Here is a 288,358-nt window from a genome sequence, read left to right as displayed (position 1 = left end):
ATATTTCATTGGCACTTTGGCTTAATGAAGGTGTGTTTCAGTTCCCCTCTGACTGTCCCCTCCTTCCAAAACACCTACACACGTATTCACACACTCCTGAAAGAGGAAATCCTGCCTGAACACTCAAGCTACATTTCATCTCAACAAAGGAACGAGTGGGACTGAGAGCATTATTTCACAAGAGGAAGACAAACCTGACTAACATTTTAAAGAAATTATTATCCTTATATTTGTTGCAAGTTTAAACTGAAAATTGTGAGCACCAGTTGTGACATTAAGGACACTGAGAGTCTAGAGCAGCCTCCCCGTGGAAATAACAGACATCAAAGCAGCAAAGTCTTGGCTGAGTTGTCCACACATAGCTGCTTACTGCAATTTGAGCTACCTGCATGCGGGCACCTAAATTTAGGTGACTTGATCTTGTGCTTATTGCAGACATAAGTACATGCATAGGCCATGATTCAATTGTCTGTGATGACCACACACAGGCATCTAGTGTCATTTGAGATTCCTCAGGATATCTGAGACATCTGCACAGAAGGGACAGATATGACACAAAGCCTGGGGGACACTAGGGACCTTCTGAAAGAGTAGCTGCAAGCATCCCAAATGGCACTGGATGCTTGCATGTGGGCAACCGGACAATCTCCAACCTAGCTGCTTCCCTGAATCTCTCTCTGTTGAAAAAGCTGATCTGATGACTGAAGATCAGTTTTACCTCAGTGTGCAAAGTATTTAATATCTGAGTCAGGTGCTTAATCTGACTTAGCCAGTTCTGTACCTCTCAGAATATTTCAAATTGTACCAGAATTTGAACTGTGAACTCACTAGCCTGTGAACTCAATTGAATGGTGTGGCCAGTCATAAAAATTATTGAGCTCTAGATTCAGATCCAAATGTTTATGGCATTTGCATGTGTCCAGTCCACGGTTTTGCTTTGATCACAAGAGAGAGCAAGCTGAGTCAAACACAAATACCAGATCTTAACTGAAACTTTCAAAACTCTAAGGGTAGGTGAACTTCAGGTTTTGTTTCAGGTTTACTGTCATGTTGATAGCTTTTGTTCTGAAGATCAGTGTAGGTGGGTGGAGGTGTTTGCACAGAGAGGCACAGACCAAAGGAGAATAACACAGCAAGCACAAGGCATGTCCACACTAGGTGATGTACCGGTGACATAGCAGCCACTGGCAAGCTCTGAGCGGTTCGCTGTTGGGTGGAGGCAGCAGCTTGCTCAAAGGCAGCACAGAGGTCTTTACGCAAGACTACACTGTGTGAGGTAGACATGCCTCTTGGGGAAAAATTTTGAACAGGTATAAAGAGCTTTTGTCTACGGCTGATGAAGTCTGTATCCAAGGGGTTTAGTGCTCTAATGTACAAAATTTTAAAACAAAGAAAAAGTAAAACATATATTTCTTCTCTGCTTTTTGCTTTTTTTCTTCATTGAGAGATGCAGACAAAGAGATGTGTATACTCAGAAAAGAAGAGTTCATAAGAAATGCACACATTCATCTAGAAACCTTTCCCTGCAAATCAAACTTACAATTGGAAGTCTGGAGTCATTACCTTGCCATATATCCTGTAATTTCTCTGAATTTTGTGTGCATTGTGTGTTTTGAATTTTGTGTGCATTATTTAAGGAAAACTCTTTGTGGTTTATTAAATGCATGGAAACATTTATCCCTTTGTAAATATATACACATTCTTTAAATGGGAAACTGAATTTTTACACTTGAAAACTGAATATTAGGCATCTAAATAGAAATGGCCTGTTTCAAAAGCACTAACTACCACAAACATATTATTTCTATATTATATAGTAGGTTGAAATTTAATTTCTATTTGACATATTTTGCTTGGAATTTTATTTACTTTTTAACAGCTGCAATTATTACACATGTTTATATTGGAAATACATGGGAATATATTTATTTAAAATTAGTATTTGCCATCAGGATGTATCAGTGTGCTAAAGCCAAGGCAGGCCATATGAATTTTTAGGCCATTGATGAAAATCTTTGCACAACGACTAATGTTGATGGTGGAAATTATTTGTTTATTAGGTGAAAGATTTCCCTAGCCACAGTAGTTTATTATGGTAGCGGTACACATGCAGATCTTAAGACTGAGACACTACCCACTGGAATATGTACATGGAGTTATTTCAGTTGACTTTCTGCTGTTCTATTAATATGAACAGTACTACTTAGGGAAAACAAATAGCATAATTTCATATATCCATTTCCCTTTTCTGTTAAGAAGTAGGATTTTTGCCACATGCATGGTAATATCTGATTTAGGCAAGGAAAGTCAACAAGGCAACTCTTGCTACAAAAAAATTGCTAGTCAATTCTTGTGGAAGAAAGGGAAGAGATATGTTGCCTGGGAAGTAAATCTTAAGAAAAAAATACTGTTCCCCTCAATAAATGAAACAGTGTGGTAAGAAAAAGAATATTCAGGTGAATTCCCTGTACACAAATTACATCATCACTTGATTGGCCTTTATTTTTCTTTCCTTTTCTACTAAAACATGTAGTCTCCTAAACATAGAATGACAATGTTTTAAGATTTCAAAAAGAAAAAAATTAAGAATCCACTTAATAACATTTGCAACCATCAGCACAGAAGCAGTCTGTACCATTAATGAATTTCAAAAGTAGAAAATGAAAGTATTCCAAGTAGTTTAAATAATATTGTTGTTTCTCTATATATGTGCTAAAAGAGTTGAACTTAAATAAGAACTGTAATGAGGTTTTAGTAAATCAGAACAATACAAAATTAGGTATCTGTCATTAAATAAGGAAGAGGTGGTTTCACACTCTTTCTTTTTTTTTTTTTTTCAAGCTTCGGTTTCACCCTCATCTTTTCAAACAGTTCCTAAAAGTAGTGTTCTGACCATCACTTTTAGTATCTGAAACAAAGTACTAAGAACACGTTTGGTCCATAATGTGATAAAATCTCCTTGACTTTAGTTATTAAATGCAAAAAAATTATCTAAACAATGTGTTGAACCTGAGCCATGGCTGTAAGATTTACTGAACCCAGATTTAATCAGGACTTTACATTTTATCCTGTTTTCTTGGTAAGGAAAGTTTATGTTACAGGTTCAGACTGTGGTTCAGCAGGATTCTCTGTCCTGGTTTTGGCTGGGATGGAGTTATTTTTCTTCTCAGTAGCTAGTACTAGTTTTGGCTATGATGTGAGAACAATGTTGATAACACACTGACGTTTTTAGTTGTTGCTGGGTAATGTCTATGTTAAGTCAAGGATTTTTTGGTTTCTTGGGCCTTGCCAGCCAGAGTGCTGAAGGGGCACAAGAGACTGGGAGGGGACACAGCCAGGACAGCTGACCTGAACCAGACAAAGAGGTATTCCATACCATGGGATGTCATGCTTGGTATATAAACTTGGAGGGTTTGCTGGGGAGGGGATTGTTGCTCAGGGACTGGTTGGGCATGAGTCAGCAGGTGGTGAACAGTGGTACTGTGCCTCACTTGTTTTCGTTTCTCCCTTTTTCTTTGGATTTCATCCTTTTCCCCACTTTTTCATTATAACTGTTGTTACTATTATCATTGTTATTGTTGTTGTTTTTACCTTTTTTATTCTGTTTAAATTATTAAATTGTTCTTATCTCAGCCCTGGAGTTTTACATTCCAATTCTCCTCCCCACCCCTCTGGGTGGGAGGGATTAAGCAAGCGGCTGCGTGGTGCTTGGTTACCGGCTGCGGTTAAACCATGACATTCCCTCTTCTATAATTTTGCAGGACACCTCTCAAATTATTATTTATTTTTTTTTTATTTACATGGTATCTTCCAGTGATAGAGTCACATTTTTATCCATCAGAGCAAAAAACAGTAATTTAACTTGAAAGAAAATACGACACTAACTTTTTGATCTGTAACCCTGAAAAAAGTTTTGAAGTTTTGTGCTTCTCAGTCCTAATCCACCTATACAAGGCTATAATTTGTAAGTGGTTTTGTGGTATACACAAAATAATGTTTTATTATCAATTAGGATTTGAAATTATTTTAAGACAAAAGACACCCAGAAGCCAGTCTTAGTTGTCATGATAGTATGTTTCTGAAAATGATGTGACTTTGTTCTTCTTTTGAATGCTATGTAACTATTCATTTAATAACACTAAATCCGTGCTACATTGCTTTACAGAGGCCTGAAGAATTAACCTTTTCTCAATTCAGGTATCCCTGGTGATACCAAAAACCTAATAGTTATTAAAGTATGTAAATTATCTAATATTTTATATTCTGGTTATCAAAATTATTGCAATATCATATCTTTATAACAAAAAATCCAGTGGTGCTAGTATCCTCTATTTACTTCTTTATAACTTCATTTCTCTATTCCATTTTTCCCACTTGTAAAAAAAAGAATAATAAAATTCACTTCCATTTTAACATATTATCTATATGGGCCAGGAATTACTTTATATTAACTTTAATAATTTTTGTAAGTCATAATACCTTCCACAGTTTCCTTACTTATTATTGTGAATTTTTCTTTTCCTTCTTAGTTATAGCAGTATTTTTATAGTAGTCTCCAGGTGCTCTAAATTGCAGCCCTCGTACACTAAAGTAAGCAAGGTAGTTCCAATGAGTACAGGCAGCACAGTGTGGGCCTTTAGTAGCTTAAAAAATCACAGACAGTCACAAGTGAGATGAGCAAAATCCTCATTATTCCCATTTTATAGACCAAAAGCTGAGACCAAAAATATTAAATCAGTTTGGAAAAAAAGCTACAAAATGGGATGTTCACAGCCACTTCTAAATACACAGCCATCTCTGCTGTCCCACTGCAGAAGGTATTTTCCAGAAATAGCCAACACTTTCTTATTTCAGTAATCCTCTTTTAAAATATAGAGGTAAGATTCCTCTTTTTAAAACATAGAGGTAAGATTCCTCTCTTTATAAAACACCAAAACTATTGATGATTAAATCCATATTAGACATCTTATATGAACCAGAGGACATATTTTTATGACAATTATTATTTTCAATAGCACACTGAGGAAAAATAAGAGCATAAAGAAACTGAAGCTACAGCCTGCTGAATAGGCAGTGCATTAATCCTATGTAATCTCTTATTCAGTAGAGGATTTATACTGATTACATAGACAGAGATGTTGAATGGATATCATATTTAGTAGAGGAGGAAAAGATGATACCAGGAAAAGATAGTAGAAACCTGAAGGAGACTTCATATGCCTTGATAATGAGTTTATCACCCCCTCACTGCTTTCATCGTGGCTGAATCTTGTTAGTAAATTAAATTATACCAGGAATCATTCTGTGGCTTTGTAATCATACTAATATCTGGTCCTTTGCCCCATTACTTTTCTTAAGTGAACCCTAGTATGCTTTTTTCCTGGGACAACCAGATCTCTCAAACCGTGTCCAGGCACCTTTCAGGAAAGTTAGCATGAAGTGGGGAAAATTGTCAACAGGCAGTTGGCACGTGGACACTCCTGTCAAGCTTAATAGTGTAAATATGGTCAGGCTGTGTCTCTGGAACTTTGAGCCACAAAACCAGATTTTGGAAATACTTTGTTTAGTAATAAAACTATCACTACTGTGGTTCTCTTATGTGAACTTTATTATGACATTAAATCTATTAAAGCTTCTATTAAAGATTTCTCTTTTTTAACTGAGTTCTTATTTGAGGATTTATCACTTTCTGTGAAAACAGCTTTGGTGGTTCTTCCTTCTTTTTCCCCATGCATCACCATTTTTCTTGCATGGAACAACAATTTCAGGAAATCAGGAGGGGGTTTTGTTTTTTTTGTCTCTCTTGTAATGTTTATATTCCTAACATCTGTGTCTAGCTTTCTTAATATTGCACTGTGCTTTCGACATTGCATTCTTTCATGCCCAATAGTATGTCTCCATCACTCAGCGTACCTCTGACCATTGCAGCTAAAAGGTGGTCCAAATATTTTATTTATGTTTAAAGTACACTATTTCAGGAAAATGTAGTAAGAGTTTTGATTAAGGAATTAAAGTAATCCAGTGGTTGAATGGTAGTGTGAAAATCCCATATTTGACAATTTCTCTCCATTTAAGTAAATATTTCTTATACCATTGGGAGTTTCAAGGATCTACATGCTAATAAGGCATGGTGGAAATTCAGATATTAAATATTTAGTGTTTTAGATGGATTTATTTCATTTATTTTCAGTTAAACTATGCTATAAATGTTTGCCTCGGGTTAAGAATTATATGTTCCAGGTAGAAAAACCAGATAGCTTCTTTTGCTGCGTCTTAGGAATTTTTTTTTTATTATTTTATTGGACTTTCCCCTTCACCGATTATGAATTTGTAGTGTAATAAGACAGTATTTAAGATACTGTTCTTAGGTTTGCCTCATCTTAGCTGAAAGGAAATAGCAGTTTAACCATGAGGTGTTAGAATGGGTGGTGTATGTCAGCTCATGACAAACATTTTCAATGAAATATACCGGTGAACACTGCATAGGACAAGGGGTAATGATTTTAAACTAAAAGAGGGTAGACTTAGATTAGATACTAGGAAGAAATTCTTTACTCTGAGGGTGGTGAGGCATTGGAAGAGATTTCTTAGCAAAGCTGTGGATGCCCCATCCCTGAAAATGTTCAAGGCCAGGCTGGATGGGGCTTTGAGCAACCTGGTCTAGTGGAATGTGTCCCTGCCCATGGCAGGGGAGTTGGAACTAGAAGATCTTCAAGGTCCCTTCCAACCCAAACAATTCTGTGTTTCTATGAATGTGGTGTTTGTTTGTACTTTGTTGAGTATTTTGGAGTACAGCTGAAAGAGAGGGAAGGAAGAAAGGTGTGACCTTCTGAAACCCTTAATAAACCAAGCAACCTCTTTTGGGGCCTAAAAGCAATCAATCAGCATTCTTGACTTTATTCCTATTATCTTTGGACCATATTTTTCAGCTGTTCTCTGGGTTAAACCTAAGACTATTTTCCCGTTAAGTCAGGACTCCTTAGTCTAGTCATTCCCTGGCCTGTACTAATGACAACGAATAAATTGAATGACCATTTCCATAGAATCTCATGATTTCTTCCCTGTGAAAGACTGAAAGATAAAAATATAGCAGTTCTACATAAATGGCCCAAGACATTAGTTTAAAGATTTATTTCCTTTATTGGGACTCAGGGACTCCATTATACTTGCATACAATAACGTAAGTCTGCAACAGTTATCAAATACTATTTGTCCTACTTTTCTGCATGCTCAAGCTTCTGCATTTTTCCTTCTAAAAAAAAAAAAAAATCCACCTTCTTGGTTACCTTTATATTCACAGGCTTCTTAGTTTTTAATCTCATCTGGAAACAGGACCATAATCCAGTTTAGTAGTGACAAGGATTCTGAGGATTTAAGTGAAAGATTATAGAGAAGGGAAAGAAAGAAAACATCTTAATCATAGAAGCATTTCTGAGTAAATACTGAATTCTGACAAGTTCTAGGAGAATTTGTACATTCAAGATCTCTACAGACCATAACCATAAGGGTTATATTCTACACATTCTGAAAGCAATAGCACCAGAAAAATTCCACTTTGATTTAAAATGAAAATATTAGTTAGCCTATAGTAGGGTGACTGAACTAAATCAACTCTAATTGTATGCATTTAGAAAGAGGTTTGAATCTAAATTATCTATGCTATACTGCACCAAAAGGCATTTAAAAAGAAAAAAAAGGCTTTAGTTTTATTCACTAGCATTTTAAATCTGCAATTTGCACATAAACCATTGCTGTGAATACTATCACTCAAATGAATAAGAAAGAGCAGGGTGGAAAAGAATACTTGGTTTCTTGTGATCTCATGTGGATATTTTTAAATTAGACTGAAACATTGCCACAGATGGCCTTCTGAAATAGCTAGTTGGTATTTTCCTACACTCCTTTTATTTGCTGTTGTAGATGTTGTTTTATTGCGTAATAGCTCACAAGTTTTCTAGGCAATTGACTGAATTTATTATCAACAAACAACACAGGGTTTCAACTCTTAAATGTTATCACTAATGAGAGATTTTTTTAAAAAACTTTTGAAGATAGTGGGTCTGCATGCATGAAAATCATTACAATACATTAATACTTGAACAACCAAGGCACTAGATAATTATTAAGAAAGTTTGTTAGAGAAATTATGGTATGAAAGATGCTATTTGTTGTGGCAGATTTCCAGTGTCTTTCAAAAGTCAGAGGTCCTGGAATTAGACAAGAATAGCTATACTTTCTGTCTCCTTCCTACCTAGCATTCCTTTTCTCTCTCTTTTTTTTTTTTTTTCCTTTTTCACACATGTATTTATTTCTATATAACTTCTTCAATGATTAGATATTTTGAGCAGGTATATAGAGTTGAAGCTTTCAAATGTATAAATGCATGTATGTGTGCATACATCTTTACTCATCTGTACTAATACTTGCTTAATAAGCACACAAATCAAAACAAGGAAAGGAACTGAGGTCTTGCTCCTCACTAAGAAAATTAAAGAATGTATTCACCTCCTCAGAATTGACTTAAGGTCTTGCAGTCATCACAAGTCAGAAATGCTTCCTCTAATTTAAAGAAATCAAGAAAAATTACTAAACTCAAAATTAAGACACATTATAGTGAGTCAGATAACAAAACTGAATTAAAATCATGATGAACCTTGTTTCTAAATGTTGCAATGATGTGATGAATTGCATTTATTGCATTGCTAAATTAAATAAAAGTATCCCATTCAGTGCTTTAAATAGTAGTTTATCTTCGTAGGACAAAAAAAGCATCCCATTTACTTCTGAAGTTGAAGGAACTGACAAGATATGTCTATTGTTTTAAAGAAAAGTGTTTCTGCCTAGAGGGGGTAGTAGAATGTAGCCATCAGCTTTTTTAATAGTACCACTTGCATAACATATTTCTTATTTAATTGAGAACATTTGATAGACTATATTAAAACCACACACACACACAAAAAAAAAATAACCAAAAAAAACCAAGAAAAGGTTTTTTAAACATAATTATGGCTTTAACCAACATTTGGAATTTTTAAAATATGAAATCCAAGCTGATGCAGAACACCCACACACCTTTTAATACATATTTTAAGTGTTAAAAAGGGAGTTGTATAGTGCTTTTTTCCAGCGTTAGTTTGTCCTATTTTATTTACAATGTTCTTGTTCTAGTTTCCTTTCCATCCCTATATACAAGGACAAATTCACTTAATAGGTGAAAAATATTTTCATTATGGTCTGGTAATGTTAACAGGCATTTTACATGTCTTATGTGACTCTTCTGTCTAGAGCAGAGAGTCAGGATTTGTTGCTATAGCCCTAGGCAAAACTAAAAGGATTGAGGGAGGCTAGGCCTGTGAGGCCACCAACATGGCTATGTCAGGTGAAGCACCTTGATATGAAAGCCGGTGTGCCTGGGTACAAGGTTGAACAGGTGAAAGGTCAGCTGAGGTGAGAAGTAGTGAGGCTCCCAGACTTCTGCCTGCTCAGTCCACTCCCTACATGACGGAATTTACTCCCTGCTTTTCTTTTCCATCTCTGGTTTACATAATAGCATTGCAGGTAATTAACATAAGTCATTTAAAAATGCATTTACTTAGGGTTATACAAATACTGAGGCAGATCTTTTTATTTTAGTCTAACCCTTATCAGAACTAGTTCTCATTCAGGTGAATTCTGAGGAATGCACGGAACCTACAGAAGTCTTACACTATATCAGCACAAATATCTACCCTTGCTGGAAAAGGTTATGTGTAGGCACCACCTTGTTTCTTAGTGGAAGTGGTTAAAATAAATTATGGGATTCAAAAAATGGTAATCAGTTGTCTGCTTGTAATTATTTTTTCACAGGAGCAATAGATCACAAATGTCTAACTCTGTTTGCGTGAGGCATTCAAATTACATAGTCAGACTGAGGCCATACTGAATACCATGACTACCATGATATTAATAATCATTCGCACAGTAGTTGGGAATGACAGGATTGCCAAGAAAAGTAGTTACGGGAATAGCATTATTTGTTGGCCTGTAAAGTAATCAGAGAGCTTCTCAGGATTTTTAAGTAATCCATTAACGTAAACCATTACTTAATAGTTATTTGACTCCACGTAACCATTGCTTAATTCCAGCACAACACTCAAAAGGGCAGGGAGTGCTGTGCTGCCTCAGTGCCAAATGTCAGTCATTGTGTATTTTAATCAGTGCCTTTTACATGCTAGCATCAGTCATAATAAACAGTCACAGCCACCTATCTGCACAGCTGCCTTTTAGAAATCACAAATCAGAATGGCATCTTCACAGAGCCTTCATATGGTAATAAACCCATATATGCATGTGCCCATACATATGGATGTGTTCATGTCCATGCATTTTTGAAAGCTCTATCTCCGTATCTCTACACTATGGAGAAATGGAGAAGGTATCTAACCTGTATTAAGGAAGCTTCCAAGATGGGGAAGGGAAGAAAGAATGGAAAGGGGAAAAAGAAGTTGAAGTGTATGGTGGAAAGATAAATATGAAGTGGAGAGAATAGGAAAGGATAAAGAGATAAGCCACAGTACATATGACTTACTAGGTTCTCACCAGTCCTGAAGCCAGACTTGCACTTCAATCAGCCTGCATTACTGAAGGAATCACTTCAGATTGATAGCCTTTATTCAGACCAAGCCCCTTCAGAATCTTAGACTTAAGTAAAATATCTGTCTTGCATCCACATTATTGTTCATAAACAGCATTTTGTTGGGAGGTAGCAATGGTTTACAAAAGGCTTTACTTTTTTTCTTAGAATTTTCCTAAGATACTTTGCATTCTTTCTTTCAACAGGCTTCAATATGGAGAGCTAGTAGAGAAGGATTATCATAGTTTAACAAAGTGAAAAACTAATTGAATCATTAACTGGCTATTCAGTTTCAAATGTCTTCCTCTCATTTGCACCCTTGTTTATACTTCTGCTTTACTCCTGCACATCTTTCTTTAGTTCACCTTGTTTGCAAAACTCCTTAGACTGTAGCTCTACCCTAAAGAGGTCATGTGAAAATGCACATCAAACTGTGAATGAAAGTCAAGGCTTTCTATGTTATTAGTCATACATTTCTTTCCACTAAGGCTTTTGCATTTAGCGATTGAAAACACACACAAAAAAAGTGCTTGAGATTTTACAACTCTATTATGCAACTTGTTTCATACAGTTCTCAACTTCCCATGAATAATATACATGGTTGAGCAAAATGTGTGATTAAACACAAGTATCAAACAAATAATGATTATGATTTTGCAAATTAAAAATGTTCCCTTTCAGTGTAAAGTTCTTGCTTATCATCTACCTTGGTTTTAGTGATAGATTGCAGATCAGTTTTCTCATCTCATTCCAAATCATCCCTTAAGAACAGAAATATAAATAAATATAAATTGTGTATACAGTAAAGGGATCTTAATGATAGAGTTCTAACATGTTTCTGCAAGGACTTGCCTGCATTTAAGTCTATGACAATTTTTCTTTCAAGTTTCTCCTTCCTGAATACCCTGTTAAGTCTCACACCATGCATTTTTTAGTACCTGAAACCCAGTCAACTTAGTAATATTAGTCAACACACAGATTAAAGAGTAGGGTTTATGATCCCCAAATTCGAGAATCAAACTTGTGTAGGCTTTTCTCACTCTGGTCAAGTGATGTTTTAGGTTTTAAAGTGAAAATAAGCTTTGCTTCTTTAATGTGAACATGACTGGATGATTTAACAGATGGTGAGATTTCATGACCACTGTTAACTACACTTTTATGAAATATGAAAATGCACTATGAGCCATAGGACATGTACTATTTTAGGGTTAGCAGCCAACGTCAGTGTGAGGCGAATATGTACTTGGACATACACACAAAGGCAGAAACTATGGTGCATTTCCTCTCAGAAATGCTGTGTGATTTTTTTCCAGGAGCAATCAATATTCCAGGACAACCAAATATTGATTGTTTCCTTGTATTTGGCTACCTACAAAATACATTCATGTCTCTTAAATTTTGCTTTCTTGACTTGCTGTTATTCTTACATGAAAGAGACAGAAACTCTAGACGTAAGACGTTTGATGACGGAACAGTGTACCCATTCACACATAGGTGTGCATTTTTTAATCCAGTTGACTCATATTTAATTACTTTTGAAGTCTTTCTAGTGGAACAAAGTCAGGCTTTAAGTGTAAGCATTAATGTGCACCATGTACTCAAATTTCACTTGTAAAAAAGCAAACAAAAATCAGGTGTATTCAAGTAAACTTCCAGTCTTTTCTAGCATAAGAACAACTTTCTGAAAAATGGTCACTAACTTTTAAAAAGTAAGACAAGTTAATTAGGTTAGAGAGCTGAGAAGAGGGAAAAAGCACATCCATAGTATCCACCTGAGGCTACTGCAGCCCCCTGAATATTCACTCCCTCTCTGTCCAAATCACCAGGGTCTCTTCAACTCTCCTTGCAAACCTGTCTAAAACATGCCCAGCTTCACACAGTTTACACCTCTGATGTCTGCCTGCTGCTCCCACTTACCCATAACCTCCTCCACTGCCAGTGACCACCCTTAGTCCTCTAGAGCTGCTACTGTATTGTTATTCTGTGTTACAAACACCAATACAGAAGGAAAAATCTTGAATTTAGCCAAAATGAACTTTCATTAAAGATGAAGGGCAGTTTACTGACTCTTGCATGTGTGATAATCTCCCTTCAACTTAGGACAGGCCAATATTTCACATAACAAGTGCCACTCATGCAGATGAGAACAGCTTGGCTGACCTCTCCCTACACTTGCCCACCACTATGGGGCAGGGACCTCCCTCACTTGTGATCTGCAGATTGCAGGCTTACTGTCAACATTGAAGCTATGCTGGAACAGGTTTATTTGATCAGTAAAATCATGAATTATTCCTGATGGGGCAGCTAAGAACGGCTCTCTTGCTCCCCATTAATTCCTGCCTTCTTCCCTCTCAGCAGCTGCATGACCCTATGTGCAACTTGCGCACTCGTGCACACACACACACGTACACACATATACACATAGCATCTCTTTCATTCCCCATGTAGACTCAAGAGGTTGCCCAACCGCAAGCTGGATTTCTTATTTTTGGTTTACAGTACAGGCTGTGTCAATGTAATACCTATGTGAAAAGGTGATGTCAAAGCCCATTCTCTTGTAATAATTAGGTCTTCATTATAGACAATATATCCATGGAGAATTTTTCATATTATACACATTTTCCAATTACTCGTGGTATCTGTAGTAAGATAATAACATTTAACATAGTTCACCTTTTCAGAGACCAATATATTACAGACTGGTTCAGATCTATGTAACAGTAAAGAAGTCTGGAAATCCATATCTACCCATATATCCATCTACCTATTAGTCTATCCGTCTATATTTATCTATCCATCCATCCATCCATCCGCCTCCGCAAGACAAATTTTAGTTTCTAAAGAACAAAAGGCCAGCTATAATGTCTGTAACTGACTTAAAATGATGGGTTTCGTTACTTTTAATTTCAGATTTTTTAAGCTGAACTCAATCTCTTAAATAAAGCATAATAAGAAATAAAAAGTCAGGTTTTATTTCATAGGCTAATGAATATTATGTGAATGGCAGTTAATAGATTCTTATCAACTAATTTTACAGGATTTTGAAATTCCTTATAAAATTCATCAGGATCAGCAGTAGGCAGCTAACTTGAACATGAGAAAAATGGCATTTTCCAAGTTAACAATTCATCCTAAAATAAAATGAAAAGTTTGTGAAGTCTGTAATACCTTATTCATAATACTGTTCAAAAGTCTTTGTCACTTACTAACCTACAAGGTTCAAATTTGCTATGTGCTCTAACACTTTATTAAGATGCAGTCTTACTTGTATTTGCATACTGTTGGTTTTTAATAGTCACATAGCACATAAAGTGGGAAAATAAAATTTAGAGAGGAAATAACATACATGTTCGTTTGGTACTGACAGCAGTGCAGGTGGGAATTGCGTCTTGGCCAATGCAAGGAATTATGTAGAATTTTTAAGTTACCTGTCCTCTTCATGCTCTAAAGGTGTTTTCAAGGAAACATATAATTCTTTCTGATGATTCTCACTCACTACATGTAACGCTAGATGCATGGTAAGGGCAGACAAACTGGGAAGTGGCAGAGAATAATAGTCCAGTTCATCTGAGTTTTACTTCCTTGCAACAACTTCCACATTTCCAATTGAAAATATAAGAGTTAAAAGTAAATAAATGAAGAAATAAAAATTTCCAAGGAAATCAGATTTTTTTTCACTCCAACATGTTCCTAAGTCAAAACCCACTTTTTCATTACAGAACAGCATAAAGGGTTAAAATAATAGTAATAAAAAAGATCATCCTAGCTGGGTAAATTGGGTTTAACCAACATAATACATGTCTTTTACTTTAACGCAGCTTTCACAACAGAAAAAAAATAATTGAAATCTCTTTGCATCATCTGGCTAGACATCTGTTGCAGACTCTGAAATCAAAGAATTTCAAATGTTTTATTTGCATGCTAAATTTTCCTTTTTCCTAGAAAGTCCATGAACCTGAAATAATTAAATTTATTTTTAAAGAGCCATTAAAAAAAAAAATCCTAAAAACAATTCACTATTAGACGTGTTACTACACCACTACTATAAAATGAGTGTTTATGAATGTTTCCTACAAACTGTTCTAAGAGGAAAAGAAAAGTTATGTAGATCATTCTTATTACCATCATCTAAACCACAATAACACCTTGAATAGCATCAAACCATTCTTCCTAACTGCATGCATACAAATAACAAGGAAATTCTCCCCGCCACAAAGATCTTGCAATCTCATTATAAGACGATAGACAACAGATGGATGCAACCAACAGATGGAGGAAGAATAAGGTAGCAATGAGATGATTATAATCAGCATGATAAGCAGTGATGCATACCAGCAAACCGGCTGCCTAGCTATTATCTATATGTGTGTGTGTGCACGCATGTAAAATTACCATAAATACCATTTGTGTGACTTTAACTGATTTGAAATGTCTGATATTGTCAGTTCAGAACAACAAGGAAGGCAAACTCAGGCAGCGAGACCCTGATGACCCTCAGGCAAAACTGAGAAAAATTATTGGAGATACCTGGTTATGCTGGCTGATAAAATAGTGGAAAGGACTTTCAGTCCGTAACTGGTTTGCTGAACTTTTTCAAAGTGTTCTTTTCCATGTTACTGGGAATTATAACATGAGGAAGGAAGTTGACATCATGAAGACTCATCCTTCTAGGTTTTGTGTTTGTTTTCTTTCTAAATCAAAGTAAAGAAAATGAGTACTAGAGATAAAGAAACTTGTCTTGGATAGGAGAAACACTCCGTGAGGAGGCAGAGTCTGAAAGGCTTTATTGCTAAACATGTGAGGCCATTTTGTTCACTGTTAAAACAGAATTTCAATCAGATTATTCTTCTCATAACAGCAGAGTTATTTGGGAAGACACTGGATTAGCCTTGGGAAGTATTTGATCCATATTCTCTCTCAGAAGTAAAAAAAAATAAAAATCTTCTAGCATTTAAGACATGAACTTCCACAAATAATCAGATGGCAAACACTAGTGGAGAAATATGGTTGTATTGTATTCTCTTTGTTGTTGCAAAGGAAGATATCTAAAGGTGAAATTATAAATGTAAATGGGAATTTATTTTTAAATTTAAATTTATGTGAAGCCGATAATTATACGTACTCTTTTGATTTCTATGTGTTACACAAATAATTGTCAGGAACAGTGAGCTGCAGCCACCTCTGGCCTCATGACAGCTTTTATATCACAGGATGGCTGAGCTTTAAGAAGTGTTATGAAAATGGCAAAGTTCTGCAAACTGCAGACCATATTTTTATAATTAATTCAACAGTGAAAAACTACATCTAAAGAGCACTACAGAAATTATTTGCAAGTTGTCTTTATATTGTCCCAGTGTGGCATTCAAGGAATGATTTAAAGGGTGTTACTTTTACTTTTTAAAAAAAATCCTATATAAATACTAACAATAATCAATAATGTGCATTTAAAACAGATCTTCTGGTGGTGAAAATATTGCATGTGAATTTCCAAGAGGGATGGCAATGAATAGAAGGACTACTTTTAATTTTTCATACTATTTTAATTCTGACTGCTTAAACAAGTATATATTTTTCATGGGTACTTTAAGACTCTATGTGTTAATGTTGTTAAAATTCATTCATTTTCTTAAATTAAGCCAGTTTTGAATTATTTTTTTTTTAAAAAGGTGGGGGGGGGGGGGGGCAGCTTTGAGGGAAAAGATTTGTAATCCACTGCAAACAAATTAAAAGTAAACCTTCCCAATGCATTGTTCTTAATATTCTGTTATTAATGTAATTTGTTACTGGCAATATTGGGTTTTTTTCCTAAGAGTTTTTATTCACAAATTATCATTTTCACTACAGTGTATTTCAGTTTACCTGTAGATATAGGTATAACTGTGATTTTAATAGCCATAGCTCCAAAGAAATAATTACTTTCAAACAAAGATATTCTTTAAAGACATGTCAGTTTAATGAAGTCTTCACAGATTAACATGATGGGGACATGTGAACACCTACTAAAAGCACAAAGGTATTATGAAAGCTTTCTGTAAAAAAAAAAGAAAAGTACATAGTTGCTTCCTTGACACATGCAAATGAATAGTAAATCAGTCATCCTGCCAATTTGACTTCACTGAATTAAACAGATAATTTTGCATAGCCTAGCAGCCAGTGATCTGAAGGAAGGCAAGCTAGAAACTGTAAAAGGTGGCCCAGACCTACCTGAATGCTGTGAAAGTTCTTTGCCTACGGCAGAATTGTATCCATTGGAGTCTGAAAATGTCCATAGCGCTTCTGTAGACATGTAGGTTATTTAAGCAGGTTCTTTAATGAAGCTCTTTCTTGAATGATACATTTGCAATCTTATTATGCTTGATGGCTTTGAGATCCGGATGTCAGTCATTATTCAGGTGAAGTGGAAAGATCATTAAAAGTTAAGAAGATGTTAATGTCAAAATTTTGTAATGTTCATGCAATTCCACTAAAATGAAAATTACCTTATTTTTTTTATGTAGTCATATCCAGAGTAATAGGCTATATTAGAAAACAGCAGCTTGACTTTTATTTGAAAACTTAAAACACTTCTACTACTTCATTGCTTTGAAATTTTGCTCTCTATGTTTTCAATATTTATGTCCTTTTATAACAGTAAATATTAATATGACTTTTGCAAATGTGTCTTGTGCCCTAAACCCAGAGAAAATAATCTAACAACTAAAACAAAAACAACAAAAAAACACCAACAAAAAAAATAAGGCAGGAAGAACTATAAACAGTAAAAGAAAGTAGATAAATTAATTCAGACAGGCCTGAATACACAATTTTATAGAAACATTGTACAAGAGACTATTGTAATATGCAGCTTTTTAATTCCAGCTGTTGCTAGGGCTTGAATATGCATTACTAAAACAGATGATTGCCTTCTCTGTGAAGGAGATACAATGCTATAAAGCATTACGCCATTTCCAGATTATGCTGAAGGAAGAAGAGCATTTTTAGTTGAAGCAATATACCTTTCTACTGTTAAGAATGTCATAAGAAGTAGTGGTTTTTTCACCCTTTCATTACCTATCTTGTTCATGCCACCAAATGAAATAAATCCCAAGCCATTCCTGATCATGGCACTAAAGTGGAAGGAACAGTGTCTTTGCTCACAATGTCTCTGGCATATCTTTATAGATGAAGATCTTACATTCATGTCCTTGTGACTCTGCTGAGAGACAGAGCAGAATCATGAATGCCGTTTAGTATGCAACATATATAATTTCTGAAGTTATTCAGTCATAGATTCTTTACAACTTTGCTTTGCCGATATTTCTTATGCTAAATTTCATAAATTAAAGATTTTTTCCAAATCAATGAAAGTTTCATTATTTCCACTATTCACAAAAATCTAATATCAGTTGCCATTAATACAAACTTGACTTTATGCTTCAGATCATTTGAAGAATTCTTATCTTTTGCATATCTGAAGAAAGAGAAGAGATAGAAGGTCATGAGAAAGTTATCAAGATTTGCTTGTGTTTTCTCTTTCACTTTTTAAAACTTTACACTTTACTGACATTCTAAAAATTCATCAACATTAACCAGCACAAATTAAGTCAATTGGAAATATTTGGTAGCTTACAGTTTTGCTGACTACATTGTTTGTATGTCATGTTTCTGACTGCTTGATATAAATCTGATAAAATCAAGTCACTTAAAGTGTCTATTAATTACTGTGGCTAACATACTGCAAAGAAGAAAAAGTACTAAATTAAAGAGAGCAACTGCAGATATTCAAACATCAATCAAAAATGTCTTCCAATATTCAGCCAGGGCTACAGGGGGTTGTTTTGGTTTTGCCTGCTAAAGACAACACTAAAACTGCTGTAAAATGTTAATCTGATGAACATTTGGTTTAGTGACATAAGCCACAGCTATTGTAGAGTTAGGACATTAAGATGATAAACCATTTTACGGACACTTAGAATGGAAGATAAAACAACAGGTTTGAGTGCTGTACATTCAATTATGTTTTTCATCTCTCTGCTTTCTTTCTGGTTTTTTTGGGTTTGTTTTTGTGTTGGTTTTTTTTTGTTGTTGTTCCTAATAACATACTTACAGTCTGTTGGTATTCCACAGTGGTATCAGAGAAATTATTTTCCATTCCATTTTTTTAATTTGGGAGGATTTTACTTATTCCAGACTAATTTGGAATATAAATCCAATTTGTCCATTCTAAGCAAGTAACATTATATATTTTCTTTTGTTATTGTCTGTCAGCCGTAAGCATATGATTATAATAAAAACTGGAAGAACAGGTACACAAACAGCAAAACATATCCCATCTGCTGTCAGGTCTGAGTACTGACTGCTTAAAAAGGTACTTGAACAGTACTGAGAGTCATGAAACCTAACAGTTAAATGCCTCAAATTCTTAGCACCAAGTTAGGCTTTCAGACTGCCTATATATTGTAGGATTGTTGCTGGGTACCTAATAATGAAACATACAATGCTGATGATACATCAAGCAGAGAAATGACCAGGTAAGACAAGAAGGCCACGTCTATAATTCTGTCTTTGCTGGACTCTTCTGTAGCTGTAGCCTTCAGTAAGACACACATGGGGAACTGAAAATCCCTTCTGAAAATGCAGATTTCTTCTCAGGTTAGTCACTTAAATCATGCCACTGAGCAGAGTTGACCAACACTTACTTTTTATGGAGGAATGGTATGAGAAAAGAAGGGATTGGTTGAGTAACATCTGCTGCCTGATATGTGAGTACAGAGAAAACTTGCTGTGAGAGCAGGAGTTGAAATATTACACACTTTCTGGCCTGAGGGTGTGTGACCAGCTGCAGAAGGATGAGTTAGCGTACAGTACCTAGCTCACCATACCCCGTGCACTGCCTGCTAAAACTCTCTAGCCAAGGAAGAAAGGGTAGTGGGAGGCAGCGAGAAGGACATAGCCCTATATTACCATAAATGGTACTTTCACATCAGAGATGGAAGACCTCTCAGATTTTCAGAAACGCTCCTCCACCAAAGAACCTTGAGGCTAAAAAGGCGTGTGTTACTCTGCATGTTTTATGCTGCAGATACCGCAAGGCAAAGGCACTAATGGGAATGACAGACCCTGCCCAGCCCCTCTCAAAGGCTACCCCCACCCTGCGCATGCCCCAGGACACTGTTTCAGCCACCCTGGGCCCTCAGCCCCTGGCCCAGTGATGCTGACGTAGGGCCCATCTCAGACTCCCCATCGGCTGGGCCCGTCTTCAGGCCTACAGCCCAGCCCAGCCTCGGCCCATTCCCATCCCCATCCCCAAGGAGGTGCCTGGTGCCCGTGGCTGTGACTGCCCCAGGGCCCCCAGCTGCCCTGCTTCTGACTGGGGTGGTAGCACAGGTCCTGGGTGGTATTCCCTGGGGACACCCCAGTCCCTGTGGGGCCAGGATGGGGAGCACATCTGGACTAGATTATACTTTGAGAGAAACAGCTGTCAACCACCAGCTGGGTTTGGAATGTCTATAAAATGTGATATTAGTAACTATTTTTAATGTAATTTTTGCACTGTTTTGAAAGTGAAAGTTGAGAATTTGTAACCCTATGTGCCAAGAAGGGAACTGACCTATTCCTCCTTCCCAGAGGAGCATGCCAGCTGCTAGACAGATACACAAAGCTCCTATACTGACATCGGGCTTCCTTCTCTGGACTACTTTTGGTGAATTTGACCATGGCTGCTGCTTTTCGTACTGCTGAAGTGCATTAGTCCAGGTAGCCCAGGGACTGTGCTGGGCACAAGGCTGAGGAGGCTGTAGATGTCAGGTGGCTTAAGCAGTGTGTAAGCACCTAAATACATCAGATAAGAGACCAATGCTTCAGGGCCTGATTTGTACCAGAATCTTAAGTGCCTAAGCAATTTGTGAGGGGAAAATATGCTCCCTGAACAGAATAAGTGTTGGTTTTACAGACTTAGAGATCTAAATCTTGTTGTGGATCTTGCCCTCAGTTCATACCTTTAAAATACTAAGTGGTCTGTATCCAGGATGGTTGTTCTTCAAGAGGCACATCACTACTGACAACCCTAATCCTCATGTCCAGACAAAAATCTCCAAAGAGAAAATGCCTCTCCTAGAAAGATAACTTTAACAGAGCTGATCATGTTAAATACTGTAATTATTCTTCAAAAGGTGTTTACTAGAACAACTTCCCATGGGGAGAAAAAAATCACATTTTTTCAACCTTCTCTATCTTAGCATAAATATGCATAGTGATAATATACTTAATAAATGAGAAATATGTTTCCACATAGTTTTGTTTTTGAGAGGCAGATAGAGAAACAAAAGTGATTTCTAACTTAATGCACTTCTAGAAGTTTCTCAAATGTTGTACTCAACTACATAACAGCCTAAGTAGGATACCACAGCTCTAATGATCTATCTGCATTGAACATTGATCTGAACCAAGTGTATCTGGTAAATATATTTGTATATAGCCAGGTGTAAGGATGTATAAGATTAACTCCCTGGATGAGACTGGAAAATTGGTGGAGTTAGGATCGCAGAAGACATTGGGTAACCTTTCAGAAAGTTAATTGTTTCAACAACTGCGGAATCTTGTGGATGCCTTTGGAAAGTTGGTAGGCCCTAGGATCATTTCAGGTGTGAATAAGAGGACAGGACTTTGTCAAATCCAAGTGACAGGCAAACAGAAGCCTGTCAAACCAGTGATATAAGGCATAGATACATAGAGGATGTAGTAGATGAAGGAAATAAAGCTCTGCAGGTTTTATTTCTTCAAGTATGATCCAAACTGTTATAGGAAATGAAACTTCAAACTTTTCAGTACTTGTTTATTGCTGTTACTGGTGACAGGATAGAGGCTGAAAGGAGCAGCAGAATCAGTAAAGGAAAACATTACTAGCTAAGATATTTGTTTAATTTAAAGGTTTGAAGTTATATATATATATATATATAAAATTCTTTCATGTAAACTCCAGGTAGTTTATAACTTTGCTAAAGAAGAAAGCTTTTCTTCAAGCAGTCTTTCCTTAGACATATGCATGCCTTCTCTTTCACCCTCTTAGAGGGAGTCTCAGCAACAGAAAATTTTACTTCTGAACCTCCTAACATATTCTGCCCCCTTATTAAAACAAACAAACAAACAAAACAAACCACACACAAAACCCACACAAACAAAAAAACCCACCAGGAGCTGATATTCTTAAACAATGCACAATGATTTTTTTATAGTAATAACCTTGTGTGTAAATGTAGATTAGTGTGCAAAAAGCCCATTAAGAAGCTGAGGGCTAAGAAGATTTGTGATCGACTCCATTTACCCTTGAAGGATAGATGATTCTCCACAGAATACATTGACCCCTTCCAGGCTCCAGAAGCTCATTCAGCAGTCTTAAACATGTCTGTTTGGAAGTTCCTTCCCACCAATATAGCTTAGGAGCTCAGGGCAAAAAGGCAAGGCATCTTTGTCTAAGGCTTCGATGCACTTAGACTTACCACAATTATTTTTCTATTTAGTTTGTTCAGTTGTTGGATAGCTCAGTAGGTAAAGCCACGGATTAAAAAGCGAGAAAGAAAATGAGAGGTGGTCTGAGATAGGCTGAGCTGTAGTCTAAACAAGGAGAGAGTGACTGTGCATTATCTTCATGTGAATGGAGATTCCTGGGATAATGCTTTTGGCTCTTAACTGCAAAAAAAAGACTTTACCAATAGCCACCCATTGTTCTGCTTTTGTTAAGACTGAAATAAGAGAAGACAGGCTTTTCAGGTCCAGTTTGTGAGGATGGCAGGGTGGAATGTAGTTGGATTCCAGCTGAGTGTTTGATGTCTTCATTTTTGAGGCCTCTTCTGAAAAAGAGCTGGCAGGAAAGTGTGGCCTTACATAGAAAAAGGGCAAGTCCTGGAGCAAGTCGCTTCCCTAGTAATGAGTAGACATCCAATTCTATTACAATAATGCGCTTTCATTGCCACAGTGGAGCTAATAGAGTTGTGGTGACTTCACACCTGCTGCAGCCTGGAGAAAAAAAAAAAAAAAAAAGTCACCATGAAATCTCCCAGAAAGCTACTGCTGTCTATGGGCAAGACTGCAAGTGACAGATAAAGTGTCTGACAATGACATATTGCTTTAGGACTGCAGTGAAATTACTAGAGTGCTGTAGTATAACCTCCAACTTCCCTACCTCTGAAAAATAAGAAAAAGGCAAAGAAATTATACATACAATTGAATGTTACCATTTCTTTTCCTGATTATCTGGAGAAGCACTAGTACTCCATCTGGGAAGTTTAACTGACATTTAAACACCTTAAGACTATACGTGCCTATTCAATTCCATACCTGTTTTTATTACTGTTAGAAAGGAATCATTAAGGCCTTACAGTTTACATTCACTTTCAAATGAAAATCTATTTTAAAAAATGTCAAAAACAATGGAAAAGTTTCCAATGGCACAGGACTACATTATTGCTTTTCTCCAGATTCCACTGATAAACACGAGCTTGGTCTTTCTTAAACAACAAGATGCCATCTTTTTGACAGATACAGTATGTAGTTATTTCACAGTATTATGATAAACCTTATAGGGAAGACACAGCAGGGTCAAAGAGTTTCTACATTCCCAGCACAGTTTCCATGAAAGGAATGTTTACATGACCCGCAGCGCAAAGTTTAAATATATGCAGCAGTTTTGCTGTTAACTCCCTGAACTTGCTTGCTGAGCAGCCTGCGACCAGCAAAATTCTACTTGACTTGTTATGGTGTTAGTGTTAACATCTTCCTGTCTTGTCAGCTGTTTTGGACATCTGCTGTGCTCTATAAAATGTCTGCACAGGGGTGGTTGGGGGCTTTTGTTTGGTCTGTTTGAGGGGCTGAGGAACATAAATATTAGTCTGTCCTTTTGTTTATGTTGGTTGAGGGCAGATGATTGAAGAGAAGGAAATTTTGGATACCAAGCCAATGAAAATGAGTAAGATTCTTGCTTAACAAGTGCTGTATTTTCCTTTTGTGACTCCTTTTCAAATCTATAACATGTAAGAACACAAAGCACACAGTACATATGACCTAATGCTTTGTTAACAGGTAGTTTTACAGAACTGATTCGGAATTCATTTTAGTCATACAGGCTTTTCATAGTCACAGTTAATATCTTTTCGCTTTAAATTAGATGGGATTGCTTTAAGCATCACAAGCCTGCTATATACTGGTGAAATTAAACTGGGTAAAATGCCTTGAATGCTTACAGAACACTTTACATTATTCTCAACAAGGCCTAATTAAAGCAAGAGGGTAGAGTAGATAGGCTACTAACCAGTGACTGGCTGAAATTAATGTACAGAACATAGATCAAACCCAGCTGTGTTTGCTCCTCATTTTAAAAAAATCTTATCATCCCCTCAGTAATTCTAAGAATAATGTAGCATAGTTTATATCCATAGCCTTTAAAGAAATTTTACAGGGGATATTATTGTTCTTAGTCTACAAATGGTAAAACTGAGGCACGGAGAAAAGCAATTATTTCTCAGGTCCAAACAGTAGACCTAAGAGAGCAATTCAAGACTAAGTCTGAAACTTTAACCAGAGCAGCATCAAGTCCATGTTCACTAACTAGTTTAAAATTGGTTAAAGCATTGGAAGTCACATCAACACAAAGATGATTGTGGGCTTCAAAACTGTCAATAAATCATGGCTGTAAGCTCACATTAGCTTCTTTATTGCTGTGGTTAAACTATTAGAGCTGCCTGTGCTATCCTGTTTAAAGCTAACTTGATTATGCTTATAACATATTGCCCTTGCTTTTGTGACTGATATTCCAATTACTATCCACAGAAGAATGCTGCTTCCTTAGGAGCTCTAATTAGATTGCAAGTTTTGAAGGACTTTCTGAACAAAACTCAAAACTCTGGGGAACTGCTCATCACAGCCCTAATTTTGTGTCATTGTTCAAAACTTTTAAAAGTTTTTTTAAAAGAAAGACTGATTAAGATTGCAAATAACTAACAGAGCATACTTGAAGATTAAAACATTATGGCTTTGATTTATTAGAAATTTCTCAGTTGAAGCATTTGACCTTGCTTAAAGGATTTTTTTTTTTTTTAAAAAAAAGCAAACTTGTTGGTCTGCAGTGAAATTAAAGCACATTTCATGAATTTGTAAAGACTGATATGATTAGGGTAGCACTCACAGCATGTTGTCGAGTATCTTGGATGTGCCTATTAAAGAAGGGTTATTTCAAAATGTGAACTTTGTTACCACTTTAAAATTATTTTTCTTTCAAATATGAAGTCATTTTTTCCCATTTCTTTTTCCTTTGCATGAGTGTATATAGCAATTATCTCAAACAAGACAGGCTACATGTGTTTTTCCCCTTTTTGCATTGACTGTATTTGAAATGTCTTCAGTAGTTTCAGAGGAACTGCAACTTAGCTATACAAACATACTGTTGATACTTCTCTCCAAACATAAATTTAACTAGGATTGTCTCTTTAGCTATTGGGAACTCTTTCTATGCATAGTTACTTCATTGCAGACGGAAGGTCTTCAACAACTTAAAATAAATTACAAAAATATGCTCTATGACTTACCTTTTTAAACGTTGTGCACTAAACCAGCCATATATGAAGTTATAAAAGTTAAACAAACATTTGTCCATCTGAATGCAAATTCTGAATGAATATCAATGTATACCTTCTTCCCAACAGTAAAAATTGTAATGTAGCAACTCAGTCATGCAATCAAGTTGAGATATTGATAAGATAGGCTGAAAGCTCAACAGTCAGATATGAGGGAAATGACGCAGAGGATAAATCTGTGTCTTTAACCATGCTGCACAAATTAGCTTAGCAACAGAAGGGAGGGACTGGGTATTCTTTATGACAAAAATGTCAAAGATGGTCAAAGGAATGCTGCCAAGGAGCATTCCTACTGACTGCACAGCACAACAGCAGTGACATGGAGACAACTGCCTGGCCAGTTGCTAAAGGTGAACAGAAAGCACAATGGGAAAATTAACATTTTTCACGATCACTTTTGAAAGAAAAGTATAAATGTTATTCTTGCCCTGTAATTTTTCCTGTCATACACCTGTCTCAGACCTGCCAAATTACCTGGATTCACCCTGTGCTGACTTAGATTTGTTCATTTAGATCTCTGGTACTTCAGGGACTGTTAATCCTAGAAACTCACAGGGAATCTCGGGTTTTGATCTCTCCATCCTTTCAGCATGTCCCACAGATGGGTATGACAGCTGTTTGCAACTGACAGATTAAATCTGGTAACTGAACTTGCTGTGTGTGCACTCAGCCAGTCCTTGAACCAGAACCCTGGGGGTGTATAGAAAGCAGGTTTACCAAGTGATTCAAAAGGGAGCCTTCTGCTAATAGCTGTGCTAAGCTTCCCTCAGTTTGAAGTCAGTTATTTGCAAGTCTTACAGCAGTTCTTTGACAAGGGAGATTTTTTTTTCCTGTGATGAAACAAGAAACAGAGCTAATGTTAATAAGAGAGATGCTACACTTTGCCATACAAAAAATACGTGCCTGTTTTATTGCAGCAGGCTCATGGCTGTGAATGATGTCATTAGTGCCTATAGTGCACTATAGAAATGTGACTTGTAACAGGACTTGAGAGGGAGAGAGGAGATTGAGGGGTAGCTTTTTTGCTCTCTGTCTAATTAAATGGACTCAGTCATTCTAGAATTTTTTTAAAAGACAGAGTCTCTGTCTTTGTTACCTGGTAAAATTTGGTCAAGGCTGTAGAAGCACAAACTATTTGCTACAGAAGTGCAGCTATCTACCTTAATTGCAGCAATACCAGGGGTAAGAAGAAACTAATAATTTTAAGAAATAAAGCCTATTGCTAATTCCCAGAAACTATCCTTTCAGACTGGTTTCAGCATCTCTGTCAAAGCTTTAAAGAAAAATGTTTTCTCTGACCTAGGAATAAATGCCGATGTTTTGACCTAACACCTTCAGCGATGAAAGCTGTTGGTTTATCCATCCTATTCTCACATTTTACATACACTGAAAAGTATCTGAAATATAATTATGTTGCTGAAATTATTCCAAGAAAAATACATACCCAACTCCAGTCAAAGCTAAGTTCCTTTTCTTTTTTTATCTTCAGCCTCACCTGCCTGACAAGGAAACTACATATTAGAGAAAAGTAGGAAACTTTACCCAAATGATTTCTCTCTGTGCGTTCTTCCAGTAGCTAATGCAAACTCAGGGCAAGGTATCTGAACAACACAGCTGTGGCAGCCATGTAGTCGTGAGCCTACCTTCTCCTGAAAGGACTTGCTCTGCCTCACAAAATCTGCAGGAATTAATTTATGCTTCTAAACAGATTTCTGGCAAGTAATAATGTGGACTTTTGTGACTGTTTTGATGTTTTCCACCTATCTATTTAGAAATGTTTCTTAAGGATTCAAGTTTTACACTGTGTAATGCCTAAGCACTAAATGGGTGAGTGGACTAATATTTTTTTAGTTCTTTTTTATTTTAATTTTTTTTTACTAATATAAAACAGAAATAAATAGAAAATTCAGCTTTCTAAGGGTTTATAGCCACATACAGCGTTGGCGAAGCTGATATTAAGAAACTGTGCCATTCCAGTACTCACAAATTTGAAAGGAGGTTAAGAGGTGGAGATGAGGTAGCTAAATCCATAGAAATTATTTGCTGTGTAGAGAAAATATTTTACAGTGAGTGATGCAAAGGGTTTCATGTGTTGACTTTTTTTTTTTTAATGGCCTTTTTAACTTACAGATATCATCACAGATGGAAAATACAAGGCACTGAGGATTTTAAAATCTAGTAAAGAAAGCCATAACAAGATTTATGGCTGGAAGAAGCAGCCAGAAAAATTCATATTAGGAATAAAGCTTTTTTAAAAAACAAGTGGCTGTGATTAATGAATGGAACAACCCAGCAGAGAAATGAATTCTCTGTCTCTCAACATCTTCACATCAAGAGAAGCTGCCTTTTTGGAGACTATGCTTTTACTAAATACAAGGCATGTTTTAGTCAAACAAGGACTGTTGGCTTCAGTACAGGGGTAAAGGGTGAAATTTAATGCCCTATAATTAGTAAGGCTAGATGATCTAGATGATCCAATGTTCTCTTAGCCTAATTTTTATTAATCTCTTATTATCACATGCATGTGTTCAAGAAAAAAAAACAAAAAGATTAAGATGTGCATCTAGAAGTTGTTCTATTTTTTATTTCATTACAAGCATCTTCTTGAACTAGATTACTATCTTTTTCTTTTATTTTTTTTTTAATATCTATCACTTTATTTCAGTAGATGTAATAGAACAAAACTGAGTTTTCATTTCCTCAAACCAAAAACAGAAAGCAGAAAATCCTACAACTCTTTGCTGACATATAATGTCTTTCTATCTGCAACCTACAGGCAATTATTGTCTGTAACTATAAAGACAGTCATAATACAAGCAAGGCTAGATGCTTGCTCTCCTCCTTATTGCATTCGTCTTCCAGTGCAGATGTACATTCAACATCAGGTCACAGTGAGCTGCTGATGACTTGCCACATCATTAAGTTTGCTAAACTTCCACTGTGTTTGTAAGCATAGTCAGTGCAGAGGATTCAAAAAGAAGACAAAGCATGATGGCTGGGATTTTCTAAAGTACATTACGGTACTGGCCTAATGGTGGTTCATTTGAAATCAGTTGAGATTTTGTTACTGATACCATAGGCACTATCTCAGGCTGTTGTCAAATACTTTTAATAATCGTAGAAGCAGTTCTGCAGTATCTTTCTTATTTTTGAACATTATAGTATTAAATTAAAAAAATGTATTAGTGAGACTCTGTGACTAACTGTAAATGAGAATATTTATTGTATTAAAAGGAACTAGACAGTGGTGATATGATGGCAAGCATAAATGTAAACCTGTAATTCCACACTGCCTCTCTGAGACAGAAACCACTATTACTGTAAGTACCAGAACAGTGTCTCCTTTCCCCCTGAGTTTTAAGTCAAGGTAAACTGAGAAGATAGCACCGCTAATTCAAAAACACCTTACCTTTTTCTCTCCTCCTATTGTTCTCCTACACAGTCAGCAGGAGAGATAACAACATGGAAGCTTGTCACCATGGCAAAAAATCCAAATAGAAAGACAGTTAATAACTTTTGATACAAGTCAGGAAATAAACATTTCCCTGTTCTTCTCAACTTTGGGTTATAGATAACACTTGCTAGATGCTTACCATTCCACAGAGCTCTGCCTTTCACCTATTTTCTAGGCCAGGCATTTTTTTCCGGTGTTCCTCTATTAATTTTCTGATGTCACAGTAAAATTCTTGGAACACTGGATTCATCATCCTTGCCGATTCTAATAAGAAGTAATTATTGCCAACGAGTAAAAATTGCTCTATGCTTGTGAACATGCTTTTTGCAGCTCTCATCTTGCCGATAGAATGTGTGCCTTTTACATCAGTTCTGGTCTCAGGTCATCCTGATAAAGATTGTGATGTGTAAGTGAGAAAATTAATAATAAAATGTATGCAGAATCCTTATGAACAACAAAAATACAACAAGGAAAAAAAAGAGTAACTCATATCTATTTTTAAAGTGTAACGAAGGGTGACATTTTAATACTTTACAGTTCACTTACACAGGTAAAGATGTTCTGATCAGCTATGGCTCGATAGGGCATAAAGGCATAAAGAAATTACTCTGCAGAGAAATAGATAATGTGCAATCTATTTAGGAAGAACAATCAGTTGGGTAAGGCCTTGATCATTGATTATAATTCAGCTAAAATCGAATTTAAGTACTTCATCTCGGGCAAAATTATTCTTTCAACCTTTTCCTGTGAAATTAATTTTTTGGAAGTGCCCAAATCACCTACAATCCCAAATCTTTTGGTTTATGTTACTAAACAACCCACATGCCTCTGAAAATATTATTCAGGGATATTAAGTAAGTGCCTCTTCTGCATTTGTTATGCATTTGAATTCAGCTTCTTTTTCTTTTATATGTCCATACTGAGAGCCAAGTGCTGAATTCTATAATCCTTTTGTTATTGCCAGGGCAAATATAAGAGAGATTTAATAGTACTTGGAAACCAATTTTTATATATGTGGCAGCATAAAAGAACAGATTTTTTACAGAAAAGGCAGCACTTTTAAAATAAAATACAAATAATAAGAATACATTACAACGAAATGTCTGGAAGGAATGATGCTTCCTTTTGATCAGTGTTTAGATGAGGCTCTCCTATGAATCACAAATAAAAATATCTGAATTTTTATTCAGTGGTCCTCTTTCACTAACCTCATGACATATTTAAATATTCCAACCTCTTTTCAGCACTTGAGCTGAACACTTCTGTTGCATCTGCAAACAGCATGGATGGTAATCATTTGCTTACACGTCCTATCAAGAGAAAAAAATGTCAGACGTTTCCCTTCATCTGTGGTAAGGGACACAGGGGAGTTATGTATACTACTTTCTGATGATGATGTTGGGCTGGGATTAATGATAAATGATTAATGAGCAGATCAGTCAAGCATCCATTAGGAATGGGGTAAATACATTTGGAGCAGAAAGATAGCGTAGGGTGACTCCTCAAGGTTCTTTCCAGATCTATCTTCTGTTGTTCTGTAATAACACTTAAGTCCTTCCTCTCTTGTTGTTTTAAGCTTTTCTCTAAGGGGGCATCTCTATGCAAGGTCACTTCTCTAGAATGGTATGACCCAAGATTAATTGCCCTAAAATAGTACTAAGCTGGCTAAAAGTGAAAGTGTACAGGTAAAAAAATCAGCTACAAAATAAAGTGCTTCTGATCACTTCCCTGGAGTTGCTGCGGTTCATAGCAGCTGAGTATATGGCTCCCTTACTTCAACTTTCACCTCCAAAATGTAGTGAGCTCATTCTCAATATTTCAAGTGCCAGTGTGGATGAATTCCAACACTGGAAGCACATTTGAACTGGCAAACAGTAAATGGCTGCCATCAGGCATAAGCACTTGTTATATCAAAGCTTTGGCACATTATTTATGGAAGACTTATTCTAATGAATTCCGTCCACACCTACCAGATGTGCAATCCAGGATTATGCCAGCTGTTTACCAGAATACTTGATGTCCAATAACATCATGAATATAACATGACATCCAATTTTAATGTTGCTGAATAAGGAAACTTTTTCCTACCATCTTTGCAGAAAATGAAAAAGCAATATTCTCACATATTCTGATTCAAAACATTAGTGGCATGTAAGCTGGTCCAGCCCTTAAGCAAACACATGCGCTTCTGAGCATGTGGCCAACCCCAACTGAATCTGCACAAAGCTCTGGTATTCATAACAAATAAACCTCATATATAAAATCTGTGGAACAATAAAACACCAAACAAATGATAAAGAAATCTGGTTAGCTAAATAGCATTCATGATTAACTTTCTTTAAACGTATTTGCAGGAACAAAACCATGATTTCCAATAACATTTAATTAATTTGATTCACATTGAGAAGACTTCCTCTCCATCAGAGATCCCACAAAAATTAGTGGAATCTCTGAAAAATTCAGGTTTTACCAAACATATGTGAAGACAGCAGAAACTAGTTCTGCTGTTATTTTATTGTGTCATACTTATGGCGATAGGATTTATTTTTTTTTTATGTCTGTGGAAACGTGCTTTACTTGAAATGGTATTCCATCATAGAACATTTAAATGATTTAGTATTAATCTTTCAGCATCTTGGGCACAAATATTTAATTTTCAGGTTCATAACTCATAATGCATTGGCTTCATCATCATTGTATTTACAAATAAAATAATTTACTGATGAGAAGAATGATTCATTCTTTTAAGATCTAGCTAAAGCTGGGAAGGCAACAAAGACTTCCTGAAAGCATTATGCTTTCTGGGATGATAAATATTTGTGATAACCTGTTTGGTCTTCTAACTACATAAGTCACTGACATATCACATTAGGAAGAAGTACAACCTACTGAGAAAAACCCAAATATACACATATGTTAAACTTCACAACAGTTTTTTGCAAAAAAAAATTGGTAATGTGCCTTCATTTAGATAATGAAAAATACAAACAATTTTCACACAATAACTGTTCTCACGGGAAAAAATGAAAGTATGGTGCCAGTTAACTGTACTGTTTTTGTAAATTATTTTATTTTTAATTAGCTACAAGGTAGGCCTTTTCAAAATTCTTTTTCCTTTAAACTGCTTATCAAATTAGGACTTACTAGGTCATGATCTCAGAAAATAGTCACACAATTCATCTCTTTGTGGTTCAAATATTGCTAAATGTGTTCACATTTCTTGTACAGGCCTTTGATTTCTTAAATTATCTACTCCTTTGAACACATATTCTTAATGAGAAAGTAACTATGGTGCTGATATGACTGCACTGAAAATTCTAGTTTCTGACATTCCAGCTTGCTGTTCCTAGGAGTAAAGCATCACACAACGGTGTAACAACAGAGCCATACACTGGGTATATGTGTATTGTAGTTGTTCAAAGATAGGGCATGAAAACAGTTATAAAATATTACTTTGTTTATCTTTTCTTATATAATAGTAGTAATACTTGTAATCTATTTTTCAAGTCTTTATTTCCCCTGTGGGTCTGATTCTATATAGGCTGGTGTATGGAAAACAGCTTCAGATTAACATTTCTGTGTGGTAGTATACCATTCCTAGGCTTTCATCTGTAAAAGAATTGTTAGAATTCCTGCATTTCAATGGTGTTTGATAGATGGACAATACTTGGCAATGCATATCAACGTCTTTTATTCTGCTCCTTGTTGCAAATATATATGTGGAAAAAAGTGAGAGATCCTGGCATGAAAAATATCTTTCATTGTCAAAACAGAATTTCCTCACTCGACTCTGAATGAGCTTTATCCATCAGTCTTTTCCCATTGTTTTTTTGGCAGCTCTCGTCCAAAACTTACTGAAGTCAATAGGTTTTGAAAAGGTCACAAATATCTTTTCTATTTCTGAATCTTATTAGGAAAAGAGTATTGTGTATTTACAGAAAATAAAAAAAAAAAAAAAAAAAATAAAAAAAAAAAGAAATCAACCACCCAAAAAAGAGGGAAAAGGATTGAAGGTAAATGTAAATCCACTCATCTGAAAATTTAGTTAAACCATACATTATACTTCATTGTCCACCATTGCTAACCTAGAACTATTACTTCTACCACATACATACCTGCTTTTCAGTCATGATTGAATAACCACGCAGCTGTTCACTCACTCTCCCCCAGTGGGGTGGGGAAGAGGATCAGAAGAGTAAAAGTTAGAAATCTCATGGGTTGAGATAAAGGTAGTTTAATAGGTACAGCAAAAGTTGCGCATGCAAGCAAAGTAAAACAAGGAATCCATTCACAGCTTGCCATGGGCAGGCAGGTGCTCAGCCATCTCCAGGAAAGCCGGGCTCCATCACGCTTAACAGTTACTTGGGAAGACAAATGCCGTAATGCTGAATGTCCCCACGTTCCTTCTTCTTCCCCCGGGTTATATATTCAGCATGACATCATATGGTATGGAATATCCCTTTGGCTAGTTTGGTCAGCCGTGCTGGCTGGGTCCTCTCCCAGTTTCCCGTGCCCCTCCAGCCCTCCTGCTGGAGGGCCCAAGGAATGGAAGAGTCCTTGACTTGGTATGAACATCACCCAGCAACAAGTGAAACCATCAGTGTGCTGTCGGCATCGTTCTCACACCAAATCCAAACACAGCACTGCACCAGCTACTAAGAAGAACAGTAACATTATCCCAGCTGAAACCAGGACAATCATGTATGTTCAATTTGTGCAAAGCACTTCAAAATATGACATCGATCCTTTCAGGCTTATTGGAGAGTGTTATGACTTCCTTACTTTGTTTAACAAGGAGCACTGTGCATTTCCTAAGGAAACATGCAAAAATATGGATGCATGTATGATGTTAGTAGAATAACATTGTCATTTAACAGTGAATGTACTTTTATTGCTTGGGCTTTGTTTAACATAACTGGTCTTTTAAGAACAAGATGAGTCATAGGATAATAAAGTCTGAATAAAAAAGTGAGAGCAGGTTTAATAACATCTCACTGGTAGATTTTGAGAATAGAAACTGAATGAATTAAGATTGAGGGAAGGAAGAGGAGAGGAAGGTAATATGGTTTGCAAGATATTTCCTATTACTATTATTAGTGCACCTGTGTAATGAGTTCCTGATTGTCTCTATCCATTTCAGCAGGTTGCCTGGAGACAGCTTAACATGTCCTAAAGACTTATATACAATCTGTGTCCAAACGCAAAAGCCTCAAGCTCACTTTGAGCTCCAGGAATACTGGCAGACAGTTCTTATTTGCTAATCATACCATATGCAGGTAAAAAGTTGCCAAGAGTCAGACCAGACCAGAAGTATCTCCTGGTCAATTATGTGCTTGCACAGTGCTCATTTTTAGTAGCCAAATTTTAATAAACAAATTGTTTTGCCATTTGTCCCCATCGACTTTGTTTAGTCTTAACAATGCAAAAACAATCCCTTTCCTAAAACTTCTCTCTTTGGACACATCTCCAAACCTCTGATATGTAATATCAACTCATTATTCATTCTTGTTTCATTGACAAGTACATCTGCTGACAGCGGCCAGGAAAAACTGAGCTTCCTGTCCTCAGAAACTTTCCAAGTGCCTGCTAGAAAGACACCATACTCTCCCATATCTAAATATAACCAATCATATCCAAGAATATAATACAAAAATAATGAGTGTAACAAGAAAGAGGAGGAAATGTTGTACTTTATGTGACCTTAGCTAAAAAGTTGTTCTGTCTTTTTCTTGAAGGGATTACAAAAGGTAATGCAATTTAGCAGGGTTGGGAAATTTTTTGCCACTTCACAGTGGAGCCAAAGTTGACTTAATAGGTTTAGGTATATTAACGTGCATTTTAACTAGACACAAAATTGTTGTGATCAATAGAAAAACATCTATCCTTTCAACAGTAAGATATATAAAGTAGACAGAAATACAGTGCACTTGAAACCTGAAAGCAGGCTCACAGCTTTATGGCATATCTATACAGATACCACCATGCTTCTAGGAATTGTCACCAGGACACTGTTTATATGTGCTTTTATCTACTTTTATCTGTTATTTATAATGCTGTTATCTTTGTATATACATATATGCGTGTGGTATGTGTACAGAAGGAAGAGAGAGAGAAAGGACATGCTCTGAGCTTACAGAGTTACAGTGAAGTCTCATAATCTTTTATTAATACATCATCACTTGCATTTTTCCCAAATGTAGCTGCACACAAAAAGAAAAAGGAAAAAAAAAAAAAAAGAAAAAAGAAAAAAAAGAAAGAAAGCAGCAAGAAAGCAAGCAAGCAGACACACTGTGTCATTTTTTTATGAAAACTTAGAGGAGGCTCTGTCTTCCGTAAAAATTAAACAATTATTTGCTAGAAAATACATACCTGTTGACACTTAACATTTCCAAGGAAGTATTTATTGCATAGTCACTGTGAAACAGAGACAGAACCTTCATTTCTATATTCATTCACTCTGTCATGGGAGTGAGCTGCAGCTCACTATAGAAAAGGAACATTCTCTGGCCATTTACTTAGATTGTATTATGCCTCCTTTTTATGCAACTCAGGCATATAAATATCATAATTCTACAGTTAAGGTATTGCCAATAAGTATGAATTGTGTCACCTCTAACAAAGAGGGTTAATCTTTCTTAGAGGAAGGAATGTATTAAGCCCTCCATAAAGCCAGTGTTAAACACAAAAAGCAAAGTAATACACCTGAAAGTAAGCCCCTAAGCACAGGGCTGGATCAGGGCTAAGCCGATGCTCTTTCTAGAGTTAACCAACACCCACTCATGAGTGGGATATGTGTAGTCATTCACAAATGGACTTAGATTCTTCTTCATTATATTTTCTTTTTTCTGTCACATAGTGGGAAAGAGTTTTACTGATTTGTAGTGATTTACAATTTTACAGACTAAGAGGATGGTGGATTTTTCATCACCATCTAGTCTCTCAGTACTTTTCTCACCTCTTTCACAAAATGTGCAGCTGATTAAAGAAATAGTTAATTGATGTAGGAATGGAACAGAAAGGAATAATTTATTTATTTATTTATTTATTACTTTAGTTGCTGGGTAATCAAAAATACATATTTTTTTTTTTTAGAAAAGCAAGAAAGTGATTAGAAAGGAAAAATATTTCTCTCCTGTGGTGAATTTTAAAACTTAAAAAAAATGTAGTCTATCATGCAGGTTGATATTCAGACTGCTTAATTCCATCTAACCTAATACTCAGAATTTAAAGCATTTATGTCTAAGACTCGTTCATTCCATTTGAGCTCGTGCCATGGAAATCTAGACATCTTTGATTTGGAAGTTAAAGTTCATAATGTGCTTAAATCTAAGCTCTAACATATGTTTGAAAGTAGCACCTGCTTCCCACCTAACCCCCTTTATGATTCACAGATGGGCTGGGAAGCAGCTACTCATTTGGAATTCCCAATATGTAAGATATGATCATAGCTAGACAATACACTCAGACAGTCTAGAGTTTTAATTAAAAGCTACAGCCAGATGAAGAATCTTCCTGCAATTAATTCTGATAACTCAAGTGCTTAGACAGAAAGATATGGACATGGATACTAAAGGTTCAGCATTATGATGGATGTCAGACCTACAGCTCCTGCAACCAGGAGAGGGACTTAAGCACCAAGTAACAGGCCAGGCAGGACCAGCTTAATCAACATCTCCCTCTTGAACCTGAGGTAGTCTGGGAGAAAGACCGCAAGAATTAGTGATTCCGAGTGCAAGGTAAAGAGTGCAGCTGATACTCTAATCCTTAAGGCACTTGCTGTGGGTTAGGGACACCTGGGCTCCAATTCATTTCCAAAGAACATTTATATATTTTAAAGAATGTGTCTGTAAGGTAAAAAAAATAATGATTCCTTAAATAGATGTTAAAATTTAAGTCACTACCTTCCATCCTTATCCACTAAAGTGGTCTCTAATGTTTTCACAGTCATATTCAGGTTTATGCCTTGGCTACTGTGCAGAAGAAACTTACTGTAAAAGGCTTACCTCCTTGGTTTTCTCCTGTCACTGCTGGGTTTTAGAAGAAAAATGGCAGCCACTTTGCATTCTCTGTGGTGCAGGTTTCCTAATACAGGTGTGTAGTGGACTTGAGAAAAAATTCTGCTCTCTAGAATTTAATTAGGTTTAAGATGTAAAGCTGCTCTGGCACATAAAAATAGAACCGGTGCTGGGAATGCAGAGGCACCTGAGGAATGCTCATTTCAAGCGCTAACATGTCTACATGCTTTGGCACTCTGACAGTCAGGTATCAGTTGAGTGTGAGTTTTCAGGATCATAAATTTGGACTTAGATACACCATTCCCAATTTATAGCCTTTCTCACATCTTAACTTAACATGTGAAAATGTTGCTCACAGCTGCAAGGAAAAAATATATATCTTTCCTTGACATTTATTTCAATGGATTATTAGGAATGTTGATTGAAGTGAATCTCTTGTTTGAATTTTAAACCCTTTCTTTAAACTAATTAAACACATTCACCCTTTTTGTTTCAAGTCATATGGTTTCTATCTTAGATAAATAACATGTTGGCTTACATAATTATTTACAAGAAGATACTGCTAACTAAGTCCAGGTTTTTTAATTGAACTTTATAATGAAGTTAAATTTCAAAATAGTTTAATTACTTGAAACAAATAGTGCAGTGTAGTGTTTAATATACTACTGTGCAAATGTTTTTAATGAAAACCGTTTGCTTTCTCTGAAAGAAAAATGCATAATCCCAAATCTGTGATCACTGAAAATTACTACAATTCCATTTAATGTACTTAATTTCAAAGCTGAAAAAATGAGAGAGATTCATTTTGACAGGTTCCATTTGGAGTTACAAGACTTATTCCATTTTAGAAAACATAAGTGTTTCTTCAGAAGGAAAGGCAGAGCTCAGAGAAAAAGCCTGACATATCATGGTATAATGTACCATTGTCTTAATACCATCAAAATAACATCAGAAGCCACTCGAGGATTCTCTGCTGAACTGCAGAGGGTTGTTCACCAATCACTAGACATTCAAATGGAAGAAAGAAATGCCCTATAAGACCAGCTAAAAGGCTGTGAATTATTCTTGCTTTCATCTGACAGACTTGTCTTGGGCATAGAATGCAGAAGTGAATATGAAAAATAACAGAAAGCTATACCGTTACCTTTGAAAGGTACATGTATGCACATATATATATATTATGCGTATATATATGGGAGTTGGGTCAGGTATCACACTGAACTGCCCCTCTGCCTGCCTCATCTTGGCTACTGAGCTAGATTTTGGTGAACTCCAATAGTGCTATGTGCTTTCTTGAAGATCTTGCTTGTGCAAACACAGAGGGACAGAGGGAACAGATTTACTAAATATATGAACTGAAAGCACTAAGCCACTGGGCCACTCATCTCAGACAGCACTTGGTCTTTGTTGTCAACCAAGTGAGATGATGTTGAAGCCAATGTGTCAAGCAAATCAGTCAGTGGACAGTGTATAGGCACTGGTCCGCGGCTTCCTAGTCATGCCTCCATCATCAGCCCACATGCCATCTACCCTTGGCTTTGATAGGTTTTTTACAGGCTGGGGATAAGGGAAGTTCTAGATGTACAGCTTCTGCTTTCCAGCCTGGAAGAAGCCAAATATTGGGAAGTCTGTGGCAAAAAGCACTATGGTTTCTTATTTCACTGAAAGCCATGGTACAGCTATGCACTTTGGAACTTAAATAAGTGCATTGCACACATTTGTAAGCCTGCCTTCACAGCTTGCTTAAGAAGTCAAAAGCTGCTTGACACCTGTGTATGGGATACCCTTTTTTCATTATTTGTACCACTGGCCTTAATCTAGTTACCTGCTGTCAACTTCATTTTCCTTTCTTGGCTGCTGGACAGATATTTTCAGATAATGTCTTCTGATGGCACACTAGCTCTTGCAGTTCATTTTAATGTTGAACTTAGGAATCCTTGACCATACAGGCAGTTAAAAGTGCGATAAGAAGAGAATGGTGACAGAACATGGGAATACTCGCTCTCACAATGCTACCTGTTCATTTTGGTGTTACGAAATTGCTTCTTACATGTTTTTTCCAAATAATTCTGTGGTGAACTTACAATGGAATTTTCTTAAATCCCTTCAGACTTGGAAATAATTGTCAGCTCTGAGTTTTTTTAACAGAATTTAACCAGTCTAAAAGTCTGTGTTCTTCTATTTTATTTTTTTTTTCCCTAGTCACATTTTTAAGAGCAAGACTTAGGAGTGGTAATAGAGAAAGCTTTCATTTTTTATGAGAACAGGAAGAAAATACTAAATTGAATGAATTACTTTTGCAAACACGTCTCTGATTACAGCTGATGCTCTGGGACTATCACTAGTGTTAAGACCAATAAACAATTTGCTAATATTAAGCCAAGTTCTAACTCTCTACTTGCTAATTTTAGGTAGAAACGTTGTCTTCACTCTTAATATGCTTTTCTTTCACTTACTTGCTTTTGATTTCCTTTGCTGAGTGAAAAGGTAAAATTGTGCTCCATTTAAGTCTAAATAGATAATTTTATTGTATTTTTAATCTTTTGTTCAGTATTTATTGCCTAAATTTCACTTTAATTATCTTTTTTCATATTTGAATAAAAGAAGTCAAATAAATTCCAATAGTAAGACTAGAGTTATCTTATGGGATCCTAAAAGAAAAAGCTTATATAGAACTCACTTTTTTTTTTTTTTTTTTTTTTTACCATGTGACCATATGCTTTTTGACTGGAGCTAGGCTTTTTCTTTCTTTCAGTTAGCTAGATTTGTACTATAGGGAGAAAGACTAAAACACATTTACAATAGTCTTCAAATTTAGGTTCTTCAATTTTTCAATGCCTCTCATGAAAGGTAAGTTATTTTTCAGACACACTGACTGAGCTTCTAGTAAATCAGTGACAGGGTAACCTGTGAACACCAACAAAAAAAGAAAAAGAAATAAAAAAGAAATAAAAGCCCTTGACTTGAATTATGTTTTCCCAGTAACACAGAAACTGGTTTTATATTCTTTGTTGTCTGCTTGTCAGTCTTCACCTTTAAAAACAGAAATAATGAAATAAAACATAAAAAAGGGGGAAAAAAAATACTTCAGTAACTAGGTGTTCTTGTACACAGGTTTTAGTCTTTTTAATTGTATCTGCACAGGGGTGTCAGGAAGATTAGTTAGCTGATAGTTGTAAAGCTCTATAGAATTGTTGAGTGTTGTCTAATTATGCCTAATCTTAGAGAACCTGATGAATTTCTGTTGTTTTTTTGTTTTGGTTTTTTGTTTGTTTTTTTTTTTTTTAAATGAAAGAGTCAGCTATCTATCCTAGCAGAGAGACTGGAAGGTAAACTTACAGAAGAATGGTTTCCTGACACATTTTTTAATGGACTGGGGAAGGATAACATACCTCAAAATGGGAATACCTCAAAATGGGAATGCAGAGCCAGGGAAGGCGTCATGGTGGAGACAAAGGGCAAAATCATGGGTTTCTCAGAATAATGATGCAAATTTGCATTGCTCCCCCTGCCCTGCACCCCTGCCATCATTGGTGGGAATGCCACCGTGCACTATAGCAATTGCAAAATGAGCAAATGCAGACAAGAGTCTAGAGTACTTTCATGCAGACAAGCATCCAGGACCATTTGAGAAGCTGTATTTTTGCTCCTACATGACTTCCATCTGCTGATGCAGGAAAATACGTGTCTCCCATAGATCCTGTTTTAGATCTGCAAGTACACATAAATGTCCCAGTTATAAGAGATTAACAGTGTACTGTATGTTCAGTGCATTTTCATGGACTGGTAGATATCACATAAGACCTATAGCTTATCGTCTTCCTGGATGAATAAAAAGTATTCCAGTGCTCCTACAGTGCCTCCAGAAACCTGTGTTTTATCAATATCTAGGAATCTAATAAAAACTTAGCAGAATCATTCAGCTTTACTAAGTTTCCGTTGAATGTAAGACAATCTTGTGGTCTACAAGTGATATAGAAACCCTAAGACAGACAACTTCGTTTAAGTGTCTTAGTCTCAAATTTAATCCCACCCAAAGAGTTTCTTCCTTGACTAAATGATGGCATTGGATATCCAGTACACAGATATTCACACAGATACAGATTGTTTGTCTCATCTTTTGATGTTGAACTATGATAAAAGAATAAGTGTTATTAATAGAGCAACTCTGTACAAGTTTTTCCTGCTGGCTGCAGAGGTGTCCTGTACAGCATTTTCTGTTTAGCTGACCACCTAAGGTTTCTGTGTAATCTCCAAATCTGCTGGCAATATAGTTCTTGGCTGCCCTGTGTGAATCTTTTCTTGGTTGAACGCCAGGATATGCTTGAAGTCAAAGGATCTCACAATAGGTTCCCAATAGGTTCCTGGGCACAAGCCATGCTAGAGCTTATCTATCTGCTCAATGTTTTTTTTTTTGTTTTGTTTTGTTTTTTTTTTTTAATTCTTTGTGGGAAATTGTCAGTTGTAGCAACCTTTAGTAAGAGTCAAGTTGCTTGCAAAATGCAGTCATATTCTTATAGTATTCTTACAGGTATTAAATTTATTTCAAGAGGTTCCATTTTCCCCTCTTTGTCCACTGTTACTTTGTCAGCTCTTCTGAGCTTTGACTTGCCTGTTGAGGCTCTTTCAAAGTACCTATATGCTTCCACTATTCAGACAATATTTTTTAGAAGTCTGGCTTCTAATGATCGTTCTCAAGACATGCCTTAGCATGATGGCAATCTTTAGCTAATTAAAGACTATATATCTAAAACTTTTTGGAAGTATACATCTACCAGAATGGGTAAGCCTTGTATTATTCACGCATGTCATAGATTGCAAAAGACTTTCCTGGCCATCCTCCAACATTAAAAAAAATGTAACCAGGACATAAAAATTTGTAAGTAAAGGAACTACATCAAAAGATAACCACACTAAAGTAGATCTGAAGAGCAAGAGAAGGGAGAGTCTGGAGGTCTATAAAAAGTTGATTAGTTAGAATTAGTTAGAATGACAAACATTCATTCTGAGGTGCCCATGCTCCTACTCCAGTATGTAAACTCTTCATAAAAAAATATTTTAAGAAAAAAAATGTGTTGTAGCATGACACTGACTCCCTAACAAAGACTTAAACATTTTTAAATATAACCCTAATCATCCAATTAGTCTTCACAGATGTAAAGTCTTCGTATCCTTGTTGTTGCGTATGTGCAAACAGGAAGCAAATAATCTCACTTATTTTTGAAAACAGTTCATAAGCAACCATCTTCTGTGTGCAGTAGAAGAGGGAGAATACGTATGGGTGAGGAAGCCGAATCTACCAGAAACAAGAGATACAGGAGGAATGATGTGTAGAGTGAGTAATGTAGGCATGCTGAGAAAGTGGAAGAATGGAGGATTTTTTTTCTTCTTTTTTGCTAACTGGAAAACACCCCAACCTCTAGTTAATTAGAAGAGAGGCACACCACCTAATAGACAAAAGCTCCCAAGTTCCAAACCTGAACTGAAAATTACCTTGCTATAGCAGTAGGCGATTCACTTTACCTCTCTAAGTTTTCCCATAAGTAATTTGGATTCACCTCATAAGAGTTGTATGGGGAAAATTAATAAATGCATGTGTGCAGCTTGATGTTGAAAAGTATTTTGATTTTTAAACAGGAATTGTTTGTTTAGTCTTGTATATCTTGAATGTGTTTACTGCAGTTGGTGTAAACACAGTTGTGGTGTCAGACATTTTGATCCAAAACCCTCCCACAGGAACTTTTAAATAAGAGTTAAATTAACCAAAAGGGATCTAACATTGTCCTCTGAATGTAATAAATGTCCGCCTTGTAGAATTATGGAAAAGCAATTAAAAAGCTGGATATAAGGATCTCACATCATGTTTCCCAGTTCATTCTTGCATGTAACATTTCATGCAAATCAGATTATGTTGTTTGACTTCAAAATTACCGGGCCAGATTCTCAGGTGAACTGAAATTAATGGAGTGGAGCTGATTTACACAAGCTGTGGGTCTGATCCATGACATTTATTTAATTTATTCAGATGTCCTAAAAAAAAAAAAAAAAAAAAGCAAAAAAACCTTTCTTTCAATGTAACTTTTTTTATTTTCCCCTTCAAAGTAAGATTATAGCTGTGGTTCGCAGTAAGCAATATTAAACTGATGAGTTCCATGCAAGACTACAAAGGGCTAGAGTGTGACTTCAGGCACAGCTTTGAGTGTGCCCACTCCCACCACAACCACAGGAGGCATTGTAGGTCACAGACCCAATTCCTTCTCTGTTGCCTTTTACATCCTAGGAATTAATAACTTAGTACTATGCTATAGTACTATACCTATGCTCCTACTGTGAATTGGCTCAGGTGTTTTGGCTAGGGAAAAGAAGTGAACCACTGCGTGATTGTTGTTCTTTCGTTTCACGTAAAGCAACCTGGACTTGTACAAGGCCTATTGGGTCCATCAGGGAGAAGCAATATAGATAATGATGCAATCTATATGCTTTGGAACTGCAACAGCAGTAAATGAATAAGTAAGGCATGGTAATTTCCTCAACTTCGTCATGCTGTCATCATATATCACTAATTGAGAACCAGGCCCTGCCAGGAATGGTGTATAAAAATCAGTTGGAAAAAAAGAATATGATCCTGACTGTTCTTCAGCTTCCCTGGGTTTTCTTGTTGTCTTCAGATTTTATTGAAATTGAACGAGCATTATCATAAAGATTTTGTAGGGAAATACCAAATCAGGGTCAAGTTTTCTATGTGTTCCTAGAATTTTAATTCCATTTTCCAATTTGCTTTCATAGTTAGTGTGACTTCAATTCTCATAATTTGGTGGAAGAAACAGGGAGATCTATATGAGAGGTGAGTTACAGAGATAACGAAAAATCACATTTTTGTTTCATTTCTGTTTCTGGAAAATTAATAAATTTTTCACTGGATACACGTATTTTTACCTCACTTACCTAACCCATCTCCAGCAGGATATCTTCATAATCAAAAATCATTTTTAATAAAAAAGTTTCTTATCTAGACTTTCCAAACTTTTCTTGGTTTTACTTTTCCTTTACATATATATTTTTTTTCTCCTCCTGTGGGGTATCTCTTTCTCTACATTAGTCTATGTTGTTGTAGCTAACAGGTAGAGACAAGTTCAACAGACGGTGTGAGCAAATTTTTTGTGGAACATCATGTAAGTATTGTTCTTGCTTTACTTCTGTATAAAAGTTACATGGCAATAATTTTATTAAATTGCAGTGAGGAGCATGTTCATCGGTTCATCAGATGGCAGTGAAAAGCAGAAGGGACCCAAATCCATTAACTGAAGATCTAAATGTGCAAAATTTACTCAGGAACTACTCACTGGTTTTTGGATCCATTTAAAAGGAACACTTACAGAAGCAGATACTTCTGGCTCAGGAGCAATGTAAGTTTAATATAAGATGCAGAGATAAGAGTTCATAAATTCTAATCCATATTTTCTTAAGACAAGTTGAAGAAATTTAGAAGGTATCTGGCCAGGCCTCATTTGAAAAATGTATTTCTGAAGATTCTGAGGCTTCTTGTGTGTTCCACTTAACTCTGCTGTATTTGAATTAAGACAACTAGAAAATCCGTTGTTCCAAATTAGTCGACATGTCCACATGATCATTCTACAAAATCTTAGCATTTCTTCATTTTATTATTGGGAGAAAACTCTTCTGAAAAGTAATTCTTATTAGTTTTACCCTAAAAATGGGGCTTGCACTAGGCAAGGAGATCAATATATATAGGTATGAATCTTCACATAAATCTGTTGGAATAGAGAACAGTTTGCATGTATATTTTCACATTGAGATCTTTAGAGTTCACACAGCTAAACAAAATACTTCTGGAATGTATTTGTAAATAAAACCAATATGCTTATGGCCTGTCTGTCAAGTAGTACTTTGAATGTTATTAGAATAATTGCTACCTCTGGAGTTTCATTTCACTGAAATATAATTTTTATTCCGTTAGACTATGAACAGAACAGATGCAGCACCCAGAAAGGATGATTTCTGGTCCATGTCTGAACTGGGGGACCCACAAGTTCATCTGAGCTCATGGCGTATTTTCTGGCCATGTCACAGATTCACTTTCTATATCCAGGGTGCTGCAACAAAGAAACGTGGATGTACAAGGCCTTGACATGCTCTAAGCAGGGCCTTACGGATATAGCCAGTCTGATCGATCCATCAGGAAAGTTTCCATGATTGTTCCTGTAATTTGGAGTTGAATTAAAATCTCAAATCAACTAGACAGAGACACAGAATAGTTAGTTCTAATTATTCAGATTTGCTGTGAAACTCCAGTTAAGTAATTGTAACCTCTTTACATCTCCCAGTTCGATCCAGAAATAGGAATAACAGTAATAATGTTCTCTCAGTTTTGTGTTTGCTCTGTATTTAAACTGTTACCTTAAGGCTTTTCTGTCCAGAGGAGTGTGTGTATGTGTATGTGCACACACACATCTGCATGCATAGGACAATAGTGCTGCAGTACACATTTTCAGAAATCTAAACAGAAATATTTATTAGTATGAGAAATAGATATTTTGTGTCCAATTGTAAGAAGTGCTTAGCTACTGACTGTTGTTAGTCTGGCCACATTAGCTAGATCCATGTTAGCAAGCTGAACATGGCACAGACTTGTGCAGTGATGGTCAATCATGTATATAGATTTCTGAAACGCCCTGTAAAGATTCATCCCTGCATGCCTGTGGAACCATATACTCTGTTAATGGCACTGTCTTTGCTTTGGACAAAAATAGTAGGAAAAAGTATTGTATCTTTTGAAGGCTGTTTATTATTTTGTTTGCCTTGGAAAACAATTTTCCCTACAGCCTCACAGGTAAATGTCTTTAAATGACTGTATTCATACCAGCTGCTAGAGGTGTCAAATGTAAGCATTATAGATACTTTTGAACCCCAAGTCAAATTAAGAATTAGATTGCCTAGGCTATTTGCATACCTGGCTAGGTCTATTGTCAGTAAAAAGAAAAACATTCAAAGCCTAAATTAAGCAAACAGCAAACAGCTTACTTTGGAAGTCTAACTTAAATATCACTCTTGTTCTCTCCATTGACTCTAGAGTCAGTAATAAGCCAAGCTGAAAGAGATTTTTCCTGGAAATCTCTTTCATGATTTATCATGATGCTTAACTAAAACACTACTGGAAGACTAAATACTACCTACAACACCTTGTCTTCCTGTATAAGGGGGTTTTCAGTTTTGTTTGAACTTATTTCTTAATAATCTGGTTATGGTGTGACTCATACTAGCTGGCACACTGTCAAATGCCCAGCTCTAGAGATTTAATCTTCCCAGGCAAATCATTGGTATGCATAATAAATAACAGTACCTTTATTGTTTTATTCATAGTAAAGCAAAAATTTTATTCCATAGTGAATGATTTACGTCTAACTAAAAATGTTTAAAAATGTCTTAATACCACTGCCATCTCTATTCTTAATTTTGATGTTAAAATCTTATCCATAAGAGAATCATATAGGTCTTTTGCCCTTATTTTTTAGAGTACACAATATTGTTTGCTACTAAAAAGAAAAGCTGGGTCATTGATCCAGCTGTTAAATCATGTCTACAATGTATCATAAACAGCCAAAAGATATAAAGCAAGAATTTAATTGACCAATACTTGGGTAGTGTGTGACATTATGTAGCTGTTTTAGCTGGCTTTGTAACATCACAGAAATCTATAACTTCATACTTCATGAGTCAGAATCAATAAACCTGCCATTACAGACTCCAAAATCAATCTTGCCTTACATGCACCCCACCCTTTACTTCTTCCTCTTTTCCTTCTACTTCCCAGCAAAACAAAACAAACTGCTGTGAGATTTTTTAATCTTTTGAACTAAGTAAAACAGATGAATTAGGAACATGGATTGTATGGGAAAAATCACTTACCATCCCCTTCAGGGCTGAGTGTTGATACAAACACTTCAGAGCTAGCACCTGCACCCAAACTGGTATTCCACTATAGCTGTAGTCCCTCATTCCTCTTTCATTTCTTTAGGTTATTGTGACTTCAGTTTAACATTATCAGCCTTAGGCAAATGAAACCTTGAAGTAAAATTGAGAAGCCAAGCCCTAATTTATCCTGTAATGTCTGAAATTCCTCTGTTCCTCTTTCCAAGAACTCATTTGACAATCCTGATCTCCAATAGAGTGATTATATCTCTGCCCATCCTCCCGTACTTTATACTTCTCCAGCTCAGGACTCCAACCTTGCAGGCACTAAAATTCATCTACTTACTTCCTTAACAACATATCTAGATGTCTTAAAGCCCTTACCATGCAAATGTCATTGATCTTGCCCAGGAATTTCATAAGCTCAGTCATTGACAAAATAATGTAGGGCACTACTGTCATTCTAAAAATGTTACTAGAGCAGTCGTGTCATCAGAATAATTTGTACAATGTCTCTCTGACTTTGTAGCACATGCTAAATGATTTGAAGTCCTTACCCTTTTAGGAAGGAGAAGTAAGCTCCTTCATATATCCTATAGAGAAAGAGGACATTCATGGGAAGAGCATCCCTGGATCTTTGGAAGTCCAAGAAATCACTTACCTCCATATTCTTAAGGTTAGTCCTAGTTATCAGGAAAAAAAGAAAAAAAAAAAAAAAGAAAAAAATGTGAATATTTCCAATATTTAAAAGACCAAAATGATGGTAACAACTTCCCCTATGTTCCTTCCATAGGGGATTTTGTATTCACTTAAGTGCATATCTATTCTGTGGCCGATGACTTGTCTTTGTGTTTAAAAGTCTGAAGGAGTTGTGTCCAAGAAAGTACAAGAAAGTACATGTGAAAACAGTTTTAAGAGGTATAAGTATAGTAAAAAACCCTACCTGTTTGAATAAGACAGACCAAAATCTCAAAAGTAGACAGGAAAGGTGATATGATCTTTGATGTGGTTTATTTATAAAGTATGTAATTTCAGTATTCTTCACCAAGGCAATTCTGCTAGTAGATCTAACATTTTAACTTGTAAAATGAATATACAAATAGTATGTTTTCTACATCATATAGCTCCTGGCACTAATTGAACCCAAACAATCTGAATACTAATATCTTCTGAGCACAGATTTCCTGTATTTTCCTCATTATTTATTTATATTCCCAAATAGCCCAGGCACTGCTTAGGATGTGGTTTAATAACCCTGGCTCATACTGTTGAGCTATTAGTGCTCTTGTAGAGAGCGTTTTTTGGCATTTATTTTGCTGTGTCAACCCACTGGGGCACTTAAAAAAGATTGGTAAATGAGAAGTTTGAGAAGGGAAGGAGAACAGTTAGCAGGTGTCATGCATTTGCTGAGCTGCACTTGTTACACTGAATACATAATCTGAGAACGATATTGGCTTAAAATGGCAGAGAAGAATGAAAAGATTGTGATGTATGGCACAATTATTTTTTCTTGGCATTTTTTTCACAGGTTCTGGCATCATTTCTGCCCATTTATAGGAAGGGCAGAGCAGTTCCTCTACAGAAGATGCTATGTCATCCTTAATTCGCTTCTCTGATCTTTCTGAAAAGGGGATGTGGATTCTTTCCAGGATTAATAACTGTGCATCTGTTAGTTTAACAGTGAGGCAGATTTGTGATCAATAGACTTACACATGTATCTGAAGAGATCAGTGGCACTAAATGAATCTAATCATGTAATTACAAAATATGGCCCATTCTACAAGTCATCTGTGTCTATTTTAATGGCATTTGATACTGCTATGATATTTTAAATGCTCAAAGTATCATACTCCCATTCCCCTCTCCTCTCCTGTCCTCTCCTCAATGAAGACTTTCCCCCAAAATATTTCTTAACAAGGAAGGAAAGCTACTGAAAGATCAGTCATAAATCATTACTTCCTATAGCTGAACAGACAATTGACAGAAATTTGAAGGGTATTTAATGAATTTTTGAAATCTTTGCTGTTTGATAGAAAGAATGCCTTGAGAATGGCTCCATCTCTTAAAATTTCTCGATTGACTTACTTCACTTCTTCTAATTGTCCACTAATAGTAGTACTTGGGTTGCTACACAGGTTTCTAAAAGTGAAAACAATATTGAAAAATGTTTCTGATGTGTTTTGAGCTTGCTTTATTGTGACAACTTCTGAAAATAAGAGGAAGTATGATTCTGAACAAATTAAATTAAAGATCTCTAATTAATTGCAATGAAATATGGAGGAGAACTTGGCCCAATCAGTCCTCAGTAGACCACAAGAAGGCTCTCCATTAACCACTTTGGAAGCTTTTCAGATTATAGAACATTTTTAGTACAGACTATTTGTTCTATTTTTAGTTGTGCTATCAAATACTGGCAATGCAATCATAGAAAAGGAAGGAACAATGCAAACAACTACATCTTAACAGCAATATATGCAAAAATATTAACTTTAAAAACTGACCAGGAGCCTTGTTCTGTTATGTATGATGCTATGGTCCCTATGTAGATAAAACTGCTGTCAAAGGACAGTGACTGAAAAACAACTGCAGGGAACTTCAGAGTCAACTCACACCTATACTGCTGTTTGGTATATATCACTCCTGTGTTGCACAGGAGAGGAAAGTGCTGTCAATAAGATAAAGTTTTGTCTTAATTCTGTATGGATGAACTATTGGTCTACAGTGGATTAAAAATGTGACCTCAAAGAGAATGAAAGGAGCTTGTAGATCTCAGTTTTTCCCCTTCACACCAAAACACAAACCATCACCAGTTGTTGTCATCAGCCTTCAGTAACTAGATCTTTTTCCACTCTTAGGAATGTTAGAAAAAAACCTCTGAAAACACATCTCCAACCTTAAATGCATGTAGTAAAGGCAATGAACAAGCATGGCCAAGCAACACGTATTTTGTTTCTTTCAGGAGACATATAGGTTTTGTGAAAGAAGTGTTACCATCTCACTTTGCACATAAGGGATTATGCTTTACAGGCAATGAATGCAAGAGAAACTGCATATATGTATGATGTTCCTTGTGAGTTATTTTGGCCATGGAAAAGGGTCAATTCAGACCCAAGTAAACATGATATGCTACTAACAGTGACTTATCCGCTTGCAAGAAAAAATAATTCAAAGCATATGAAGAACAGGTCTGACTGAGCATTGTGAAGATGTTATCACTGATTAAATAAAATATTAAACTAGAGATACTTGTCAAGTTAGAAAAAGGCAAACCCACTGACAGTACCAATAAGAAGAGGGTCAATGAGATAAGTAAAGCTGAATTATAAGGGGGTAGTTTGGGTTTTCCCCCAGTACCACACAGGGAGGCTTCTCAGTAAAGGTTAATCTTCATCATCTTTTCACAACATGAGGAATCTTTTATTTTTATGCCGTCTCTCCCAATACATTGTATCAAGGTTTAATAAAGCCTTAACTACTTTCAAGAACAGCAAGCATTTGGCCTCTGCATTGGTTTTTTGACCCTTTGTGGTGGCCTGCTTTTAACTTATAACCACAGTTCTTCAGAGCAGTGTATCAGTTTTCCTGTGTTTGGGGTAGAATCTTGATGAGAGTAAAGTTTCATTACTTCTCCCTGAGGACCTGGCTTTTTTCAAAATGTAAGTTATAATGCTTCACATGTCCCCAGCAGGATGTTTCCTAAGCAAAATGTCAAAATCTGCAATATGAAAACAGTTTCCCACCTATTGAAACTGCAGTGGTGAAGACATGAAAAATATTTCACTTGTCACAGAAGTCATACAGAAAGATTCTCTTTGCCAGTAGTAGGTTCAGATTTGTAACCATGTGAGTAACTGCTGCTGACTTTCCCTAGTCTCAGGAACTTAAAGGTCAGCATGGGTTTATGTGCTACACAGAGTAGCTGACACCTACCAAGGTAACTATAGTGGCTGATTTTTTACTTAATACCTACAGCTTGCACTCTCCATTTTTTTTTTTTTTCAGAATAGTATCCCTGCAAAACTTTATGAAAAGAGGAATGGTCCTTCTTTTCTGATTCCTATCTGGGAGGAGTTAATATTTTTGTTCTTCCCCCTGCATCATTTTGTCAAATGAGCCATTAAAATGACATGCAAGAATTTAGAAGTGCTCTAAATTATGTATTTCCAGTGGAACTGCTCTGCACAGCTGTCTGGGACATATGAGCTTGACTTCACATCCCAATCTTGTATTCCTGACCATTTAAACAGAAAACCCATGAATAGTAACTAGTCGTTAATAACCCTCTCCAACTTGTCATCTCCCTCAATCCCTGAGATATTGCTTCCCCCATCAGCACAATAGAAATTGTAAGGAAATAACAGTACAGCTGGGCATGATATTATCTTTTCTGTGGTGTTCCTTAACAGCAAGTTATTGCTTGAAGTCTAAGAAAAACCTCTGACCATAAAATGAGCTAATGTGTCCTCCTCCTACCTTGTTAGGACCCCCACTGGGTCTGAAGAGCTATTGGAGAAGAAAACCCTACGTATTTTTCCCCAGGGAAGCAAGTTTTGTGGGCCATTTGTAAGAATGAAAGACCAGGCTTTGCTTTGCCTCATTGATCTGTCCATTCTTAAGTTCAAGTATTAGATATTGGTCCTCAGCACCAATGTCTGTGGTATCCTGAAACTATGCAACTAGGTCATCACGGGAGAAACTCTACTCCAGAATATAAAATAGACCTAGAATAGACCAAACACTTCCAGTCCCTCTGGAACAGTAAGATCAAACCTGCAAATATATCACTGCCTGCCCTGCTTTTCTGGAGACCACCAAATCAAAAGGAAAGTTTGAATTTTTTATTGCTAGTTCACTACCAAAAACCTTGTGACATTGAAGATTATTCTTCATAAATATATCTATGCACATTGGAACATGGCAACATGATTATTACTCTTTTAAAGAAAAAAAAAAACAACCAACCACCTTTGTTGTACACACACATATATATAGTTATATGTATTCGTTTTTATAAAAAAACATTTATTCATGTGTATACAGATCATAGGATGTTGATTTATGTTATCATCAGGCTCATTCTTATTGCATTGCCTGCCCCACAACTGAATTTTCAATAGATTTCTCTGCTGAACATTTTCAGCCATATACCACTGGGATTCCATATGTACACAGCAGTCCACCAATACTCAGTGAATTGCAAATTTGGGAATTTAATAAAAGCATTGTGAAATTACAGGAAATATTTAATGCAAAAGACTCACTTTTTAAGAACCATACCATGCCCACAGTGTTTTAGATTTCTGTAAAAATGCTGATTTGAGTATGAAAGTACATCATAATGTAACATTTTGAATAATTCTGACTATGGTTGAACATATAATCCTAAATTTACCAGTAATATATAGTTTTTTGGCAAAAAAACGGAACAAAGAATAAGTGTACCTTTAAGAGTATCACTTCTGTCTTATTTTTCATTACAAGGTCTCATAAACATCAATTAAATCACATTTGTCTCCTTATCTACTTCAAATGAGTAAACTGAAGTTCAGAGAGATTATAAGGTTTCTCCATGATAAAATAGTAAATCAGTGGAAGAGATGAAAATAGAATTCAAGAGTTTGGATGAGAAGAACATATTATGCAAAATTTTCATAATGAAATAAAAAATGTCTTAAATATCAAGGATATTGTTTTTTATAAATATATAATTGGATCCAATCTAGTGAAAACAACATTTAGATGCTAGTGGGAACAGATTTTATCTTTGTAATGGAAGTATTCAAATCATATTTGGGACTGTTTTCCAGTAATAACATGCCTGTTTGTGGGCGAAAATAGATTCTTGAAAACTGTGTGTACATCAAAGAACAAGTGAAAATTTATGGGTTTATATTTCCATATCTATGTATGTATATACCGTTTTATTTATATTTATATATACATATAGCCAATATAATAATGTTATTAAAGCTACAAATACAGGAAGAACAATGGAACTGAAAATGCAACCAATGACAATTTTAATACAAAAAGACACAAAATCAAAATGGCAAATTTAATCCAGCTGTAATCCTGACCATGAACCCAGAGACCAAAACCACTAAGATGCATCATTTCAACTGCAAACTTACTTCAGTTTTCAGATCTGTGAGCAGTTCTTTTGTAATACCTACGATTTCTTTTTAGAAAGAGCATTAGTTCTGCAAGTAATGCTCAGAATTAAAACGATGAGATATATCTAGGCTATTTATTGTTTTCTATACTGACAACAGCAAGATCCACTGAACCCTCTGGTGAACTTAAAACTAAGGTTTCAGCATTCCACAAGGTTCATGAAGTTTTCGTTCTTGGAGATTCATTTGGCTATATTATATCTGGCACTAGCTGATGAACAAACAACATAGCACAGTGGTGACTGCACAATGCTGGCTTTTTTCTCACTGTGCACTGGGCAAAGATTCCTATTTTATGTATCCTTAACAATTTGTTCCAGTGGTGGAAAAAAATCTACTGGACTTGTCATGCACTGACAAAAGCAAAAATGATAATCATCAAGAAATGTTTCTGTCTTGCTAGTTTTGGAAAGCTATCTGAGAAGTTAGACGTGTAAAGCAGAGTCTTGGTGCTTGTGCGGCTTATCCCTTCGAGGCCTCCCAGCCAGCTCAGCACCCAACTGTCAATGGCCTTAGTTGCAGATACTGGGCAAGGATTTCAGTGCGTGCTGTTGCAATCTCCCTTACACTTTGTCATTTCTATGTTTCACACATTTTGCTTGTTTCATATCTCAGTAAAATTTCAGCTTCCCAAGCAACTGCCAGCTGCTGCTGCAATATGGCTGGTACCTTCACCATGATTCCGCCACAGTCAATAAAAAGTTTCTTACTGATCTCATCAAGATCTGGATCAAGGTTTTAGTGTGGAACAAAGCTCATTCAAAACTGTCTTCTGTAATACTCCCAGTAAATTCCTCTGCCAATCTCTTGGTCAGATAGCAAGCTTAAAATCAAATTCCTGCTTGCCAGACCCAAACAGCTGAACACAAATAATTTCTGATCCACCTGCAAAACTCGGCAAAAAATCAGTAATATTAAATCACTAGGATAGGAGAATAAACAAATGTGTTAGTTTTGCTGGTTTTCTCTGTTGCCGTCTGCGTCTCTTTAATCAACAACTTCTTCCTATAGGTTATTTGATAATATACAGAAGGAAAGGTTGGTATGTTCAAGAGTCTCAGGTGAGCCTTGTTCTTCATGGGGCAGGATATATAATTATATAAACACGCATATATAATACTTCATCTGTAACAGTCCTTCCATTTGAAAAGAACAAGGAATAACTTTCTTTATAAGAAAGTATTTGTAATCCTCATTCTGAAATTTACTGTTTCATTCATTTGGGTGGAATTCGTCTCATCTAACTTTCAGCAATCTACAAGCTTAGCTTTGTCTCCTGGGGTTTATCTACAGCCACGAGAAAGAAAAGCAACTCATCCAATTCTAAAACAAGCAACTCAGGTAAGTGGAATGACTCACCCTCTAATGAACCTTGTCTTCCTGCATTAATTATAGTACCTAAGTAATTAATTTAGGCTAGACACATAGATTCTCTGTTCCACTATTAATTTTTTTCTTCAAAAGAGAAATAAGACTTATTCTAAAGACAAACTTAAATAAATCTGTGAATGCATAAATGTATGTATGTGACTAAATAAACGTAAACAGAAAATACACAATACATAAACACATACATAGATTTGCAAATAAATATAAATGCACATATACATAGATTTATATGCATATATGTACACACACATTACACCCATACCTTCTGTGTATATAAGGGTGTCATTGGGTTTTTTAGATGTCTTTCTATAGCTAGTCATTCTTTTTCCCTAAATATCAGTAACCTGTTCACATCTCCTTGTGGCTTCCTAGGTATTTCATTAAGAAAATTACATCAATGATTAAGAAAGCAACGTGGTCAGTCTGAATTTCTTTCCTTTTTTGTTTGGTCTTCTTTAAAACAACAACAAAACAAAAAAACCAAAAACCAGCAAAACAAAAAATTCACTCACATTTCATGTAGTTGTCTGTTTTCTTGCCACTGTATTGTATAAAAAAATAATTTAAAATATTTGAAATATTTCCCTTCAAATATCTAATATTCAGTACATTTTTTTAAAAAATCCTTCTTTTAGTTGTGATGCTAACAGATAAAGTGTCATTAGATTCATTTTGAGGACACCTGTGTTCTTAAACAGCCATAACAAGGTCTTAAAGCTAATCTTTTGTTGAGAAAATTCTCATGACAATGGAAGAAACAGCTCATTAGTAGGATGATAGAAAGGGACAGTAAATGCACTGTAAGACAGTAGTCATCTTTACTTTCAGATTGACCTTAATTTTGTACCAGAGAAAATGATTCAATTGAAAATTATTTTATCATTTTCAGTTATGCATTTCAGTTTGACAACAAACTAGAGTTTTTGAGACACTGCAGTTAAAATCTCCCATAAATTTATTTAAATTCAATCTTGCACCTTTTTTTTGGCTTGCGTTTTTCCTCCAGATAAATGCTAACTTTTTATGAGATTGTTATCATTACTAGTAAATAACATTGTTAACACTAATCAGTAAAAATGCTGCTATACCCTAGGAAAAAATAGGCATAGCTGAAAATACAGGAGAGGTGCTTGTTAGGAAACTGATCAAACAAGCTTAATTATGACCCCCAGATAAAGGGACTGCTATTAAGCCATTAAATTATCACAGATAAGACAGACTCTTAGTCACTGTCTGATGATAAATCACAGCTAACAACAGCAAGGAAATCAGAGCCTGAACTGCTAATCCTTTTGAGTTTGTGATGAGCACCAGTTCCCCTACTGTTTTGCATCTATTTATATTGCACTCCGAACCCCCAAATGGCCTCTGCTTATCTGCAGCTCTAGATAATTTATGCGTATTGGTGTGTCACCTCACAGCAGAGGCTGTTACCAGGAAAGAGGAGTTTTAGGAAATCTGATCCCTTGAAATGCTAATCCTCTGGAGATTACTGCACATAAACCAGTTTTCTGCTGTGATTTACTTTTGTTTACTGGTAGCAAAGATTAGCACTTTACGATTGCCGTTTCAGACAGCTGCTTAGTTTGAGAATAAAGGATTCGTTTAATGTGCAGGATTTTCACATATGAAGCTGTCCTGAGTCTAGAAGTACAAAAGGCAAGATAGTAATTTTTATTTATATGTAAACTCTTAAAAAAGATATGTAAATATTTTTACTACATGAAAGGCTGGTTTAAAATGGTCTGTTCCTTGTACCTTAATCCAGAAAAGCACCTTCATTTCTGTGTAATTTTAATCATGTGGGTCAGCATAGTAACTTTGATGGGATATTCTTGTATATACTAGGAGTGTTTAGGTGCTTTGCTGGATCAGGCTCCAGCAATGAGATGCTCTCCGGTTTTCAGCTATGACAGGTATTTTCTATGCTGAAATGGTTACTAATGAGAAAGGATATATGATTAGGAATTTTATTAAAAAGCTTTTTCCCTATCTTCATGCTGTTGAACGGCTAAGAAATCTTATCTTTTGACATTTGATGGATATATTTGGCTGGTAGTTGAATGTCCTGCTTCTTAGTGGTGCAGACTATTCCTAAATTAATAACTACCAAAACCATCGAATTCAAACATGCCTGTTAGTGTAGCATAACAAAAGTTTCAGCTGGGCACACAATGCTGCTGAAAATAAACGGACTAAACCAATAGTTACTAAGAGTTTCCAATTTCCTTTTTGTTGTTGTACTAAGGTTCAATATTCAGACTGGATGAGATCACACCAAGTGACATGAGTGATTACTAACTAGCCAAGCATTCTGACGGTAGCTGTTGGTGGCAGCTACTGAGATACAGTACTATGTGTCAAACAGATAAGGACAGGCAAGAAATGAAGTTAACCTTGAGATTTCATTACATTTAATGTCACCTAGTAACACCTGATATTTTTAATCCTGGTTACATTCTTCTTACCAAATCCATTCCCACTGGCAGTCATGATAAAAAAATTAAAAAAAAAAAAAAAAAAAAAAAGTTTCAGAACTTCTCCACTGCTTTCTCTGAATACAGGAAGTATTCCCAGAATTGAGAATACTTCAGTATAAAAATGTATGTGAGGCCAGCCTGGTGTAAAGGAAGTGGGGAAAGTAGTGCCCCCTATTTGCAAGGGTGAGAGAGGGAATATTTCATCACTTTAAACTATACATTATATAACTTTTGGGTTGTTTTCCTGGAGGGAAGTCCCTTGGGGGACTGCAGTTAGTGATTCTGTTAATCTTCTCCAAAAGCATGGGAGTGAAAGGGTGGAAAAATGTTCTTAAAATAAAAGCAAAAAATGGCCACACAGAGAAGCACACGAAAATGTAGATTACGTCTCTGAGTGCTTGTTTTTGTTGGATTTCAGAAAATTACATCTTTATATAAATGAAGGTTTCTGTGCAATACCATTTCAGACATCATGTGAAGGTGAAGTTTTCCTTAAATTGTTTAATTCTGAACATGCCTCTAGTTCCTGAGTAGAGAAACAAAGATAAGACCTTCTGACTGACTGGTCTCTGTACATCTATTTGTGAATGTATGTTTGAATATCTTGTGCACCCATTGGCAGGCAAAGACAATTTCTGGTAAACTTAGAGCAAGACCTTTTAGGCTTTTACCCAAGAATTTGGTCTAGATCTGCCTAAAGATTTATGGGCAGCTTTGGTGATAATAAGAATATGAGGACATAAGCATCTAAATCTATAATTTCCTTTTTTCCATTCAGCCATCAAAACAGAGGTACAGTTGTTGGTCACTGTACCCATAAAATATTATATTGAGTGGACTAGTGTGACAATTCATACATTGTTATTTGGCAGAGAGGGATAATATCAACATGTTCTACTAGCTTTAGACCTGATTTGATTCATCTAAAAAGGTCTATGTAGAGGAATGAAGCTGGGTTAATTAGCATTGATAATATACAGCTGTGGGCGGGCTTCAGGGGTGGGGGGTTAGCTGATGTAGGTAAGGTGTAGGCGTGGCTGGTTAAGTGGTTGGGGAGCCAAGGAAGAAGAAGCAGAGAGAGCATGCCCTGGGTGAGGTGAGGAGAGGAGAAGGCAGCAGAGGGACTGGCATGAAGAGTGTGCTGGTATGAGATGGTAAAAGACCTTCTTGCAGCTTGATAGTTTGGAGAGTGCTGTGACAGGTCTGCTCTTTTCTTTTGCCTTGAGCCTTACCTACTGTTTCCGTAAGTTATACTTAAGCTATGTCTTCAACAGACATTAGACAACACTACAGCAAGTTTTTGGAAAGAATGTGCTCCATCTATTTTTACAGATTAATTTGAAAAAAATTGACAATGTAAACACTTTACAGTAAGAAAGCTGTAGATCTTAAATTTCCCAAAGAAAATTCTGCTGGCTATAGTTATTGAGATAAAACTTTGAAATGGTGTTCTTGTTCTGGAGAAAGTTATTTCAACAGTGGGCTACCACAGGGTTTGAAATATTCTTCTGCAATGTAATATTAATTATGGCTGACAACAGTGCATCTTCTTTTAAGTTTCACTTAGCTGAAATATTTAATGAAGCATATAACCAACTCCTTAGATTTATTAGAAAAACTGTCTCCAAACTGATCATCTCAATTTGTTTTCCTTGATATTTCAGTTTTGATAAGAAGTTCTGTCCACTGGGTAAAAGTTCATTTGTGATAATAAAGTGGAGAGACTTCCCTGGGTACTTATCTACACCAGTGCACGCAGCATGGGAAACAAACAGGGGGAGCTGGAAGCCATTGTGCAGCACAAAGACATGACATGGAAACACGGTGAGATGACTCGCACAACTGAAGTGCTGCAATGGGTGGTTGTAAACTCTTCTGAAGGGATAGGAAAGGAAAGAGAGGTGGTGGGGTAATCCTGTGTGTTACGGAATGTTTTGACTGTCTAGAGCTTAATGACGATTAATGACTGATGGGGATGTAGTCTTCAAGGACAAAGGAGTCCAGGAAGGCTGGCCATTCTTCAAAAAGGAAATCTTAAAAACACAGGAGCAGGCCATCCCCATGGGCCGAAAGGTGCACCGGTAGGGAAGACCAGCCTGTCTAAACAGAGGGCTTTGGCTGAAACTCAGGGAAAAAATGAGAGTTTATGACCTTTGGAAGAAGGAACAGGCAACTCAGGAGGACTACAAGGATGTCATGAGGTTATGCAGGGAGAAAATTAGAAGGGCCAAAGACCAGACAGAACTTAATTGTGCTACTCCTGTAAAAGGCAATTAAAATGTTTCTATAAATCCATTAGCAACAAAAGGAAGGCTAAGGAGAATTTCTATCCTTTATTGGATGCAGGGAGAAACATAGTGACAAAGGATGAGGAAAAGGCCGAGGTGCTGAATGCCTTCTTTGCCTCAGTCTTTAATAGTAAGTTCTGTTGTTGTTGAGCCCAGTTGTTCTGGGTACTCAGCCCCCTGAGCTGGAAGATGGGGATGGAGAGCAGAATGAAGCCCCCATGATCCAAGGGGAAATGGTCAGTGACCTGCTACACCACTTAGATGCACACAAGCCTATGGGGTGGGGTGGGATCCACCCAAGGGTACTGAGGGAGCTGGCAGAAGTGCTCACCAAGCCACTTTGAATCATTTATCAGCAGTCCTGGCTAACCAGGAAGGTCCCAGTTGACTGGAAGTTAGCAAACATGATGTCCATCTACAAGAGGGGCCAGAAGGAGGATCTGGGGAACTACAGCCCTGTCAGCCTCACCTTGGTGCTGGGGAATGTTACGGAGCAGGTCATCCTGAGTGCCATCACGCGGCATGTACAGGAGAACCAGGGGATCAGGCCCAGCCAGCAGGGGGTTATGAAAGACTTGTCTGCTTGACGAGCCTGATGTCCTGCTATGACAAGGTGACCTGCTCAGTGGATGAGGGAAAGGCTGTGCATGTTGTCTACCTAAACTTCAGTCATGCTTTGACACTGTTTCCCACAGCATTCTCCTGGAGAAACTGGCTGCTCATGACATAGACAGGTGTACTGTTCACTGGGTAAAAACCCGGCTGGCTGGCTGAGCCCAAAGAATGGTGGTGAGCAGAGTTACATGCAGTTGGTGGGTGGTCACAAGGGTGTTCCCCAGGGCTCAGTACTGGGGCCCGTTCTGTTTAATGTCTTTATCAGTGATCTGGATGAGGGGATTGAGTGCACCCTCAGTCAGTTTGCAGACAACACCAAGGAGAGGGGAGTGAGTGTTGATCTGCTTGAGGGCAGGAAGGATCTGCAGGGGGGTCTGGACAGGTTGGATTGATGGCCAACTGTATGAGGTTCAACCAGGCTCAGTGCTGGGTCCTGCACCTGGGTCACAGCAACCCCACACAGCGCCACAGGCTTGGGGAAGGGTGGCTGGGAACTGCCTGGGGGAAAGGACCTGGGGGTGCTGGTCAACAGCCGGCTGAACATGATCCAGCAGTGTGCCCGGGTGGCCGAGGGGGCCGACAGCATCCTGGCTTGTGTCAGACACAGTGTGGCCAGCGGGACCAGGGCAGTGACTGTCCCCCTGTACTGGGCACTGGTGAGGCCGCCCCTCGAACCCTGGGTTCAGGTTTGGGCCCCTCACTGCCAGACAGACACTGAGGTGCTGGAGCGTGTCCAGAGCAGGGCAGCGGAGCTGGGGAAGGGGCTGGAGCACAAGTGTTACGAAAAGTGGCTGAGGGAACTGGGGTGGTTTAGTCTTGAGAAATGGAGGCTCAGGGGGGACCTTACTGCTCTCTGCAGCTAAGGAGGTTGTAGGCAGGTGGGGGCTGGTCTCTTTTCCCAAGTAACAAGTGATAGGATGAGAGGGAAAAGCCTCAAATTGCACCAGGAGACATTTAGACTGGATATTAGGAAAAATTTCTTCCCTGATGTGTTGTCAAGCATTGGAACAGGCTGCCCAGGGAGGTGGTTGAGTCACCATCCCTGGAGGTATTTAAAAGACATGTAAAAGTGGCACTTAGGGCCGTGGTTTAGTGGTGGATTTGGCAATGTTAGGTTAATGGTTGGTTCAATGGTCTTAAGGGTCTTTTCCAACCTAAATGATTCTATGATTATACAATTCTATTATGTGAAAGTGCAGACAAGTGTATGCATTTAAAAGAAATAGAGAGCTTGTGCCATAAAATAAATCAAGCCCCTAAATGTCAAAGAAAAAGTCAGTAACTTAGGCTGTTCCTTTTGTTTTAAAGATGTCTTTTTTATATATATATTTCTGCAGTTTGCAATAAACTGAGAACTCTCGTATTTCAGGAGTTTGTAAATCAGTACTTAAAAAAAAAAAAAAAAAAATCAGAATCCTATAAATGGCTTCAAGTTGAGTTCCCAAAATCTTGGAAACCTTAGTGCAAAGTTTTGTTACAGGAAAAGTTTTGCTTTTACAGAGCTAGAGAAGATTATTTTTTCTTTTTTTCTCTAAAAGATTGACCACTTCTCACATCTTAAATTCTGGGGGTTTGGATTAGAACAAAAGATTGAACAAAACAACCTTTCAATAATGTAAGTAGAGTTTACATTCAAAATGCAACTAAAAAGACTTAAAATTTAAATAAACATGAGGCCAACCACCAATAAACTGATGCAAGAACAAGTGCATGTGAAGGTAAAAGAACACCTAGAGACTGCACTGGAAAAGGGTGTGGACATCCAGTCTTTGGTACCTGTCTATATAGCAAAAAAAGAGCTAGAAAGGGCTGGTGAGATGAGCTGTGAACAGGGAGTGAGCATTCCTGAAGGACATGGTGTGAACACACTATGGCAGAATGGCAAAAAAGTTCATCCACTTAAAGTTATTACCTAGAATTTTTTGATCAGGTTTAAAGCCACAGTTTTCAACCAGGTCCTTCTTTTGTGTCGCTGAGCATATTAGATCTCCCAGAAATAAGTTCACTGTTATTTGCCATCAGAGCATAAAAATCCACTTACTTTGCCATTTTTACATTTTATATAAAAAGAGCTGTACCTGCCCAGTACACACTGGGAAAGACTGGCTGATCTGGGATTTGTTATGAATTTTCCTCTAATCTCAGATTTCCATTCACCAGCTTATTTTATTGCTGCCTGCCATTGTTACTCAATTAATATTGTCAATTAAAAAGCAGACCCCATTAAAGTTAATGTCCGCAATACAAAAAAATGCTGAAGCAGTGGAGAGACTGGGCCAACGTATATGTCTAATAAACTGACAAAGTAAGAAATTGCTTATAAATGTGGGAACCAGTCAATATCAATAGAGATACTTAGTTATAGATGATAGAGATAGAGACAGAAGCCATTCAGCGCTTATTTATTGTCAGAACATTACATGGCAATTTGATTTGATAGTTTGTGGAGTCTCTTAATTTTTGGTTTATTAGTTCCCAAAGTTCTACTGATTCAGAGAAAGATTTACAGGCATCTACACTCTACTGGAACAGAAAGAAATTCATAACACTTTCTCTATGAACATCACAGATCTCCTGTGACAACCAGTTCTCTTTTGTCACTGACTAGCTCAATATGGCTATAGATTTTGAAAGAATTACTTTTATAACTACAGAAAAATAAAAACACTACTACATAATTCTGTATTTTTTTTAATATAGGCAAGTGTAGATGAGTCTAAACCCCAAGGAAATAAATAAATACATAATCTTTTCATTCCTTCTTTCAAATATCAAAGATGCAACTCAGATTGAGAAACACTAAATGTCAGTCATCACCCACTTACTTCAATCACTATGAAAGATTTCTGGTATGTTATGAATACTAATAACTCATAGGATCTTCTACTCACCTGTCTACAATTACATACTCTCAGTATTCACATAAGGTAACATGGGTCATGGCATAATCCTTGTGTAGACAGAGAATAGGTTTGGGAGAATTGCTAAAATGCCATTTCAGTGAAGTTAAGATATGGGACAAACAGAAGGGATTCCTTTTTACACAAGCAAGTTTATCAGATTTCCTAAGTCAGGGTTCACATTATTCTCACTGGTTTCACTGGTGTTGTAACGCAGACCCCTGGCATTTAGACCTGCAATGAAGCAGAGGTGGCTAAATGCAGCTTTGGGTGCTCGCTGCCAGGGTAGTTCCCAAAAGTCCACTCTGCTGTTGCCTAACCCTGAAAGTTCAATAATTACTGGGATAGACAGAAAGAGAGGGATTGGCACCTCAGAGCTGTAGTTTGATGCCAGAGCTTACTGCAGGGAACAGTGGGATAAACAAAAGGAACAGCTACTGTGGGACAAAAGCTGAAAGTCTCACCTCATGACACCCTGTAGTCCCATGAGTAAGGCAGTGTTGAAAAATATACTAATACCAGTACAGCATTCATTTGTTTTATCTTCCCCATCTGGATGTTTCTCCGTTCACTCAGACTGTTCCCTGCTCCGCACGCCAGAGTTGGTGGAGGGTGCTGCTAAACATCCAGCTGTCCTTTTCAGTGTAGATGGATGTGCCTAATCTGCATTTATAGCTTCTCTGAGGAGGGAGGCCATCTAAGAGGCTGAAGGCTATTCTTAAATGCACTTTATGGATCTAATCCTTAACAATTTTTCACTCTGAAGGTTGTATAACCACTCGGTGTGAACCAGTAGGCAATAATAAGGTCTAAACTCTATTTTTAAGGTTTCCAATTAATAAATATAAAGGCCAATAGCTTGAAGGTTTCCCTCCCCCCTCCTGAAAAATACAGAAGTGAATTATAGCAACTGGGCACTTAAGTGTGTGCAAAGATTCCTGGACTGAATTAATTAAAACAAGACTTAAGCAAAAGTACTTTTATTAGTAGTAAAGGGAAATGTGGTATCTAAGAACCGTCAGATGAGAAAGTTTGATACAAAATGATTTTTAAAAGTTAAATCAGAAGCTGCCTGTAAAGAACTGTAAAATGATTTCACAATTTTGAATGCCATTTGCAATAAAGTGGTGATGAAATTTGATAAAGCAGAAGGAAATGCACGAGGGAAAAATAAGTCTAACTATACATACACAGGCAGGGACTACAAATTTACTATTGCTTGAGAAGAAAAAAATAACTAAATAATATTAGACAGCTTTCTGAAAACATCAAGTCAAGCACTCAGTATCAAGTAGAAATGTGAAACAGGATATCTGGATGATTAAGAAAGAAACTGTAAACAAAATAGAAAACATATATATATATATCACTGTATAAATACACTGTATCGCTATATCACTGTATAAATACATCATACACTCTTATGTTGAATAGTTCATGCAGCCCTGGTCATTCTATTTCAGAAGAAAGAAGGGCAAGACAGACAGAGACAGAAGGAGGAAGCAAATTCACAGGATCTAGGACAAATTCAGACTATTAAACATAGTGTACCCCCAGATTTAGGAAGCATTTGAGCTGTACATATTGGATACAGAGCCCTGAAGATGTCTGGAAGTCAACAGCTGAAGGTGTCCCTAATCTGACGGGGAAAATGGAGGCCTTATAGCAACAGGACTGTACCCCTACCTGGCAGGACACCCGCCAGGCACACAGGGCTATGTGGACTTGTGGTTTGGGTCAGTGCAGCTGTTCTTACTTTAGGCACAGCCAAGTATCTTCTTGGAAAAGCTGACAGGTAACAATAGGAAAGGATTGGCAGGAAAAGTATAGGCAAGGTTAAAAAAAAAAATTATAGGCAAAATAACCATGCTGTCCTTTACTCTCAGAATACATTATGATACTCTTTTTTTTTTTTTTTTTTTTTTTATCCCAACCTTTTTCCTTTAACTCCATTTGGCTACTTCCAAAATCGTGCATCCAGTTATGCGTCTGAACTCAGAAGGCAGGTCAAACTGCAATTTCCAGAGTTTACGGCACCTTTCCCAATTGTTTTTGTTTGTTGGTGGGGTTTGTTGTTTTTTATTTTAGTAGCAGAGGATGGGAAGATGCCACACAGTGGAATCCTCTCTGAGGGCCAAGAGACAGGTACATATGTCTTCCATATCTGCTATCATGCCAGAAGCAGGGGCAAAATTATGCAAAATTTGGAGCTTGTCTAAATATAATTAGTAGAAATATTAACTAAGTTTTGATATTGCTTTATGGTGAATCCATTATTGCAAAAAGTTGTAGGCAACTGAATTAGTGGGGTTCTTTCAAATACATAAAAATAGATGTAAAAAATTCTCTATTATGGGGAGATACTACGACACTGCTTTGCAAGCTCTTCTTTAAATGATACAAAGACTGTTATAAAACTTTGAGCTACATTTGATTGTAGAAAGAATTTAAACAGGATAGGTTTGGTAAGTTGACATCACAGCTATATGATTTAATTCCAGTATTCATTCAATAATGGTAGAGAGAAATTACTGAGGTGGGCTGATTCTTTAAGCATTGCTGAGCATTGTCTTAAGTCTCTGTACCTGGTGTGTTCTTTAGTAGCTGAAGTTGCTATATTGACAGAATAGGTCCTGTAAACTTCATTACTAAAATGGTACCCTGAGGTGACAAGAGTTTAATTAACTTAAGCAAAGTTCAAATTGAAGACAATTTAAAAAAGTGTACTTGGCCATTGCTGCCATTTGAGAATCCAGTAAACCACCATTTGACAAAATCTTCAAGAAAATGATGGACAAACACAAGCAGTTAAAGATTTTTGGTAATATTTCAGCTATGACTTTCAATTGTCTCCTCCTCACCCAGATGAATTATCTGAATCCTATCCAGAGTCACCAAGATATTCTTAAAGGAGGTCGTTGTCTCCACTAGACAATACTTAAATCATTCCACTGCTAGAAGAGACTAAAAATGGGCATCATATTGATAAGGTGTCACAACCACCAACTTGATATCACTCTGGTGTACATTCAAGATGAATGACTCATGCAAAGCTGTGTTACCCTGAAGGAGAAGAAAAATTTATCCAGTGCTGTCCGCTAAAACTTGTAAGAAAAAATACAATGAGTAAGTACCTATAGTACCCTAAACATCAATACTTTGCGGTTAGAAGTACCGAGCAAAAAGTGTCTGTGTATGCCAAAGTAATAGAATACTCCATTACCAGCAGTAGTCTCTCAGCTGTCATCCCAGTACATGTGCCAAGCTAGAACTGTGTCTCAAAACAGTTTCACTGGAGACAGAAAGATCTGAGCCTTTCCAGTGTGCTTTCTGATAAACTTTCACAGGCAAAATGGAAGAGATTGAGGAGGATATAAATGGAGACATGGTCTGCAGCAAAAAAGTGACTTCCTGTTAGCAGATCTAGTCAATAATTCCTAAAGAAGTTGGCAAAATGCCTTTTCTCAGGGAGACAAAGTAACTGGTTTTGCTCTTTGCAGCCTAACCATTAGACATGTCTGATCACTGAAGCAGAGAAGAAGGAAGTGAGGAAGAGATTAGATTGGCCACTTTGCAGCTTTCTTACTCCTGAAGAATTCTTACCTTGAAAATCAGGGTAGTTTAAAATATCTGACAGACTAAAAATGGCAGTTTTCCAGTTTCCTTGTAAAAACAACACCAATTTTCTAGAAGAAAAACAAAAAAAAGCCAATCCAACATAATGAAAATAATTCCCAAATTTATCAGAAATTTTCATGAAAAGTTATAAAATGTATTTTTTTTTCAGTGAGCAAAATCCCCATTACCGTTTTCTGTAATAATGAGACAGTTCTAAAAGAAACTGCTCAAATATGTTTCTTCCCTGTTTCCGTTTCACTGTGGGCGTTTTTATTTCTGCTTCTTTCTGATCTAGAATGAAAGGACATTTTGAAATGTCCTGGATTGGCTGAAGTATTATAATTTTGCTGAGTATTTCTCAGCAAGGGCTGTTTGTAAGTAGTGGCAAAGCCTCCCATTGATTTGTCTGCATGAGAAAGGCTAACAGGATGCTCTATGCTGCTTTCTACCAGTAGCATCGTCAGTAGGAGTAAATCTGTATCATCCCAGCTTAAATTTCTTCCCCAGCAGGATCTCTGGAAATGTTTGATTTAGCTGCTTCTCCTTCTCCTTTGCTCTTCTATATACATATTTTGTGCATAAGAGGGGGGCTAGAAAGAAGATGGGGAAGCAGGGTTATGTTAGTGTGAGGAACTTCCAGGGCAGGCTTCCAGGGCAGCTTTGCGGGCTCTTCTCTCCCTAGCAGCATCGCCATGTCCTGCTTCGCCATCCTCCTTAAATCACCATGCTCTTCAGATGTGGTCTTTCATTCTTGGCATTAGTCATAATCCTCAGCTTGTCGGGTGTGTGTTCTGGCCTCTCCCATACACCTCTGTTTACTCTTCCTCCTGTTGCCAGTCTGTTCCTCCCTTCTTCTCCATTCCTTTCCATGCTTCTTTTCTACATTTCCATTCTCTAATCCCAACTACAGTCCTTATGCGCATTAAAAAAATGCCTCATAGCGTTCACTGTGCCTCCAAACCAATCTCATGATTTTATGGTTATAACTCTTGTTTTGCTTCCCCTTTCTGCTTCCTTTGTCTCCTGCCATTATGCCATTTCTATTCAGGCTGTCATCTCTTCTGGAAAGGGACTTTTCTTGTTCTCTGTTTTGCAAAGCACCTGGCATGTTTTTGGTTCTGTCAAACAAATAATAACAACAGATATGAAATTGGCAGTGCAGCAGAATCCTGATATCAGGAAGTAATAGAGGCAAATTACACTATCATTCTTGTTGCCATGTATATACCACTACTTGACAAAAAATCTCATTGACTAGCTAGGTAAACATCAAAAACCCCAAAGATTCCCAAGCAAACACCTCTAACATGAAAGAAATGTAGTTTCATGTTGGATCTCAATGACCCACAGGGTTACACTTCACAATTTCAGTGCTGGAAATAAAGGAAATGAATGAGGGGCAGTCTTTCAGATGGGTGTTTGGGTATAAAATTAAGGACTGGGAAAAGATGTAGGTAACTCCTTAAAAGAAGGAAGTAGGAAAAGAGTGGAATGGGTGTGTTCAATTTAAACTCTGCTTAATTAAAAGAGCATACACATGGTAAGTAGATTGTAGCATGTAAACTAATAGACTCTCCTTTAGCCTAAGTGATGTTACCAGAAGATCTCAGCATTTCTGAAGAATCTAACAAAGTATTTTAACTGACTTGTCCCAGTCATTACATTATCATTACATTATATTAGGCGCCCAAAGACAATGTTTACGTTATCTGTGTTGCCAACACCCCACCCCCTACCCCCGGAGTTTAAAAAAGGAAAGGAAACAAAAAGATGTGGCTTTTTCTGTATGTTTAGTGATGGGCTAGCCATATGAAATCTCTGAAACAATATAGCTTTAGGACTAATGGATATAGGCCAGGACTGAATAGAAATTATTTTACGTATGGTTAGCAATCTCTTAACTAAATTATTTGAAAATTCCTGAGAGAAAAGCAATTTATTACAGATGTTGAGACAAGCCAATGTAACACTAACACTAAAGAAAAATAAACCAGCAGAGGAATGTCCCCCTGCCATACCAACCAATATCCTTACAGTTGATTCCACAGTAGTATCTGTCATTCCAGCACATGGATTAGATTATTTAACAGTGTGAATCAAAGGGAAGATAGTCATTCAAGAGAAGAGTATTCTAAATACATTGTAGCATGCCATACATCTCTGTCACCAAACTGGACGAAATGGGAGCAGATGTTTTATGATAAGCTGAGAAGAGGACCCGACAATATTAATAGCCATAATGTCTGAGGCTTAGTAAACAAAAACCAAAGCTAGGGAAAGCAATCTGATGGAGGGACAGAATGTTTTTTTCTGTCTCTAGCGTAGTGTCCTGGAGACTAATTTTACATGAAGGGAAGGTATTACCTAAGCTAAATCTTGCTTCTATTAGGTTTTTTTGCACCTGCCCTTTGCAACCCTAGTAATGCAAGGAATGTGTGAGAAAAGAAAGCAGGAAAAAGGAACTCTGAGGAGAAATCCTTTCCAAAAGGAAGGCTTTTTTTTGACTTAGGAAACTGATAGTTTCTTTTTACTGTTTTGAACGCAAGTAAGTCTTTGAATTAGTAAAAATGATTGATATGTGAATTTATTCAAAGCTAAAGGCAAATTGTAGTCACAAACAGCACATAGATGCATAGGTATTTAAAACCTCAGCTTACATTTTTATTGGCTCTGTCTCTACTGACATTTTTTGGTCAGCACCAGGATGAAGTTCTCCAGATCAAGAGACTCATGAGATAATTTACGTATACCCTGCACTGTGGCACTTCTCATTGCCAAGAACTGGTTTCAGCAGAGCAGAGACCAGGTGCAAGCTAACAAGTATGAAACATCAACAAATGGGAGATGAGGATCCCTACGTGACACATGGCAAATCAATGCGATAATTTCCTTGCATCTGTATGACCTAGCTATTCAGTATCATAATGTTTCATTTCTAGCTGCCCTGCTGTCCGATGTCATTCCAGGCCTGAATTAGATACTCCATCTCTCTGAAAAGAGATGGAAACCTAAAACAGTTTGGAGAAACTGAAGGACCATCAAAGACAGCGGATAAACCAGCTGACAAGCTCTGCTGAGGTGAGAATAGGGCTTCAGTTCTTGGCTGAGGTATCTGTACAGTTGGATTTAGTACTTGTTTTTCCTGACTGATGCATGCCAAGGCCATCCCTGTGTTCAATAACGAGACAAAACTAACACGTGCACAGGTTACCACTGACACTGTAACTGACAGAAAGGAAATCCAACAAGAACTAGTTCTCAGAGGGTGCTGGTATGCCATCATGTATTCCAGCAGTAAAGCTGGATGTGTCCTGAGGAAACTATTTTCAGGGATTCACAGCCCCAAACCTTCTCTCGATGTAGATGCTTAAATTAATCCTTTCAACAGGAAACACATGTAAAAGAAGGATCAAAGAGATCATATGCATCTCATCCAAGAGTTGAGCAATGACAGAAGGATATGGAAAAGTACAGTGCTTGCAGACCAGGCTGTTAGCTCTGCTGGGACATGACAGGACACTCAACCACTTCCAAGAAAAAAAACCCTCCATTTTACGCAAAACAACAGCCTCCTCATTCCTACAGAGGTGTCCTGAACACCAGTTTCAGAGTAAGAAGGAGGGGATTTCTGGATGGGAAAAGTGCTTCAGGAAAGAAAGGTTGTAGAGTGCAGGAAGGAATTTCAGAGGTAGTTTTGTATTAGACTTAGCCTAACCAACCTTTTGCCAGGAGAAGCTGCAGCTCAAAGTGTTTGGCAACATATGAATACCTAGAGAGCCTCCCCCTTCCCACACAGAGGTTGGAAGTATCATGTTGGCCTTCTTGTAATACCTTTCCACAGTCCAAACTGTAGAGTCAGTTTTAGCCTTTCTGTGCTTTTCTCACCCAAGAGAGATGTAAAGTTTCCATATGTTCTCAGAAAAGAAGGCAGCCATTCATCAAATCACAAAAAAATGTGAGCCTTCCTGGGAACAGAGGTAAAAGGATGCCAGACAGATGTTACATTTTCATCAGCTATGTATCTTGAGCTACAGGTAGCCATGACACAGCTGTCAATAGGCATGAGGGCAGTCAGTTTTTTGGCTTGTTCTGGCATTTATGCTAGACGAGGGGAGAGAGGGAGCTTAGTAACAACTGGACATCACCTCTGTGAGATCTCTCCATACATTCAGCAAGTGGCTTCTACCAATTCACACCGCATTCACCTGCTTGCTAACGCTCACTAACCTTAGCTAACAAGGGCTTCCATCACCAAAAGGCCTTAAATACAAACCCAATGGAAACAACACAATAGAACTTAGGGTCTAAGCACTGCCATGTGTAGTATACTGTTTTGTGAAAGTATGCTGTGATGGCTCGATGACAGACATGCAGATGTATAACTGTATGCTAAGATATGTGGTTTCTGTTTCTCTGGTATCTAAAGTGAAGCACTGTTAATTTAGACCTGAAAATTAACCTTAAATATTATGCAACCACTTGTAAAAGCATTGCAAAATATATAATATCCATTCCTCTAGGATTTTAGATTAAAATAACTTGACAGCATCTGATGTTTAAAGAAAAAGACAGATTCAGCTTTACACAATCCTATTTCAAAATACAAGCGTAAAAATAATATTAACTGCTTTAGAGGCTTACTTCATAGGGCTCTTTTTTTTCCTTTTCCATAATTATCAAGATAATTTGTTATACTGAAAGAAGGTAATACTTCTGGGGTATATCTTCATTATTTTTCAGCAAATAATTCAGAAGCAGATAACACAGGTAAAGCATTAGTTTCCATAAGATTTTCATTAATTCAGCTATATTAGTTTCATAAAATCCATAAGAAATAGCTTTATGATAGTATAAAAGAATGAGAAAGGAATTTTCCCCCATTCATTATGGTGAGTATGAAATCCCAGAAGGCAACTCTTTCCTCCCACTGCTCTAAAATAGTGCCCTCACCAGGTGTTTTGATCTCTGCCATTCAGCTCCCTCTTAGATTGTACTGTCATTAGAAAGATTTTTATATTATTTTAAACATACTTCGTTATCTTTTATCATTGCTGTTACTGGGCAGTTCACATGTAACACTGGCTGATTCAGGTCTTCTGAATTCAACACACAGCCCCTCCCCCATACACACACTTTTGTTTCCTTTTGTTTTGACCAACACTAATGACTTCGGCGCTCTTAAGTGCAGATCACCTAGAGTGATCACCCTGACCCGTAGCTTGTTGGTCATAGATAGACATTGCATTTATTGTTGTGCGGGTACCAAATGTTCTTTCCTCACTGTTACCTCCTACTTAAGCCCCAGCGAAGCATGGGTGCTGCTAGGTAAGTATAAATGACTAATGCCCGCTGGGGAGGAATGGAAGTAGAGCATAATGCAAAAACCAGGCTCCTTCCTCTTGGCTGGGGAAATACCCCCCAAAACAGAGGCACCTCTGCACAAAGAAACAAACATGGACACCCGCAGAGGGACTTTGTTGTGATACTCAAGTACTGCAAGAAAGGTACCCTCTGGGAGACACCTCAATGTTAGGCAGTTTTATGGACAGGAGGCAGCTTCTGACTGAGACCTGCAACAGACAGCACAGTCTATCTGGGATGCTGTGGCCAGCAAGTAGGAAGTATCAAAGAGAATTTGTCTCTTGCACAAGTTTAGGTAATGTAAGCATTGAGGCAATTTTTTTTCTTGAAAAGAGCACTACAAAGAAAAGCCTGAAAGCTTTTTTTTTTGCTTTTTTTTACCCCCTCTTTTCCCCACCCCCCCTTCCTGCTCTCGGCAGTGGATGAACGGGAGTGTGTAGAGAAGCTATATCGCAAGGTGCGGCCTTTCTCTTCACAAAAGCAATCAATCGCTTCTCCATAGTACTGAGGCTCAGTAGTATTAAAGGAAAATCCTCATTAGGAATCCGTCCCAGTGCCTTGCTGGCCCAATTTCTTCCTGTAAGCTTATTGACCTGGATTTGAATCTAAACCTGTCTTCTTCTTCAGCAGCCCATGAGGGTACAAACTCTAGCTACTGGAGAAGACGACACTGCTATTTTGTATAGAGTAATGTAAGGGAGGACTTCAAGAGCAACTCAAGTAAGAGCCCTGGGATGAAATGGGCTGAGGGCAAAGGCTCTGTGCCACAGAGATCCTGAAAGAGAAACACAAAGATTGCCCAAAGTCACCCACAGGTTGAGCACCTCATCTCAGTTTCTCCTCTTCCACCCAGAGAGTCCTCTCTCACCCCATCCAATCCCATTCTCCTCTTCTATTGTCTGGACCCATCTTACTCTTCCACTGATCCCGCATGGAAGTGCCAGTGCTGCCAAGACCAAACAATAAATAGTGAAGACTTGGTCTAATTCTGTTACAGATTTTTTTTTTTTTACTAGTTTGTTCTTATGGGCTTCTAGATTTTGCATTTGTGGTCTAGTTTCAGGCACAGTGACAGAGGATATCTACCACCCAGAAAACTCCATACATTGCTAAGTGGAGTGTTTTACTGAAAGCTGCACGCACAGATTTCCCATAGACCCACCTCTTTCACTTTCTGAACAAAATCCTAGCCACCACTTAAAAACTGCCATTTCTGAGTAGCCTTCAGGAAGTATCAGGATGATTTTACTAATTATATTCCAGGCAAATCAGATTTCTCATGCAATTTACTACATGCAACCTCAGTGGGAAAACACATCCAATTTACAACTATGACTGGAAAGAACACTCTGGAGAGAACTAATCTGAGATTCCTAGAACTTCTCACTCTTAAGCTACACATGCATTCTTGGCATAGGCTGGTTGGTCCCTGAGGAAAGGCAACTGAAACATGTTTTGCAGGAAACATCTTAAAAATGGACAGTGCAGCCATTCAGGAAGCCAGTGGAAGCTGGCATAGTAAAACAGGTTGAATGATAGTCAAGAAATTGCCTGAGTAATGTTTCTACAGACATGACATGTGAGGGATCAACATGGACACATTATATCTATCATTCTTCAGTCTAGCCTCCTTCAAGCCAGATTTGGATGTACTAGTAAAACTAACGGATGACTTTTCTTCTTAGTGAGATGGCATCTTTTGGAGCAGGAAGTTTGTTTCTTTTGTAAGAGATAAAGTCATGGTTTTATTGGTAATTCTAAGGAAATAACCTGAAGATAATTTTTATTGCACTTGATAGACCTTACAGGTTGCTCAGCATTTTTTTTTTTTTTTTGCACAAAAGAGGAAGGCTTTAGTTATGGACCTGGGGCTATAATGTCTCTGGTTTATAAATGACTTTAAATACTCAGTCAAGGAACTCTAATACCAGCGGCACACATAAGTCTTTGTGCTTAAGCACTGAGTGTGGTTTCCAGTGTTGGCCATATTATGATCCATCAGATGACCTCTGAGTTGTAGTATTTCATTATTAGTATTAATTATTATTAGCAGCACAGTTCTACAATTGGTTATTTGGTTCAATTAAATACGGAAGCCTTGGTCCATGGATGAATAGGTTTTCTGTTCCTCATTTAGCTCTTCTGGCACTAGACATTATGTCTTGTTTTGTCCAAGATTCATTTGGCTGGCTACACAAGTTTTGCATGGCTGTATCACATCTTTTTTCACAGTCTATCAAGACATCAACTCTTATTTTTTTTTTGACTTGTTGTTCTTTTTTTGGTCATTCTAATTAGACATTAATTTCACCCAATTTGTATTGTATCAGCGCTAAAATCTGCTATCATTACTCTAGACTTAAAGAGAACTACTCTAAAACCTTCTGAGTGTAAATATCATCAGAGTTCATGTTTTATTTTCGGGCTTTTAATGTAAAATTCTCCTTTCAAGTCTCTTTAAAGTCTGCTTGAATGAGCTGTGTATTACCAGTGGCTTTCCCATCTGTCTCAATTTAGTCTCTTTGACAAATTCCAATCTGGCCTGAGGAAAAATCAGAGTACTGAAACCACTCCACATTAGATTATTAGGTATATTTTATTAACAGTGTCTCTTTACTTAAAAAATCTTGACACTCCTTAACTCCCCTGCCAGCAATGTCTTGCGGAGCCCTACGTCTTAGACTCACACATTCTGAATGACTTCTTGCCCCTCTCTCTCCATTCCCTCCCATCTTCTGACTTTTCACTACGTACAAAAGTGAGGGTTTCCTTTTTAACCCTTTCATAATCTCGCTGGAAATAATCTACAGTCTGTACAGCATGCAGGCTCCACATGACTTCTTTCACTATCAAACTGCCTAACCCTTACCCACCATGAAAATGCACTGAGAATTTAACAGATTTTATAGACACACTAGTTTTGGCCCTTGGCCTGTCCCAAGAGATTTTACTTTAAATGCATGTGTTAACTATTGCAACTTAAAAATCTCACAAAACCAAATCCAGAGAGGAAAAACTCTCACAAATGTAGCTTGCATTCTGCCACTACTCTTTTATCAGGATATTGCAGATTTTGTGCCTATGGTTTAACCTCTTATATTTTTCAAATTCCTATACGGAATGTGTTACAAAAATGGTGAGCCCAGCCATACTTTGGGTTTCGCAGGTCATTTGTTGGACTGGGATTTTCTTTCTTGTCCGTGGTTTTTTTTTTCCCCAAACTTTTGTATTACCTCCCCCCTCCCCTATGCCTCCCCAGTCCTTTTTTCAGGAAATTTAATTACAGAACTGCCTATTCCCAAGTAAATAGAAGGCTGCACTAGGCAAACAATAAAGATCTCTGTTTAAAAGTAATTGTTGGCTATGCTTGACAAACCTTGAGGGAATAGGAGAGAAAATACAGGCTGCTGCCCGGAATTTCTTGTTTTACTAGAAATTAGTTTGAAGCTAAGAATTTTGAGTAGTCTTGCCCAAATCTACCATCTACAAATCCATTCCAAGTTAGCGGGGGGGAAAAATCACCTGTTTCTACATATCAGTTAATTCATCAGATGTGCAGTCCTAACAGATCCTGAACATGCACAAACCCTGCAGTGCTAGTTGCTCAGCAAATCACAGCACCAACTGCCTGATACCCCTGCAGCACGTGCTGCCCGATTTACCGTCAGGCAAGAATTTGTATCATACTTTTCTCAAACTGGGCTTGTCATCCTGTCTGGGAACTGTTCTCTTCCACAAGTACCCCAAATGTCAGTCATTTAAAATAAAATAAAACAAACAAACAAACCCCACCAAACCCCAAACACATATCATGAGCATACTGCTTTCTAACTGCACGAAGGGAAGTAATGCATTAAGGAGCGTTAGCTCTAACAAGTCACATATATATTTTTGAAAGGTGAAATGACCCTTTTTGGGCTGAGTTGGCCTTCACGTCTCACAGATGGTCAGTGGATTGTTTCATGCCATTACTGGGCAACAGAATGCCAGCTGAACCCACCCTTGTGGCAGGGTGCCTTGGCATCACTTGGTATTATAGGTGTAGTGACATGATAACCATCTCAGTAGTAACCCGGGAGTCGCAGAATTTAAATCAATCTCAAAATTGCTATATATGAATTATATTAGAAAGTTAAGGACAAATTATCATTTTTTATTTCAACTACTAACCAATAAATGTAAAAAAATACCAACAACAAAACAAAAATAAACCCCTTCATCCCCCACATTAAAGCAATAGGTTTTGTAACATTCAAAACAGTGGAAACTATTTACTGTATATTACTATTAGTGGAGAAAAGCAAATTTAATTTAAAATCATTTTTTCAAACTCCCTCAGTTGATGCCAGATAACTCCAGCTTAAACAAATATAAAAAACTCATTTTAAATGGAGAATAATACAGACAGAGCTCAATTATTGAGATATTAAGGGCAACATTCAATTTGAGATACATTTAAGCATCTTTGCCTCCTGGAGATTTTTACATGACAAGGCTTTAGATAAACATGATTTTGCAAACAGCAACTATCATATCTGATCACATAACCTCTGTAGTGAAGCAGTATGTCAGCAAATATTTCTGATTATTTAAAATATTAAATAACTGTAATTTACTAGGCAGGTCTTCCTCAGAACAATCACAATTTTTTTCAAGAATTAATACCCACATACAAAAAAGCATTTAGATGATCTGTTACAAATCTTGGAATAAAAAAAAAATAATCACCTCTCTCTGTGATAAAGCCCAGTTTAAATACATTCTGGGACAGACTGGCAGTGGAGGATCTGCCTTTCTATGACACTCAGCTTGCAGGGGGGAAACTGCAGCAGCCAAGGACATATAGGGTAGAAATCACCTCACCTAACTATCTAGACATTTGATGCCTAATTTAAGCTGATCATCTGGGGTCCCTCTACAGGTAATGGAGATAAGCATTCCCAGAGGGAGATTCATCCTGCTTGTCTTAGGCACATCTCTTTTAGATGCTTGTAGATGGATAAAGTCAAGAAAGATCAGCCTCACTGACAGCCTGATAATCTGTCTTAAACGATACACAATTTCCAAATTCAATAAAATTAAGCCAGAACTGAGATAATGTCTTTGTTTCATCATTTAGCCTTTAATTCTCCCTCCGACCCAACTTTTTCTTCCGTTCCTCCCACGAACATCAACTTTCTCTGGCACTTTATTTTTCTTACGCTGGACTATGTTTTCCTGGAACCTGGGGAACTGCAACCAACATCAACATGTTGCTGCTCTACCAGCTACAAACCCATTTACATGCATGTGCTCTAAAATCGCAGTAATGTTCTGAACAGATAGATGGGAGTATTGATAGCGATTGTGCTTTCTGGGTCTACTCTACCACTTTCAAACGTGTAAAAATCTGTGGCAACATTAAGGCAGTCAAGGTGTATAGATGAATGCTAAAACATATTTACTATTCAAAGAAGATGGCTTAAATCAAACAAGGAAAAATAAGGAAGAAATACCATTAGGGCCCTCACTTTTGCATGTGGGATCCCAGGTCACCACGCACGCTTTGAGGCCTCTGTGCTTCAGAACATTGACTGAACAAGTCCTAAAGGTGAAGCCTGGCCTCAAGTCTCCTGCAGCTAGGGTTAGTGGGTTCTCAGCAATACCAGCATTGCTGCATCGCACCTTTAAACACCGAGCCCTCAGAAACAATAGCCGAGATTTATGAGGAAGCAGGTGTCTGAATTTAAGCCCCCTAAATTCACAGCTGGGTGCCTAAAGCAGCAGCAAAACTGACAAGCACCCTGTGCAGCTGCCCACAGATGCTCACCCCAGTACCGAGGCACTTAGCATTTGTTTCTACACAAAACGGATGTTTATTAATTAAGGGTGTTCCAACGGCTACTCAAAGTGCCTTGGCCGAGTGCTTGTTTGCACTAATTTCAATATCGGGCATGCAGTCTACTCTGCGTCTTACTTCTACAGTGTTTCTAGAAAATTAATTTTAATAGTTAAAAAACCATCTTGAGCTGCATACATGAAAATAACTCCATTTCTACTGAATGACAATCTAATATGAAATAAGAATATTCACCTTTTTTTCTTACTCTGCCCAAATCCAGGCAATAAATTAGGCTTCTCAGCATGACTGTAAAGTGCTGTGAATTGTATAAACAATCATATATGGACACTGAAAAATAACCCTTATGCACATTGCATTATAGTTCCAAAAATATATTTACAGTCTATTACAAAGATTACAAATGGAAGTGTCTATGTAACGGGATTATGCTAGTTAAAAGCTTTTTACAGATTTTCTTCAACAAAGGCAGGGGGGACAAAAAAATTAGTATAACCAAACTGATTTTTCTAATGAAACAAATAAATAAAATGACAAATATAACACTGTACAGTGATCTAAAAGGGGGGAGAAAAAAGGAGGGGAGAAATGATGCATTTAAGTTTTTGATAACTATCTTTGGTCCTAAATGTGGGAAAACACATTATGTAGCACTGAATATACATGTTTGTTTGTGATGCTCTGCAAGTAAAATAGAAAAATATAGTGCATTTTCAATGTATTCAGAGCTCACTACACATAAACGTGTGTACAAAACAAGACAGTATAAATAAAATTTACAAGTTTTACAAAGGAACATTTACAGGGTTTTTCTTTTGTTTTTATTTTTTTTGTGTGGATGCCCACATTATCAAACAAGACCAATTTATGACTGATCCCTGGGATCTTTCTCTATCAAAATCAATAGAAGCAGCCCAATTCTCTTTGGAAGTACAGCATTTCATTGCTGGGGTAGTTCACAATTTTCAGATTTCTTTTAAAGCTTTTCTCTCTGGTTCATATACATTCCTGCAATATCCGTAAAGACCTCGTTCATTATTGCTTACGGTAGTTAAATGTTTTAATCAAACAAAATTCATATATAGGTGTGTAAAAAGATATTCCATTCAGCAACTATTCTTGCATCTGTGTTCCTGATGAGCGAGTTGTGTCTGTGCGAGCACACATATGCATGTTTCTTCAGAGCAGCAAAAGCTTGTAAAAAACCTGAAAATTTTGAACTGCCCCTTGCCTCATGCTCTACAGTTCTCATATAAAATCTATGTCCTTATTCTGACAGCTGGACTGCATACAGCTTAAACTCATACAAAATATATGCCAGCTATTTCTCTCAGATTTGCTAATGCAGAGTATTGAAAAAAAATGTGGTGTGCTCAGATTAAATGGTTTAGATAACACTGGAGAACTGCATCCATGTTCTGAGACACGCCTACAATCACTTGTCCATTCAATGCAGTGTCCCAGCAAGTTTACAGTTGAAGATCTATGTCTTAGAGTATATCTCACTTTAACTCTAGTCCATTAAAATCATCTTGCAAACAATTTGCTAAAAGTGCCTAGAACTACTTAGGGGTCATTATTGCTTTTCCTTTTTTTTTTTTTTTTTTTTTTTCCTCTTTTATTTTCTTTTAAAAGATAGTATATGTGTAACCTTAAAAAATTCTTTAAAAAATATCAGAGCTCTTGGCAACTTGCATTTTCCTGACTCCCTGCCAATTAGCTAGCCATGTCAATACGGTACTGATTTAACAAAAGTAAATGGCACAAAAGGATACCAAAGTTTGGACAGATATACATTGCTTGGTCATGCTTCTTAAATCTCTAGAAACTCAAATAATCCTTCAGAGGTACCCAGTGTAGTAATGTGTCATAGAATTAGCACTAAAAAGGTCCAAAGATATAAACATCATACTAAAAGAAAGTCTTTATGAAGAATAAACACAAATGATTAAAAAAAGATTCAGAAATCACAGATTTAAGGAAAATATTTTGTTGAATTCAACAATAATATCATGATTTTATCTGACAAATATATTCTTTTTTAAATTTTTATGTACATTTAAAAAGTCTATTAGATAAAAAGGAGGTTAGAGAGCTCAAGGTGTTTGTATGTTTATTCAGGTAGTACTTTGTTTATTGTCACTGCTGTTTTCCTTGCCACCACTGGTGGATCCTAATTCCCTTTTCATAAATTCTGGTGGCACTTAGGAGTTCAAGTCTGTAGGTGCTTCTTGTAGCTCTTCTATTCACTGCAGGAAGGACCCAGGAAATCAAGTGTCTTCTAGCAGCACTTCATATATACTGAAGGCCAGTGCTGTTCTCTCAGTCTGTCACCTCCCTCATAAGGGAGAAATGTCTATCACACTTGGATGCCAGTGCCGTGTAAATGTAGCATTTGTGCTCTCATAGTCTGAATGCTGCTCATGATTTTCTTTTGATGACCAACCAACGTGATCCCTAAACTCATCACATCCCTGGGGAAGATAAATGCGTACATTGTTAATTTTTCAACTTAGACTGCTATTGTATGGTATTCAACTGTGAGTCAAAGCTACGTAGTGGTCTGGGCTACAGGTTTCTAACATTGAAGCTATACTGGAACCTCAGCTCAGTACTATGAAGTTCATATAGGCACTGCTCAACTTCTCAGCAAGGAGTGCAATTATATGGCAAATGTCATGTAATTACACTGCATGTGTCTCCACATCTGAGAATGAGGCCAGTAAGTTTTGCGCTATGATAATCTTTTGTTGGGGTTTTTAAGGACAACCGAAGAAAGAGACACTTCTCTTGTAAAATACCTTGGGTGGCTTTCAGGACAAAGTTAGGTACAAAACCAAGACTTTGGGAATCACATTCTGCTTCCTAAAGAGATGCCAGGAGAAACCCTTTGCATAGTGGCCCGTTCCCATCATGCAAATGAAAAAGGAGCAGCCGGTTCAGTTCCACTGCTACTAGTGCTACTGACCTAGTAGAAGCTTGTGGGCTCTGATGACATTCCCAAGCTATAGGCTGAGACCTCTAGTGATACCAGGCAGATAACAGTAGGGTTGCAAACTTGAGAATATTCTTTTTAGAAACTTGTTTAGAAACCCACTGCCCTCTATAAGAGGAATTACATGTGTTTGGCAGCCATCAGAACAAGAATATTGTTTGCAGGGTGCCAAGAAGACCTGTTTAAGATGGCAGTACCAATACAGGCCATGCTTGCCTTCAGAAAATTGTTTTGCTTCTATAGACTTTTATCTTGATGCAAAGTCATTTCTTGCAGGACACAGGCAACCCCCAGCCAATTCGAAGAAAATTCCACATCTTCCTAGTACGTGTCTGGAAAAAGGTCAGGTAGTGGAGGCAAAAGTGGTTATTTTCCTATAAATACATACTTCAAAATGGGCCACATTCTTCCTCAGATTCTAGCCATTTGGTGTTTTTTTAATTGGCCTCAAAAGCAGGGAAAGAAGTGATGCTACACATAGGTAGCAGGGCATTTGCCCTTTCATGGGATGCTCTAATATAACACCATCAGCTGCTAAACCAGCTGGCTTAATCCCAAGTACCATGTTTGTACTCAGGATAAAGTTTTAGAGTTGAACATTGTGTATTATTTTACCTAGAAATTCCCTAAATGCACGTTAAACATGTCCAGTACTAACTTACTCAATAGTCATCCTGGCAACTGATTCAAGAGAGTTGTAGCCTGCTGCTGTGAAATTATCCTTATATCTTTCCATCTTAATAGCTTGTAACCATTCGCCTACGGAGCAGAAAGTGGTAAAATCGGGAGTGTTCTGGTCCAGAAGAGGGCTAATTGGTCTACGGAGAAGGAAAAAGGAAAGTAAGTTGTTTCCAAAGAGAGTAAAACATCAGGGAGTATTTAGCAAGGTGAGAGTCAAATAAGTTTGGGGTACTAAAAATGTCAAGAGTAGAAAGTAATAGGCCTTTATACACAGCTTAGGTTATTCTGTGAGTAGCTTTTGACTGCTCTGTAGCTCACAACATATACTTCCTAAGCTTATTCACGTAAAAGATGAAAAGTCAGAGTGAGCAAAATCTGCCTAGTGGACTATTGTTACTAACAGAAAATCAACCTTATTACCTAGCGTGACAGCAGCTGCAACTAAAGTTGCTGAGTAAAAAAAAGATGCTATTCTTTTAAGCATCTTGGAAAATATAGTAGTATCTATTCCCATTATTCAATTGGATGGGACAAAACAAAGACAAGGAAAGAGCAGAGACACAAAGTAAGTTGCTTAAGGTCACACAGGAAATCAGGCAGTAGAAGAACTGGGAGTAGAGTACAGGCCAGTTGATTCCCTAGTGTAGTGATCTAGCTAACTGATCAAAAGATTACCACAATCAAATAATTCACCTGAAATTTATGAAGAAGCCATTAAAATCTACACCATGAAATACAATGAGATGCAATCACTGAAAGGAGTTAAAAGCCAGAAAATGAAAGGTAAAAATCTAGAGTGTAGCATGTCAAAGTACATTGGCCAAGAATGAGTACGATTAATTACTATTTCTACTGTAGCAGTTCTTAGGGCAAGGGATACATCATATAAAACTACAGTAACTCATGATCCTTGCCCTCCAGACTTCACAACTTTAAGAAATAAGGAAAACAAAGACTGCTAGTGGTGAAAGTGTGGAAAGCGTGATGAGCAGGCAGTAGTTTACTGAGAAATGTGTTAGTTCCAAGTTATTTACTTTATTTTGGTTATTTTTTTAAGAAAGTCCTTTTTGGCTTTGTTCAGCATGGTAAAAAAAGAAGGGCAAATGAGGGAAGGGAAGAACAGGGAACAGAAGGAAGGAGGAACTGTGAGACACACATGGAGTAAGTGTGAACTGGGAGCAGCCACCAAGCAGAACATCCAGAACCCAGCCACATGCACCATCATAAGAACACACACTAGAGCTTTTCTTACCTGCTACAGGTTCCCAGTGGGGTTTTCAAGCTGTTTGGGTTTCTAATCATTTTGTCCAGAATACCAACTATCTGCTCAAACTTCGGCCTTTCACCACGTTCCTTCTGCCAACAATCTAGCATCAGCTGGTGCAGTCCTGCTGGGCAATCCATGGGTGCTGGCAAACGATAGCCTTCTTCGATTGCTTTTATAACCTAGTAGCCAACATAGTTAATTTTTCATCAAGGGATATTTAAACATATATATTGCTACTCAGTACAATAAATAATAAAAAAAAATAAACCCCCAGAAAATCAATAAACTAAAATTTTCCATCAGTGTTGCAAAAATATGACTGTTGTTTTGACACTAGCCTTCCTGTTTTCAAATAATTTCCCTGACTTTATCTTTGGCCTTCTTACACATATTCTTCTATATGTGCAGAGCGCAGCTGTATTACCTAGTCAGGTGAGCAGTGGGGAACAACAATTAAATTCACCGAGAGAGCAAAAGATAGATTGATAAATGGAGTTATTTCAGACAGCATTATTACTTGCCCCAAGGCTTTTGTGAAAGAGTGTGTGGTAGAACCAACTGTCTCGTAAATGGATAGGGATCTATGCATGCACATATAAAATACAAAAAGCCTGAAGATACTACAAAAGGATCCAAGAAAAATGTTTAGCAGACAGAAATTGTTAGGGGGAAAAATGTTGTATTCTATGTCTAGCCATGTTATATTAATGATAAAGTAGCAGGAATGTGCCACGTGAGAGAGGAAGACCTGGCTGAATGGTATTTTAATATATCACCTAAAGAGAAAATTAGTTTTAATAAGAGATGCTGTTAGATGATGATGTGATTGGAGCAGAACATAAATGTCTGAACCAAGAATTACACCCACCCAATTGACTTCCTTAGCCAAGTCTATTTGGATTTAAGCAAAAAATAAAAATGGGTAAAGTAAAATCACAGGAAACTGCTGTAAACCTTGAGGGCAGGATAAGAAAGCACATCAGGAAGCAAGGCAGATAAGAAAGGCTTGCGAAAAAGGGCCAAAACACCATTCATGGGGGATTTCAAGCACACTGACATTGACTGACATAGCAGTATTAGAATTGCTAAGGAAGGGTGCTTGCTCCTGAAGGGTAGTGCATAGGACTGTCTTCTTCCTCAGTTTGTACAGAAAGCAAGATCATAAGCTGTTCTGGATGTAGCCCTGGGAAGTAGATCTGGTATAATAAATAAAGTTGATGAATATCCGGGTTTAGTGAAAATAAACTCAGATGGAAAATATTCCATAGGTTGTATGAGAAAATGTAAAAACAGTGGACTGCAAAGCAGACAAAACTGCAAAGAATACAAAATGACCTTCAAAAAGCTGGCTGCAGTCCATAATTGTATCAAAACATTTTGCAGAAAGTAAGTGTTGTGAACAGAGAAGACATAGCCCGGTGGTAGGGCACTTACTGCAGGTTTACGTCACAGAATGTCCTTCCAATCTCATGGAAGTTGCTCCATCTCTTTGGGCCTTGGCTTTCTATCTGAACATTTAGAATAGACAATACTGTCCTACAACTCAAAAATGATGGAGAAATATTAAATTCCTGCAGCAACAGCCACACTTTGAAGAATGAGTGTGATGACCGTTTAGAGACAGTGAAGCTATCTGTCAGAGAAGGTGAGGATAGAGGTTTTATGCAGAACAGGGCCATTAGAAAAACAGGACTATATAGGAAAGAATATATTGAAAGTAAAATGTAAGATCTTTTAGAGCAGTATTAAGAGGGAAAACAAAAGAATGGCTCCTTATGCTTGAAGCAGCCGTGGAACAAAAGTGACAAATAAGCTACAGTGTGTATAGGACAACTGGTATGCTATGCAAAGTAACGCAGGAATTTCTGACCTAGAAGGTAAAAGGTATTAAACGCTTTGTGCATACTACATATGATTTACTACAAACAAAGCTTAAGAGGTCAGAAGGAAGAGACCACCAATAAGGAGTGAAAAAGTATCTGAAAGCAACAGCAAAACCACCACCAAAATATCTATGACCGTTAGAACTGGCAAGCCATGTAGGTAAGACTAAATCCAAGAGTGTACACAATAGTGAAAACATGAATGAAAGGATCATGAACAGGACCTTTTCACATTCACTACAATCTTCAGAGAAACCTGAAGAGAGGTTAGGATCAAGATGGTGATATTATTTTTCAAAAGTTTTTGAGGATACTGCAGAATCAGCTTTTTTGATGTGTATTCTGAGCAAGAAGGATGTAACTGGGAAATATAAAATAATGAGCTAGCTAGAGATGGGTGGAACTGCTGAGAATATCTAAAACACTGGAAAAACATTGTGAAATATAGACTAGGAAAGGTTTGGGGGTTTGGGTTTTTGTTTGTTTGTTTGTTTAAGTTTATACAAAACTTGGGCACAGGTGTCTAATCTGCTAAGAAAGGTGGAGGTGGGGTTCCAAAAAATCAGTACTCTGAGATAATGAAACAGATGCAGGATTTATTTTTTTTTTTTTTAAATAAGCAAGGCTACAAGGAGAACACAGCTGGAGTTCTTACTAATAGAACTGATTTATATTATTTACACTTCCCATAATTTGTTTTCCAATTTCTGCTTTTGCTGCAAAAAGAAAAGGTGACACTGCTCTGTTAAGAGTCAAGTATGCTTTTATCATAATCAGGCTATCTGAGGATGTAAAGTAGATGAGAAGAGGGCCAGGTCGGTTCACCATATATACTGGTTGCCAACGAAGAACTATTAAATAAGAGTAATTGGATCAGACAACATAATGTTATCACTCTGCTTCTTGTTATATAATAATATTAAATAATAATAATAATGGTAATAAATCCAGGTGTAGGTAAAAGAAAAAATATGTAAGCCTAAGCTCTTGCCCCTTTCTGAAAAGCTGATGTGCACTAGGGTCAATAACTGAACGAGGGTAAGAACCAGCAAACACTGGAAGTCTAATAGGAGAACAGGGTAAAGCGCAGCAGTTTGAGGGCTACTGTTACCAGCAAGGGTTAAACTGAGGGGAGCCCACTGTTCAGGGAGGTTGAGGGAACGCTGTGTATCTGTGCTCTACCCGCAGTGCCTCTGTGGGGAGCTTCTAGGATGAGTGTTCTTCTGGTGTACCCTAGTTCCAGGCTGCTGCTAAAGGGAGGACTTTTGCTTAAAAAGATACCTCAACACAAATTTGTACCCTCCATCAGTTTAAAACAATGACTTAAAAGAAGAGGGGCAGAATGAAAGAAATGCCATCTAAAGACCTGAAGTCAGGGAGACATATTTTTTAGGAGATCTAATCTGGTCTATGACTATACCCACATCCAATTTTAGGCAAAATGATACACGTCAGATATATAAACTGCCTGAGTATATATGCAAAATTTAAATAAACATATTTAGCATTTTTCATTCCAGCTAAATACTCCCATTGGTAACTGTGAAGGAGAATAACTAACTAATCATAAGATTTTTCTAAATTTTTTGCATCATAAATTGATCTAGGGGATTGGTAGGATGTGCGCATGTTTTGGAAGGACACGTTTGAAGATCACAGCATACAAGAATATTTGACATTATTTTACCAAGCAATTGATTAACCTTTTAACTATGTGCTACTGAAGATTATCACGTAAGATTCTAAAAAGAAATGAAACTGCAAGAAGTGGTAATTTTTTTGTTTTATGAAAAAGGTTCAGTCATGCACTTTACTTCCAGTTTCCAATGGAGGGCATATTTTTCAAAATCCAACAAGAAACATGAAAATACCAAAATTTCTCCCATATTTAAAAGTTTTTCCTTATTGTTCCCTGAAAGATAGGTAAGGTTTGCCTTTGAGGCATCATATATTTCTGTCAGACTTCTTTTATGTTTGAATCTAGTACAGAAGGAAGGTGTCAAAAGAAATGAAACTCTACTGGGTGTCTAGGGAATGTAAATATTTCTCTTTCTCTGCCCCAAGGACTTGTTTGCCCATATTTTGACAGTCCATGAAATCTTTGACACTGAGACCTGTCAAATATTAACAACTTTGCACTGTGCCAAACTGACTCATCATTTACACTTTTATCTTTTTTTTTCCAACTTTGATGTCGATCATTCGATCAAAAAATAAAATAATAAAAAAACCCACACTCAAGCCCCTGACCTGAAGAACTTTAAATGAGACACTTTCTGACATCTTTCTCACCTGCATGGCTTTTTGCTGTGTACCTTCTATACTAATAGATACTCTTGTCAGAAATCAAGATTAACACCCATCTGTTCTATTACTGCTGACCTGTTGCTCTGGGTCATATTTTATGCAAACAAGGATATTGTTAAATCAGCATAATTAACTTGAAAATGCCGAAGTAGGTCATTACCTGCCACTCAGAGTTTTAACAACTTTTTTCAACTGATTAAACATTGCTCTGAGGTTCAGAAACCTCAGATTTATTTTTTATTGGAAAAAAATATAATTCTTTCTATGCTTAAGTGTAATAAAGTGAAGAGCACATAGTATTATTTTTGATTTTCCAATTTTACTTGATAGTCGAGAGAGAGACCTACAACATCCCAATGATGGAAGAACAATCTAGAGATGTAGGTAAAAAGTGAAAGCTTTATAGCTTTTTCATTTTGTGAGAACCCTAAGGTATTCTGATAAATCTTATTTCTAAACCAACATTTTATGTATGTATAGTGAAACACATATGTATGTGTTTACAATATGTCATTTTTGTTTTACTAACACATGCTCAGACACACACACACACAAGCTCACAAACAGACAAAGTATAACCTACATCTTGATTTGACATGTCCCAGTAAGGCCGTTCTCCGTAAGACATTACTTCCCACATAACAATTCCATAACTCCACACATCGCTGGCTGATGTAAACTTGCGGTACTGGATAGCTTCTGGAGCTGTCCATCTCACTGGAATTTTTCCACCCTATGACCAAAAAAAAAAAAAAAGAAAAAAAAAAAAGAAAAGAAGAAGAAAATTTTCATTTTTCTTCACAAAATTTCCATACAATCTTCCATAGAGTACATTGACAATTATTTCCATCAACATCAAAAGCAGCACTTATATCATCTACTATAGCTGATCGATTGCAGAACTTTCAGAGCAGTCTGTGGAAGTTTAGGCTCTTAAAACACTTGGACCATAGAAACTTAGATACCTGTCTAAGCTAAGTTGGCTGCATTTCTCTGTAAGTGCTTCTCTCTCCATTGATTTTAAGGGGCTGCTTAGATGTCTGATTTACAGTAGTCATTTAACTCCTGGCTGGCTGAAGCTAGGTGACGGGAACCTCATCCTGTGCATATAAATCCCGCTGACTTGTCATACAGCTCCTCTGAAATCGTGGTCTGACATTTTTAAACCAGGATCCCACTTAGAGCCCAGTGGCAGGAGTGACAGCCGTGAATGCTGGTGCAGTTTCCTGATCCGTGCGCCTGTTGGAGCAGATTCCAGGGGCCCCTCCTTCCCTCAGCATGAGAAAACAAGCACAGCAGGCCTCACGGGCGGGAAAGTGGAGCTGGCTCAACAAAAGAATAAAGAGCATAGTGTGCCCAATGAATGCTTATTTAAGAAAAGCGTCCCACCCAAAAGCAAGGGAAAACACAGGAGTTGAGCTTTGTCACAGTCTAGCCTCAAGCTAGTCAACATTTTGGTGAGATAAAACCTAGTCTGAAAAATAGTAATAGCTTACAAGTATTTTAATTGACTCATAGTAAATGAGATGATTAAAATTTTTAGGGGTAAAACCTCTGTATTTTTTCAAACAGAAAATCATGAGGAAGGGAATAATGAGATACCATGCAAAATTTTTAGATTTTATTAAGTAAAAATGTATGTTCTTGTGAAAATATCAGTCCCTAATTAGAGCTAGATTCCGGCAGAAACTCTTTTCCTTTTCACTGATTAACATTTCTCAAGCAATGAACGTATTTCTCTTATTTATACTCTCCAGAAGATACACTTCTTAATAACCACATCTCAAAGCTATGAAAACCCATTGATTTCTCTTACAGTAGTAGTGTAGACAGCCTCTGGATCATCTTCTATAACTCTGGAAAGGCCAAAGTCTGACACTTTACAAACAAGGTTGCTGTTGACAAGAATATTGCGTGCTGCAAGATCCCTGTGTACATATCCCATATCGGCCAAATATCTCATTCCAGCAGCAATTCCTCTCAACATTCCCACCAGCTGAATGACTGTAAATTGCCCGTCATGTTTCTGGAGGGAAGAAAGGAGCAGCAATTCTTGTTAGTATAGCTGAGAAGAGAAATAACAGTTAGTTTCACAACTTTAGCTTTCTACTTATTTACTACTTCTGTGGCAATTCATCCTGGGGCGAAGAAACTCACTTCATACACAAGTTTTATTTTCTTCAGAGATAAAAAAGTACATCCCGTTAAGAAACGTGTAAGTAGCTAATGTACTAGAAGGAACAAAACTTGCTAATCATAAATTTCTGGCTAAGTCCTGGCAAGACTTTTGTAAGAGAGATCACTTGATGCACAGCTCTTTATAGTTTGCCTATATGCTCTTAATCTCTCAGCATAATTATGTGTATCAAAATAAGAACTACCTCCTTTTGGAACACTAGCTACTGAAAATGTTATGCATAGCTTGGAATTTATCAATCGATCATAATCTTTCTGTTCTCTACACAGTGTTTATACATCATCTCTGTACACCTGGTAAGGAGTCAGAATGGGCCCGTCCAGAACACACACTCAAAAAATGCTAAATTGCTGTGAACTTGCATTTCTTTTTCCTTTGTTCTTCTCTTAAATACAACCATAATTCAATTAGGGATTCTTGTGTGCTGATTTCCACCATGTTGATACAATAAAATTCTGCTCCCAAAACGCAGAAGACTGGGCTTCAGGTATCAGCGGTTTTTACTTCAGCTGGTGGCAATAATAAAACCCACCATGTCTATGCCACATTAAATGACTCCAATTCCTACAATGTTCCCATGCGATTCTGTCTGATCCTCTCATTTCGGAAATAACGTAGAGAACTGCTAGTATTCATCAAGCTCCATTTTAGCCTGAAAATAATATTAATTATATGAATATCATGCATGCATACATATATGTGCACATATATAAACCCATGTTTTTAAAAGTGACAATACATAATATATACATCACTTAAAATATGTCTATATATGTTTTCATTTTGGTACTCACCCTAAGAAATGCATCTAAGGCCCCATTCTCCATGTATTCTATTACAATCATGACTGGTTTCCCTAGGGAAAAAAATAAAACCAAAAAAAGACCGATTTTGTTTGAAAAAACTGTAACATAAATGGAGTGCCTTTTTTTGATAAAACACACGTTATTCCTTTGAAGGACTGAACCATTGAGACAATGAGTATTTCTGAGGCCTCCAGCACTGTTACTGAGCTCTAATAAGTCCATAAATATCTGCATGGAACATGGTCTTGATTCACAAAATTAAACCATACAAATCAAAATGTCAGTGTGTTCTCCTAACTCATGCTGTGTGAACGGGACTCTGCAATAATGACACTTCAGATAATATGAAAGGACATAAGAAACCTTATCTCTCTGCATGGTCTTTGAGGCTAAATGAAACTAGAAAAATAATATATTTCGAAGTACTTCATCTTTTAATCAGGCGTGCATCTTAATTTTTTCCTCAGGTTGTAGCACAACACAATATTGTTTTAGTTAGTTACGCATCAGGAGAAAATCCATTAGGAGTGTGCAGCCTGTTTATAATTTGAATCTTTGACCATGAATAAGCTAACGTAATTTCTGCCATTATGTTGTTATTTGACTGATAGATCAAGCTGCTGCTTACCTCTGGTAACGACCCCTTCTAAGTGAACAACGTTGGGGTGGTCAAACTGCCCCATGATGCTTGCTTCGCACAGGAAATCTCTCCTTTGCTTTTCAGTGTAGCCAACTTTCAGAGTTTTTATGGCTACCGCAACATCTCTCTTGCCAGGAAGCTTTAGACGCCCACTGCACACTTCACCGAACTCTCCTAAAATGAAGTAAATCGATGCTGAGTTACTCCGACTATAATATCAATATTCTCTTTATGCCTTGATGCAACTAGCTGCCTAAGTGTGTGTTTAAATTTAACATGGGAATGTTCACATTTGAAATGGGTTACTTAGGAATGCAGACAGGCACGTGCTTTAAATTAATTGCTGACTATGTACCTTGCAGAGTAAAACGCTTCACGTTAAGCCATGTTACTTGAATCTTTTAGAAGACTTGTTAGTAATTTGTTACATTTTTTCAAAAATAGAAAATAAAAATGAAGCGGCTTCCATAAGAAAATACTATTATAGACTTAGTAATACCATTTCTAAGTGAAAACGTCTTTCTGTTCTACATGGTTTCCTTGCTATCTTTAGATCTGATGGTTTTTTTTCTTTCAAAAGGCAGCTCTTTCATAGCTGCCTTTAATTTAACATCGTTACAGTGTTAAATGAAGCACTACCTTCAAGCAGCTTAATTTACTTTCCAGATTATGAAATGATAGGTGTGACTTAAAATAATTCTGTTACATTAAACAAACCCAATCAAATGCTGGAAGTTTGTAAAAGGTTCTAAACCAGCAGACAATTGGAACCTGAAGAAGCATGTGAGAAAAAATGGCCAAATAGCCAGCAAGAATACTTTAAAAAAAAGCCTTAACAACCTTAATTTGGGAGAGAAGTAACTGGACTCCATTGGACAGGAAAGAGGATGGAAGCATGCAAGGCGTGGAGATGAATGGCAGTACAGCTACGTCACTATTATTAGAGATTGTAAAAGATTTAAGGATTGTCCCTTGCCTCACAGCCATGTCACAAGAAAGAGAAAGACAGACCCCCTAATCTGTAACCAGGAAGAAAAATCTTTTGGGATATATAGGAGAAAAGGGTAGTAATATATTGGATACAGAGGAGCATCTCTTCAAAAAGAGAAAGATTCATTTTTTATTTAATTTAACAATCTGGTACTTTGCACCAGAAATATATAAAATATTTAACAATCTGGTACTTTGCAGATCTATCTGGACTATGGAAGTTATAGATCCATCCCTCCTCCAAATCACATCAAATCTGAAATTTATTTCCTGCATGCCTGTGGAGTGCCTTCACATCAAGCTGTTGAGTATACACGAGTATGCAGACACACCTAAATCCAAGACATGTTTTAGGGTGAGTGCTGAAAAAACTGATTGAATTAGGAAAGACTAACACAGAGAGTTTGATTAGAGAATCCCTTTGGGACACACACTGAGGGCCTGATAAACCTGGTGGGATCAGGACTTCAGTGCTCATACACACAGGCAAGGTATCTGGCTAGCAGTGGAGAGAGGTATGCTTGGAAACGGGGCTCAGTGCCTGAAGAGGTAGATGCTGAGGTGTCCTAACAGATGAGTTCTGAGAAATCTTGTTTAGGGTCCCATCTTCGTTCTAACACTACTGCTTTCCTGTCACCCTCAACAGCAGAGCTTAGAGAAAGAAAAAAGCAGTACCTAGGCCTCAGCTTCACAGTTCTCCAACCAGAAGTGTAGAACTTGGACCGAACCTTAATATTTCCAATCGACTTGCTCGGTCAAATCTTCCCTCAGCGTGGCTCATTTTATGAGTCTCATAGGAGATGACTGCATACAGAACTGAATTCCTCTCCCTCCTGTTTTACACTAGATAAATTAAGGTTAGCTCAGATCAGCTCCACATACCTCTCGTAACACCGTGCTGTACCTGAGATAATCAGCCAGATAGAGTACAACCGTTCCTGCCCGTACTGGTGAGGCACTAGCCCAAACCATCCTTGGGCACTGGAGTTGTGGTCTGAATATCCACGTCATAGCTATGAATACCATGAGGCATAGTTGTTAAATACATAGCAACTGGCTACTCATGCCCTTAGCCTGGTGCCTTAACTTCTCTCCTGCACTTCACTAACAATATGGATGACTATTAATGAATTCAGAACTCACCTCACTCACAGTTTCTAGCCACAAGAACTTACTAAAGGACAACAGTTTTCTCTAGTAGTACCTTCCAAAATTGTTTTTGTTCCATGCTGAACACAAGATGCGAGTATAAGAGTGTGTGTGTGTGATACTTCAGAGCCAGGTAATTAGGATACTTGGCACAGGAGACACTAAAGCTAAACTCCTTTCCAGCTCTCTGTGATCTGATTTTGATTTACTTCCAAAAGCAGATCACTCACACTCAGGCAAACCAGAAACCTGAACTTAGATGTTATGCTTTCCAGGCCAGGACACTAGCCAATGAACTACTTTTATTCCCAATAATGTAGTCTATGCAGCTGAAATTATGCCCAAAAACAATCCAGAAAATATGACAACCAAAGTGGGAATACTGCACAGCTGCACAGCCACTAGCTCAGCTCAGAGGCTAAAACAAAGGATGTGTGGCACGAACAAGGGCTCAGTATAGTGGACACTATTTTGTATCTGATAGGTGGTCGCAGAGGGATGGTAACGAAAATATTGGCAAGGAAATCACATATCCCTTGTACAAACTGAGCACAAGCATACTTGCACCCTGTTTGAGAGAGACATGGCACTACTCAATAGTTGATGTGGCCAGCATTGCTGATAATGCGTATTGAGACTGCTAAGTGGCTGTTCTGGTGCCGTCACTAGCAGAAATTCCGCGTTCTTCTTTGATGTACGAGCTTCCGTTGCTTCTTTGGGTCCTTAACATTCTATTGTTCCTGGACTGCATTTCATTTAACTCCTGTTCGCTACCTACATCAACAAGTTAAAGCCATAGCTAAACCCCACACACAACGTGCTTTCACCATAGCACTACTTACTAACTTTCTTCAGAATGACTACTGACACACAGTAATTTTTTTTGCTATCAGTTATACTCATTAAAAGTAAGAATAAATCCATCTGTGGTCAACAAAGCCAACATCCTGGAATTAGTCTGTTACAACAGTGAAGATACATTTTAAAGTGTATACTCTGCAGCTGAAGTGTTTTCAGCATTTAGCTCAGAAGGTATCAGCAAAGTCCAACTGAACATATCTCTGTGCTCTGAACTGCTGCTATGCTGACAGTTTTTTAACTCAAAGCAAAAGATAAAGCTCAGGAATTTTTCTATGCTAATCTTGAATTTAAATCTGGTCTACTGCCTATTTATTAGAAGAGATGCTGCCATTCTACCATCACAAAAATTACTAGTTGCAGGGGCTGGATTCTTATGCTCTTAGTCATCTGAACGAATAATTTGCTCAGCAGTGTTTTTAATTTCAATGGAACTACTACTTGATTAAGACATGTTTCAACATGTGTGAGGTTACTTTAGAGAGGCATTGAGAATTCTAAGTGTAAAGTTTTTTTTTTCTACAGGTAAAACAGTTTATTTTAGAGATATTTCTTTTTCTCTTTTAAAATAATACCACAGTATGTAATTTACAGTGCATGCCAAACTACAGGGTGACTTTAAAAGTGTTCTACTAATACTTCTATAAAACAACAGGAAAGCAAAAGAACATTTCCTCCAGGAATCCAAAGTATTTGATTTTTTTCTTACCCATGGAAACTTAATTTCACTACATGGAGTACTGCAATAAAAATGTCACATATCTTATTAATGCAAACAAATGAAACTGCCTTTTTAGAGCATGAACACCATGGCTTAAGTAGGTGGTAGACAGTTCAAGAGGAAGAAAAGCAATGTAATGCTGGTGCAATTACAATCAGTCATGAGAAGTTAAACAATAACTTTTTTGTATTCATAAAATATCAAAAAGAAAAATGGTAGAAGAGAAAACAGCCTTAGGGAAGATTTTGTTATACAGAAACAAGACCTTCCTAGTCTCTAAGATTTTGTGCTGCAGCCAGTTTTCCTTACTCACATGAAAAAAAGTTCAGAGGTCAAAAAGCCCACTTGCAAAAGGAAAGCGAGCAGAATTTGCACTCATGCCTGACACCTTTACTCTGACAGTAAATAATAGGCGGCAAACTTCCCCCCTCCCCCCAGTTGCATTTTTAACAGCAGATACAGAATTAGAAACCCACAAGCTTTCAATGTCAAGCAAGACTCTTCATTTACTTATTTGGGGTTTGTTGGGTTTTTTCCTCCTGTTTGTTTTTAGATTTTACAAGCGAGTGCAGCTTCATTGCTCTTAACCACTCTGGCAAATGCAAAAAGTTCTTCTATACCTGAGGTATAATTATTTGCCTGTCATTATGATGTATGAGCTTCGATCCCAGCTAAATGGAACAGTTGAATCAGGAAGCCACGGCAGCCTTACCTGCACCAATCACACGCTCAATTTTAATACAAGAGGCATCTAGCTCCTTGGCGAATTGATGGACAGCTCTATTTGGGTCCTCGTAGGTTTCAGGGTCAATGTAGGTTTTGGTGCCTGGAAATTTAACTGTAATGATGTAAGAAAGCGTGACTGTGATGAAGCAAAGGTACTTATTGTGCAGCCAGCCCAGGAATTTCATTATGCAGAGTGCTCCTTGGAAGAGTGAACCTACTTCCACGCTGCCTGAGTCAGAGCCGCTCTGAGAGGCAACCTTAGTTTTAGACATCATCTGCAAGCATGCTGACACAAGTACACAATCCCATCACCACAAATGACTAACATTAGCATCTGCATCTCCACCTTGAAGCAAAATAAGTAACAAATATTAAATAGTGCTCAATGGAATGAATGCAAGGGTTGAGGGGGAGCAAAAATAAAGCAGGGGAAGGGGTATAAGACCAACAGAAGAGGTGAAACTTTCTCTTCTGTGTAAGGACAGCAGCTTATCCTCTTTTCCCAGGTTGCATAAACAGCATTTCTTTATGTTATCTCAGTCTTCTAGTGGGATTTGAGAGGCTCCTCTACCTGCTTCAATTTGCTTAAACTACTGAATAGGTTATTATTTACAGACTGTAGCAATAGCCAAGCTAAAGTATTCACAGCACCTAGATTTTATAACCTTAGGTATATTTCTTATACCTAACATACATTAGGTATGTTTCTTGCATTAGAACACAAACATGAGAAACACTTGTCATCAACTTGTAAAGGCATAAGAAGGGAAAGTGGGGTTTGTGGCACAATTATTCCCTGTCTCAAGCACCGAAGTGAATAATCAGCAGCAACTTTCTCCAGTATAGCACTTGGAGCTACTCAGGCAGTGTAGCACTTTGGCCAGCATGTATTTTTTTCCCTTAGTTTGCTGCTGATTCAGGAAAATTATTTTTTGCTCTTCTGGTGAAAGTAGAGCAACCCTGGCAATGTATTAATCAAGCAATTTTTATGAAATAAATTCAGCTCACAAGGATTACAGTCTTGAGCTGTAATTGAATCACTGAATTAAAACTCAACTTGAAAATGCAAGAGTGTTCCTCTGCTAATTGATATACCGATATACACGTATCGGATCAAAAGTCAATACAAAACATAAATAATTTATGGTTGCTTTATAATCTTTTAATTGAACGTAAAATATCTTAAATTTTAAAACATACTGAAAAATTGCTTAGCAATCATGAGTATTTATGTTTCAGATTGTATTACTGACCAAAAAAACCCTAAACCCTCAAAGGAAAGAAAAATCTAGATAAATTGTTTGAGTAAGCTAATGAATTTACAACCAGAGAAATTATTTGAAATGTTGCCCAGGTGTTATCTGCCACATTATGTATTTAAATAGGTGTTCTTACAATTGTATTGATAACACTGCAAATTCTTACAATTATAAATATTTATTTCTTAAAACCAAGAAAGACTACAGAGAAAATGAGAAGAAAGCAATAGGTTAACTTCCTATAATAGTGCTTTCAGACAGGGACATGGAGAAGGAGCCATCCTCTTCTGTTTGCAATAAGGGGCCAGGATTGGAGGTAACCTTGCAAATCTCAGGTGGGCGTCTGATGGTCATTTATTCAGGCTGTCATAAAACATTTTGACAGGCCAAGGCTATCCTGGCATACCAACGCGAAATAATGCTGGCCTGGATTTGAAGACATTTTTAGAAGAAAATGGTAGGAGGAAACCAAACATAAATCTGAATTGCTTGACTAAACTCCTCAGTTGTACTTGTATCTTCAAGTGTAGCACTTGAGGTCACAAAGAGTTGAGGGGGACTGAAAGGAAATACGTGATACTCTATTAAATACAGTGCTTTAAAGCCTGCGTTAAAAAAGAACGGTTACTTCTAAATAAGTGATTGTTGTAAGTTATGTTTTTGAAAACTCAGTCTGGCACCTCAGGACAGAAGAAGGTTGTCTAGATGCTATGGAGCAAAAGGACACCAAACTAGTGTTCACAGCTCTGTGACCAAGCTGGTGACCACAGACCTGGGTTCCGTCTCATTCTGTACATGGTTATAAAGTAAGTTTAAATACTACGCAGTCAATCAACAGAGAATGAAACACTAGCTTGGCAAAAGTGACTTATATTTGGTGCTGTAATTTTAAAAAGACTGTGTATGATAACTGCTCTGACTGATTTGCTGGATAACCACATTTCTTGAAAGTAAACTGAGCGAAACGGACACTTATAAAGTCTCACCATTTTTGGATCAACTATTAATCACTAAGTAGCAGCTTTCATATTAAGTCACTTACGTTTTCATTGAAGCAAAAAATGTCACCAATAATGGAGACAAGGAAAGAGATTATTTAGCTAGCATATTCTTTTTGTTTATGTACTGACATACAATGATACATAGTTGATCTTTTCCTTCAAGGACATAATGGGGGATGCTAAAAGTGAAAGCAGTAGCTCTTCTAAAGACATGAAAAGCTTAAAATGCATCTGTGAGAGGCAAATTTCAAATCTATCACTCCCAGAATAGCAACATTTAAGTAACATCAGATTTTTGATGGATCCTTTAAAATCAGCTGCACTGCAAAATGTGTGATAAATAATTCCTATGCCATTATTATTTTCCACCTTTTTTTGCACAGATTACGAATTGATTTGCAAAAGCTGCAATGATGTCACTACTTAGTTTAATACTGCATTTAAATGATTTGGGTAGTAACACACCCAAACCCAGGGAGCATGAACAAATTCCAGCTGATCTGATTTTTTTCAGGGCAGAAAGGTAAAACAGAAGCCTGGATCTGTCTTTGAGTAGAGCTTTGGCTAGAACTACTTGTTTAGAGGCATGCATTAGAAAGATGTGATAAATTTGTCACTAGTGGCTACTTCATTCTCCATGTGACATTACGTTCTGATAATAGCGCACGATTTTAACATTATTTAAAATAAGCCATATTGCTTTCATTTTTTAAAAAAATGTAAATCTGATGGATTTAAGCTGCAGCTGCAATTATTGGTAGATAAAAAAGGCTACAAACAGCATAACATGACTAAATGGCAAGTTTTACTGATACGAGAGTTATCACGTATAGGAGAAGACTGGAAACCCAGGCATTGTTCTGTGACAGAACCTATATTCAGTTTAATTTTATTATGTGAATCTGCAATTCTGGATTTTCAAAATAATTTTGCAACTTAGTTTTAGCATGCTTCCTGAGTTAATGACTGATCCTAAAATAAATGAAAACATTTTTAATTTTTCATGTCAAAATGATATTACAACTGAAATGAGAAAGGGCCAAAATAAGAATTTAAAAAAAAATATTTTGATAAAACTGAAACTATTGTTGCATAAACCTTCCTCTCCCTTTAAATTTTCAACTGTCATTAACCCAAGAAAGATGTATTTTATTGAATTTTCCCAGGGTTCTAGCATAAGTTCAGATGTTAGATTTTAACGAGAGGCTTCAGGTACTACTCTTAGCCAGGCAAGCGATTCTAGAACAGAGAACAGTAATGAAGTAGCTGACCTTTCTTTTCATATTAAATATTCAATTTTTAAGGACATTATGTTTTGTACATTTGAAGCTACAATATTCACAGCAGCAGAAAACAGCTTTTTAGCATAACAGCTTCATTGTTAGGGTGGTGCAGTGACCCACACTTTCTTAATCTGAAGTTTGCTTGAGGTAAAGATCATACAGTCACTTAGCCAAAGGTCTCTCAAATACTGCGCCTCAGAGGGATCATTAGGATGGTGTGAAACATGTATTCAAAGCAACCAGGAGGGGGGAAAAAAAAAGCAGAATGAAAACAACAGTATATCACACACACGTATAGAAATCAAACCATCTGTGTGAGCAATGCTGACTTTAATCTGCATCCTTTTTGTGTAGGTCACGTTTCCAGTATTTAACCTTCCACCTGCTACTTACACAGCATTTTTAAATTTCTTAGGGCTTTGTCTTTCATGGAGTGTTGTTTTAGTATTGTCTACACTATTGCAGTTTGAAAAGGGGGAAAGAAAAAAAAAACAAAACACTTACAATGAAAGTAAAGTTCTTCATCCCCTTCCTGATCAGCTTTGCTATAGCCACAATGCCTGAAAAGAAAGACACCAGTTTCACTGGGAATTAAAGACTTCCTCATATCTAAGGTCCTGACAACATCAGTTCTGCAGGCTGGGATTTCCAGGCACTGAGCACCTAACTGCTGTAGGCCCTTTGAAAATTTCAGTTATAATTCTCTTGACAGCAGAGTTTTAAATAAATCATGAACAGTTGCAATCAAAAGGCTTTTGTACCAAATACCAGTTGGGACAGGTCCTAAAGAGAAAATTCTAGTTCTGGTGAAAAGCTTCTGCAGATAAGACAGAGGATTAAAGAACTTGAAAGTAGAACACTGTTTTACATGAGGGTATTCTTAAACTTACTGCTTTGCCTCTTTTTCTTGAATGTAAAGTCATTTAAAGGCTGATCAGATAAAGTGTCAGACTTCTCCACGTGAGAAAACTGAACAGAAAGACAGACTTTGAGGAGTACAGGTAAAGAACCTGCTAGGGGTTCCTCTTACAGCACATTTACATAGGACAGAAAGAACATCTTGATTTAAGTGTGTCTTGCCAAAGTAAAAGGATGAACTGTATAATTGATAACGGGATTTAAATGAAATTTGTCCTTACGAAAAATTACTACCATTTCAATTTTGCAAATTACTATCTCAGATTAGACTATGTGACTATTAGACTATTAGACTTTACAAAAGTGGGGTCATGTGCTTATGCCTGTGCAAGGTGCAATACCTTCTCCCGATGATGAATCCAAACACCATGAAGACCAGAATGATGGTTCCTGCCACAGCAACCACAGCTATAATAATAACAGGATTCTGTTCACTGGAAACAGCCGTGGCTACAAATGGAGCACAAAGCAGAGATTAGTTTAAAATTATTCCCTACAAAGGAACTGCAAAAAAAATAAGTCAACCATCATGAACTGCAGACCATTAGTTTACCTTTGCCTGGAACCATTACATTGATAATCTAAAGAAGGGCCTCCATTGGAAATTCATCCAAATGCTGGATCAGCTAATGATCATCTACAGGGAATAAAAAGGAGCTATTCTGGAACTGACTTGGCCAAAGTGGTGCAGCCATTAGCCAAAAGACAGGAGCAGCACCAGCCACTTCCAACCCCTCCTACGGCTGCGCTGCCTTCTGTTTTGCTCAGTGATTGACTCCTTCCTAAAAGAGAATACCTCTATATCCCTGCAAGGGGCACAGCAGGAGAGTAATCCCTGCGGAGCTCTGCTTCTAGCCTCCCCTCTAAAACTGGTTGAAATTACTTCGATGGCACCCAGGGAAACAGTGTCTTACCTATAAAAAGAATGTTTGAGATGAAACAATAACTATTAACACAGATTTCCTAGTTAGCATATTTCTATCTCTTACTGTTATTAGTAATTGTAATTGCTATTATTATTCATCATTTGTTTCTGTTAGCAATGAAAAGGTGCTTCCACGCACACAAAATGGAATTCTTCACGCTGCAGAGAATTTACATGCTAAAATATCCACCCATTATTGCTGTTGTAATTCAGATATGCCTGTGCTATTAATAAATGCAAATGTATGCATGACACATTAATGTAAACCGAGGATGTAAATACTTAGCCCGAGAAACCTCAAGGCTTGTTAAATACATTGCTTGTCCGACATCTAATGAGGGTGGCCATGTACTCCGGTGCATTAAATGAGCACAGCTTTACTGAACTCTATGCTGGTTTGTAACAGCGAGGCTCTAGCCCTGAAGACTGTAAAATAACGGAGGAGACATCAGGTAGTGGTGCTGAGTAAGGGACTGTGAAAGTGTGAGTCACCTGGAAGCAGCAGAGATATCAAAGAGGGGGGAAAAAAGGAGACCCAACTGACAGCTGATTAACTAAATCATTGATGGTATGTTAATATGGTTAAATGCTGGTAGTGGTAACTGAACAGAAATGTCTACACAAAGATTTGATGAATTCCACAGAATCAGGTTCATGTTGCAGACTTCAGAGGTTCCCCTAGAAACAAAAAACCCGGTCTTTTCTTTGCTTTATCTTGGGAGAAGTGAGCCAGTCCACATGATTTATTTAGTCACTGACACTGACGTGTACTAACTGCTTCCCCCCAGAATAACAAACCCCTTGTTATACTACACAGATATAGAATAATCTGCACGGGGGGCAAATATCTTTCTCTCCCTTCAATTTTATTTCCTAAAGAAACCTTGCAATTTTTCTGTGTTCTACCAAATGCAGATGAGGAAGATCTCGTTATTCATGCAGGTCTTTAACTGAAATGAACAAATACTAATCTTTGAGTAACTACAACTTTCTGAGATACCCAGGTCACTAGAAAGCTACTACAGGCCTGCATGTATCCCACTTGTGGAACTTTCAGGCAATCAGTGGTCATTATCTCATGCAAGAGAGTAGGGGCATAAGCAACACAACTCAGTTCCTGTAACTTCACCAGGCCATCCAAGCAGACAATCCCAAACAATGTCAAATTTATGCAAAATACAGCATGTCCTAAAACTGTTCCCTTCTGCCTTTGAACTTCAGTGCAAACCTCACTTGGAAGACAAGAAGAGGCAGCTACTGCCACAATGGCCAGGCTGCAAAGCTGCATCCATCTAACAGAGTTTGGAAAAATACCCAGCCCAGACTGTCGCCTAACCTAGCAGCCAAGTTGAGTGCATGGAGGTTGACATATGTGAGTGGGTCTCTGCATTACTGCCTCACAGATTTTGGGTACTGGCACATTCTAGAAGCAAGGTGAGGATGTTATTTGGGTTCTGGAAGATACTGGGGACATGGTACACTGGCCAACTGCTAAGGTAGGTGAGATTAAATGTATGATGTATTTTTACATTTTAAAAAAAAAAGGAAAAAGGTCCGATTGTGAGCATGGTCCAGTACAAATTCAGAGATGCCAGTCTAAGACACTACCTCTGTTCAGGTACCCTGTGCTGCTTCTCTCTTCTGCGCGATAAACTCAGTGTGTTAGTGTACGGGTGAATCAGAAACCAGCTTCTGGAATGATCACTGCAGTTTGCCAGAAACAGAGGTGCTGGAGTGTTCTTCAAGGAATGCTTTTGAAGTGTAGATGATCCCTTCAGGGGGTGCCTGGCATGGTTACCTGTCACTGGTGCTGACACAATGGTGATGGCAAGGAACCACCAGCAGGACAGGGAAGTCTGCCCGTTCCTTTGCTTAACCTGTGCTCAGAGGGTGGGACAGGGATCTGGAACTTGGGCAATTATGGTATTTGTGTATCCAAATGAAGGAGGCAATGCTTAATTTAAAGGAATTTAAACAATCGTTTTTTTAAATACAGGGTTGTAGGGATGGGGAATGGATATCCAAACACCCTGTAGGATTTAAAAAAGATCAGCTGTAAAAGCTGTGCTGCTCCTCCAGTGATATTTTCTCATGAAAGCAACCTGAAACGTATGATTTCCAGAAAAGAATTCCTAATGAAGTCCACCATGAAAGCTTCAATGATATATTGGATTCATGTAGGCCAAATATTACTATAGTGGGTTCGTGTGGCAAGGTTTTGGTAGCAGGGGGGCTACAGGGGTGGCTTCTGTGAGAAGATGCCAGAAGCTTCCCCCATGTACAGTAAAGCCAATGCCAGGCAGCTCTAAGATGGACCCACCGCTGGCCAAGGCCAAGCCCATCAGCGATGGTGGTAGCACCTCTGAGATAGCGTATTAGGAAGGAGCAGGGTGGGAATCTGCACCAGCGAGAGAGAGGAGTAAGACTGTGAGACCAACAACTCTGCAGACACGAAGGTCAGTGAAGAAGGAGGGCAGGAGGTGCTCCATGCGCTGAGGCGGAGATTTCCTTGCAACCCGTGGTGAAGGCCATGGTGAGGCAGGCTGTGCCCTGCAGCCCGTGGAGGTTAATGGTGAAGTGGATCTCCACCTGCAGCCTGTGGAGGACCCCACGCCAGAGCAGGGGGATGTGCCTGAAAGAGGCTGTGACTCCATGGGAAGCCCACCCTGGGGCAGGCTCCTGGAAGGACTTGTGACCCCGTGGGGCAGCCTGTTCCTGAAGGGCTGCACCCCGTGGAAGGGACCCATGCTGGAGCAGTTCATGAAGAGCTGTAGCCTGTGGGAAGGACCCATGCTGGAGAAGTTCACAGAGGATTGTGTCCCGTGGGAGGGACCCCACGCTGGATCAGGGGAAGAGTGTGAGGAGGAAGGAGCAGCAGAAACGACACGTGATGAACTGAACGTAACCCCTGTTCCACCGCTCCGCACAGAGGGAGGAGGCAGAGAAATCAGGAATTAAGTCCAGGAAGAAGGGAGGGGAGGGGGAAGGTGGTTTTTTTCTGATTTGAATGGTAATAAATTAAACTAATCTTCCCCAAGACAAGTCTGTTTTGCCCGTGACAGTAATTGCTGAGTGATCTCCCTGTCCTTATCTCGACCCACGAGCCTTTCGTTGTATTTTCTCTCCCCTGTCTGGTTGAGGAGGGGAGTGATACAGCGGTGCTGGTGGGCACCTGGCATGCAGCCAGGGTCAACTCACCACAATTACTTTCTTAAATATTATGCTTTATGCCTTCTATAAAAAATTCTAATAGTGTAATTTCAGACATTAGGAATAAATTGTACATCTGCATATTACTTCAGCCTTGCTTGATTTAAACTGATTCATGGCAAAAGGAAAAAGCAAAGTCTTCTTCACGCTAGGTTGTGCTCAGCTCTTTTACCTTAAGAGTGACAGCTGTAACAAGTGGCAAAATTTCCTTCAGTTACAAAAAGCACAGGATCGCCTTTAGATCCACTGGCTACAAGTAATTTAATGTAACTTTTAAATACTTAGTGATTGACAAGACAAATTTACCACTTAAATGATATTCTACACATTTATATTTTCTTCTTGAAGGACTTCGGTCTCTAATAACAAGCAATGATTCCTACAAAAAAATGCAATGATTAAAGTACTTTGATCTGTGGAAAACAGTATAGAACAGAAATATCCCGCCTTTTTAAAGCATTGTTACTTCATAATTATGAATTTTTTTTACATAAATATGTATGCAATTCCCAACATGTATGATATATGCAAATACAGGCATAAAATATGTATATTTTACGTATCAGATGATAGTAATGGAATGGATGTTGTTCCTCAGATATTGAGAAGTGGCCATGCAGCTTCTATCACAATTCATAAACTGGAGCACAATACAAAAATCTACTTAATCAACAGCACCAACCGAATGGTGCCAACCAGTTGAAGTGCCAGGAGAAATGCAGGTAAGCAACACGACTAGCTGACTGTGATGATCATTATATATATTCTTAAATAAATGTGTATATATGTGTGTGTATATATATATATTTTATCCCTATATATATATTCTCAAAATATTTTTTACATATTCAAAAACTGCATTCCACTGGAACAATGAGAAGCCAGTGCCTCTAAACTGTAGCATAACATTGGTCTACTGCTCACCTGCACAGTACTTCATGTGAGGTATATTTCCTAAAAATGATCCAATAAGGATCTCTTTTTAAAATGTTAACAAAAGACTATTTTGATTACCCTGCAAGTTCTGATAAAACTATAAATAAAATACAAGAATAAAATATTTTTGCACAAAACAATTCTCGAAGAATTTAATGGAATTTACTATCTTTTTATCAACATTTTAATTATTTCTGAAAACCATATATGGAAAATTGTGGCTCCTTATCCTTGATGGGAATTATATTCTATAATGTCCTCTCAAGATATGGAAAAGAAGCCACTTTTAAAATATTCTTTAATGAAAAAACAGGACATTTTACATGGCATGTCAAAACAGAAACCTGGCCTGTGAAAACAGAAAAATCCGTTGTGCATACTGGCCAAGTATGTCACTGGTTTGTGTGTATTTTTTCAACACCTGAGTCAGAAAAAGGGTACACGAGCATGGTCAGTGATGCATTTATTCTAAGGGTTTCCTAATCTTCCATATGTTGACAAAACTCCAGTCAAGACCGTTATCTTTGCTAATCTTAGCAGCTACCAGAATGCTTACATTCAGTATATAAAAAATACCCAGGTAATTAAGGAAATCTTGGGAAACATTTTGGTTTACTGATTTTAAACTGCTATGGACAATAAATTAGCTAATTTGCAGGAACTTATGACAGATTATGACAGACTCTTAATTTGTTTTCCAGGAATCTACTTGAAATAAGAAGTTACTTCTGGCTATACTTCAGGTTCCCATTATGCAAAATGGTGATTTTGCTACTGACTCTTTTGAAGCAGACATCTACGGACGGAAAGTATGCTATCAGACACAGAGAGAACAATATTAGTAATAACAGTTTATTGCGGCTATTACGATAATTACTATTTCAATTATGTTTATTAGATATGTGGTATTATTCATTATTGAGAGCTCTCATATTCTGTGTGGAGCCAAGGTGGAATCAAGACCTAACTACTGTGTTTTAAGAATACCTGCAAACTGTCCAGCCAACACCTGGCTGCAATTAATATGGTGCAACACCACGTGCTGCAGAGTGCAGAGAGCACGGTTGGCACCCATACCCTTTGAACCTGTAGGCTATGTATTCTCAGCTCCAAATCTGGCTGACCTGCCTGACAGCAGGTCAGCCTGAAGCAAATGACACAAAATAGAGCAACCACATTTGGGTTTGCAACAGAGCGGAGAAGCTGCCAGGGACACAGGCAGTTCCCATGAATGGGCTCACAGCTGCCAGGTCTCAGTGATGGAAGAGTTTCCTTCTAAAGATTCAAATTGTGGAAGATTAATCATGTATGCAAATATCTACACTGGTGAGGGAAAAAAGGTATCACTGCGATTTTTCAGACAAATAAGGACACAAGATTGGTTTTAGCATCAAGGAAAGAGCAACGTTTCCCAAAAAGTTATCTCTCTGCTGAGATGTCAGAGCCACATTCTCTGGTGTGCTGTACTGACAGAACTTGCACTTCAGCTTCATACGTTCCATTGTGAGGGTTTTTGAGAGTTGCTTTTTTCTTTAAACAGCTTACAACATATTATACGAGCCTCAAAGAAACCTTTGAGACCCCTGTTTCTTTACTAAACCAAGTTGAAACTAGCTAATTAACTCCAAAGACCCTAAGGATGGCCATATAGCTTAACCAAGAGACCCACATAAACAAAAGTATACAGAATTTTTTCAGGAAATCAAACAGGGGGAAAATACCCTGGAGAAGCCTTTGTGGCCTGAAATCTGCTCTTGCCTCCTCTCCCCAGTTACAGAAGAATCTAGGAGAGTTACTCAGCTCACCACTACACACTTGTCTTGTGGGGGGAAGGAGGTGTATACTTGATGAAAAAAACATTTCCCTTTGTGTTGGAAGGACAACAGAGAAGAACCTGATATGTTATAAATACTCGCCAGCTAATTATAAGAGTGTAATTTGTACTTCTATGGTAAAACAACTAATTGAAGCTCGTCCTTCAACATACAGTGACAAAAATCCACCTTAATGTAGAAATTTATTCTTTCTAGTTTTAATAGTATTGCCTATGATTCTTTTCTTTCTTGTTTTAATTACTACTTCTACTGCAAGTGTTAATTTCCTCTAAACCTAATTGTTTACCTGTTGCTTCTTCCAGCGTGGCAACATCCAGTCTGGGGCTGTAATTTCCATAACCGGCAGCAGTAAAAGCACGAATCTGGAAAACATACACTGTTCCTGGCTTTAGGTTATTAATAGAAGCTGAAGTGGACTTGGTTTTCACTGTTGAATAGGTCCTCTCCCTTTGATCCTGGAAACAATAAGACAAAAGATTAAATGACAGTTACAGGTCAGATTTTATCATGGTTGCACATCAGCGACTGACAGCCAGCCTGGGTAGTTTATTTCAATTTGCTGAATGCTTTTTTTCCCAACATAAAAAATAAAGCATACTCTGTGGAGTATTACAAAACACTGTCAATGCAATGAGGAGCTCTAAGTGTAACATAAAATTCAAATGGGATGCTCATGTTGTTACTCATAAAACATCCAGACACAAAATGATTGCTTCTTTGGCTCTGATTACATTTTGTGAAATTTTGATGAGAAAATAGCTTGACCGCAGCCTTCCATGGGGATCTGTGGGGACTAAATGTGTTGTTCAAGGACAGGGAAATCTGTTCTTTCAGGGTCAGAACACCTTCCCTTGTTATCTTCCAAATACCTTTACAAAAATACAGATTCTGAGATCCTTAACTCAGTTTTCACTTAGTGGGTTTTTTTTGTTTGTTTGTTTGTTTTTTTGTTGTTGTTGTTCCGGCTTTTAGTCTTTTCTTAGGTTTTGACTCTATGGCATCAAGAAGAACCCTGGGAAAGAAGCTCAGCGTGACATCTCCCAAATCTGAAGCTGTAAGATTACAAACCCTATGAGTAATAGCTCACTTTCAAATACTACAAAAGCTGTATTACAGATCATTACGGTATTCAAAAAGCTCTATTTATTCATCACATTTACTGGTCCAGATTATCTTTCAGCATAGATATGTGCAGCCCTGTTGATTTTTGGTGGCAGATGCAACCCTGATTTGAAGGGCAGAAGAGATGAATTAACCAACCATCTGAATGCACTACATGACCAGAGAAGCATGAGCTGTACAAGGCAGTGCTAATGAGACAGATACAGAGGGAAGGAATAAATCTGTAACTCATTTCAATAGTACTTCAACAGCTAAAAATGACGAAGGACCTTCCCTTTCACAGTCAGTAAAGCAGCAAAGGCTTTTGCTGAAATAGTGTTAAACACAACATACATGATTTCTTTTCTGAGATTCAGTAATGGCTTCTCCTGGTTCTTGCCCAGTCTGACATTTGAGCAAGCCCAGCGGCTCAGCTAGCAACAATTTTTTGTATCTTCTCCAAGAGGGTTTAAATCATCTGTAAGTGAGGACCATGGTGGAATGTATGTTGGTATGTGAGAAAGAGCAGGAATGCTTGAGAGAAGAGAAACAAGTGTAAGGAAATTGTAGTCAGGTTTTGACTGTAAGCCACGGTGGAATTTCAGAGTTTGGGTTTTGATGCATAAGTGAGGCTTATTTGAATTGCCAGCAGTTCCTGCATTCAAAATAAGTAAGTAAAAAAATAATAATAAAATAACCTGTGCTAGAAATCTCAGAAGACAGGCTTACTTGGGAGATTTCAGACAGTTTCCATTTCAGCCTTAGCCAGAAGTGAGAGGTGAAAAAAACACTTATCAGAATATTTCAGAACCACAAAAATGCTTTATTTAATTTGGCTCTAAAAGTTCAGAATATTTTTTTTTCACTTAAACTAATGGAATAAAACTTAAACTGCGTCTCTCATTCCGAGCAAGAAGCTTATGAAGTACTTTTCAAGCTGAACTGCATTACTTTGGAAGGAAGACAAGCATTTAAGTATTGGTGTTAAAATTGTCTCACTGAATTAAATGTATATTGTCCAGTTTATCTGTGGTTGTAGGATGAGCTTCTTATTCCCTTTTGTTAGTTTCACTGTAGTAAGTATAATACTGGTAGGACTCCTTCCATTACAAAAGAACTTTAACATCAGTCCTTGTCTTTGCAAATGTAGGAAACTGGCAATGAAATTCTGCTGCTTATTTAAAGTAACATGAATATATCAGGAAAATAATAAAAGCCATGTACTGAAAGTTATTATTATATGAAAAGTATAGCATCTTGATAGTTATTCTGTCATTTTCCACTACCTATTTAAATTATTTATTTCATTTTAACAGATCAGAAACTATTTTGCATATTAAAAAAACCCCAAACCACAAGTTTTTGGTTTGTAGCTTTGTATTTTTAAAGGGGTTTTTTTTGTGTGCAGAGAACAGTTTTGCCTTCGGTAAATACATAAACTGTGGGGGTTTTGGTTTTTTTTTTTAACGTATGGACTTTATTTATGTGTGTGTGTGCGCACACATGCTTGAGGAACAAAAATTACCCGCTAAAATCAATAAAGTTTCTTTAAAAAAATTGTTTAGCTTTTTGTCCACACCTGGTAAATTTTTTTATAAGTGATTAAAGTGAACAACATAAGCTGGGAGTTAGCATCAACAAATAAACATTTTATTCCATTCCCAAACCATATAAAGATCTTTTGATAAGTATATTTGTGTAATTCAGCATTGAAAATTAGATTTGACACTTGATATTAGATTCAATCTGGTCTGAATTTACCTAATTCTATGTTACCTAGTAAGCTGACATACTCTTTTTGATATAGAGGTACTACTACCTTGTTTGCAGAGATGAAATGTCTTCACAAGTGATCACAAAGGAGCTCCTTTGTTCATTTCTTTGCCTTTTAATTCTTTCTTTTTTCTCCCAGATGTTTTATAAAAATTAGGAATAAGTTACATGCTGCAGCAAGTTTCCCAGGGAATCTGGAGGAGCCATACTTAGTGTGGGTCCCATGACAAACATATAGCTGCACAACCTGCCTTCACTCTGCTTTCATCCAACCTACAGTTGTCAGATTTTTTTTATTCTGAAGTACCTCAAAGTTATCATGAATGAAGCCCTAGACATGCTGAAATGCATGGCAAAACTCCGACTGACACCAATAACATTGAAATTTCACTCTACCAGAAACAGACATCACTTAATCTGCTATTGAAAGGCAGCCTCAATTCATTACTGTGTTGAGAGAACAAGTGAAGAAATAAATTTCACAATGCTGGGATTTTTAAAAAAGAGAAATAAGGAATATTTATCAGCTGAAACTGTAGGAAGTGGTTTGGAAGTTTTCAGACATCAAGTCAAAGCTGCCCAGATCATAAGGAAATACCAAATGCAGTCAAGAGCTGTATTTGACACATCATCTCAAGACTGGAATTACAGCGACACAGAAGGAAATGAAAAAAGCTTTAAACACAATGTAGAGGAGACAGAAAAATGACAAATATAATGGTAAAATAAGTCCAACAATAACTAAAAAAAAAAAAAAAGTGAAAAAACCCAGGCAGATTTCAAGTGGATGTTTCATTTTTAAGATACCCTGATGAAATATATGAGACATATGATAGCAGTAATAATTGCAGGGATTCACTAGTTATTAAAAACAAGCAAAGTCACTGTGACTTTGAAGAGACAGGATAGTTGATGACTTTAACATTGTTCTACAACACACCAAGCCAACACGAAGCAAACAGCACATTGTTGTACATTACAGGTAATCTTAGCACTTACTTTCTCATAATACTTGATTTCATATTCAGTAATGACTCCATTGGGATGTTCTGGTTCCTGCCAGGAAAGCTCCACGCTCCTCTGCAGCACTCTCTCTTTCATTACTCCACTAACTTGCGAGGGAGCTGTTTGGACAAGATGTGTCAATAAATAAAAAGCAAATTTGTTGGATGCCTAAAATCAAATGTCATTACTGATCCGTCCCATGCTGAGCCACTTTCATTAAGGTAAAAGAAAGCACCTTTTCATAGCTCGCAATTTAAAACTAATGAATATTCAAGCAGGACCCTATTACTGTTCATAAACTTAGAATGAAAATAAAATCAAAGTGCAAACAGGAAAAAGTGGCATTGTTCAAGTTAGTGCAAAACTGAGATTGATGGTTAGGAGTAACAATTAAGCAAATTAATTCTGATTAATATAGCAAAGTAGATTTTTAGATTGATGTGTAGTAAATTAAGAGTCTAAATGTTTATTGCATATGTTTCTGAAATGTGCATAAAAAGAAAAATAATACTGTAGAAATAAAATCACATTTTCTGCTTAATAAATTGTCTGTCACATTACCTGTTAAGGATGTTACTGGGTGATAAAAATAACTTTGTTAAGAGACTAAACCCCCTCTTTTTCATCAGTTCAAACCTTCCAGGATATCCTCTCTTTAGAGCTGAAGTTTCCATATTTGGTCTTGGCATTTTTTGAAAGTGTGAGACAATTTAAGAAGTAGAGCTCATGAAATAAAGGGGACACTGTCTTCCTCCACCTCATGCCACAGAGACGCACATACATGCACACTTGCGTGTGTGCACACATACACACAGTTTCGTAATAAAGATCACCCACAAACAAGCACCTTTTGAAACTAAAAATAATAACAGTAATAAAAGATACAAGCGTTGTAGAGCCATTGATTCTCATCTAAAAATGTTTGAGATAATGTGAGAAAATGTGAGAGACTGAAAAAGTTACTTGCTTTATCAGCTTATCTGATGTTTAACTGAACCGAAAGACAGCAGATTTTCTACTAATGTGCAGTTCAAAAGGAGGCCTAACATCACACTTTTCCTCAAACATACATACTACCTACACGAGTGTACCACAGAAGCCCTGTAAAGCCATAGCTCTTTAAAAAACAGCTACACCACCGGAACCATGCAGAACTTGAACTTGTTCTCTTTCAATTCAGGACCCTCAGCCCTCTAGAGTTAAAAGCAAAATGACATTTACATGTACAGGAGCTTGGTCACATTTGGACAGCAGATTCAGACACAGGAAAGGAAATTAAAATCAGAGATAAATTTATTGATCTTTTTCAGATATAGAATCTGGTACCGATTCTATATTTGAATGTTCGAACAAAAATTCTGAAAAATTTAAATATTTTCTAAATAAAAAATGAACTTTATTTCAAAACTGTATATAAAGCTTTCACTATGTAAACATGACGTACAGTCTTCAGATAAAACAGAATTCTTATGCCATGCAACAAGCAGGCGAACTTCACTTTATTTAATTTAAAAAACATAGAAATAAAACATGGAGAATGCACACTCCTGTAGCATTAAGGATAAAAATATAATGATAACATAAAAATATCTACAGCACAATCAACACAATAATCCTCTAAAACACTTTAAAATTTGATTGTTAAAGTCTTATTTTAATTGTGAGGTTTCTAGCATGTTTTCCTATAACATGTATATTCCTGTAGGCTTTTAAATGAAATTTATTTACATTTCATTAGAGGCTCCAAGGGTCCAGGAAAATTAAGGACTTAAGTTATGCATGATAATTATCATTATGAACTATTATGTTGTATATAATCAATATAATCAAAGTTGAGGACCCCTTCATGTAGGCTGTCTAACTGATAATATAATAAAATTGTATCATCCAGACACCGTGGGTTGATGCACCATTCCAAGGCCAGGATCACTCTCTTTCACTCTTGCATTCCCTTTCTAAAACCTAAGAGTATGTTCACTCTCTAATTAGTGAAATATATTCTTTCTGTAGCCAAGAGTCTGGAATGCAGCAAACTAATTTACTCTGTCTAGTTTTCTTTGCCATGGTTAACTAGTTGTCGTCTTTGTCTAAATGAGTACCACAGCATCCTGGCTGGATTTCAGAGGTCATTACGTTTCATGTATAATTTCCTATCTCACCCAGATAAATGCTTTCAAATTGCTAACTTTACATTTTTAGATGTCCAGAATTGTTAATGTTCATACTTACAATGAAACAATTTCATATTACCTCGGTCACTGGAGTTTGTTCTTAACATTTTCTGCCTTTTGTTTTAGCTTATCGATTTTTTTCATTCTGTTGGTCATAGCATTTGTTTTTTTTAAAGCAGTGAAGCAAAATGAACTTGCTTCCTCTGGTGTTAGTTAACCCTGTGTATGTAGGGAAGGAACAGCAATGCAGAAAAGGAGCAACAGAGAAGGGAGAAGATTTTAATTGGGGAAATTAAATATACTGTCTGAGAGTCCTATTTAACATCTGAACAAAGCACAAGACAAATTTGCATATTCTATTCTTAAGAAATTTCCATTCAAAACCAAAATCTCAGTGATTTATCAACACTGCAAGACAGCATTCAGAACTCTTAAATAAATGCAACCCTAAATACATTTTCTGTCGATTAATATTCCTTTCATTCAATAAAGGTCAGATTAAAAGCTGGTTTTGAGTTTTTTTGGGGTTGTGTTTTTGCTTTTTTTCCTACCCTAACTAAAAATGTTGTGCTACTTTTCATTGGTAGAAGAACCACATGAGGAAGAAGAGAAAGTCCAACCCTGAGACTTTATATGTTGGTAGCTCTGAAGACAAATATGTTGTATATAATTCCCATAACATACGATACTCCTAAAATGCAGTAAGTTATCTAAGATTATTTCCTATCCCCGTATTTGTGTTTTTCAGGGGAAGAAGGGAATCATCAAATGAGTTGAAGCCAGAGTATCCTTCTCTGGCAAGGTACGCCAGTCTGTTGCTACTGCAAGGAAATCTCTGTGATCTAGAGCAACCATGAAAGTCATTCCATTGACGTGAGAGGATAGACATATATGCTATCTTTACCCTGCCTTTTGGGTTCCATTTCTTGATCTGTGCGTAATGAGAGCGTACAGATCAGAAGCATTTTGTTCTTTATTCTAGTGTGATAATTTCCTCTGTATTTTCTCTGTGCTTTTCTTACAAACTGTTTTGCAGTCATGTTTTATTTGTTCCAGCTTCCTGACACCTCCATTTAAACCTTTAGCCTGCTTGTCATTGCCTATTAAAGTTAATTAACAACCTATTTATGGTTTTAAAACAACTATGTTTGAGCAAGCTTGAAAATGAGTTAATGCATACAATTAATCCCTAAGTACTATATAAAATATGGTATTAAATCACACACAAAAAAAGAGATAACTATAAAAACAGAATTAAGAATACCATTTTTGTTCCCATTGCTAGCTAAACCAATAATAATACTACTACTAATAGTAGTAGTAGTAGTAATAATACGTTAATACTACTGAGAATACTACTAATAATAACAATAACAATAACCTATATCCAGTATTTCTTTATTTCAGTAATCTAGTTCTTGCCACTGCATCTATAACAAAGTTTTTTGGGGTAAAGACACTTCTTACAGCATTTCTAGACAACCAAGTATCCAGTCCTGAATGACTTGAGCATAAATAATCCCTACTGTATCACTTCAGGTTACAAAGAAGCGTCACTTGTCAGAATAATTATTTCCATAATACATTACACTGGGGGATACAGGCTGTTCAAAACACCATTTGCTATCAACTTTCTTTCTGATATACCTCATCTCTTCTTTTTCTCCTTCTTGCTGACACAATATCCAATGCATCAAACACACACAGCCTCTCAGGGCTAACAGGCAGATGTACCTACACATGTTGCATAAGAAAATAGAATGACAGGTCCTCAGCACACTCATTCACCTTTTTTAAATGCTTCAAATATACCATTCAGCAGAAGGAAGAATTGATTTTCACCAGGTTTCTGCATCACAGCCGCAGAAAAATATAACTCTGCTGGGCGTTACTGATAAAGCCTTCAAGTTACATTGATTTCAAGCTGGTCATCATTTTCAGATCAAGTTATAGAAAAAGTTAAAACTGAGATGTCAAAAAGAGGAGGATATTCCAAGGAAATACTCTGTTCCAGAGAGAATACTGCATCTGGTAAACTGACGTGTTACACCCATACTGCTAAGTGAAACACATGGTATGTTATTAATATGTGCAAATATTTAGGTATAGAAAACTGTGGTGATTGTTTTGGGAGGCATTGCTCTTAGTCCAGAGTCCTCTGAAAATGTTATAATAGAATCACTTATGCCTTTAACCTCTATCCTTAGCTATTCCCTGGTTCTCATGCCCAGAATTTCCCTTGATCCACAGTGTACTTTCCAACAGACAGAAAGAGATGCAAAATCAAATCTTTTGCACTTTATGGGGGGGAGGGAGGGAGGCACACCAACAAACACACAAATCAAACAAAAAAAACTCACCAAAAAGTACAAAATACTAAACCAAAACAATAAAACTGGAAAATGAAAACATGTGAAGCTCTGGACTTTCACATGTAAGGGGAATTAGGCATAAGGCACCAATTGGAAGCACAAAACCACCTGCAACATTTTTATTGAAAAAAGGTAACTCAGCAAAAGAAACATACCTAGCCATTTCTCTGAGATTTCTGAAAGCCCTGCACCTTTAATGTGTCTCAATTCCATTACCAGAAGCCGTCACGGAAACTTTTAATCTGATACTTTTTCAAAAGTGTCTCTAGAAGCAGCATCCTGGGTGTTTAGTAGTTCATGTGCATAAAACTATTAAAAATCCTCAGAAATAAGGGTTTCAATCCTGTAGTCCCACTTCATGCAGAAAGCTTCACAAATGAACATGAGTAAAGGCTCTCGGTGCAGGAGCAAATCCTACATTAACAAATGCTACCAAATCTACATTTGCAACTCCAGCTTCATGATTTGTTATACAAAGACTAATGAATGAACGGGCTATCAGCCTGCCTTGATCATTTTCATATTTCTTTATCTTATAATAGCATAATATAGTTAAGTCAATCTGAGCTTTGTCTGGTACTTGCTGAAATCAACACTAACACTCTCACTTTCATAGCACGAGACTCTTACAGCACTTCTTGAAGGACAAAAACTCTTGGCTTTTGGCTTCTTTCCTTTTTATATTGTGAAGATATGCAGCAATCACTCAAAACCACCAGCTTTTCATACAGCAGCAAAGAGATCAATTTTTACATCCCTGTAAAACTGTATGTTAGGGCCCAACGTAAGTTTTACATTATGTGAAGCATTAACGCCATTTTTCTTTAACAGTGTTCTGCAGTGGTTGGGGAGTGTTTTGAGTATTCAGCCTGAAGGGGACATTGATAACAGATGCAAACCATGGAAAAACAGAGATATTTGTATCCCAATGGTTATAACCTACTATATTATTTCTTTTTAAAATGTCTTTGCTGTCTCCTTTCTTGGCAGAAATTTTTAGATAACAGAGTTGCTTTGACTCTACATCTATTTTAAGTGAGACTGGAATCTGGCATTTTACCAACAACAAATGTGAAACGAACCCATGTCTATATATATACAAAATAGTAGCAGAAAATTATACTGTTGTTAGTTCTTAAATGGTTGCTTAGGAAGAGAATACAAAACTCCCTATGCTCTATAAACAGTCCCGCACCAAGATCGCCCGAATGGCACCCTTCTGGGCTGGTCTGTGCGCTAATTTGCCCCCAAGAGAAAGTGTGTAAATGAAGTCATGGCCTGGTCCGCCACCATGCTCTGGTTTGCTCTGAAGGGAAATTTAGGCATCAGAATTGCCGAAATTACTAACTCAGAGTGGTAGGCAAACAGATTATACACCTTGAGGAATTGCAGCTGTCAGGGGCCTGGGGTCAGCATGTGGCATCAGACTGGTTTTTATGCTGGTCTGAAGCAGCATGCCTCGGGACACACGCCCTTGCTTGCTCCTAAGGAGCTGTCTGATGTACATAGATGTCACTTGAAACAAAACCTTGACAAGGGTTTGCAGGTACTAAGAAAATTTTAAGACTTTACTGTGTAGATATTTCCCTTATTTTTTATTCTGTTTCCTATAAAGATGCAAAGGCTTTGTGTGAAAAAAACCCACAAAAAATATATTAAAAAAGTTATATTTATTATAAACAATATATAATTGTTATAATTAAATAATATATAAATAATATTTGCTATTATATTTAAATTATTAACAATTTCAGAGCACCGTAATATGGCAGTGCTACTCAAGCCACGATAGAGAGCTGCCACAGTTTGCCCTTTGAATGCTTGGGAAAAAATGCATAATTTCTCTTCATGTTTACACTAATATGTACAATAATTTTCATGTTATTTTATATGATAGTTCATGCAAAAAGATAACAGAAAAGAACAGGATAGCCCTTAAACTGAACATTATTAAATGGATAGATAGAAATTCATAAGATTTTCTTTCTTCTTACGGTGTATTTCTCTCCCCTCAGTTAAGTCTCCACATGACAAAGCAGCCCATGATAAAAGGTTATTGAGTACCACTGTATTATGCCATTAGTGCCCATTGCTTTGGATCAATGACAGAGAAATTCCCCACTGTGTTTACAAGCTGCAGCACTCAAAAAGAGACCCAAATAAATCAGATATTTTACACTAACGATATCCTACAGAGAAGCCATTTTAACTTCCTTTCTGACACACTTTACTTTCCGGCCCATAAATATAACACAGTATGCTTACAATGCTCTGTACGCCGTGAGCAGAGGCACACAGCTCTCTGGGCCACTTGGGGATGTCCTGAGAACACGGTAACAGGCAGTGTAGTCAAGTCATACCTGCAGTCAAGTATTATTTAACTACATTGCTCCATGACATTTTTTACCATTGCTTTTTGTGGTTGAGAAACTCTTAAATTACCTGCTGATCTACAGAGAGGAACAGAAGCAGCAGTTACTCAAAATACTTTTGCAAATGAATGAATACATGTAAGTCAAAAAATGAGGAAAAAAAAATATTCTGATCTCCCCTAATATTATTAGTGAAGTTCAAAGAAAGCTTAAGCTTAAATAGCACTCTTACCAAGTATGTAGTGATTTACTTATTGTGCATATCTTTTTATATATATCTGATGTATGCAAAATAGTTAATCATTTGGTAATTCCTTCATCAAGTTCAAAACTCACCAGCAGCATCATTTTTAAATGCTGTCTACTCTGGCAAAATTCTGGGGAAGGAAAACTATAAAAAGAAAAAAAAAAAAAAAGAACAAGAAGAAAAAAAAAAAAAGAACTTACCAGAAAAAAATTAAAAGACCAGGGCTGACAGTTTGTCTATCATGTTTTGGACGGTTTTTTGGTCAGAATCTACATCTAGACACATTCTATGAACTCTATGTTTCTATGTTTCTCCTGCCTGCCATTTGGTACAAACATTATTGTCATGTCTGTATCCCATTTCTCCCAAAACTGGCGACTTGGGCATCAATCAGTGCTGAACAGACGCCCAGTCGCGTAACAAGTGACAACATTGACTCCCAGGGTATCCACAACTCTTGCTTTGTGAATAAGTTTTGACATGTCAGGCACAAACCTGATTCTTACAAATGTGTTAGAGTAACAAACGAGCCTTACAAATAACAGAGAGGGGCTTTTGTTCTCCTGAAGCATTTGTTTTCCTTTGCAGAAGAAATATTTCTATGTTAATTAGATTTTTCTTTTGTCCTGCCTTCTTTTGCGATTCATCTTTCATATCTTTTTTTTTTTTTTTTAGCAGAAACATCTGCCACCAGGCTTGCAGCAAATCCTTGGCACACAGGTATTACTCTTCATTAAAGAAAACAAAACACCACAGAACTCCCCAAAGATGAGGACACTCTTTTCCCCGGTGGGCTACTCAGACACATTATGTACTCCTTCTGTCTCCAGCCATCTCTGCTGGCAAGTGTCAGTTACAGACACAGGTTTTAGGGAACAGAAGGATAAAGCACAATTTACAAATACTTTCCTATGGAAGCAGACAGATGTAATGACTGAGACTGTTTGCTGTAATTGAGTTTCATGCTGTCATCTATTCAGTCACAAAAAGATGTCAGCTTCAAGGATGTTACTCGGGGGGGAGGGGGGAACCCAAACCAACACCACCAAGAAAAACCCCTTAATACATTCTTACTGCTGCTGTATAGCTAATATTGCTACCCTAGTTTGACTTCTGTGAAAGTTGCTTCTTCTGGAGGGTATGAGGTGATCAGAACTGTGGCTTTGCAGGCCTGCAGACCAGTATGATTACGCTTATTTAGTGTAGGACGTCCAGGAGACAACTGAATGAATTCCTGCCCCATAACAACACGCTACGTTTCAGATATCGCCAACCAAAACCTGGAAACAAAGTGCCATGCTAAAAAAAATAAAAACAGTTGATCAAATATTAACAGAAAAGCATATAAATATTCTATAAAGATGTCAGCACAAAACAATAATTACCACTGTGCCAGAGGTCTGATCAAACTGATGTTTTCAAAGACATAATTGTTCAGTGGGGGAAAAAAATATTACTCTTCTAACATTCCTAAAATGTGTACAACTTCTGTTACAGCCTTCCAAATTCCTGTGAAATGCATTGTAATAGCACTGCTAACGATGGCCGTATTTCTGAAAGCAGCATGGGTGGTATTCACAGGGAATGCAGGGAGTATTCCTTGCAAACAGAGCCTGCTTCTTTTTTTTTTTTTTTTCCTCATGTTATGAGCCTGTACTTCTCCCAAAGAACACTAAATCTCTAGAATTTAAGGAGATACATAAATACCCATCTGGGAATCTCTGCTACAGTGATAAATATCAGTAGTAACAAGCCTGAAGTTAGTGACTACACACAGGAGTGAAAGTCATGTCCGCGAGAGGAAGGTCAGGTACAGCAGCCAGTCCTTGGTCAGGGCCTGTGGAATAAGCAGTTCTGCTGACCAGAGTTAGGTCACCACTGTGGAGAGCTGCCACTGGCATAAATACAATATTCAGAATTTCTCTTGAAGTATAAAAATTCACGTACATCCTGACAACTGAGACAAAATCCATTTGATACAATGTTGACTGTCCCAAATGAAATAACTTTGGAAGTATGCACGAGCTAGTAAAAAAAATGCTGTCATGCAAAAGCAGAAGGAAAACGCCTTATCTTAGGGGGAACATATTTTGCAAAGTGAAGCTAGTTAATTGATTTGAATATACAACATAAATTAACATCTGCCTATTAAACAGCAATAATTACTTTAGCAACACTGCACATACTTACCTGATAATAAAATATACAAAATTTGTATGAAAATATCTTCAGTTTGTTCATATTTTCTCTTTTGTGCAACCAGTAGTGTTAAAACTTCTAACAGGAATAACACATTTCTAGGACTTAGGCAACTATTGACATTAAATTGGCATGATTTTTAAAAAGTGTATCCCTCCTATGTATTACACTAACAGTAAACTCTAAACATAATTTCCAAAAGGCTTTAAATATTCTTGACTTTGAGTAGATATTGATTCCTAAATCTCCTTACTGCTTAAAATAACCTTTGATTTGGAGGGGGTTTTTTTTGTTATTTGAGAACATGCTATGGTTCAACACTTCTCCAGCTTCTGCTCACCAGAAAACTTTGCACAAAGACTTGTCTTCATACAGAAACTTATTAAACTGGAAATACATCAATCATTTAATGGAAGAATTCAGTACATGGTTTTAAAAGCTGTACAGATTCGTCATCTTTTTACAGACTTTCTAGTGGCTTCACTTCCTTGAATGCTATGAGGCTCTAAGGGAAACCCAAGTTCTATATCCAAAGGTTAACTTCTTGGAGATCCAGATTACGAAAATGTCAATTGCACAAATTATAAACCCATTTACCTTTCTGAGTGGTTCCACTTTAGCATACCATTTCGGGCTAAATTCTGACCTCTCATCAATTATATTTTAGTTTAGCTGCATTGATTTTATCTAAGTTACCCTTGTTTTTTACCAATGGAAATAAGACCAGAATTGGGTCCTAAGGGTAAAGTAATTAAAAATGTAATTACCACAACTGATCGTGAAACTTAGAGCTACATCATTAATTGGTTACCTTTTTTTTTTAACAAAAAGATTAAAATTTCTTTGCCAGTTTCACAGAGATAGTTTTTTACTCTTTTATTTTAGAAACGGTTCTGGATGGGATCCAGACAATCTAACTTTGGCATCTGCGTGCATCGACCCTTTAGGCAACTACAGCCTCCTAAATTAAGTGCTTAAGTTCCCCCCAATAGCTTTGCTCCCTGTGACAGAGAGGGAAGTGCATTGGAAAGATCCAGAAAGAGATTCTTCCTGTTTAAACTGAGACTCATAAATTTGAAAACATCTTCATTTTAAGGCAATTGAAAGACTTTCTCCACTGATTACACAGCGAATTTAGGCACTGATTTCAGGAGACACAGATGACCTGGTACACCAAATAAACCTGACACATAACATTCACGTACTTTTTAGGAGAGGTAGACTCCGTCTTTCTCACACACAGTCTAGAATTTCTTCCAATCTCCTCAATTTTCCTTGTGAATTTAAGAAGGTGTATTCCTTGATCCGTAAAGCACCTTGACATAATTAGTCTACAGTCTGTTCTGACTTACTTAGCTCTCACCCAGATCCTCTAGGATCCAGGTTTCTACATACAATAGCAAAAGTCTAATTCTTGATAAGCTTAGAGGTATTTTAAAGAGCTGCTAGCTAAATACTGTAACTACTTACATAACTCCAACTTCACAATTACAGGGAATCAATTTAATACTAAAAATATACCTAAGTAGAACTGAAGCTTGAACTAACATTTTTATAAGAAAAAAAAAAAAAAACAACCACAAAACAACAAAACCAGAACAGCTTCTGGGTCTGACTCTCTTTCAATTTGTAATGCTGTGAATAAGTAGTGACTGTGCTGACTCCTTTCATCCTGGATGTGGAACTTTAATCAATATGCAGGATGAAGAAGATGAAAATGGAGCTCTTTGCAGTAACAGAAAACCATGCAACATTTAGTCAGAAACCTAAATTTAAAAAAAAAAAAAAAAAAAGAAAGATACAAAGCTGGTTCTGTTTTATTGCAGAATTCGTCAATATATTACAAAAATAAGCAAAATTGCATAATCATCCTTAAATATTTTATTACGGTTCTATTTATTCTAAGTAATAAATTTTAGATTTGATTCTCCATTGCCTCACTCATGGTGAAGGTATTGGGAGAGTGCAGAGCTGCTCTCTCTTTCAGACCGCGTGCAAGACATGCTGTCCTGTTAAACAGAGGTCTGGAGAAATGGTGTCTACACACCTTATGAGGCTTCCCAGGTTGTAAAGGATACAGCAAAAAGACAGTAAAACTGGAATGTCACAAAAGAAATTAAACTTGAGTCATAACCACAGCACTATCCTGCGTTTTAAAGAAAATTACTGTTTTCCTACACAGACTGTGTAGATCATTTTTCAATTACTATTTTTCTATGAGAGTCTCGAAGTCTACAGTAGAAGTTATTGCTACCTATATGTACATATAGCACAACAGTTGTATTCACCACCAGCATCAAAAGACTTAAATTCAGTGACTCCGAGGCACACCACCAGTACAGCAACTCTATTTACATGAGTGAGCACAGCGTGTAATACAGTTCATATTTAGATCAGCCAAACAATGTGACATTATTTTGACTGATAGTACTTCAAATACCAGAATGTGCAAGGTTGCACAGTATGTACACAGGAATAGAAGTATATCCCCTGAACACCAGTCTATTGCCTTATCCATTTCAAAAAGCTCCAGTGTAATTATTTATATACATTTATGTATTATAATACAATATGAAGATAGATATACATCAGATTAACGAACATCTATAGTTTGTTTCCTTAATGAGTATGGTCTCAGCGCTGCTTACTGTATGAAATGAAAAAACCAAATTATTGGTACTGGAATTTCCCATGACAATAAATATACTAAATTTTCATTACTCTCCCTTAAACGTGCACGTAAAAATCCTGCTTTAGAAAACAGCCATGCTAAAACCCCTCTTAGATCTCCTTAGAAACTCCTCTTGTGATCATTCAATGATAAAAATACTCCATCTACTCATTACCTAGATATGAGTTTCTGTAGCTCTTCACGTAAACTCCAATGAAAAAGGTGGGATAGTAGAGAGGTTACTTAAGTAATCAAAGCTGTACGGCACATGTGCTCAGGGATCATAAAAAAAGGGGAGAAAGATCCCCCTTCGTTCCGATTAGCCAACAGTGGTTGAATTAGTCATGAAATAAAGCTGGCAATGATAAGGGCATGTCTTCTTTTAAATCTCTACTTGAAGGGTTTTTCTTTTTCTAACCTTGTAATTTCTCTAATCCAAACTAAATTAAAGGTTTATGAAATAAAAGTCAGATAATATAAAGACATGGCTTTTTCACAGTAACATCTGTATCCCACAGGAACCAATCAGAGCTTCATATATGCAGTATGTGTGCAGATTATATAGGACAGATACCTTCAAATGGACATGACTGCAAACTGATTTTTGGAGTGGAGCACCCAACAGCCTTATCTTTATTAAAAAAACATTTACTATATACTGGCTGCATAGGTTGTAATGTTTAAGGTTGTGTAGAATTTATCAAGAAATACAATTCTCCTTTTGTGAATACAAATTTCACCCTTTCTGCAAGCGTACAATACCTGCTTGAACTGATCCCATCTAATTTTGCAGCCGAGATACTAAAATACATTAAGGACCTTTCAGTTATCGCAGAAAGAGATCCTGCTGGCTATTTAGATCTTATGGTAAGCAAGTCTTAGGTGGGCCCTTAAGTCAGATTTTGTTCCTGCAGGTGCGTCCTGACATGGAATCCACATCATCTGAGTGGCAGGATTGGTTTTTTCATGCTACATGTTTCATAGGGGTTGGCTTGGTTTTTTTGGTTTGGTTTGGTTTTTGTTGTTTTTTTACTGCATTATTATCATGATTCCTTTTTAAATGGTTTGCCTGATATTTGTTTTCTCTGACAGAAACACAGAGATGCTAATTTCTGGTATTTGGATGGATTTATTACCCACAGCTGGGAACTAGCGCTTCCCTAATTTAAACTCTGGAGTCTATGCAATAGATGCCCAATGAAAAACTCTCCCAAGAAGAAATCTAATAAAGGAAAAAGGCTGCCCTAAAAGGTTTCCAGAGAGACATCCTACCTGGCGCAGCTCAGGCACCCAGCTAGGGAGGCAGGACATCCCTCTGAGGGACCTTGGAAGCATCTGCCACTCTTCAGGAGGTAAATGAGGCACACCCTTTAAGGAGTCTGGTTTACTCAAGAGCTTACAATTTATGTTGATACGCAACACACAGCAAAGTTTGGCAGCTGGAGTCTTCCACTTACCCACCTCTCTGCTGCAGTCATTAACTTTTCTCCAGGATCCCTAGAAACCACTCACATTCCTAGACACAGACTTGAGTTTCTGCAACTAATTTCCAATTTCCACAAGACTGTATTCTATGAATCAGACTTACATAAGAGATGTGTAGAGACACATGATAAACTAGTACTGTGACTAATGCAGGTTTGTGAAGCGTAACGTGCAAACAGCTAGCCAGCTGACTTACAGCGCAACAGCCATATACGTGTCTTCAGTGACTGAGCTTGGACTGAGGTTACAGCATCACCCAAAATTGTACTGAAACCTTACGTTACACTACACAGCCAGCCTATTCAGATAATATACTCTAGTCTTAAGTATGTACTTCTCCCTTTTTCAATTCTGTGGCAAGCTGCTGGCAAAAGAATTTTAAAAAATAAGAGCTCATCAATATGGTATTTTAAAATATTTAGCATTTATTTTATATGCATATATAATAATGCCTATTTAATAACAACACAGGTCTCCTGCCCCTCAAAAAAAAAAAAAAATCAAGAAGGAAAATCCAAATCTGCAGCATTTTTGCTTTTTTTTGGTGAAATTATCCTATTTGTTCCTTTCCTTTAATTTTCATATTGGTCCATAGCTCATGGGATATGGCGCAAGAAGGAAGAAGGAAGGGCAGGGCAGGGCAGGGCAGGGCAGGGCAGGGCAGGGCGGGATGTGTTTTTTTCAGTCAGTGCTTTCTTTCTGAGAAATCAGATGCCTGCATCGGCCTCATTGACTTTAACATGAAGAAAGCAAAATCTGGAAAAATTCCAGCCCAGTCCTGACTGTATAACAGCAAGTGAATGCCATGACTGGTCTTGAGTACTGGCTCAATAGTTCCAGAAGGTCAGGAATGCAAGCAGTTGGATAGAATTTAAAGGAAGCTTAACTGCTGGGGACGGGCGGGGGACGGGCGGGGGGGGGGCGGGGGGAGAAGCCATTTTAATGACTTATCAGACTCTCAGAGTAGGTTAATCTGTCTGCATAGATACAGACAATGACAATAGAAATGTTAGACTAACAAAATTCTCCCTACCTATAGAATATCAATGTTTATCAGAGGAACTTTATCTTGTTCTTAACAAGTTGAATCATGCAAAACCAAGATCAATAAAGGAGGATGTCTTTAAAGCTCCACTGTTGCATAATGGAAATTACTTTGAAGAGCTGGCTGTGTGTTCATGGAGAGTTAGCAAACTGTCCCTGCAGGCGCTGGTGACATTAGGCAGCTCAAAATACGGTATTTCATTTGAAGCATATCTGACTCATTCTATTGGCAAAAACATCACATGTTTAGCATTAACTGCTTTTACAACCTGTTTTATAAATATATTTTGCTTCCCTTTCCAACGGCTGTCTTGTCCTTTCTTTTGTTGCAAACATTTTTGCCTGATGCTTTTGCCTTTGACAGTTTGACAGTTATTACCTTAAGACATTGCAGGTGTTCTTTAGTTCTTTTCAAAGAATGATCTAGGTACCTAAACCTTCAGCACATTAACAGGTGACTAATTTTTAGTGGTACAACTAAAAGAATAAAGCTAAAAGACAGAAAATATAAATAAAAATACAATGGCGACAGCAACACTTAACATTTTTTAAAAATCCAGTGGTATTATTCTTAAACTAAAATGAAGAATAGTCTAATCACTGGCACTTAATAACATAGCACTGCAACACTCGGGTTATAACAAATGGAACATAGTACCCTTTTAATTAGGCTATTAATCAGCAGAGTGGAAGGTGGATCAACAGTGTTATCATTTGCTCCAGATACAGATTTCCAGATTGTCACTAGTTATACAGATAGTGGCAGTTTGCAGGAATGCTATTTTTGCAAAATTCTGGGGTTGAGAGTAAATCTCCCTTCTTTCCTCTGTCTCCACAGCAAAGTCCCTTTGCCAGGAATCAGGGCTTTGGAAGAGAAACATTTGGTATGAGAAGCAAAGTTATGAACTTAATGTTCAGAAATATCCTCTGGCCTGCACCAACTTTTCTTGATAGCGCAATAGTCTTTTCTGAATGGAAGTTGATATGGGCAAGCCTCTCTTTCTATTTCCAGAATAAAGCAGACAAGAGAAGAAGAAAGTTCAGCCTTCCTTCTATATATCTATTATCCTATTCTCTCTTTGCTATGAATGCCTGATGAGACTGATCTGAATTTTCTTCTCCACAGACTTCCTGTCTTCATTCTACCTTCTCTTGTTTTGTCTCTATTGAAAAGTAAAAACAATGACAAAGTGTTTATAGCATTGACTTGACTATCATTTATGTTGTTTCATGCACTTAAATGCACTCAAAGTTTTAAAGTAAAGTTGTGGAGTTTGAATAACAAAATGGTAGTGCTTAAAGAAACCTAAATTCCATAGAATTTGCAATATGAAATGGGGACAGAGACTTCAAATCTCTCTACTGTAGAAGAACGAAAGAACATGGAAAAGAGAAACTTCTTAAATATAGCAAAATAGAGGCATTGTAAGGAAGGGTATACCAAGCCACCCAAATACACATATATTTTAGAGCAACATCAGGAAATTATACTTCTAGGTCAGCTCTAATATTACTACAGAAAACTTTAACTTAACTGCAACTTAAGTGAAACTCACCTAACTTAAACTTTTACTTATTTGGAAAACCTTATTACAGAAGACTATTCTCTTTGATGTTTGCCGTGGCAGATAAAGGAAAGGATTAAAATTTACATAAGTAAAACAGGGATGTACTGGTGTTGAGTGGTTTGTTTAAGAGACAACTAAGTTTGAACAAAGATTGTCCAAACTGGGCTCTTTTTTACATGCTACAATTATCTTTCATCCTTTTAATTGAAAATGGTAAATTCTTTTTAAAACAATAAATAGGACACAGTACCCCTCTCGGTTTTGGAACAACGAGCTGAATTTAGCCATTAGACAGCACTTGTACTACTGGCCTGTATCCCTCAAGGTAAGTGGTGTGTACCACTCGAGAGAGGGGCCCCAAGAGCAGAATGCTGCTACGGGCTGGAAAACCAAATTATGTCTTTTAATCACTGGAGTCATCCAGCCTTGTGTTGAATCAGAGATATAAATTTTTTTTTAAAAAAAAAAAGTGACTAGAATAAAAAGAAATCGTAATGAAAATATTTTTTTTTCTTATTCTGTTTGTTCCTGACTCCTTTGTCACAGTATTCAAACACAGTTTTCTTCTAAATAAAACTTAAGTGTCGTTTTTCACTTTTTTCCAAATTCTCAAAAGCTATGTTTTTTCAAGGTAGCTCTTTTGAAGTTGCCAGCCCTAACAATGGTTTATTTAATAGACTCTGTAAAAAGATCTCTCTCTTAGACATACTTTTATTTACTGATTTGGCGTTCCCATCTTTCTTTTTAATTTTCTAAGTTTATTTTACTATTTGCATTCTTTCACAGCCCTGAGGTAAACAACCACCTCACCTATGTATACTAGGATATGGCTTTTTAACTCAAACTCTGCACCATGAAGGCTGTACTATGGACGTTCACTCAAAACTGATCACCTCGCCCTTTTTTTGTTTGGTTGGTTTATTTATTTATGGTCTATCTGTTTCATTGGAACATCAGCTGTGAACAGAAGCTAATACACCTTCTTTGTTTTAACTGCTCACTTGTTAAATAATTCTGCTGACCAGAAACAATCAATACCACAAATAACTTGGTGCATTAATAACAAAAAGAAAGAAAAAAGTATTAAACTGATGACCCTCTAATTATCACATCTTTACTGAGGTGATGGCAGCATATTTATAAATGCTGTTGGACTTTTATATTGCCAGGACATTGATTTTTGCCAATTAATGAATCTTAGTACCCTGAAAGAATACTATTCTTTCTTGAGCTAGATACAGATCTCTGATTACACAGAGATGTTCTTGGGAAAACACTGTAATTTTTCATTCTAATGTTCTTTCATTCATGAGAAATAGTGAAGTGAATTTTCTGGAATAATTATCACCCCCAAACCCACCAAAAATAAATATCACAAAACAAACAAAATCCACCAAAGTGATGTCGATAATAAAATTAGGGTTCCCTGTAAAAAAAAAACAAAAACAAAAACAAAAAAACACCAAAAAACCGTAATATGCCCATAAGAAGGCAAGCTTGAATTTTGCAATACAGGTTTTACAGTATCCAGGTGCTACCATAGCAGGTTCTCATTTAATGATCTATATTTTGTTAGTCTTAATTCCACTTAAAATACGTAGCAACATTAAAATGTTCTGTGAAATATTACTTTTGAAGCCTGTTCATTTAAAAAAGGGCAGGAAGCAAGAAACTTCAGTGCGAACAGAAATACAGCCTTCTCAGATGTTACAGATTTCTTTCTCAAATGGAGCTGAGGAACTGATGCACCTTAAGCATCAGCACCTGCACCAGTGACGGGAAGGTGTCTGAGCGCCTCATAACAGTGGCTTTGGACCAGAAAACCCAGGTTCATCATCATGCAATTTTAGGCACTAAGAAGAACACCAAAGTTAAAAATAACACCTCCAAGACTCCTTAGAGTAAAGAAACATTCTGATCTAACATCCCTATGTCTTGCTGTTGGATTTAAAGGAGTTTAGGGGGAAAAAAAATCACACCATTTTATCACTAACGTACAGACTTCTGGTTACATGCTAAACTGAGAAGGATCAAAATTAGGCCTGAGTCCTTATCTAGAAAATGTATTTGACTGAACTTACATAGATATATTGTCCCAGGGGAGTCCAGGAAAGCTGTTTTTTGATCAAAATATGATCTACTGTGCAATTCCAAACTCAGTTGGCCAAAGCTTGCCACAAACGAGTTGTATGTAATGTAACTCATTGGTGAGGCTAGCATATGGGATAAACCAAAGCGAAACAAACCACTGAACAACAGCCTAACAGATATTTCACACTGGAATTAACAGCATTTATTTCCTCAAATATTTGATTTCCTTACTCCTTCATTAAGGCATGCCTTTCTAAAACAAGGTGAGAGGAGAATTCAGGGCACTCGATTCACAGTGCTGTTTCTGCTAAAAGCTGGGTCTGTTCAAGTGTAACCATCAATCTAGTGATATATGCTAACAAAATGCAGGAAAACAAGATCGTGAGCTCCCTGTGTATCTCTTTCAGATAGGTTTCTCCTCTGTATATCTAGGGCTTGGCCACAGCTCAAGGAGAAAATGCTCCTGCCACTCCAAGCAAGCTGTCTCATAAATGTCATTCTAACATTTACTACCTGTATGATTTTAGCTTACACAATGCTGAATATTAAATGCTCGTTTTTTACTTATTAATTACACCCATTTATTCTTGCTGTTTCCTTTTACAGGTTAAAGCAACTTCATAGGAAAATCACTACAAGTCCTGCATTGCAGAGAAAACTTACAGTAGGTTTCAGCAACTGCTAGTACTGTCTGTGAGAATTACCCTGTAAAGGAAAGGACAAGTGGGCACTGAGCTGGAGTAACTCGGGAATCAGCAAGGGAATGGGTGAGATGCCCAGACATTCCCATGTCACAGCCATGTATGTAATACCTTCCCTTAGTTACAGTCATTACAACCCTCTTTACTCACCAAAAATAAATCTTGGTCTTGAGATCCAGCCACCTGATACAGAAGAAACTTTCTGAGGCAGAAGAAAAAGTGGCTGCTGTTATTTATTTTAAAAGTGACAACTTAAGGGATACATTTCCTGCTCTTTGGTTTTTTTTTAATACAGACCTTTGCCATGGGGATATAAGGTTCGTTTTTTAGCTGGCACAAATCATTAGAATATTAGGGAATGATATAACTTAATTTCTATTTAGGTATTACATCTGTAAATTGTTTAATTTTTCTGCACAGTGAACAAAATTAAGCCCAGTTACACAACTTCCTTGAATGACTAATTCAGACCAAAATTTAAGTGCACGTTCTGATGTTACACACAACATTATTTTTCTTCATTACAATAAAAGTTAAGAAAAATCCAAACAGTAATATAAACTAAACCTCTTCAGAAATAACTCAGTATGTTTGTTTAATAAGGCACACATCTGTTACGTATGTACACATTGACATACCATGGTATTTGAATAGAGAATTCTGCACTAAGTCAAATGACTGATAATTCTAAGATTAAAAAATCAGCACTATTTAAGATAATTACATAGCAACAAATCTCTATTCTAACATTTTTATAACTAATAATAAACTTATATTACATATTATATATTATATATAATATATTGTAACATATATTATATGTTATAACTTATAAATAATAATAACTTTATTGTCACTATGTAACTTGGAATATATAACGCCTATATAATGTATGTAATGAATATTCTGTATCTTTGATAAAAATAATTTTATCTTTAAAATACAGGAATAAATAACCTAACTACAAATACATAAACAAAAATGTCTAGTAGTAATTTATTTGTTTTATTTGCTTATTTATTTTTTGGCTTTAGCTCCCCCTCAAAAAAAAAAACCCAATCCAACAACAAAAAGCAAGAATACCATTCAATCCTTTGCAATATATGTGTTTTCAGCGAAGTTCTCATTGTCATGAGAGTATTTCCCTGGTAATTATTTCTACTATTTTAATATTAGAACTATTCCTAATATTAGAACCGTTTCTTTAAAAGACCACAATAAAAAATGACTAGCCATAATGAATTGTTTAGAAAGTACAAATATATTTTCCTGGCTTTTACTGTAGGGTTTTTAACCTGAAGTCTGGTTAAATGTGTATTTCATCAGTCTTCTAGAGAAGTGATATTTTAACTACTCTAGATCACAATCAAACTTTTTAATGTCCCAGAAATGTAACTCAAGACATACATCAAATCCACCTCAAATAAACCTGCAGACACTCAACTAACTTTTGACTGCTTTTCCTAATCTAAAGTTCAATAGCTGTATGATGTTTTCTCTGTCATGTGTAATAAAAGCTCTATGTTTATGGCAGAGATTTAGGAAAGACGACATGGGAAATGTGTGTTGAACCACCAGATAAAGATTTTAATCTTAAACGGTGGAAAGAAATTTGAAGAATTCCTATTGTTTTCCAGACAGAACCATTGTAAATTGGCATAATAAATGAGCATGTCCTAATTACTCAGGAAGTTCCAGAAATTAGAATCATAAAGCTGTCCTTCAGAGTAAGGACATTTGTCTACTTCACCAGGCAGTACGTTGGAACAAGTGGTAAACAGGACATTAGCATTTCACCTTGTCCTTGGCAAAGCATGCCATTATTACTTAGAGTAAAAGCTTTTTGGGTTAGAGAATGCATTTTTATATGTGTATCTAATGACTAATGAAGTCAGTCTGAAATCTGATGGGAGCCTTTCAACACTATTCTAAAAGACAAGAAAAAACAGTATGCAAAAAAAAAAAATAAAAATCCCTGATAATGACACTGTCTTTCAGCTAGTTTGGTAGCTAAGTTTTATATGGCCCTGCAGATGAGAGATAATTTTAAGTATACTTCCAAAAATAAGGTGAAAAAGCCAGTGATGCCATGGATTTAATAAGGCATATTCATAGCAGAAAAATACAGAATTATATCTACTTCCCCTTGCTTTATACATTACTCCTTGCCATTCTCTTCCTTCATCAGAAATAGCTGTATGAAACATGATAGGCTACCTCTATTTCTATCTTGGTTAGCAGGACTCAGTCCTGCAGGAAAACATAAAGTTGATTTGTGACATCACAAATAATTTTCAGTGTAACAGGTCTTATCACAGATCTTGGAGTAAAGATTCTTTGAACAACAAGCCACAAAAAGATGGCTCACCAGCAGAAAAAGCATAAAAAATATCTAGAAAAATATGAAAATGGCACAGCAAATGGGATAAAGGATCATTTAAGGCTAGTTCCAATAAAGGCATGCTTTCCAAAACTGTGTACCACAAGTATGCTATGAGAATTCATATTCCATTTCTCTGAATATTTAAAATGTACTGGCAGAACTGCCTTTCTTACTCTACCATTAATAATCAATAACATCAGTAGTGTATCCAGACAGTGATATTACCAGTAACGGCAACAGCAATGGAATAAATAATTTAATAATACAGTAATTGTTGTTTCCAGTAGCTCCTAAAGTGTGTTTAGTATTATATCAACATGGTAACATATGTGCAATATTTAAAAATTTCCATTATCCTATGTTTGCCAGAATTTATCAACATGGATGTTTATGAACATCTACATAATATTCAATAAGGCATACCTCCATCAAAGATGCAATAAATCAATAATCACTGTTTCCCTGCCAAAATTTCAACTTACTATTCTTGGTTATTTTGATGCAAGTGTGGTAAAAATAAATATGCATATGTATGTCGGTCATTAAAAAAACCCAAAACATTCCACCCTTTCACTTCTGACTTAATACAGAAGATTAGTATTTTATTTCAAAAGCCCAGTTTTCCTCTTCTACAAACCACTATGTAAGAACGCAGAAATCCCAACAGTCTGAAAATATTTTAGCCAAAAGAAAAGAGCTGCACTTGCAATGCTTAAGCAACTATAAGGCTAACTGACTTTGGTCTATCTTGGTTCTATCTGTACCCACATCTAGGCTAGGATTATCATGAAACAAAATACGTTTAATGCAGCTTTGGCTTCATAAAACCAGTTTTATTTGGGAGATGCTTGGCATTGATCCTGCAGCAACAAGTTAAACTTTTGTCATTTGAGTATATATGTCCTTGATCATACTTAATTGTAAACACAGCAATTAGGTACAGAAAGAAAACCTTTCTTCTTAGTACAGAGAGTATAGAAAAAGGAAAAAAACACCTTGTTTTTTAAAAAAGCAATATTAAAAATAAATACCAATTTTCATTTACTGGATCTAGTTATACTTGACAATGAATCAAGTGTATGTAAAGTTATATAAAACAATGTAAATTGCAAGCAAAAATGATAGTGTTTGTTAGTTAATGAGCTTTAGTTTCTAATCTGCAGGGCTGTTGAAAGGAGAGGTATTTTAGACCAAAAAAAAGTCCACCATATGGTGCAAGGAAGGATGCATAATAATTAACCCTTAACAAGGGAAGCACTTCAAGCTATCTTTTTATGAATTCATTTCACATTAGCTGGATTTCAAATGCCAACATAGTTTTAAACAAAGAGAAATCTGGAAATGCCCCAGCAATCCTCCTAAGGAGCACTGTGGCTCTGACACCCCTGTTGATCACCGCCTCCCTCCCTCTTTCCAGGCTAACAGGCTGGGGTGAAATATCTGGATTTTCACATCTGCCAAAACTTCTGAACAAATGCTTTGTTTTCACTCTGTAGCATAGACAGATGAAAAAGAGGAGCGCAACGAAGGAGGGAAATACTCGATCAGGTTTTTGAGCACGCTGCAGTTCAGTGGCCTGGCTGCCTCCACATGCAAACAGAGGGGCAGGAACGGGAGCCCCAGATCCTGGGCGGCCAAGCGGGCCATGCTCCTGTTCCCTGCCGCCTTCTGGTGAAACACTGAAGGCATGTGTGCTCTTAGATCAGAATGGAGTTGTTTGCATGGCAACATGGAGGGGATTAAACTACTGCTCCTAGTCCTTATCTCAGGATGACATCTAGGGCACAGCACAACACTGGGAAAACAAAACCAGGGGTTTTTTACCATACAAATACAAATACAAATGCAGTACTGCATCCTCACTTTACTTAAACACCCCAAATACAAAAGCTTTTCAGGATTTCTCTGAGCTTCCAATATTGCAAGCAAGACTCTAAGAGAAGGAAATGTGTAAATGTCAAGGTATCACAGTTAAAATATCTGCACTGACATTACATGTGTAAACTTTATTAAGTTTTTCTAGGCATGTCCACATTCTAAGTGCAAATGCAATGTCATGCTAGTCAACTCTAGTAAACACTGTACATTTACTGTTACGAAAAGACACATAGTTTCTTACTAGTTTTCTGATGTCTACCATCAGGTATACGCTTTCTGGAAAGCAGGTTCATGTACTTTGACAAATGGAAAGGAGAACATGTTTTTTTTAGAGGATGAAGATTCTTTGTATTCATATGATAAAGTTGAAAACCTTTTTGTAGCTCTTAAATTTCAGCATTTTTCCATGTGAAAGTTGAAGAGCTTTTTCTTAGGGGTTGGGGGGTGGGTAGGATCTCATTTCAGACAGCATAAATGGACAAAGTGAGACAGAAGCTTTCTAAAGACATATTTTTTAAAAAGACAAGAAATCAGGATTGAAGGTACAATTAAAGTTGAAGGGGTGCAAGTATATTCTTTATCTTCTATGAAATGGTCACTGTTTTGAAGCCTTTGAGGTTTAATCACTAATGAGTGATGTGCCATATGATAACTCAAAGCTCCAAGTCAGGACCCACCCACATCAAACCTTTACTGCTCCTGAAAACTACAACCTACTTTTCAACGGCACACTGAACTGAACTCACACACACTCCCCATCACCTACTGGGGCAAGTGCAGGGTTTGAATAAACCCAAAGATCTATCCAAGCACTGCCCATTACTAGCAGGAAGCTTAGAAAGAAAATGTGACTTCCATTACCTCTTTGAACTAAATCAAAAGTAATCCACTTTGTTTTGAAGCTGAAGAGAAAAAAAAAATTATGGGGGGAAAGGGAAGGAGGAAGGGGAAGGGGGAAGGGGTAATGGAAGAGGGGGGAAGAGAGATGAAAGACGGTGGAATCAGCAAAGCTTGTAGCTGGAAAATGCTGGCCTGCAGATTAATCTAGCCCAATGTGCAATAAATTCAGAATGTGATCTGCTCCAGCCTCAACAATGAAATCAGTCTGAATGCTATTTTATAAGTCATTCAGTCATTCTTTAACAAGATGAATGTCTGGCAACATTCCTTCACGCCCTGCCTCCTGGAAGAGATTACATTTTCAAAATCTTTAATTTCTGAAGGTCTTCAATATGCTAAAGTATGGGCTGCTCCAAAAAGCAGCTTTAGTTCTGTATTTCAACAATGAATTGGGACTGAATACACAAAGAGAAAGATGATTTACACTGACTCTCTCTCACACGTTAGTGTGGGCAAAAAGTAAATGAATGTATAAATACATAAACTCCAAACCACTTTATTTATTTATTTTTTTTTTCCCTACATAAACCTTGTTACATTCGGTGAAATGCAAATTCTAATACAAAGTATCACAGAGGTTGTTTGTTGAATAAGTGCTTTGCTACTGGTGCTTCCAGGAATGAGCAATACTTTATAGCCAAATTCACCCTGATACAACTCTGGGTTATACTAGATTTGATTCTGAGCTACCATGAATCAATCATTTACCTGAAATGAGCCACAAGCCAGAGAAAGGGTTTTCTGCTTTTAATTTTTTTTTTCTTCGTTGCCATTTTCTTCCTGAAGGATAGCACTGATAGGAAATAAATCATACATTTAGAAGTTATCCCATTCTAAATAAATGTTTTCATTTTCTGGTTGTGGAGTTGTTTAATCTGATGCAAGAAATAGGTAGGAGAGGTAAACATATTTTTAACCAGCCCACCTGTCACTGAATACCTTGACAAGCTTCATTTCTGTAAATTCTGAAAGCCTGTGCTTAAACATTTAGCCAAATAAAGTCAATGAGAATCAGGAATATGCAGACTTTTTCTTACCTATTTTGTTAAAAATAGGTATTTTGTGGTATCAAGTCCAAACTAAATAACCGACCTATAGCCAACTGCCTGCTTTAAATCTGTTCCACTACATTCCCATCCTCTCAGTACATTTAAGATGAATGAACACAAAGCAGATACATTTGTCCTTTATATTTGAATCCTTTGCTGACAAAGGATTAAAAACTGTATTTTAACTACCTGTAATAAATATTAGGCAAACTGCTGAGGCAAATTCTCAGTTATGCTGGGTTTATACATGGATGCCAAGGGCACTTCGCGGAAGGATCTCTGCCCAGCATTTCTGAGCTCTGCTGCATTCTTCCTTTCAGAGTCTGTTCCTTGCAAACTCATCAGTCTCACACATGCTGCAGAGCACACAGTACGGAAGGAATCCATATAGAAATGAATACGCCTGTTGCCACATTAACTTCGAGTTAAATTTTCATGTGGTTTGTCCTTCCTTAGCTCTCCCTTTCAAGCCTCAGGCCTTGGAAGGACTAACAGTGGAGTCTTGGAGGCATTTTTACATACAAATTCTTGAGAAGAAAGGAAACCAGAAATCCTACAAAGATAACTATTAACTTTTCGTGAAATAGTTTCGGATCTATAAATCCTACCTAAGTCATGAGAGATTCTGTGTTATTTCCTGTATAACTTGGGCATACTACTCTTACTTTGGCAAGATCTACTCTGTAGGCAGTCAATTCTACAAGAATCCTACGTATACTTAGGGATTCATAGATAAGTCTCATATTTATCCATTTCAGGTCTTAATATCTGTCTGTATGAGGTCCTAGATGCTTGAAATTATGTGTATCATATTAAGGGATTATTCCTGCTCCCACAGGCAGGTTTGTAATTATTTTGAAAATTTCATCTCTGCATGTTATTAAGGTATCTCATTGTGTTTCAAGACACAAAAATTGCAATGGAAAAAAAACCAAACAACAACAACCTAACCCAAATCAAAAAAACAAAACAAAACCCCCAAAAACGGGGTGGGGGTGGGGGTGGGGGGGAAGAAAAAACAAACAAACAAATCCAAACTGGTTTTAGAAATCGCTTATAAAGAGTCATCTTGGTTTAAACAATATCTCATTGATTCCACTCAGCTTAAGTTACACTAAGAAAGATTCTTTTACAATAGCCACAAAGTGATGTATACAGACATAAATGCTCGTCAACACAAGTATTGGTTATAAGAACAGATACATGACATGAAAATCTTCTGGGTTAGTCCTGTACCTTAAACATACCTGTGGGATTCCTGGGTTTACACTCCACAAATATGTGATCAAATTAATTCTCTTGTTCATTTCATTCTCCCTAACTATGCAGGTTTTTTTACATGTGGAATTGCATCAGGCACAATACTTTAAATATGGTTTGAAAATATTGTTGAAGAAAACATGGAATGAGTTGTCTAAGTTCTCATGACAAACTCCCAGAGGATATGACTGGAAATTTTGAGGGGTTTAGTGTTGGTTTTTTTAAGGTCTAATCAAACCTGCAGGGGCTGACCTCTGTGCCATGGGGTAGCCAACAGATTCCAGCAGCATGACATGCTCTGCCCCTGACAAGATATGCAACGAAGTCCTGAAATCATAATACAGCCCCATAATTGTTACTGTCAATAATGTTTTGAGTTCAATGCAATAGGTAAAATATTCTACCCAGCAAGTTTTATTAAATCAACACTACGAATTTTTATAATGTGAAATTACCCTTCCGCAGTCAGTGTCTTACGTTTTTTTATTCTGAGTAACCTGAAGAAATCGAAAGTCATAACTGACATTCAGACTCGGAAGGGAATAAGTACAGACACAGGAACGTTCCTGAAGTAGCAGGCTATCATTTTATTAATTCAGTATACATGGCATATAAGAAAACCCTGTCTTACCACCCCTGAGAACTGCTTGACTGAGTTCATTTAAAGATTCAGACCAATCTTAAAATTCTCTCATCTTTCTTCTTGAGGCAAATAGAAGATACTCAAGAAGGAATTAAATTTTCAAAATTCTTTGTTCTATGCTTCTCACAGGGAAAAGCTCAACCATTAAAATACCAGGTCAGCTCTTGCAAGATGAGTCTTCAGTTGTTGGCACACAGCAGACATGAGTCACAAACTGAACAAACTAAACACTTACACAGATCTGGTTATTCCCTTGTAATTAAGTGCTCTACACCCTTCCTCCTCAATGTCCCCAGAATGTTATGAGGAATGAAATAAAAATTTGCTAAACTTCTCTTAACTCTGACTATCATTCCCTCTTCAGCCTCAAGAAACAGGGACTGGTCATAGCTGCAACATCCCAAACAAGGTTTCTGCAGTACAAGAAATGTGACTAGGACAAAGAAGAGCCACAAAGGCTTTTTAAAAGTTTGGATTATTGAATTGAAAAAGTGACACACATATATCAGCTGTCTGTGGCACTCCATGAAATGCATAACTCCTTTGCAGCAGAAAGTGCATGTTCCTTGTCTTCCTCCACCAAGCTCTTCTACAAATGAGGAGTACTCAGTCTCCCTTCTTATCATGCAGGTCCGCATACAACACCAAATCCAAAATTGTTTAAAACTTCTGCACTATTAGTTCTGCACATAATGCAAACATTTGAAGAAGCAATCATATTGTTCCATCCCTTAAATTGCTACATTTGTATAGGAAGGATGGATGGCTGCATATCAGAAAAAACTTCCCTTATTATGACTGCAGCCCTCTGATATTTAAGCATAATGTTCTCAGGATATTGTTGGGAATAAAGTTATTTTGCTGTGAAGGCCAATAAAAATTATCTATGGAGTAAATAGACTTTAAATGAAGAAAAGAATTAGAGAGCACAGAAAAAGGCAATTAAATATACTACTCTAATGCTGGGAAGGGGGAAAAAACCCCAAGGGACATTTAAGATCTTCCTCATAAGAATATAGATATACTGAGTTTATTTCAGTTTGGGGTTAAAGGAAATAGAATTCTTTAACAGAGATATTCTTAAACTTTTATTTTCAATTATGTCATACCAAATGTAAATTGATTGTGTTATCTCAAGCTTAAATTTATGTGAAAGTGATCCTTGAGGCATATGTACTATCCTCCCCCTGCAAATCTATTTCCCCTGGCAAGCCCTGGTTTCCTCTGCCAGCTAAGGACCATCCATTCTGCTCAGATTCTCTTTTTTATTCTCTTGCAAAATATCTGGTAAAAAGACTTATTTGACACTAATTCCAGGGCTTTGGTCTTTTCTCATTATTATTACTAATTTGGGTTTGCCTTTCTCCAGTCTTCTTAACTCTTAAACTGACAAAGACTCTCTCTCCTTCTTAAAACTAAACAGGAATAAAGGAAGAAAAAATGAGGACACTCAGATAATTTTCCATTTCTGGAATGGAGCTTGTCTGCCTCTTTGGAAGGAGCAAGTGTTTCAGCTGGAGAGCTTAGACTGAGGAACAGCTGAGATCATACCTCAGAGCCCCAGAACAGTGGCAACACTTGTATACTCAGCTAAAATTAACATGGACAGAAGACAACTACAATTATGGTTACTTATGGGACAAAGCTCAAGTGCAAGGGCTGAAACAGTTCATAAAAAAATATGAAAAATTGGATATCCAAGTTAAATTTCTTATAGAGGCTGCAAGTACTGAGAAGCTAAAATGCCTGTTCAAAAAAAGTTGAACCAGACACTGCTTCAAAATAACCAAAACCGTCTTATCTCCTGATTGCTGCTGATACAAGACTTCAACGCACCAGGACTCTGAGTTTCTCCACCCTGTCTTTTATTTCGTGAGAAGCCTCCTAAACTTCTATTGCAACCATCTAGTTTCTACAGAGTGAGCATTTTTATATTCTTTTTGACAGAGGCATGAATTTGCCTTCCTTACTATCATATTCATGTAGCCTGACCAATAAAATGCTTATTAATAATGAAGTTCATCATAAATGATATCCTTTAAAATGCTGGACATTGAATTAAAAATAGATTTTTATTTTCTTTAATGTATTCTAAAATCCAGGCAATATTGACACTTCTGATCACAATGGATAAACATTTTAAAATATACCACTCCTATGAAGAGTCACAGCTTGATTTATGCATTCTGATTTGGGAAGTTCCTAAAGAACAGGCTAAGATAATCTGGATAAATGTCTGTTTCCCTGACACTTCCTATATCCTTTCTGTCTTTCCTGGATTTGGTAATAGGTTGTTCCAATTTTGGAATTTCTTGGAGTCAGTAAATAAATCCTATCTGCCAAATCATCACACTTCCATGACTGGAAAGAGATCGCTGGGTCACAACACTTAATGCTCTGTTAACGACATTGTAGGTAACATTACGTGGTCAGGATATCAAGATGCAAGATACCAGGGGGCTTGCTTCTTTTTTGACTGGAAGATTGTTCTAGAATTAGATGTATGCATTGTTAACTTCTGAGCATTTCCTGCCTTTCTCTTGCTAAATAAGCTAAGTATTTTCATTTCTCCTCACTTAAGTGAGGCAAAATGCATCTATCTAACATCCCTAAAATGTTTAGGGAGGAATCACTGAACAATCTTTCAGGTAGGAGAGAAATCTGAGTGGGAGAGAACTGTTACCTAGGAAGCCTGACGCTGAAAGTGCTGTGGTGAAGGGGTAGGAGGCAGAAGTGACAATGGGAGTGAAAGGAAATGAAGGAAGCAGTATAACGCAAAATCTGAATTCTGTCTCCTTTATGAGATCCAAACCCCTGTGGTATGTGATATCACCCAAAACGAGGTATTCTTACAAAGCTGCTTTCTGGAAAACTCACTGATAGTTCTGCAGAAGGCAAGTTTAAAGTAACACACCCCAAAGAAATGAATGCAGTCTCACTCCTTTTCGCTTCTTACTGCCTTGGGTTATTGCAACGCAGGCTTTTCCAATGGTGCAGACAGGTGGAATATATCCAGGCAAATTACAATTCCCTTTTTCTGCACAGCATGCCAGCTGCAGAACAGAAGTGGCCAGGATGCTCCTGAAGTCTGTTCAGGCTCTGAGAGTTTCCCTTGGAGAATCTGCTCTATAAGTAGAACAAACATCTGCCAACATCAATGCAGTGACAGAGAGGATAATGCTGCTTTGGCTGTGCACATAACTTTTTCCTTCCTGATCTTCACCTGGTCTTGGCTGCCAGGTGGCTCTTGATTCACTATTTAAAGGATAAAATGGATAGACGATTCAGAATAGGTAAGAAAAAAGATAGAGAATACAATTAAGAAAGGAAAATAGGAGTAGAGATGAAGAGATTTTTGCTGAAAGAAAATGTATGGTATTTCCAGGTGTCTACTCAAAACACAAACCATGTATCAGCCAGATTGCCCTCCCGTTTCTAACAGTTAGGTGAACACAGTCTATGTGTGTAGTTTAACCAGATAGAAGAAAAAGTAATTACATAATAAATTAGCTACAAAGTAATCAGTATGATTAAATAAACGGTTAAGGAACAAAACTTGGAGTGGAGATGTTTGGCTTCTTTTCTACAGTCTGCCAATTATTTCCTTTCATATCTTCAGTAACACTTGATGTCTCTCCATCAGAAATATCTACTGCAACACTGGATAATAATTCTTACCCTTATTTATGACGCATATGAAGATTAGAAAATGATCAGTACATCACATTTTCCTAGGGATTTTCCTGTACTTAAGACATGAACCCTACAAGGCATATCTCCTGTGAAAACATAATGTAATTATTGCAGTAGCCAAAAAAGGTCATTCACTGACCTAACTGTGTCTATTTAATAAGAACATTTCTGAAAAGATAAGACTATTACTGCTATTGTATTTAGCAACAGCATGTGAGGCAGTGAGACTATCCTTGCCTCTCTACACCCACCAGCAATTTTTCTTCTCCCAGAGATGACAACCATGAAAAAGACTTGCTTTGTAATACAAGGCACCCTTCTGATTTATTTATTATTATTACTATTTAGCTTTTGAAAAAAATGTATTAGCTATAGGTTCTACCATGACTAGTGGAGAATAAATACATAAATGTGAAAGCATGAGATTTATTAAATTCATTACATTTTAACAGACTGGTTTTCTAATTGCAGCAGCAGTAGATAGGAGCAGCTGGTTCCAGAATCTGCAAATGAATGAATCCATCACACCACAATTGGTAGGTTGTGAAAGGGCTGTTTATTATTACGGAAATCTTTGTTATTAAAACAAAGCAAACTATGATAACCAGGGTGCAGAAGAAGCTGCCTTCATTTTTGTCCCAACTTACTCAAACAACCATTAACCTTTCATTTTATGTAGATGGATATATTTAACATTACACCTGAGTCTGCTGACATGCACAACAACAGCAAGAGATACTGTGTTTGAAATTCAGTCCAATAAAATTATTATGAGAAAAATCAACGTTCATTAGTCTAAAATGAATGACCAGGACCAGAAATAAATAAAATAAAACAAACAAACAAACAAACAAGACAGAGGAACACCAACCTAAAATATCTTTTAAATTACTTAATTCTTTTTGTACAACAAAAATAAACACAGCAAAGATTTTTCGTTTTTCTGTTATTAATGCCTATTTGTTCTACACAATATGTAAAAGGAGATGAACAAGTTGTTTTGATTCAGCAGAGACAAGTGATGAGGAATGAACAAACTACAATAAACGGACAAAATGGTAATATGAGAGATCAAATTGACTAAAACTACCTATGACTTTGTCTTCCCAAAACACAAGCAAGCACACTGCAAACTAGCCACAGGCTGGCCTTCATAAGCGAGTCAAAATGTGAAGGCAACAGTACACAGCAACTCTGATCTGCGCTTGCCTGTACCTCCAGCATTCAAAAGCAGTACACCCAAACCCTGATTGCTTCAAACCAAAGGATATGGAGACAATAGAATCTCAAGGTTCAAGGAACAGGAGAAAAACGTGCAGTCTCTGTTTCACTGGCAACATGTTCAGATACATGTTAAGACTTTTAATTAGCCGGCTGGTTTCCTTTATCCATTGACTTTCACTGTTTATTCCCATGTATAGCCCATTGTTGTATCATTAATGTCCCCATTGCAATGGTAAGTCAAGTGTATCACAGAATCATAGAACCATTTAGGTTGGAAAAGACTTTTGAGATCATCAAGTCCAACCATTAACCCAGGACTGCCAAGTCCACCACTAAACCATGTCCCTAAGCACCACATCTACATGATTTTTACACACCTCCAGGGATGATGATTCCAACACCTCCCTGGGCAGCCTGTTCCAATGCTTCAGCACCCTTTCAGTGAAGAAATGTTTCCTAATATCCAACCTAAACCTCCCCTGGAGTAACTTGAGGTCATTTCTTCTTCTGTCACTAGTTATCTGGGAGATGAGACCTAACCCCACCTTTCTACAACTCCCTTTCAGGTAGTGGTAGAGAGCAATAAGATCCCCTAAGTCTCCTCTTCTCCAGACTGAACAATCCCAGGTGCCTCAGCTGCTCCTTAGAAGACTCATTCTCTAGACCCTTCACCAGTTTTGTTGACCTTCTCTGGACACACTCCAGCCCCTCTTTGGGTCCCTCCTGAGGTGAGGGGTCCAAACCTGAACCCAGGAGTCAAGGCGCAGCCTCACCAGTGCCCAGTACGGGGGGACAGTCACTGCCCTGGTCCTGCCGGCCACACTGTGTCTGACACAAGCCAGGATGCTGTCGGCCCCCTCGGCCACCTGGGCACACTGCTGGCTCATGTTCAGCCGGCTGTTGACCAGCACCCCCAGGTCCTTTCCCCCCCGCCCCCGGCAGCTTCCCAGCCACCCTTCCCCAAGCCTGTAGCGCTGCCTGGGGTTGTTGTGACCCAAGGGCAGGACCTGAAGCTTCTCCTTGTTGAACTTCATAGAATCGGCCTTGGCCCATCGGTCCAGCCTGTCCAGACCCCCTTGCAGAGCCTTCCTGCCCTCCAGCAGATCAACACTACCCTGCTCTCCGCAACACTGTGTCATCTGCAAACTTACTGAGGGTGCACTCGATCCCCTCATCCAGATTATCAATAAAGACATTAAACAGAACTGGCCCCGGTACTGGGGGTGTTCCCCTGGGGAACACCACTTGTGACCTGGAGTTAACTCCATTCACCACCACTCTTCAGGCTTGGCCATCCAGCCAGATTTTTATCCAGCATAGAGTACACACGTCCAAGCCATGAGCATCCAGTTTCCCCAGGAGAATGCTGTGGGAAACGGTGTCAAAGGCTTTGCTAAGGTCCAAGTAGAGAGCATTCACAGCCCTTCCCTCATCCACTAAGCAGGTCACCTTGTCATAGGAGATCAGGTTACTCAAGCAGGACCTGCCTTTCATAACCCCCTGCTGGCTGGGCCTGATCCCCTGGTTGTCCCCAATTTGCTGCATGGTGCCACTCAGGATAATCTGCTCCATAACCTTCCCCCACACTGAGGTCAGGCTGACAGGCCTGTAGCTCCCCAGATCCTTTTGCTGCCCTTCTTGGAGATGGGTGGCACATTGGCTAACTTCCACTCAACTGGGACCTCCCAGATAGCCAGGACTCTTGACAGATGATGGAGAAGAGGGTCTTGGCAAGCTCCTCTGCCAGGCTCCCTGAATACCCTTGGGTGGATCCCATCCAGCCCTGAATCAGTATGTTTGTAAAAGTAAAATAAATTCCTATGTCTTTGCTAGGACTACAACATCCCTTGCAATAACAATTCTTATGCAAAACATTTTCTTCCTCAGAACACATACATATTCATTTCTTTATGCATTGCTATATTAAATTTTAATTTTCAGGTCCTAATCATAACAGATTATGCAAGGACTTTTATTGTTTCTCTGTTCGTAACAGCTGAACTTTCTACCACTCCAGTCCGTTTTTCTCACTAGCAGTCCAGTATTTCCACTTATATAGAGAGCACAAGTGAAATATGATCATTTTCCTAATTTCAATACCTGTTATTGTCTCTGTTACCCACCATTTTGGAACACACTTCTGAGTCTGATACCTTATTGAAAAGGCTAAATCCTGCTGGCATACTGCAGACAAAAACTTGCATGAAGAAAGTTATAATCCTAAATATCATATATATATTTTCTTATCTGTTTATACTTCAATATTTGCCACCAGTTGTTAGTGAAAACTGCACCTGGATTTAGCATGAAGTCCACCTGCTAAATCTCAGTTAAATGTATTCCATGATCTGCCATGAAAATAAAGAGATGCAGATGAGATTAGAAAACTCCTTTTTTTTCACACCTGCCCTTAAAAAATGCTAGTTCATTAAATGCTGGGTTTCACCAGAAATTAAGAGCAAGTGTGTTTTTAATATAGTGACATTTTAGTAAAATTATGTATTAATTTTAGTGAAAATGTACGTATGTTGTAAGTTTCCCCATTGAAAAAGGAGTTCCAAAAGATGAGCTTTTTATTTCTGTACTATACCCTGGGGATGAAGACCAGTTATATTAGCTCTTTTAAAAGGAGTGCAGCCATTAGTCCATTTATCCAAGTTCATTACACAAGGTAAGAACACATCCCCTAAATTTTCATTATAATTACATGTCATATGATATAATTTTCATAATTAGGTGCTACAATGGCTATATGTTCTTGAAAAATCAACATAAAGCTCAACTTGAAAAATTACAAAAAAAAAAAAGCAGCATACCCTTTCCAGTTATCAAATTTATCTGTAATACACTAAACTGCATAAATGCCAGTCTAAAAATATTTTTTGACCAAAGCTTGCATACTTGTAATGGTTAGCGCTCTGGATGGAGACAGTATGGCCCAACACAATTAGTAAAGCCTGAGACAGCATTAAAAAGATAAAAGGTGAGATAAGAGTAAGCTTACTGACTCGTATGTCCCCAGCAGAATCTGCACATAGCTAGGAGATAATCCCGTCTGTAAGGGCTTCCACATGTCTCCGCACACCCTATTACTGAAACTCTATTTTCCATCCTGTGGAATTAGCACGAGCCAAGTATGTGTAACAAACCCATTGCTTTCTAGAACACCATGGCTGTTTATCTCATAAAGTACTATTGTTTCACCATCATTAAGCTTGCATAATTATAACTTCATTTTATGCTATTGCCCTGCCATTGGGTAAGAGCACTGGAGTGCATATGTGCTTTAGAAGTAGACATCACTGTGCTTTAAAAAGAGACATCGCCAATTTGAATGCTTGACTAATTTGTTTTCAGGTACAGTCTATGATCAAAACATCTTTAAATGCTGCTACATAATTATTTTATTATGCAACTTTCCAACAAGGAAGAAACACGGCACTTGAATTCTGTACAAGCTTACATTTTTAAGAAGCTCAGTTCAGTGAAAAATTAGGATGCCTTTCTGGCACTTTTTCATGTTTCCCAGGCTGGACTATAATGGAAATCGGAACAGGCCCCAGGAGATGACAGCTGAGGGGGGCTTTCTGTATTATAGTAGACTCCAAGGATGCCCTAAGGTAAGCAGAATTGCTCAGAGTTTGCACAGTGCCACATGCTGTTATCTTGTTGTTGAAGGCACCGTTACATTTCAGTACACTGTGCATTCACAACCCACCGGCAAAGAGGTGACAGGCATCACTGGTCATCTAGTAAAGCAGTTTGGTTGCCCTTAGATTGTCATTTACAATGCATCCATTTTATATGCCCAGAGATATATTTTTCCCTGCTACCTGTGCCATGACAACAAAGGAAAGAGTCTGCTTCAGAACATCACAAGCCAAAAATGAGGCAAAAATTCTTTGCCGCCTACAGGGTAGAAATATACATTAATAAATCTCACTTCCTCTATGTTACTCCATCTGTATGGGAATGCCACTGGAACAGCTCTCTACCATGCCAGTGCTGTGAAATGCTGTGCATTATGGAGATGAAAGAAACACACTCCGTTTTTCTTCAAGGTCCCAAGACGCATCTACAATATTTGGGAGAAAGTTGCACAGGAAGAACAATTGTACTGGGAAAAATAATCATACAGGGAAGACAAAAATAGTTATGAAACTGTTCATCCTTTTAAAAAACTAATTCCAGAAATTCCATTGAAATCAGGGGTCCAAATTCATCCCTGATATAAACGTATGCAATATTATTAATCTAAATAGAGTAATGTCACACATTGTCATAAGACTGCTGCATGGCCTGGGCCACAGGAAGAGTACACTTCTGTCACTTACTCATCCTAAGATTGTCCTAAGGAGCTTTAAGCTGAAATCCTTCTTTGAAATTACGTTTTCAGTGTGTAAATCTGCATTCTTCCTTTAGACTCGCTGGCAGAGGGACTGTCCCCCACTGTTCGTACAGCGTCTAGCATAATGGGACACCAAACGTCGTCGTGTGCATTAGACACAACTGTAAAATCATTATCATCTACACGTATCTGTTCTGTTTCATTGGTTCCTCACTATTATTCACGTGCCCCCTCCTCTCTCAGACTTCCAGCTGAATGTTCTCATGTGTGAAACAAGAGACTACATTGGTAAATATGAACTACGCAGATTCTGAAATCTGCCAGCAAAGCACACATGATAATTAAACATCAGCAGACGCATGTTATTTGCTAACTAGGCCTTAAACATCAATACGTTCTGGGTTATGCTCTGCACTCCTCAGGCTATTTATTACAGCATAGTAATAGCAAATGTTTACCTATTTTGACATATTTTTTTAATTTTAGTTTTAAACATTTAACTTCCCTTTGGATTAAAATTATTCTTACAAGGCCAAAGTACTAAAAATTAAAGACATTTGCTCCTAGCTGATCTGATGAAGTACCATCTCAGCTTCCAGTCATTCCTGCTTTTTAGCATCTTTGAGCCTGACATCAGTTTTGGATGCAGCTAAATGCCAACTATCCCGATAAACATGTACACTACCAGCTGTGGCTCCATCTGCTCAACTAAACATTTTCGCACCAAATCTGCCGGGGGAAAAAAAAAATATTGTTTTTGGAGTTGGTTTGTAACAACTGAAATATTAAAATCTTAACTCCAGGTGGCTCTTCACTCTTCTGTTCCTCTGATGAATATATTTAGAAGAAACAAACCCATCTATTTATAGTCTGCCTCAAACCCACAAAATTCAATGGAAGGAACTTGGTGAAAAAAGAACAGATAAACAAAACAGAAATCCAGAGCTGATGAACCTTCCCTTTGCCTCTTGCAGAGCCCCTGTGAATGCCTACGTGACTGTGCAACCTGACCGATGTGCAGCAGCAGCTATAAATAGCTCCCGGTCCCTCTGCCTCACCCCGGAGGCAGGCGAGCCGGTGTGTTTGTCAGCCTGCTCCCACAGCGCTGCCACTGCAAACCCCGAGTTGCAATCGGCACGTCAGTAAACTGGTTACGATAGCTGCAGTGTTTCAGAGCCTTTTATGAAAACAAAAGATGCCCCTTTTGTGTGAGTGGTGATACCTGTAGGAGCAGTGAAGCCAGCATCCTGCCAGGAACCTAGACGTACTACTAGTCTGCACTGACTTCCACACGTACAGCACACTGAAGTGACAGCTGTGTACGAGCCTTTGTATTAGACAGAGGTCTAGCTCACTATTGTTAATCTCACTTTTTTTGTGTGTGAACGTTTTTCTTGAGCAAAGAAATAAAAGTCCTCAAGAAAAGGCAAAGCAAGGCTGTGAAGGTGGCTCTTGCTTGAACTGTCAAAATCATGTTAGAAAGTTCAGCCTGGTAACAACAGTGGTACCTGCCACTGTGCTAGGGCAATAACCCTAACACACCAAGTCTGAGCAAGGACTGAGGTCTAAATGGCACTAAGCGGGTGTTTTTCACTTTCCACTCCCCCGCCAGGAACCCAGCCGAAGGTGTGGGGCAGCCCCAGTTCTGTCGCTGCCAAAGTCCGGGCAGCTGTTGTGAAACAGCGATAGCACAGTGGCTGAGCGGGAGAAGACTTACCCTAGCCACAAGAAGCTCAGGTATGTTCTTCCTGCTGTACCTGCTAGGGCCTGTACATTGCTCCTTCTGAGAGTCCTCGACTGCACATGCCAGAGTCCTGCGATAATCTTACACCGTCAGGAACAACAGTTTGAAAATAATAGCTACACATCTATTTAACTCGAAAGACCAGCTGAGTCAGACCAGCATTTGCTTTGTACAGTATCATCTTAAAGGCAAAACCAGAAGTCGTTCCCACCCCAGCTACGGCTTTTACACAGTTGCAGTAACATACGAAGCAAGAAAACAGCAGCAAAACACTGGCTGAATGGACTATATTGTGCTTTAAAATTAAAAGACATCCTAGTGGAAATTCTAGAGGGATGAAAAGGTGTGATGCTTTTGTGATTTTTGTGAATGAAATTCAAGAGTAATTTTATTGAAGTGAATGGAGTAATGCCAAAATTTTCATACTGAAGAGACATCAGACCCATTTAGCTCCAAAGTACTCCTTGACAACTGAATATATTTCTGTTTAAGAAAGTTAATTGTATCTTGGATATTACACCTTCTATTCTGTTACATATGTTCCTTACAGAAGTGAAAGAAAAAACCTTGCTACATCTAATAATGTCTTCTAACTAAAAAAATGGCACCCAGGAACATGCTTTAAGCAGACGTGGCAAGCAAATAATAGTTTAGACTCCACATCAGAGGCTTCTGAGTCTTTTTGACACAGGTTTCTCATAATTTCATTCTGAGTTTATTCTTACTACCAAATTCTAGTACCCAGATTTTTTTTTCAAGCTACTGAAATTAAATAACACAAATTAAAACAGTCATGAGAAAGGTATCCAAATTCTGCATAAAGATTTAGGTTTTTACATTTTATCCTTTCTGGTTCTCTTACCAATACCTTGCCTATCTGCATGAGCACACACGTATCAGTAGACAAGGAGTCTGGGACAGGAAAAGGTATTATATCAAATAGATTAATCACATAACAGTTCCTACTAATCAACACATTGCAATCTAACACTTAATGCTGTTGTATATGACAAGTTAGTACAATTAAACTGTGAAAATAAACATCTGTCTTTCCCCTCACATTTTTGACTCAAGAACCATTACAAAGAATCTCAGCAATAAACTAAATTGTGAGAAACATGAGTTCCAGAAATAAGCCCAATATTATGAAGTTGTGTGCAGAGGCACAAGTACACAACACATTTTACTACCTTCTGTATTTTGAAGTTTTGCAACGGAAGTACTACTGGCATCAGTAAGGGGGTAACAAAGAGTGCAACATGTTTTTTTGTAAAATACACAGCATTTTGAAGACTTTATAAAACAAGATCAATATCCAGCAATGTACACAAGTAAAAAGGGGTTTCTATTTTTCAGTAGACAGCATCTCTGGCTACTGGCTAACAATAAGGAATAACATTATTTAAAAAAAAAAAACAACTTTGTCAACATTTATTTCATTGGTTTGGTATTTAGTTTTAGTGTAGATATTGCATTGTTATCCATGTCTGTGATTTACGACAATTTAGAACTAAAAATAGCCTAGCAAGTTCTTTAGAAGGAAAGCTTATTAGCTATATAATCCAGCAAGGCCTTGTAATAATGATTTCCCATCTATATATTCATCAGTTATAATTTGGCATACTTTCACTGTACTCCTTTGAACTGTACTAGTTTATGAACCTAGGGATCTTTACAAACACAGAAGCATATAAATATTATATATATATATTTCTCATCCTTTCTCAAGGACTAGAGGAAAGAATAATTCAATATCTAAGCTGGAAAGTTACTTTTTTTTTTTCTTTTTCTTTTCTATTTTTTCCTGCTATGGCTGTTTCTGTGTAACTATCAAGATAGAAGCAAGTCCAAGAAATCTGCATCACACAAAGAAATAAGGCAATATTTCCACAGCCATCAGATTCCTTGGGAATTAACTCAGAGACTTTGATGCAAACTGTACTGCTGTATGCTCTCTCCTACCGATAAGCCTTATTTTTCCTGTGAAGAAATCTACTGGAGAACTTCCAGCAGTGAAGCTATCAAGCACTGGGACTTGAGATAGCCTTTTAGATTATTTGGGCCCAGGCCAGAGAGTCTTGAAGATAAGAGTGGAGACTGAAGTTAAGCCTAATTCTCTGAAAAGCCAATGTAAGGCAGTCTGATGTGCTCATGGTAGTCTGAGTTGCTGCAACCTTTTGTATTAAATAACTTTCCTTCCCCAGTAAGAGCTTTATGCTTAGGTAACTGTGTTGCTATCATTCAAGGCAGAAGCAGTGAATGCATGAATCACTGCAGCCAGTTCAACATCCAGTGGGATGAGGCAGGCTCTCTTAGCCATAGAGGAAAGACGGACAGTTTTATTTACCAGGTGTCACTCTGTGGCAGCTTTAGTGTCAACACAGAATACAGAAGTGCTGCTTAAATTATGGAATGTTCTGGCCAAAAAACACTGCATAACTTTCTCCAGAAGCTAGTATATTGGCCCTGGAAACTCACTGACTTGGCATTTCCCTCTTGCTAGCACTATCTCTGTCTCGTTTGGGTTCAGTTTCAATCAACCATTTTCATTCCTGTGCTGTTTTCTTGCCATCAGCTGCCACTACAGTGAAAGTGGAATGGTTACTGGTCTAAAAGTACAAAAGGAAACAAATACGATCTGCATACTTCTTGGGCATCCCATCTGACCTGTTCACACTGTAGCTGAGTAGATGTCAAAAGAAGCTAGCAATAAAATTGATTCTTGAAGGGCACAGAATGAAGAACAGAAAGGCGGTCTGCCCTGACTACTTGTTGGATGTGTTTGTCTGGGAAGAATGCCAACCATTTTAGTGTATTACTTTGGATCCTGCTACCTCTCTCAAGCAAGAAAGTACTATCTCATGATCAACTGTGTTAAATGCTTCAGATATGTCCAAAGCGATGAGAATAAATGTCTGTACTCCCTCCACTGTCAGGAGCAGATTACCTATTACACACGCCACTAAAGCCATTTCATGCCCTGCTTTAAATTCAGATTGTGCTGGATCTAGAATTTTATCTTAATTTAGTTAATGCAGTTGGCCTTTGGCTAGCTTCTGTACGAGCCTGCAAAGAGTTTCACAATTATTCTATGTCTGTATGTGGGGACAGACAAAGAAAGATGATTACAGTTAGCTCTAGGGTGAAATGTGGAAACTGTTATAGAGCACACGGAAATGCTACACGAAGGTTTGGGACAGGAAATGAACAGCTAATCCAGCTGAAGCTACAGGGGGAATGACAGGGATGCGAGACATAATTATTCAAAATGGAATTTGCTCAGGACACTGCGGTTAACACCTCTCCTTTTGCAAACTGTGCAGGACTTCAGGTTTTTTATTTAATTTGAAAAGCAACAAATCCAATTGCATTTTTTTATTATTTTTTTTTTCCCACAAGGGACAATGGGTTAGGCATAATACGGTGAGAAAGAACTGTCTTCTGAATCATCCTTAGCACTTCCTTCCTTCAACATCTGGATTCTCACTGCAGGAATTCCATTCAAGTAATAATATAAGCATATAATAAGTATATAAGTATATAAGTATAACCCTACTCAGTCTGATAGGTGAAGAGAAACAGCTTAAAATAATATAGCTACGGTGACCGTGAGTCAAATACTTCTGTAATTTAACCTCGCCAACTAACAAATTAAGTAACAACACACAGTGAACTAAACATTGGAGAATATATCCTGGAAAATTTCTAGGCTGTTACTTTAAGGTTAAACAAGTGTGGTAAGTAGATGAATGCAGGTTATTAAAAACCATATAAATGTACACACTCTCACACATATAAAAGAATCAATTTTATAATGTTCAGAAGCTGTACAAAAAGTACTATGTCTTTGTGGGATTTTGCTGATCTTTCAAGAATGACAGATCAATTTGTTAAAGGAAGAAAAATGGATTGAAAACCCACAATGTTTTAAAAAGCAATTCCTTTCAGAGCTCTACTTTTTTGATAAATTAACTATGATCAGCAATGGAGAGATCCATTTTCTTTTCTATCTAAGCTTCAAATAATGATATATAATAATAATAATAAAAAAGATGTACATAAGCAATTCATACCAATGCCCAATTTTTTCAGAAGTAGCCTCTACTTTTCAATCCCTTTCTTTTTGTAACTTGCATCATGATTTAGAAAGATGCTAATTGTCTACAAGTCCAGCGGCACTTCAGTTACGCAGTAAATGCTGCCAAGGCGTCTGGCAGGTGTCTGCTTTGTTGTGTCCCTGAAGCCTGACTGAGCAACTCAGTGCAAGGTGAACTTGCATCCTTCTGCCACATCGTCCCTCCCGAGCCTTTGGAAGGAACGGTTCCCCACAGTGATCACTGCTGAAAATCAGGCCACCAGCATTAGTCAGTGGGCATTCAGCACCTGAAGCATTCAGAGAAACCACATTTTAAACCTTGGTCATATTTCTACATCATCAGGCAATTATGTCATTACTTATAATTTGTAACCTTAAAGACCCTCCTCCAGGGGTTTTATGCCATAGAGGAAGTTAATGACCCGTTGCAAAGTACCTCCTTATAATGGGATTCAAAACTTCATTTTGGCACCTTGATTATGAATGACATGCTTCTTGTTTCACTGCCAGTAAGGTGCTGAGTCATTAACAGCACTACACATGAAAGCAGAAGCTTTAACATTAACAAAGCTGGGATAAACACAATCTTCCAGAGTCCCTTAAACGTGGACATTACATAAGACTATACTATTACTATCTGTGGAAGCAAAGCCTTTTAGCATCTAGTTTTTCTGCAACACAAATTCTGGCAAAGCTTATTTAAAATGCATCATAAACATCAGTTACTCTTAAGGATCATAAATTTGTCTTCAGGGTTTGAACTATTGATGGCATGATATAAATTTTTTTTACAAAATTCTAATTTGAACTTATTTAGCTGTAATACTAATGTAAAACAATGTTTTGGAGTACTCCTTTTTTACTGACTACAACACGATTTGTCCTCCCACAAATTACAAAAAAGGTGTTTGAAAAATGAAGTCAGAATACATTCAAATGTATTTTTAGTATCAATGATGAAGAGTTTACAGATCCTAAAAGGTTAACAAATGCAACATTCATTTAAAAATAAACAAACTGGGGATAAGTCTTCGCTTGCCTTCTAATTTTACGCTATCCAATGAAACAACACTTACTCAACGCTTTATCAGTCCTGACATCAATATTAAAACAGCTATACAAAGTGCCATAATTGTTTATAAATCCCTTCCAGTCTTTTCAATGTGAACAGTGTCCTCCTTGTTTCTTACCCTACCTGCAGCCATTTCATCATCTCCACTTCACATATCAATTACCAGACTTCTGCAATCTCAACAAAGATTTTTCTTTTCTATGTCCAACCTCTCTTAAGCAATAAAAAATACCATCATCAAATTACAGGTGAAACGTTTCTGAGAAACTGAAGAACGTAACAAAATATAAAGTATTTTTCTAATTAAGAAGGTTGGAGTGGAAGGGTACTTTGGGATCACTGTGTCCAGTCACCTGCCATCTCAGGCAACCGTGTGATGTCATTCCTTCCAAAAGAATGACCAAGGTCCATCTTAAAATCAGATTATGTCTCCCACTACTCCCATCAAAAGCTGTTCCAGAATTCACTGGTCTTATGGCTAGAAAATTAGAAAACCTGTAATTTCCAGCCTAAATATCTCATGTCACAAAATGAACTATTTGTTTTCACATCAGTACTAGTCATCCCATTAACTTGGCATTTCATTCATGATTTTTTTCCCCACATTCCCTCCCAGTGATTTTCGGAGTACTAGTGAAATCTGCAGTAGCAACAAGTCTCTGTCGCTCCTGTTGAACCTCTTTCATGTGGAAAGGTAGGCAACAGGAGAAGAAAAAAATTAGGCACTACACATAAACATGACCCCGTGGGCTAAAAATTAGGATATTCCTAGAGAAATGGAAGAAGCACAGTTAAACTCACCAGATAAAGAAAGGAACTAAACCTGACTCTACCATTTCACACGCTATAGCGTAATGATGGTGTCGCACTTCTGAGCCACAGCATCCCATTTTAACAGAAGGCTGAGACTGTTCTTTTCTCAAAAATACCATGAATATTGGCACACTCACCTCCGGACAGGTTTTCTGGCTCTCAATCCCACATCCACTCCAGCACATAATTAAAGGCAGAATGGAAGGAGATATGTTTTCAGCTAACCAGGTCCAACAGCTTGTCTTCCAGCATGTTTCTCCTGAACCCTTCTCCTAAGGCACTTGACTTTCTATAAGCAGAGGGTGAAATTTCATACTATTCTTGATCGCTCCTAATAATGGGCTACTGATAAAATATTCCTGTTCTCCTCTGTGCTCAAATCCACACTATTCCATCATTTCCTTTACATGAGATCTGAGGAACTACAGTTGAGAGTAACAGAAAACTGTTTCTCTTGCCTTCTTAACACTGGAGAGTCTGCATCATGAACACAGAACCCAGCACTCAGCACTCAGGCCCTTTCAATAACTTTGTATTGTTTCATTTTCAGCAGTAAAATAGAGCTAATTAACAGTTTTTAATGTAGAATTAAATTACCTGTTTGAGGTTTCTCCAGTCTCGCATACGATCATGGTGCTGAGCGATACAATGAGGGTCACCTTTGAAGCAGTCTGCATTGTACTCATACTGAAGACTAGGTTTTATTTTCCAAGTGGCCACTCCTGGACTTCTCAAACAAATAATTCTGTTCAACTCTAAAATATAAATGACTTCATACTTACTAAAAAGAGAGCAAATCTAATTCTTTGAAACTAAATCTAAAGTATAAATGATTTCATGCTCATTTTTAAAAACTGACCGGCAGTTCACTGTCATTAATCATATAGCCATTACCAAGCTTCTAGTTACAAACTGCTTTTTATTTTTTTATGATCACTTGAAGACAACAAAGCAATAAAAATACGGCACCTAATGCCACAGAAGTGAAGAATTTGCTTTCAACTTTTACAGGAGTCTGAGCTTCTGTTTCATTTTTTATCACAGTTAGTCTCTGCAGATATTACACTATATGAAATCTGTACCACAGCCATATTTATCTTGAGCTTTTCTGTTATATGTTCATGACAAAAACAAACAAACAAACAAAATTTCCCCAAGATGTTTCATGTGATGAGGATGTAGGAGTGGTTTTCATTTAACTCACAACCAGTTACCAAAATCTAGCTACTTCCATATTTCGCAGTACAAGATCTGTCTGGTAGTACTTCAAATTTATAAACTCCAACCAAAAAAAAAAAAAAAAAAAAAAAAAAAAAAGCATCCACTGTAACACTTCCAATCACCTTACTTCAATACTTTTTTTTTCTTTACACCCCTCCCCCAAAACAAAATTAATAATACAATTAGCACTGATAACCTAACAGGATCATTTCCTGAAAGGTTAAAATATATTTTAGAATGGTAATTTAAGGTGTTCCTAATACAAAATTAAATCTGAGACAACTCAGTGCAATGATCTCTAAATCTGTATAACGGATCTGTGGCCAGATTTTCTAACACTAGCCTGCATTTCAGTGCAATCTGTGGGCAACAGGAACTGTAAGCAATTTTATGTCCAGACTATGGAATACAATAAAGCAATTAGCGTTCTAACTCAAAATGGATACAAATTACAAGCAAAAAAATGAAAACCCTCAGAGAATTCCCCTGGGCGGGGGGGGGAAAGTGTAACAAAAGATTCTCTGGTATTTTTATTTTGTCATATATGTGCAAATAATAATTACTGATGTCTATGAAGTCATTAATAACATTGTCAAACAAAAAATAGTGTTTGTAGTTGAACAGATTTTTCTTAAAAAAGTCAAAAATTCTATCACCCGCTCACTTCAAGGTTAAAAGAATAATGCAAATTCATAAGGGTCCCTGATGATCGAGGTAGGATTAACATATTTTCACCTTCTCTAATAGAACTGCTTTGGTACAAAATACATTGTTCTGCACTGTCATGATGTATGGCTCATATTTAGAAATCTGACAGTTTAGGAGTGTATTATGGCATTCCATTAAACTGAATACATTTTTGTGCTGCACAGGAAAAGATAAAGAGGCTACAATTCCCGTCTTCTTTTTAAAAAATAATGGCTTTTCTCACTATGGTAGTAAAAATTTTAGAAAATGTGGTATTTACTGGACTGGTAAGTTCTACTCTCTGCATTTCAAAAACTATGAGGAAGATATAATCCTTCATTTCATATAAGTTCTAACTGCTTTACAAGAACATGAACTATATTAATTGATAGAGGTGTCAGCTAAACCTCTCATTTACAACTGCAATAATTGTAAAATGCCAGCAACATTCGTATTGCACTGTTATTTCACAGGAAAACACTGTCACTGAGACAAGAAAGAAGAGAAAGAGAAGGGGCCAAAAAGAGGGGCCTGAGAAGGAAAAGGAAAGAGGATTAGAAAAGTACCAGTGAAACCTCAGGTTAGGATATACATGTGCAAGGAGTCCTTACTTCCATTGTGACAGGACAGTGCGAAGTTGTCTATAAACCTCTGGAATGCAGAGACAAGTCATTAATTTAAGAGCTCTATCTACTCTTAATTGACATTGGGGGTTGTGTCATTACAACTCATTTTACCTTCCTTTCAGTTTTTACCCAGTTTTCAAAATCAAGATGAACAAAGAAATGGTTTTTTGAAGACCCCTGTTTCCCCTAGTGAGAATCATTGAAGCTAGTCGTGAAGAAAGCAAACCGGTAGTGCCTGGCCAGCATACCCAGGGGAGTATACCACTGAGTGGGCGTCCTTTCATCATAGGACCCAAAGGTTGCGTTCTCAAAGCTTCAGCTGAGCATTTGAGCTTCTCTCTTCCCTTAGGGTTGGGTCAACAAAATGTAATGTGGAGTAAGAAAGTGGCAAAGCAAACACAGCATCACACTGGAAAATTATCAGACAGGACAGCGGCTTTGACAAAATGTTAAAGAGGAACCAGGAGGCCAGGGCTTGATGGTTTTGCCTTTGCTCACCAACACCTGGAGCTGTGGGAAATTGTCCTCAGTTTTTGTACCTAAAACTTACTCTGTGATTACCTCCTTAAGGTTGGCTTGAATTTGCTGACTATAAATGACTTTAACTGTATTTCAAATAAAAATAAAAATAATAAAATTTGTCACCAAAGTTTAGTATCCTCTATTGTTCTTTACACCGACTTTTGTGTGATCTTAGACCATCAGGTTTAAAATTGCCTACCCTAGAGCCATTAGAACAGAAGCTTAAAAAAACCCTCATGCTCATATGTCTGAACAACCTCTTGAGCTTTAATGATGTTGTAATGTGGCAGAAAGGTGACACCTAAGTTTTAGAACACTTCCAATATAAAGCAAACCTAAAATCTTTCCACACAAAAGATGAAGAGTAATGGTGCTGGTCTTCATAAAATTATTCCTCTCATTCAGAGTACTGGGGTGAGAAAAAACATGAACCATGAAAAAGCACTTTAATGTAACTTGTCTTGTTATTTTAGAGTACTGAGTGAACAGCTTATTAACTGCAACAAGAACCAGATCTTCCCAGGTGCAATTAGGGAGTGGAGGAATGCATCAGTGTTACAGTTTAAAAGCTGCTGTATTAAAGACCTGCTTTTGTCCCATGGCAGACTTACCTACAACACTGCAGAAAGATTCACGTGGGTTAGGTTGCCAAAAATATGTCACAACGATTAGTGATTAAAAGCAAAGTTTCAGCAAGAACAAACTATTTCAATAAGGTCACAATCTCACGATTATTTTTTTTTTTTTTTAATAAGCAAACGTATTAGTAAAACATCCTTAAGGGCTAACCCTGCTACCTGCTCAGGTCTCTGAGAACTTGGAGATTCCTGGTGAGAATTGTTTCTCTTTCATATGCAACACCGGCAGCTGCCCAGTGCATCCAACAGAGCTCTAGGAGAACCAAGCTTTCTTAAAAAGCTGGTGATATACTGGACTAGTCCGGTTTACATCTCTCTTGCATTACAGTTCTCAGGGAAAATATAGAGCAATAAAGAAGTCCGGTAAGGGAGGTTTACAGGAATTCCAGCCGAGAAAAATTTTGCCATTACTGAACAAAGAGAACCAACAGCTCTAGATTAACCAGCAAACAAGGACTTAATTCTATTACACATTTTAACAAGGAAAAATACCAACCAACCAAATAACCAACCAACCAAACAAAAGAACAAAAAAGAACAAAAAGGACCACCACCACACACAGAAAGATAGATAACTAACCTATCTTAGTAGTTATATAGCCACTAGCAAAATAGTATCTAAATGCCTCACAGTCACTAATGGATTTTTCTTCATAATGCTCCTTTGATGCAAGGAAGTCTTATTATCCTCATTCTTCTCATGAAAAACAGCGTCATGGAAAGATTAAGTCATTTATCCAAAGTAACAGAAGATGCCTATGGGAATGACTATGTAATTTATCACGGATATCCAGAGCCCCAGTCCAGTGCCAGAACCAGTAGACCATTCTCTTCTTAACAGACAAGAGTTGCTGTACAGTACCTTAAATGACCTTTCAAAATGGCTATTTCTCACATGGTTTTTGCTCTATCACCACTCCAAAGAAAGTCGTTACAGCAACAGGCTTTTGAGAAAGCTTAATTAAGCACGCTGTACCTTGTCTCAACATCAGCTGTGAAACTTGGGAACACAAGTTCAGACCAAATATTACATTTGTCTTCAAAGTCAGCAGCAAAGCTAAAGCTTAGCAGCTTGGCAGCTGGCAAAGCTCCTTCATGCTCTGCAAATGACCATGCTTTAATAAAGTCCTTTACAGGTCTTTTTTTTCAAGGCTTTTTATATTCCTGTGACTGAAAACAGCTACTATACTAGCAATATTTGTCTGAATATATGGCAGGAGCCATTCAATAAGTAACTAAATATGTTCTTTCCTGGCAGACTGCAAACAAAACTGAAGGCATCAGTTTATACTTTGATAAAGCTGCTTATAAACAAAAGGAAGTCAATTGTTTTCTTTTTATATTCAATGAATGGTTTCGGTTTGAGTGTAATTCAAGCTGCAGGAGCACCCCCGAGACTGGCAGTCTAACATACTGGGTCAGTATCTGCCTCGAAAGATTCAAATTAATTAAAATGTGATATTTAAGTGAAAAACTACTAAAGTTCTGTCTTTATCCAGAGAGTAAGTGCAATCCACATCAGCAGCCTGAAATTCTCCAGCCACTGTGTTCACCTGAAGAGATCATGACCAGGAGTGAAAAGTTTACTAGGTCATGCTCCTTTAATCTTACCTTCTCCTTTGGATGACTGCCAAAAACACTGCTTATTATGATGTTTATGGAAAAGAAAATGAACTGAGATCATCATTTAAATTCCACACAGTTCACAAACAACTTTCATATGGTAGCAATTTTTGGTCTCTGCTTGGGTTGACTGAATTTGAATTGATGACCTAAAGGTGAAAGATTCTGCATTCCAGGATCAATCTCCATGCTGTTCATTGTTCCCATTTTCTGAAGTTCAAAGTGGTAGAAGAAAGAGTTACATGGTTGAATACAGTTGCCTCCACTTTTCATCCAGTTAAATCTTTTCAGATTTTTTATATAATTACTTTAAGTGTAAGCCACTACTATACCAGATTTTCTCTGGTATGGAGAACTTCTGATTGGAAAAAAAAAAAAAAAAAAAGTACCTCCATTAAATAAGAAAATAATCTTGTGGAAGATAATCAAATGTTGATATTAAAGACGTCCTAAAAACAGGAAAGAAAAAACAGTGTAACAAGTTCAATTGTGCCTTTGTAAAACTGTTTGCTTAATTCTAGGGGTTTTAGTTAAGAGTATCAAACAGCCTACCTTGACTAGCTTTAAAATTATGACAACAAAGAAAATGCCTGTCATCTTAAGATCTCATAATATCCTTCACAATTCTTCATACTTTCTTAGTTCCTTAGTTGCTGGACTTTTTTCTAATCCAACAATTCCGTTCTGTACTCAAAACATGAAACTTAACTAACACACACGTTCTTATCAGTTTCAGTAATAAAGTGAGCAAATTTATGTCCAGGAATTAGACTTCTGAAAATTCTCAAGGAATTCTCAGCTGTATCTGAGGTAAGCTGTTTCTGTCAAAACCTTTGTAAAAATTAACCTGTTAAAATTTTCCTTTGGGGAATCAGAAGGGAATTGAGAGAAAACAAAGAAGAAAAAACACTTCTAGAAAAATTAGAAAGGAAATTTCCAAAATAGACATAGTGTGTCTAAAGTTTAGGCAACTGAATGAAAGATTTGCACTATGCTAATATTTCTTTTTACCCACTGAGACAGCATTTTTGTTCAGCTTTCCAAATACCTTAACTGTTCACTATTTTTAATAAGACAGGCATAAAAAAAAAAAAAGACTAAACTGTCCTACAAATTTATTACCATGTTTTTAATCTGCTGGTTCAACAGTACATTTTTAAAGGTCTATCTTTCACCCACAGAGCAGTGAAACACAAAACTGAATACAGTGGCAAATCCCTAATCTGATATTGGGAGGTGGACTTCTAATTTGTCCTCTGAATGCACCAGCTCTACAACGTAACTCGACAGCATACAGAGTTCACACTGTAAAAGCTATAGATCATTCAAGAGCAAAACCCGATTATTTTTGGTACCTGGTTTCACAACCTGATAACTATTTCTTCAGAGACCAATTGACTTTTATGATCTGTCCTATTTTAATATATATTTTTTTTTAATAAACCACCATTTTCTACCATTGCCCTTTCCTGCTTTACATCGTACAAAACTCAACTATGTCAACCAAAGCAACTAGACCACAACATCCTTACAGACACATTAGGAGGGTAACAAAAAAAAAAAAAAAAAAAAAAAAAAAAGGAAAAGAAAAAGAAAAAAAGAGAGATCCAAAATTTGTTTCATGGCCTATTTGGTTTAACAACAGACCCAATGCCCATTCAAGCACATATAATTCAGAAGGCCTGCCTGCCAGCAATAAAGACTGAAATTGGATACTTCGTGAGATTAATTACCTAGATAGGGCATGATAATGCTAGTCAATTGGGAAGGTAATTAAAGTGCACCTTCCATGAAAATTATTCATTGCTGATGGATCAGGTAACAGATAAATCAAAAGGCACTTTAAAAAGCTACAGGTTAACTTGTGGAAGGCCGTTCCTCCCTGAAGTCGGGTGAGTGCCACTGCCTGTCCCCATCACCAGGCAAAAGGCAGGAGGGTGACACGGCCTCTGGGAAAGGGGACCCGGGAGGAAAGTTACCAGCACTGAGCCTCCAAAGGGTCAGCTAGAATGGAACTGGTCAGCCGGCAGCCTTCGCATTACTAGATCTCTCCGACTGTACGCCATAAAGGGGTATTGCAACCATAAAAGGTGGCAAATGATGAATTAATAAGTTGACTGGTCCCCCGGGTACAATTCTTATAGGCGGAGGACATGCTGCGGTAATCAAACGGGGTTATAAATTGTGTACACTGAATGGCACAAAATGTGTCTCACTTCATCACGTTAAGTCAAGACTTCCTGAATTTGTCATTAACTCTTTAGCTTCAATATATTTATTTAAACAGTAAAAGGAAGAAAAAGAGCTTACAATAACAAAAGGGCAACTGATACTACCCAGCAGGATATACAGTCTAATGAAGAACACTGACTCTTACTTTCTGCAGCTACAGGGGTCAAACTGCGCTCCTTTTACACCAAAGCTCTCCTTGAGAAGTACTGATTAAGGTCAAAACATTTGACTAAATGCATTTCTGAATGCAGGGAGGAGGAAAAAAAAAAAGAAAAAAAAGAAAAAGAAAAAAAGCCCTGAAACAAACCAACAAAAAAAAAACAACCCAGGATCAAAACATTTTTTACTGCTAGCTTATCCAAATTCCTAAGTATTTATTTACTACTTCAAAAAAATTGAGCTATTTATGTGGGTAAGCATTTCCCAGATCCAAGATCTTTAAGAAAATTTCAAAACAACCTTATTTTGGATGTAACACCTGATTATTAAAATGTATGAAAACAGTTTTTATATATAATATAAATTTATATATAATATAAATAATAACCACTTTCTCTCTTTTTTTTTTTAAATGTGTGCTAACTCTCTGTGCTGTGATGTTAGGATAATTCTGACTGTTCAGTTGAAGTTAAAAGGAAAGCAACTTTATGCCACCCTTTTTGTCTGTCATAATAGCGAACAGCCATTTTCAAGGGCTTAGACATCTACCAGGGTTGAAGGAAAACTTGAATCAGAGCATAAATAGGAAAGAATATGATTTTTTTTTAAATCCTTTACTTAATTTCTTCTCTCAAAAATATACTCAAGGTCTTCCCACATTTTGAAATAACGGTTTTGCATAGTTTATATATACTTCAAAACAGTTTTCTGCATCCTCTCACTGTTTTTGTCTTCCCTAGGCTTCATAGTGAGCACAGGAAATGAACATTTAAGTGAGTACTGAAAAGTGATGTAAACTTCAAAATTACGAAATACAAACTGAAGCCCTTTCTGTGTGCACAATGGAAAGCATAACCCTTCTTCAAAACAGAATTTATGACACCAGACATGACTGTTCCAAGTCTGGGGGGAGTATTCTATATTCAGAAGTTTATACAACCATGTGACAACAAGAAGCATGGTACTAGTTTACCGATGTCACCGCAGTTGGCAGCTGTAGCATTTCCCCCAGAAAAGGAGTTGTGCTGATTTTGTGCATAGTTTTATCACTTTGAGATTAGCCTATTAGAATATTTTCCAAGAAGTCAAATTTTATAGACTTTCTAACCTATAAATACAGCTCAGTAAACTTAGTAAACAATCTAGTAAACTGTGGTAGAGCTGCAGACGGAGTAAGAGCACATGCTTGCCCATACCATTAATTCGTTACCATGGTTAGTTAATTGGGCATAGTTGTGGAAATCTCAATGTGGGGCACACTGTTTTGGGAGATAGAGAAGTTTAACTTTGCAAGGAACATCCCTGACAGGCCAGGAACAGAGAGGATGGGCCCTGATCGTTTCTGCATAGGCATAGCTTCGGTAAACAGGGAACACACATTAGCTTCTTTAAGAGTCCCACCGCCTGTCTGCTAGTATTGAAGTGGAATTTGAACTATTGATTTAGATCTATAGATTGCTAAATGGGATGAGACTTGTACGCCTAGAGATCATCACCATCCTTTACCCCCGCTGCGGTCAGCAGACATGTGAAAGATAGTTTCCTCTTTGGCATCTAGAAATTACTCTCCAAAGCGTCATGAATGGGATAACATTCCGAGAGCCTGGGGTACCTGCTAGGGCAAAGGTTGAGAAACGGCTCCCAGGTGGATGGTGAAAGAGTTCACTTGGTGTATTTATTGCTCATTGAAGGTTATCTGTTTGTAATTGTTCTGTGCCACTGCATGGCTGAGTCAATTTATTGCTTACATGAAAGTATGTAACACTGATGAGTGGTCATCACTGCATTACTGTAGGCAAGATAAACTATTAAGGCACCTGCAGCCCTCCTAATGGGGACTCTCAACTAGAACTAAAATAAAAAGAAAGGATAGAATATGTATTTTACATTTTTTAAATGTTTTTAACATCAATGCTATAAACTGCAATCAAGTGGAATACCACTGCTTTTAAGACACACCTGTATATGAATATCCTCACTAAACACCTTAGTTAATTCTGCCAATGGTAAAAGGCTTCAAAGATTCTTAATAACATGAATTACTAATAGGACTAGAAAATAATTTTAAAGCTTTAAAATCCAGAAGACAAGGAACTATTTTTCAGTTTGCTTGCTTGTTTAGTATTTTCTTGAAAATAAATAGAAGCATGTAAATATTTAATGTTAACATTGTAGCAGAAATTAACATTTGTATATGTGGGGGTGGGAGGAAGAGGGTATTCATGTCCTCAACTTTTGGCAGTTAATTTAGGTGGCTAAATAGGGAAGGTAATCTAAAGCTTCCTCTGTAATTAAGGACGAGTCAATGCACAATTCCTAAATTTGGCTCCTGTTCCAAATCACTCCCTAAAGAAACCTATCAATCTCGGCTGACTACAACAATGTAAATATCCAGCAAAGATTTAAATGCTAATGTTTAATGCCAACATCAAAGAGCAGAACATTTCGCCCTAAAATGCTTCATGTGATTAACTCTACACAATATAAAGAGTAATGACACTTCTCCCTCTTCATTACCAGTTAAGCTGCAATACGAAAAATTAGAACTAAGGGTGAAATTTTGATCTCGGCTACACAAGGGAATATTTGGAATAATTCCACAGGAGGTCCACAGAGACAGATCATTAGAGTATTGGCTCTGAAATATTAACATCCAATTCCTCATTTCACAGCCATGATTAGAGGTTCTATGAACTTAAATAGACTCTTTAGCAGAGTTAATAGCATTTCTCCACATAAGCATCAGGGTTTACTCGTGAATCCAGCCTGCTGATTCACCCACTACTGCCTGAAAGGAGCTTGGTGCTACAAAAAAAAAAAAAAAAAAAAAAAAAAAAAAAAAGTGTGCTCTGTGACACATTAGGAAACAGGGTACTCAAAAAAGAGAAAGGCTTAGATGACAGACAGACAGAAAAGGTCAAATGGAGAGACGGGGTAAATAGATCCATCAGCAGGTATGAGATGGGAGATACAGAAACTGAAGGGTCAGCTGCTGCAAATGCATACACATGAGAGGTAACCCCAGATTCAATGGACAATTGTGTACAACAAGCTGTTGAAATGTAGGTAAAAGTTTAGGAGGGACACCCTTACAAAGAAAAGGTAAGAATCACAGCGACAGGACCTTATCCCTAGTCTTAAACTCACTTCAGAGAAAGTGAGATCTGGCTTAAAAATTCTGAAAAATACCCTAAAGGGCTAGGAGAAAGCAAGATTAAAAACAGATTAAGCTACATGTATCCATGTGTGTGCACAACTCTCCCTCTCTTCCTTTCTCTGTGCCTGCATATGGCAGAAACCAGATAAAAAATAAAATATGAAATAATCCCATTCTGCACTTCTAAGATTTCTTTCATTAACATCATAAAAATATCAGCAGCTCTGTGAATAATTATTCTTCAGAATTTTCTGGTTTTGCACACGTGGATTCTCTTACGTCTGGCACATGACTTAGCTCATTCAGGAAGGACAGGTCTGCATTGGCCTGTTGACCTCACGCAGGAGCTTAAGATTTCTACCTCTTTCTCAAACATAGTTAAAACTGGTCAAAAACTGTTGGCAGAGGACAAAGGAGCTGAAAGAAAATTGTCCAAAGAGATACACATTTAACACACTCACGCAGCCTTGCATGTTAAAACTAAGCTAAAAATAACCTTTTCTTAATCAGCATTAACACTAAAATGCCCTGAGTCAATATGACTTATGCTGCTTGCCATGAAAAATTAAATGTACAGATGAAAAAGCAGCAACTCAGAGAGTTTAACTGCAGCTGTCATTAAAACACGCTTTATTTTGTGGGTTGCTATCACAAAGAAACTACCTCACGGAAACACAAAATGCAGTTTGTTATAAGCTCAAATTTAAGACATTTATATTGGCCCCACAATAAGAAGATCTCTGTGCCATTATCGCGAGCGTGATTTAGTTGCCTTGAGTTCTCATGCAGAGGCCGTTATGCAACACTTAGACAAATGGCTCTGTTCTTGATCTTCCTTATTCTACTGTAGTTAATGACCAAATATTGTTAAAAATTGGGACACTAATTATCTGATGTCGACATGTTATGGATAATTAAGAATTGCTCACTCTGAAGCCATGCTAATTGTTTTTCACAGGTCTCCCTCTCTTGTCCTTGTATCCTCAACAAGGCAAGCAGCGACAGGTTTATGCATACATCTCTGTCACGTACTTTGTCACAGAACATACATCATCCTTTCTGGCTCATCCCTGATCAATTTTGCTTGCAGCAATTATCTCTCCCTCTTTGTGACTGACCTCCTGGTAAATGGAGTGCATGATAGCTGGGCAATTTTTTCCTGTGTATTTTACCACTTAATTGATCCTTGTTGGCTGCCCACGATAATATATACTAAACTTGAAGTCATAAAATGGTTGAAATTGAGAGAAAGTGGTAACCATGTTTTAGCAATTGTAGTTGACAGCTGTAAAAATCAGATCTTGATAATGTTCTCTCATTTACCCTATTACTTGGATCAGTTGGTTAAAGCTGTTAATGATCCTCTTGGATCAATGTCTTTTGCTTGTAGCTATAATTTACTGCATTGGCGGATTAGTACAGATGTTTTCATAGATAGCTCTGCATCATTCCACCAGACTGCTGTCTGCATCAAATTTGCTTCCATTCATCACTAACGAAGCAAAGAAAACGATAATCAGCATCTCCTATCTTAACATTAACTATTGAACTTGGGATAACACTTTTATTGTTGTCAATTTGCAGCCTTCAGCCATGGCTTCCTCAGTAAATTGCCCCAAGAATTTCCTCTAGAAATAGATCCAAGAATATATTTTTACTATAATGGGGAAAGACTACAGAAATGCCAAACTGCACAAAACAACTCATACATACACCAGTAACAGATATGACTTTTCAATTAGGGGGTATGCCCTATGGAATCAGGGCTGGTCCTATCACATGGAAAGCAGAAAAAATACATAGGGCAGCAACATGTCAGACATGGCAAAAACTGTCCAGACTTATTAATTATCCGGACTATTCCAGCATGTGAAAAATCTGCTGCCACCCACGGAGCTGTCATAGTGGGTAAGTCAGCAATGGCTACTCCTGTTAGGGAAGATTTCTCCCCTTCTTATTACCCCAGTAGCATCAGAAAGATCAAGCTCAACTCTTCACAGACCTTTATTTTGCCTTGACTTTCCAACCCATCTCAGCTGTCTTCACCCTTACCTGCCAAAAGTGAATAATTCAATCCTGGGCCATTAATATTCCCTAAAATGCCAGTAAGCCACGGGCCAGAAGAGAAAGATTTTTCACCTGATGGCCTGTTTAGCCAAAACTCTTTTTCCTTCTGAAAAAGCAGGCTTGCTGGCACATGCAACTAATAAAAAATAAGTAACTGAATAAAATATGATCCGTTCCAAATGAGCAACAGCAGAATCTCTGACTCTAGTTCTAATGAGAATACATATATAAAGCAAACTGGAAATACACTGTCTTAAAATGTTGAACAAATGGCACCTCTTTCTAGACAGTTAATTATGAGACTGAGCTTCACCCCTAAATGGTGGACCTGAACCTTGCTTTAAGAAAGTTCTTGATTCAAGATATTCTTCGTCCCTTCCTAAAGTGCATTTTTGGCATACTAACTACACTAGCTGTGATAGACTCACCATGAAGGTCTTCCAGCTATTAAATAGACACTAGTGTGAGCAATCTCTCCCATCTGGAAGTTGCACATTTAGCTATTCTATCATTTAAGCTTAATGGAGAAACTTCTTTAGTTCTCACTTTATCAGCTATCTTCTCTTTTTTAAAGATTTCCACAGGAGTCATTACAGTACTCCATGCAGTACTGTCATCAAATGCTTCACCCTATAGAGATGTTACCGTTAAAGAATTTTTTAATTTACTACTTACAATCTCAATCAGGATTTCACATTTGATAGCACTTATGCATTTGCAACTATGCCTTTTAGTAGTGATGCTCATTTCTCCTCGAAAAAGCATCTGTGCACTTAAAGGGTTCTGTTTGCTTTAATGACAATGGTACTTGAATTCTTCAAAAGGTCTGAAACAAACTAGCAAACATTAGGAAATTCAGGGAGAAAACTAATGTCTTATTTTGCTACATGTATGATCATACTATTTCTCTTTGAATTTTGTTCTTTCTAGGCAAAATAACAAAGAAATGAAACACTTTAAAAATAAACTACACTGTACTGAAGTAAGAACTCAGAACTCATGAGCATGGTGGGTTTTGGCTAGATTAATTCAAACACCATGTATTATTTGGTCCTACCGATACCGATGTTTCACAGTTTTGTTCACTGAAGGAGTTCATATCTGTTTTTTAAATACTGAAAACCAAATCTTCCTTGTGCTTTTATGAGGCTAGCTAAGTGTTATTAGCTACAAATTAGAAACAGAAAGCTCAACCAAACAAAGTTATCATTGAGAACTTTTATGACAGAACAGAATAGGCCTTTCTTTTTGCTACTTTCCCACTGTATTTCTCTTTTAGGTCTCAATATAGCCATGACAGTGTTTCACCTAAAACAATTTCCTACGGAAATTCTAAAGTTTCCAGACAAATACTTGCCTACATTTCATAATCATCATCGTGACACTATTTTGGTAAGAGAATGATACAAGTGGCCAACAAGCAAATAGCATTGAGTTCCTGAGATCCTAGTGACGGTGTTCAGCACTCATCTAGATCCCACATCCAGTTACCATACTACAGTTCACAAGAGGCAGAAAAAGGAAGATCTGGAAATACAGTTCTGGTGGCAAAATCAAAGGTCTATGGAATTGTTCTTTCTTTGCACGTGACTTAATAAGCTGCACTAAACTGTGTACCACCATGTATAAATGTATCAAGTGATTTCTTGTCTGTGTACTGCAGGTATTTTGAAAGCCTTTGAGGTTGGCCACGTCTTCACAGAACTAAGCGTAAGTGTCCCCGAAGAGTATAACAAAGCTCAAAGAGACTATTTAGTTTCTACTCTGTTCAAAAGGACTTACGGCCATGAGAAACAAACTATGAATGAAAGAAGAAGGCAAGCATATTTACGAGGGTCTAAAAACGCACCCAGCAAGCGTCACAAGTACAGCTCTCTTATTTTACAAAACTCTTTGGAATTGGACATAGAAAATGTGATGTTAACACACACATTTTCTTTTCATGATCAGGATTATTTTTCATCACTACTTTTAAGAAGACAATTGATGTAATTCATAAACACTGAGGAGATGTCCAGCTCGTGTTTGTAACACTACAAGAAAAAGTGGTTCCAATCCTTTGTTAGCATTAGCAAAACAGTCTCTCCTTTCTTTGGGTAAATCGTACTTTGTATCACTCATTTTCTTCCTCAAGTACATAGTTATTTATTGTGCAGCTGGTGAAATTATGCTTTAGTAGCGTACATTTAACTGTGGTGACATAACCTGCTATTTCAATAGCTCAGTGCACGGGAAAGTTAATAGCCCTGTGGCTGTCATCCTTCTCCTAGCAGGTTGCTACCAAATGTTTAACAGACGTAGAAGCTTAATCTGAGCATTTCTAATTCAGAGCTTTGGTTCTGTGAAGCTGAAGCTTTATTTTGTCTTTGTCTAGATACACTAGAATGTAGCATCCTACTACTTATATTTCTAAATATTGTAAAATTCACATAGTCTCTACAAGAAAAACTTAACTCAGTTTCTTAACAAAAATTATTACATCTATTTCTGAAAAGCATTTATGGTAAAGCTATACAGGCAAGAGCTCTGGTATATTTGGAAAAAAATATCTATTTTTAGTATGCTAAAAAATAATTTAAATTCAATCGACATTCAGCCACAAACTGATGTTCAAAAACCTGCTACAGTCAGGCTCAAAATGAGATATGAAGTTAAAGCTTCCTTTCAGGATGCAGAGTGCCCATTGCTTTGGTTCCTGTGTGTTCTGATAGAGCATAAGGTTCAAATCCTGCTCCTATTGAAGTCAATGACAAAACTTCCATTGACTTCAGCGGTGCAGGATCAGACCCTAAGCAACACAGCTAACATCTGCTTTCTTGCTTTCTCTCTTACCTTTCAGTGAAAAATATTAGAAAAAAAAAAATACTATCAATCAGCTATTCTGTGGTAAGTTTTCTTTATAAAACATATTGCTTGTAATTTCGAATGTATATATATATTCATTCTGTATATGTATAGATATTATCAAAACTGTCAAATATCATATATGCTATACCATATTATATCCTATATAGATGATTCCTTCTTTGTGAAAATCCTAAAAAAAAAATAACATTTAGCAATCTTACAATAATGCCCCAACCTAGCAATCCTACAGTATCTCTATAACCTTGTGGATTTCACTACATTTAATATGACCTGATACGATCAGCAAATGAACAAATTGCTTTCCCTGATCTGATATTATTTGCTATACAGAGACTGGAATTCTTATCAAGTTTTTATCCATCAGTTTAATTTAGGCATAAATTCAGTTACCGCCTCCTGTCAAAATATCTGTGATACTAGTTCAGGGTAATGTGATTGCAGATCAATAGTCAGTCTTAGCTCCACAGAAATAACCCAATCCATTTTTAAAATGTACTGAAGAGACATCTAAAGAAACTAGAAGAATGACTACCGCATTTAATTAATTTCTGCTCTAGTTTTACCCTTTTCAGTTGGTGTCCATGGAGAACAGAACACTTACAGAGCTATACTGTCTGCTGCTGATCTAGAAAAAAGTTAAAAATTATTAAAATATTCTTAAGAATAAGCACTAACATCTTTGTAGCTCCCATTAAATAAACTAAGCAAAACAGGAACCCAAAATACAATCATCATAACATAGATTTTTCAAAAACAACCCCACAGCTTAATGAAAGCAGTTAGGGAATATCAGTTTTTAAAACTGACTTTTTATATAAAATAATTCTCCCAGCTCAACAGGTGAAACAGGTTTGGTAAAAAGAAAACCATTATTTTTATAATCAGAATTATTTTTACAAGAAGAAGTAATTTTAAATATATATACAGACAATGTAGCCATATCAATGTAGGAAAGCTGATCTACAGTTGAAGACTAGAGGATGAAGCACAGCTCAAAAATTAAAGCCAGTAGCAGGAAATATCAAATGAAACTTGAAGCTAAAGGAAGTCCGTTGGAATAGGAAAACAGAAGCAACATTAAGCTGAACACTGAAGCTATTTGCAATAAACTGTCGTGTACCGCCAGAAGTGAACATTGGATGGAAGGCACAGACAAAAGTAGATTAAAACAACTTGGCAACAGAATGGGAAGACACCAGAATGGTCTGAGGAAAGGAGAGAAGTGAGAATAGGACTAGAACAGTAAGGTCAAAGCAACTGGGAAAGCCACAGGCATAAATCTTCTTGATTGCTGCCTCTGCGGGGGGACAGCTCATTGCTGAAGAAAAGTCAGGCTTAAGTGAGACTGACAGAGAACTGGAAACAAATAGACGCTCAATAGTGCAGAGACTATGAAAAAGAAGACTTTAAAAAATGAGTAGAGATAATTGAGAGCTGGGGAAAATGCGCAGAGAAGCAAAGAAGAGAAAAATGATGAGCAGCAACAACGAAAGAAGAACGTAGAGAGGGGGAGAGCACAGGTGTCTCCCCTGTTTAGAAAGGCTTCGGAGGTACCTAAGAAAGGCAGGACCCATCGCACAGCTTTACGTAAGGGATGGCTTGTTATCTTTATGCATTTGATCATTTCTTCTTGCTGTGTAAATCAATGGTACTGCAGCTAATAGGCATGATTTTATAGCATGTAATGTTCTTTTCTTTTCAAGATGCTGGCATAATGCAACTTTGAAAATTCAAGTTCCCCCCCCCCCCCCCCCCCCCCCGCCTTTTCTTAAAAAAAAAAACCTGTGAGTTTAGGGATCTGGTTTTGTAGGAAAAGGTCTGAAAGTTGTACTCTAAGATCTAAAAACAAGGAAAAGCAAATCAACACATACAAAACAAACTGTTACTAAAATTGTTTTTCAGGAGTAAGGCTTGATTATGGAACTGAATGAAGGTTTTTTAACCACTTCAAGTTGTCAGCGTTAAGTGCACCTGAAGGCACAGCATGACCTAAGACTGCTGTGGGGAACCTTTCTCCTGGTGTGAAGAAGCAGTGAGCATTAGCAAGTGTTCCCTGCACAAGAACAGAGAGTACGTCTAGGAACAGGTATTGGCATTACACTTTAACTTTTGTTTGTCATGTTTGGTTATGGTAATAAGACATGATGAGTGAGTGTCCCCTTGGATATGATTTTTTCTTTCCAACGACTGCAAAGACAACTCAGAGTGGCTCAGGACAGATACTTGAATTTTCTCAAACCCTAACAAATGTTGGGATTCATCCAATTCAGTTTTCTCAAAGTCAAGCTAGACTGGGTAAATATCAGCCTTTATCAGAGACCAGTCCAATGTCCATTCCAATCAATTCCAGAGGAAAGGACGTAGAAAGATAGTTTTAAGAACACACTATCTTTGCAGAAGTGTCAACAGAAAAATTATACGCTATTGAAGCACACATTTTTTAAAGGTTTGAGAGGCATAAATGCCAAAATCTGACAAATATTCATTTGCTGTGAAACCTACCCAATTCCATTAGCCTTTTGAATGTTGTATGAAAAAAATTTTAAAACTGGGAAAGGAACTTGATGGATCAAAAGGAACTACCAGTACCACCAAAAGGTGAACATCTTATTAGGAAAGCGGTAATTTTTTCTTTGGTAAACAACCATTTAAAAAGCTTGCAAAGGTAGTGTTTGTCAGCTGTGTGCCAGCTGCAGCTCTTCAGTACATTCACCTATTGTAACTGGGGCTTAGTCACATTTAAATCTGAATTCTACAAGGATGCAGGGGTTCACATAGATCAGCTTGCAATATTGGGATGACATCCTGTATTCTTTATATGATGCTGGATAGGCAAGATATGGAACAAGATGGTTTACTCCTGGGGGACTTAGTGCACTTAATCTTGTCGAAAAAAACAAAACAAAGCAAAACAAACAGCCTCATGGTTCTTGACTGCAGCATAAAAAATATGCCCTATGACAACTGATAACCTAGTCACAAAGCCTTTTTAAACAAGGAATGAATAGCAATGTGTCATATGTGTACATGTGAGCAATGTGAAATGCTACCTACCCACTAGCCGTCATTTTATTGTGTTACTTCCACAAATATAAATAGCTTTTTATCAATCACCTGTTTCTTTTCTGTTACATGCCCTTTGTCTCATCAGAAGCTTGTTATATGTGGGTGAAGAAACACTGAATATATTCCATAACCCCATTCTTTTATCAATAATTTCCTGTTATCATTACACACCGATTTGAATTTTGTGAATATGGCCACAAAGGATCAATTCAATTAAACCAAAACTACAAAGAGAAAATCTCACTGCAAGCCTCTGTGCAACTGGTGAACCCAGTAATTATATATAGCCACCTATTGTGCTAGCATAATAACATGCGAAGAAGGTTTAGTTAGACACATTTACACACACAAAAAGCAATATGGGCATAGAAGAAGTCATTTTTGCCAAAAGTATAGAACAGTCACACAGTAACAAATGAGAGCTGCATGAATCCTAGTTTACTTGGCTATAAATAAATCCAACATTTTCTTTCTCTCCATGGTAAAATAAAATAGGAGCACAGAAGCATAACAGTCTCCTTTGAGCAACCAGTCTCTTTCTGTTCAATTATAGTCATCAATCTGTTCCACCTAAAATATTTTCCTCCTTGAGAAACCAAAGAAATCAGTATTAGGATCCAAAACATGCTGTTGCAAAAATAATGTAAAAGAGGTCTTTCCTTTTTGTGAATGCATTTGTTCTGAAAGACTGTAATTTTTTTAACATTAATTCTCTAATTTGGGTGAAAATAAAGTGCTGCATTTATATGGCACTTTTAATCAAAAAATCTTGAAAGGCTGAAGAGCTTGGTAAGGAAAGGTAAGGGTTACCTTCATTTTACAGAGAGAGAAAACTGGAACAATGAGAGCTTAAAGCTCTTCCCCGCCCTGTTCCCATCCGTTTCCTATGTATATTCATTCCTTTTAGATGCCTAACTGGAAGCCTTTAAATCCTGATACTCTGAAGCAAAGCGCTAAACAGACAAAGCTTCAGTTGTACGAGTACCCTTTCTCTCAACAGTGACAGTGTCAGATTCTGTAGCACTGGGAAATGCTCCCCTGCGCACGCTCCCACAGCAAACTGGAGAGCAGGGAAGGAACAGGGTCAGGTGTCCTGTTCCCTGCTGCATGCTCTTACAAAACTTCTCAAGGAGGGTGAAGGTTTTTCCATCACTTGACATCACTAGGTGAAGTCTAGTTGTTGTCTCTAATATATATGCAAGCTATAGTTTCACTAACATCTCTGAGCTTGATGTGAGGATCATTTAATAAAATCTTATAGCTTGTGTTACTTACAAGACACAACCATCTTATGTCATCTGCCCTAAAAATCCTTACAAATCTATGACTATGAGAACACAAGAGAATTAACTGTAATGAATTATCTTGGGGGTAACACATTTGGACTAAGGCTTTTTCATCTTCTTAAGATGTGATAGCCACCAATTTGCACTGTCTTTTCCTTTACCCTGTGTGCCACCGAACCATCAAAGCGCATGAAGTAAAGCCAATTTGATTTAGCTAAATAGAAAAAAAGTCCAAATACTCTTATTCATGTGGTAGCTCTGTACAGAAATCTACAGAGAGCAGAACACTGTCCACCCATGCACATTTGAAAAATTATAGAGAATTATTTTAAAGGTGAAAAATCAAGGTGCCAAAATAATGCAATCTGTGGTGCAAAAATAGTTTCAGGGTAAGTTCATTGTGCTCAAAATCTCATCATAAACTCCAAGACCTGAACAAGCACAGGGACCAATCCTTTCAGTCACAGGGATGGTTCCAAAATAATATACAATGTGCATTTGGTATCCAGGGAAGCACTATGGGGAAACCAAATATCTCGTAAGTATTCCAGCCTAATTTTAACAACTATATAAACTGTCCTAGGTTTGGGGGGAGGGAGGGAAGGTTTTGAATTAAATTTCTTGTGGTTTTGGGGTTGGTTTTTTTTCCCCTTAGATGACTATCTTTAAAGTGTAAAATAACTACAGTTATTTGTTCATTGCCCCTGTACAGTGAGTTTGTCCTCAGTTCAAAGCATTGCTGTAGGGGATCATTTCTACTGCACTAAAAAAGAATAGCTTGATCACAGTCATTAAAATTTCTTCCAAGATGTAAGTATGAAATATCCTTTAAAACATTGGTTAGCTGTTCTTACAGCAAGCATCAGTTATTCACTTCATATTTTCTTTTAAAACATTTCTTCAGAAGCCAGATCTTGCAATTAAGGTTCTGTTTAAGATCTTTTGTTCAATGTGTAAAAGGTTAGTTTTACTATCCTCTCTTAAAGCCCACAGTGCACTACTGCCTATAATTTTTACTAACAAGCCACTCGTCATTTCAGAAACCTAAATCAGAGAATTCTCTTTTTCTCACTCAGCATGCAGACAACTAAAGCCCTTTTTCCCCCTGGGGTCATATGCTAGTTTGATTTTATTTTCCCTGACATTTCACCTGTCAGATTATGATAAGCAGAAGAAACAAAGAATAATCATCACATTCTCACTGAATCTCATAATCGCATATCTGGAAACATAAGATAAATTAGAAACATTATCCTGAGGGAAAACATTAACACTGAAAACACCATCAGATATCCAAATCATCTTCCAGTGACCTAGGATTCCCATACAGGTTAAAAAAATTCAGAAAGGAATCCTGCGTGGCACTGTCACATCTACTTTTTTTATCTTCAAATACTAAGAAACAAGCTACAATGACGTAAGAAGAAAAACAGCTGCAGAGTTAAAATCTATTTAATAATAAAGCCATATGTCTTCTTTAAGTCCTTCACGAATGCTTTCTGAAAGCAATCCCGAGGCCAAAAAACAGGACAGGTTACCATGAAATGGTATAAGCTCAAATTAACTAGTTGGCAAGGTGAAAAGATTAATGAGCCAGAACACACCAAACATGCTCCTGATTTACTGCATCTGTAGTTTGCATGTTCCCAATTTCTCTCTGTCTCATAGTGTTGAGAATCGTAAGTGATGAAAACTTACCTGCTTGACCGGTGGTAATACTGACAGCTGCAAAAAGCCTCTGGGAACGACTCAAGTCGGAAACTCCATTCACAGCTTCAACTTCAAATGTATAGTTAGCATGAGCTAGCAGGTCCATGACAGTGACATAGTTATCTACTAATCCAGTCTGCTGGGGCATATATCCAATGTTACTCCCACAGGGAACACATTCACCCTGCTCCCAGCTGCACCTCTTGCACAAAATTCGGTAGGTGACATCATTTCTTCCCCCATTGTCAGCAGGAGGACTCCACTCCAAACTCACGGTAGTTTGGTTGATATTGAAAATGAGGTTCTGTGGTGCGGATGGAGGTCCTGTGTAACACACAAAAAAGTCCAGGGTAATTGCACAGAACCACAGTGGGACATGGAGCTAGCATTTTAATTACTGAGACAGAAAACATTTGAAGCATTTCTCTGCACATAAACATTTCATTATTTTTAAAACAAGCTGCATAAAAGCTTCCTTGAATTCGCTTGGTAAGAGTTTTATTTATTTTCCATTAAAGCGTCAGAATAACAATTGTCTGTATATTTATGGCAACTGACTTTAGCCATATCTCTTTTGTGCAATTAAAAGGATTGGTTAATGTACCTTAAAGGTTGTCTTTTATAGTTTTCCCAAGTATGGGATTTGTTCGTCTCTTCTAAACGTACTGCACCAACTGCACCTAGTCCTTTGTTACCAGCTCTGATATGATTTACAGAGATATTTGGTGCTGCTTTGGATTTAGGAGGCTTCTACTGTTTGCACCACCAATCTGTGTAGGCTATTCTATTTGTAATTAGAAGGTTAAGCCAGATCTGACTACAGTTCAATCAAAGCTCATATCTGCACAGGTTACTTTTCATTTTTCATGTTACTCATTCTGGTACTATATCACGTAAAGCACATTGTCTACAACAATTTTACAGCCATGGGAAAATTATGCCTTTCTAATTACAATGAGTTACAACACTTACCCAACATGCAAAGTTGTCCAGCGTTATATCGAGCAAACATGAAACTATATTTATGCTGATTCTATATTCACCGTCAAATTCCTACCCCCGACACACCCCACCCCCCGCCTTTCAAATTCACTTACTGTTGTAAATGTACTTTTCAAATATAGGCAAAGCCAACCGAAACTACTAGCTACAAGTGGCTGCACCTGGTTGGTTAAGCAATGTCCTTTACTATTAAATTCATGACTGACTCACTTGTGCATGCGACATATGGTGGATCAGAAGGTGCTCTATAATAGCTATCTTCACATTCGCATCTTGAAGATCCTTCCTTGTCAGAAAAGCTGTGAGTAGGGCAGCGGGAGCACTGCAGATCTTGTGAGGAGGATTTGTAGAACCCACGGCCACAAGCTAAGGCAGAACAAAACAAATTACGGTTTAGATTTGCATGGACTACTACTCCGATCATTCATTTTTGTCTGTCACATGGGGTACACATTCCTGTAAATGTCTAAACTACCCATTCTGTCATGTTGGCGCAAGCAAGATATTATACTTACAATTTCTTTTTCTTCAGTTGATGCTGTTAATGATTTTGTAGCATTTTTATGAGTTCAAGCATGCACTACAAATACCTCGGCAGTTGGCAGCACAATATTTTAACACAGAAAGCCATAGAAATATAACAAGCATCTGTTTTTCGCCAAAGAAGAGTACAATAATGGTGTGAAACAGCTGGATGCCTGCGATAGGCCTAAACAAGGGAAAAACAGTCTGGAGAAGCTCTGCTCTAAGGCCACTGAAGTGTTTCTGGTATCTAAACTAGTCGATTTGGAATTAATGGAGCAAACGTTACTCTTCCCTGATCTGAGAAACCCAAAGAAGCTGTAACCCACCAGTGAACCCTAATCCCAAGGAAAGAATGAGGCATGAACACTTGCTGGATGGATGGTGCTGGTAGGAACCAGGAGGAAAAGGAGGAGGGCAGAGAGCATAAGCTGCACAAATGGTTTTTCCAGTTTCACAGAAACAACTAGGCTCAAACGAATTTACTAAAATTTTCAAGGGGGAGTTAAAAGGTAGATAATTGGAAATAGGCGCGTAAGATCAGCTTGCCTGCTGCGAACCCATGGAAGTAAAAAAACCTGATGTTTAGAAATACTTCTTTCAGCTACTGTCACAGCTCCCAAAGCAGAAACACCCACAAAACACACCTATAATGACCGTTCCAAGCAGAGGACTGCGACCTAGACAGCTAGCTTAAGAACGGATAAACTATGAGAGCTGGAAGGGGATGAGGAAGAGGGAAGTGGGGATCAGACTGTGCTAAAACTGGAAACAGACTCAGGACTCCATTTCAGCATTGAGGTTATGGGCAAACTTACACTGTTAGCATGAAAAACAGAACACAAAAGTCCTCCAGAACCTTCTAATCAAGCAGAGGCTTTTTCAACCACACTATTTTATTTCAGTTTTTTTCCAACCCTAACAGACCGTCCAACCTTAAGCCGCCACCTGTATGCAAAGAAAAGGGACAGTGGGTGAAACTTTGTATTTGGTATCAAAATATTACAGCTAGTTAAATAGTCATTCTGAATTCGGAGAGTGAGGATTTACTTTGGTTATATTCATATTTGCTTGGATATTTTCTCAGAACAGAAATGCAAAGTATCCAAAGACACTGATATTTGGAACTGGTACTGCAGTGATGACAAAAGCATGAAAACAATGAGCTTTATCCAAATTTCACTGAAGTCAGTGAGGAGTGTCTTTGATTTTAATAGCCTTTGGACTGGATGCACAGTGTAGCTCCAGCAACATGACACTTCTCGATGAGAGAAAAAAAATAGTGGCAATACTTAAAGACAAAAGTAGATTAAAGTTGATGAATTATGTAAATCAACTGTGTATCATATACCAGTATAAAATTATAGGAAATTCTGGCCCTCTGTTACTCCCTACCAATATACAAACTTTACATTAAAAAAAAAACAAAAAACGCCTAAATGACAGAAATCACCATAACATTTAGAGTTTGTTTGTGGAAAAAACACAGTGGATGGAAGCTAAATTACCTGGCAAAGAATATTAGCATGCAAAGCAAGTATCCTTTGACTTTGACAAAGGGGCACAAGTTTGCATGAGAAGAAAATCTAGCCCTGCTTGTAAAACATGCTATAGTTTGATTCTACCACAGTAGCTGTTACATATGCATTTTACAAAAGAAGACAGAAAGAATTTTGGAAAGACAGTTTGGATAAACATGACTCATGAATTCATAGTTATGGCAAATTTAACTCAGAATTATCCTTTAACGCTTTCATTCAAGACTGTTTCAGAATTTCCTGGCCAAAGACAAGGAGTACAAAAGCTGAACTGATTTGTACGCGTGTACCTTAAGACATATATTTAAACTTCTGTCTGCTCTTTCGATACTTGTAATTGAAATGTAGTTAAAATTACCAAGTAATAGTTTCCTGCCTTTCTTAAATAGTCATGTTTCTCTCATACTGAGCAAAACACTGGACAAATACACCAGGTCTTCCAGCACGTAGCCCTCTGCAAAGCAAAGAGCAACTTAAAAGGCAAAGATCCCTACTGTGTTTCCAGTCTGTCCCTCTCAGCAGGGAACATTACAAAGCAGACGCAGAGGGTAAAATAGAGATTTCAGGCAGAAATAACAAAACGTAAACAGAAAACCCCTTTCCATTTTTTTTTTCTGATGACTTGATCAAGATGTCTATATGCTTAGTCACTTACTATTTAAGGTAACTGTGCATTTTTTATTAGAGTTCAGAGGACCTGAATGTCTGTGGCTAGTTTCCATGACTGAAAGCCATTTCTCCTGCACAGCATACCACAGGTGGCAGGTTCAGGTACTCGTACCACGCTACCATTCCATCAGCTTTTTGTCCAATAAGAGGTTTGTGGCAACATTTAATAACCATCCCTTCAACTTATACACCCCATAAATATAAGGGGCAGGATATTCCACCATTGACACTTTTAACAGTCTTAAAACAGTACTTTTAAAAAGGATTTTATATAACATTGCAATTCTTTAGAAAGGAGGGTATGCAAGGGTACACGCAATTAAAAGTATTCGTTGGAGGAATACAACTAAATTCTTTTTCTTTGTAAATTTAAATCTCCCCCCCAAAAAAAAAAAAAAAAATTCAGCCCAGCAGTGGATTATTGCTCAAAAATTGGGGAGCTCTGAATCTTCATCTGTTTTTAACATATATCATTGTCCTTGCCAAGAAACTTACAACTGAAAATTCTACCAAGAGAGTGTGCTGCATGGACCACTTACAAAGGTGTGATAACTTGCCAGTGAGCTATTACAGATCACAGATGGGAAAGAACCATTCAAAAATACTTTTTGTACTCCTTTTTTCCTCCCTTTTGTCCTATCTTGCCAAATTGCCATGGTGAATTTTTTTGATATTACAAGTAATTTAAACGTATTTTTTTGTTCTACATTATTTTAAATCCATCTATTTTGATCCAATTTAGTTCCTTAGAAGGTAATATTTTTAAGATCACAGGGACAGGTGGCATAAAATCCCCACTGCCACTACTTCCAGAAGCAACTTTAAATGTAAAAAAAAAAAAAAAAAAAAATCCAAACCAAAAACAAACAACACATTACCCAAACATTACTGAGAGCTCTGTACAGGTAAATCTAAAGGTGATAAATACAGGTATTGCTCCACAAAAGTACCTCATGGTAAAGCTTGAGTCAACTTAAATTATATTTGATCACATCCATTTTAATATTTCAATTCATTAGTGCAGGAGACAACTCAACAGCAGCGTTTCTCCCCTATAAAGGGAACCTATATTGTAAATCAAGGTACAGAATGCAAGGAATGATGGGACATATGCAGGAAGATATGACTGGTAAGGCAGCACTGTGATGCTGTAGCCATAATCCTCATTATTGTTGATCTGAGTAAAATGTGAATTCATTTGATCTTCCTCAAGCAAGTTAAGACCCAGGAGCAGTTTTGTTGCTGAAGGGCTGAAGGGCTTCTGAGGTACTGGAAAAGATGGAGCAGGGAAAGGGAAGAAAGCCAGCACAAAATAAATTTACTTCCATTTACTGTGGTGTGTCATTCACAGCTGCTAATTTAATAGAACAGCTCTTCCCAGATGAAGCTCCCATTTTGCTTAATGAGCTGCTTTAAAGTCTTACACATCACTAACAGCACAAAGATGCAGAGTAACACCTACCAGCCTAACCTAAACCAGTCTTCAAATAAAGCAAAAATTAGTTGCTAATTCTTTCCCCACATACAAAATCAATAATAAATAGAGAAGACAGTTGTGCTTCAGCCAAAGCACAACTCTTTGCTTAGTATCTTAGTCTCACCATCGTTAGGGACCAACCGTCAGTGACCCTCCCAGGGCTGCCCAGCACCTTGGATTTCTTTATTTGCCTGCTATAGCCACAGCTGCTCCTCAGAGCCAATCTTGCCAGCTCTTCTACAAAGCAAAGAGGTTTCTTTTGGTGGGAAGTTGGCAGAGTTTCACTGTGAAATACAAAGACAATGTCAACAGCCCATGGATGAGAGACCCTCTTTATGCCATGGAGCTGCAGTTCAAACCTGAGCAGGACATTGATGTTTCGTATTTAAACTTCATTGCCTGGAAGCTTTAGATAAAGCAGTAACCTATTCTGTCTGTACATGATGAAAGACCCTGGTGAAGATGACACTAGCAGTCTCTCTTGGCATGGACTACGTTGCTTTCTTCTTGTACATCCAGTAGCACTCAGCCACAGCAAGGCCGTACCATGACAGTAGGGTCTGGTACACGGCTGGGCAAGGCTGCAGCATCAGTGCATGGCACTCACTCGAATATGCCACCGCCATCAGTGCAATCACAAACATTTTGAGACAAAATGTATTTGGTATCATTTAAGTGCCTAATCAAATTCTGTAAATAATGGAATATTGCAAAGCCACAAGTAAATACTGAGGAACTCACACTAAGAACTATGGTGCCACATCTGTGGCACAAGGCATTAGCTGCTGTAACTAGAGATGCTGACTGCAGCTTATAGAGAAAAATAGCAACTTCTCTCCTGTGAGCTCATCACATGCCTTAGTGGCCTGGTAGAGATCAAATAATGTATATTTTTCTTTCTGTACTTATAAAAAAGAATTCCAAGAACCTCTGGTAGGGGGAACAAAGGCAGATGTAGAGAGCAGCAAACAGCAGTCTGGAGTCCCACTTGTGGGACAGCAAAAAGGAGAAAAAGGATGTGTACCATTCATTTTTATATAACCTTTTCACTATAAACACTATTGAGATTCATTTTTACTTCTAGAAAGGCTAGGGAACTTAAACTGGAGGGATGATGGAAATATAATGAAGGCTATGAGTGACATGTGTAACAACTGATGTTTATATAACCATAGGAGAAAGAGTAAACAGTTGTAGGGCACTGACACATTAATCAAGAATATTATTTGCTACTACAATAATACAAACAAATTAAAAAAGGAAATCTCCATTTGTAGAAGTGCAAGGTTTCCAGATGGCATATCAGCTTAAGACTTAAAGGGCACACAATTCTTTCAGCATGTTAGACACTTGATTGAACATGACTTTTGATATTTATTTTTTTTTATTTCTTATGAAAATAATGAAACATAATGAGTTGCAAAGAGGTGACTGTACTAATTACTGTTTGATCCCATTATAAAAAGTAGGTTGGTCTGAGAAAAAGATGAAACACTGTGCTAGCAGAGCAAGACAGCTTGTGTTTATTCTCGTTTGCTCTCCATTCCCTGACTTTGCTGTCACAAGTAAGTTTTGGTGGCATACACGCCATAGTTTCATGCACACTAAAGAAGATGAAACTAACATTTAAAAATTGATACTTTTTGAAAATCAGCATCAACACATGGCAAAGGCGTAATCAGAGTTTCAACAACAACAGTATTACTTAGGGGTTTGTGGTCCCACTGAGAAGCACAGCAGAATGACTGCCCACCTCGGGAGAGCTCAGGTTTTCCCCTCAGTTCCTCTCTTCTCTTCACTTGAATAAAGTAAGTTGACTATACGTTAAAGCAAGCCCACACATTGTGTTTTTTTGCTCCAAGCAGTGGCTAGACTTTGTTTTATATCTGTGTGGACATAAGCTGCCATTCTTGTGATTTGCTTTGTGTTATCTTAATCAACTCCCTACCTTTCTACCCTCCCCATGCCTGCAAACATTAAAGATAATTCAGCTAACCCTCTTTTCATAGAAATTTTGTATACACAAGCAGTTTGTGCAGATGCTTCCTGGATGAAGTTATGCAGCTGCAAAGACTTTATTAATTAGAAAATGCAAAATGGATTGTTTTGTAATTGAAACTATGTGGCTCTGATACATTTGAAAATTAACATACATATATGTACGATCAGGACATAGATGGATGCTGTTAGATTATTTATTACAGATGGATATTTTAGCTAATGCAGAAAAAAGGCTGGTCTTTCTCCACTGGAGCTTTCAAATATTTGCTTCATATTAATGTCTATGGTTCCATAACTCAGGACTGAAAGCACAGCTTGCAGAAACAGTACTCCCACTGCTAGTGTTGCTGACCTCATCTGTGATGGACAGGTCCTGAATCTTTATTTTAATCCTATTGACAGTGCCTCAGTGGGAGTAATTATAACAGTCGGCCACAAATCCAGACCTCCTGTCACTGATATATTAGGGTTTTTCACAACAAAAATGAGCAGCAGACAAGGAGGATGAAAACAACATAGCGTAGTGATTATAGCAAGATTTGTCAACCCTCTTCTGTATTAACCCACTAAAAAGGTATGAGAATTTGGCATGGGAGACACCAGAAATACAAAATGTGTTTACTCTTCCACAGTATAAAAATAAAATTTTGAAAATTATTTGGGGGACATTGTTTTCTTACGAGATACTTGTCTGGCAGATCACAATATCAGCCACAGGCACTTTTTAGCCAATGCATCTGAAAAGTTTAGAGAAACGGAAAGCAGACCATTATAAAATAACTCCCAAATGAGGATTCCCGTGTGAAATATCATACATAAGAAATTCAGTAACAAATGGAGACTTTATAACTTCTGATCCCCTTTTCCAACAATTTGTGTACGTTCAAGTCATGGCTATGTTTGAAACTGTAAATTACTTTTATAGTGAGAGATGACATCTGTTACGCCTTCTCTGGCACCTAATATATATTGTTTTATAAGGTGCTTAGACTGTAGTATTTTATTTGTCTAACTACTATGCAATGATAAATGTCTAGCTAAAAAAGATGTTTATTTTAGCTTGATTTTTAAACTGCAACAGCATCTAAAGATTATTCATGTTTCAACCAAGGAATTATGTTGTATGGTCTAGCTAGAGTAAACTCAGGACTTTTAATGGTGCCTCAGCCATAGTGTGAATGACATATCTAAATAGGGCTGTCCCACGGCTGCACACCATCATCCACTGAATGTTTGTTGCTGCCTGTCAGGAATCTCTCAGACCTCATATTCATTTCCTAAACCTAATATGCCCTTGTTGTCTAAAGTCCTGCTAATGTCTTCTGAGAGATCTCCACGTACTGCTGTTCACATAAATACAGATCCAGAAATAGAATGCTTGCTGAGTAGCAGTAACTTATTCCAGTTTTTCCACTGAAGTGAAACTTTACCTCTCTGCAATTCTGCTTTAAAAACAACCAACCAACCAACCAAAAAAACCCCACAAACCTGGGTATGTTATCATGTGTGCCCTTTTAACTTACGTAGTTGCAGAGAAACATAGGCGCAAAGAAATAACTTGCACAGAAGGACAAGGTAATCAGGTTGAAGAACATAACCCACAAAACAAAGAATACCCAATGTCATTATATTGTAACAGCAAAATTGTTTTGAATCTAACAATTCTGAAAAGTACATAAAAGACTACATTTAAACGGAAATTAAAGAAAATCTAGCATAGTCTGACCAGAGTTAATTAACTAGGTAAGTTAAAAGCTGTGCACTGAGGCTATGACATCATGTTTCTCCCCATTTTCAGAGTTTGCAGGGATATGGGCATGTGTGCCTCATTAACGTTCCTGGGAACCACAAATGTAAAGCCACCATGAAAATTTGGTGGAAATTAACGTGAGAGATACAAAGACACAAATATGCTAATAAATGCAACTCTTTTACTAAACAGAGTTCAAATGTGAATGGTGGATTAAAGAAATGAAAGGATAAAAGATATTCTGGTTTTCCTGTTCATTTTTTTCCTTTATTTTTCCTTTTCTTTCGCCATGCCCTTCCCTCAAGATTAGGTTTGCAAGATGCTTCAGTAGTTTCTGTGCAGAGCTGAGTGACAGCTCGACTGATTAGCCAGATCAGGAGCAAGTGCTCCGCACTTTGCAGGACATGGTGCAGGTATGTCACAAAAAAAAAAAAAAAAAAAAAAAAAAAAAATCCATCCCTGAAGTTTTTTCAGCAATAGAAATTTTACCTATCTTCCTCAAAAGGTTCTCAACCAGTCAAAGAATTAATGGAAAAATGCCCTTGATTTGCTCATAGCTTCTGCATCTTGGTGTTTTCTTTTTTCCTCTTTTACTGCCTTGGTAATATTTAATTATGAAATTTTCTTTAACTTTTATTAAAACACCTGTTAAAAATACAGTGACTAAGAATTCAGCAAATCTAAGACCACCAACTAACTTGTTATGGAAGTTATGGTGTTATGATAGGGAAGCTCTATGATTATCTAACTGAGCAGAATAAAACATCCATTAGATGCATCAGCAGACAACAGACATTGCTGCAATGAAAAGAAATTGGCTATGCAACCCACAGTGTAAGTGGTGCTTTTTTTTCTAAAGAGATGTATGAAAAAATTATGCTATATTTGTCACATTCCTGTATTAATGTCTTTGTCTTTTTTTTTTTAACTTGTACAAAAATCAACTATTAACAGCCATAAGAAAAGAGAAAGAAAAGAAAAGAAAAAAACCCACCAAAAAAAACCCCTGATGATTAAATTAATACACTAGAATGTTTTCATGAGCTTTTTCTTTAAGTTTTTTTGCTTCCTTGTTCTTGGGGTGTACCTCAAACAATGAAGCAGCAAAAAAATTCTTTATAGTCTATAATGTAGTGAGCTTGCTTACACAGTGTTGCCACTTAGATAACAAACAAGCTTACTGAGTTGGGTTGGGACCTCGAGAGTGGCAATGCTATGGCTCAACTCCTCTGATGTCACACAGGCTCTGTACAGCCATACCTTGTCTGTCCATACACAAATGAACCCTTTCCGGTGTTTAAATTGCATTCAGGCTTTGTGACTGCCAACAGGTCTTAGGGAAGGTTTCTTGTTCTTTTCTAAAGAGAACAAAATACATCAAAAAAGCTCCAAGCAGTAATAAAACCAACAGAGAGCGGAGGGGAGGAGATACATATTTTGGGTTTGTTTGGTTTTTAAATAAAAATACAATAAAACCTGATAATTGACAAATCATTTGGAAAACATAAAAAATATTTGAAAAAACATCGTTAAATTTAAAGCCAACAAGATTCTCATGGCCTCCTTACCTGACCTTCCACTGTAGCAAAAGCCTTTGAATTCAATGAAAACAAAAATTTGTTGTGTTCAGGTTTGGGCCCCTCACTACCAGACAGACACTGAGGTGCTGGAGCGTGCCCAGAGCAGGGCAGCGGAGCTGGGGAAGGGGCTGGAGCACAAGTCTGATGAGCAGCAGCTGAGGGAACTGGGGGTGTTTAGCCTGGAGGGAAGGAGGCTGAGGGGAGACCTTACCGCTCTCTACAGCTGCCTGAAAGGAGGCTGTAGGCAGGTGGGGGTTGGTCTCTTCTGCCAGATAACATGGGACAGGACAAGAAGAAATGGCCTCAAATTATACCAGGGGAGGTTCCGATTGGATATTAGGGGGAAATTCTGCATGGAGAGAGTTAGCAAGCATTGAGACAGGACATCCAGGGAAGTGGTTGAGTCACCATCCCTGAAGGTATTTAAAAGATGTGGCACTTAGGGACATGGTTTAGTGGTGGACTTGGCAGTGTTAGGTTTATGGTTGGACTCCATGATCTTAATGCTCTTTTCCAACCTAAATGATTCCACAATATTAAAGGTAGAGATGTACAGTGGAATATGAAAGTACTGGTTACTAGGTAGGACCTGTTATTTTTTCCTCTTTTACTGATTTTTTTTTTTTAAGCAACTTCATTATTTCAGAATCTTTTAGCCTCATTATCGCAAATCAAACAAAGAAAGGCCATCTTACACTAAATAGCAACCTCACTATCCAGCACTGCTGCAACACAGCAATGATATGACAAACTTTTATATGGAGCAGTGGACATGTCCCCTGATGGGCATTTCTAATGCCTATTAAGCCACCCAAAGACTCCCATCTCTCTTGCAAAATGAAAAGTCATAGTCTTGCCAGTTTGGCTGTCAGAGTCCTCTAATCAGGAAATCACTGAGTTTTCACCAAATCACACAAAAGCAGTTTCCAAATACCTGCAAAAACCTCCTCACTCCCTGGCTACTCCTGTTCTTCCTTTTCTGGGAGCAATACCAAGAAACTTCCAGAAGAAACATGAACTGGTGAAGGGAAGGCTCGTAATGATAGCTTTTCTGGTGGAGTTGCTTCGAAATTGCCATCAGAGGGATAGAGGAAACGTGGGTAAGTTTTGGTCTATCATAGGCACATCAGCCAGGTCTGCCAGCCAAAGAGGTCTACATGTGCAGAGATCAAAGTTTCCAGCTTGCCTCTCTTCCTTCAGAGCCATTCCTCAATGGACAAGTCCTGTGGCCATGGGGGCACATGGCTTATTCTGCCCCAGGAAGAGCAGATGCCTACAGCTAGGCACTCCTCAGGCTGCCTACAGACTAGATCTGCCCCTCTGCAGCTTTCCAGGAAAGTCCATATGTTGAGCTGCCTGCCTGATCCCAGCCATGGGCAGGCATGGGTGGGACAGTGTTTGCTCAAGCCAGCTGGAGGATATCAGGCCAAGTTTTTCTTCCCAGGACACCATGAAGTTCACCTAACATTAGTCTCTAAAAGCCTGGACACTCAGCCAGTCTGGTTTTGCTCAAAGGCTCAACAGTGATGTCCAAAATACAAGGTAGATGCACCTATGCTGACAAAGGAGTTCCCCAACAGCAATCTGCTTCTGCAAGTAGTAATAATATATTAATTAAATTAGAAATTAATTAAAAAATAAAGTTTTAAGTGCTTTATTATACAGGCATGATCATTCACACGCCACTAAAGCCTTATTTACAAAACCTTCTGACATACTACTGTAAAAGTAACTTTGTGCTGTTTGTTTCATTAGTTCCTCAATCCAGTTAGCCTTATAGCTACTAAATGTCTGTGAAGGCACAGCAGAGGAGCAGGGGGCTGAGAAATGACGGAAACACTTCTTTCAGCAGCAGTGCTTAATTGCTGCAATAATAAAATGTAAATTTAGTAAAAATATAACCTGAGTATCTTGTTGTATTCCTGTGGAGAGAACAGTATTGGGTTCACTCATTCCCTCTTCCCTCACACAGATGACTCTGTCCTGCTGCCCCAAAATCCTCCTTTACAACAAATGTCCAAATACAAATATCATGGGAGAGTTTCTTACGAAGGCCTCAGATAATCTGAAATGCTTTCATGAAATCGCTTTGTCCCCTGTGAAATAACAGAGGGCTTCTGGGGACTCTTAGATCACCTGGTTCAAGGATAAAGTTGGCTGTAAAGAAAGTGGTGCAAACAGATGCGTTGCTCTGGACTTCCTGAAACTTTCACGCAATCAGCTAGATGTGGATGTTTAATTTAACTTAACTGTAATGGCTCTTAATAATTGTCTGGCAAGAAATAAATCTGGAGGGCTTCATCATAAAATAGAACAGAAGCAGCCATCTCTATAAGTTTTCCAATTGAAATGAAATTAAAATAAGTTAATAACACATTTTTGTTTCCTTTGGACAACGACCTACCATTACCATTCCAGGCCTCAGTCCAGAAGAAATTTTTCACAGGTTTCTGTAACACATTCCTCAAGGCCATCATTATACAGCAGGCAAATTCATCCAAAAGACCAGCTTCTAAGAACCCACAAGACAGAAATTACTCCACTTCTGCACAACGGTGCTACAGAATGCAAAAATAACTTTAATTGCATATTCTGGTCTCAGATATTCCTGCATTTAACGCTGATTTTCCTACTTAGAAAAATGTGTTCATGCCTATCAATCCATTGTGGTGCTTCTGGAGAAAGTTTAATGCAAAAAAGCAACTGTTCTCCACAATTACATTTGGCCTGCAACTGGAAGAAACAGAAATATTTCTGGAAAGGAAACAAAAAAAAAATACACTCTGATTTCTTTAAGAAGGGATTCCCTTCCAGGTTCATTGCAGACAACAAATTTTATCTCAGCACATAGACAGGAAATTTAAACTGTCTGTGTAAGTATTTAACTATAATTTAAAAAGAAAAAAAAAAAGAAAAGATGTAACCTGTTTATCTGAAGATTAAGAGTATCAGTTTATTAACAGATTACAAACACACAGCTCCTCTTAAATGAAAAAATAAAAAAAAAAATATAAAGGAAAAGCATTACCATAGTAATTAACTGATACAAAACTGAACTGGAATAAAATATGAAGAAACTTTTGGGTTTGCCTCAGTAAGTCTATGGTAAGAAATAACATTGCTAACTCTGACAGATTGATCTGCTACAAATTTTTATGAGAAAACTTCCCAGATTCACACAATGCTTTAATTCCAAATACTACAGCATGAGTTGTGATACTGTGAAATGAAGTTGTCTTTACTAATTGCATACTCTGAGCAGAAGTGTGTCTTATAGAAGAGAGCATATCAAATCTGCCTGGCTGATCCTTATGATTTGGAAATGTCACTTTCTACTAAGCACAGAGAAAATAGGGAGGGGCAATAAAGCTGCTCAAAGATAGCAGCCGTCCAAAAAGATAAAGAACACGCTGAGGAAAAGCAGACAACAGATTGCAGAGACAGAACAATCACAGATGGAGGCCAGGTGGGTGGGTCAAACAATTTTTTTTTTAAAAAAAGGTTTATTTTCATATTTAAACAGTATCCCGTTGTGTAAATGTTCAGCAAAGAACTGATAAGAAAATGGATTTGTAAGTGTGTTTGAACAAACAACATGTCTTATAGTCAAGAGGGGCTTAGTCATATTAATTAGGGGATAATGTGCATGGTTGAAGAGTGTATGATACTGCAAGTGATTAAACGCTACTGCAAAACAAAGGAGTTAGATACCCAAGGAAGCTTTATGGAGCCAGCATGGAGTAATCTTAAAACAAGAACTTTCTTTTTGTTAGAGAAGACAAGAGGATATTCATCTAACCATACAAAAGATATTTTTCAATGAAAACACTGTGAACTTCCGTGCTGCTTGTCACCTAATCAGGCTCCTTAACTAAGATTATCACACTTTCCGTCTCAGTGTACACTACTATTACATCTAATCCTTTAAAACCCCTAGAAGAGCTCTGTCCACATACAATGCCCAGATTCACTGGAACTGTGTGCAACCACTTCTTTGCAAATTTCTGAAAACCTGGTGGCATTAATCAGCTGAGCAATTACAGCCCTGAGGGCCTGATCCAAGCCCACTGAAGTAATGGGTGTCTTGGATAGTGGACAACCTGAGTCATGCAATAAAGACAAGGCAAATGAGGAAGATCAAAGGTCCACCTAGACCACTGGCTTGTTTCTACCCATGACCTATGCCAAATGCTTATGAAGGGAAAGAAAGAACAGGGCGGAGGAGATCCACATCCAACAACTCGGTGCTAGCAATTGTGAGCTATCAGCCTCTCCATCTCTTCTCTCAACATGCTCTGACAAACTTTCTTTCATTAATTTATCAGATTATTTTCATAAATTACCAGAGTTCATCCATGTGACTATTTACCTAAATGTTAAAGCCTGTTTTATTTCTTATAAGAAAGTATACATAGTGCATATCTCCACACAATTCCTTACATAGCTGTAGCTTGTACAGAATATGGCCACACCAATGCTGAATCTGGGTAATGCTGACAGTAATGCCACAGCAGCAGACAACACTGTGTGGCTTTCAAAAGCCCAAGAAGCTGAGTAAATAACACATTCCAACCACCACCCATTACAGTGGCTATGTGCAGGTGTCACTGACCACACAGCCAACTCAAGTATGTCATAGCAGAGACTGCAGTATAGACACACGAGCAATCTCTATTGTGTCTCAACAGCTGTTGGGTGTATTTCCAAGAATATCAGTTTCCCAAGGCATTTACAAAACTTTTACGGATTTGGAAACTTAGAATTCTTATTTGTGTTTTTCATTATCGTTATTTATTTCTGTCTTGGGTGTCAACGTTTAAAAACTAAAAGGGGATAGAAAAAATGCTAATACAACATCAATGCATCCACATTAGCACTTTTATTTGGATCCAGAATGTACTTCTTAAATGACTTCCCGGTCACCCCTGCTTATACCATGTTTTGGTTCACATCAGAGCAATCTCACATGAACTGGTTTGCTGTCAACGGAAAATAACCAGGTGTGCTCCAAGAGTGAAACTAATGCACTCCAACCTCAACTGGATCAGCCTAGACCTACTTCAAATAACCCCCCACCAGAAATGTATTAAGTGTGGACATCCAAGTCCTCAGGACTTTTACTTTACAGATTCACTCCTATTGTTCCATGTTCCTTGCTAGTGACACCATCATGAGGAAAAAAAAAAAGAATTCTTCATTTGGAGAAGCCTTAGTTGTTGGTTTTGATTGACAAAACAGTACGTAAGTTACCTAACAGATGTAGAATTGACTCAGTGTCCTAATTGTGAACAGTTTGTAACTCAAATGATTATTTTTTTTCTGTGCAAGTAATTCTTCAATCAGCTCTCTGTAGCTTGTTAGAAAGACAAATTTAGAGATGTTCGTACCTCAGTGCTCAAGAAACTGCACAATTCTTTGGAAAAGAGCAAGATATTGAAAGAGGAGTGATGAAGGAATCAAGTCGTTATAGTCTCAAATAAAAAAAGAAAAAACAACAACAAAGAAAATAAAAGCTGGTTTACAGAAGCGGAGGGAGAAAAAGCAAATACATAAGTTCAATGACAGGCAATGGGGCCCAGTTTGTCCTCACATAACATGTATGCAGCTCCCAGAAGACTCCCAGAAGAAATACTGTCCATGTTAGGGAAGTGCACTCACAGCCCATGGCAGAATTCAGCTTTCCACTTAGGGTAGAATTTAAGGCCTTTAATTAGGCAGCTTTATTCAAAAATCATTCATTCATTCTCAAAAGGGTGGACTGCCAAGGCAAAAATAAAACATATCTCAAGAAGGCGTGAAAGTCATGGCAATGGCCCAAGAGACAGCAGTTATTGTCACCGATAGAAAGCATTCCCTGATATCTCCCTGGCCTCTAATACACTTCCTTCTTTAGTTCTGCTATGTTACCCAAAAGCATACTGGTCCACTGTCCGCCTTCCCCGTTCCTGCAATTTTCTGCATTAGATGTTAATATTTTTTTTTCCCTGAATGATAAAAACACAAATATAATTAAACTTCTGTTATAATTAATTTTATAAGAAAAACAAAGATGGAATAAACTCAGAGAGTAGAGTGACTGTAGAGGTCCACTAGGAGTCACAGAACGGGGCTGAACAATGGGAAACAAAACAGGCGTGCCGTCCTCGCTCGGGGCTCAGTTCCTCCCCTTCTCTTCCCAACTTTTTCTAATTGCTCAGCCAGACGAATTTCCATTACACAACGCAGCTCCTTATCACTGGCAAGCACACTAGCCCAACAGACGTACTGATCTCAAATGGGTCTCCTCTGAGACAGTGACAGGAAAGCTACACAAAGAAAAAAGGCTGGCCAACTCTGACACTGGATTTAAACACAAAGTCAGACTGGGACCCGGGTGTCCTGAGTCTACCTTGAGGACTTCAGCCAGAAAAAAAGGGACTGTTGCAAGGGAAACATTAACAGAAACTGAAACAATGTGATACAGACTGGTAGTATTTTCAGAGTTGTCCAAATTAATCCCTTGATCCCCACTGTCTACCTGACAACAGGCCACGCATTAAATATTGAGGATGTGATTTCTCCCACGATTACAACCCCCACATTTCAGTGTCAATATGTTAGTGCTTACATGTGGAATGAGTAGCTAAGTTCTCACTGGAGTCTGTGAAGACCTAGGGCTCAATTCTGAGCTGCCTAAATGCAATTTCCTAGTGCAATCTGAGACGGGCTATCCTGCCAGGTCCCCAGCTAACGGTCTGAAAGAGTATCGCTGTCCTGTGAATCCTGTATCACGTCTGACAGCACACACAGATTTCTTGTATACTATCTATACACCACCTCAAACAAGACCAAACATTATGAACCCAAGCCCAGCCTCTTGCAAACGTCAGTGGAATGGCTCTCCAGGTGACAGCTCTAAAATCAATCCTGCTCAGTTGTTTGTCCTGGCATGCCAACATATAAAGCATCCAGTCATAAGAATTACCAGTAATCCTCAAATGGCACCCAACTACATAGCCTTATAAAATATCTCCTGTTTTCATATGCAAGCAGTTTATCTAGCATCCTATGACAGGTCTGTAGCGATGAGAAATGAGAACAGTAGATTGTCCACAATTCTCTATCAGATCTGCCTCTATCAGGTACCAAACAGATCCATGCACCAAGTGGTGTAGAGCTTTTTATAGCTTGTCACACAAAGTCTCACTGACTGAACTGAAATGAGTAATGTATGCCTACAGGGAATGAGATATCAAGCTGAGGTTGGCATATCTGAGACTTTAAGTAGAGAACTGGTGTACTGTAAGTAGTTATCTAAGTTCAGAATAAAATACTCACGAAGTTAAGTTGTTTATGATTATGTTAGGCTATTACGACATTTATGTGGAAGACGATTAAAATTAATGTGATATGAATGCAAATGTTATCTGGCAATTTACTGCATTACAACAGCAGTATAGATAGAACACCCACTTGAAGAATCTTAATTCTACACGAACAATGTAAGCATGTCCGTGTTTGTGGGCATGCGTGTACACATATTTCAATGACATAGCCCTCTCTACTGGCCTATTATAAGTCCAGAAATGAGTAGCAGGAGTAGCAAATAGTTTGGGTGAAGCTAAGAAAGAGTAAACATTCTCAGCTCTCAGTGACTGCGGAAAGCTGAGTTATAAAAGACTTTATCAAATACACATTGATTCTTAAAAGAAGAATAAAACCCTCCATTTGTCTTTCCATGTCTCATCTTTCTTCAGACTTTGGAACAAACTACTATAGGACATCACTGAAATAGCAAATGCAAAAGCCATATATTGGGCTTTTTCCCACTATATGCATGAAGTTACAGGCAGCATTAATTATATATGGACACTTCTGGGGAATCTGTGAATCTTTAATGAACATTTCACTTCCCACACAACAAAGGGTGCCAACCCCTTTGCTCAGCCACTAATTCTCATGTTGAATTAATAAGGCATTTTTGAGCATTTTTGTGCCCTTTTGCTTTCCTTGTCCCATAAGGCCCATAAGTGGTCGAAACTCTATTCTGCATATAACCTGCAGCTTCTAAGGTATTTGATAATTACCAGTAACTTTGTCAAAATAAAACAAAATGCCACTCAGAGAAAGGAGCTTTAAGATGTAGAAGGAATGCAAAGCTCACTGGAATCTTCCTTAAATGCAGGGAGAGGTTCTGACTATGTGTACCCACACATTTGACATCAGTGTCACAGAGGGTGACTTTAATTACATATTTGCAAGAATGAGCCCAAATGTATATTCATCACTGCAGGCATACTGTTTTTCAGCCACTAAGGTTCCCAACAAGTACCTCTGGATGGACTTAAACCCATACATCCTCCCACCTGTTCTCTGCACTTGTGCTTTTCCAGTAGTACCAGAGGTTTCAGACAGCCCACACTTAGTGCTGTATTTTCATTCATCCACCTTCGGTCCTGAACGTAACACATACTGTGAATTAGCAATCCAAAAATCCTGTTTCATCAAAGTCTGAAAATGGGTGCTAGTGAAAAAATAAATGGAATTTAATGTAAAAATAGGTGACGCTAGGGTTACTGTACTGATTTCTTTTGTCTTTTTTTTTTTTTTTTTTTTTAACTGAGTTCATTTACAGCCTCTGTTTTTCAATTGCAGTGAAGCTGCTATAACAATTTCCGTCAGCCGTATCTGGTTTGCAGAATTAAGGGCTACTGCTATACAACAGAAATACAGATTCTTGACCCTTTCCATGATAATGTTTCTACAACACCCTTTGGCAGCAAAGCCCATAGTCTAATCGATCATACAGTAATTGTCCTAAAACCAAATATAAATTGTTCCTGATGGGGCTTAAGCACACAGTATTTTTATTTATGTCCACTGAGATATGGAAATAAAATACTCCTTTTCTCTTTGCAACACTCTGTAACAGGTTGGCAGATTTAAGGTTTTGTGTAGAAATAAGAGTTATGTGTTCTGCCCTGCTTAAAAACAAAACAAAACAAAAAAAACCAAACCCACAGCCCCCTAAAAACCAAAAAAATCTCACAACTTTAAGAATGAAGACAATAAATGCTAAGTCATGCTGGTAGATGAGTAGCTCCAACCAATATAAAAAAAAGTGAAGTACTTCTTTCAGATGAGAAAATCAGAAAACATGGGACAAAGAAAAGCCTCAGACAAACTCAGAGTGCAAGAAGATTACGTAAGGTTTCTGATTTTACTAGTAAATCAAATCCAGTAACACGAAACTTGAAGAAGGGATTGACTTTTGGTATTATCTCAGTCTATATCGTTCAGCTGAAGATTCAACAGTTATACAGTCCATTTGCATGCAGCAAAATTTATGTCTCCTGCTCAAGTTTTATACCAGTTCTGTTAAAACTTTAAAAGACTGATTGCACTGCTGTTCTTACAAAGGTCGAACAGGTGATGCAAACTTCTGCCGCTTTTAGTTCCTAAATTTCTGGAGAGTTACCTTAATTCTGTGGGGTTTAAGTTTACTTTGTTAAAGCTGTAGCTATGTTTAAATACTTCAGTGGGATGGGAAAAGACCATTTTTCCACATAAAAGAATAACATAACATTTGGCAACCCATACATCTGCATTATCTCCTTAATCTTCTCTTTGCATCGAACCCACACTAAAACTGTAGTCACTTTCTTTATTCTCTATTTCTTTAAGTAAAATTATTTTACATTTTCAATGAACTTGGGTAAATTTTCCATTGAAGTACCTGTTCCTTGAAATAAGATAACCACAGTAACTCATCATCATGATAATTCATCTTATCTCTTCTAGCTTCTCATTTTTGTATCAGAGAATCTGTATACTGTTCTTCCAGGCTTTCCAGCATTTTACCGCCTCATCTTCTTCAGCCTGACTTCCTGGCACTGAGTACATCAAACCTGTCTGCCAATTCTAAATTACTATTCCCTAACCAGGGAACACAACAAACCTTTTCACTGGGTCTGTCTTCATAGGCTCTTCCTCTGAAGTGGCTGAGCCCACAACAATATATGTATGATGTCCTTATGTCATATCACGAAAAGTGTTTAAAAAGAGAAGTTTAGTCGTTCTTTTCATACATTGTTGCAGCTGGTTGCATATTTTTTAAATATCAGCAACACACAAAATACTGGCTTTCCTTCAGAATTAATTTTTTCAAATGCCTATAAGCCTACAGTCAACTTTTGTATCCTTCTCTTAATGATGTTAACCATCAAACTAGAAACAGATTTAGTAGGAAGAGCTGCAAAAAGGTGTACATCTTACTCTGTTTCAACTCTCATTAGTCATGATGAGGTAAGGAACAGCCTGAATATTATTTTTTATGGCCTCTGTTCTATTCTAAGCAGAGGTATAAAACACAAGTGGATCAAATCCACACCTGATCTTATTTCATTATGTGATTTCATTCCACTACTCTGTTAACTACAATAGTTATTTGGCCAGTTTTGCAGGCTGAGCAGTCTTCTTCACAGAAGAAAATTATCTAGAAGCAGCATTGCTCAGTAACAAGGGTATCAGTCAAAATTTGGTTTTGGGATCTATTCCCCACTTTGGCACTTAACAGCTTTGTGACTGTAGCCAACTCACTTCATTTTTCTTGTATTCTCTGTCTACTGTGGTTAAAAAATGAACAGAAGAAGCAAAGGGGGATACATTCCCATTCCGTATACAGACAGTAGCACCTCAGAATCAACTGACTTCTCTTCTTGAGTCTGTCTGAAACATAATAGGCATTAATATACTAAACAGCAACAACAGCCTTCACTAAGATTTGAGCAATTTCAGATTAATTTAAACTGCTTAAAGGACAATATCACCAGGATAGACGATACTTTCTAACAGCTGATAGAATTAAATGGAAGAAGTGACTCTATTCTCTACACCTCCACCAAAAGAAACATAAAATGATAAAGTGGAAAAGACCCTGGCTGTCAGCCACAGGATATACCTAACAGACAGGCACACTGAAGCTAAATGTTGTATTCCTGCACCTTTTTTCTTGTGGATTTCAGGAGAGGGTTGTGGAGGTAAGAGGGTAGATAGACAAGGGGCTTTTTATTGATTCTTGTGTGCTATACTTGTGCTTGCTCCTTATTAAGAGCTGTGGAAATTTCCCATGGCTATCTTTTTCCATGTTTTTCTTCTGGCTGCAATACTGTCACTCCTGCCTTTGTTCATGTCCCGGAAAAGCAGTTCCTCCAAGGACCACTGCTACAACAGCATTCAGACACCTAAGTCATACAAATTAAGATCATTAGAGATGTGTAAATACTTCATAATATTCCGAATAGTCCTATTAACCAACACCATGGTCACTTAAAGAGGTGAAGACCTTCAACCCACAATACCTACAGTTAAAACCATCCAAAAGCATACGATGGCAAGAGAATTCCCATAGGATCAGGCCGTAAAAGACTGCCTTGTTTTCAACTACAAGTCTTATTTTCAACCAAAGTAAGACTCATTGCAACTTTCCTTTAAGAATTTGCTATAGTGTCAACAATTACAGCGGCAGTAGAGACAGCAGCTTCCCAAGCATCTGTTGTGTCAGTATTAGGGCCATCAGCATAAACAGATTGTGCTCGAGACAGTTGTCCCATGTGAATCCGTAAGACTCAAGCCAATTCTCTCCATTCTGTACTGATCACTGATGAAAAGGATTTTCTTTGAATTGAAGGATAAATGTTGTAAGTTCCCTGTACGTACAAAAACCTCACTGTGTTTTATGACTTGTTTTCCTCTAATTTCTCCTGGTAAGTGCACACTCCAATTTGATAAATACTCCCTGAGGAGCATCATGCATTCTGCCTGTCCAGACACACGGGGGGGGGAAAATAATAATAATTTTTAAAAATCAATGTATGGATGACTAAATATTGATGAATATGGTGTGAATTCTGAGACGGGTTCTCCCCTCCTCTGTCTTCCACTTTCTAATTTACAGAGTCTGCAGTATTTAGAGTCACAATGTCAACCAAAGTCAGAAGAAATAAAATTCCAGAAAGCATTACAACCATCATTAGCACTCTCTATCCCAACTACTTATCAGACACACATAAATCTTGATGCCTATGTGACTCACTATGATGAAATTAAATGAGAGCAAACAGAGCAAATGCATGTCTACTGCTTTTATCTCTAACCTAGTCAGACAGTCATCAATATATTTGAGCTACAGCAATATATTCTCTAATATCTCAGAATACTTTTTTTACCCTTTTATTAAATCAAATATCTTTAGTATTTACTCCTTGTATACCCCCATAGTTTTCTAACAGATTACCCCTCTCCACCACTGACTGGATGATTCGACATTTCATACAACAGCCTCACATGCTCCCTTTTTGGGGAAAAAAAAAAAAAAAATCTGTTCAAATATACATTTAATTTATGCCTAATATGGTGCAAGGAGAACTAAAATCAGCATGCACAAAGGCAAGGAAGAAAAGCAGTTAGCGTCAGTAAGAATGGAAAAGCATGTGGTATCCCTGTTTATAACTGCACATATTGTAAAAGCACAGAAGCTGTATGTTCACACCAAATCAATCCTCCATTTACCCTCAGACATTTTAATCTGTTTCCTTAAAAGGACAGGTGCTGATAAAGATTTGAAACAGAGACTGAATTAAGAAAATGACAGGAAAAAAGAATCCCTGCTGCTACAGAACAGCACTCTCACCAGTATTACATTTCTTGAATATTCTCCTTCAAGGAGAAAAGCGTATCATTTTTTATATTTAGCCGGGAAAGGTGACAGACTGAAATCATACTTGCTAAAACCAAGGCAGGTAGTGTGAAATCTAAGGAAGTACAGAATTGAAAACCTGAAAAGAGGAAAGGGGTTAAAATCTTTTTCATCTTTAGAAAATCAGCACATTATTCCAACTGAGCTAACATGCTCAACTGTACTGCAGGATTACAAGGAAGCTGAAGACAAAGGTTTCATTCACAACTCTACCCCTTTACAAGAGATAACCTCCTCAGCAGATGTAAAGTCAAGTCACGTCTGATTAAGTTCACTTTTCCTGTGACAGCGAACAATACTTTTGGAATCAAAACATAAAAAGAAACCTTGATCCTGTATTAGTCAGTTTCCTGCACATTGTTTAGATAAAAATTTTGCATCGTGAACTGGAGCACGTGGATATTCATTACAATTATACAAAAAATTATGAAGACATCGATAATCTTCCTTTTCATTCTCACCACTACCTAATAAAAATTCCAACTCTTTCTAACAGGAAGTTGTGAAACACCTTTAAACATCGCTGGTTTTCCACCATTTATTTTCTTTTATTATAGGACATGTATAAAATAAATCATTATCTATGTTGCTTAGAAAAGTACCTCCTTTTGATGTCTGTTTTACCCGCAATGCTTCAGCTTCGTGACATCACAATTAGCTGTCATGGAAATTGCTATGAGATAATAAGCAGAACACTTTGGGTCAACTCCTAGTCCAGTTAAAGTAAGATTCATGTCATTCACTTCAGCAAGGCCAAAATCTCAACTTTTAACTTCCACCAACGAAAACCAAGTGGGAACAGATGAACATGCCATCCAGTTTCTGTGCAATGTTTGATAAATAAATTCAGCAGGAGGTTTGGCATTTGTTTTCATGGAAACATGGATGAACCTATCTCGTGCAAATTAGCTGTGGTAGCAGAAAAACATGCATGCATTGGAATATTTTGTAGAAAGTGATGTGTCCCACATAGAGCTGATGATTTCAGGAACTTCTTAGTTGTCCCACTGGTGAAATTAAAAGGGGTCATTCTACGTATCGGCAGAAAATTATTTCGCTTGTCCCCAAATTACACATAATTTTGTTTTGTTCCGAGTTTTTAGCTTCTATGCTATGAGATTATATTAACTTTTTGTTCTTACTGAGGCAGCAAGGAAGACTATGAGACTTGATCATATTAGAGAGTTTATCTGTTACTACATCATTTCATAAGTTTGACAAACAACGTTTAATCATTATTTCAAATTGAAAATAATAATGTAGAATTACTATACCCATATGATACACTAATTAATACCTACCTCAGAACTGTAGCAAGGGGGGGTGGGGGGAAAGGGGAAGTGAAATGTGAGACAGAAAGCTGATGCTGTAAATATTTTCAATCTGTTTCTGGCCTGATATGTTAATATTGCTCATTTATCACAGAAAAGTAGCATGTGTGCTGACCTAGCACTGCAACTTTTTGCAAATGTACAACAGCCAGCCTACTAATGGCTTTGAATGCTATTAGTGCATTGTGGTGAGAATAAATGTATCAATGAGTTTTTAATGACTTTAAATGGGATCCCTCTGTACAGCAGCAAGGACAGGCACAAACATAATACACTGTGTTTTATTAATAAAAGAACAACCATTGTTCCCTCCATCAAGATGATCCCCTTCAGGCCTGAAGTGCACCGTAGGTGATAGCTTTGTGACAAAAATAGAAAGACATTCTCTTAGTCCTAAAAGAATATTCCCTAGAAGGCATTACTTTCTTCCTCCAGAGCAAGCAGATTACTTTGGACTCTCACACAGCCCCAAACAAATAGCTCACATCCCCCAAAAAAATCTCGACAAAAAACTTTAAATACCCTGCACACAGAAAGGTTAACAACAGGAGGTCGACCCCTTCTTATTTGCACTGGAGACTTTAAAACATGACCATTACCGTTTACTATTTTGATTATCCCTTATCACTTATCATCTTCTTTTAGTCTTCCTAACTACACAGCCTTTGTCAAATATCAGAAGTGTTTGACAGCTTACCCATTAACAAATTCAAGAAAAGAAAACTGGAATATATTTCTTCACAAACTGATACTGTACAGCAGCAAGTAGGCATAAAGCTTATCATAACGCTACAAGAGCTGGCAAGAGGCATTTCACACAATGAGGCAAATTCAGACTTATTTCATTGTCCAGCACAGATTTGCTGAATTCCTGCACTTTGTTCTTAGCACAGAATTAAAAGTTACCCTTTCTATTTCTCCCCAGTGATGCAAAGAAACTCAGTGAGAGATGGGGTATCACCAGGACAGAGCATTTTGGTTAATACAGCAGAGCAGGAGTTGATCATTCCAGGAATGTTAGATGTCATAACATAAAAGAGCAGCAGCAGCAAGACCATAAACTTCTAGGGCTGTATACCGAGAGCGCTGGGTATTACTTAGTGGAAGTAAAAAATTACATGCAAAGTAGAAAATGCAGTGGAATACAGTTCTGAAATAATGACTTTGGTATTGCATATCCAACAATTTATTCCCATTTAGCAGTCAGTGGTAAAGAGACCAGGCATTGCAACTCATAGCTAAACATCTGATTTGCAAGCTGAGGATCACTCGGTCTTCACATGCAGTTGTTCCTGATTAAATCCATGCAAACAGAATAAGACTTGTTCCTGTTTAGTTTAAATCACTCTTAAAACTAGATTCCTCTTGACATGCTTGCTCTCCACCAACAGTTCCTGGTTTATCCTGCACTCTTCAGCATGGAGGAACAGGTGTGCCCTGACCAGAAACCTTCTGCTGCTCCATGTAGGATATTTCCTTGCTCTTAACCTAAATGGTGCCCACAGGGAAACTCCAATTACACAGACACTGGAATGCAAGTCCTACGCTCTCTGATGTGCGGCATGCCAGGAGCTGTGAAAGCGCCAGACCTCATGAGCTCAACGTCTTCTGCAGTCTGGCCATTGAGGGTATTTTACACATGCAGGCTGTAGCAAGACTGCACTTCAAAACAGCCTCTACAGTCATATGGGAGAGAGACAACCACCCATGCTTACGGTCCGCTTGGTGAATTCTGCAGCGAATAGAACTAGTTTGCAAGAAAAAGGATGTTTTTGCTGTTGACCAGCCATACAAACTCAGTCTTTACTTACGGATTTTCAAAGTCCCAAGAGGCTTCTCCCCATGCCTCATCAGTGGTAACTGTGTGCACAAGTCAAATTATGTCCTCAGTTACACCTATGCGACACATACATGCTCCCGCACTTTGAGACACTTTGCCTATTATGTTTCTACACAGGTAAAAGCGACTCGAAGTCATTACGATTAGGCTATCACAACTTCCTAAGCAGGCCCGTTGCTGGTGTATGAGATGAACCAGGATCCTTGGCCTACTCTTCCAAGATACATTGGTTGTTCCAAACTAAAAGTGTGTTTTTAAATAACAGCTAAAGAATCCTGAACAGATCTGACTGAATGTGAAAAAAGAACTTTGCATTTGTTTTAACTGCGGGTTTTAACATGGGCTTCTGAATCCAAGTATGCTGCAGCATACAGTTGCCAATTCCTTTTTTTTTTTTTTTAATTCTTAATCCTAAAGCAATTGATAATTTCGTTTACATTCCAATTCTAAGAACCATATGGTTTTGTCATTATTATTTCTAAACAACAATCTAAACTCTAGCTTGATAAAAAAAAGAGGTTTTTAGTCCTTGCAATCATGGAAAACAGTTTGAAAAGATGATCCAAGTACATTTCAGAGACTGATCACATACATACACAGAGATTAAAGAATATTAATGATTTCAGACATTCCTGACTTTGTGGGGACCAAAGTAACGTGAGCTTCATGAGCTATGCAAGCCTGTCCAAAAGTTATGAAGTTTAACAACAACAACAACTAAAACGATAAAAAAAAGAAAAACCAAACCAGTAAATTCTCAGATTCAGAACCCTTTTTCTACTGAACTCATCTTTTAATTTCCAGTTTTGCAGGCACTTAGGGATGGTGGAAAGTGAAAAGAGACACTCTAACTTGCTTAGTAAGAGGCATAGAGCTCAACTGCCTTAGGTCCAGATCATACATATAAATTGCATCTCTTTTAATTTTTTTTTTTTTCTGAAGTGACATTACACAGTTCCTGAGTCTCTTGCTGTGTGGATAAAACACAGTGAAGTCTTTTGTACAGGTAGTACAAAAATCTAAACTCTGTCGCACCCTCTGGCATTTGAGGCATTTGAGAAATAGGAGCAGCACACAGCAGTGGAGAGGAAGAATGCACCTTACTCTCCTCCACTAAATAAGAACATGGCCACACTTACAAATGGGCCCTTCATTTTTTATTATTTATGAAAGGTGTTTCCACAACATTTACCACTGATACTTAATCTATTAAAATGGTTATTTTGTGTGTGTGTGAAAGGCACTTTGAAACCTCTTATGATAAAACTAAACCAGAAGCTGGAAGTAGACCTTAGCTCTTATGAAAGACCATCTCCCAGTCACTTCAAAGGGACAAAGTCAGGCCTCGCCTTAGTTTCATACATTTGCATTATTGACTTTATGAAAAAACAGGCAAAGCCTTAAGTAAAGAACTCATTACGTAAGCCAAGAATGCCTGCATAATGCAGTGTCATTAGCAATGGCAGGTCCCAACCAGCAACACACACTGGCTTGAGACCCTGGCTATTTGCACAGCAGTCAGATGCCACTTTGCTGTGGTATGCAAACCATTAAATGATACATCTACCACAGTGATTAAAACTCCTGCCCTGCACTTGTATTCACCTGCTGACACATCCACTGCCTGGCACTCTGAAGTACAGGGCAGAGGTTAAGAAACATCTCTTCCAGCTCAGCCCAAACTCATGCCCTCAGATTGCATCGCCTCACCTGTCCGCAGTCCCACCTCACTAGCACGCCCTCCCCTTCCCTCTCCTCCAGGATACATCCCCAGGCTTCAGTCTGACAGCAGGTGCTTTAAGCAGTTCAGTGCTTTGTGTGGGTGGAGTAAATTCTATCACTGACTTTAAAAAAAAAAAAAAAAAAAAGCCAAAGCCAAATGGATAGCCTTGTTAGTATACAAAAGTATAAAGTGGTACATTTAATTTAGATCTTTTTTACCCATATGGCAAATGTTGTTTGTTGTAAAATCACATATTTCATTACTGCTAAGTTATTTACAGTATTTCCGATCTCTCCAACAAAATGGTACATGGTTAACTGTTCTTTTTTAGGTGATCCTTTATTAGTCATATAATCCATTTTTCCACTGATTAGGGAAGATGATTCAGTACTAAATATCCTATCTCCTCATACGATTGATTTTTTATGCTCTTTTCTTCCAATACTATTTTCTGCAACACAGTTTTCCTGGCTAGTCTTTATTAGTATAAATCATCGGCAGATGTGCTAGAGATTTCACACTACAGCTTCAAAGATCTTTTCTAGAAACTGAGGAGGACAAAGCAATTTTTCATACCTAATTCCATTCTTCTCTTCCCCACTGATGCAACTGTCAAAGAAAATCACAGCTATGCTGACAACGCAATACAGATTGAACTCGGATCCATACAGACTATTTCTGCAGAGGCCCAGAGTCCAGAGGTGAAAATTATCTATTATTCTGAATAGAACCAGACAAAAAAAATCTGCTGTTGAAGACCTTACCCCTTATGGATAAGGTTAATCAGAAGCAAAATCAACCTAGCTTCAAACAAGAACATCAGCTTCCCGGTCCCTGCCAGGTCTCCTCCATGAGAGCAGCCGGACGCGGTGACCATATCACCAGCACCGCCAGGCTGCAAGAGCCACCACCAGCCACCTCCCCACACCCCCACAGCTCACAGCTCGCTGTGTCACTGCCCCCCTAATGCATCTTCTGCTGACATTTAGTCCAAAGCACCCTTTGTTTTGTTCTGTTTTGTTTAAAGGGAAAAAAGAAAGAGAGAGAAAAAAAAAAACCACAAAAAAACCAACCCACAAACAAAGAGGAAAGTACATTAAACCAAACACTTTCATTTTCCATTATTTTTGGATCACTTCCTCAGCAGCCTAAGCACGGCAAGCTAGCATGTCACAAACTTTCAACTAAAACAAGAACAATATTCAACACCAACAGCATGAAATGAATCAGTCTGCCTGTGGTTTAATTCACAAAAGCAAATTTCTCTTTCACAGTCTCATTCCAGAAATGGGAAATAAACTTCTGTACTTCAATATCCATTTCTCCTGGAGGACCAGGCAGAACTGGGTAAGTTTGGTGGCTTTTTTGGCATTCTATACTTTTCATAGGACAGAGCCTGACAAAGGGACAGCCTATCAAAACTGAGCCATAAACAAATCAATTTACAGCAGCATAGTAAAATTAAAATGTGACTCAGTCTTTTTATTACTCAATATAACTTGCAGAAGAAATGGGTCTTTCCAAAGTCTTAAACAAATTAATTTTCTCGCTTAGCAGACTTAGGGCTTGTTAAAGGCCCACTAAGGTGCTTCATTGATTTCAATGCTCTTTGGCTCATTGCTCTTTCCACACTGTTCAGGAGCCGGCTGCAATTCTGTATTTCAGAAATTTTCTTCTAACTACAGGTAATTTCAGAATGATTGTAGAATAGACTGAATATTGGATTTGGGGTGGGGGAGTGGAATTTGACTTAATCTAGCTGGACAAATTAGTCCTATCAGATACCCCTTTAAAATCAGTCCAAACTAAAAGTAGCCTTTTAATCATCTGAGCTACACGACTGAGACTTCCTATGTCACAGCCAGCGCACAAACAGCCAGAAGCTAGTGAAATAGTGCTGTACTTCAACCAAAATCAATCATCAATTTCTCAAAATTTCATCCAGAAACCTAGTGAATTTATTTCTCTTTCGCTGCTTTTTTTTTTTTTTTTAATCCCATCTCGTCGGAGTTAGTATCAAGCAAAGGCATACACAGAAATCTGTAGCTGATGAGTTGCCAAGTAAATCTGTTACTATAGGAAAGGTGCTTACATCTTTAACAGGTACAAACACACACAACCGATGGGAAGAACGCAATCAATAATAAAGCTTCCAAAAATCCTAGGCCTGTTTATCTTAGGATCAGACCTGAGTGGCATCATTAGATGCAAATCTGTTCTGCTATTTCTCATCTTTACCAGCTTGTCAGATAATTGCCTCCCAAGCAACTCCGGTGATCAGGCTTTCTCATTTCAACCATTAACTCATTCTTTGACACCCATACAAAAAAAAAAAAAAAAAAGGCAAAAAAAAAATCCATGGAACTTTTAAGTTCTTTTTCAAAAAGACAGCTATGGATTGCAGCCTGAAAAGGGCTAACTATACTACAATCATCATTCAATGGTATTTTAAAAACCAATACTGTGGCATAATACAGAGTTTTCTAGTTTTCTTTTACCCGCTGCCATGCTCTTTACACAGTGGGTAAAAAAAATTGTGTGAAGTTCAGTGCTGGATACAGCTGAAAATTTTGATTAGTAATGACTACTTATCCTGCATCTGTACTTTATTACTGTAAGCCATTATGCTCATCTCTCATAAGGTAAGCACACATGAGCCAGAATTACAGCTAATTTCCACAAAAAAAAAAAAAAAAAAAAAAAATTGACCTACTTTTCAGCTCCCAGGTGTAGTACATGCTTATGTGCTTCCTCAAATCAGACCCACAGGCTGCTGAGTTGGAACACCACTGCGCCTTAAAAAGATCCATAGTGTGTCGCCCCAGAGTTACTACAGATGTTTGACTCCGGCTTTTACACAAGAGAAGTGCGGATGTGTTCTGTTCGTAAAAGTCTGTGGAAAGTTTGGGGGTCTATCTGGATGAAATACGCTGTATAAATACGCAGTTATCATCAGCGCACTTCTGTCTTAGATAAACTTCTGGCAAAGTGGAGCGTATGAAAACTGTTTAAGGTTCCGTAATTAAAGCAATATTAGAATAAGCACGTTTCACCATGGCAAAATATTACTGAAAACAAAAGACCTTAACCACTGCTTGTAACAGGCCTTTCAAAATACAAACCGTACACATGAAAACAGTTGGTTTTTACTTTATTTCCTGTCACGAAGGTATGCTGCCAAATAAACGCTACTCTTTGTTGTGTTCTAAAAATGTCTGCTTTCAACTATTAAAACTATTTTAATTACTCACTGTTTTATCAGCACAAATAAAATTTGCTCACTGACGCACATATTTCCTATCCAAGTGAACTGAACTACTTCTCCCAGATCATTTAGTGCAGGTTAGCCAGGCTTTGTGACCAGCACATAATATTATGCAAACTAAAACCATAACTACGTCCATTTAAGGTCAAAAAGGCCTATTTGTGGTTATTATGGAAATCAGTTTAAATGCGAGGTGGCTAAACAATGCATCTTTGCATCCTGGCTCAGCAAAAAACACAAACAACCTGCCAACATCTGCTTTTTGAAGTGTCAGATAACATTATTTCCAGGATGACATCAAGGGCCTTCATTGGCTATGCATAAGGTCAGTGAATATTAACTTCATTTACACTTGGCTGAGAATTGGCTGGTGCCAACAATAGAGGTTTAGATCCTCTGCTGAGCAGGGTTAAAAACTGACAGAAAGCTGCCATTGAGGAAGATGGATGATCGTACTAGCTGACCCTATTCCTCCCCAAGTGTCACAGCTTCGGCCTCTTTTCTATCTCCACAACAAAAGACCCTCTCCGAGCTTCCCAGTGGCCTTCAGCTTTATTGGTGCTAACAGGCCCAGACATTTTCATCGATTGGATTCTCTACCTCTTAAACACAAGAGCTTGCCCTCCCTGGCTAGCCAAACCTTGGCACAGATGTCTTTTTTTGTAATTGCTTCTCTGCTGTCTGTTGGGAAGGATGCAATCGGACAGGCGAACATCATGTCAACACAGAAATGTTTCACCATTTATCTCAGTTTCCCAATGGCATTTTAAGGAAAGTGATAGCTGCTTGCCTGGGGGGATTTAACCCTTCGATGGCTCGCAGTATCTATAAATGTGGTAAAAGAAGTTGCTGTAACATTGTTGTAGAAAAATTCTAGCTCATTTGTCCTACACGTAGTTCACAAATGATGAATTACTTTTCCAAACTATTTGAAATAAAACTTCTCTAAATGCACAGAAGTCAGTTTAGTGTTATTACAATGTATGCTTCTATGTCAGATCCTCAAGGGGTTTTTCAGTCAAGTTCAAAATATACATTTCATAAATAATAAGGCTTGAGTAGTTAATAACAAACATCTATAGAATTTCCAGTCTATTTAAATCCAAGGCCACAAACTTAATAGAAGTATCACAAAAATTCATTAGGAGCTTAAATGGATTAGAACTTATTTATTACATGGAATGAAAGTAATCAGACATCTTTTAACATTTGAATGACTGAATGACTGGAGAAAGGATATAAAGGAAATGTAACAGAACTGTATAGAATGCTTTGGGGTTAAGAAAAACAGAAGTGATGTTCTTTTATCTTGTGTTTTTTAAACATCTGCTACTGGACATTGCTGGCAAAAGAGTAACGGGTTTGACAAGCCACTTGTTTGATCCAATACAGCAATTCCTGTCTTTCTGCATACACCATGGAAACACCCAGCCTCCTAACATAATTTATATATTTTCCCAAAATCTGGGCTGCACGGCATGTGCTCTGTGACAGACTGATTGTGCAAAGCCATCCTTAAAGGCATTACAGCTAGCCAGAGAACTGTCTCCCACTGAGGTGCAATCGACAGGTTTATAACAACCCTTGCTCTGCCTAACCTAAATGTATAGCCAGAAGCAAAGGAGCATGGATTAAACGCCCCTATTAAAACCCATGGCTCAAGTTATCTAGCAGGGACAGGACAACTCTCAGAACTAAGGATGACCTAAAAAACATGCACATAAAAACTGACGGAAGAAAAAAAAAAAAAGGGGGGGGGGGGGAGGAGAGGGGTGCAACAAAATTGATTTTTTACAGAGCTATGGGTTTTGTAGTAAATATTATGGAGTAATTCGCTCAAATAATAAGGTAGAAATGCCAAATACCATGGAGGTCACAAAAGTGGGGAAAAAACCCACAATCCAACCTGGCAGTCCAGCCTATAAAAATGAATGGAAGTACTGGCCAACAAGTCTACCTCTCTGTTGTGTGGCAGGATGGATCAAATTATTTTAGGTTTCCTATAACGCTTGTAGTTATAATTGAGGGAGGGGGTGGGAGCAGGTGGGGGTCAAGTAAAAAGGCAAGAATTTTCTGCTGGGGAAGAGGGGAAAATGGCACCATTTTCAAACTAGCCAAAATCGAGAAGGAAGCAAAAACAGTAGAAAAGAAAACGCAGTCATAATTCAGCCATAAAACAAAAAGATGTACTATGAAAAAAATACACGTGAATGTAGCTGAAGTGATTTTAGAAAATACAGCAGTACATATATTTCTTGCAATGAGATGTTTATTGCATACAGCCTACCGCAATATAAAATAACGCAATTGTGTGGTTGTACACCAAAATTCATGACTATTTTTTTTTTTTTACTGGTAGGGAATATTGTCAGAGTAATGAGGAAAACACACATTTTTCATATTTGTAGCAACTCCTATTAAACAAACTGCCTTTAGCGAGGACTGCAAGGCTGGGCCCTTGCTCTTTGTGTTAATAACAGATGGTTATGACATGGGGCCAATTCCTGTTTTTCTAACTCTCACAAGTAGTCCCAAGGGACTAATTATTTATTTTTATGAATAAAGCAAGCAAGATTTTACCCAAGGGAAAATAAGCAGTTTTGCAACAAAAAACGTTTGTGATCCCCTTTTCCACTGGGTAAGAGCAGGGAGCTCCTCTTTTAGGCACACCCTGCCAGCCCTGTAAGAAGCACTAAGGAAACCCAGTTCCAGGTACTTGGAGGGGACTGGGACTGAGAGAAAGGCACGTAAGTACAAAATGATGACAGCTCTCAACAGATTTCCCCAATATGCTTCAGAAACCACTATCAGGGATGGAGATTGGCAAGGGATCCCCAGCAGCACACTACTTCCATCTGGACTGGGTGGAACTATAGCGTCTCCCAAAGCAGACAGATACAGGGATTTTCAAAGATGACAAGACCGGTCCATTTTTTAACCTACAGAGACATGTAATACAGCACAAGAGTTTTTCCCCCATGGGTAATCACAGGAAAAGGGTTCCAGTCAGCAGACATTTTCCTTTTCCATCACCTTAATGAACAGCCCTCCATCTCTTTTAGTTAACAAATCCATCATGTTGCATTTGTAAGTATATTCTAAAAATCAAAATGAAGAAAAAAATTATGAGCTATAACTACCTCTGAAGAGGTGCTTATCATATGCTGGAGGTGACCCAGCTGTTCACCTATACAGGAAAGTACCATCTCTCTATATGGGCTATACTCTCCATAAATCACCATACTGTGTGCCTTTAGCTGACTACTACCACTGTTGTACTATCAGGTGCCCAACACAAGTAGCGGGAGGAGCTGAACCGCTGTTTCCCATGGGGCATAGGCTACCCAGCCTAGGGCAAGCGTAATTTGTACGTGGCACACAAAGGGGCTGTTACATACTCCTTTAAAAGGATGCGTGAGGGTGCCACAAGCTGGATCTCTCTTTCATTGAATGAAAATATACTACTGACTCAGGAAGATGGAGAGCACTGGTATGACCACAGATATTTAAAACTCACTTCTGAAGGGATTGCAGAGATTGCAAGATTGAAAAGCCTCTTCTATCTCTGCATTTCAATGCAATATAAATTGGGGTTTGGGAATTTTCTTCTACCTAAAGAAGAAATTACATTTGTATATATCCATTAGGTAAGCACGTATAGCACTTTATAAAGCAATGTCAAAAACATTTTTCAACCTGAATGCTTAAAAGCACCTCAGCCACTCACAGCCAGAAACAGTACAATGGCATTTTACCTGTATTTACCAGACCAAACTAAACTCTTATTAATGCCAGTTTACATGACCACGTTAACAAGACCATGGTGTGAGAAACCTAGGGTTTAGTTTACAAATCAAGTGAATCTAGGATACATGGAAGGATATCATCCCTTTAGGAAGGACAGTCCAAGCAAAAGATCTTTTTGTGTACGTGGAGCTGATCTGTGATGTTTTTATGTGTTCAGATGACCTGAGCAGCCTGTTTGTGCATAGTCCCAGAACATGTCCATCAATCAGTGTCAACATTCTTCCAAGCTCCACTTTGACTGGCAACTGACAGTTACCTCCTGAACGTTAATTAATAATGAATACCATTGTCAGTGCTTAAATACACAAAATGTCTTTAAATGGTGAAATTTTAAAAATGGTGTTTGTTCTGTGAGGACAGGCATTGTATTTTCATTAATTGTATTGTATTAAGGAGAGAAATAAAAACTCCTAATTTAAAGATTGCACATCATTTGTATTATCAATATGTGCTTTGTTTTCTACAAAGTACTCATCTCTACTTGTGTCACATGATTTTGAATCTTACATTCCTGGATACATGATTTTTACAACAGTAATACACAATACAGTGACTATGTAGCTCTCCATTTGACAAAAAATCTTTTAAGATAAATGAACAAAAGCAGGCACATCACTGTCTCCTCCTTTGTCGCACTCACCCAGGAAAAAAAAAGTGTGGTTTAAAGAGATGTTATTTTTCTCCCTTGTTTACTGACATTGTTCACGAGCAATTCCACTCACAAGACCTTTTTAATAATAAGCCAAATAGAGACTTATTTCAGCTGACAAACTAAAGCAGACAGACAAGCATACACATGCTAAAGCCAAAGAATTGCCCCTTTTAATCAGAAAATTAAGTGATATGCAACTAATGATAAGTGAAAGTGAACAGAAGAGACAGTCACAGATCACAGACTGAATATTCTATTCAATCTGCACTGGGGGTCACGAGTTTCAGTCCTGCTTATGATTTTAAGCACGTGATACTTGCACACTTCTCAGCAGCCACAGATTAAACCTGGCTGAGACTTCCATAGGTGAGGTAATTAGGTGACAATGTGGAGCCTTGGGATTTGCTAACAGTTAAAACAATGTCCATTTCCTTTAGGTATTATTTGGGGGGACTTTATCAGTGCTTTTCTTTTCTTTTTTTTTTTTTTTTTTAAGTTAGTGTCAATAAAACTGCCTACCATTTGAAAGTTGTCCATTCGTCTGTCTAAACATTTTGTCCTTACACAATCAGCACAGAACAATGTCACAATTACAATATGCTCAAGAAAGTAAATATTGAATGTTAATTTTTACAGAAAAGCTACTAGTATGGAATAAAAATTTTCAATAAGTGGGCCAAAACCTAAAATGAAGAGTTATCTAATTCATTTACTGTGCAAATAAATTGATCAAGAAAAAAAATATGTTGACATTTTGAAACATGAGAAATCCAACATCCAAGTGTTTGATTTCAGCTAAATGACTATATCATGAGCCTGATCGACACAACAAAATTAAGTAGCAAGAATACCCTCTCTTCAATAGGATTCTAACCACATTCCAAAAGCAAATCTATATAGCTATTAAAGAAATAGCAAAGAGTATCTTAAAAAAGATATATCTGTTTCATCCTAACTTTTTCTTTCTGATTACATTTTCTTATTGGATATTTTAAGACTTGAATCAAAGCTATATGGTCTAACAGGAAGAAGAAAAAAGTTCAATGTGTCTCCATTTGCTTTGACATACAAACACATCACCCTTATGAACAAATGAAAAAATCAGTAGAAACTTTTCTCCAGTTCTATCATTCGTCTTAGAAATACATGCATACAAATACATAGTGCAAATAAATTGATCAAGACAAAAATATGTTAACATTTTGAAACATGAAGCTCAAACATCCAAGATTAAATGCTTTATATTTTATATGTGTGTTTGTATTTTACATATTAAACATATATATAAAGGAAGCTCAGAACCTAAGATACTGGAACTCATAGCTCCATGTGAATGGTTCTAACGGCTAAACTATGGGAAGACAAGATTCAACAGGGGCTAATAAAACCTTCTAACAGTGACTGCATGTTGGTTAATAGGCATGCCCTCCTTCTCAGCAAGAAAAATAATTGACTTAAGTCTGGAAAACTTGAGTTGAATGAGATCATGTAAATATGATCAGTGATCACAGCCACATGTTGCCCACTCAGACCCATGTTCTACAGACAAATTTTTTAACATGTAATTTGTTCCAACATCAACAGAGCTGAGCTGTTTGGCACACAAACTGCCAAACTTTTAGGAATACAATAAACTTTACTTAAGAATCTCAATTGCCAGCATTCTTCAAGTACTTTCATGGTAGCTAAGCAAGGGCTCCAAGAATTTAAATTAGAGATTTAATGAGATTCTCAATACCAACTATGTCCCTCTGTGTACACAAATGGATTGATTCAATTAGGCACCACATAGCCATTCATGAAATGTATAGTTTGTTCTCAAAATCTACCCATACAATAGCTTAATGTAAAAAAAGATGGTACATTCAGGAAGTTCAAAGAATACTGTTTACTACTTATAAATGAAGACTAGCTATTAAGTGGAGAAACTGAGGGATTCGGAAGTTTGTAGGCCACAGGCAGTATAACTTTTGAGACGGCGTGGACCGGTCATTAATCCAAGCTCCAGAGAGCTCGTGAGTTTTTCCTTGATGGTCCATCATATGCAGATGGAGAACTCTGACATCCTGCCTCTCTCCTACACTAGAATAAAATAACTAGATGGTCATCTGAGGAAAAAAAGCCCTACCAAGCATCAGGGGACACTTGCAATTTAGTCACATCATGAGGACATATCCAGTAAGGTGAAGGGAGCGTACAGCAGGTCACATGCACACGGCTATACAAGGCCACCATATTAGTCACTTGCCAAAAGATCTTCAACTACCACTTTCAAGGGCCACCCTACTTCAGTCCACTGTGTTGAATCTACTGGAAAAATGCACACCAGTCATTTAGGCCGGATTATATTTCACATTCACTAAATGAAAGAATAATAACAAGTTACAGCCACTAAATATGCTACATATCCCATGTGCCATCAGTAGAATTTTTGAGTCACGTTTATACTCGCTTCTCTGTACACATTTATATCAGCACAATACCTACAATTTAGAAAAGCACAACTAACCAAACATGCATTTAAGTATGTTTCATCCATGTAAAAGTTTTAGGTTTATGTATATGCTTACAGCTCCTTAAAACTTTAGCACTTTCCTCAGTAGGAAAATATTAGCGCGTTATATTACTCCCACTGAGTTAACGGGAGTCTTGCCATTAAGTCCTAGGGATGATGCCTCAGCCTTCAGTCACACAGTCCTCTGCGTTAGGCATTACTTCCCTAAAACAGTCATAACTTGTTTACTGAGAAATAGGAGTCCCATTGTTACACTTTCTTCAGTATGTTTGTTTATGGTAATACATACTATCAGAAATATTTTTTTTGTTCAAAACAAAAAAAAAGGTAGCCAGCCAGCAAGGCAGGGCTCTAGACTTGCACCAGCTTCTCAAAATCAAACCCTTAACTCATTTCACAATTAAAGCAAGAAATAATCTTTGCATTTATGTATATTAAATACATCAAAAAATAATACTTACATTTCTTAATCATGTACTTCCCTTTTATCCATCAATCACACACATTTGAGGTATGTCAGGTGTCAGAAAATACTAATAATTACAGTTAATTACACTTTCATTAGGAAAATGCTCGATATTATTATTTCAGAAGAGACAGGTCTTGCCAAGTCACATGTAACTAATCCAAAGCACAAAAGTTAAGAAAAGTATCAATTTACTTTGGGTAAAAAAACCTGATGTTTATTACAGGTGTGAGCAACTTTATCCTCCTTAGGACAGGCAGCAGGGCCACCCAGCTATATAAAGCTATACAGGTACACGTGTTGACAGGATCAGACTCCAAAAGCATAATAATCAAGCCCAATTCTTACCTCACAAAAGTTTTATACTTGGTTGCCTTAGCTACTCTGAATTATGCTTATAAATTAGTGTAATATTAAGCAAAATTTCCTGAAATCCATATAGCTGTTAAAAGATAATTTTTCCTCAAAGGAAAATCTCTTCTTAAAGGATAGAAGTAAGGAAATAAGCGTTACATGCTGAACAGCCGCTCTTCAGGATGCTGGCATGCTGTGTTTATTAGGGAGACTTGAAATCAGAAACAGTCATTAATGGAGAAGTACAGAAGAACACTCCTTCAGCAGACATACTGCTGATGTATCTGAGAGCAAGAAATGAAATATGAGATTCCCACAGAAAACAAAGTATCTCTGTAAACTATTAACTAGGATACTATTCCCTTTCACATATAATGTATAGGTATTTTGTTAATATTAGGGACAAGAGAATTCACCGTGACAGGCAGAGGCAACAGCAAAATTAGGAAGTACCCAGGGATAAAAGCTTCTCTAAGTAAGAAGAAGACTGTTCATAAAAGTGTCTTAAATATATTTGCTACTGCTGCTGTTTTCTTGATAATGCAAGGTTATAGAACAAATTAGATACACCATCCTGCAAAGGGAGGTTAAATTTTATAAAATTTATGCCGACTAATGCTGAATTAAACAGCGAACCCACCTTCCTTTTTCTTTTGTTTCTGTTTTTGGGGTTTTTTTTCCTGCTTGATGCCACAACATTCTGTGTAGGCTTCTAGTAGAAAATATCTACATATTTTCCCTGTCATGTGAACGATGTTTGGTTTTTAATAAACTCCCTGAAAATACTTTTCTAATTCTTTTAAGGAAACCCCTTACAAATTGTTTTAATCTTAACTTGGTTCCATCCTTACGTATTTATTAACAAAGTAGTATTTATTAACAAAGTAGTATTTATTAACAAAGTAGTATTTATTAACAAAGTAGTATTTATAGGGGGGTGAAAAAACCAACACAATCATGACAAACAATGTTACATACTGAGTACACTTTGAAAGAGCTATTTTGTCTTTGCAGATATTAATTTCAAAAAGTTTTACTTGTTTTCAATTTAGAAAGTGTTAATCCACAAGCTGTGTACAGCTTATTGTTTTTAATAACTAAATTATATTGCAAAGATGGCACTGTACAGAGAAAACACCGAGATTTAACGCTGAGAAGTCAAGAAGCAACAATTAATTTTTACACTGCAGTTCAGGTGGTAATAAGCATGATATTAACTCAAAATCCACATAAAGAGAAAACTGTCTCCACAGTTTCCCAAGTAAAAACAGAAAGATATTCTTACAGATTTAATACTGCTTAACATGTATGGACTGTTGAGGGGATGGAGGAGCAAATATTTTCATGATAACAGAGGAAGTTTGGAATGCAGAAAATTCAAAAGCTAATCTAGTTAAGCAAACATTTTGCTCACATAATTTTTATTTTCTTTCAACTTCAGTACCAAACATGGATCTCTCTGTATGGTTGTCCCACTTCTTGAATAAGAACCTCCACTTCACTCCTTTGCTTAAGGCTCGTTGCTTTCAGAGACCAATTTATACTTTGAAGTGCAGTTTGCTTGAACCGCTTTGAACAGCATTCCATCATCCATATAATAGCTGACTTACAGATACATAAAGTAGATCAGTTCAACACTTATTAACATGTTCCTATCTATTCTGTAAGAAGTTCTTCCAGGAAATAACCTCTAATTTTAGTTTCTCTGTAATCTACTAACTTTCCTTTTTTCAGTTCCTGAAGCCTTATTTTCCTGGCTGGAGGGGTTGGGTTTTGGTTTGGTTTGTTTTTTTTTTTTTTTTTCCTTAAACAGCTAACAGTCATATTTAATGGGATGCACTTGCACCTGAGAGTCCCCTAACAAGGATTATATGTGTGTGTCATTTCTCTCATTTGTACTCTGAAATAAAAGAATATTTAAATTTATTTTTAGTGGCTTAATTCTCAGAGATTAACAAAAACACTGGACAACAACAAACAAAAAACCAACCCCCAGAATCCCAGAATTTTCAAGCAAGACAGTTGTTTCATCATCTAGGAAAATCTTTTATACTCCAGAAAAATTGTAACAAAGCTATTATGTCTCTTTTAACTTTCACAACAGATTTCTGGGCAGAAAAAATTGTTTCAGAAGCAAGATGTATGGTTTTGTGCAACAGACTTAACATGATGAGATTCCATTTCTAAATAGCAACTAAAGCTTCATTTAGAACAAACAGAAGATAGACTTTATGGCTAAGGAGTTAATGGCCCAGCTGTTGAGCAACCATAGCTAATTCAGCAGTGGCATCCCAGACCCGTAAAAAGACAGCTTTAGTGCTTCCTCTGTAACTAAAGGAGAAATTACTAAGAATCTGCTAGATTTCATTGCTGGCTTTGTTTTGATTTCAAAATCTGTGCACAGCAGTGAATCTGACCAAAAGGAAAATAAATTAAAAAAAGTGCAACAAATTTAGTTTCAGAAATTCATATTCAGCAAACCTCTAGAAAAATGCAAAAATAAAATTAATTCCTGGAGACAACAGAATCTGGAAAGAGGAGCAGAGGGGCGGGGTGGGGCAGGAGAAAGGCTAGAGAAGGGAAAGAGATCTACATTCAACCACATTACCCAACAATTTCACTTCTAGAATCTGGACTCCTGATCGCCCACGTGCATGTGCTAACCCACTCCTTTCAGCTCTCCTGGAGCGAAACAACTAGTTCAGTACTGACTAAACCTGTCAGTAGTTCCACAGTTAATGCATTTTAGGGATCACTGATGGCATTTTGGATCAGAACTAGCAGGTTTTGACTGCCTCCAGCACTTAAATCACTTCAACTCAAACATCACCTTAGCTTCTCACATATATTCATGTCACACTCGAGACAGGATGCCGTATCTCCAAAACTATATGGCCTATAATCATACTAATCAAAGTAATTCAGAAACTTAAAGGGAAAAAAAACCCTGTATCTTAGGGCCACAAGGCAACCCTGAGGATACCTGCAACAAATGCTATGAGGCATGAAGGCAACCGTTTCTTCAGGTGATAGATTTAATTTGGAAACCAATTTTCGAAGAGGACTTGTTTAACAGTAAACATAGCTCCTCTCCCCTTCTCTTCTCTGCGCTGACACATCCAAGAGGCTGAAGAACATGAATAAAGTAGGTCAAAAACTCAACTGACTTAGGGAGACTGACAAATTTGTGAAAATCATACTCTATAAGAAGACTAGACTGTTCTGAAAGAAAGACGTAGCAAGAAAATATATCTTTCTACCACATCTCTGACAAGAAGGGCAGTCAGGAGACTCCAGGGTGAAAGAAAGCCAAGACATTCAACTTTTCTAGAAATTTCTAGAAATTCTAGAAAAGGGGGCTGGAAGCAGAAATCACAGCTCTACATTTCACAGTAGAAACACCTTCAGTATTCTTGACCATCTAGCTAGAAAGTCTTACTTTTACCTTAAAATTAACTGGTATATTTTTCTGAACCCTGCTAGGATCCTTTGGAAAGATATTTACATGATTATTATTTTTTTAAAAACCAATAGTTCTTATGCAGCTGTATCTGGCACCTGATATCACATTGACCTTTGTTTGAAAAGGGGACAGCAAAATTATTTAAAATTTTAGGGGACAAAAAGGGAAGGAGGTAGACATTCTCGTGTTGAACTTCCACTGGCTTCTGAGAAAATGACAAGACTCAGAGGTATCCTCATTCTCTGCTCTGGTTCAATTTGCTATGAATAATTACATTCTCTTCCCTAGAGTAATTTTGGAGGCAAATGGAAGAAGAGTAACTGCTCTTTAAAAAAGGAAACATTTAGAGTCTTAATGATATAAATGCCAATGAAAAAATTTTCTACCGTTTTTCCCCTTCTTCACAAAGCAAAAGATTTTCAGGTTGAAAATGCAGGAATGTCAACATAAGTTACTGAACCTGCAGGTCACCCAAAGCTTTTGGGACACACTACCTGGGCTAAACTACACCAATTTCACAATATGCAAAACCTGAGCTTTTTAGAAGCATGGTAACATTTTTTTAATGACAGCTTATTCACATTCGCCTCTTAATTCATTGCCCTCTACTAATAAATTTGTGGCTTATCAGCTCCTAAGTGGAGTACTATCAAAAAAACAAAATAAAACAAAAAAACCCAACCAACCAAAGAAACACAACCACACATACTTTACACCACAAAAATGCCAAGCATAAGGCAGATTCACTTTCTGGATCTGTTATCAAGTAAGATTTCACAATGTCAAGAGATAAAAGTTTGTCCCAAGAAGAAAAAAAGAGAAGGAACAGGTGCAGCTTGCAGTCTGGCACAGCATACAGCACATGACAAGGTTTGGAAAGAAAAGCCTGTATCTCCCTTTTTACCTCACCAAGACAAAATCTACAAATAGCTATAATCCCCTCCCCATTTCAGGGCCAATAAAACAACTGTTACTGCATACATTATTATAAAATGTTTAACAGTAAAATGTACCCATTTGGCTTTCCCTAGAAATCTGAATTTTTGGACTCTGTGCCCAATCACCTGTGTAATTTCTCAGTTCAGTCATATTAAGTGATGCTTCATACCTCCTGAAAAATCACTCTACTACTCCAATTGAATAAATTTAATTCATTCCCTCCCCATTTCCAGCTAACACGAAACAGATGGAAAACGCATTACACTAGAAGTTCACAAAGAATTATTTTCTCCTTCAAATACAATCACTGATCACAGTGTGCTCCTTACATGTACAACATATTGACTGAAATCCACTGTGCGGGGAAAACAACAACAAAAAAATAATCAAAGTTAGACCTACTGGGAGTACACTACAGTTACTGAGATCTTTATTGGGGTTTTGTGGCTGAGGTTTTTTTGCCAGAACAGATGGAATACACGCTATTGGAAGAACTTAGTATTTCCAAGTACCTTTCTGGTATCTCTGCTAGGTACCTTTCAAGGCAATCCTTTACAATGTCCAACTTCCACACCTAAGCCTAGTGCCACATACCATCAGACATAAGATCAAAATGGAGGAGATGGTGTCCTTGCACATAAACAAAAGAATCTGCAATTCAAAGTTCAGAGGCTCGTATAGTTTTCTCATGTTTGTTTCACCCAGGTTTAAGATTTTGCTTTAAATGACACTTGTGAGCTCTCTGCAATTCGGCTCTCTTATGTATGTTTGTTATCTCAATAGATCACCGAGGTGGCACAGACCCTTGGCACACCTATAGTGAGAAATAATCAGTGTACACAGAAAAAAAACCAACCAAACAAACACACTACTTCAGTTTCAAAGATAAAGCTGCAGAAGAAACACAGGGGAGCTCATTTTCCAGGTTTTGTGTTTCACTGCTCACAATTGTTTTCTTCCTTATCTTTCCCAGCATTACCAGTTACTTACATTCATGCAACAAAAAAAAACCAAACCAAAACAAAAAATCTTCTGGCAACACATCCAGTGCAGAGCTGTGTATAAATCAGAACTCAATTGTTTCAGTGTCTGAACTGAAAAAATTTCACACACGGGAGAGAAGCTGTATGCAAAAGAAACACATTCTTCAGTCACAGCCAGCCAATCAAGCCAGCCTAACACAAATGAAAATCCCCACTGAGCTAGAGGCTGAAGAGCTATTTGGAACTACAATGTGGCCATCTACTCCTACCTTTGCTACAACGCAGCCAGATAAGGTATTATTCTGTATCTTTAAAAGACCTTCCTATTGTGTAAGTTAATTCAGCTGAGCTTTAGCAAGCGTGAGAGCGGAATCACAGACTTCTGCCCATCCTGACAGAGCACAATGCTTTCTGCCATGAGCAGTCCCAAAGAAGTCGCGCAGCATGCCAGGTACAAAGTATTTGCAGAAGTGAGCCCTCAGACAGGGCTATAAAAGCTCTGGGTTAAGGAAGCACACTCCAACTTGCTTCTGCTTGATCTGTTACACAGCTTGACAGTAACAGATAGCCAGTTGCATTAGTGTCAATGTTCAGATAAGCTTCTCTCAATATCTGTCACAAAAAACAGACGCGGTATCAGTGTGCCAGCTGTATTATCGGTCACTACATAGTTGATCATACTTAATAACATCCTCGAGCACAGGCACAGCTAACAAGTATCACAGACGGCAATTATTGTGGTGTGCCAGAGTCACCCAGATCGTTCTGACTCAGAGCTGCCAGCGGCGCACATTCGGCGAGTGCCTGCCTCCCACCCTTTCCCTCCCAAATACATTAACTTGCCTCAATATGGAGCTGGAGTTTGTTTTGAAACTCTTAACAGGATCACTGAAAGAAAAGAGGAAAAATACCATAAATGATCCTCTGGACTGTTTCCAGAGTAGCGTATTCTCTTAGCGATTGCTTTGGAAGCAAGCCAGAAACGGGAAGTGTTCTTGCAAATGAGCATGCTACTATACTCGAGTACAAGTTATCGTTTAATTCTTTTGTCAACATCAGTGCGGTTATAAATTAAGAAGCCTGTTTAATAAACAGATTACTTGAATTCATTACCAAACACCGATTTCTTCTTCATCCATCCCCCCCAGGCCCCCAGCTCCTGTCCCCCACCCGCTTCCTAACACACACTGCTTTTTCTGATACTTTCTCTCCTTTATGGAAAATCAAAGATTATTACATTAATTACATCAGCTATGACTAGGTCCGTAATCAAGAGCAAGTTAACTAAGAGAAGGAAAAGAGTCAGTTGCTCAAAAAAAAACATTTGAAAAATCTCAAAAACCAGGCTTTTACGGGACAAAGTGTTTAATATTTTTAACAGAGCTTTAATACAATCTACTGAATGGTTTCATAGGGGCAGTTTTTCACATTACAATTACTCCTAATGAGATCACGCTCTGCAGTGTATAAGCCCTCGCCCCTTCCCAACAGAACAATGGAAGATTTGTGCAAAGCTACAAAGGCCTCAGGTCAACTCAACTCGCTTCACTTTGTACTGAATTTCCTCATATAAACTCATCAAGAACACAATAATTTTTTTTTTTCCCCAAGGAAAAATTAATAGTGAGATTCATTTACTTTGTTTTAGGGTGTCCCTAATCCTCTACAGATTTTGAAGTCCTCACACAGGTATCTTGGACTCAGTGACTGCTGCCAGCCTTAGTTTTCAAAATCTGTAGATATCTCCTCTTTGCAGATACCTGTGTTTGGGGTTTTTTTTTTCCAGTTTTTGACTTACAACATTTCTCACCAACAAATGTCTGCCTATCTTACAAAAAAAATATGGTGATATATAACTCCTTTTGTTATCTTATGATAAAAGTGATAGACCTTGTATTAAGTGTACATGAAAACAAACTGCCTATTCTCGTGATTTTGCTGTAAGCGGAAATACTGAAATATGCTTTCACACACTAAACAGAAATGTCTTATGCATGTAGCCCCAGTGACAGCAATGCTAAGGGCACGTATCATTCTAAGAATATGATGTCAGAATATGCTGTATCAGTCTGAAAGTACAACTCAGTAGTCTCCGATTTGCTAGTATTTTAAACTAATCACTATGATCCCACAGCAAGCTGAAAGTTTTGAGTTAGTTTTAAGCAAAAAGATATTGTAGGAAGAAAAATATACTTTATTCTAAAAACTTGATATTCCGTTTGAAAGATCTATCTTGTGTTTGTTTGAATTTTACACTCAGGTTTAATTGTGTGTGTACTCCTCCCATTACTAACCACACCTCATTCTAAGTTTACTACCTCAGGTTTAGTTTCCTTATAACTCTGCCACAGATCATGTGAAAAAACAAACTGTTTAACTACTCATATCTAAGATTATTGACACAGTGTTCTCTGATAGGTATGACTTGCTCAACATCACCATGAGGTACAAGGAACATCACCTTAACCCGTTTAAAATGTTAGTCCTGAATCTGTATTTGTGCTTCACACAACATTAACTTTTCTTGTTTAAATCTAAAAATGCAGTATGCACCCACTGACTTCCATATCCAGAAGGGCTGACTGCTTTAGATTAGCCAGTGTGAAGTTTACAGATTGAGGATCCAAAAACTTCACAAGCAGTCTGATGACGTATTTCTCTTGCAAGAAAAATAATAAAAATAAGCTGGTAAAACATGATCTATAATGTACATTTTACAGCAACTTGTATGTTTACTTACGTTCACACGTGTCTCCTTTTTGCTGGTATCCTGCTTTGCAGATACATTTTCCAATAGGCACTAACCATTCTCCCTCCGCACTACAGTGCATCTTCGGCGAGTTCTCCGCCTCCTCCTCCGCACTGCTGACGCAAGTTCCTCGTACTTCAACTAAAGAGGAAAACTCTGAGCCAGTCACTGTGTCAGGGAAAATAGCTAAGTTCTCAATGATGGACCAACACTTCTTGTAGTAGACTTTGACAGAGACCAAAGCAATGCAGGCCCCTACATCCTGAAATGCAAGATAGAATCCTTTTTTGGACAAAGGTCCAATTTCTCTCACCTCTGTGTTTAGTTTCATTTTTCTCTCCCCAAGATCACCTTGGGTAAAACTTTCATCTGCTGCAATAGTGTCTATTTTTACATACTGGTTTTCTCGAATATTCCTGCCAGTGTCGTAGTCTGTTTCATAATAATACAAGTTAAAAGTTTCTTTACAAGTCCCCAGAACTCCAGGAAGACTGTTACAATCCCTCAGAGTGAATTTCAGCTCTACAAAAATCCTTTGTGCATTGCTTTTTGCAATCCAGTTAGTCCGAAGCCAGTTGTTTTGGTTTGATTCCATCACCTGGCATACCTGGTATGTTCGTATAGGAGTGTAGTTTTCATCCAGTCCACTAATTTCTTCCCACTAAAACAATAACGAACAGTTAGTAATACAAAAAAAAAAAAAAAAAAAGCCACTAGATATAACTATTGCGTATTTTAACAGGCTTCAAGCAATTCAAAACTCGTTTTTAACAGTATGTCTTCCTAACAAGCAGGTTATTGTTAAAACACTCTTAAACACACAAGTGAAGAAAATACATATTAAGGCAGCTGCAGGATCTCTCTCCCTCCATGTCTTGCTAACATAGAAATAACTTCTAAAAATCACTTTCATATCATGGGCAGAGTTGTAAAGGAGAAGCTTCAGAGCAAGCTGTTCAGTGTACCAAGTTCTGGTTACACACCAGGCTCTCTCATGTTTCATTAAAGTCATGGCAATTTTAGGTAAGCAAAGACAAAGAGGGCGGCAGCTTTGCTTCCAGGGAAACCTAAAATCAGTGAAGTCTTAAGACACTGAAATTGCCTAGCGTTACGGTACATAAAACTTGTGTACATAAAACTTCCAGTGGAACCTCCAGTTGTACAGAAAGCACGGGACCAGGTCCTGAAACTTGTGAGTCAGATGATATTCACTCCTATATGATCACAGTGGCATACAGAGAGAAGGCAAATGAAGACAGACAGAATCAAAAAATCTGAAAGCAAGAAAACACTTTGATTGTCCTCTTTTTGTTCAGTCCACTTTCTGTTCTACTTACAAACCAAAGAAGGCAGGCGGGAGCTCCTCACCTTGCAGTTTGTTCTGTGGCTGCATCCATGTTAAAAGGAGCAAACTTCATTTAGTTGGGAGTTCAAATGAACCATGAGATTATACATAATTAAGAACAACTCGCATGACTGAAAGTTCACTGGTTCAAAGCCCGGGTTTTGCTGTTGTTCCCTCTTTAGGGTACCAACTGTGTAACAAGCCAGTAACAGCCCTGCAGTCTTCAACAGCCTTCCGTGGCACCGGAATTTGCACCTCTGGCAACGGCAAACCTTCCAATGCAATCAACCAGGTGGATCTGCCCGGGTGTAGCCGTAATAATACCTGTCTCTCACCTTTTTTCACATTTCTTCTAACATCTAATCCACTCCAGAAACCACAGCTGTAATGAATTAGGCAGGGCAGGGTTGGGCTATCCGATGATACAGGCAACCATGACTTCTCTGTATGGCACTTCGCCCTCTGGCCCTGTGTCAATAATGCACTTAAGCTCACACTTAAGATCAATGACAGTGCTTATGAGCTTAATGGTAAGCATGTGCTTAAGCGCTCTGTGGGACTAGCATACTGGGCACCTCCGCAACATGGAGCACCCACTGAAATTTCTTGCACCGGTAACCAAGCATGGAAGGCGTCAGTTTCCCAGACTAGGAGCCATGCAGTATACAGCATTTTGCAAGCCTATCTGACAGCAAATGAGGTCATTTTAATGTTGGTATACTGCTCCAAGGAAAAGCAGATGTGGCTGAATTGATGCTGGTTATCACCACGAAATATATCACGGCTGCAGATGCTGAAATGCACAGAAGCTGTAAATATCAAAGCACATTTCAAAGCCCTACAGTTAATATAGACGTGGTATGTATGGCATCATATATGCATATGGTATTAAATGATTGAAATATAAGATACTCATGGAGTTAACTGAACTGATTGCATATGGAACTGTATTAATCTCAGAACAGAAGGAAGTCTATCTTTATAATAGATACACTAGATCGGAATGAGTAAGATTCTTAGATTCTTCCCCCACCCCACCCCCACCCCCCCAAGGACTAGTAAAAATTATAAGGAAAAGAAAAAGGGGCCCTGGACACTGAGGCTTTCGGTTCTGCCACATCAAAAAACAAAACAGAACAAACAAAAAACCAAACCAAAATACCCCAGAACAAAAATGACAAAAAAGCCATGAAGCCTAAAATGTTACTGATTTTTATTCTCCATTTCACATCAAGTAGGGCTGGGGGATGGGTTGGGTTTTTGGGGTTTTTTAGTTGGTTTGGGGCTTTTGTTTCTTTCACTTTTTTGTCTTGTGTAAGCAGTCCTCCCTCAAAACACGGAGCCAGACTCTGCAAGAAGATATTCCAGTTAGACAATGTACTGTATCTTTGAAGTGAAAGTGACTCTAATGCACCACAGAACAGAATCTGACTTTTCCGGTTTTGATGTGGATTGCTTTGTCAAAACAAATCCTCTCTCCCCTTCCTCCCTCCCTCCCTCCCCACCCCCCCCACCCCCCCAAAAAAAATAAAGCCAAAACCAGAAAACAAAACAACAAAAAAAGCCAAATAAAATACATTTACCAAACAAAACCATTTTTAGCCCACTACACAAGGTTAGCGAGTATCAGCTTGATTCTTATGCTACTGTCAAGCAAAACATACAAAACCCTAAATTCAGATAAGAAATCCTACTTCATGTTAGCCTTAGCATTAAACACTGAAGTCAATCTTTCCATTATTTCCCAAAGCCATGGAGTATGATCTTCCTAAAAACTTAAGGAATTATGACTTATAACTCAATTATGTAATCACAGAGCTATTATTTCAAGCAGCCCATTTTCAAGCATACCTACTTTGCAGTGCAAAAAAAACCCCAACCAACAAGATCAGTACTTCAGGGTATGTTTTCACCTAAGCCATCTGAAGTCATGTTTCACTGAAGTCTTTTTAAAGTGATAAATTCTATGATACCTTTTACAGCAAGAAAATTCAACTTTTCTTTGTCCTGCTGCAACATGTCATGATATACATGCAATTCCATTTGAATGTATCCTGTTCTATTGGTTTTAACATACGGTATTTTAACCTCTTGGTTATCTTAGCAATGTTTGAGATCATTGTTAGACCTAACATTTGCAGCTGAATGAGGCTTTTAATGAGTGTCTGGCTGGTATTTTCTGTACAGGATGATGCAGTAGTTTCTCTCAAGAATAAGATTTTCTGTGTTTATTCCCATGAAGTCTTTATTGCATAGTAGAATATTCAGTAATTAAAACTAGAAAAACATTTCTTTTCAAAATTACATTATTAAAATGGTACTTTTATGTTAATTTACAGGCAACTGTTTCTGAATATTTTCACGCATAAAAATCCAGCCATTACTTTTTATTCACTTTTAATTCCTGATTGAAAGTGGCTTCTATCTCTGAATGCTGCCTTTTACTATTTGTTGAATTTGACTCTACTTTCATCTTTCACTATGCTGACATGTGTAATGTGTTGGCATGTCTTTCATTATCTACAGGTTAGCCTAATATAATTGCCACCAAGCTAATCTTTCAAACACCTCTGGTAACGGCTTCAATCAGCGCAAAACACCAATGCCGGGGTTATTAGCCATCATACGTGTTGAGCTCGCACTAAATTCTTTCTGAAGTCCTTAGATTCGTTTCCAGTTTATGCTTGTATTGATTTTGCGATCTTGCTTTTAAAGAAAGACACTTTCAGATTTTCATTCTTCTTATTTAAAGGATTTGTTACACTTTTATGTCCCCACTCACACTTCACGCTCTTCTGGCTGCAGATTTCTTAATGTGCTGAAGATTAAGGGCCTGATCCCCCAAGTCCTTGTTCATGCAGGGAGTCGGAATGGATTCATCAAGAGTGCTTCCATGAGTAAGAAATGTCCATATAATCTATGATTTGTCAGACTGAGTTAAGGTAGGACTCAGCTAAGGTAGGACAATATACCCATTCTATCTTTCTGAAAACGTTCTTCCTCAAGGACTGAGGAAGAAGGGGTTTTATACCACTTTCAATTCAGACTGAAAGTAAAACTTCCCAATTTTATGTATATAATAAATAAGGCAATAACACCAATGTTTCTAAACTTCTCATTTTTTATACCTATGTACTTTACAATGCCACATTTCATGGAGTACCATGAGATTAATTTGTAAGCAAGCTGGAGGTGGCCTTAACCACATAATTCGTGCCTAGTTCCAGATATCAAGCTCCTCAGGACTTGGGGATGTTTCAAGTTTGGAATGTCACTTCAAACACATCTGCAGTATAAATGTTTTTATTTTAGAGCACTTCAATCTGTGCTATTCAATTACAAAGAAAACATCGTAAACAAATTTATGATCACCCATTATACAGAAAATGAAAAACATATTTTTAGAAGTTTCCACACAGAAGTAAATCTGTTGTTTCTAAAGGAAGAAGGAAAATGATTTAAAATGCCACGTTACAAATACAGAGAGCTTTCTGGTATATCACAAAGGATTATGCTACAAAACATAAAGCCACCGAGAATATTGAGGTGAGACTCTACCCTTTAATTAGCTTGTACATTTGTACACTGTAACCTGAGGTACACTTACTTTCCATTCTAAAAATGAAAAAGATGTAAACACCTTGTACAACTACCGAAAGAAATATGAAGGGGAGCTAGTTTAAAGCAAATGTTTCAATTGCTTTGGTAAAATAACAACTCGTCTTTAGGAACTTAATTTTTGCCTGGAGCACTTACCCCATTGGGAGGAGAGGAAATCCATTCCAACTCTGTCTGTTGTGCTTTAGAGTCCAGCAATATTACTAAAAGAAACCAAACAAACAAAAAAAAGAATTTCTACTGTTTGTTAAATATAATAATAAGTGGGAATATAAAACTAAAGAACAAAGTCCAAACTTCTTTAAAAAGTAGTTAAAAGAATATAATTTTTGTACAAATTAATATTTTTTCATGTTATTATGAAGTTATCTGCAACCACGGCTATGTATTTACTTGTAAACAGATGATTAAATGATTAGGTACCAACCACACATAAGCAGATATACATTAATCTTAACAATTTCATTGCTTAAATCAAAATCTATTGTTTTTCTTAGTGCTCTAAACTGTTACTAATCAGTCATTAAGATGCATGCTCCCTTCATCTCCTTTGTCATATGCTTGTTACTACAATGAGTTTAAAACAAACAAATACACACCAACATTTCAACACTTTCCCAAACGGATTTAGACAGGACTAGCCTATACCCTACCAGGAGTTGCACTGCAAAAGCAATGGTCTTTCTGAGTTTAAAAGGAAACAGTACGTCCTTTAGGTGATAAAGCAGTAACTCTATAAACAAATGACAGCCAGGCATACAGAAAATAAAAGACTCTGCAGTTACCTCACACTTCGCATATAAAAAATACTATATATACAAAATACTATATACACAAAATCAGATTAATTCACTTTATGGCAATGCCTTACTAAATTCTTCGTGTCACTATACCACAATGACACTTCTATACTAATATACATCACTTCTAGTAGCACTGCAATTATTTTCAGCTAAATGTAACCCTGCCTCTGAAAGCAGTTAATCACAGCTCAATAAACCAATTCTTACATCTTTTACGGTACCTGTTGGAGGTTATATTACTAATGATCAGTTACCTCCAAACATACATTTCTGTAGACGTCTTATATCCCAATCATAGCTATAAGCTTCTTTCTTAGCATATTATTATATAAGTTTCTGTAAGACTTTCAAATGGCACATATATTAATCTGTAATGTCCAAAAAAAAGAAGAAAAAAAAAAAAGAGAAAAAAAAAGTTAAATAATTTGCTGTAATACCTTCTTCCAAACAGCCAAAGCTGTAGACTAATCAACCATATATTTAGGTTTGGTACACTTAGACGATTCCTTCCTCAAAGCTGCACATGTAACGTCATACTTCTATTTGACTGAAGAAAAAGTAACACTTCTAATTTAAATCTATTCAGTATATCTTTAGCTATAAACCTATCTATGACTTTATACACAGCATTTAAGTACTGCTATTCCATTGCATGATTTAAGGCTGTAACTCAAAAAACTTTTGTCAGGTCTTTTAAAATTGTTATAATTCTGGTTTCAGCCCTTTCTCCTAGTAGAATTTAACACAAAATTTCAGTGCATTACTAGAAAGACGAGATTACTAAAAAGAGTTATTTAAAGGCTCATATAGTAATATCTGGAATGTTAGCTCAACACAAGACGCTAGCTTCCAGGCCTGTACTTCAGTAATAAAGTCTAACTACTCATTAAGTAAGTTTGATAGTCTCTCTCTCTAGAAAGATTATCTGCTCTTTCATTACGCTTGGATTCAAGGGGCTTTACTTTGTAACACTTTCTATGGAAAAGCAGGTGGTGTATGTGGTGGTTTGTTAAACAAAAGCATTTAAAAATGTCCGGGGAAAAAAGATTACCACCAAAAAATTAACCATTTCAGCACCAGCACAATGTCCCACGACTGCACTTCATTATACCTTTTATTTGGCTGCGACTCTCCATCACATAGCAACGGGCGGGCACATCCCAGAAAAAAAAACCACCACAACACACACACACAACGCCGCTCTGCGAACACCCTGCAAAGAGCAAACGCGCCGTTTCCGTGCAGCACCGAGAGTTCCCGGGGAAGAGCTCCCCAGGGCAGCGGGCGGCGCGCTGCTCCCTGCCCGGGCAGCCCCGTGCCCGGCTGGGCTGGCGGGGCCGTGCGGGGCGCTGCGGGGCCGTGCGGGGCCGGCAGGCTCCCGCGGCGGGCGCGCAGCGAGACGCCGGGCGCGGTCCCTCCGCAGGGGCGCGGCGGGGGGGACGCCGCTCGGGGCCCCCTCCACGGCACGGAGCGCGGAAGGAGGCGCACAGGCGGCGGGCGAAGCGGCTCCGCGGGGCGCCGCGCCGGCGGGGAGCGGCAGCCTCTCGCCTCCGCGGGGAGCCGCCGCCGCGCACCCACCCCGCCGCCGCGCTGAGGAGCGGGGCTGGGCCGCCGGGCAGCAGCGGGGCACCCGGCCGCGGCCGGTCCCGCCACACACCCGCCCCAGCGCGGCAGCCGTCGGTTTGGGGAGGGAGCCGCCCGGGGCGGCGACCCCCAGGTGTCGCCGCCACGGGCGGGGGGCCACGACCTGTCCCCCGCTCCGCCCCGGCCGCCGTGCCGGCAGGTCTCCGCAGGTAACGCGGCCGTCTCCCGCTCGGAGCGCCCGGCGGCCCCTGCCCCGCTCCGCGCCGGCACCTCAGCGCGGCTCCGACCGAGCCACAGAGGGGAGCTCGGAAAACTTTTCAGCCTCCCACCCCCCACCCTCCTCCGTACCCAGCGGGGACTGGTGGGAAACCACGCGGGGCTGCTGCCGCCACCGGCCCTTCGGCGAGGCCGGGGGTGAAGCTACAAAGTTGGTTTTTGTGGGTTTTTTTTTTTTTTTTTAAACTCGCTCTTCCTTCCAGGGGAGTTTTCTGCGCTTGCAGCAGGTAGCCGCTATCAATCCCCGTCTGCCGGTCGCCCCCTCCTGACCCGCCTTGGGCTAGGCTGATTTTCCCCAAACACAGACACATTATACACGCACACTTGTACGTATAGATGCATACATACGCTCACCCATAGCCGTATGACACAAACACGAAGCAGATCACCGCCGGCAGCCAGCGGCGCGGCCCCGGTGGCGGCACAATCTGCGGGGCGGGCAGCGCGCGCCCTCCCGGCCCTTCTCCCCTCCCCGCCCCACGGCCACGCGTTAGCGCTCCCCGGGGGGGGTGTCTGTGTGCCTCACAGTCCCCCCAAATAAACTTTCGAAACGCTGCTGAGGAATGGCTCTCCCCTCTTTCCCTCTCTAACCTCGTCATCGCCGCCTTCTCTTAAGGGCAGAGGACATTTTAATTGAGGGATTTTTTTAAGCTCCAGTTACAAGCTCGAAATGGCATTTTACTGCATGCCAGCGGTTTTATGAAGATATTGACGTATCCAGCTGAGGAGGAAAAACCCCCAAACGCATACATATGCGGAGACACCGAAAAAGCCCCTAACTCCCCTGTCGCCACCGCGCCGCCCCCCCCCCCCCCCCCCCCCCCCGAAGATGGAGACGGACCTTCGCCTTTGGCTGTCAAACGCGAGCAGGGCGCTCCTTTAAATCATTTCGGGTTTTCTCAGCGCGAGAAAAGAGATTCCCAGGTGGACTTTGTGAATTGATTTTATACACCTCCATCAGTCTCTGATAGACAACTGTCTGGTTTGTCTCTGCGCGCGGGGAAAACAAATGTCCGGGGCTCGCCTTACGCAGGCACAAGTGTTGGATGGATGGGAATCGGGGAGCCCCGCTGTAACACGCAGATGGTGTAAAACACTCATACCTAAACCTGCCTCTCTCCGGCGATGCCGGAGGAGAGCCCACACGCTGCAGGCACACGACGCCACGCTGTGTGTACCCTCTAAACGCCTGCACGGCCGGGAGGTGCCAAACTGCACTCCGATGCTCCTTCCCGCGGTCTGTGCAGGCCCCCAGCAAGCAGCGATGCGGAGCTGCCCCGCAGCCTCAGCCCGCGCCGTGCCCTGCCTCCCACGGAACGTCCCGAGCCCCGAAACTCGGCCCGGAGCCCCTGCAGCCCCCGCCCGGGGGGCAGCGCGGCTACCCGCCCTCCCTGCAGCTCCGCGGGAGGGTCAAGGCTGCCACAGGCAAGTGCGGCTCCCCTGCACGGATCCCCGGGCCGGGGGCTGTCTCCCCAGCCCCGTGCCTTTCCATCACGTGCAAATGCCTCACAGACCTCATTCCTGAGAGCAATGGCAGTTTTCCCGGTCTCTCACACATACACACGCACACCCCCAGCAGAATGCCTTGCTCTTTCCTCCCTTCCACCTCAGCTGGGAAAAAAATGTTGTTTTTTTTTTTTTGTGTTGGGGTGTTGTGTCTTTTTTTTAAGGGGGGGGGGCGGGGGCGAGGCTGCCAAGCAGCTCGCAGCGGCAGGCTGGTCCTCCGCTAAGCCACCGCACAGACGCTTCGCGTGCAAAAGCAATAAATAAGCCCAAACTTTTGTTTACCGCATCACCTTACCTTCTTTTGCAGCCTGTGCCTCCCCCGTGTGTGCAAAGCGGAACAGCCAGACGGAGCACAAAATAATCCAAGAAGGGAGCCTATTTTGAAAAACCATGGTGCAGGAGCGTGGTGATTTTATATTTCTAGCTATATATTTCTAGACACTGCCGCCGCTGCCGCCGCTTGGTGGGTGCTAGAAGACGGTAAAGAATTTGCTCTGCTAGTCTCTGGCTCGGCGCTCGCTCGCTCGCTCCCTCCCGGCTGCCTTTCTCTTTCGCCTTCGCCTCCTCCTCCGCGCCGCTGCCCTACTCCCGCACCGGGCCAGCCGGCCGCCCGCCAGCCCCGACTGCAGCCCGGCCGCCCGCGCCGCGCTCCGATAATATCAATTAGGGCGAGGGGGCGGGACCTCAGCGGCAGGGTGGCCCGTCCCTCAACCTGACTGACATCCACCGTCGACCAAACAGTAGCGAGCCTCAGCGCTCGGCAGGCCGAGCCGCCGCCTGAGTCGTCGCGACCGGGGAGGCGGGGTCGGCGGCGCCGCCCAATGAGCGTGCGGCGGTGTCGGGTTGCCGCCGGTGCCGGGGAGCCGCGGGCTGTGCGCGGGGCGCCGTCGGCGGGACGGAGGGGCCGAGGCGGGCGCGGAGCTGCCCCGCACGCCTGGAGCCGGCCGGCCGGCTTGTCCTCCTAGCGAGTGGCGCGGCTGGCCGGCCGGCCGGCCCCCGGGGCTCCTTATGCTCCCTCCCGGGCCGCAGCTGCCGCGGTAGGGAGCGAAAGGGGGGACCCGGCTTTGGTCTCCAGACCGAGCCGCCGGCGGCGGGGTCCCGGCGCGGTGGCCGCCCGTGGCCGGGCCGAGCGTGCACCTGGGCGGCTGCCACGGAGAGGGAAACATGGGCAGCGGCTGCGGGATGGTGCCCCGAGACAGTTCCCTGCCAAAAGTCAAGTTCCTCGGGGCCGACACCGCTCGGGCTCCCTTCCCTTTGTTTTATTTGGGTTCTCCGTCCTGCGGCTCCCATTTTCCACAAATGAGAAGAACACCTTAATGACAATGTAGATCTTATTTGGGGAGGGGGGGCTGCTTCCCCCGGTCCCCGGCGGGTGTAACCTGAGGCGAGGGTAATCCGCTAACAATGAGACAATTTGAAAGGGGGCGGGTGGGGGGGCAAAACCCGAGGGAGGGAGGAACTTGCCAAATCTCTTTTGTCAGCGCTCGCCCCACGGGCCGGGAGTGCTTTTCCCAGGGATCCATCATGCCGCCACCCCTCCATTTTCCCCTCCCCAAACCCACCCTTGCTCCGCCAACGAGCGAAACAACGGAGCGACGCAAAAACTTACCGCTCCCTGAGTGAGGCTGCGGGGCGGCGGGCACGCTGCGTCCCTCCGGCCGCCCGGCGGGGCGCCCCGCTCCGCGCCCCGGCCCCGCTCCGCGCCCCGCTCCGCACCCCCCGCGGAGCCCCTGCCCAGCCCCTGCCGCCGGCTCTGCCCTGCGCACCTTCCCGGGGCTGATGCCGTGCGGCGCGGAACGGGCTTTAGACAGCTCCGTCAGAAGTGCGTTGCCGTGTCCTTTCGGAGGGCAGAAATGCGGTGTAAACGGAACATGGGATTATCGTCTTGGAAGCGGGCGAGAACGGCGCAGCGCAGGGAGTGTGATTGCAATTCGGTGGCAAGATCGTGCGAAAGTCTGACACAGAGAATGTTATGTCATAAAATGAAATATAAGGGGGGGGGGGGGGGGCTTGTTAATGGGACCTGTAGGTGGATAAAGCAAAATTAATTACAAATAGTAATAATAAGCTCAACATTGTGGCTGGCATAAAGAGCCACCATACTCCAGGCTTTGAGCACTTTCCCTGTGGTCTCCTCGTTACTTCTGAGAATGGTGTGGAGGTAGCCTCAAAAATGCACTGTATTCCTTTCACTTGCCGAATAATTAATACTCACAGCTTAGAATACAGATTTTGCATTTCATTCAGAATGCTCTTTTGATACTCTGGATACCATGAGTGTAGGCAAAGTATGCGCTCTTGACTCTCTCGTCGTCTCTGTCATTCCCATCCTCATATGTGTGTACTCAGAAAGGAGAGCTGTACAGAGCAGTGAGTTTGCTTATCTTCTTTTAAAAAGACTGTTTTGTTTTAAATACTTATATGCATGTAACTTCCTTGCAAATTTTTAGTTAGGTCTCTTGAGATTTCCAAGCATAAAGTGCAGGCATTTCACTACAAAATCATCAACCCAAAAAGACAATTTTTAACCTACAGAATGTATTTTAAATAAAAGTGATTTGTATTGACACTTTGAATGATTATGTTCATAAAAACACAAGAAATAATAAATGAACAAATTGACAGAAGGCAGGCTCAAACAGTAATGAGATATATCTACATCCTGCATATAGTATTAGGCCAGACACTTATTTTCATCATCACCTGCATTTATACAGGCTATATTGTACGATATTGTGCAATCTAGTACAGTCTGTGTATAATATGTTCATAGGGTCTGTACACATATAAAGACACTTAAAATTATGTAAATATATTAACCACCCAAAGGATACATGTGCACATGACTAGGTGTATAAAGAAAGTAAATAAGAGATATATTTTTTTGAAAAAAGGTTGTACATTTCTCTTCCTGATCAACTAATTTTAAATGCCCTGTCTTCCTGATAATTGTAAATTGAGCTGAAGATGACATATTATATGTACTGCTTCCCTGAAACAGTCATGGATGTATTCACAGTTACAGTAAAACAATCCATATGCATTGAGAGGGTATATTACAGTGTGGGGTTTTTAATTGTGCTTCTTACACATTAAATCTTTGTGAAATTGATTCAGAATTTGAAATCCTTTTTAGTGAATTTTATTTTTCTCCTTTTCCTCTGCTTCCTTGTAGTGCTTTCTAGTACTTCATTGTATTTTGTAGGATGCACAGCCTGTATTGCATCTCATCCAGCTGAGCATTGAATCTTCTATGAACAAAAAGAGAAAATATAATTATAACTGAACCAAAGTTCTCAAGTTGAATGGACTACAACCCTCAGATTTGGTATAAAAATGTCTGAGGAAGAAGGGGCGGGGTGGGGGGGTCAGAAAAAAAAAGCAACTAGGAACTTCACTCAACTCACTGTGTTACAATTCAGACACCATCAAAGTAAATGGTTAACTGGAACAGAACAATGTAATCAAAGATACTAATATTGCTTTTTTGTTTGCTTGTTTTTTTGTTCTGTTTTGTCCTTTTTTTCTTACTCAAAATTTGTAGGCCAGATTCTGCCTTTTATTTAAACGTGTGTATTTAGAATGTTTTTTGTATTACCTAGCTTTCCTACACTGATACGAGCTTGATACTAGCCAAACTTCCCTATACTGAACTGGAATGGTCTAAGCAGACTTTAGAGAAATATTTGAAGAATTTTCTCCTTAAAATTGGCTAATTCTATCTTCACCACATAACTCAATCTAAAATTGTGAGACAAGAAATACAGGATGAATTCTAAGGCTATACAAGCATACGTAAGGAAATAAGCATAGTTTGAAAGTAGTTACAAAACTCTGTTTTCACAGATTCCCATTTTGCAGGATTAAAACATTCATTCTTGACTACTCTGTACAGGGCTAAAGCAAAATTACAACAGCTTCAAAAAGGTGTTCAAGTTTTGCTTCAAACATAGTTTATGAAAATTATACTGAGTCTTGGTTCTGTCCACACAGGAATGATCATTAAAATGGGTTTTGATAAAAAACTTTTGAGCTGTGTTTTACAGTAGTAAAAGTAGAAATTAGGCTTAAGTAATAGAAACAATTTTAAACCCCGAATTTGGTCATTTGTGGTCATAATTAAGCAATCCTTTACCGGTGAACAAGATTTTCTATGAAACACGCAGTACACATGTTTGTACAATTTTTGTCGAATTTTTGTAGAATTTTTAATATAAAAATGCAGTGGGTTCATGACATTGGACTTTTAAGTAATATGTGTACAATAAACCATTATACGAGACTTTGGATTTAGTCTTCCAGATATAATGGCACTTACATTCCAAATCTGGACCAGAGATTAATTTTCCATAGAGTGTCAGGTGTCAATTTCAGGTCTTCCAGTGGATTTATAAGTGAAAGTAGCTCTACTATAGTGAAGAAAACAATGCATTAAATAAATCTTATTGGTCCATCCAGAAATTGTGGAGCATTGGGACTGGTTTGTTTGAAAAGTAGTTTCATATAAAAAGTCCTTTCTATAGCTGAAATTTCAGTGCTGTTTTGGGTGGGTTGTTTGTTTTGTTGTTTGGGTTTTTTTTAAAAAAAAAAGTTTAATTAGCACAAATCAAAAATAGTGCTCTAAAGCTTTACACTTTAAAGTCTCCACATACATCAAAATGGTAATAACAATTCACTGTCAAATTTTCTCTCAGGGGATTTAGTTATATACTATGCTAAATAGATACTTAGATTCTGTTTTCCAAATTATGAATTTTCCTTACACTTGAAAAACACTGTCCAGAAATAGAGGTAAGATGGTGTGTCATCTTGCTGTTTAAGGGAAATGAAATACATTCTGTAGAACAATACAAATTAAATTCATGTTAAATATATAAGTGAATGTGAAACGCCTCTGCCTTTTCCAAGGAACAATAGCAAAGACTTATAAGGGTCCAAAAATATGCTGCATCTGGGTCCTGTAAGACTGCTTCCCCTTATAGATCTGAATTTGGAAACTGTTTTATTGAGGAACAAGAGCCTTTGGAGAACATACTGCATCTGCCTTGATCACTCTTCAGAGTTAGTTAGTACATCTCACTGAGCTGCGGACCTTCCCCTGGGAAGCCCGAGCAGGGCAAGCCAGTGCCATCATCCCACAATAGCATCTGGAGATACTCTGAAAGGAGATAATTTCCATTGCTCATCTCTAATTAAAGGAATATATTTGTGCCTAGGTGCAACAAGAAGTAACTGCACAAGTGCATTCTTGAGTTCAATACTCTGTAAGATTCAAAGTTTCATTTTTCTTAGGATGTTTGTCATACTAAAAATTGTGCACAGAAGAGCTTGATCATAAGGGTTGCTAATTCTTATTTTAGTTAATTAGTTGGAAGTAGTAGATAAACTCTAGCAATATGCTCCAGTGAGGTTAGTATCTTCCTGTTCTTCCTCAGTACAAGTGACATCTGATCACTTCCATCTGTGACAGTCCTAGATTCTTCTTTCAGCCCAGCTGAGGTGAAAAATCAGACCCAGTAGATTTCCTGTTTCCATATAGTACCTCCTTTTACCCTCGGTCTCAATCACTCAGTTTCCTTATGGTTCTGTCAAAGAGCATGGAAGCATCTATCCTCTCAATCTCCCTTCTGTGTTGGTAGGTAGGAGGGGGACGGATAGAAGAACAGATGCAATAACCCTTATTTAGTTCTGAAAGATAAACTACAGATTGCAAAGGCAGGAGTTCCAGTGCTTTCACCTCTAGATCCAGGAAGTGTAGTGATGTGGAGCATCACTACTGACAGGAAAGCTGCCAAAGTGTATGGGAGAAGGTGTTCCTTGAAGTAGGATAATTTAAGAATTGCATCCAACAGGAGTACAACCCTCTGCAGATTTCCTTCTTTGCCATCTTTCACATATTCTCATATACTACCAAGTTTCCATGGACATATACTGCCACTTCACCCTGGCCTGTAGATTTACCTGCCCCCAAAACTGATCTCTCATTATCCACTGCAAGTAAACCAGATTTCTAGCAAGTAAAACACATACTAATTCATGGAAATTTGTTTTATCCTAAGATAATGGATGATGAGCAGATATGCTAAATCACAAGCCTCGCATACTTTATCTCCTTCAAACGTGGAGGTCCATGTGAAAGGTAGCTTCATGGGTAAGTAATGCTTAATTCAGAATGCATTTTCTTTCGGCTTGAATTTGCCAACTGTAGTTTCAGGATGTGATTTCCTTAGTATTTACTGTAGTGTGACAAAGGTTAATAGAAGTACCTAACAAACTGTCTTTATACAGTCAACTCTGGTTTATCTAGAATAATAAACTTGTAATACAAATGCAAGGATAATGCAAATCCTCTGTAAAATTAAGCGACATGACTGTAAAATGAGGAGAAAAGGTTTTGCTATATTCGACCCTAAAGGGCAAGCTAACACCCATCTGGACCAGTAAAGGCAGACTATAAAATGTACCACAGTACTGCAACACTGCCTCTGGACCCCTTCAGTCCTTCATCCAGTCAGATTAGCTATCTCTGTCCCCATGATAATACACACCACAAAACAGATAATTTTGCCCCAGTCATCACTGAGTAGATTATTTTCTTTTAATTATTATTATTATTATTTCACGTACATTTATCGAGTAAGTTCTTCTTTGTCTCCTGTCTAAAGCCTCTGTTCTGCTGATGTTTTCCTCTTGTAAGTGGTTCCATTGATCTAGGTGAGAGTTAGGTGCTACTCAAGCTGAATGAGAGTGACACTTTTAGGTAAACACTAAGTATCTTTAGAGCTCCTTCAGATGGAAAACACTTCATTTCAAGAAATCCTTTATTTGTCCTTTTGCACATGTTTTTCTTGAGGAGGTGATTTGAACTGTAAGCAGTAAATGGACTTAACTGATGCAGTGGGGAGTGCTTTTTCCGTACATTAATTTTTTTCAAGACCATAACTTTGATTTTTCTCAAATGTTTTGTTGGTGTAGGTTTTGATCAGGTTTTTGTGGGTTTTTGGTTTTGGGGGTTGGGTTTGTTTTTTGTTTTTTTTTCCTTTTCTGTTTGGAGTTGTTTTATTGGGTTTTGTTCTGGTTTGGGTTTGGGTTTGGGTTTTTTTATCCCTCAGCGATAGCACAATAAACACTACTGAGCTGTAGTGTTGCCAGTGATGTCTATATTTTTTTCTTAAGTGGCTGCAATAAATTTAAAAGCCATCAATGTGATTGAATAGTTTTGGTTTTTTTCTCTCTTCTTTCTAGAGAATAACATGGCAGCTGTCTACAGTAATTCATCTGTCTTTGCATTGCTCAGTTGCTTAGAGGTAGGGTTTCTAATCCGCTGCATAACCTTTCTTAATCCTGGCTAACCTGAAATAGTCTTTTGCCACATCACTGCCTATGCCTTCTACAATAGGTAATAAATATATTAAACTGTGCTACTCATAGTACGTATCTTGGAGTATCCTATAATTTGCTTGGGTTTATGATGGAATCAACCATTTATTTGTTAATGCAGTTTGTTTTCCATCTCATAGCCATGCTGTAATTCTTGACAGATGTCTGCCTTGCACTCTGTAATTATTTAACGGTCATCTTTGGGGAGACTCAAGAGACTACCTTGTACCATTTTATTTGAAAAATTTCCCCCCTTTTTAATAGTATTATCCAAAACATTAAATCAAAAGGCAACTCTAATACGTGAATTAACAACATCTTCTATTTTCCTTTGCTTTTCAATTTTGTTCTTTATCCCCTTTTCAAATATAACCAAATATTCAAATAGCATTACAAGAAAGGAATTAGTATAGCTGGCAGACTGAACCTTAAAAACAAAGAATTCAGATTTATGTTGTCTGTGAGGTAATACGATTTTGTATTTTTTTCACGTATTTTATTAGTATGCAAACTACCAGTCAAATTTCTGTAAGTGCTCTATTATAGTAGTAAGCACCACAGTAAGACTAATTGAACTTCCAGTGTTAAGAAAAAAAAAGAAAAGGTAGACTTCTAGACCAGGGCATCTGCCAAGGCCATATTTCAGCAGAAATCAGCTTCCTGAATTCTAGAAGAAAAACTCTATACTACTTTTTCCTTCTTCATTGTTAACATATATCTTCCAAATCATCCCATATTGGTAGTGGGAGTTTGTTTTTCCCCAAAATGAGCACAGAGTTCTCAATGAATGCTGCTACACAAAAACCGCTAACAAAACCATAATGTGCCTCTTACAATTTACAGTCAAGGGGCACGGCAGACTGAGAGAGCATTAAGTCACCTCCGTGTCCTTCTGATTTGGTAAGCTGAAAATGTCCTCAGTGTACCCAAAAGTGCTGTGGGGGCCTGTAAAATTATGGCACACTTCTGAGGCTGCCTGGCGCACCACGGGGTGGGTTTCAGTCTCTGCCTTCTGCAGCCTTGTCCCAACCGACTCTTCATTCCCCCAGCTTGCCCCTAGCTTTGCCCCTTGCTATGATTTGCAAGACAGTGCTTTGAAGGCTGTCTTCTAGCGTGCCTGTGCAAAGGTTTTCCTCTCACAGACAGAAACAGTGATTGTAGGGCTTTAATGCTATCCCAGCCTCTTTGTCCTGTCATAGAGTGTGCCTTGCATGTAACCAGCTGTAGCATAAGTAAACTAGATTTGAGGTGCTTAATCAGGCTCAGCGAAGTAACATAGTTTGTCACATTTCTTCCAGCTGAAATCAGTATATAGCTTTAAGTCTGCACTGCCTCTACTGTACCTGAGAGTAACTGCTGTCAGCTGGCAAGAGCTTCATCTGAATTTGGATTCACTAGGAGATTAATTTAAGTTACTTTTCCTTCAAAACACGTACTGTACTATATCTGTTCAGTCTGAGACTTTTCAGTATATTTATTTGTCAAATATGCATATGTATGTGTCTACATATGTAATTTCCTCATAAATTCAATAGTCGTAGATAAATGGGATGTAGAGATAATGTGGTTTCACGCATGCAATCCTGTGTACAGAGGGCCAGGCCCTTATGTCCTGTAAACTGACATAATTGCAACAACATTATGATAGTTGGGGCTTTTTGGCAAGAATTCATGTGAGTTACATAATATATTACAGCATATTCTAACCTACTGAAATCTACACATATTTTTAGTCATAGCTTGTATATTCCCAGTGACTTCTGCTTGTGAATTCCCTTTAGACATGCCCTCAGGCTCCCCCTGGATATGCTGCTGTCCCTGTGTCCCTTTGAGAGTCACTGCTGCAATTCTTCCCTCTCTGCAGTTTTTGTAGGAGTCAGTGCAGGATTCAGATGCACATAGGTAATAGGGCTGGATGCTGGTCAAAGCACAGCAGGTTCTGAGCTCTTCTAAGGTCCTCTGCACAGGCTTCCAGTTACTAAGCTCTGTGAGCCTGAGTCTTACCTGACGTGAGCCCCTGGAGGTAGTGTCTTTATGCACCTGCTAAGATTTCTACCTTAGAATGAGTTACACCATTTAAATCTTTCAAACTGTGTTTATATATTATAATATATATATATATATATAAATAAAACCTAAAATATCAAGTATCTGGATAATATTAGACTGGGGGGGGACGGACGGGACGAACAAAAATTCTACAGGTTTTTGCAGGAATGGAGGGCTCACTCTCCACCTCTTTCCCGTTCGCTTCCCACCAGTCTGATCTTGCTAGGAGACTGGGACTTGTTCCTGAAGAAATTGGCCCTGCAGTTGAGACAGTAACCTGCAGTAGGAATGGTTGGAGATGTTAGAACTGCCTTCTTCTGTACATCCTCATTGAGATACAGTGCTGCCTGTCCCCAGGAAGCACCCTCTCTCACCTAGGCGCATGACATATCTGTGTGACTCCACTTGCTCATTGTTCTGGCTCCGTTTCAAGCCTGTGCTGGATAAACGAGAGGAGTGAAGGAAAACAGAGTACAGCTTGCCTCCACCTCCACCCGGCTGACCTGAGGAGAGGGACAGCTCTAGGAAATGGAGAAGCAGGAGCAAAGCCACAAACAGGGGAGGCTGCTGTGCTGTGCTGTGCAGAGGGATGTACTGAATTACTACTGTTTGATGTAATTTCTGACAATGCCATCAATGGTGTATTATCCATACCTTGCCTTCTTTTCTTACTGTCAGTTTTGCTACTCATAGGGAATTATCCAGTTCTCAGAAAGGTATAACTTTGGTTTTGAAAGGTGTATGCCTGTATCTAAATGATGGAAAACCAGAAGACTTCATAAGGAGGCTAAAATAACAAGATTATTTTAAAATGACATTTGCTTATTTTTTTAACTCTTATGTCTCTCTAGCACGCAGATATGTGTGATAACCGCACTTAAATGACAGTCAGGTCATATTAATCAGGCTACTTCTATAACTGCTTCTTTCTACCTGCAACTGCATATCATTCTCCAAAAGAATTCTTCATAGTTATGGCCAGCGTGAAGACAGGGCTAATTCGGCAGTGCTTTGCTCAGCTGCTTTAAGTTGTTGTGCTATATGGGAAGAATTTAATTAGTTCACATCAAAGTTACACCACCTTCAGTGACAGGTAAAATCGGTGCGTAACAGTATGAGATGAATCAATGTGAACTGATATAAAACTCTGGAAACCTAGCTTTCAATGGACTGCTTAATGCAGCTCAGAAAATCAAGTCCCAGCACAGCATAGCACGCAAAGTGAAGTAAATGAATGAAAACTGCATGATTAAATGCTTTCATCTGGAAATTTCGTTGCAATATTCCGAATCTCTACAAATTCTTCTAATTCATCATACTCTTTGTTTATTACTAATAAATTAATGTGCTGATGGAAAGAATTCATTACCCTTTCTACACACTTCACTAGTTGCAGGTCATTTATTAATCTGTGTTATCTGGTAAGACTAAAACCAGCTGTAATTACATTGTTAAACATTGATTAATAAGAAGCCCACATCACTAATATACGCAAGAAGCAAGATAAAAAATCTTTTTAAAGATTTAAAGTAAAATTTTAACATTCCTTTGGGAATAAGGAAATCTGGATCTTCATCAATATTCATTTTTGTAAGATTCCATTTGCTTGTACAGCTGTATTTCTAAACACCTTTTGGAAACAGATTAACAAGCACATTCAATTATACTAGAGGAAATGTACTGCATTCACAAAGTGGTATTAATGCACTAAGTGAAACATTTAGAATGAATAATTTTTTTTAAATAGTCTTCATCTAACCATTTTTTTTGTTTTGTGTTCTTAGTTCAATCATGTAATTAGGCACACATCTATTTTAAATCCATTTGTATTTCACAGATTTAAAAACCATATAGCAATTTGAAGTACGTTATTAAAAACACTGCAGATTCCTAGACCCTGCTTTTGTAGGTTTTCAATAAAATCAGTTTGATTGAAGTGACACACAGGAAATTATTACATGTCAGAAGCTTGGGTTATCATTAGGGGTAAATAAGCAGAATGTCTATGGCACTTGACAAAATTGGGGAACTTATTTTTATGATATAGCTCTATGGGAAATAAAGCAGATAGAAAGAAGATGCTTTTAGAAAAGGTGTTTTAAGACCGTCCTCAATTAATCATAAATGACAAATCTTATTATAGCAGCACTATTGGTAAGGGTCTGTCAGTATTTCCATTACAAACCTATATTTCAAAGATTTATAAATGGGCTATAAATATTAAGCCTGGGATGAAATTTAGTGTTCACAGTGTTCACTATGAGATGATATTTTCCTCACAATACTTCAAGAAAATCTGTTTGATTTTTTTTGAGTTGGGTAACTGAAAGGGACCAGAAGTGAGAAGTTTAGGATGACTTGTTTCCTTGTGTAACTGTAAAAAAGAATAGATCAGGAGAACTGTGATTCAGTGGTATTAAGGGTTGAACTTGCTTTTTTTTTTTCCCCTCTGTCCCTGAAAGGGTCACCTATTTTAGTCTAAGTTCAGCTTGTAATAGGGCTGCTGAAATTATCTACTCAGCCTTCTAACTCTTTTGGGTTATTTCTTCCAATTTAATTACTAATCAGGGACGTGACACCTGTTTTCCAGCTCACCCAAGTTTATGCTAGTCCAGAACATGTTCTGCCATTGCGATCACATAGGACTTTGAAGCGGGGCCTAGTATTTCTGCAGACTGATGATCTGAACTAAGGCTAGTGGTTCTTGATGGTTTGATTAAATTACCTTCTTTTTTCTATGTCCCCTTTGAAAGTTTACAGTATTCTGTAGGGGGCAAAAACCCTATTGCTAGAATGTCCCGCCAGTGTAAAGCTCAGAAGGGCTGTGGCGCTCCAGTATTATGGCCCAGGAAGGTAGATGTCCTGTTAGGCTTTTGAAGTCTCTGACAGAGATGGTGAGAATTCCTTAAGGGCGTTCTGAGGAGGATCAGAGCCGTGTTTCGAGACCCATGAATACATACTCACTACTCAAGGATGTTAGAGGTGGTGCAGTAGTCCTTTGCTACTGTTCTCTACCTGTGAGACAGGACTACCCACAGCATATGTCCTTTGATAGGACAAGGGATAATGGTTTGAAGTAAAGGAGGGTGCATTCAGACTACACGTAAGGAAGAATTTTTTTTACCCTGAGGGTGGTGAATCACTGGAACAGGTTGCTCAACGAACTGGTAGGTACCCCATCCCTGGAAACATTTAAAGTCAGGTTGGATGAGGCTCTGAGCAACCTGATCTAGTTGAAGATGTCCCTGCTCATTGCAGGGGGGTTGGACTAGGTGACCTTTAAAGGTCCTTTCCAACCCAAACTATTCTATGATTCTATGATAGGGACAACACAGTAAGTAAATGCTAGTTTTCTGGGATCTGGCAGTGTTTCTTAGCCACTTTGGCCAAGCCTCTCTTGGTAAGCCATGTCTGTGACTGTTATCTGGCACTGTTGGGTGGTAGAGCAGTTTCTATATCCCACTGCTCAGCTGGCTGAACCACCAAATCAGGCAGCTACATCCAGGCTGCCCATGGCAAATTGCACCTGCCTATGCCCAGGGATCACTTTGGAATGTGTTAACTGGTCTGGCCAGATTCTGCTCTAACAGCGCAAACAGTGCTGGGAAACAATCCTCAATGCTCTTTTATTTACAATTTGAGGTCATTCAAGCTGATAGCTAGATGTTGGTTTGGTCTGAACTGAAATCTGCAATCAGGGTGAAGTTTGCCAGTACCAAGTGGGGGAATCCAGCTTCAGAGGGCCAGACCTTCAAATTGACAATGGTCATGTCATCTCTAGAGCTGGTAGCCCTGAATGACAAGTGCATAAACATCCCTGGTATCCGTCAGGGCTGGCCCAGTACTTGGTGTCTGTGATAGTAAGTCTTTGTGGATGGAAATGTAAGTGAACCCAAAATATTGATGGGGAAATTGCTTCTTTCTTATAGACATACAGAGGAAATTACAAGACCCTGGAGATTCAGCAGACTTGACCACATTCAACTGTATTTTCCCCTGTGTGTATGTGTAGCTGCTGAGTTGTGTTTGAATCTTTACCTGTATTATTTCTCAGGCTCACTGCCTCAAAATGAAAGCATCAATGAACACATGAGAAAAGATTTCTTGCCTATGAGTAGGACTAAAATTAGGAGCAAAACTGGGATGAAAACAACCCTACAGGGTAGCTTGGAATGATAGGAAAGCATGATACCAACTTGTGAGAAGGTGTGGTTTCAGCTGATTGTGATGCGTAACTAGCAGGCTGTGCTTGATTTGCCACTCTTCTCCCGTATGCACACTTGTGCATATCTGTGGATACAGTGCGGTGTGGTGCAGGCTGAGGGCAGTTTAGCGAAGAGAGAAGCTCTGATGTGACTTTGAAGAAAATAACTGAAGATTCTCTGATTGTGCCTTCTGTTGCACGTTTTGAACAACAAAAAAACGTTTAAATCACCACAGCTTTTACACAAGTCTCACCAGCTACGCGATGTAACTGAAAATGTTACAGTATAAGCTCTGCTGGTTTGATTATCTCACATTGTCTGATTTTCTGCTAGTATCATAGCCTGTCCTCTGTAACAGACCATGTGACCTAAGCACAAATATAGTTTTTGTATCTTGTAGTGGTATATTTTTAGGGAACCTCGTACTCTGCAGGATTTTCTATCTACTAAGGCACCTGGCTGATGTTGTGCATAAAAATGAAGCTCTCGTTTGTGCTGAAACCCCCACATTTCTAGTTTTCTTATGTTTTCTGTAGGAAAACTCTAAAGAAAAAATGAAGATATTTTTATATTTGAACTGTTTTGATGGAGGTGGTATTTTATTTTCTTTCAAAGAGAAGTGAGAAAAATAAGATCAGGTTGTTTTTTTTCTTTTTTTCAGAGAAATACTTTAGGTAGAAACTGTTTATCTGCTTATTTATTAATTTTAATAAAGACGGTTTGCTAAAAAAAGCCAAAATGAAACCCTAACCATTTCTATTTATGTATTGAGAATTATTATGGGGAAAATACTGAAAAAAAAAAAAAGGCTTAATAGGTATAAAGGTGATTTAAAAAATAATGCAACATCACCAAATATATATGTAGCTTTTAGGTATGGCAGAAAACAAACAAAAACTACATCCACACTAATAAGTAAAGCAGGCCATGGCCTATTGTTTACTCCTGAAATCAAGTGGCACAATGTGGCTTGCATCTCTTCCCTCCTAAAAGAGGGTGGACATACTGACTCCTGCAACCCGTCCTGGCTGCCTTGCTGCCCACCTGAACTAGTGCTGGCTGCCCCAGGCAGCCCCGTCTGAGTCCTCAATGGCAATTACTAGTGTGGATGGGATAGAGTACAGATGATCACAGCTCCCTGCTTAATGCCATACCCTGGCCATGCTTAGTTTCTCGTAACGATGTAGCAAAGGGACTAGCTCTCTGCTAAAATTTGCTAGGAGCTTAATTTACCTGTTGGTCTTATTCGTCAGTGATGGGAGAGCTTTTTTTATGCTGGTGAGCCTCACTGCTGATGTGCAGAGCACAGGAAAGAGCTTTTGGCCTGAAATAGGAGTGGTCTGTTTTGAATGATCATTTTTACTAGTGTGAATCACCACCATGTCATCAAGAATATAGCAAAAACGCATGAGAAACTTCTGTCAATAGAATGTTATTTCCATGGACTATCTTATATCATCACAAATCACATTTGCTGTAATAAGTTAAAAATGTAATTTATTACAAGTCAGCACCAGGACTGAGACAAGTCATTAAAAATGTATAATACACACAATTTTGTTTCCCCTGACAAATGTTAAGTTTGCTAGGCTCAACTCCCCTCATTAGTATGTGACAGTGCCAGGAGACACTTTGATCCAAAAGGCTAGATATACATGCTGTATGCCATGAATGCATTTTAGTTTTAATAACAATCCAAGAGGTTCAGCATATTGCTTAATAAAAGATCAATGCAGTAATATGATTAACTACCCTGTGTTGCTTGCTTTCCACTTGTGAGAAAAGATAGTTCGGGAGCTGCAGGGCAGTGAATAGCAAAATGACTAATTGACAGGCAAAATGAAGGTTTCCCTAAGGGTTTTTTCCCCTCCCCGCCCCCAGGGCTTTCTTTGTTGGTAGAATGCTGTTAACTCTTTTGTTTAGGGGCTCTTACCTTTAAGCAGGCTTGTGGAAGAGCTTTTCATATTTTTCAGTGGTAGATTTACTTGCTGAGTAAATATAGCTGATGAAAGAAAAGCTGGTGATCCATAAAAGACCAGGCTGCAGGGATCCTCATTAATCTTCCAATAGTTTTTGCTGTCATTCCTCTTTAAAGTTCCTTGCCTTGTAAAGTGTTTGTGGAAAAAGTAGGAACACTTTTGCCTTCCACTAAGCAATGATTTCCAGCCAGATCCCAACAAAAGCTCACACACTCTTTCAACTGATTTTAACTTCAGCCATGTCATTGGGCAGGGTTCTCAGCTATGAAAAGGAAACACTGTTCCACTGAATTTTACAACAGGAGTACAAAGAAAAAAACAGAGAAAAATAGTTTTCTTGTTATCTGCTGATGGTCATATGACTATATCATTAAATGGATAAGCTAAGTGAGATACAATGATAAAATAACATTAAAAAAAGTAATAATTCAAGTATATTCAACCTTAAATAAAAGACTGTCCTTTGGAAATCTTGACTTCTCTTACAGAAATAGTGAAGCATATGGCATGAAATTGAGAAAGTTAATATAATTACTGTGATGGATTATGGCAGGATCATGAGAACATTAGGACAGAGGACTGCAGTTTAGAAGGTATTCCAAATTTGGGATTGCTGAGCTAATTGGTTACTGAGCAGAGCTCAAAGCGTGGTCTGCTTCTCCTGAGGATGATTAAACTGACTCGTGTTCAGCTTGTGCTTTCTGTTATCACTGTACAGCATTTTAGTCCATTTTTTAGATACGCCACCAGTAAGTCTTTTGCCCAAGGAGTCACAGAAAGTTTTGGGTTGGAAGGAGCCTGAAAGATCATCTAGTTCCAACCCCCTGCCACGGGCAGGGACACCTCCCACTAGACCAGGTTGCTCAAAGCCCCATCCAGCCTGGCCTTGAACACTTCCAGGGATGGGGCATCCACAGCTTCTCCAGGAAATCCGTTCCAGTGCCTCAGCACCCTCACAGTGATGAGTCTCTTGCTTGTATCTAATCTAAATCTACCCTTTTTCAGCTTCAAACGATTGCATCTTGTCCTTTCACTACATGCCCTTGTAGACAGTCCCTCTCCAGCTTTCTTGGCGGCCCACTTGAGGTACGGGAAGGCTGCCAGAAGGTCTCCTTGGAGCCTTGTCTTCTCCAGGCTGAGCAACCCCAACTCTCTCAGCCTGTCTTCACAGGAGAGGTGCTCCAGCCCTCTGATCATCTTCGTGACCCTCCTCTGGACTTGCTCCAACAGGTCCATGTTCTTCTTATGTTGGGGGCCCCAGAGCTGAACACAGGTCTCATGAGAACAGAGCCTGGTCTGGTCATGCTTCTTTTGACACAGTCCAGGATATGGTTCACTTTCTGGGCTGCAAGCTCACATTGCTGGGTCATGTTGAGCTTCTCATCAACCAACACCCCCAAGTCATTCTCCTCAGGGGTCAGAAGAAGTCATAGGGAATAATTCAGGCTCTTTCATGGAAAAGAGATGATGGAATCAAAGCGTTTTAAAATCTCCTACGGTTCAAAAGGTAAGAAAGGATACAAACCAAAATGCTACCTATTTGCATCAAACTAAGGGAAATAATTTTTGGTAAGGGGTGGAAAAAGGAGGTGCAATATTAGATATTATCTCCACATTTTCACTTGGACAATGGAAAGTCTGCAGGGCAGAACATATTTGTGGTCCTCTTTCAGCTATATTTGGCACACTTATTTTCAGAGATAGGTGAAAGTATTTTAGTGGATCATTTTTCTAGCAAAAAGTAAAACCTTAGGGCATTGGAAAACATTTGAACTTGGATAAAGTTTAACAAACAGTTTTTGCTGAAGCAAAAAAACGGGAGGTGGGTGAAGAGAAGGAGAAAAAGAGACACTCTAATAGGCCAGTTCTGCATTCCCGACACAAAAGTTTTTGGTATGACCATCATTCAGAAAATCCATGAAGTCCCCTTATGGCAGAAGTGGCAATACTTGCTTCTGGCAAACCTACTGCTGAAGCTCTCTCTAGGACCCGGGAGGCCAAGGTTTTGATGTATTATCTCTCTGAATTTTCAGAAACATAAGCACTGTGGATATTGGCGATCTTGCTTTTCCTCCAGTCTCTCACATCACAGCTTTTCTGGTTTGTGTGTAGCACTGAAATTATCATCAAGGCACAAGCTAAGATTTAACAGCAAGTTTTATGTGGTTTACTTTTGGACAGCTAAACAGTAGTCATTTTTTTTAAATCATCTTCTATATACTCAGTGTCAGGTCAGAAAAGACCTTAAGACCAGTCTAAGGATGAGTTTGAGCTGTGTAACTTTGCTGATGGTAAATAGTATTACTAGCCTTTATGGAAGTAGGCCGAGGTTGGGTGATACAGATCCCTGCTGGGGCGTCTCCTTTTCTAACAGGTCCTGCACTAGGTCCTACACTCACTTTCATTTTTTCTCTGTGGCCCAGTGGATAGCTAATTAATTATACATTGGGCAGCAACTAAAAAACAAGCCATGGGAAAACACAGTCCTGAGTGACTGGGGAACTGGGAGCTTACATTCTATGGCAATGAAGGTGGTAAGAAGAAAAGACTACCAAGTGCCCTAAAAGAAATCTCTGTGCTTCTAGAACAAACTAAGTGTTAATTTGTCACTGAAATTTGATTGTACTGTCATTGTATAAAGTATACAAGCTATCTAACATTATCCCTAGTGCTGTAAAATAAGTTTATATAATAAATGTAACAACATAATCAAAGAAAAGAAAGAAAAGAGTTGCTTAATAGATTTATCTGCCTTTGGAAACATATAAAATAATGATGGTCTTTTCTATTACTGGGCCTCTAAAGTGATCTGGAAACTAAAATTTCACTTTTCCCATGGAAAAGGGATCAGATGAGTTAGATGCAGCAATACACTTTGGGCTGTACAAGCACGGCCTCAACGGCTGCAGACACGGCTCCGTGGCAGACTGGCTTACTCAGTGTATAGGTCAGCCTTAGACAGATGGCTAGTCCCTGAGAAAGCCTTCAACAGTGAGTTACAGGACTGCCTGGGGCAAGCTCTCTTCATGGAAATGAGCTCACCTCTTCCTCCGTTCCCAAATTCCTAATTCCTGGAAACACCTGTTCCTTAACCTGGGGCTGCTTAGCTCAAGAGAGTTATTTCAGCTCGTTCCTTTGTAGCCTTGGCTTTGTGTATATGTCTCTGCCTGTCGGGGAGAGACGGAGAGACCTTTCCGTCAGGGAAGAAGGCACTGGCTCTCTGTGGTGAGGTTTGGGGCTGTTTGAAAAGAACAAAACATAGGCTCTGATTGTAATTGAAAGCTCTTCCCACAATGCCAATAACAATAATGCTGTAGCAGAATAAACAAGCCCAGATACTAGCATTAACCGCTATTTCTAACAATTCTCATTATTGTGAAGCAGGACCTCCATGGTAGGGCACTGCATGACTGTAAGTGAAAGGCTGTGCCTCAGAAACCTGTAGTCTAGTCTAGAACCAAGGAATAGCAAAAAAATACCCATTGGTTTCATTTTAAAGGAATGAATGGGCTCAGAAAATCAAGTATGTTAACATAATCCAGTCACTAACAAGCAGTGAATGTTTAGGAAAGACCTAACAGAGGCTTGATTTATATTATAAAAATCACCAGAGCAATAAGGCCTTTATGTTATTTAAAGCAATTATTTTGGGGAAAAAAAACCCCAAAACCTCCAAACAACAAAAAATAACCCAACCCCACAACAAAATAATATGAAGTAAATAATGGCCTTTATCACTGTTTGTTCTGAGGTATATGAAATAGGACCCACAGGACATTCAGGTTAAGCGTTTCGTCGTGCGAGCAAGGCTGGTCTGCTCTAGGGGAAGCTGGCGCTGAGCTGGGCGGGTGTGAGGCACTCTGCATGGCTTGGCTTGCAGGTCACAAATTGCTCTCTGGGGTGAACACCTTCAGCAAGTTAGATGTAGCCTCATTCTCTCATGGGGGAAAACATACTATTACCTCTGCTGGTGAATCTTGAATTAAACAGAGTGATAATTCCTATTTTCCTGTTTTAAAAAGACACAAAAGAAAATAGAGATGAGACAGTGAAAGCTAGGTGCAATACATCTTTTAGAGGCCTGTCTTCACCAGATGTTTGCAAGAGGATCAGTCAGTTCTAATATCACAGTTTCTGCTCCAGACTCTCTTAGCTACTCTGGGAGACGTTACACAGAATTACAGAGTAGTTGGGGTTGGAATGGACCTCTGGAGATCATCTCGGCCAACCCCCTGCTAAAGCAGCTTCACCCAGGGCAGGTGGCACAGAGTCACATCCAGGTGGGTTTTGAACGTCTCCAGGGAAGGAGACTCCCCAGCCTCTCTGGGCAGCCTGTTCCAGGGCTCTGTCACCAACAAGGTAAAGAAGTTTTTCCTCACATTCAGGTGGAAATTCCTGCATTGCAGTCTGTGCCCATTGCCCCTTGTCCTGTCACTGGGCACCACTGAAAAGAGCCTGGCCACGTCCTCTTGACACTCGCCCTCAAGATATTTGTAGATGTTAATAAGATCCCTCTCAGGCTTCCCTTCTCCAGGCTCAACAGCCCCAGCTCTCTCAGACTTCCCTCACAAGGGAGATGCTCCAGTCCCCTGGTCATCCTTGTAGCCCTCCGCTGGCCCTTCTCCAGTAGTTCCCCAGTTTCTGGAGCCCAGGGCTGGACACAGCTCTCCAGATGTGGCCTCACCAGGGCAGAGCAGAGGGGGAGGATCACCTCCCTCGACCTGCTGGCCACGCTCCTCCTAATGCACCCCAGGATGATCCCATTTGCCTTCTTGGCCACCAGGACACACTGCTGGCTCGTGGGCAGCTTGCTGTCCCCCAGAACTCCCAGGTGCTTCTCCTCAGAGCTGCCTTGCAGCAGGTCAGCTCCCAGCCTGTACTGGTGCATGGGGCTGTTCCTCCCCAGGTGCAGGACCTTGCACTTGCCTTGGTTGAACTTCATCAGGTTCCTCCCTGCACAGCTCTCCAGCCTGGCCAGGTGTCACTGAACGGCAGAGCAGCCTCCTGGTGTGTCAGCCACTCCTCCCAGCTCTGTATCACCAGCAGACGTGCTGAGGGCACACTCTGTCCCTCCATCCAGGTCACTGAGCAGCAAGTTGAACAGGACTGGACCCAGCACGGACCCTGGGGCACACCGCTGGCCCAGGGCCTCCAGCCAGACTCTGCACCATTGATCACAGCCCTCTGAGCTCTGCCATTCAGCCAGTTCTCAGTCCACCTCACTGCCCACTCACCTAACCCACACTTCTTGGGCTTACGTATGAGGATGTTATGGGAGACAGTGTCAAACGCCTTGCTGAGGTCAGGGTAGATGACATCCACCACTCTTCCCTCATCTGCCCAGACAGTCATTCCATCATAGAAGGCTACCAGGTTGGTCAGACATGATTTCCCCTTGGTGAATCCATGCTGACTCTTCCACACATCTTGTGCGATGGATCCATTCAGGTCCATCTCCCCTATTGCTCTTGCTGAAGCTAGGCCAAAACACCTGAGCCATATCACTTCTGCTGCCATTGTGATAGCTCTCAGGATTGAAAAAGAGGAGTGAGAAAAGGGAAGTATAGTAATCAGAAGAATCTGAGGAAAATACAGAAACATCCTGAAGGAACGAAAGAAGATGGATATCTCTTGTTTTCTACGTTTGTAACTGTGTGGACCACTGGTCAGGTGTCCTTAGTATGGATATCCTGTTCATTATGCATGCTTAATGGAAGAGTCTTGACAACAATGATGATAACATCAGAAATAATATCTTTATTTTTTTCCATTTGACAGGAAAATATTTTCTTTTCAAAGCTTTCATAAGTCAGGTTACAGATGGAATATACTATCCCAGACTATTTCATTCAATATTTAGACCCTTTTCTTGTAATATTAGTTTGGGTTCATTGATTTTTCAGTCTTATATTTTTTGTATTTAGTAAGTTCAATCTTCACATGCTGAGCTTTATTAAGATTCCTTCTCACTTGAATAAATTATTTTTCCCCACTTTCATACCACTTCCTTCAAACAGCTACTTTGTTTTTTTATGAATTTTTAACCACTTTGAACAAATAAACTCACTATTAGGGCAAATGTTCAAGCTCATATTTTTTACAGTAGGAAAGCAAGGAAATAATAAGGCATATTGGTCAGAATTGCAGGCAGCTGCTTCAGTACTAGTGGTGGGACAGTTGGGAAGTGTTTTGAAGGCATCAGGGGAAAGGAGATTTTTAAGCTTTAGAGGAAGATAGTGAATTAGGATTGCAGATGTTCACAATGATACCTTTTCAAATGTGAGTTAAAAAAAAAAAAAAAGAAAAAGAGAGAAAAACATAAAGGTCCTGGCAGAAAAACTGCATTTAACAGGATTAAAATGGTTAAGATAAGACATGAAAGGTCCTTCCCTGATTGTGGAAGCAGGTAGCCAGAGTTCAGTGCAAGAAAGAAGGGAAAGCCAAGAGGAAGATGCAAAGGGATGGGCTGAATTGGTCAAAGTGCCAAGCTATAAAAAACATCTTTACAGAACCATTTTGAAGGTATTGAAAGAGAAAGATTACCTGTCTTAGGGTCTGGAAGAACAATGTTATGCTAACTGGAATGCCAGAAGACAGAAACCATCTGAAATAGATAGAAAATATAGAAAAGTCTGCAACCAAGAGATATTTTAAAAGATTTAGACACAGTCTGGAAAAAATAAGATCTAGAGAAAAGTCTGAATTGGCCTAGAAGTATCTACTAATCTTCATTAACTATTAAGGAAGTCTAAATGACTGCTCAGCTTTTATTGTTCATACCAGTATCTGTGATGGCTAGGTGATAGATCTGATTGACAGATAGGTCTTTGGTTGCTTTTTCAACAGAAAGACAAAAAAGTTGAGGAAGTATGTAAGGGGAAGAACAAGATCCTATTTTAGTCATATGGAGTCTGAGCTGATGACTAGATATCTTCAAGAATGTATGAGAGGTGAAACAGTATTTTGATTTGTACAGGAGGAAACAGGTTTGGCCAAAGTAGAACTGTGAATTGTCATAGTAGAGAAAGAATAATATTTTCATGTAAAGGTAAAATTACCTGTAGAAAGAGAATGAAAGAGAAAAAGAAGGTAATCTAGAACACAGTGTACAGAATCACCACACTAAGGTTTCTCCTTTGATGAATGTAATGAAAGGACAGTTGTTAGAAGCAGGAGAAGATCCGGGAACGCATCACAGAAATGAAGTGAGACAAGATTTAAGGAAAGGTCAGTGATATCAAACACAGCTGACAGATCAAGATAGAGCGGGCTCTGGCAAAAAAAGAGTAATTGGGAACTTTAATAAAACCTGTTTCACTGTACATAAGAGGAAAAGCTGGAAAATAGAAAGTTTGAGAAAAAAAAAAAGAAAATTTTATAAACAGTGATTAATTAACTCAAAAGCAGAGGAAAATTATTTTTTTTTTTATTTTTAGTGGAAAGACTAATGTTTGTGTCATTAAGAAGAAAACAAAATGGAATTGAGAGCTTGTGGATAACAGAAGGGAATAAAAATGAACAGTAGGCTTATGGAACGGGAGGGTATCTATGTTTCAAAAGGTGAATAGAAGAAAGGGGCTTCTCCTGGGACAGGGTAGTAGAAAGAAGGGTAGGTAGGAAGTCATATTGTATTTTACCAGATGATGTTCTGTATCAGTACTGGTTCAAAATTATGTATATATGTTTTTTTTTTTTCTTCAAACACAGATTACCTTAAAATATTTTCTTGGGTTGTAATAACTTTCTTGTATGCTACCATGAAGTATTTTGGAGAAATTCTACAAAAAGAAGAAAAAAAAAAACCCCAAACAAACCAGCTAACTTTTACTGCCCAGTTATGTACCGCATAGCTCAGTATTTCTTAAGAAAAAGATTTATTCATAGCAGCATGCTAAAACATTTTTCAGAATGCTTCTGGCTGTTCTGAGAATGTACGTTACTGACAAAGAGGTAGCTAGAAATATTGGAGTATAAAACAATTCTTGAAATCATGTCTTTAATTTTCATACGTAATTTTGTTAGAGCTTAGATTTACATATTAGAAAACAGTGAGGCACAGCAATGGTTAAAGGGACTGTGCACAAACCAGGCTTTCCCCATGAGAAACAATCTGCACACCTATTTTTCTGGGCTGCATTCTCAATCACTTTTGGAGCAAAGTAAGTACAGCAAACTGCTCCTCAGGACTGGGAATGAATCCCACCTCAGCATCTGTTAGTAATTTTGGAGCTGAAGACCCCATGCATTATTAAATCAGTAAGTTTAAAAAGTTGTGTTAAGCTGGTGTCAACTTAACCCACTACAGTCAGGAATGTTAAAGGTCAAACTAGATTTGGGACAGGGTGTCAGTGGTGAATAGTTTCCTAAGTTCATGTAAAAGGTGGCTTAGATTTCTTTGGGCCAGAAGATGCTACATTTTATAAAGAATTGTTTCACGCTGTTGTGACTGAGTACTGAAGTGGTCCTGAACGGTAGCACATTCAGACTGCGCTGTAATGCCTTGGTACAATGAGGCAGCTAAACAGTGAATTGCTGGTTAAGGGTGTGCTCTCAGCTGTGTCTGATATAGGGTGCTACCTGAGCTATGCCCTCCTGATGTCATGGCTTTAAAAAGCCCTCCACTGTTTTAACACAGGTTAGCTTTTTTGGCACTGCACTACACTCTTCGTCAACAGGGCTGCAGAGACAACACTGCTGGAGATGACAATTTCAATTTCATTTGGTGAAGAGCTCCATAGTGTGGCAATAGTCCAGAGCATTGCTTGGGACTGAGTCCTTCATTCTGAAGTTCTCTAACTTAGTATAAATGGAAGTATGCTTTCTGCCTGAGTAATTTATAGGTTTACCTTCTTTTTCAGCAGGACTTCCCAGAAGAAATACCTCCAGAAAGCACTGGGCTTGCTGCACCTGAGCTATACAGATGGTCTGCATGTGCTCATAAAATCAGACGCATTGACCTGCCGATATGTAGCTGATATGTCTGTGCTGCTCCTCCAACTGAGTTGCTAGGCATCTGGAATTCTCAAAAAAATGTCCAAAATACTCAAATTCCACCTGGACACCATTTCCAGGAGGAAAGAGGACATGTCAGGAAAACCCTGGACATATGGCACCCCTACTACAATCAGAGTAGTTAACTATGAAAGCAATCCATTAAAATAAATTGTGTATTTTGTATTCTTTGTGCTGGAAATGTGCATACCTGTCAATGTGATTTTAGGGTAATTATTTATTGTTTATTTTATCTCTTTTATCATGGAAATTAAAAAAAAAGACATAGGGATGTTCTGTTACAATGCATTGAGTTTGCAGGCTTCTTCAATGTCAGTATTTTCTATAGCATGGAGTTATATCTTTCATGCTTTTCCCAAGGGTCATTATCACATGTAGTATGAATGTGTATGCACACTAATTTGAAATAGCTATAGGGGATCTGCAGCTCCTACTGCAGTTACAAAGCAAGCTTACTGAACACTTTTCCAACATCAGTATCTTTTATGTTTTATACATATGGAAAGCAAGCACTACTTTTGTTACTTTGCAGCATTAAGGTAAGGGCTTCTTTGAACATGGATGCACTGTGTTCTAATAATAGTACAGATTGCATATTATGAACCTGCAGTACTCAATGCAAAATAAATATCCCAATGGCAAGTAGCTTCTGAGAATGTGCAGTAGCTGCTTTAAAACCACATCTTGCCCAATTTAAATTACTTAGACCGATTATTCTACATTCCAGGCTAATTGCCTGCAAAATTTCATTATAAAAACCACAGCTGTTTTCTGGTGCATGTGTGCATGGGACTTTGTTTGTTTAGTTGTTTTTTATTCAAGAGAAGAGAAATATGTGTCTGAAACAAAATTTCTGTTCACTTTTCAGATTCTGTTCACATTTATTATAAAATATTTAACATGGAATCGGTTTAAGCCTATTAAGGCTTGTAACTTAACCTTTCATCCATATCACCTTTCTGTATAGACCCTTACCAACATATTGCTATGGTATATGTGCCTGTACATCAATGCCTGAAGAAACATATGGCTTCAAAGCATACTGACTCAATCTGGGCATAATTTATATAAAAAATGGACAACGTCTATTCTTATTGGCATATAAAGGTCCACAGACATCTTCAGATACGAATCAGAAAATCCATCTGAAATCAGTGGAAGTACACGCACTAAAACTAGCATATGGTCCACAGTTTGTGGAAAACAAGTGTTCTGCCCACACTTTTCTTAAAAGACACACACACATAAAGCCTATGCTTTGTACTTCCACCAGCTGCAAATTTTAATAAATTTAATTACCAAATATCTTTTTTATATTTCTCATTTTAATCTGGATCTCCACCCAGAAAGATCTAGTTGTGTTCTAACTGAGCATTCAGAGAGACTAATAACATGTTTTGCATAGAATAAACTGCTGACAATGAACTAAATTTACCAGAGCAAAATATGACCGATGCCTTAAAAGTCCATTTCTGTTTTCCGTATAGACAAGGGTTAAAGTTGCTGCTCACATGAATGCCATTAGCTGCAATAGCAATAATGGTGATCATGGTATGTGAGCAAGATAAGTCTGGGAGTCGTGCCTTATATAGTAATTGCATCCAATCAATGAATCACTTATTTCTGTGCCATCTCTCCAACTGCAGGCAGTGTCAGCTCCCTCCATAAAAGGCTAAGAGTATTCACACTGCAACTGCATTTACCACTCACCCAGGGACTGGAGAGGGTGTTCTGGTAGACACTATTTAGTGACTTTTCAAAAACACCTGTGTGACTCAGAAGTTTGAAAGTGGCTTAGACACTTAGGAAAGTCAATAGAATTTATGCACCTCAGGGCCAGATTTTTAAAGGCTACTATCTTCCATTGATTACAGGAATTAGGAACCTAAATACCTTTACAAATCTGGCACAAGAGACTAAATCACATTTGAAAGTCAATAAGAATTAGACTCCTAAGTGCCTAAATCAAATGAAAAAAAGATGTGTTTTAGGAGTGAGAATCTTTATAATTGTATTCTTGCTAGTGTAACTGCAAATTATGGGTTCAATTATTCCACTTAGGCACAGCTCAGAGGAAGAAAGTGGTATGAAGTTGCAATGCCCCAGAGGAAAGCAACCATTCCGAAACTCTTTCAGGAGATGCAGTATACTGCTTCATGAATTTTAGGTTTGTGAGAGAAAGAAATGATGGTTTTATTTTAAACTGTTTTCTTTAGACCATCAGGATAATGACTAATGATTCTATTGGTCTTTATTTCTATTTATAAAATGATGCAATTTAAAAAAATACTTTTAATTATTTATTAAAGCTCTGAAAACTGATACAATACTTAACACAAATAGAACAAGGCATTTTCTTTGGGTTTGAGAACTTACAATGCAGGAACAAAATCATATAATTATTTGAATGGTCATGTGTGTGCTCCAATGAGGTAAATTAGCAGGACTGAGAAGTAACATTTTATTCAGAATGAACAAATGTGGCAAAGAATGGCCATAAATAAATAGAGACAAATAAGATACTTCATGAAACAAACATAAAGGCATGAACGGTAGGAGAGAAAATACCAACAAGAAGGTAAGACAGACATTTGGTAATGCCTTGAAAGGCAAATAAGTGTATATCACTGGCACAGAATTACTTTGTTTATAATTTTACTATGATTACGTAGGAGAGTTAGCTTACCACTACTAACAGGGCAGCAATTATATGCAAAGGTCATCTCTCTTCACATTCATCAAGGAGTTAACAGCGATAGAGATGATTCAGGAAGATCCTAGAATGGGAAGGGAATTATTCAGAGAAGGGAAGAAAATAAACAGGAAACATCATGTATTGCAAAAAACGGATAGCGAGACTCCAGAATGAATACATTAATTTCTAGCATTATCCCATCTGGGGAAGGAAAAAAAAAAAAAGAAAAAAAAGAAAAAAAGAAATGTTCCATCTGAGCTATTAGTACCACATGCAATAAACTAAGTACTTTTTAACTCCTCATTTGGAAGACAAATATGGGAACTGAGGATGGCATATAAAGAAAGGTATGTAAAGGAGGCCTATAAAACCATATGCTATATAGCAAAAGTAAACCAGGAAATGTTATTCATCAAGTCTCACAATGCAGCAGTTAGGAACAATCCAATAAAAGCATCAAATAGCAAGTATAAAGCAAAGGAAAAAAAGACTGATTGTTTTCCCACACAAAATATTGTTATATTGCATTACTTTTTGCTATACACAGTTTTAAAGCTGAAGTGTAGGGTTGGTCAAAATGAAGAAGAGGTCAATTGACAGTTTTAATGCTGCTAGCATAGATCTGAAAATCTCTAACTTTGATGACTTCCAGAATCCAGGTAGCAGGTAGAAGAACCAACTTATGGAAAAAAGAGGAAAATAAGAACACCAGAAGAAATATTGTCTATGTCTTATTGTTATGTTCTCCCCTTAACATGTCAGCAGCTGGTGTTCCTCTTGGTTTTTTTTCTTATGGACAGATTCATGCCAGACCAAAAGGTCTTCCCACAAAATCCATATCCTGTTCCCAAAAGGAAGACAGAGAGAGGAAAATAAACCCTCTGGAGCAAGTAAAGTGTGGGAAAAATGATAAATAGAAAAGGGAGAAGGATAACAAAAGTTCACAAACATAAGGGCAGGAATACATCAGGACACACCAAGCTGAGTCCCGCAAAAGCACTTATCATTCCTTGAAAGTGTTGTCCAAGGTTGGTGGACACTGCCTGATGATGCAATATATGGAGATGTGACAGGACAAGGCAACAGAAATAGAGCTCACGGTTGTCCCCTTTCCCTGTGCAGCTTCCTTTACCTGGTGCCAGGAACAGCCACAGCCAACAGGAAGGTGATAAGGAGATGCCAAGGCATGGTACCTCAGATATAAAGAAACGGAAAAGGAGAAAAAGATATCATCGGGGGGTTCTTGAGGAAGTGGAAGAGCGACTTCAGCTGGTGTACATGGAGTACATTTGCAGCAGGGTCTCCCTCTCGCTGCAGGAAACACAGAGGACACCAGGAACTGCTCCATATTGATGAACATGTCCATGTGTGGACAATTTTCTATTCATTCACAGTGAAACATGGAGTATGCTGCCCCACAGGCACATTTTGCCAACTGGATAGTTAAAGGGCCTATCAATTAGTGTCTAGATGGGGCACAAATTGAGAAAACTGAAACAATTATGTGTGTGCGGAAGTGTTTTCACTTTTTACTCTAAAGTGCCCTTTAGAGACTTGTGAGGCCTACTCACGTGGGGTTGCGGCATGCTCATGCTGCCTGGAAAGGTATATGAGGTCAGAAACCCAGTAAGAAGACCCATGTAGCCAAGAGTCACATGTGTCTGGAGGCCACCCTCCTACGAGGCTTGCCTGAGAGAGGAAGGAATCAGCAGATTCAAGGTGGCCCTCATCTGGAGCAGGGCATGGGCAATGATGTGTATCAGACATCAGGCAGTATGGGCACATGCTTGCCCACTGACCATAGTCCAGGAGGTCTCCAATCTTGCTGATACCATTCTTCCACATGTCAAGAGGATCTCTACCACCTACACATGTAGGTAAGGGTAGTGCAGCAAAAGTACAGCAAGATTCCCCTTTTTGGTGGCAATAGATAGTTACTCCAAAGATACTTATAGGTCCTGTTGGCATATGCTGTTGGGAACATCAATGTCCGTTAGATAAAGCTGCAGTCTAAGACTGGCAGTCCTTACAATCTTGTCTGAGATTGTCTCACACTGCTTTACTCTTCTACAAAGTAAGTCCGGGCTACCTTTATAGCCAGTGTAGGGAGAGGCACCTTCAAAGAGTGATGCGGACCCCGGTGAGAAGACTGTGTAGGAGGAAGAAGTTCCTGGCATATTGAACATTGAAGGAAAAGTGTTCTTATTGCCCGACTTGGTACTGATCTGCTATAAGGTAGCTTTCATAATGCTGCATCTAGCTGTCAGGGTGTAGTCATAACAATAAACTCTTTTCCCTGTTTGGTATAAAGAAACATTTAGTACCCTTTCAGGCTCCTCTTTTGCAGGTTATGGAACAATAGACAATTTTAACTCTATTTGTATTGCTCTATTAATACAATAAAGCCACCCTCTGAGAATTTCCAGTATTGCAATACTTCCACAGAGAGTTCTGTATTTCCCATAAAAAATAAATTAGAAGTCTTGTAATGCTGCAACAGAGTCTTGTCAATACCAGTTAAGAATACAAGGGGATTTATGAGGTACCAGCCTTCTGATTCGGCAACACAAGGTAACTCAATCCGTAGGTTTGATTTAAAAGCAGTGACCCTCGAAGTTTGCTGCTTAAATATTATAAAAACTTGCTGCTAATTATCAGAGCCATTACTGTCAACAAATCATGGCTTAGAAAACCGAACCTGAGACTGTCTACCATGCCATTAATGCATAGAAGATTTATAGTTGCAATTCACATCTTGGCAAATCCTTTCATCTGTAAAACGACAGGTGTGATTTAACCATGTCACTTATCTATTCAGCTCAGTGAAATTCCAGGACTGAATTCCTTCATATTTCTTTTAACAAGAGAAAGATATTTCAAACAAATGTCTTTTTTTAATTTATTTTTTTCCCCCCAGTGTAATGAGCTATCCACATTAACTGAGAAAATATTGCTTGTGGATGCCACAGTTGTAAATGAAAAAGTAATTAATGTTTGAAAATCATATGGCTTCAGTCCTTGTAGTTTTAAATACTTAATTGAGTGTTGATCTTGCAAACATTTGTGTATGTGAGTGCTATGATTAAAGTTAACAATGCATCTACAACTTGGTAGATTTGATCTTTTTGTGATATATCTAAGCATTTCTGTTCGCTGATTACAGGATACATACCAAAAGGTTAGTTTGTAAAATTAATTGATTTCAGTAACTGCTTGTTAAGAGATCTCAAGGTATAATCAGTCATGAAAGGACTTGTTTTCTTTCAGAAACTTGTAAGAGGAGATTTGTAGGTTTTATTCCTAAATCATGTAAGTATTCTCTTCTGTTGAGGTTGCTCATGAAAGTTCCATTAGGCATCTGAATTTACCAGTTATTAAACATACTTATGTTTCTGATTCATATTAACTTTCTAACTTAAAAAACAAACAAACAAAAAAACCAAACATAAAAGATAAGACAATTCTTTTTCCTTCAGGAATTTTAACATTTCCCTCCAAATGAGGGATCGCATATCACTGGAGAACTAGATTACTCCCTATCATTCATCACATATGTTGCTTAAAATTATATTTTCCTTTCTATTATTATTTTACTTTTCTATGCAGAGCAAACAAGATTTCAAATGGTATGGTATAACTAATCAATCCTTTCTGTTAGTCTATGGTACACAAGACTGCCATTGTATTCGGAATACATTGAAGTTTCTGTCAATTTGCTTTTGTCTCCTTCTCCTATTCATGACCTCTAAATACTATAAGCAATAAATTATGTTTCTGGTCGCAATAAATAAGAATCATAAAAATTCTAAGCGAGCATAAGGACTTTTCAAGTACATGTTTATTCACTTAGTAAATCAGACTTTTCAATGGCTTTATAAAGAATGGATATAAAGACATAATTCATCATCTGATAAGAAATGCAGAAATATAACCCGTTCTTGAGAGAAACTGACTCCCATTCTTCCTCATACAAACATTACTTTAGTACAGATTATTGGATTAGGGACTGTAATCAAGAGGTAACAATTGTTAACATTAAAGGAAAATATCTCTTCCTGTTGTTCTTGAAATAGTTCATTTTTTTAACCAGAAAAGTTCAATAACCTTCCAGCTTTGCATTAAACTGAGTTCCAAAAGTGTGTGGTATTTATACATGTAATTCCCTTTAGTACTAATTAAAACATATAATTACGTGTGCAAGATTTTCCCATGTGCCACCTAGTGAACTGTCTATGACAGCAAGTTTCCAGTCTAGGGAGAATGTTATATGCAAAGGACAGCATGGAAAAAAAAAACAAACCCAAAACCAAAACAAACCAAAACAAAAAAAACCCCAAACAAACATTATGAAGCTATCAGAAAAAAATGAATGGGCTTTTCTGCTTAATGAGGAAAGAGCATGGTGGGGTATGTTGTGTTTTGGGGAATTGTTCAGTAAGTATTTAAAGACAAAACAGTAGCTTTTACGTAGTGGTTCATTAGTTTCTGTTGGGTAGCTATCTGGGTTCTCGACAACTTCATACCACTGACAGATACATGCCCATTTTTCTTCACTTCTCACTCAGCAGCTGCACCAGCTGTGGTATTCATCAGATCCCTCGGGACCAGTTCAATACACAAAGTTGCAGAAAACTATCTCAAATAAGAAAGGTGGAAAGGTAGAAAGGAAGAAAGAAAAGAGAAAAAAGCAGTAAAGAAGGAGGAGGGAAAGAGAGATAAAGAGAATGAGAAATGGAAAGTCCTCTGAGAATGTTTTCTTTTGCTGACTAAAGTGCGATCCAAACAATTGACTAACAATAGATAATCGGTAGACAGCTAAAAAAACCATGAGATAAATTTCAGTCAGTGGAATGGTGTTCAAAACAGATTCAAGATAAAAGAATCATAGAATCACAGAAAGTTTTGGGTTGGAAGGAGCCTGAAAGATCATCTAGCTCCAACCCCCTGCCACGGGCAGGGACACCTCCCACTAGACCAGGTTGCTCAAAGCCCCATCCAGCCTGGCCTTGAACACTTCCAGGGATGGGGCATCCACAGCTTCTCCAGGAAATCCGTTCCAGTGCCTCAGCACCCTCACAGTGATGAGTCTCTTGCTTGTATCTAATCTAAATCTACCCTTTTTCAGCTTCAAACGGTTGCGTCTTGTCCTTTCACTACATGCCCTTGTAGACAGTCCCTCTCCAGCTTTCTTGGCGGCCCACTTGAGGTACGGGAAGGCTGCCAGAAGGTCTCCTTGGAGCCTTGTCTTCTCCAGGCTGAGCAACCCCAACTCTCTCAGCCTGTCTTCACAGGAGAGGTGCTCCAGCCCTCTGATCATCTTCGTGACCCTCCTCTGGACTTGCTCCAACAGGTCCATGTTCTTATATTGGAGGCTCCAGAGCTGAATGCAGAAGCAAGTTTACGTCTATTATTTTACATTGCAATAGGCCACATGATCATTTGCTCTGGATCTCCTTGTTCTATATAGCAAGGTAAAAAGATTTTTAATTGCAATGGGCCACATAGCGCTGTAGAAAGATAATACACACTACCTGAATCCTTCACCACACCTTAACTAAAAGTATCGTTGTCAAATGACATCATACTAAGTTTCCTTATGCAAAAATCTCTTTTCTGTACTAGGTATTTTTTCCGCTCCTGCACTGCTACACTCCCCTTCCCCATTGTCCCTGGTCCAGATATTCACATCTGTGGGACTTTTCATGGGACTTGGTGTGCTCAGCCAGCTCTCTCAGACTGCCTCGTACCTCTTTTTATGACCTACTCTTTCTTCTGATCCCATGTGATGCACTAAACTGTCTCTATAACGTGGATTAAATTGCCTGAAACTTTTTTTTTTTTAAAAAATTTGCAATCCTCTGGATTGCGCTGCCTCTGTTCTGCCTTCTTTATTGGTGATGCAAAACTTTTCTCTATGCATTTTGGCTGGCAATCTCATTCACTGTACCAGTCAACACACTTTCTCCAGGGACACTTCCAGTAGCTATGCCATTCATGGGTAATACTATTTCTAGCCCTTCTGCCAGGAATGGCTGTAACTTCTTCACAAAAGACACATATCTGACTTACGGTCCCAGGATTCCAAAATTGTGTAGCAAAGGAATGATTTTTCCCATTAACCCCGCATAACACGCCTGTTTTCTCGCAGTGATTAGTACTTTCGTTGACTCAACTGACAGCTTTTTTCCTTGCCAACTTAAAGTCAAAGCTCTACCAAATATTTATGCTCAGATTTCTACCTTAATCCTTAAATTTAATTCTATAACATTATGCTTAGTTCTGGTTAATATGCAAAGATAATTCAGCTGTGTAGGATTTACAGAATCAATTTATTTAACTTAACATTTATTAAATCTGCATATTTTAAGGTTTTTTAAACTCTTCCACTTGAGACTTTCTTCCAGATTTGATTAAATTGTTGCTACAATTTTTTCCTTTTTTTTTTCCTCTGCACTTTTTTGAGGAGTAACTGGAACTGAAAATAGTACTCTGAAGTGCACTGATGTACTGCTAAACAATGCAGCATAATTGCCTAGCTTGTTTAACATGACACTCCTAATAATATAACCCAGATAGCATTCATGGTATTTGAAACATGTCATGTTGTTGACTCATTTAATTCATCATCTGCTAAAATACTTAGATCCTTCTCTCTAACTGCAAAGTTACTGATTCTCATATTTTATATGTGTGCATCTGGTTGCTTCTTCTTATCAGGAATACTTCATGTAATGTCATTGGGTTCTGTATTCTTTTTCAGAAATTATATCCTATTTATCATCTCTATATGGGTTTTTTTATTATTCTTGGTAGGACTGCGATGTCCAGAATTCCTGGGCATGGTTATTAGGCTTCTGCCTTGTTCTACACTGATGATGTAGACACAAGCCGTGCCATTTACATCTGTCTTGTACCACCATGATATTTTGATTGCTTTCAGCACTGTATTTATCTAGAAATGCAATTATCATATTCCCAACTTTAGCCTCCAAGTCATTAATGAAAATATTGAATAATACTGAAGCCAGAATAGATCCCTGAGAGACCCAGCTTAATATCTTCTGCCAAGCTGATGTTGAGTCATTAATACCAGAGTGGAAGAATAATTGGTACTGACTAATTTACTGGATAAGCCTTATTTTTCCATGTTTACTGATTGCTAGTGAGAAGATAATTTTTAAGTGAATATTTCAGTTTTCATTAAAAAGCTACTGTAGAAATCCTTGATTACCACATTTCTCTTGAAATATGAGAAATCGCAAGGCAATATAGGCTTGAAATTGTGTATACTAACATCACTATTTAGGACCTGTATACAAAGAAGAGGCACAGAGCAAAAAACAAGCATGGGAATAACACCTGCTTTTCATTAATTCCTACAATGGATGTACACAATGATTTCTCTCCCTGGGAGCAGCTACTCACTATTCAAGATGGTGTAGCTACTACACACAAATTCTCCACAGTTCTCACTAATGCTGTGTTTATATGAGTGAATTATATGTGCATGACAGCACTTTTGGAAGCTGAGGCCAACTGGCATGATGCTGCCCACACCTCTGGTAGCAAAGTCTCTTAGCTCCAGAACAGGGTGTTACATGTAAACTGTTTACTGGAAGTGAACTAGCCTGTACAAGCTCATGAACCATCTCTGGGCATGGTCTGGACCATGCTAGGTGGCATGAGCCAAATTAGTGCTAAGGAACATTCAAGTATTTACTCATACAGACAATGGCGTTCCAGCATCCGAAAACGCTCCCAGACATGACTGAATTTAATATGATAGATACAGTTTAAAGGTCTACACTGAATGTTTGTGTGGCATTCTGATGCGTTTTAAATTCACATCATAATATGTTGTTAATTATTTCTCTTAACGTCCTTAACTGTCTGTGTGTAGATACATGTAGTACCTACTTGGTTCTGTTCTCCAGCACAGCTTTCAGCATTAGTTTTAGCTTGTGGAATAGTTCTTAAGTAAAACCAGGTCATTCCGTGGCCAGTGACTCACTTCCTGCTTTTCAGCCCATTTCACTGCTTTTTCTGTTAATGTCTTTTACTAAGACTGGAGATGTATATCAGCTATTTCTAGAAGCATAATAAAGCCAGTAATTACCCAATATTTTCTGGTGAATCTAGAAAGCAATTAGGTATCTGTGCCACTGAAGAGGTGGAGATTCCTGTTGTCCCTTCCAAGAGTAACTTATGGAAGTATGCCAAAACTGCAACAAACACCTTCAGTGTTTGTCCTCAAAACACTGAAAAGGTTGTTCCATTCTTAATCTTCATGAGAAAAATATTCCGTATTTTAACTTAGTCAGCCTGACATTTTGATCCAACAAACCATGATAGATTAAACTTAGTTAAAATTCTGTTTCAGCATGCCCATGAATGACATCCTGAACCTCATTCCAGTTTGAGTCTCTAATACTGTGTTATTTAATGTGTTAAGATCTTCCCATAACGCATAGCAAGACATATACACATACCAAAAAGAAGCTCCTAATCTTGTACATCTTATTTGGCTTGTACATCTTATTTGATGGTTGCTGTTTACTAGCTTCTAAATGCAAACTCACCCCTTCTCTTTAAAAAAAAAAAATATATGTGAGAGAAGCTGATGGGGTTTAACAGAAGAAAAGAAAAAGAAGAAAAATGTTTTGAAGGAAAAAGTTATTCAACAGGTAGTGGAATTTTTTTTGTTCAGTTTTGTCTTGTGAATTTTATCCTTTCTTCTTGCCATAGACAGTATTTCCCTCCTCCTCAACTTCATTTAGGTGGGGTTTTTTATTACTTGCTGTAGGTGGTTTGATGTTCAAGTTTTGTGATGATTTCTTGCCAATATAGGATTACTGAATGGACAGATGTCTGATATCCCTCAAAGGAGGTGAAGGGAAAATTTGTATTTGCTTTTTCTTCAGGGAAGACAGTAATTTGGGGCTCTTTCCTTTATCCAGATCCCAATTACCATATGAGCTTTGAAAAGATAAGTTATGAAATTGGTTGAAATTGGTGAGTTACTTCAGAAGTTATTTGTGGGACAGAGAGCATGGTAGCATAAGCCTTACTGCACCAAGAAACGAGGCTGAAAGGATACATCTGGAGTAGATATCAGAACTTCTGCTTATATATTCATGTTATTTTATTTTTTTTTTAGTTTTCAGCAACATTCAGTTCATACAGTGCAATAATTTCCAACTAATCAACCTTAAATTTCTCAGTTTTATGTGATCTGACATACAAATCTTGTTATATGATTCTTTTAATATTTTTTAGGATGTTTTACGTTATTAGATCTTGACCAATAAATATTTATGTGAAATGGCTCTAAGCCAATAATATGCCTTTTGTTTAATAAAAATGCACCGTGAACAGTTTAAGAGGTGTCTGTGTTTAATGGTGAATAAAACAGTGACTGTTCCTTTCTATGGCCAAATTGCTGTCTAGCTTGAGGTGTTAAATAACAGAGAGTAAATTTTGTGGTCTCTGCTAAGCCTGAAAGTGGAAACACCAGAGAAATTGCATGGCCAAGGGGTTTCAGAGCAGGACATAGAAAATGGCTTGGTGTGTAAATGGAGTAATAAGAGCAACAAGTCCGAAGGATATTCAGGGCGATTGAGGACATTGACTCACAGGACAATTAAATTCAGGTGTCTGAAGTGTCTTGGAGCCCTCTGCCTTACCCTTCTCGCTGCGGGTGCTGTCCCCATGGCTAGGACAGCTGGCTCCATGTAAGGCTGCTCCTGAATGGCATCATTTTACAGCTGGCTTTTTGCCGTATTATGCCAGCGGTAAGCTGTTCAAGAAATACCATTAGAGTTGGACCAGCCTTCCCATCTGCAAGCGGCCACCTCTGCAAGAGGCAAGGTGAATAACAGCAGCAAACAGTTGTTTCAGTCAGACAGGTTTAATCTACTTGCACTCACACATCAATCCCAAGATGGAGTGAAGTGAGATTCAAGGTAAAATTAAAGGTGAGATGCTGAGCAGTGTCCACTCTAGCTTTTACCTTGCTTGAATTTTGGAGTGCAAAGCACTTGTCAGCCACAGGAAAGTCACTCTTTGAATCTTCCCTGCTCAACATTTCCAGTTAAAAAATGGTAAAGGACTAAGTCCTGCTAGCCTTGGGGAATAGCCCTTTCCCATCTCAGAGCTCTAATATTACGGAAGTAATTTTTGAGGCAGTGGGACTTCTTCAGCAAGTAACAACTATTCATTTGCACAATTCTTTATGAGATAAGATTATGTTTATATATATATATTTATTTGTCTAGCAACGTTAGTGGATTGGGCTTGTGTGGTGAGGTTTTGGTAGCAGGGGGGCTACAGGGGTGGCTTCTGTGAGAAGCTGCCAGAAGCTTCCCCCATGTCCACTAAAGCCAATGCCAGCCGGATGCAAGATGGACCCACCGCTGGCCAAGGCTGAGCCCATCAGTGATCATGGTAGCGCCTCTGGGATAACATATTTAAGAAAGGACAAAGAAACCTGTGCAACTGCAGCCAGAGAAAAGGTGCGTAAGACCAACAACTCTGCAAACATGAAGGTTAGTGAAGAAAGAGGTGGAGGAGGTGATTCATGCGCTGGGGCAGAGATTCCTCTGCAGCCTGTGGTGAAGACGATGGTGAGGCAGGCTCTCCCCCTGAAGCCCATGGAGGTTATGGTGGAGCAGATACCCACCTGCAGCCTGTGGAGGACTCCACGCTGGAGTAGGTGGATGCCCAAAGGAGGCTGTGACCCCGTGGGAAGCCTGTGCTGGAGCAGGGTCCTGGCAGGACTTGTGGACCCCATGGGGGACACATGTTGGAACAGTTTGTGAAGAAGGGCAGCGCACGGGAAGGACTCACATTGGAGAAGTTCATGGAGAACTGTCTTCTGTGGGAGGGACCCCACACTGGAGTGGAAGAAGAGTGTGAGAGCCCTCCCCCTAGGGAGAAGGAGTGGGAGAGACAATGTGTGATGAAATTACTCCAACTTGTGTTTCCCGTCCCCCTGCATTGCTAGTAGGGAGGAAGTAGAGAAATTAGGAGTAAAGTTGAGACCATGAATAAGGGACAGGTTGGGGAAGGGTGTTTTTAAGATTTGGTTTTATTTCTCGTTCTTCTACTTTGATTTGATTGGCAATAAATTAAACTAATTTCCCCAAGTCGCGTCTGATTTGCCCAAGATGATCTCCCCCTGTCCTTATCTTGAGCTATAAGGCTTTTGTTATATTTTCTCTCTCCTCTTTAGCTGAGGAAGGAAGTGATAGAGTGGCTTTGGTGGGCACCCGGTGTCCCAATCTGAAGTGATCTTCTACAACTTCCTGACATGAACTAAGTAAATATAGTAATTCTGCTCTTGTAGCATCATCTAAATACCACTAAAATTGCAGACAGGCTCTGAAATGATAATGACAGGCCTTGCATCACGTTCTTACTAAAGAGCTACATAAGTTTTTGTGCCTGGTGTCCACCTCTCCAACCAGAACTCCCAGTTATAGATTTCAGGCTTGTGTTATGTTTTTAAAGCTGTAAGGTTCTAAACAGAAAAGGAAGAAGTTTCTAGCTTGATTTATGCATGTTTTCTATGCATGCATGGTGTATACTTTCTATATTGTGCAAATATTTTTCTCAACGTTCAGCCTTTGAAGCAGGTTGGGTTTTTTCCAATTAATATGAAAAAGGTTTGTATAGGAACACTTTTCTGTTGATTTATTTTCATAATTCATTGAAACAATTATTTTTTTTGGGGGGGGGGGAGCGGCTTATTATGGACAAACTGAGACCCTAAGATACTGGGATTTTTCCATTTGCTCATGTAGAACATGATACATTTTGAACACAAGATCCAATCAGATCTGCAGTTTAAAGTTACAATAATTGGAACTCTACAGGTTTTGGTTAAATATGGAAAAAAGTACCACTTGAAAAACTGACCAGTGTTTTGTCAGCTGGGAACTGTCTAGGGGGTATGGGACAGCCAGCCAGCCAGCAGGAGAAGGCAGGGGGTAAGAAGAATGAAACACACTTCATTCCTTCTTCTCTTCAAGCATATTTCCTCCACAAAGCCTGCTTTGGTCAGGGACCAGGCAAAAAGGCTGGGTGGTGACGGGGGTGTATGGAACACCGTCTTTCCATACCTTCCACTAGGTGAGAGGGAAAAGATCAGTATTTTGGACAAAAGAAATGAGAGACACACAGTGTCTCAGACATGGGATGGATGGGTGGCTGACTAATTTCAGAGTAGGAAATACAGAGAGATTTGAAGGGAGGAAACTGATAGAGGGGAAAGAGGAAACTAAGGAGCACCTGTGCTTTAATCAAGTTCACTACTGACAGCAGCCTTTCCAGCATAGCATCATGGTCCTCACTGCCTACCTCATTTTTCTTTTGAAAGATTTTCACAACGGCATCCACATCTCCTTGGAGTTTTCTTTTCTTACCATATTTCTTTGTCACTTATGGTAACTAAGGTGACCTGAGAAGAGCCTGTTGTTTTGGTGGAGCTTGTGGCTTGGCCAGCTGTCCCCCATTTCATGCCAGCAGAGAACTGATCTCCTCAAATCCTTCCAGACCTCATTTCTAAAGCTGTAGTTACAGTGTCTGAAGAGGAACTAGAATGAAGTTTGATGCCCCTGGATATCTTTTCAGATGATATGTAAACTTGAAAAGCCATTTCCATCAAAAACTGGGATAAAGCAGATCCCATGATCTGCACGCCTACTAAACCCTCTAGTGTTATCTTTCTGAACACTTATTTATTGCAGGAACAGTAGGGAGCTTTAGCTGAATGCAAGATTTTATAGCACTTGAAAGGACACTTAATCAGTGACTCATTTGTAATTTAATTTTATTATACTTAAAGATACTATAAATACAAATTTAGGGACTGAGGCTGCAAGTCTTTATTCATGCAAATAGCCCCATTGCTCTCAGAAAGACTATTTCTGTGATTACAGAATAAGCTCTTAGGTTATTGGGAAGCTACACAGCTGTTAATCAGACAATATAATTTTCATAATAATTATTCAGAAAAGGTATCTGTAGCTGTGTCAAGAGGAAAAGAAAAAAAGATTCAAATAGTAGGTGTGTATGAGAAAAATTGCAGTCATATAATAAAAACATTTGTTTTATTACAATATATAAATAAACCTTGGTGTATCTTAATTGCCTTTCAGAGGCAAATCTATCTTAGAATTTATTTTTATATTTTGAGTAAGAATCCCTGCACAGGTTCCATCAGTTTACTTCTGTTTAATCATCTGTAAGGGCAACTTTGTTAATTTTTTCTGGGGTACAGAAATTTATTTTTAGTTCTTGCTTGTCAGTAAAGCCAGGTCTACATTAAAGAGTTACTGTAGCACCATTGCCAGTCTTGTTATCTGGCATGATTACAGTGCCAGCCCTGATAACTGGCATGATTACAGTGGCAGAGGCTCTTCTGGTGTAGACACTACTCAGATCTGTGTTTTTTGGCTAAATGCTCTGTAAGTGATTTCTTTAGCACAGTGGGTGAATTGGGTAGGGAGGTTTCGTAATTCTTTTTCTTACATGTCAGAAGCATTGATTCCTTTACTATAATTGACCCTTTTAATACAGAATATATTCAAGACCAGAATGTGTATTCATTTGATTAATTTTTAGTGGTGTAGAAGTTATACTTACATATGCTTAGGTTACACCTATACTGGTCAACCACAGAAGAGCAGGATGTGTGCCTTACCACTGGCATGCAATCATCCATAGTGTCCAGCTCTAAGCACAGATCCTGGCACAGTGTTTTCCCATGCCAACTCTTTCTTTCCCAGACAATATTCAGGCACTGCTGGGGGACAGGCTAGGCCAGGTATCATTCCAGTAGCAGTTTGGGAGCAACCCCCCTGTTTTGGCAGCAAAAGGTTGCGTGTAACTGAATGGAAGACTCAAAAATGTGCTGTACTGGTTGGGCTTAGGTCAGAAAACAGTCCAAGTCCTTTTCTTTTACTGATACACATGTACTCTTAGCCACCTCATCCATTCTCTCTCTCATCTCAATAGAGAGATAGGCATTTCCAGTAGGTGGTTCAGGCTGACAATATCACTGTCTTAATTAGAAAGATTACATGACCCAATGACTTTAGAAGGGTCCTTATTGATTAAGTTAGAGTAGATGTTACTGTAGTCAAAGTTCGGTGAACTAAATCTTAGGCTGAGTCCCTCGTGGAGGCAGACCACGAAGGAAGAGTGTTTTCCAGCTGAAATCTCTGCAGCGGCAGGCTAGGAACTGCAGAATGAAGATGAAGAAAGAGCCAAAGGAGATGTTCATGCTGCACTGTGCTACAGAGAGACTGCAAGGTTTTGTGGGAGGCTGTGAGGCATTTGAAATCTGAGAGGTAATTAATAGTCCTGGAGGAAATCAAAATAAGTAACTATATATGTATAGATAATTGTATATTATTAGGGCTCCCATTTATAGAGTAAGCGAGCATATTTAAAATACTACTTGGACATATTTTCATGAGGTTTTAACTGCAACTTGCTTGCACATGTAGACATGAATAAGATTATGTGCTAGGTGAGATACAGCTTTTGAAAAAGTAAAACGTAACATGCAATTTCAGTGTCTTGTCATTTTGCAGTGTTAGAAGTGGATGGGTGTGTGGCTGTAAAAGGTGGGCACGTAGATTTTCCAAGGGGATATTGAACTTGTTTCTTGCTTTTAAAAGCCCAGAATATCAGGCTACTGAGGCACTGAATCTGATACATTGCATTTCACCTGCACTACATTATCTCTAACATAAGCATCCATGGATCCACGTCACAAGCCCTTGTGCAGAGGACTCACAGCATGTGTGATTCATGTTATTTGTATGATCGCTCTAGGGCTATTCCCTTCTATATTCATATTTCACACGTCAGACTTAAAGGACAGACTTCTCAAATCACCTGAGAGCAGTGAATGACTGGTAAGCAAGCATATAGCTTGTAATTCATGCAAAAGTGTTTTTATGGTGACAGCAAATCTTTACGTGTCCTTTCTGAAGAAGCCTTGTTGACATAGAACCATCAAGATTGGTGGATGACTCTGTGTGCAGTGATTGACAAAGTGCTTGTGCTGCTATTAGTAAATGGGGCTCCTCGATGGCTGCACAGTTATTACAAGAAATACATTAATATTATGACATGTTGCTGTCCACTTTTAAAGCTATGATGTGCCTGGCAGTTGTGGAATAGCAATTGAGTTGTTTTTTCTCTAAGTAATATAGTTAAGAGTTGTTTCTCATAGCTGTCACTCAATCCCAGGCTAGGGGTGGTAACAGGACATCTTGTACAATGTGGAAAGTGGTCATAACGGCTTGGATTCACCTTAGAACTAGTGCACATTGGATAAGAAGGCGAAGATATGCAATGCTTGCTATGCATATATTTAGCTGAGCAATGGAGCCTCCAACCTGCTGTGAAGGCTGTGAACCCACAGTGCACACCGTTAATCCGAATGGCAACTTATTCAGTCATACGCTTTTCTGCAGCAGTTTGTAGCAGTCATAATTCTGTACCTTCATAATAGCTGGAAAGAATCTAGAGTCTCTTAAAAACATTTTATAGTAAAATAAGTTAATGAGATCAATGTAAGAGTTGTACACAAGCTACCCATGTACTCGGCAAAAATTAAGATGGCACATACCCAGTTGGAACACCTGAATTAACTCCTTTGAGAGACTAAAACATGCTCATAGCCAATTGATAAATTTAACATAATTAGAAATCACTAGGTCTTTTTGCCTGTGGTTGGATGTTTAAACTATGTGCATTCACACTAGAAACAAGACAAAGGTTTTTTAACAGTGACAGCAGCAGAATAATCAATGGAGTAACTGAGTATTAACTCATTACTTTAAAGTTAACATTAACTTTCTCAATTTTATGGTAGATGCTGCATGACTCCAAATTTTTAAAACAAGGTGTTTGGTTTTTTTTGAACTGCTGTTCAAAAGTTACTGAGCTTTTATAGCCAAATAACAGGTTTCATGTCTATTGCAGTATGTTACTATATATGAATTTATTTTCCCGCAACACTGTATATGGTCTGAGAATCATCTTTAAATGGCCTGATTTAGCCTTTATGACCATTAGCACTTTTCAGACTACAGTTAGTACCTGCTGTCATAGTTCAAAAATTAATTCATGGAAGACCCCTAACTTAAGGCCAGACTGGATAATCTCAATGTTTCTTTACGATATCATAATCTGTGAATACCAGTGTCGAGGACAGAAAGGTTAGGATAAAGTTTGAGAGCATAATTAAGGGGCAGTCATCAAGTAGCCTTCTTTCCAAAAAACCGCTGTCCTAATTAATGATCCCTTTGTGTAAATGTTAACAAAATTTCCTACCTCTGAGCTAATGAATTCAATCCATTTGATAGTCAAACAGCTATGAAAAGGATGTCTGAACATATAGAATATAAAAGATTCTCTAGAGACTTGGAAAAGGTTCAGTTGGAGAGCAAATTATTTTGGACAAGTGAGCAAAGGATCCTGATGGGTGCCATGTACTGAAGTGTGGACAGATAGTCTTTAGGGTGATGCAGCTACTTTCATAGTTGAAAAGTCCCCATGCAGAATCAGTGCAAAGCAGGAACCATGCTGTAAACAGGAATAAAAATTACCTGTTCTCTTTCAGTCTGCAAGTCAAAAGAAAGTTTGCTCAGTTTATTTCCTAAGGAATATTTTAAACATAATTACTTTTTCTCAGAAATCTTGGTTTTCTTAAGAATGCTGTCATAGGAATGATTTCACATAAATATTCTCGAAAAAAACACAGAGGCAAATAAATCCTAAGGAGAAATAATGAGATAAAAAAACCCTGTTACTTTCATATTATTCTTGGCTTTAGGTCAGGGCTATAAGTGAAGGTGTGAATTACATCGTTGACAGGTGAGAACCTAAAAGACAAATGTGGGTGGTTAAAAGACAGGGCTCATGATGGTATAAATACTTTCATGACTAGTATCTTGAGTGTTTGTACAATAGTGGGTGGACAGACACATACCATTCCAGATCCACCATTGCAACATGCAGATCAGTTAACTGAGTTTTCTGTTTGTTTGGGTTTGATATCTAAGCATTTCTTTCTGAAATATGAAGCCTCCTTCTAAAAATCTGTACATATGTTTATCATCTTCAAGCTGGAGTCTAAATTCTGCCATCATTTGATGTTCTGAACACCCACTATAGTTTGCATTTTTAAGTTTATTATATTTGATCTGGGTTTTTCTATATGTTTTGTGCCAGGACTGTAAGAAAATATTCCCATACATAAAATTCAAGAAAACTCACTGAGATAATAACACGTAGTGAAATACATACGAAACTTTGTTTAAATCATAGTATCTGAAAGAACTTTGCAAACACCAATTGAGCCTTGTAGAACATGTCAGAAACTTAAATGTTTTATCATCTCATTTAACAGAAGTGGAGATGGAAAGTTTTGACTCATGAGTTCTAGTGCATTTAACTTCAGGAGGTCAGGATAGTCACCAGTGCTTTGTTCTGAAACACAAGTGAATACACGCAGTGAATGCCAGCGGCCATTGGATGTGGTGGTTTCTGCCTGGTGCCTGGGTGAAATGGCAGCAACAGAAACCATGGTACATGGCACATGGGCAAAGGGTGAGGGAAGCTAGAGTAAGCTCCAATAGGCCCCCTTTCATGGACAATTGAAAGACTAAGCCTGTTCTGTACACCATGAAAGATACCCCACTAAACTATGCCTTAAGCTGACAATATGAAGAATTTGATTCCTTTCTCCTGAGGACGAAGTTCAGGAAATTATATGAAGACCATTGTCCTCTTCCTTAATGTGACCATCTTCCTGAAAACAATACAAATTTCAGAGGATTTGATCTGGATTTAGATTGAGCTGAGTCACCATTCATAATGCTTCAAGCCTCTTTTTCTAAGACATACCACAGCCAGACTTGTACTCCCAGCATTATCAGATGTGTACCCCACCTTGGCACCAGCTGCCCTTGGACTGAGGCAGCTGCAGGAGTAGAAGGGATTTGAACAGGTCTTAGGTACATAGCCAGAGGCCTCTTCTGGCCTGTTTTTAAGGCCAGAATACAACCTATTTTAAATAGGTTATAGACTTTTTATAGGTTATAGAATATATATGTACATGTCTTTCTATTATAAATAGCCACTTCCTAAGCATGAACCCTGCTAAAGCATTATTAATCAGCAGAACAGACAAAAGTAACGTATTTTAATAAAACCTTAGCTTAGATAAGACAGCTATGTCAACAACAACTAGGTCGTCATATCAGGAGTTTCATCATAACACTCAGCAGCAAATACATTGTTCTACACTTCATAATAATTTATTTCGTACTTTGACACACTTTGTAATTTACCTGTTTAGAGAATTACATGCCATGTTTCTTTACTAGTGAGCATTCAGAAATGGTGGGAACAGACATCGTCTTTTGCTTTTCTGTTTCTTTATTTCTGAAAAGCAAAATGTGATGTCTGAAGTGTGAAGGTTCTGTAAGGATCATCCAGACATGACAAAAATTTATACTGGTGGTACAGTACGCACATCTTATGTCTGGTTCACCAAAGCAGTAAATTTCTAACTACTTTATTAGTGACATGGAGTGAGTATCTATGAAGATACAGGCATGGAGTGAGTATCTATGAAAATACAGGTATTAAACCAAAAATGCTCTAAAAAATTATACCAAGTGCTTGTACAGTGTTAGAACTGCATAGCTGAAGAAGCAGCAGAAAAAAATATAATCCCCAAAGTAGTTTTGCATTAGAAATCACAGATTACATTCTTCAGAACATAGTTAAGATTTAAATCATAATTATGTTTTATTTTGGGCCTTTCTCATTTTATTTCTGGTCATTTCTGATCACCTCCTTAATCCAGTATTCTGTTTACATATTGAGTTAGATGCAAAATATACCTTGTCATAAAGTGCTGGGTAGCATTGTTTCATGATGGATAACAGATGGGTTCTTCAGTCTTTATTTCCTTCTTTCACAGAGATATTGTGACCTAAGTTAACTAATATTTGTAAGGCAGTTTAAGATAATTTCATGACAGCTAGCATAGAAATAAAACACTGGATCTGGATCCCTCGCATTTGCAGAAGTTCAGAACCATGTTGTGGGTGTGATGAGCACAGTTTGTGACTAGCAACAGCGATGAGCATTTCCAAAGGACAATTTATCCTCCCTATCTCAGAGACCAAATTTAGGATGGGATTTGTCATAAGATTATCTCCTCATCTCAATCTACTTCTCATCATTTATTGTAGGAAGAACATATGGAAGTATCCTAGAGAAGCCTGATCCTCAATAGCTAATGTTAAGTGAGACAAATATGATGTTATGGTCTAAATCTGCATCCTTTCACTGATTTTAAAGGAGCAACACAGAACTTTGGAATCCTAAGTTTTTATCCAGGAGGAGGAAAAGCTCAAATAAAAAATGGAAATAAATTTGGAAATTGCAGGTTATATCTTAACAAAATTTTACAGGAAGATAAAAATATTTTGAGTCAGTATAGCAGTAAGAGGAATTGGTCAATTGGTTAGCAGGTTGGAAAGTGAATATGAAAAAAACACTGAGAACACCAGAAGTGCCATTGTCTTTTGCACTTTTTTCTCTCTTATAAAGTTTAGCTGTGGCATATGACTAACAATTGACACCAGTCTCATAAGGGTGAAATTTCAAGTTATAACAGGAAAAACTTTACGTTAAAATCACCTTAGATAATCTAGAGTTTGAATTGACTTTGCCTTTAGGGAACTGGGTGAAATAATTTCAGACTAGTTAATAGTCATCTTCGGGAAATGAAGAGGGACAACTGAAATATCAGAGAACTGGAAAAAGATGTGGTGCTTAACCTCAGGTGGTAAGATGAAATGTCTATTCTGAATTTCAGGCTTTGGAATGAAAATCAAACAATCTATTTGTAAGCATTTAGAAGATAATAAGGCAGTAAGTAACAGCCAACATAGATTTGTTAAGAACAATCATGTTAAATCAATACAATTTTCAACTATTCCTTGGGGGACAGAGAAAAGTGAAATATGTAGTTTTTCTTGGTTGTTCTAAGGTTTCAAATACAGGTTTAGATTACATCATAATCAGAGCAGGTTAAATATTATATAGATGAAACTATTGTAAAGCGGGTGGATAGAGCACAAGAAAAGAAAGTATAGGTGTGTGCTGTTCACTATCAAAGCCTTTATGAAACTGGGTTGTGCAGATGTCTGTTCTGGGTCTGATACCGTTTCTTTTTCAACAATAATTGGGAGTCCATTTATTTAATGTTAACAAGCTGGAAAAGTTACAAGTACTTTGGAAGGCAGGGATATAATTTGAAATGAACATGACAAGCTGCATAAATTCTTCAAAAATATGAAAAAAATTAGTAAGAAAGACAGCAAGATACTACATTTAGTAAGAATAATCTGCACTTGTAGTATGTGGAAAGATTGTCAAAATAGTTTTGCAAAATGCAGTCCAGGAGATACTTTAATTCCTAAACTGATCATCAGTCAACAATGCCACACAGTTGAAAAAAAAATAATAAAAAAATTTAAATTATTCTGTGATACATAAATAGGGAAGTTATACTTAAGACGCAAACCAATCCTTCCACTGCCCACAAATGGTCTTAATTAGGCACAATCCAGAGGATTGTAAGAATGATCAGAAGTTTATAAAAGACAAGATACAGGAAAAACACTTGAAAGCAGTGAATCGTTAAGTATGTAATAAATTTGCTTAAGGAAACAGCCTGTTGTCTGTACCCACAGGAGTTAAAAATGTGAGGAACTGATCTGAGTAGCAAAGGGAATTTAGCTTATATATCTCCAAAGATGCAGAGTCTACAACCTCATTTTTGGGCAGCCTGTTGCAGTGTTTAACCACCCTCACAATAAAAATATTTTTTTGTCTTTTTTTCTGTCTTTTTTTTTTAAAGTGGAATTTCCTGTATTTCAGTTTGTGCACTTTGACCATCTCCTAGGTGTTTAAGTCCTTTCACTGGACATTTAAGTCTATATTTTGCTCCATAACTGATAACTTGTTTGGAGGAAATGCAAAACCTCTAGCTTCCAGGACATTGCAGGAAAGCAACCTAGGAGAGAAGACTTTATGACTTCCTAATAAAGTATCTATCGGAAATCCTATCCCACAAAGTAAATTGAAAAATGTTGCATGGTATTTTAGTCCCATATTTCCTTTTAAAGTCATTCAGAGCCCGATACTTACTTCAGTTTTCGCTGGCTAGCAAATTTATACTTTAATACTCCTTTGATTTGGATGTATGAGAACTTTATAATACCTCAAATCTAATGTATAATAAGGAAGGGTATTATTTTGTACATGATGAAATAACTTTTATCTTACTGTCAAATAAGATATTAAGCTATAAAGACTCTTGAAATATGCATTATTTTCCCCTTGATAATAAAGTTTTTACTTTCTTCTTCTTAAACAATGTTCAACCAAAAAGTCCAATATGAAGAGCTGCTTTTTAGACTGAAGGAAAAAGTGAGCACATACACAAATGCTCATACCTGGTTACATTCCCATTCTTCCTTAAAAATGAAGCAAAACTTAAAAAGTGTAAAAATTTAAATATACAGTATTTTTTATCTGATTAAAAATCACATAAATATTGAAACTTGTTTGCAATGAATTAATGGTCTTTAATTTTTTTTTATTTATTTTAGAATACATTGAATACCTTACATTTTTAAATATTAAAGTGTTTGTGATGCAGTTTTTACATGGGGGCAGTGAAATAAAAATGTATTCAGTTTATACATTTTTATTGCTAAAGAGTATCTGAATTGAACCAATCTGAAACAGAAATTTGAAATATTTGAATTCATAAATTGTTCTAAAGCTAAGAGACGTATTAACATAACTGAAATTTTAAGCCAAGACCACATGATTGAGTTACCTTCGTTGTAAATCGAAAACAATTCAAAGATCCTTTTTATATCTCTGTTATTAGTTGTTCCTCAACATGCAACACTTTAGATGTCCCTCTTTCTATTAAAATCTAGATTTTCCTCCTTTTACTTTTTGAAAACCGAAAGGCTTTGATTCTTTTAGAGAGCATGGCAATAAATTCCTTGTTAGGTTGCTTACAGTTTGCTTTTCTGATTAAACCTCCTTGAAGAAACTGAAAGCATACTCAACATGGGCTGTTAATTCAAAATGCAAATCACTTCCACACTCGTTATCTTTGCCTCATACTACCTCCTTCAGAAACACTTCCATTCATTTCTGTATGTTTGTCTTTTTACGATGATTAGGCTGAATGATGGTCTCTGTCCTGGTCGCAGCTAGTTGTGATACTTTGCCTGTTTGAATTCAATTTACTTCATCTGATGAAGAGGAGGCAATTAGGCAACATTTGGTGCCTCAGTCCTTTGCTGGATCTAGTCCCATATTAATGATAATGAATAATAAAATAATACACTGTCTTGAATACAGAAGGCCTGCAGAATGCTTAAGCAGTCAAAGATTTAGACAAGTTTAAGTGTTTTATCTACCACTTCTTTCATGGGAGTCCTTTGCCTTACTTGCGTATATACACATGTAGTTAAATTGTGATGTTTAAAGTATGTCATAGATTTACCTTTCAAGTATGGAGTTATTAGACTGTGGGCTTCTCAAAGCAGGAGGGGGGTGGGGGGGTGGGGAGGGAATAACATTTAAAGAACACTTGTACCTGAAATTAGATCTGTTAATCTAATGCATCCTTGAATAACTTATCTTGCAAAAAATGCTGAAATTCATCAGATAATCTGACCTGCAATGAATAACTCAATTACCTTGACATGACGTAGTATTACATGCGGTTCCAGCTGCTATAGTAAGGCTACGGAGAGGAAAAACTCATAACTAGTTACCTGCCAGTTCTGCAGGAAAGGAATGAATTTTGAAGTTTGCCTTCAGGAGAGGTGGTTCCGTGTCTGGAACAATTGCTCTGTGCACCAGAGTACAAAAGTTTTCAGATGATTTCATCCCATGTGACTTCTGCATACTACTGTGGTAAGGACAACTTCTCTGATGAGAAACCTGACACCTCTTAGCACTAGTGGGCGTCCAACTCAGCGGCAGAAACAGATGGAGCCAGGGAAATCGCAGCATCTGTCACATAGGCAGCTATGAAATGCATAAACATTTTTTGTGAAGGTGAAAATTGGCAGATTAGTCTTCTGGTTGTATGACAAAACCATGAGGTCTGGGCTACAAAACTAGCTCCTGAATGAATCATTCTCACAGGTAAAAGTCACCAGTTTCCTCACCTACATACGAGCACATTCATCATGTTCTGGTTTGGGGCTAAGTAGAAGACGGTCAATTAGCTGTGGATGGAGTAGGCAGCCACTGGGGAGGTGGGTGGGTAATGCTGGTAAGTCTAAAGAGCAGCAGTGACATGGTCTGGTGTGCTGGAAGATGGTGACTGTCCAGAAGGTGCTTTTTTGGGTATTACTAACAAGAAGGGCTTCTGACTGTGCTACTGTTGCTGTAATTTCTAGGCTTTTCCAGAAGCAAGACATGTTGCGTAGAGAACAGAGGTGTAGACTTTGTATCACAGTGGGCCACATGGTGGGGAAAAATGATGCCTACGTCTGGCTTGAAATACATTAATTTTTTTTCCAAGATCTGTGAACGTCAAGCAAGATATGGGATTTTGTAAAATTCTGCTTCTGATGCCTACTATTTCAGAAGCTGACTCAACTAATGACTTTCAGTGCTTTGATACACTGGGATATAATGCCTTCTAAAGGACATGGGCAGGTAACAGTGGAAAAAAGGACAGTCAATGTAACTGCCCAAATTAAGTAAGATAAATTCTGAGATGGAAAAGAAAAAAACCCCAAACCCCAACACCAACAAAAAAAAGAATATAATAGAAGGATGTTTGAAATCAGAACCACTTGGGGGCCTTGTCTGCAAAGAAGCCAAGCAATGTAGGAAAAAGTCACTTAATTTGGCTGAGGTGAGTGAATGAACTGCCAGGAGTCCACACTAGTAAGCCAGATATAAAGATTGGAGAATGACTAGAGATTCAGCTGATAAATCATTTCCCTTAGGTAACGGGTAACCTATTTGCTTCAGAAGTCAAATAAACTTGGAAACTTGATGATTAACAAAGTGTTAATTTCAAATGCTGTATGTAACTGAAAATGTAAAAATTTCTTTGTAATTTCAGACATTGCACATCATTTACTGTCACTGAAAAATAGTGTCCTTCTCACAGAGAGCTAGCGTACTAAGACCAGTATGTTTTTTGTCATGACAGAGTGCACAATGTCTATTTCTACAGCCAACTGTCAGGTTGTGAGGTGATCAGTGTAGTATCATAAAACCCGTAATTATTTAATTGTCCTTCATCACTTCATCTCACCGTTCAAAAACAGTTTTCAGCTATGCATACAGCAACATAAAGCTGGGGCTTAGTCAGTTTTTTAGCTGTTTGGTACATTGAAAAAAAAAAAAAAAAGTACTTCAAAAGGAAAAATCATGAGGAGCTTGGTGAATTTTCTGTCCTCTCCTTTAAACCTTTGGAATGATTAGAACTTTAATGTTAAGTAAAATTCAGGGTAATAAAGAAGGAAATCAGATTTCTGTCAGTCCGAACACTCCAGTTATTCTTCACAGAATTATCTGAGGCATTAGTTCCATGTAAAAAGGGAAATTTGAAGCACTGGACTTCTAAGATTTACATAAAATCACATCTGTGGAATAATTGAGACTACACTGTACAGCTTGTTGGCATCCAATCTTACACTCTATCAACTGCTATTGATTCTCTTACTTTAAGTGATATTTCTTATACTGTGATTTCGGTAAATTGAGGCTGAGGAGAGGAATACACCAGTGAGGTAACACAAAATGGGGAATCCCAAGACAAAAGACTGGAGATAAATGCCTCAGGGCAACAGCGTGCAAAGAAGGACTATTCTGGGAAGAGATTACCTTGCCTCAGGATTAAATTCCCTTGGACTGGAAATGAAAAAAAGTTTCTTGGTTTAAGGCAGATTTACCTCAGCTCAGTAGTCTTCATTATGTAGCCAGAACCGTTTCTTTAAATTAGCTGAGATTTCTCCGTACTATCCTGTTTGTATGCTTATGCCTTTACTTTGCAAATTATATTTCTCTCTTTCCAAATATATCCTGTTATTTAATCAGTAATTTTGTATCCACTTGTAAAATGTCAGTTACAGAAAAGGTAATTGTCTGTATTTAGTATTTAACTGTTTCTTAAACAAAATATATTGTCAATATTCATTGTGAATGTTATTTCTGCATTAATGACAGTGTGAAAATTGAGTCTTTTTGCTTTTAGCAAATTAGCCTTTTATTCAAAATACATATTTTCTGCTCATTCATTCTTCAATCTCACATCTAACGGAATACAAAGATGAAGCCTATGTTATATGAAATCAGGATTGTATTTTGTTTAGATGACCTTTCTAAAATGAAAAATCATTAAATTTAAGTAGTGCTTGTTGTCCTTTACTGTATTTTTATAATTAGCAGTTGACTGAAAAATCGAGCAAAACCTGAACCCTCTGAAAACATTGACTGCTGAAAGAACTGGTAAAATTTTCTTGGAACAAGTTTCTTCTGTTTGTAAGTCTGCCAGAACCTGAAATAATTAAGTAGAAGTGTAGTGCCTTAACTAAAAGATGAACTCTAATTGAATAAAGATCAGTTAGTAGATGTTGAAAATATTGATATAGCTTTACATTCAAACTTGACAATTCTTTCCCTGATACCTGAAAATTATGGAATCTGTGTAAGACTGCTAAAAGCACTTGCCACTTTTAAGAACAGTTTCTGAGCATTGTGGTTGTCTTTCAGTAACTCTTGCGTGATGGAGTTTGCTTTTCATTGTAAGAATCAGATAGTGTACCTTGAAATACACTCGGTGGGATATGGCATGGACTTTTTCTGTAACTGGACTGTGTGACCTTTTTTCTGATCCAGCATGCCTCTTCTTATCTTCTGATTTGATACTTGACTGCTGGAGTTCACTTAAAGCACTGTTGTTACTTAAAGACTCTGGTGCTTTTGCATTCATCTTCAGAATATCTGTATTGGTTTTGAGGTCCATTTCACTTTATGTAACATCTTAGCATATTCAAGGGTGAGGCAGAACAAGAAAAAGATTTCCAGGCCAAGAAAGCAAAGGATATGTAGCCAGATGTCTGAAATAGAATTTGACTCTACAAGTTCTTTGACACGTTCAAAAGAACTTAAACTTATGAAAAACCTGAAGCCCATAATCGTTGCCCACAGGCCCTTCTTCAGAATCACAGAATGGCTGAGTTTGGAAGGAACATTTGGAAGTTCCTAGAGGTCATCTCCTCTCCTAGGCCAAGAAATCCATAATTTCTGTGACATCTGTTTTTTTGAGCAGACTGCGTGCTCCATTCTTGTAGATGTGTACTTAGAATTGCCTACGCCTTACTGGGACCAAAGACTAAAAAGAGTAGTGAAGATGTCCTATCAAAACATATTTGACAAGACCAGGCCCTTTGGAACAATATTTGTTTTTATGGAAGTGATTGACATCTTCTATATAAAATTCTGGAAATAGAATTGGAACATTTAAGATATATGATTTTTTTTTCACTGCCAAATTTACAGTAGTTAAAACACTTAACAGAAACAAAATAAAAATTATTGGCAATCTTCTCATGTTTTTATCTGCTTGTTAAGACTTTGTATTTTTGTTAGAAATATCACTTCTCCCTATTTCCCTGCTCTATCCCAATTTGAGATTTTCTCCAAGCTGAAGACCCTGGCTGGGCTGCATACGTTTTCCCAGTTGAATGACAGAAAGCAGAGCACAGTGAATAACACTTTTCCATTTCATTGTCAATGTGTCTGTTTGTGTCAGAATGATTTGGAAATGAAACAGAATTTCAAAATATGAAAATTTCCACCTTTATTCGGGGAAAGCAAACATAAAACTTCTCTAATTAGTTAATTCTATGTTCTGAAAACATGCTCCATTAAAAAAAAAAAAACCAAAAAAAAGACAAACAGCCAAAACACAAGGGAAATATTTTCTTCTTACTGTTTTTAATTAAGACTTCTAGTTTCGTAATTGAGTGAACAAAAGAGGCTATAATTGTGTCTAGATGGAAGCTAAAATGCTATACCAGGAAATGGCCACTTTCAGGCTGGCTAATTCTTATGCTCTTTCCCAGAACACTGATTACTGGACATTACTTGAGACAGCTTTTTAAGTTATATACCCTTTTCATCTGACCAGCTTAGCAATTATTGCATTCCTATTTATTTTCTCCCAAGAATATGATATTTCGCACAGACCTAGAATGCGATGCATCCTTCAGACTATTTTTTGAAGGAAATTATACTTATTGGAAATGTATTTAAGCTGATGGTAAAAGTATTTTAAGCTGGTGATACTCTGCACACATAGCTCTTGCTAGCAGATCAGAAATTAGAGAAGCTAGTTTGTAAACCTCACCCTCATGCAAGTGAGCCATTACTCACATGAATGATCACCGCGTTTTCACTCTCGCTGCATCAGAGAATTGCTTGTGAAAACTCATTATTTTGCAACCAAAAGACAGGGACACAGGGTAAACTCATGCTATAAGCATACCCTCAGTGTGAGATCTGTCATATGCCAATATATGGAAGTACTCTATGCATACTGTCTTACCTCAGTTCAAATTTATTATAATATGTCATTTAGCCAGGATGATCATAGTTTGTTTGACGTACTTGAGGTATTAAGGATCACATTCTAATTCCAGCTGAGTATTTCTGTGAATCTCTAAACATATGGCTTTGTGGTTGTGTTGGAAATTTTCAAGAAATGTGGAGGTGTGTGTTTGAAGTTGGAAGCCGACCCATAACACTGTATGGGTGTTTACATAGTACAGTAAAAGGGTTCTATTTTTTTTCTGCAATAGTGCATACAGATTAACAGTTTTATCTTTTTGCACTGGTTAACTGATTGAAAACGTATTTCAGAACAATGATCTCAGCCAGATATCTGTTAACCCCTTCTTCCTTTAGATACTCTCCTAATGGCGTTCACAGGGATAATAGTGGAACACAAAGTGGCAGACCTATTTTAGTTTTCTGGGGGGAAATACAGTCCATTGTAACAAATGTGTTTTTTCTTTCTTTTTTTTTTTTTTTTTTCTCTAAATAGTCCTCAGGCAGTGTGATCTTACATGGGTCTGAAAGAGACATTTTGCAATGGGGTGAAGGTCAAGAGAAGAATGCAAGTGAGCAGGGGGAAATAAAGAGGGAAAGGATATTTATGGATAAGCTGAGGGAGCAGTGCTGGCTAAGCATAAAAGATCTACGGGAAATCAAGTTCTCATTGTAGGGTATCTGTGCAAGGATTAGTTCCCATCTTTCCGTTACTCCTGGCAGCATAAACTCAAGAGCTTTGCTGCTAATGGCTTCTCTGGCATTTAACGTAAGTGACTGTCCCTAGGCTCACTCCTTCTTCAAGCTGACAGCCTCTCAACCTGCTTAATACCAGCCATGCTGCGTTCATGAGGAGGCACTCCTGGGGCCTCGTAACCTGCTATGTAAGCTCTGTTCCTATTCCTGCTGTTCTCAGGGCCTCAGTGCTTCCCTCTGTGTTCCTACATATCCCTCCAAGCGATGCAGCAGCAAGAGCTTTTGACTAATTTCATTAAAGCTATCGAAATAACATACAGAAATGCAAATAAATGTAGGTGAATCACAGCAAAAGTGGTTATTTTCCTTTAAAGAGAGTATGCTGTTTTTATTAGTAGACCCACCATATTTTTTACAGAAAAAAGGATGATATTCCATTAGAAAAAGAATAGGTTTACTAGATGCACAGGAAAGAACATACATTTAATAATAAGCAACCACCTGTCAG

The 288,358-nt window shown here is 38.0% G+C and overlaps 1 protein-coding gene across 7 annotated transcripts; it reads right to left on the bottom strand.

Moving 5' to 3' along the window:
* Positions 1-63,426: 63,426 nt before the first annotated feature.
* Positions 63,427-233,847, bottom strand: EPHA7 (EPH receptor A7). Of its 7 annotated transcripts, none has more exons than XM_056343940.1 (17): positions 232,422-232,757; positions 228,096-228,160; positions 222,986-223,655; positions 176,845-177,000; positions 175,621-175,956; positions 109,741-109,865; positions 106,154-106,322; positions 99,303-99,411; positions 98,548-98,603; positions 94,487-94,612; positions 90,045-90,230; positions 89,405-89,466; positions 88,230-88,439; positions 86,997-87,146; positions 82,209-82,402; positions 80,938-81,093; positions 63,427-67,198 (listed from the first exon to the last, which is right to left on the bottom strand). In XM_056343940.1, the coding sequence occupies exons 1-17, from the start codon at positions 232,516-232,518 to the stop codon at positions 67,003-67,005; spliced, it is 3,063 nt and encodes a 1,020-aa protein (XP_056199915.1). In that variant the 5' UTR covers positions 232,519-232,757; the 3' UTR covers positions 63,427-67,002. The 7 variants fall into 7 exon arrangements, with proteins under 7 accessions (XP_056199915.1, XP_056199911.1, XP_056199914.1 ...); XM_056343939.1 differs by lacking the exons at positions 63,427-67,198; positions 232,422-232,757 and adding exons at positions 75,581-79,754; positions 233,736-233,847; XM_056343934.1 differs by lacking the exon at positions 63,427-67,198 and adding an exon at positions 75,581-79,754 and having other exon boundaries at positions 232,422-232,758.
* Between the last annotated feature and the right edge of the window lie 54,511 nt (positions 233,848-288,358).

This window comes from Falco biarmicus, chromosome 6 (assembly GCF_023638135.1).
Source record: "Falco biarmicus isolate bFalBia1 chromosome 6, bFalBia1.pri, whole genome shotgun sequence".
In the NCBI taxonomy this organism is placed as follows: domain Eukaryota; kingdom Metazoa; phylum Chordata; class Aves; order Falconiformes; family Falconidae; genus Falco; species Falco biarmicus.
This window is presented reverse-complemented; position numbering and strand designations above follow the sequence as displayed.

Bases quoted from the DNA above. Each gene is read 5' to 3' on its own strand.
- EPHA7 (XM_056343940.1), bottom strand. From the start codon at position 232,518: ATGGTTTTTCAAAATAGGCTCCCTTCTTGGATTATTTTGTGCTCCGTC. The intron at 87,147-88,229 runs GTAAGAGAAATC...TTTTGGTCATAG, and splicing joins AGGCTGTCTACACTACTACT to GGTGGAAAAATTCCAGTGAG. The intron at 82,403-86,996 runs GTAGGTTATACT...GTTGGCTACTAG, and splicing joins GGGACATGTCAAATCAAGAT to GTTATAAAAGCAATCGAAGA.